The sequence below is a fragment of the Mustela lutreola genome, chromosome 16 (genome assembly GCF_030435805.1).
Source record: "Mustela lutreola isolate mMusLut2 chromosome 16, mMusLut2.pri, whole genome shotgun sequence".
In the NCBI taxonomy this organism is placed as follows: Eukaryota; Metazoa; Chordata; class Mammalia; order Carnivora; family Mustelidae; genus Mustela; species Mustela lutreola.
In genome coordinates, this window is record NC_081305.1 from 19,304,918 (window position 1) to 19,593,275 (window position 288,358).

Here is a 288,358-nt window from a genome sequence, read left to right on the forward strand (position 1 = left end):
GTCAAGTTGAACGCTCTGAGCGCTCAATGTGGTTAGACATGCAAAACTCCTAGCTCATGCTCTGGTGTGCAAAAGAGCTTAGTGAACAGTATTTCTTGGTGGGTGCACCTGTAGATGTTTAGTGCTGTACTTGCCAGGATCTGCTCTTTATTGTGCTCCTTTTGCATGCCAGGACATGAGCTAGGGGACTTTTCTGTCTGTTAGCTGTGGGCTTTCTTGCCAACTGGGTCACCTTCCACGCCCATGTGCCATGGCCCTGAGGTGCTCACGGCAGGCCCATTATGGCACCAACTGAAGCCAAAAGTCCTTTAGAGCAAACTCTGGTTTGCCTGGTCTGCGGATCTTCAGTGGAGCCCTCCGCCTTTGGTACCCACCTTGCTGATATACTCTAGAGTCCTTGTCCAGTTTTTGGGCAGAGCTCAGGTTGTAAGCTCTACCAACAGACCAATCTCTCTCTCCCACAGGGGCTGGAGGAGCTGTGCAGCCAGGGCCAAGTTGTATCCGCCCCACGCTTATTTAGTATAGACTAGTTTTTATCTCAATCACCCAGAGAATAAATGAATAATGTAAATTCCTAGGACCCATTCCATCTGGGCCACACAGGATCTTGGCAGAGTGGGTGGGAGTCTGTCATTTGCTGTATGACCTTGGGCAAAGCCTCCTGGCTTTGGCCCTTGGTTTCTCCAGTTCATTTGTCTAGAATTCTCTGACCAGAGACTGAATAGCCCCTCCCCCATTGGCCTCCTCTGGGCATGCTCCTGACTCTGGGCAGTATCTCTTTGCTGTAACACCCAGCCCGGGAGGGGTTAGAAAATTCACTGCTCTCCAACCTTGCACTATTATCATGACCAATCTCCTTTCACACATTTTATCCTTCATTTTATGATCGCTATTAAAGACTGTTAGGAGCTCTCTCGGATCCTTGAGGAATATTTATGCATTTTATAGGACTCTTATGAAGGAGAGAAGCCCTTATTAGGTGCAGGCAGGGAGATTCTGCATTAAGGGGCATTAGGAGGCCTGGATAATGACGCAGAGGCTCCCTGTTTGACTTGCTGGTTTATACACCTGTTGGAACTGTTTTCTTAGGGAGGATTAAGGGATCTTTGAGAATCTCAAACAGCACAGAGAGACTGCTCTCTTGTTGAGATCTTGATGCTGTTGGGGATATCCTCCTCACTGGCGGGGGTGGGTGGGAAAAGGAGGGACCCCTACTTCCTGTCCTGAGTTTATAGCCCCTCCCCCACACCTATTCAGGAATTGGCACCTGGCCAGCAGCCTGGATTTGCTCCTGCCACATCCCTGATGGCTTCAGTCCCCACTCCATGCCTCGCTACTCTGTCTTCCCAGCTCATCCCATATTTCATGGGACCTGAGGCAATCTCTAGCTCTCCCCACCCTTTTTTTTTTTTTTTTAATAGTCTTTATTTTTTAAAGCAGTTTTAGGCTCACAGTAAAGTTGAACAGAAAGGAGAGAGAGTTCTTATGTAGCCCCTAGCGCCCAAATGCACAGCCTCCCATACCATCAGCACTACCACCGAAGTGGTCCGTTTGTTTCAATCAAAGTACCTACATTGATCTATCATTATTCCCCACCCCCACCATCCGTTTTTATGTCAGTGTTCATTCTGAGTGTGGAACATTCTATGGGTTTGGACAAGTATACGATGGCAAGTATCCAGCATTTTAACTTCATATAGAATAGTTTCCCTGTCCTAAAAATCCCCTGTGCTCTGCCTAGTTCTTCCTCTCCCTGCCACCCCTCCTTGTCACCACTCATCTTTTTACTGTCACCCTAGCTTTATCATTCCCAGAATCCTGCACTATGTAGCCTTTTTGGATTGGCCCGCTTTCACCGTATAACATGCATTTAAGGTTCCTTCACGTCTTCTCATGGCTTCATGGCTCATTTCTTTTCAGCAGTGAATAATATTTCATTGTCCTGATCTACCCCACTTAGCCCATTCACCTATTGAAGGACATCTTGGTGGCTTCGAAGTTTTGTCAGTGATGAATAAAACTGCTATGAACATCTGCGTGCAGGTTTTGGTGTTGACTTAAGTCTTGAATTTCTTGGGGTGAATACCAAGAGGAGCATTGGTTGTAGGATCCTATGGTAAGAGCACGTTTATGTTGTTGAAAAGAAAGTGTGTTGCCCAACTGTCTTCCAGGGTGGTTCAGCACTATTAGGGGTCCCGTCTAGTCCTCTCTGGAAGTGGACTGTCCCCGCCAGGAGCCGGAGGGACTTTATCTCTACCCCATCACCCACAGCTTGCAAGGGCTGTATTTCCAAAGTCTGCACCCTCTCCGGAGGGGCGAATGCAGAGGTCTTTCCACTATCTTTCTCTGGGCTTCTTGCCACAATCCCAGGGATGAGCGACACATGTGGTATCAGTAGTCGCAGCAGTAGTCACACTATGGTAACCAGAAAAGAGGGACACATCATGGAATCTCTCTAGTCTAGGCTTTGCTCCTCAAAGTGTGGTCCCAGAGCACCTGTGCAGGGGTTGGGGCCTGTTGGAGGGGCCAGATGGGCAGCTCCTCCGCAGACCTAATGAATCAGAAGCTGGACAAGTGGCCCCAGGACTGTATATGTGGGACGTCTCCCTTTATTCCCCCCAAGCTGATCCTGACACTGAGTTTTGAGAGCCCCTGACTCATATTCTGGGTTGACTGCTCACCAGATCCCTAGGACTAGACAAGAAAGGGTCTCAGAGCCCCAGAGCAACCCCCATCCTGCCTAAGGGGGTTCTCCTTGGAATCAGATCCTGTCTCCTCTGCTCTCCCATAAGGCTCTTTCCCCTTTTGTTGTTGTTGGTGGTGGTTTCTTTCCAATTGGGCTTTCTGTCATTCTCGATTTCTCTGTGCCGTTTTCTCCAACTCATTTTAATTGATTCCGAAGTGGTAAGGCATTTAGTGAGTATGAATTTGTGTTTCGCTGAAATCAATCTCTTTCTGCAAGCTTGCTTCCCCCTTCTTTCAAGTCAGCTAAATCTTGCCTCCCCAAAATTAAATGGCTCCGGGCGGAACCAGCCTCGAGTTGATTACCTAATGCCTTAGCAGCTCTAGCACCGCTGAACGGGTTTGACCTAATTTGACCCAAAATGCTGTCCCACTCATAGGCGCAGTCCTCATTGTGGAAACCAGTGCGGTTTAACCTACCATACAGGAGACAGCAGGGGACAGAGATGCTTGGAAGGGATGAGGGCTGTTGCCAAACAGAAGTGGGGATGACCCAGGGGAGGGGACATTAGTTACTGACCTCTGAAGCTTGGGGTGACCCCAAAGATGAGCAAATGTTTCCCTTTCTCAATGACTGTTTAAAGCTCATTGTTATCAATGTGGGCCTAGAGATCTGGAGCTCCAGGGAGGCGAGGAGCCCGGAGGTGCCAAGGAAACCGATGGGTATCTCTGTGTGACGCCGAACCTGTCACCGCATCTGCACAGACTCTCCTGTGAGGCGCCCGCCCAGGGCCGGCTTTGGTACCCTGCAGGCTCTGACGGACAGGCACGAACCTGCTCGTTTTATAAGTGCAAAGGCTGATACTTGGTGTACTTAGCTGGGAGCCTAGCTTTGTCTCGCACAGTAAGTGGTGGAGCAGGATCTGAAACCAGCACTGCCTGAGGGGTCTCTGGTCCTCTCTCCTCCCCCATCTTCATGTGTGCTCGGAGCCCCGGAGGGCAGGTTTCCTGGGGGGCTTGGTTCACTGCTCTCTGACCCCCTATCATTAAGGATGGTTATGGCTTGTTCTCCAGCTCTACCTTATTCCTGGCTGTTGCCACACCCTCTTTCTCTGGGTTTGAGAAAGTGGGAGATGTTCAGACAACCAGTGAGGTCTGGCTAGGCCCACGTCCCTGCCTGCCACGTGGTCATGCTAACAGAAGCTATGCCCTGAGTGCTGGCGCTTTCTCGAGGCCGTGCTAAGGGTTGGGATGAATGCGTTCATCATTGCAAACGTCTTGGGTGGTTTTTGGCCACTGAGGTCTGGGTTTTCATTTTGAATCTAGCTCCCGTGCCATCTTTCTTCAACTGTCCAATGGCAGAGAGTCCCCTTGCTCCCATCTGTCCTACATCCACGGGATAAATTGCCAAGAACAGACAGGGTAATGGATAGGAACATACTTACCACGATCCTTGGCACACAGTAAGTGCTCAGAAATGGGTTTTTCTGTTTATACCTATGGAGACAAACAATTTCATAAAAATCTGTTAAGCACACACACACACAAGTGTTAAAACATGTATGAGAGTCATGTATCAGTCCGCCAGTGTAGCCAGGACAGACTTCAGCTGGTCTGCCTGCCATGAGCATGCCTTTAGCTCTCTAGCCCAAGGGACAGAGCATGATTCCAAATCCTAGGGACACCTAGCTTTGTTGTTAAAAAAAAAACCCAAATCTGTATATCTCCCCAGAGGGTGATTAAGGGATGCGCTGATTACATGCACATGAAGAAGCTGGGGCTCTGGTAGTTAGATCAGCATTTCTTCCTCCCAGTTTCCCTTCACCCCGGGGTGTCTCCAATTATCTCAAGAAGGGTCAGGAACCACTCAAGATGTTATTAATTTTAATCCATTCTAATTAAATATATAAGTGGGCCACGCACCACTTTGTGGAAGGAGAAGAGGGGGAAACAGTAGCTTTAAATCAAATCTGTAAGTTGTGAGCTCAGGCCGCCCGCTTCTCTGGGGCTGGCAAGTGCGGGGTTACTCTGCTTTCCCCTTCTTTCGCTCACGTACCTTGCGGAGTGCTCAGACTGATCCGGGCGAAGACGGGTGCTATGTACAGGAAAACTGAGGCCAGCCTGGTGGGGTCTGTGGAGGTCCAGAGGCCTGGGCCATGTCCTGACTTTGCCTCTGAGTGCTGGGTGACTTCAGACCAGTCCATTTCAGAGAAGTGTCTGATGAGGCTCCTTACATGGCCCTTTGTGTCTTACGAGGTCAAGGTGAGCTTGACCTTTAGGAATCAGGGCATCTACATGTCCTCCTTCAGTACCCTGATTAAGCACCACCTCACATGAGCCAAGGTGATGTCTCTGTGTCCCTGAGCATGTCCGGCTGAACTGGGATCGGAATGTTGCATGGAAGGTGTGGTCCTTCAAGGAGAGAGACATTTCTCCTGCCTTAGGGCCAGGACACTCCTGGAGCTCTCACTGCTGCTTCTGGGGACAGCGAGGGAATGGGTCCTGTCTGCAATGAGGGCTGATCAGGGAGGGCCTGGTCCCCAAGCTTCTGCCTGTCCCCCCAGTAGTTCCTGAAAGTTCTGTGCTTATCCTAACTCCTCAGTGTTCTCCATGGAGCAGATTAGAGAGACAGAGGAGGGATCCCCGTTAAGCATGAATCTGTGGGACAGGGAAGGGGGAAAGATGAACAGAGCCTGCTCGCGGGTCGGGCTTTGACTAAGGAGAGGGAATATGTGGACGGGGGAGGGGATCAGTCATAGGGTGAGGCCAGGTTGCTTGGGAGAAGATTTGCCCAGCCCGCTGACTTTCCCCATGAATCCTAGAACATGACGCCTTTGGGGGCCTCCCTGCAAGCTTCCTGGCTGTCCTCCCCCAGCGGGGCCTGGTCTGGGCCAGCAAGGTTCTGAGGGAGGAGTCTCTCACTTAAGATTCCAAGAGATTCTGAAGATGCTGGGTGAACAGAATGGGGCGCGAAGTCTAGCGCCTGCCCCGGGGAGGCTGAGCAGGTGGCCAGGTGGAGGGCCCACCAGCAGGCCTGGAAACACTGGTTTTGTTCTGAACCATCCTGGGCCTCTGGCACCTTGCAGGTGCCACTCGCGTACTTCCTTTCTGAATTTCTCCCTTTCCCTGTGTTTTCTTTCGATGTGGCCACTTCTGGCTCACCCTTTAGCTCTTTTGTTAGATTTCCTTTCCCTGAGAAGCCCCCCCTGACCTCCCTGGATGGGCCCCTGGTGAGTATTCACAGCCCCATCCCCCATCCCCCAACCGTATCTTTCCTCTCCTGGTTCTCAGCCCCTGAACCGTAATGGCCTGTTTGCACATCTGTGGCTGCCTGGGGCTGTGTGTCCTGCGAATCCCCTGGCTCTGAGCACCGGGCTGGGCACCTGGTCGGTGCTCAGTAAATGTAACTGGAATGGACCGTGTGTTCAGGTCACTGGTGCTAAGCCGAGACCATAGGGGCATGAGGGAGACCAGGGCCCATCAGCATGAAGTCGACAGCACTGCTCACTGGCGGGGCTCTGGCTGGGGTCAGGCGTTACTGGCCCCGGGTCACCAACAGGCCTGAGGGCTCCAGGATGACCTTTCCACCCTCTTGCCCGACTGCTCACGCCCCAGGCTGGAAGCAGCAGCTACATTCCCGATTCTCTAAAAGTCTTGGGTGATTTTTCAAACGTTTTGCCTCCAACGTGTTTTGCATACTGCCACACATTTTAAAACCCACACATAATTTAAGGAACATTTAATCAATAGAGTCTTGATTCATTTTTCCCTTAAATCATCAGTATTATTGTTGTAAAGAGCCCATTTGAAGTTCAGGAAGGCTCTTAAGCATTTTTAATAACCATTTTCTTCCCTTGCGTCCTTTTTTTTTTTTTTTTTTTAACTATCTTTTTGAAAGATACTTTTTCCAATGGTTGAACAATCTCAAAATGCCAGATTCCCAATTGCTGAAATTGTGTTCAGTCTGCTATTCTGGAAGGAAAATGGACTCTTCCAGAACACTTTCGCATACATATATTTCAACTAAAGTTGCTGTTGGTTCCAGAGTTACCGGAAAAGGGCTTTAAGCTCCCAGTTGTGAGCTGAGATGGCCGCTGGCGTAGGGGAGTCAGGCCTTTGCCCGGAAGACCTTCCACCTCCCAGCAGGAGGTCTGGTGGCTTCTGCACCAAATGCACACACGGCAGGCATTATGTCCCTTTCCTTGGGTCTGATGTGATTCTCTGTCCCTCCTGCAGTTTGCTTGTCTCATCTGACATTTATGGAGTGCTTGGTGCATTCTACAGGTCACGGGAAGCCCTCATGTGTGTCTTCTCATGAGATTATTAGTCGGTCGTATCACCAAGAGAGCTGTGGCCAGGGGTTCATGTATTAGTTTCTGGGGGCGGGAGCTGTGACAAAGGACCTCCAACTTGGCAACTTCATGGAGACAATACTCTCCTACAGCTGGAGGCTGGAAGTCTGCAATCCAGGTTATCAGTAGCCTGGTGCTTCGAAGGGCTCCAGGGGGAAATCTGTTCTTGCTTCTTCAAGCTTCCGATGGCTCCAACGCTCCTTGGCTCCTTGGCTTGTGGTCACATCACTCTAGTCTCTGCCTCTCTGGTCATGTTGCCTCCCCCTCTTCATGTGAGGCATCTTCTGTGCCCGTTGACCATAAGGAGACTTGTCATCGGATTTGGGACCCTTCTGGATTATCCAGGATAAACGCCTCCTCTCAAGGTCCTTAACTTAATGGAGATTTTTCCATATAAGATATAATTTCCACTCTTCTGCCACATGAGGTAATATTCCCAGGTTCTGGGAGTGATAACATAGACCTTCTTTACTGGAGGCCACCCTTCAGTCCATTACAGGTTTTAAGGAGCACAGCAGGACTTGAGCCTAGTAATGTGGGTGCAGACGTGGGGCTGTCTGGTCCTGCTGCACACTCCTCTCCCCTTTGCTAATGGGCCAGAGCACTGACGGCCCAAGCTGGACGGGATGCCAGCCGCAGTCTGCTTGGCTGGGGTCTCAGCGGGTCTGTCCCCTCAGGGTGCTCTTAGACTGAGTCCCTCTGGGGCAGTTGTAACAAAATGCCGCTGACTGGGTGCTTTATAAACAATAGAAAGGTACTGCTTACTTCTGGAGACAGGGAAGACCGGGGTCAAATGTCAGCATGGTTGCCTTCTAGGGAGGGCCCTGTTCCCGGATCACTGGTCCCTTCTCCCTGTGGCCTCCCATTGTGGAAGGAATAAGGGAGCAGTCTGGGGGCTCTTTCATAGCGATACAATTCATTCATGAGGGTTCCACCCATATGACCTCAGCACCTCTCAGAAAACCCAGCTCCTGATACTGTCATGTTTGATAGTTAGGATTTCCACATAGGAATTTTGGCGGGGGGGGGGGGGGGCGGGGCATAAACACTCAGATCACAGTGTATCCTGCCTTGCTTTTCCCCCCTTCCTATCTTGGCAAAAACCCTTCTTATTTCCCGCCAGTCTATGTGGCTGGTGTTCTGTGCTGTGGCCCACATCTTGCCTTGTCAACGGTTGTGACTTCTGCACCCTCCCTGGTCTGTTGGCCTGCGATGCATGTTTATGATAGAACATTAGTAGAAAGCAATAGATCTTTTATTAGATTAATCCATATAAAGTGCCATATTTTTGGTCAGTCGCCATCAAATGTCGGCAGTTTCTTACGATTCGGTCTCCTCTTGTTTGGAAACACATGGCCCGTGGGTACTCTCCTCCCCTCCCCCAGCCTGGCTTCATCCTCCTGCTTCCTCCAAATGCCGATGAAGTATTCCAGCTTCCCGCACGTGCCTCGGATTTTAGCACACGGCTCATCTGACCTGTCTGCATTCTTTAGTTAGTTAGGCACGTCTTTGGCAGATTTTCGCACTCGGTCACACCCCAAATCCCATCTTAGTTTCAACTGTCTCTGAAGGAGCCACCAAGCCACCAGCCCATCTCGAAGCCACCATCTTCCACGGAGGGGTCCTGAGCATCCCTTGGGAACCAACGTGTTACTCTCCTGCCTGCTCATCGGTAGCAGGGTTGAGTGCCGTGCCCGCCGAAAGTACTTCTGGGGAGCGTCCCGTTGGATCCAAGTCTACAAATGCCCCCTTCCCTTCAGCGTCTCGTCTTTTCTGCAGTAACCTGGCTCACAATGGAGCTTCGCCTCACTATAAGCATTTATTTATTCAATGCATCCTGAGATATTAACCTATATTATGCACAAGCAGCAGTGCACGTGTTTCCTTTCCTGGCAAGGACTGTGTTATTGGAAATCCTTTATTGGGATTTATGTCTTAATAGAGCTGAAGGGCTGTTTGTAGTCAGGTTCCCCAAGCCAAGCTGGAAATGGTGGGGTGGGGTTTACGTGGGGATGGGGAGTCGCGAGGGATGCCCGTCCCGGGCACGCAGCCATCATCAGCCTGCTCTCAACTCTCACATGGCATCCAGAATCTGGTCATAACTCACTGCTTGTGTGACCTTGGGAAGCTGCTTTCTCTCTCTGACCGTTCGCTTCCTGTCTGTCGAATGGAGTGATGATAATGGTACAGGCTTTGTAGACTTGCTGGAAGGGCTCACGGACGTGACCTGGAACCCAGCCCACCTCTTGTAGTTCTAAACAGAGAAGAGCGTTTTGTGCGCGGGGAGTTCTCTGTCGCTGCAAGCGTTCTAGCAGAGATTAAGAGAGGGACGAGCAGGGATCTTTCTGAGGGGGTTCCATTCCTGGAAGGGAGAAGGGGACTTGATCCTGTAGCCCTGAGAATGCAGGATTTTGTGCCATCTTGATGTAGGAAGGAGGAAGAACGTATTTCCCAGTAGGTGGTGGCCAGAGATGTTGTCCCGAGATCTTGATCTCTGGCACATGGCACTGAGGAAAAGCTTGTTCAGGGCCTCACTGTCGAATGGAGTGATGGTGTGTCTAAGCGCTCCACTATACGTCTTTATGGAGGACCTGCTGTGATGCCAAAAGTACTAGGGTCACATGGCAAAGTACTAGGGACACATGGCTGGAATGTGCCTGAAATCAGTCCTAAGGAACCATGTCTCAAAATGGCCAGTCCCCATCATTGAGGGATTTGGGGGCCAAACAGTGCAGAGAAAAGAGCGCTCGCATTTGCCACAGACCCTCCATGTCCCAAGCATGAGACATAGTTTCTCATTCACCAGGTTTTGGGGAGCTACTGTCTCCATCGTACAGGTGCAAAAATGAAGTCTCGAGGAGGCTGTGATTTAATAATGTCCGTGGATCAGTCCACGTGGATGAGCTCGGTGATGGGAGAGCAACAAACAGGCCTGGGATCTTCACAGCTGAAAATGCAAGTTATTTCTTGCTCAGTTGGATAGCCATGTGCTGCTCCTTGCTGCTTTCCTCATTTAGAAACACAGGCTGCCGGGGCAGGCTCCCCCTCCCCTCCCTCCACGGCCAACCCTGGCTGTTGGCCGTGCCAGAGGGAGAAGAAAATGAGGTGGAGCAAGCTTTAGCCCTTAAGGTTCTCATGCATCGGCCTAAGCAGGTACCATGGCCACACCCAGCTTGCAGGAGGCGGGGAAACCATGTGCCCTGAAGGAGGGCGCCGGGATGCTGGCGGTGAGCCTTGTTGACACCCAGCCTCTTGGCAAGTGACAATCAAAAAGGAAAAGCAGGCCAGGACGGGGCTCCGAAAAGTCGAACGTGTGGGATTGACTCAGTACCCAGTAGTAGTGCTAGTGACCTACGGATCACCCCCAGAGGCCGGCGGGCATTCAGAGCCCTCTTACTCGTTTGGGGATTAATAAGTCTTGCCTATTTCCTCAACTTTCCCTGGGGTGGGCTGTAACCCAGTGGTCCCCGATGATGGGACACAGCTGCCCCCGAGCCATGCCTCCCTAAAAACTCAGCTGAGTACCTCCTCCAGTGTCCTGGTCCTGGGCATGTCTGCCTGGGCTACTCAAACTGTGGATGATGTAGAATCACAGTCCTTCATCCTCAACGAGACTCCTGATGAGAAGGTGTTTAAATTTGACCGATGGCTTAATATTTTGCTCTCAGGAGGAGGCAGTATCCCCGAGGGTCCCTCTGGCTATGCATCATTGTGATGGTCTCTCTCGAGAGCACCTGGACGTCCTCAGGAGAAAAACAGCCCTTCCTTCCAAATGCGGACTTCTCCATGTACCACTGGCTTCTCACGACGCCTTGGGATTTCTACAGATGCTTTCCTTCCAGCCCTGTCTCAAGGGCCTCCCCATGGCCCTGGGGATGACTTGGTGGCTGCTTAGTTATCCCAGGGTCCCCTCCTGAATTCTCCTTATCTTGTGGGACCATCCTTGAGCCGGGGCTGCACGAATTTCTGTGGGCAGAGGCCGGACACGCTACTGGATTCATGGATGTGCTTAACCGTGTTCTCAGTCCAGATGCCCAAGGGGGCCATCAGGATGCCCTCCGCCATCTGTGGGGCCTGGAGGGCCTTTTAGTTGGATTCAGGCTGAGTTTCCAACTCCACCCCCTGCGCTCTGTAGCTATTCTTGGCCGTGGCTCTGCACTTTACAGCGTACTAAGTCTGCTCTTCATCGCATGCGTCACAAACATTCCTCTTTCATTGCTGTAGCACATGTATTGAGCTCCGACCGTACAGCGCGGAGCACTCAAGGGCTATGTGCCTCCTGTGCTAATAAAATGCAGAACAGTCCCTGCCTCTTACAGGCTTATGAGGGAAAGGAAATGGATGTGTTATCCCCATGAATGAGAAAGGAAGGCATTTGGGGGAGTCCATAAGGAGAGCCAAGAGTTGAATGGTAAGGCAGGGATATAAGATAGGCTTCCCAGAGGAGGGCCTTCCTAGGCTCAGTCTTGAAGTACCCATAGGATCTGGTCAAGCAGAGGATGGTGAGGGAAGGAAGGATGACATAGGGTGAGCAGGCAGAGCGGGCCGCGCAGGGAGGGCGTGGCGGCATGGCAAGTTGTGTGGGAGGGCATGCAGGGAGGCTGGCTTTTTGGGGGTAACTGGTCTGTTTAGGGTGTGTCAGGAGAGGACAATAGGATAGCTTCCCTTGGCAGGCTGCTCCTTCTCTTATCCGGCAGTAACCATGAATAGACCTTCAGAGGGCTGTGGGTGGGTGTGGGGGTATGATACCCAGAGCACATCTGTGGGATGGTATGGGGTTTTCATCCAAAGGAATCAGCAGGACGCTCAGTTGGAAGTGGCTAAGACGGGTATTTATTTCAGCCCTTTCTCCTTCCCAGCCCTGCTCCCGAGCTTCTGCTCAAGGGCTTGGGCTCCAGAGACCACTGCCCCGGATGCCCCCGCACTTCCTGCATTCTACCCTGTCCACTGACAGAGCACAAAGCTGGGAGGGGGGCATCTGTACTTGTACTTGGCCTCACAAGGTGGGGGCCACTGGCTTGAGTATCAAGACCTGGGTTCCAGGGTTGGTTCAGTCCCTGCTTCCAGGTGAGACCCTGGGAAAATCGCCTGTCTACTTCCCAAGGTGGGGGATGAAGCTAGATGGAGTGTCTTTCCTGGATCTGCCCACCCATGATGTTAGGCTTCTAAACCGTTAACTAGATCATCATTGCACGAGCTTAATGCACTGTTAACCACTCTCAGCAACTCAATTTTTGTCAACTAACAAGTGACCAACCAATAAAATATTTAACCACCCAAAAGCAAAATGAGGGAAAGGCGGTAATAACTGTGTTGTCCTGTCTTCTAAGACCCCAAACTCTATAGTCTTCCATGTTATTAGTTCTGCACAATTGGGCAAGTTACTTTCAGTAACCCTAAATTTTCCTGTTAATTGATGCTGCAAATAATATCCATCTCATGGGTAGTGCTGAGCAGGTCGGCTGTGTATGGTTGTGCTTACTGTGCACTGTACAAGAGCACCTGGCTGGGGGGGCAAATCAAGGGTGACAACCAACCCAGGCTTTACTCACCAAACCCCCAGATCTGCCTCAGGCTTGCATCTACCTGATCCCCTTTGCTTACTCTTAACAAGTTACAGTACAGGCAGGCAGTTGCCCTTGTCCTTAGCATAGCACCTAGCCTGGAAGTTGGTCCTCACTTTCTTTGCTCTTCTGAGGAAGAAAGCTAATGTTTGAGGACCTGCTTAAACCCAAAGTCCCAGTTTTTCTGTCTGTAAAGCTATAGAAGTAAACCTGTACATCTCTGCTGTTCTCATGAGGCTGGATCATCTAGGTGATTTTTTGAATTCCAGGGCAGGGAGCTCATCTTTGAAATGAGCTCATCTTTGAAATCTGTTCTGCATTTGCTTCCTGAGCATGTGCTCAGGCTTAGTTGGCTGCTGGAGCTTAAGGTGGGTGGGACTTCTGGCTGCGTGGGCCCATCTGGTGGAGAGAAGCCTCCTAGTCCATCCCAGGCAGCCACCACAGTCCCAAGTGAGGGCTGCGGATGTGCCGTGGCTGCTGATGGAGACATAATTCACTTCCCGTTGGTCGGTGTCACTAAGGAAGTGTTGATGCTGGGGCTTCTCTAATGAGATAGAGCTGGGGGGCTGGACAGAGAGGATGGTGGTCTGTCTAGCCTGGGAGAACCGTGCCCACCAAGGATTCCCACTCCTTCAATGACCCAATCTTTGTAAAAATGCCTTCCCATTCACCATCTTTTCTTTCTTCCTCTTCCTTCTTATACAATTTTTCTCAAAGCCTGAGGGTTGAAGTGGGTTCATGCAGAATTTCCAGAGCCTCAGACTGAGGCCAGAGGAGGTTTTCTTTTTTTTTTTTTTTTTTTTTAAAGATTTTATTTATTTATTTGACAGAGAGAAATCACAAGTAGTCGGAGAGGCAGGCAGAGAGAGAGAGACGGAAGCAGGCTCCCTGCTGAGCAGAGAGCCCGATGCGGGACTCGATCCCAGGACCCTGAGATCATGACCTGAGCCGAAGGCAGCGGCTTAACCCACTGAGCCACCCAGGCGCCCCAGAGGAGGTTTTCTGATAACACCCAGGCAGAATCTGATCTGGCGAGCTGTCGAGGGCTCGGCCCACCTCTGAGCCCTGACCTGAAGGCTGAGGGACCCTCACTGGGCTTGGAATCCAGTCTTGTGTTTGGTGAGGCATCGGGCAAAGCAAGCCAATTAGTGAGAACTGCCTCTGGGTAGAGTGGCCGTGCCTGCCCACGGGGGCCCGTTGCCAGACCTCCTCCTCGTTAGCCTTGACCTGGTGTTGCAGAGTGGGAGGAGCGGTGCTTTGATGCCCTGACGCTTGCCTCCAGCCATGGATTGCAGGATCACCAGGCCTGGCTGTGCTTCCTTTTCCCCAAAGGCCAAGACATGTGATCTGTTCCTCTGTCCAGGGCTTTTTCGGTGGCAGCTTTGAATTCTCTAGCTCTGAGCATGTGGTTTGGCTTAGTGCAGAGACAGACTCCTGTGTGCCTCACTGCCACTCTGCCTGCCTTTCCCATGGGCCCTGCAGAGCCGCAGACCATCCCTTGAAAGACGGATCCACGGTGAGTCTAGGAGGCTGATGATTGCCAAGTCTTCATTCCCTCCTTGTCCTAGGAGGACACCCCCATACCCCTCACCATCTGTTTTTGGGGTGTCTTCCTGTAGGCAAGGCAGAGTGTGTGTCTCTGCCCCATTGACCTTGGGTATGACGATGGGACTGACTTGAGCCACTCTGAAGCTAGGGAGGCGACACAAGCAGAGTCCTAACTATACTTGTGCAGCTTTTGCTCGGATTCTTGCCCTTCTGCCATCTGCTATGAAAAGGGAATGCTCAGAGTAGTGGTTGGTCCTGGAGAGAGACCCAAACTGGCCAGAAGTAAAGCTTTCCCAGTAACTTTCCCACCTAAGAGCAGAAAATGTTGTTTCCCAACTGAGCGTTTGGAGTTCTTTGTTACACGAGAGTATCGAGAGGAAACTAAACCCAAACCCAAACCATCTGATTAGGCAAGGGGTCAGCCTAGTGCAGGGTCTGCGTCCTCTACTCCTCTGGCTCCATTGAATGCTCGCTAGGAGCCCCATAGGAGCACCAGAAACAGTTGGCTTAATGCAAATGGAAGTTGGGGCTGGTAAGCTCTGGCGGACTAGCCATGTGTGGCTGGCACCACGCTCCCAGTCTGGCGTCCAAGCCCCATGTTTAATCCCTCTCCAATCCGGTGGAATCTACTGGCGAGTTACAGCCCAGAGTTGTGTGTGCCATCTCTCAGTTCTAAAGCAGTAAATCAAACTTGCACACCACTCTGCAGGCAAAACAGAAGCACATTCTCTGACCAGCCCGTGGATCCCCAGTTTGCAGCCTCTGGTCTGTCCACCTTGCACAGCCCCCTCCTCCAAGCCCTGGGCATTGACTACAATTCTCATGGGAGGATTGAAGAATGCAGAATAGCAGTCTGTCTGATGGCCCCACCTGTTCCCTGGGCAGTGGTCCTTGTGCTGTTGAAATAATTCAGATTTGACCCAGAGAACTAGATAAAGAAGCAGCTTTGAGTTTGGATCCCGTTGCTAGCTTGACACGCCGAGTGATGGAGGGTGAGTCCCTTTCTCTCCCTGGCCCTCCGTGTTCCCATCTGTGTAATGGCACTACCACTTGCACACTGAGAACGTGGGAACAGATTACCTAACTTCTCTGCGTCAGCATCTTCCTCTGGAGGACAGGACACTGCTGCTCACCAGGCTGCGCTAACGGAGGACTGGATGGGATGATGATGGGAGCTGTTAGCATGTTCCTTGGCACACACAGTCCAGTGGGTGTTCGTCGTGGTGCCTGCTGTTCATACGTATTAACAACAACAATAATAAATGAAGTGTGGCCTGGGATTCTCTCTAGGAGCTGGAGATAAAAACGGGCACACAGAGATCTGGGGCAGGGGTCCTGGTTCTAGCAGAAATGCACGGTGCTCGACTTTCCCGTCTAGTACCTCCTGTCCTGCTCCACCAGCTGATTCCCTGCCCAACCCCTTGGTTCCCCCCATTAGATTTGTATTCTTGATTTCTTTGCTCACAACCAGTTTGCGCGCCTGTCCCCTATCCCCAACCCTGAGCACACACCTTCCATCACTGGGCAGAAGGCTCTTCTTCTTCTTCTTCTTCTTTTTTTTTTTTTTTTAAATTTATTTGTCAGAGAGAGAGAGGAAGAGAGAGCGAACACAGGCAGACAGAATGGCAGGCAGAGGCAGAGGGAGAAGCAGACTCCCTGCCGAGCAAGGAGCCCGATGTGGGACTCGATCCCAGGACGCTGGGATCATGACCTGAGCCGAAGGCAGCTGCTTAACCAACGGAGCCCCCCAGGCGCCCCCAGAAGGCTCCTCTTGATCTCCCACCCGCAGGATGCTCGTAAGGGGGTTCCTGCTGAAACAGAGGAGGGACCCCTCGCTCTGCCAGCATTGTGCTCCTGTTTGCTTCCGAACTCTGTAGCACCCACGTCTCCTCTCCTACGCCAGCACCAGTTGTAAATACTTGGGTAACGAAAGGGTCAGAACACCGCCCCAGCCATCAGAGGTCCTGGAGAACACGGTAGGAATGGGACAATGTTGGACTTCAAAGCCCAGCCATAGATTAGCAGACTGTCTCTGGAATGAGGGGGAGGAACTTGCTTCAGACCATCCTGAAAGCAAAGAGAATAAGTGACCCTCTAACTTGGAAGGTCAAGGGTGGAGCCACATTGTCCTCTGTCCCTGTCCCTGTTCCTCCATCCCTATCCCTTCTTTATGCTATCTGCAGGATGTCCTCCATGACTTGACAGAATGAGGTTGGCAGTAACCCGAACTGAAATAGCCCAGCCCTTCACTTCCAAGGAAGGATTCTGATTGGCTGCCCGCAGGTCACTGTTGCTGGAGGGTGGGCGGTGTGTGTGGGATGAAGAACTGAGTGGGGCTGGGCCTGGGTGTAAGCCCATCACTGTGGCAGGTTTGTGGGAGATGTGCTGTCCCCAGCATTTCCTCTAGAACGGAAGGTGGGAGTGGAGTACTCCAAAGAGGCACTGGGCTGTCCACGAGTGCTCCGCGTGTCCCGTCCAGGTCATTGCACAGAAGCCTCAAATCATTTGTCTCAGTTCTTCGTAGATTCCGTAGGAGCTGTGGCTGGGGAGAAAGCCCCAGTGGGGCTCTTCACTGTAGGAATGGCAAACATGTAGTGCCAAGGGACTCACTGCACCCGTGACATCTGGGATGATGAGAGAATTATGCAGGCATTTGCATGAATGCGGAATACACCCGACACACGCACGCAGAGAATGCAGAGGCTGGGTGTTGCATAACACAGAAGACCCCCCTGTGTTCAGGCGGTAAGGGAATAACCCCCTGCCTCTAAAGGGGAGCTGGGCAGCCAGCAGCATGTTCCTGCTAATGTGTCCCACGCTTCCCACTCTGTGACTCCTCTGCCTTGGGTCACATCTTCACCTGACTGGACCCCGCCCTTCCCTGTGAGCTCCCCCCATCGGCTGCCTCTCTCCTGTCTGCATCCCACAGAGGCAGAGCTGTGGGTGCAGGTCTTTTCTGTCCGCAGCTTATGAACATCTGCCTACTCTTTGTAACCAGCACAAAGTTTCAGCGACTTGGCTTTGTTAGGTGTGACCCTTTATAAGCTCATTTTGCTCTCTGTTCCAGACTGAAATGGCACAGATCGGAGCACGATTAGCCTGGATTTGGGTCTTTTTGCTTCCTTTTATTACCCATCTGATTTTGAACTTGATATCCACCATGTCTGGGGCTCAGCCTCTTGTAAAATGGAGTTAAAATCTTTCTCTCCTTCCTCCTTTCTCTTTCTTTTCTCTCTCCCCATCCTGCCTCCATCCTCTGGCTCTCCCCTGCACACTGACCTCACGGTGAGTCGGGAGAATTAAGTGGCCGGGAGAGCAGCTGAGAGCACAGGGGGCAGGGGGCTCAGCACAGGCCCTTTGCCATGCTGACTGCCCTGCCTTGTCTCCTTGTTGCAGAATAAGGAATTTGTCTGCTCTTCGTCTTGGGTCATCTAGCACAGAGCCTCTAAAATCCTTTGAATTCCCAAGTGATAGGGTAGCTTGGTAATTCTTGAGCCCCTTAGATCACAGCTGCATTGATGCTAAGGGGATGAGACCACTTGGGGTGGGGGCTGCTCCCCAGAAAGACCAGTTCTGTGATGGGAGTGTTGGGGCTTTGAACCTGACTGACCTTCAGGAAGTGAGTTGAGGCTAGAGGTGAAGTCATCCAACTCAGAGCAGATGCCCACCTCTCAGAGGCTTCTCCCTCCCCTTCTTATTATGGAAAACCCCCAATACATGCAATGAGAAGAGTACAGCCAGCTCACACGTTGATCACCAGCTTCAGGGGACACCAGCTTCCTGTGGGTCTTCCTTTCTCTTTTACTGCCTCTGGCCTGCAACTTCCAGAGGCTCTTCATGGTTTCCACAGATGGGACCAAGGTGCCCGTTGAGGACAAGCAACTAAAGACTGGGCCAGGTCATCCTTCAGGGAGTGCAGCAGACGTGGGGTGTCGCTGCCTGGTCTCAGTGACTTGTATGCAGAGGAGAATGAAATGAGAAATGTACTCACACGGAAGCTGAGTTGGCACCGCGAGCAAATTTCCAGAGGGAAGTGTGTGTCATCTGAAGTAGAAAGCCCGGCATTGTTTTCGAGGCAGCAGATGGGAAGGAACACACAGATCCGTAGCCAGCACTTGGGTTTATCCAAAAGCCCTGGGTCAGTTCACCAAATGTTCCTCCAGGAGCAGTGGGTAGGCTCAATTCCACATCTACCCCAGGGAGCTGGATATTAGCAGGGAAGTGATTGTGGGGGAGGGGTCAGGGCAGGATGGGGAGGAAGGTGGTTCTAGCATCTTCTCATACACCTTCTATTAAAAATTTTCACTCCAGCCTCCTTCCCTTCCTCCCTTCCCCCATTGCTTCCTTCCCGAACAGTCTGTGGCGCTCTAGTTCTATGCCGATGTTGGGGCTGGATGGTGTGTGCTGGTTGTGGTGGTGATGATTAGGGTTAGAATACGACGAGGTCAGAACGGGCAGTTACATGGAGTTGATGACGTGGCAGAACAGGGAGTCTGCACGTCTTCACGCAGCTCGTCTTTACACCCAGCCTGTTGTGGTCAGTTAAGCTGAACAGATGAGGAAACTGAGAAACAGAGAGGTTAGGTCACTCATCCAAAGTCACACAGCTACTAGTCACATAGAAAGGAATAAGATACATGGCTCCAGCTTACATGGCCTCCTGCAGGGATCATCTGAGCACCAAACAGAATGATACACTATGCGTTCGTGGTTGATGATAGTCCAGGAGAGAGAAGAGGGTTCAATGTAGAAGAAAAGAAAATGACCAATCTGCAATATCCAGTCCAGTAAAGGATTCAGACAAGGAGCACAGGGTACTAAAACCATTGGGTAAAAGATGTTGGGAAACAGCATATGAACATGATCTCAAAGAATCACCCCTATATATATACAGAAGGAAAAATGGGCCTTTATGGTGGAGGTACCTGATACTCATCACTTTAACTACAGGATCAAGCTTAGCATCACCAAGAAGGGGAAAAGGTGACATTATGAGCCTACTGGGTGCTAGAGTAAGAAGTACAGTCATGATGTCATCTATGTCATGTTCTTGCCAAAAACGTTTACTTTGAAACAAATCATGAAGAAACGCCCAAATCCACGATGTGGGACTTTCTGCAAGATTGCTGGCCTGGATGTGACTAACAAAAAACCATTGTCTGTGAGAAACAAAAGGATATGTGTACGTATGCCTATCTGTGTGTGTAGGTGGGTGTGTATATAGCTATGTATGTTTATGGGTGTGGCTGTGTGTATGTATGTGTTTAGACGTGCCCGTGCTTCCTTGTGTATACGCATGTATGGGAGTGCACACATGTGTGTCTGTGTGTGCTGGTGGAGAGCATGTGCGCAGGTTGCGTACACATGGGTTTATCCATGTACTGCACAAGTGTGTGGACCTGTGCCCATGCATGCATATGGACACATAGGTCTATACACATGCATGTGTGTGTGGACATGTGCATATGTATATGCTAGTGTTTGTGTTTCAGGGAAGTGCTTTTCATACTTTCACCTGGCCACCAGGTACCTGGAGATCTTAGTTAAAATGCAGATTCTGATTCAGAATGTCAGGTGGGGGGAGGCCCGAGACTCAGTTTCTAGTAAGATCTGGTAAGATCATGCAGGTGGTCTGACTGCCCGCATTTGGAGTGAAAGAAGTCACGATTCAAAGAAGTTAAAGAACATAACTACAAAACACAAGGCCCGAACCTTCCTTGGTTTTACAGAGAAACAAACACATAAGACTACAAAGGATACTTTGTAGTTTTCCAAAAGGAACAATTGGGGAACTTTGAATGTGGGCTATTTACTAGATGAAATTATAAACGTATAATTATCTGTCTTAGATGATTTTCTAGAAGAACGTGCTGATTCTTATGAGATGTAGGCTTAACTGCTTACTTGCCAGTGGATTACATCAGGCACACAGACACACATGCGCAAAGAAGATCTGTAAAATATGAGATGTTCATGATCAAATGAAGGGGGTATGGGAGTTCATTGTACTTTTTTCTTTTTTTTTTTTTTTTGGTAGGATTGAACATTTTCAAAGGAAATGCTTGGAGAAAATGAGGTTGGAGATAAAGACCAGTCCTTTGGGTTGTGTGAGGAGAGCAGGTGTGTCTCAAGCAGGTGGGGAACCTGAGGGTGGGTAGGATGATGTGCAGAGTACCCCTCCCCCTCCCGCCACCCCTCCTTCTGTCTACTTGATCACAAACTAGGGGGTGGTTTGTGAAAGGCCCCAGGGGCTCCTGGTGCTTACAGCCTTTGGAGACTCCTGTTTTGTAAGTGCACCTGCTCCTCAGCCTTCTGGAGCTCAGGAGTCCGTGCCCGGGGCTCTAAGTCAGCTACTTCCCACCTACTTGCTTTCTTCCTTCTGATGTGGTCCTTGCTGTCTCCTTGTGCTCGTTCTCTTCATGTTTGCTGGCTTATTTTATTTTTTAATTTTTCAAAAACCTTTACATTTTGAGGAGTTTTAAGTTCACCGCAAAAATTACAGCCCTATGTGCCCCCTGCCGCAGCACATGCGTACCTCCCCGCATCAGTGACCCCAGCCAGGTCTGCTTGTTACAGCTGATGAACCTGCATCAGAGCACCACTGCCTGACGTCCAGAGCTTATACCATGGTTCACTCTTGATGTTGTGCTTTTAAAGTCCTCTTACTGTCATTTCAATGGGTTTTAGGAAGGCAGAGAAAGCACTCATGGGTGTAAAACTTCCCTTGTTTCCCAGAAGTCACTTCCTTTTTTTTTTTTTTTTTAAATTAAAAATTATTTTTCTCTCTCCCCTGGCTCTGTTGTAGTCTTATTTGTACGGGAAAGCCTTGCCTGCACAGAGCATTTGGAGGCTCAGGGAGGGGGTGAACACATATGTGGGCTCAGCCTGGCTCCTAGGAATGGGGCTCCATAGGCTTCCTGCACCTGCCGAGTGAGCCAGCGCGCCTCCCACCTGCGGACTCCCTTGGTCCCCCATCACCTGCTCTTTCCCTCCCGTGCTCCAAGTGCGGCTTCCTCCCCCCTGCGCGAGGCTGCATGGTGCCTCCTTTGCCCCACTTGAATGGATCCGACGCTTGTGAGTTACATTTCTGTTTGGAAACTAATTGGCATGGTCAAGGGGTGAAACAGAGCAGAGCCGGAGCTGCTGCTGTGGGGCTCCGCTCCCTCTTTGACTGGGGAAACTCCAGCTTTTGCTGGCTGCAAAGGCTTGCCTCTTTTGAAGTGGGCTTTCTGCTCTGTGAAATATTTAATGAGGGTGTGTTACAGACGGGGCTTGAGAAGGCCTCAGAACCTCTCGGCCTCCCTTCTAAAGTGCGCTGCCCCTGGTTCTGTAACCAAGAGCTCAGATTCGCCGGAAGCGCTGGCTGGTGCTTCGGAGCCCCTGAGGCGCTGTGTTCTCTCCTCTTGGTCAGGCTGGCGCTGACCTTTCCAGAGCCTGCTGCCTGGCGCTGCACTGCCCTGCCTGTGGGCGGCCGCATCTTCTCTGCAGAAGCTTCTGCGGGTTTGTGATCTCCAGAACGAAACCTTCCTTCCCGCCGTCTGCCCTGGATTTACCCGGCTTTGCACTAGAGCACCTCACAGGGTAGGACAGCGAGGCTCCCTGTGATGGGAACTTTCCATTTACACTTTTACCCAATTCCGTTTAATTGCTTCTTTTCCACCTTGATTTGGACATCCATAGAGCCGCAGCCCCTGTCATTTCTTCCTACAAGCTCCTTTCTGTTTCTTCGCTACTTCCTCTTCAAGGGAATATGTTCACCATCTCCCCACGCTTCAGTTTCGAGTGAGGCCCCGGTCCTCGTCCTGACCCAGCCTGTAGAACTTGGTAAGGAGCCCTCTCTCTCAACCAGAAATGCAGACTTGTCCCTTCCTAGCTTAGACTCCTTCACCGGTTCTACACTCACGCTCGGTGTTCAAGAAACCTTGGTTCCCCGGAGAGAATCTATGTTGTGCCCCGGCCCGCCTCTCCCGGCTGATAGCCCGAGACTCCCAGCCTCGGAGAGCACATTGGAAAGTACGAGGCTCTGTTCTTGCCCAGTATCTCCTGCTCTCCCACCCCTCTGTTCAATCTCACTCACTGGGTGACTGCTAGGCACGGAGTAGTCTTCTAGATCAGAGCGGTCCGGCCCAAATACGAGAGCCACACACAGCATGTAACGTCAAATGTTCCGAGAGCTACACTACAACAGGGAAAAAGAAAATTCAGGTGAGATTACGTTTTTTTTTTTTTTTTTTTTAGTACAGTGGACCCACAGGGTCGCCCTAGTGTCAGGGGGACAACCTAGTGACGGCACGAGATTGTAATTTACAGTGGGTTCACCACAAGCGTAGCGGCTGCCTGTCTCGGTGCACTGGATTACACCACCCCTGGCTGAACGCCTCAGGCTGTGCCTTTCACTCCTGAGACTTACTCATTCTGGAACTGCGGTCCTGTGTCTCCCACTCCTCCTCACCCATCACGCCAGTCCTCCTACCCCCATCCCCTCTGGGAACCATCAGTTTCTTCTTCGTACTTACAGGTCTGATCCTGCCTTTTTTTTTTTTTTTTTTTTAAAGATTTTATTTATTTATTTGACAGACAGAGATCACAAGTAGGCAGAGAGGCAGAGAGAGAGAGAGGAGGAAGCAGGCTCCTCGCCAAGCAGAGAGCCCGATGCGGGGCTCGATTCCAGGACCCGGGATCATGACCTGAGCTGAAGGCAGAGATGTTTTAACCCACTGAGCCACCCAGGCAACCCTGATCCTGCTTTTGGTTCACGCATTTTTGGATTCCATTTGTGAGTGAAATCGTATGGCTTTTGCCTTTCTCAGTCTGACTCACTTCACTTAGCGTGGTGCTCTCTAGGTCCCTCTGTATTTTCTCAAATGGCCCGATCTCATCCTTGGTAGTGGCCACATAATATTCCTGAGTGTGTGTATGTGTGTGTGTGTGGGTGTGTGGGTGTGTGGGTGTGATATGTCTTCCTTATCTGTTTGTCTGTTCACGGATTCATAGGTTGCTTCCATGTCTCGGCTATTGTAAATGATGTTGCAATAAACATAGGAGGGTATGTATCTTTTTGAACTAATGTTTCCATTTTCTTTGGGTAAAAACCCAGTAGTAGAATTACTCGATCACATGGCATCTCTGTTTTTGAGGAAACTCCGTACTGTACCACCGCGGCCGCACCAGCTTACTTTCCCAACAGTGCAGGAGCGTTCCTCTGTCTCCACAACCTCCTCAGCACGTGCTCTTCCCCTCCCTTTCCTTCTCTTTCTTTTGCCGTTCTGTCAGGTGTAGAGTGATATCTCATTGTGAAAGTAAGTCTAATTTAACTTGATATATCTAAATTATCTCTACATATTATCAATACAGAACATTAATGATACTTTGTAAACTTTTTATCTTATTAAGTCTTTGAAAATCTGGCATCTATGTTACGCAGAGAGCATGTCTCCATTAGGACTGGGGATGTTTCCAGGGCTCAGTGTGGCTTGTGACTGCTGTATTATTCAGTGCGGCTCTAGGTGATGAGATCCAGCAGTTACCAGGGCGTTAGGATCCCTGCCTTCCTAGAGCTGACATTCTAGTTGGGGAAAGAAACGATTAAAAAAAACCAACAACAAAGCAATATGGCCTTGCAGAGGTGGGTAGGCTTCCTGGGTCGCTGTGCCCGCGTTCACTCAGCGGCAGGCCTCCAGTATGCCACCTTGTGTCTCGGTAGAGGTGAAGACCCTGCGATGGGGGACTGCCTCTCTCTGCCCCTGACTGACTGTCACAGGCAGAGTAACAACCCAGTGATGTCTGTGTCCCAATCACCGAGACCTCTGCCTATGTCACCTTAAGGGACAAAAGGGACTTGGCAGATGTAATTAAGTCTAAGGACTGTGAGGCGGGGGAGATTATTCTGGATTATGCAGGACAGCCCAATCTAATCACACGACTAGTTAAAAGTAGAACACTCGTGACTGCAGAGAACCAGAGGGATGGCCTCGTGAGGACAGGGTGTGTGTCGCTGGCTTTCCTGATGGAGGAAGACGGCCCTGAGCCAAGGCATGTGGTGGCCTCCAGAAGCTGGAGAAGGCAAGGAAACAGGCTTACCCTGAGAGCTGCCAGCGAGGAATGCAGCCTGATTTTAGCCCACTGAGACTCGTGTTGGACTTCTGACCTACAGAACTGGAAGATAATAAGTGTGTGTTTTAAGCCACTAAATTTGAGATAATTTGTTATGGCAGCCATAGAAAACTAATACACTAGCTTTGGGATTAAGTGATGAATAATTCACCTCTCTGAGATTCAGAAATCAGTTATATCTACCTCCTGGGATTTTTCCGTGGATAAAAAATGAGAGCGCAGCTGTAAAGCACTTAGACCAGTGCCCAGCCCGTCGTGAATGCTTGCTTAACTTCAGCAGAAGCCACAGGATTGTTGCTATTCCTCCAAGTGGTCGGTCTGGAGAACACACGCCAGAAATGTTTGCTCAGTGGACACTGAGTGGACTGGCCTGCTGTCACCACCTTCCATGACATGGACATCGGCTTCTTAGAGGTCATCTGTTCCATTTTTTCCCAGAATGTGGGACCCAAGGGGATCTGAGTGGTGCCCAGCCAAACATGTTTTATGGGAGTTGTTATGCCTGTTAATGTGTGCTGGAAAAATATGGCTGGCCCATCAAATCCATTATTCACAGATGAAGGACAGCAAAGAAAACCCACTTTTAAAAAGTGTTGCATGAACACTGGTGCCTCTGGGTCAGGGGGATAGTGGGTGAGCTGCCGACGCTTGGGTAGAGTCGGAGATTGTAGACACGAGGAGACTGAGGCTGAGGGAAGGAGGGTGAGGTGGGTTGGGTGTAATTGTGAAGCAGATTCCACTCCCTGCCCCCTGCTCAGCACCCCTGCTCACACACTGTGCTGTTTGGAGTTGGGACCAGCCCTCTGGACTCCTTAGAAGCCAATACTCCAATCTTCAGGCACAGAAAGGTTTTCAGTCGAATCTCATTCATGTTACAGGATTAAGGGACATCCTTGGCTTCGCCTTACTTATCTGGTCTCTAACCAGGGACTAGGAAACATGTACATAGGACCTTTGTATCCATCTGAGCCCTTTTTGGTTGTTTAAGACTGACATCTGACCAGAGCCAACAGAGGCAGATGGATGTTTGTTGGCTCATGGATGATAAGGTAGGATTGGACCCGGAAGGTCAAAGATGCTGCTAGACTTTGGGTACTCCCTGTGTCAGGGGCTCTGCACTCTTTCTGTTCCTCTCTCATCTCTCTTTCCCCTGTGAATGGGTGCCCACAGCTCTTGGCTTTCATGTCTCAGTCTCACTTCGTCTGCTGCCAGATAGCAGAGAGAGCTTGGTTCTGATGGCCTGTTCCAGTGTGTGTGTGTGTGTTGGGGGGGAAAATCCCAGAAAAGGACTCTGATTGGTTGGACTTGGGGTTGAATGTTCAACTCTGGACCAGTCACGTTGGCGGGCTTGGTTTGGATGTCTAGCCCAGGACCAGTCACCTGTCTGCAGTGGAGGTGGGGAGGGATGAGGCTAAGGAAGAACATGGCTGCTTTCTCTGAAGCCACAGGCTGCTGTGCACAAAGAAGGTGGTGGTCGGATGTGGTGGTCCCACCTAGGCAGAGGCAACCTCTGGATCAATTGTGGACCTGCCAAGTGTGCTTGCATAGCTCAAACTTCTGCTTCCACACATTCTACTTCTTTAATCTCAAGAATAGTTCTCATTTATCTCAACCTCCATTCCCTCATCTCTAAAAGTGGAAATTTTGATACTTATTTTGTAAGATATTATAAATATGGTGGGAAATAACAGGTGAAAATATCTAGTGCACAATAGGGTATCAAGACATTTTTGCTTCTTTCTTTCCCAAGTGGCCAATTTTTCTCCTGGATTTTTGCTTAAGAAGCAGATTTCTCTGCTCATGATTGAAATCCTTCTCTTATTATTTCCTCCTGTTGATTGGAAGGAAGCAAAACTAGTTCCCTGCTATAATTACTTCTAAGACTGGTTTTAAAACATACTGGGTTAATGATAATTGGAGAACACCTAGGACATCAAAAAAATATGTAGGTCACGCTAATAGTGACTGCTGGAGTTCCTGAAATAAACATGATGGAAATTGTCTAGGGAAATGAACATTATGCAAAATGCTGAACAGAATGGGGAGAAGATGGTGAAGGGAGGAAGCTGCATCTTCTGGGGAACGTGCCTCAGGAGGTGACATCTGTGGTCCACAGTGGATGTCTATCTTCAGAAGGATCTCAGGTCTGCTGTCCTGCAGGACATCTTGGTGATGTCCTTCAACCTTAACAGACTTCTATAGACTGGCCTATAATGATAGGAGGAAAGGCCTTTTATAGTGGAAGAGACTCCTCAGTCCAGAAGATGAGGAGAGCCTAGGAAACCTCTGGGTCATACAGATACTACCTACTTGCTGGGGAGACCATCCTGTCCTGTCTTTAGAGTAGGCTTAGAAAAAGGCAAGATATTGGGTTTGGGGTGCTAAGACAGAGAAGAGGTCATGAAAGAAGTAGGCAGGAAAGGAAGCCCTAAAGAGGAAACACATTCCTTCACCCCCTTCCAACCCTGTGTCCATCCATCGACCATCCATTCATCCGTCCTGTGCATCTGCCTTGCTGCACACATAATTCACTTTTCCTGGTCTCTCATGGGGATAGGGTTAATGAGTCAGTGCTGGAGAAAGGGAACTGAATTAGACAAGGCCTTGTCTACTTCACCCAGTTCACAATCCTCTAATTTGCACAACACACAGTGGAGAAAGGACCGTACTGACAGAAATAAGAAAACAAGGAAAAATACTTACAATACACGGCACATACTGAAAAACCTGATCCATCAACTCAATTACCTCTGCTTTCTTTCCCCCCTGAGCTTTGAATTCTACAAATAGTGCTTGATTTTTCTGGGGGAAATTTGCCAGATTTAGCTTGAATTGGGGAGTTCAGAACACTTATTCTCCCTGAAGTATTGCTTCCCTGCTACTTCCTTACCCTTCAGAAAATATTGCATGCTGACCTGCTAGAAAAGGCTGAGGCCCTGTCGGCGTGGTCCCGACTCGGCACTGATGAGGGATGACGTGAGTGAGTAGAAAGAACCCTTGCCTGGGACTTAGGAGCCTGGCCTTCTAGTCCTCACACGGTCTGTTTGAGCAAATCCCTGAGGCAGGCTACACCATTCCCAGCTTTGCCCACCCCTCACCTTTCAAAGCCCTGAGATCCTTCCACTTGGTCTGTCTGTGGACCTTGGCCTTGTGCTGATACCTGTGAAGCATCGCTGTCCACACCTCTCCCTCCAGGAGGGAGAATTTTGCACGAGAGAACAACTTTATGCCACTTCTTAAAAGAAAAAGAAAAAAAAAGTCCCTTTCTTGCCCACATAAAAGGCCACCAGTACCCAGGATACTTAGAGGACACCAAATCTAGCTGAGAACAGAAGGAAAAGCCTCATGGCCCTTTAAAAATGTCTAAGTGTACCTGCAGTATGCCAGCCTCTGCATGAAGCCCCAGCCTCTGCTGCCACATGAAGGCCCCGCCCACGAGGAGCGCAGTTCTTCCAGGGAGGTGAGCACCAGTCCTGCTGCTCTGAAGGATGCTTCGTGGCAACGCATCCCGGTGCAGGAGATGAGCGGGGCGGGGCTCCCAGCTGGGGGGCTGTAGAGCCAGGGTCTTGAATGAAGACGAGCAGTCATCATGAGCTGATTTCTTAAAGGCCTTGAACATCAAGCTAAGGGGTTCCAGTTTTACCTTAAATGAGAAGAGATTGTGAGGGGTTTTAAGAGGGAAATGAGATGGTGTCTTTGGTTGGGTTCCCCTGACAGCAGAACCTCAGATGAGGAGGACCTGGGTGCATGTGGTTTCTTCGGAATGGGACCCCCACCAGGAAAGGGTGTGGAAATGGGAAACAGGGCAGGAAGGAACCATGTGGAAACCATGTGTGCAACTGAGCTGGTCACCGCTATGGGCAAGGCGGAGCTCAGCCTTGCTGGGGTTCCTTTAAGGAGTCAGGTAGAGGGGCGCCTGGGTGGCTCAGTCGGTTGAGCGCCCGCCTCTTGGTTTTGTTTCAGCTTGTGATCTCAGCATCGTGAGATTGAGTCCCGCGCTGGGCTCTCTGCGCTCAGTGGAGAGTCTGCTTGACGATTCTCTCCCTCTGCTCCTGCCCTCCCACTCTCTCTCTCTAAAAATAAATCTTAAAAAATAAAAAATAAAAAGGACCATGGAGAACATGCCGCAGAATTATCCTCCTGAAAATGGGAGCCGGGGGCTTTTATCCACTGACTCCCATCGTTTCTCAGCTGAGGGTTGCCCCAAGTGGCAGTGACTCCTTGCACGTTGGACTGCTTGCACACAAATGACGTCTGACGGCACCTCCGGCCCCGCCCTCTCGCTGTCCAGCAGAGCACTCCCCACTGTGGACATGCAGAGCGCATTACCTTAGATGCCAGAGAATCATGCCCAACCTTCTTTCCTCTGCCTGACCTCTGCCTTTTGTGGTGCTCATTTTTAGAGTCAAATGAGTTTTAGTTAATGGTGGGTTCAACCAGCTATTGCACCTTCTGAGAAAGCTCGGAAGTAGAAAAACCATGCCCTGGAGATGGGCTGTTGAGTATGTGTATGAGACTGTCTATCAGAGCTACCCTTAACTCAGGTGGGCTTCGGGGAGGTGGGATATCTACAAGGCACATGGCTTGATCTGCTTTTTATTTTTATTTATTTTATGTTTATTATTTTTGTTTTTGAGAGATAGAGAGAGAGAGAGCGAGCACACAACTGGTGGGGGAGAGGGTGAGAGAATTTTTTTTTTTAATTTCTTTTCAGCGTAACAGTATTCATTGTTTTTGCACCACACCCAGTGCTCCATGCAATCTGTGCCCTCCATAATACCCACCACCTTGTTCCCCCAACTCCCACCCCCCACCCCTTCAAGACCCTCAGGTTGTTTCTCAGAGTCCATAGTCTCTCATGGTTCACCTCCCCTTCCAATTTCCCTCAACTCCCTTCTCCTCTCCAGGAAGAGAGAATCTTAAGCAGGCTCCACACTCAGTGCAGAATCCCACGCGGGGCTCGATCTTGTGACCCTGAGATCATGATCTGAACTGAAATCAAGAGTGACACGCTTAACCGACTGAGCCCCCCAGGGGCCGCTGATCTGCTTTGTAGAATATCACTTTGGTCTCAGATTGGAGGGAGAAGGACTGGCAGTCCCAGGCGCATTTTTATGGGACGCATTCTCTAATAGTCACCTCAAATTCAGTCAAGGCTCCGTGGCTTGAATTTTCTCAGTTTTGGTGCTTCTCTAAGAGATACCCAGGGAACTAGTGAATATTGAGGGTGAGGAGGCAAAGTCATCCTGGTCTATATTAAAGGTTATTTGTCTCTGAACTCAACTGGGTCTTGAAACTGTTGTCCTTGAAGGTGTTCACCGGCAAGATAAGTGGGTCAGATACCAAGGAGGCAGTTGAAGTTTTGACCATTCCCCTTTCTCAGAACATCTAGAAGGCAGGTACATATTTGTGGACCCAGAGCAACTCCTGGTTATAGAGTTAAACTTCTATCTTATTCCAGCAGTTGAATTCAGGCACTCACCTTATTGGCAAGAAATTAAAGATTAAATCAGAGTTTTCAAATATCCTGTGGGGTATATTGCTGTAAATGGAAGCATCCCTATCAGATGGCCTTTGGTCCAGAGAAAGAAAGGTCACATTATTATTTTTTTTCCTCTTGTGGGGAAATAACATTTTGACCATACAGAGCTTTGTCTTTTGCTGTCCCAGCGTCTACCACGTAACAGGGGTAATTCTCCTCCTTTTAGGTTTCCTCCCTGCTGCTTGGATGAAAAAGCTCTTCATTGCTTTGTAAAGTATCTTTCCCTAGGTTTAAGAGCGGAGATCCCTTGCCACACCCTGTTCAAAAAAGTGCTGGGAGCTCTGGAGAGATACCAGGGTGTGGAGAGCAGTTATCAAATGTGATGCTTTTCACCAGAAGGGCTTGGGCCACAGCAATGGAGTTGGCCTTTGTTGGAAGTGGACAGAGTCTAGTTCTAGCTCCGGCTGCCAGGTTGTCAGGGTATCTGTAGTTGCAGATGTGTTCCCCAAGTTGTCACTTGTGCCTAACTCATGCCTGTCTGCACTTGGAACACGAACCCCAGCGCCTAGATAAGCCCTCATCCACACAGAAGTGCAGAGCAGATTGGCATGGAGGCCCAAGGACCATGCCTGACCTCCTTCCCTCAGCCTGCCTTCTCCCTTATTTTAATTTTTTTTAGACTCAAATGGGTTAGTCTTTTCCCCTTGGGCAGCTGGTTCCGTCCCCCTAGAACAACAATGCCGGCACATTCGTCTGTGTTCCTGGAACCCGACAATAAAGGAGGGCTTCCCTTGAAGTCTCTTTTCACAGGATTCTATCATTTGCATGCAGTAGGTGCTCAAATGACATTTGTTGAAAGAACAAATGAATGGGATAAAACAGGGTGCTAGGTACTAGAAAGGAAGGCACTAAAATATTAATGGTAGTTAGGACCAGCTACATAATGAATGAGGCCCAGCACAAAATGAAAATTCATGCTGCCTTATTAGAAAATTATTAAAAGACATTCAAGACGGCAACAGCAGAGCATTAAATCAAGCACAGGACTCTTCTAAGTGCGAAGCCCGTTGTGAGTGCCTAAGGGTGAATGTCCGTTCAGCGGGTCTTGATGGTGATTATCTTTGAGGAGTGGGATTATGGAGTAATATAGGCCAGATGTAGAAAATTCTCCATAATAAATAGGAATACTCTTAATAATCAGGAAAGAGTTCTTCTCAAACAGGGCCTGTAGAGTAAGAGCAGCCGTGTATACTCTGGACCGTGAGAGATGTGGATTCTAATCTGGATTCTCTTGCCACGTGGCCCTCAGTGAGTCCTGTCTACTGTTTCTCAGTTTCCTCCCAGCGCAATTCCTGGAATGGCAAAGAAAAGGTCGGAGGCCTCCTCCTGCCCGGTACTTCTTAGATGCTGAGATGGTCACGAAGCAAACGTTATCTTGAGAGTTTCTCGGGCACCAAGGTTAGAAAGCTGTGTGAGGACAAGACCTGCCAAAGTTTCTTCCAAATTGCCCTTGGAAACGTGCCCGGCCGAAGCTCTCAGGAGCAAAACCCTCTTCACGAAAATATTTCCTTGCCAGAAGCGGGCTGGTCTCCAGGGGGATAAATGCTTTGTGTGGTTCTAAGTCAGCAAAGCCAAAGAGGGAGCGCCAGGCAGCGGCTGCCTGTCATTCCAGCCCGACCGGTGGCTGGGGAGGGGCGATCGGGTGGGTGGGGAGGGGGAGGCCCCCTTTTTTCCATACAGCACTTGCACGAAGACTACAAATGTTTGAGCTGATTGTACTCACTTACACGCAGCCATGAGTCATCCTGCGATGAGAGGGACTAAAATATGCTGGGATGAAATTAACATCAGTTGAAACAGAAAATGGATTTGAGCCCCCCCCCCCCCCCGCCCCCACAGTGAGCTTTAGGAGGCAGACTGGAGAGCCTGGAGCCCACCACTGCTATTCTTAGTGACGGAAATGCCTAGACCCACCCTCTTGCTTTTTCTTTTTCTCTTTTTTTTTTTTTTTTTTTAATTTTCTTTAAAAGCTTCTTTTCGGCCTATCCTATGGGGGCACCTTCTAATCACACTTTATTGGTTTACGTTCCATCTTGACTTCTTAGATCTCTGGGGGAAAAAAGAATACAAGAAAAAGGAAACCAGCACAAACCTTTAGAATCTCAAAGAGAGGAAAAAGTGAGAAATATTCACCACCCTCCCCCACCAAAAAGGAAAGAAAAAGTGGAGTTTGGGACTTATGGTGGATGAAGTGGCATTTACCTACTGAGGTGACGTGTTTTGGGGGGTGATGCAGTTTTGAAGCATTAATCGGTGTTTCCTGCGTTTCGGGTTCTTGCCTATCATCCATTTCTCTCCCCGTGTTTGTACCTAAAAAAAACGCAGGTCCTGCAGGAAACAGAAGGAGCTCACACCTAGAATTTGTGGTGACCCTGAGCAGTGCTTTCTGTTCTAGAATCAGAAGAGGACTCCTTGGGCCTGGTAGGGCAGACCTGGTGGGGAGGGAGGGAGGCAGTGTGAGCGGAGATGCCTCCTGAGAGCTGAGCCTCTCACAGCTGCTGGGTCTGTGCCTGGGGCCCTGCGAACTCCTACCAATCACCACTGTCTGGGGAGTCCCGCCCACAGGTCCCTGCCGCTCCATAGAGTACCTCGGGTGAGTGGAGCCGGACCACAGTCAGCCCAGATTCTCTGGGCCAGGACGCCAGCTTTTTTAGAAGTCAGAAAGACCCGCAGGTTCCAGCAAGCCCTAATGCTTATCCTAACTTGGACTTCCTCAGACAAGAAATGGGGCAGGTGCAGAGACCTCAACAGGAGGGGGGCCACATTAAATCACTAAACAGATAAAGATCCCAGGTCTGTGTTCAGCACATGGGACCCGGTCTTCTTCAGACCCTGCCTTGCTTGGGACTAAATCCACGTTAAGAAATGATGAGGTCCAGAGCCAGATGCTTTTGGAGATGGAGATTTTTGGAGATTTTTTTTTTCCCCTCAAAATAAGAAATATGTTCTGGAAATGTGAAAACCACCCCTCTAGGAGAAGGGTGCTGCCCTGGTGAGTGGCGTGTGGCCCAGTCTGGTGTGGCATTTAGTGGATGAACCGTGCGGGTTTGAGCCTCTTCTGAGCTGACAACTTCATGGCTTTGGCAAACAGCTCCCCTTCACCTCTTTGTGACTCAGTTTCCCCATCATTCCTCACTCCTTCCTGATGGTGATGTTGTCTCTTATCTGACAGTGTTGTCCTGAGGGTTGTCAAGATGCATGAATTGTGTAGGAGGATCGCAGGTGCATAGGGAATGTTCCAGAAGGGCCGGCTCTTACCGTTGTCCTAATCCCATTATCCGGCTGCCCCTCCTTGGTCTTGGTCTGGCTTGCTGATCTGATGAGACTGTCCAGGGGACAAGGGTCAGGTCTTCCGTCCAGCCTCGTAAGGAAGAGGGTTTTCTCTGAGCCCGAGTCAGCTCTGGGACCCACTGTGGACGCCCTGGGCTCTCCTTCCCCTTCTCCCCTCTGGGCCTTTGGCTTCTTCACCCTCTCCTCTGACGCTGCCCCTCAAGCTTCCTCACATCTTGGTTTCCCCCTCTGTCCGTGATCTCCTGCTTCAGCCTCGTGGAGCTCCTTGAGGTGGGCTTCAGAAGCTGATCCTAAAATGAACCCTCAAGTGTGAGTGGTGATGTGGGAGGGTGGTGGTTCCAGGAACTTCGAGAAAGTGGGGGAAGGTGGAGGGGAGGGGCAAGCAAGGCAGCCAGAAAACAATGTGTCATCAAGCCAGTTACCACGTGGGGTCACCGGAGCCCAGTCCCTTTGGGGAGCTTGGGTCTTCGGTGCCGAACACAAGCCTCCATGGCGGTCTACACAGGGCGTGAGAGAGCCGAGGTACTTAAATACCGAGCCTCCCTTGTTGTCTTTCCAGGCTGCCGTGGGGTGTCAGCTCTTCGTCACCCCCATCTTCCTCCCAGTGTTGGCCAAACTGGATCCTGCAGGGGGAGCAGGAGCTTGCAGAACTCCTGCTGGGTGTTCAGCACCCAGAGGTGGGCACGCAGAGGGTGCGGGAGGGGGCATCCCCGGCACGTGCTCTAAGCCCTCACTGCTAAGGGAGAGTCTCTCTTTCCCAGCTTCAGGGAGGAGGTGTGGGAGGGCAGAAATGGAGTGAGGAGTCCATGGAGAGTAAAGGACAGAGGCAAAGAAAAGCTGGAAGGAAGGAGGAGAGAAGGTCAGGGAGTAGAGTGAGAATGGGAACGAACGCATGAGTGTGGGAGAGCCATGGTGTCCCCGCTCCATCCTTGGTCTGAGCCGCTGTGGCCGGGACGGAGGGGCCATGTTTCACCTGGGGCTGATGGAGGGGAGCGCTCACTGGCATGGCCTGCAGACTCGTCTCTTTAGACATCTTACCTCTCTAATTTCCCATGGGCTACGGTGGTACAGTGGGTTTATTCTAACAGCTTGAAAAGAAAAGTGAAATCAGATGGTCTCAGTCCTGTCCCTTCTTTCCCAGCATCTACATCAATCCTGTGTAGACGGGATTCTTCCCACTCAACAGGTGAGGTGATGAGAAGTCACCTACACCCAGATGAAGCCTTGGGACGGTGGTCAGCCCAGAACCATGGTTCACCTTAGAACAAACCTCATCTTGGCTCTGTCATCGTCATGAGAGAAGTCACACCGGGCTGTGCCATTCGCGCTCTCCACTGCAGAGCAATGGAAGGGGAGCTAACAAGGTAATTGCAGCTAGGGGTGGCAGAACATTTTGGCCAAACTCCAGTGGAAGAAAAATAAGTCAAGATTTCATATCCTGGAAGCAGAAACATTTTGAAGGACACTTGAGAAGGGCTTTTCTGGAACAAGGGTGTTCTCGCCTCAGCAAGCTCACGAGTCACCTGGTGATCTGGCTTAGATGCAGGTTCTGACTGAGCAGATTCTGGGAGCCAGGGAAACTCGAACTTCTAACAAGCTCCAAGGTAGTGCCTGTGTGGCCAGTCCAACGATGCTGAGTGGCAAGGGCAGCCCCTTTACATTGAGACAGAACTGGATTCAAATTCCAGCGAGGCTGCTTCCTAGTGCTGCAAAGTTGGGCAAGCCACCTAATTTGTGTGAGCTTCGGTTCTTCCATATGGAGAGTGTGGAGCTGAATTCTTATCCCTCAGGGTTGCCATGATGATGTGAGGGGATGGTGTGTACCAGTGACCACAACTGGAACGTTCTATGCCATAGTTACATTGTACTCCCCTCACCTAACATTGTTTCCCGTCTTCCTCTGGTCATCCCTCCACCCTGGGCCTTGGAATCTGCCAGTTTCAGTTCACATCCGGAGGGCGATGGTGGACACGGGTCAGATGGTAACTTCTTCTTCTTCTTCTTCTTTCTTTCTTTCTTTCTTTTTTTTTTTTTTTTTTTAAAGATTTTATTTATTTGAGAGAGAGAGAGCGTGAGAGGGGCGAGGGCCAGAGGGAGAAGCCGACTCCCTAATTAGCAAATGGCCCAAGGTGGCACTTGATCCCGGGACTCCAGGATCCCAACCTGAGCCGAAGGCAGTTGCTTAACCAACTGAGCCACCCAGGCGCCCTCAGCTGGTAACTTTTATAAAAAGCGGGCTTTTAGGGGGCTGTTGTGTAGTCTTGTGCTCGTCACTGCAGGCAAGAAGGCAAGTATGGCTGCCCTTAAGAAACAGGAAAATGGCCTCATAGAGCAGGTGGGATTAGGAGTTCAGCCTGGCCTGGGAGGTCAAGTCGGGGATCTGGTCATCCCATCCTGGCCATGCTCATGCAGCATTCCCTGGAACTCACTTCTTGCATCTCTGCTGACTTTAAATTCAAGTTAGTGAGCATACGAGTGTCGTATTAGGGTCAGGAGAAAGTTTAGTGATCGTCAGTTGTGTAGAACACCTGGTGCTCATTACATCCCATACCCTCCTAGTGCCCATCACCCAGTTACCCCATCCCCCACTCACCTTCCCTCCAGCAACCCTCTGTCTCCTACAATTCAAAGTCTCATGGTTTGCTTCCCTGTTTTTACCTTATTTTATTTTTCCCTCCCCTCCCCTATGTTCATCTGTTTTGCTTCTTGAATGCCACATGTGAGCGAAATCATATGGTATTTCTTTCTCTTGGCCAAGGACATGGGGCTTTTCTTCTTTTTAGAGAACAGTTGTTAAATATTTAGTAGCACACCACTGAGAATGGATTGCCGCTTCCCCCTCTCATCCATGGCAGGTCTTACTAATGGATTCTAGAACATTCTTCCCCTTTGAGCACAGATGAGGCTTAGAATCTTTTCCAATACATTTTCCAGGCAGCAATTACCAATGAGTTGGTGTCCGCTCAGGGGATAAAACTCCTTCAATAACATCCACTTACCTTAATTCAGTGTGTCCTGCACAGAACCTATACATAGCATAGAATGGTAGACCCCAAATGTTCGGATTTTATAAACCTTTCAAACACCCAAAAGTATGTTTTGAGCACATGCTAATAACCAACTTCTTATTTGGCTAAGTAAGGACATAAACCAAAATGATAGCAATGAAATATGTTCCACCTTCTACCATCATAATCATTTCATTGAAGGACATTCTGGATGTCACCTGGTAGATATGAAGTATATAATCTCAGAATAAAGGCAACTTCATTAAAGTGAAAATATACTCCTCATTTTTCCCCTTCATTTGCTGTATCCCAATGCAAACTTTCTCTTGGACCAGCCCAAAGTCCATGGACTCGTTTGGGAACAAGCTCCAGTGGGCCAAGAACATTGCAGCCAACAATTGCAGGGTCCACATTGCCTCCTTGCGGGGGTGCAGAGACGATGAGCAGGGGTGCCTGCACAGATGCTCTCCGTGGGGTGAAGAGCTGGACAAGGTTTGACAATCTTGCCATTTTGTAGCCACTTTTTTTTTTTCCACTGGTGCTGATTTCTCTCCAGGTAGATCAGCCCTCCTAGGGGGTAGTAGAAATTTACAATCTAGTAAATCCTGGTGGTTTTTCAGCTTGCTGAGACCTAAAGCAGTGAGATGGCCTTGCTTCTGTGATCGAATTGTAAGATTAGGAATGAAGTCTGTGATTCCAAAAAAGGGGATGACTCCATCATTCCTTCACTTGTTGATTCACCGGACCTCTCTGGGGCTCGTGGCAAGCACCTTTCTACCGTAGCCTTCCCGACCTCACCGGTCTCATTTCCTCCAGTCTGACACCAGCTTGGAATAGGTTCCAGAAGGACCTGCGGTGTCCTGGCTGGGGTTTTGGGCTTCACCTCGAGAGACTGTGGACCAAGGGGGACAAGAAGGACAGGCTTTCCTGTAACAGAGAACGTACTGGAAGCTGATACAGAGCGTGGACTAGTATGCGTGCAGGGCTGTTTCTGGAGTCAGGTAGACCTGCTGCTCTCCCGGGGCCGTGGTCTGCAAAATGGATGAAGATGATCTAATCTAAAGTAAGGTATTGGCAGCAAAAGTCACGGTGGGCGGTGGGCATTTGAGTCTGCAGTTGTGCGTGTGGAGTATGAGTATGTTTGCGGAAACGGCTCTGAGACATTAAGAGCAGATGTTTCTTGGCAGGACGTGGCAGAGGTGGCAGTCAGGTGCGCCGCACTCGGGATGCCCGGGGTATGGATTGGTACTACTCTGGAAAATCACCTGCGGAGTCCGACCGTGCAGGTAACGCGGAGCTAATTTTACTGGGAACAAACAGCAACGTTTAAGTGTTGTGTATTCTCTGGGTTTGCATATTTGGAACGTATTTTGATGTTTCCTTTTGCCTGGTGCCCATTAGGAAAATGTAACTCTTATAAAAGCGATGTTGTTGCTTGGAACATTTTTCATTAGAGCAAATTTGTTTCAAAATTGACTGTAAATTATATTGCGCTTTGTTTGAGAAAACAGAGTTAAAATCAGGATCCAAGTGTGCAATACTCAGTGTGGAACAGAAGTTCAATTACCTGCAGTTATGAGTATGTTCTCCTCCACGTGTGTGGAGCTGGCGTCTCCTATGTAAAGGATTTTAGTGCAAGAAGTTGCTTTACAGATTACTTTCTTCCACATTCCCGAAATAGAGATGAAAGAACAGAGAGGGAACAAAAATTGCCTGAGGTCACATAGCAAGTTAGTGGCAAAGTTGGAATGGGTTTAGGTATCCTGATCTAGATTTTGATGAGATTAAAGGAAAAAAAATATTCTTGAATTTCCATTTCACACAATATTCAATAGTTCTTTCTCTCACAGACTAGCATTAGGATCACTTTGCCTCAGACAGATTCTAGAACAGATATGAAGGGGGGAAAAAAATGTCTGACGATGCCAAGCATGATGCTCCAGTTTACAGCACTGAAAATTCTAGAAAGATCGGTATGGCTACCACCCATTATATTTTTCAATGTTGTTCCAATGAGCAGCCTACCACAGCGCTTTTTGACTAATCTAATTTCATGAAAGCTGTTTTATTAGGCTTCAAATGACCTTGCACAGGGGAGCATTTGGATGAATACTAAGGCCAAACCCTCTGCCGGGTCTCTTCTCTTCACCACAGAGGATCTGTTGCCAAATTCTGCTGATTTTACCTCCTTGATATCTCCCACTCCATGTCCAGCAGCTGTCCTGCCCCAAGCCTCATTCCTCCCCCTTATCGGGACCATGGTGATCACCCTTATTCAATCTCTCTCCCTCCCTTCTTGGCACAACCTACAATCCAATTCCCACACGGCGGAGGCATTAAAACATTTTTTTCCCCTCTAAAACCTAAATCTGATCATATCTACCTATTAGCATCACCAAAATTCTTACCATGGGTTGGGCGCTGGGTGTCTGGGCCACCCCAGTCTCGGGCCTCCTCGCCCTGCAGTCCCCCTCCCATGGTCTGGCCCAGCCCACAGGTGTCCATCAGTCCTCCGCATTCGCCAGAGTCTGCCCTAATGCAGAACACGAGCCCCCAGTCCTCCAACCTCCCTTTGGCTGTTTCATACCAACTCATTTTTCAGACCTCAAAAATTATTTTCTTCCTTATGTAAATCTTTTACTGGTTCTCAGATGAGATGGTTTCCCATATTACTCCCTGGCGTAGTGCCTGTGTTCATGCTGTCCGTAGATGTACCTCAATCAGAGCTCGAGAGATGGGGTGGGGATTGGTGAATCTGGAAGGGTCAAGTTCTTAACCCACTGAGCCATGCAGGCACCCTGGAAGGGTCAAGTTCTTAACGGACATGAGGGTTTTAATGTCTGAGATTCAGATCACTGGGTACCCGATGCTCTCCTTATCCCTGGGCAACCACAAAAAGGCAGAAGCCTTTTCAGATCCCTGTGTGTTGGGTTTTTCAAAATGTTCCTACTGCATTATCTACCGGCAGACCTGGCTTTCGCTGCCTCCTAGGCTGGGAGGGTTAGAGTCTATCCCAGCAGCTAGAGTAGGGATGGGAGGGAGGATGGAGTGGACAGTTCCGAATTTAATTCACCTTTGCATCCATGTACTCACCGATACTCGATGCAGAAAATGAGGAGGCATCCTGGGGTCCTTCTAATTTGCTGTCCGTGTTTCGACCTCTGAAAGCGTCAAGGCTAAGCCGCCCCCGCCTCCCTCTGGTCCTCAGCAGTCACAGCACATCGGCAATACACGCTCACTCCTCCTTTCGCGGGGAAGACTGACAAGGACGTGTCATAACTCAGTGTCTTCCTTCTGCTGTGGCCAGTGCTCCCTGCTGGGAGTTTTGAGTGTCTTCGCGGCTCAGAGAGCGAAATGGAATGGTGTAAATGAATGTGCCACTGCAAATGCCCTACTCCTTTAATGTAGGATTTGGGATCACATTCCACTGAATCCTGCCAAGTCGCAGAATGATTTGTGATAACACATGCTGGTGATAATTTAGCAGAACCGAAACGATATCTGAATGGAGCTGCAGACCCTCCAGCTCCAGAGAGTCCCAAAGGGGGCTCTGCTCAATACAACAGTTTGTTTACTGATTATCCTTTGGGAAGGTGGCAGGGGGGCTGACCTCACCTCTGCTGGGTCTGTCTCAGGTTGGCCTGCAGTACTCCATCCCCCCCACCCTTAATCTCCTGTTCTCCGTTGCTGTGGGCCCCCAGATGCTCTCCTGCTCCCCTTGAAATCATCACAGTGATAATGACGGGGTGAGCATTTATCAAGTGCTTGTATAGAGCGGATAATGTGCTTATATGCTTCATCTCCTTTAAGAGCACTCTACAATAGGTAGCCGTTACAGCTTTTCCTTTATAGAAGGGAAAACCCAAGTTCTGAGGGGCGAATTGGCTTCCTGGAGGTCAGGTGTGGTGGTGGAGCTGGGATATAACCCCACATCTGTCAGAATCCAGGAGGTTACAGGAAGCCTTGTGGGGCTGGTAAGATGCATAGGAAGTGTGCCCTCTTGGAAGCCTGGGGTCTTGTGCCTTGGAGAAGAGGCACCTGGAGGGGGTGCTGTGAGTCTGCATGGCCCCAGAAGACCGAGGGCAGGTTTCAGTACAATATCATGAAGGCGTTTGTTGATGAAATGAATGGGGGTGAACGAGGCTGTGCCACCTTATGACAGAGGCACTGGGGGTGGGCTGGGCTGGGGTTGGCGTTGGATAACACAGAAGTGGAGACCCCTTCTAAACTCTTTAATTCCGTGGTTCTCCTACGTGCTATACTTCCATTCCCAAGTTCCCTAAGCATCTCAGTGCAATTGTCCCATCAGGTGGGAAGTGATATTTTCTATACCTTATACAGTTTCCATCACGATGAGATTACAGTACTCCTCTTGTTGCTCTTGGTGCTACTAGACCCCATTAATTGAGTTTGTGATGGTAGTTGAGGGGATTGGGTGATGGATTTAAAATCTGAAGGGCTGGCCTTCAGAATTTGCTAACCATGGGTATGTTCCCAAATTTGAGCTCTGTTTTCTTAAGAAAAGAGTTCAGATACCAGAAATTCATGGAAATGGTTCAAATCCCGACTTTGCCACTTACCACCTACGTGAACTTGGGTAAGTCATTACATTTCTCTGAGCCCTTCTCTTTACCTATAAAATGAAGTTTGTGATACTTATCCCATGGGTTGCTATGCAGATAAAATGCCATAAAGCAGATGAAGCATTTAGCACAGTTCTCAACACATACTAAATTACTTGCAAAATGGTATCTGTAGTCATTATTATGCCTTACTCTATGTCAGTCACCATGCAACACTCTTCCCGTTATGGTCCTTGGTGTTCACAGTGACATAAATATTACCTTCACTTAAAGAAATGGTTCACAGGCTCAGAGAGGTGAAGTCACTAGCCCTTGGTTACTCAGCTCAAAGAGTGGCCCATCATCTCTGTTTCCTCAGGACCAGCTCTCTTGCTCTGCCCCGCAGAGTGTGTCTTTCATGGTAACACAGCCCATTTGAGGCTGGTGATCCCCCACACATGCCACACACACAACGCCCAGCAGATGCTTCTTGACCGAAGGACCAAGGACAAGGACCATGCCATCTGCATCTTGCTTTTCTTCATGACACATTGAGCATGTTCCTTCCTCTTTTTTGGGGGGGCCCCAGTCTCCTTATACATGATGGAAGAGGGTTTGGACTAAATCTATAGTTCCTTTCTCATTGTTATGAGAAAGTTCTATGAATAGCACTAAGCACATAGTGGAGACCCTGCGGCTCTTTATCATGAGGGCTGGGTCTAGAGTGAGACAAGCAGGGCCCCCGAGGTCACAGAATTTAAGAAGACACACACTCTGAGGGTTGCGCGAGTGAAGGGCTGGCATGTGGGAATGTGTGCCTCCTTAAATCTTGTGCCCCGGGGACCTCTTCCATCACCTGGCCCGGGTCCTGTTTCACAGGGTGCAAGAGAGTATTAATGATGCTGCGGCCAAAACGGATTTTTCTTCCTCTTTTTAAACACCAGTGATGAGTACAGTGATATTTTTAATAAGAATTGGCTGGTACTTTGAAGAGCTCTACTCAAAAAGACATTCTTGAAAAAGACTATTATTCCTCTAGTTACATATTTTAGGCTTCTGGGGATAACAGTAGGGGTATAGGATTATAAGAAATAGAAGGGATGTAATAGAGAAAAGATGAAATTACTCTAACAGCCATTAGACCAGCCAAGGAAATAATTTCCAGTGATATAGTCATTATTTGTACAAGCATCCTCCCCAAAACAGGCCAACAGGATTTTCACACTTACTTCTTTGGTTTAATTGTCTATTTGTTTCGAAATGAAAGCTAATTAAAAGATTATTTTCATATGCTTTAATCACACCACAGCTAACTGTTGGAAAACGTGCAATTAATGGATGCAGCAGTTGACATAAGAATGCATTTTTTTAAAATAACATCACTATTTGAATACACAGAGTGAAGCAATTAGTCCTTCATTAGTTCTGAGTTATTTCAAATGCTTTGAAATACTTGTGTGTTTAATGTTTAATCATCAAGGAAATATATCTGGCAATGGTGCTAGCTCCAGCATCATGAATTAAATATGGCCCCTTGGGAGTGGGGAGAGTTCAGGAAGAAAAATGGCAGCCTCCCCAGGCCTGGCCTCAGGCAAATTCCTTCTTTCTCAGAGCACAGGAAGAGTGAAGGCTCTTCTTAAAGCGTCAGTGCTTCTTGCACGCTCATCACTTCCCAAAGGTGGCTGTGTAGGTGGCAGGTGGTTGCCTTGGAGTGGAGCGGACGGAGAGGGACCACGCCTGAGTCTGGAGCCCCCTAGTGGAGTGATGGTGTGAGAACGGGCGTTGGCAGCTACAGGGACAGGTGACAGGGGCGATTACCGTTGATAGGTTGACCGCACAGTGTCGACCAGCACTCTGGGTGCAAGGATGTCACTGAAGCCTTAGGTGGGGGCACAGAGGATGAATAAGGGGCATGTTCCCAACAGTCACTTAGAGCTTGGCAAGGGAGTGCTACCTGCGACAGAACTGTGCAGGTATGTAGGCATCAAGAGGCTCCTTGGCAGACGACGAGAGTGACTTTAGTGCATGGCTAAGCATCAAAGGGATCTGTTCGAATTGGCAATGAGATTCCTTCCCAAGAATATCCTTAGAGCCAGCAAGCGCAACACAGACCAGAGCTGTAGGTGACATTTCCCTTGGATTGGTAGACGATTACATAGCAAGACTGAAACTTTTCATCTTCCGGGGACATGGCCATAGACAATAAGCAAGTGTTCATTATCTAGGCTTTGTACGGAATGCTGTGCATCCAATTTCTTACTGAATTCTCTTAGTAGCCTGGTGAGGTAGGCATGTCCCCGCTCTATAGGGAAAGAAATGGAGGCATGGAGCGGTTAAGTGACTTATCAAACTGGAGTTATTCCGTAAACTTTTTGGCTTGTAGGGAAAATAAAGTAATATGTGTTCTCCCTACCCTATGGAAGAAAGTGTGGTTGTACAGGTGAGACTTGCCCAAGGAAATACATGTTGGGTAAGTAGCTGAACCAGTGTTTTGTTTTTAACATATTTTTAAAATTTTTATTGTTTTTTTTAAGATTTTTATTTATTTATTTGACATAGATCACAAGTAGGCAGAGAGGCAGGCAGAGAGAGGAAGGGAAGCAGGCTCCCCGCCGAGCAGAGAGTCTGATGTGGGGCTCGATCCCAGGACTCTGGGATCATGACCCAAGCCGAAGGCAGAGGCTTTAACCCACTGAGCCATCCAGGTGCCCCTGAACCAGTCTTTTGACTCAAGTCTTTCTGACTCCATGTTTGCTCTGTCTCAGTGTGGGGTGGGGTTCCGTACGGATACCAAGGGTGTGCAAACACGAAGGCGCGGCTCTGCTGCTGTACCGTGCTGTCCTGAGAGGCTCGCTGTGCTTCATCCCTCAGGAGAGCGGAATCGTGGAAGCAAGTGCAGCTTGCCGGGGGCCCTAGATGATGCTCTCTCTTCTTAGCAAAACCAATAAGGATTCTTCACCTCAGGAATTTAAAACATCAGAAGTCTGAGACTGAGTGTCGATGACCACAAGACAAATCCCAGCGCTCCCACCGGCAGGTGGATTCTGAGATGGGAGGGGAAGAGCTCAGGGAGGTCAGAGGAGGGCAGGACTGGGGGAGGCTGAGAGGGACCATCAACATTCCTAAAGCCTGTGTTGGCAGTGAGCTATGGCACGATGCCTTGGGGGTCTCCCTGCCTGTCTGTCGTGGCATAGAGAGAGTACTTAATTCTTCTGTCAAACCCTCTCGGTGTTCTGTCCCCAGTGTAGACTCCCTAGTCAACTGTGCCTCCCAGTCCCCCTGTGGCCGTGCCTAGGGAGCTTGAAGTTCAGTGGGAGAGACTTCCAGAAGCCTGGTGATGTAATATTGGGAGTGACCAACAGAGACATGACTGGGACAGAAGAAACAGGGAGTGGGGGCAGCAGTCTGCTCTGGGCACCAGAGTAGGCATGACTAGGGGGAGAAATACTCCTGGTCTTGAATTTCCCATGGGGGAAATGGGAGAAGACATTACAAGGTTGGGAACCACGAGTGCCAAAGACTGAGAGAGGAAGGGGCTGCACGGATTTGGGAACGGTGAGCACTTTAGCCTAATGCTGGGGGTGTAGGACGCAGGGGCAGGACAGGGCTGAGCTGGTGGGTCAGAATGAGAAGGCTTTAGAATCCCACCCGAGGGAGCCTGAGGTCCTAGAGCCAGCAGGCCGGGAGCCAACAACGATTTGTAAGCAAAGCCTGGGAAAACCTGCGCATTCATGGGAGATCAGAATTGGAACATGTTTGGGAGCCGGGGGAGCTCTACCAGTGGACTGAAATGCTTCTTTTTTCCTTAAGGGTCATGTACTTTCATAGAGTCTCTTCATAGAGAGACTTTATTCATAGAGTCTCTTCTCCCTCTCTTTTTGGAGGAAGGATACACACACCTTCTGTATCCACTCACACAAACAAATGCAAGTCGACGTGATAAAGTAAGTAAATGAGGGAGCGGAGGCGGGGGCGGGGACTGGAATCTCCAAGAGCACAGGCTCTGGACAGCTGCAAGTGGGCCTCGGGGATGGCGCTGAGATTCGCAGAGGCCAAGGCCAAGACGGAGACAGAGCCAGATTCCCAGCCCGTGGGTCGCACGACCCAATCACACTGGAAATAACTCTTCCTGATACAAAAGAGGAGAGGCTCTCATGAATTCACCAGAATAAGTCCTTCAAGAGGCATTTCAGGAATTTCAATAAGCTGTTTTTTATGGGCTCCCACAAAGTGGGCTGATGGGATTCCTCTGGAGCTCCATTTAGCACGAGAAATTCTAAGGGCAGCAGAGCAAAGACACATGACCCAGGCTTCATCTGGCTTGATCGCAGAATGAGATTCAGGCTAATGTGATGGCTTTTGCTCTTTTAAGGCCCCAGCATGCATTTTTTAAAAAGGCGATTCCTTATCTGCAACCCCAGTATCCCACTCGTAGCAGATAAGACCTGGCCATCTCTGGATTGGGGTGGAGGCAGGGGATGGGTTTCTAGGGAGCCCCAGGAGCACCCTCAGGAACTCCAGGGCTCCGGGGAAGATCGTCTGAGAAGCTGGATCAGAAGGATTGATGGACAGAATGTCCTTCAGACAGTACTCTATAGACATTATTCCTCACAGCCAGGGTTGTGACAAGGATCGGAAGGTGGCGAGCTTGACCGGGGGACTCGCGGGGCAGATGCTCTGTGCTGCCGTCGGCCGGTGATTCCTCCAACACCTCAAAGCAGTAGATGGTCCAATTCTCCAGGCTCACATACTCTCCAGCCTCAGGCCTCCCAGGACCTGCTTTTGAGAATTCAAGGCCCCGAACATGTGCTTTGGGCCGTGTCGCCCCCACATTGGAGGACGGGAAGCAGCCTCACTCTGCCAGAAGTCTCTCAGGACCCGGCTGCTCTACATCTTTTTAATTGTTTCTTGACATGCCTTTTAAGCTGTCACACTGAAATGTGATTCTCATCTCTGTTTATCTAATGTCACCGGGGGAGGCACTCGGAGACCAGCCATGGCCCGACCTCCACCTGCATCTGCTCTCTCCGCTCAGTCGTCTCTCCCCACCTTCCAGAGTGTCTCTGTAGCCCCTGGGAAACTGGCGAGCTTCCTCGGCAGCAGCCGTAACAGAAAAGGGTGAACCCTGGGGGAAAGCAGGCAGCTGGCTGGTTCTCCGTGCGGCTTGCCGGCCCCGGAGGTGCTGTCACACTCACTGAGCACCTCCTCCGTGCCAGGCTCTGAGATGGGCGGGGGACATGCCCAGGGGAAGGAGGGGGGTGCGTGCTTAGGGGCCTCATGGTCAGCTGGTCGGGCCACGCTTCTGATGTTCTGATGTAAAAGAGAACCCGGTGAATGTGATGCATGGGTCACACAGCCTTCATGCTGAAGGTGCGACCCTGAGACCTCCTCTCCATGCTTCTCCGGCCTGCACTCCACCCCGGAAGCTGTACTACATGCAGGACATCAAGGAGTTCCTCTGCCTGCTTCTTCCAACTGGGCCAGGCCCATGGGGAGTCCCAAAAAGTGTTCGCAGGGAGGTTAGAGAGTGCAAGTTGTCCGTATGACCATTTGTCAAGAGATAATGCTGCCGAGCTGGTGCAAACCAGCCCTGAAAGCCTTGTACCCACAGTGACAAAGCAACACTGCTAATCAGTACATTTCATGGCCCTGGCCGAGGGTCAGTGCTATGTTGTACAATATTTTTGCAAAATGGCTCAAGCTAGTTAGGTACTTCTGCGACCAACCCTTATAGCCAAGAGTGAGCTCAGAGTGTTATCATCTAACTGCCTCCCTACCAGGTCACCTCTTGGCTGGCTCTGTCCTTTGACTAGAGACTGTTCCCCCGAAGAAAGGCGATTGTCCTTGGTGCCTCTCCCCCTCTCTCTTTCTCTCTGGTGTCTAGTAACTACTCCTCCACTCTTAACCTTTTGGTCCTAGGGGTGGTGAAATTCTGCTACCAAGACTCTAGTTTTTGTCCTCTCATCTCAGTGCCCTCTGCCTTGGTTCACAGCCCCTTCAGTAATAAACTCTCCTGAGTCACTCTGTCTTCATCAAAGCTGTCGTCATCAAGACAGTATGGTGCTGGCACAAAAACAGACACATAGACCAGTGGAACAGAAGGGAGAGCCCAGAAATGGATCCTCAACTCTATGGTCAACTCATCTTCGACAAAGCGGGAAAGAGTATCCAATGGAAAAGCAGTCTCTTCAACAAATGGTTTTGGGAAAACTGGACAGCCACATGCAGAAGAAGGAAATGACCATTTTCTTACACCACACACGAAAGTAGACTCAAAATGGAGGAAAGCACTAAATGCGAGATAGGAATCCATCAAAATCCTAGAGGGGAACACAGGCCGAATGCAGTCTCTTTCTTTTTGGGACCTGGATTGATTGAAGGAGGGGTGAATCAATACCAAAAATAGAAAAGCAGTTTTCAAGGGTTGGGTCTTAAAGTGGGATAGGAGTAGGGGTAGAGTAAGGTCAGTGGTGTGTCAGCAGTTGTCCCTGGAGTTTAATCTATAGAATCCCACTTAACTTGCCCAATAGCCTCAGAGGCATGAGTGCTCTGGAGGAGGACTGCAGGTTGGGCAGGTCCTCTGCGGGCATGCATTCTGCAGGGCAGATAAGGGACTCTTCTTCCTCCCAGCCTGCCAAAAAAATCTCTGAACCATTCATTAACCTGTGTTAATGAAGACCTAAATCAAAGCCCAAACTAGAAATGGGGGTGGTGGCAGGGCAGGAAGAACTACTGAACAAAGTGAGATGCCTTAGAGACCCCAGGGATCTCTGACCTAAGGGGTGACGTTGTCTTGTAAGTCCTGTATCTTTCAAGCTGAGGTCATCTTGTTGAGAAGCCATTCAGTGACATGGGTCTGCATCTCACACCCCCAAAATGTTTCTTAAATAAGGAGGGTTTCAACTTTTCATGGCCCTGGACTCCCTAGCTATCAAGTAGGATAATGACAGCATCTGCTTCCGAGGGCTGGGGTGAGGATAAGGTACGGCATCTGGCTCCGTCTGATGCGTATCTGATGTTCAACAAATACTGGTCATTGCCGACAAGCAAGAGGTAGCAGGTGGGGTTGTTAAGGCAGCTAAGAGAGGAGGGAGAGCCATAAGATTTCATTCCATGCCAAGTCTTAGAATGGAGTGTGATCAGGTGTCGGAGTGGGAAGGACATTTAATGGATCCTTTAGTCTCCATCTCCTCATTCTCAAAGAGTGAAAGGAGGCCAGCACGAAGAGGAGGCTTTTTGAAGGTCACCCACATCAGATCATGATGGTAGGACTGGGACTTGAACTTGAATCTCCTGCGGTGCTGCCTTCAGCCTTTTTCTTCAGAGCTTCCCATGGAAATACTTCCACTGATTTCCTCCCCCGAAGGGTCATGATGCCTCTGACTTGTTAATAACATGGTGAGGAATATGTAAGGAAATAATGTCTATAAATCTTGCCAAATTCATCCTTGGAAGGACAAGAACAATAGTTGATTTTTGTACTGGTTTAGAAACATAGCCAGTGTCATGTAACTTACAGGAGGCGGAAGTGGGGAGGCAGGATTAATTAAGATACGGCCTCTCCTGACCTTCAAGTTTATGTTCTCTCCTCTATATCACACTCCTTCAGCCATTTCTTAGCTGAAATTAAGAGCTGTGGCTTCAAATAGAGCCACTGGCTTCACACATCCTTACTTTCTTGCTCCAAGAAGCCCTATCTTTGTGGCTAACTCATACCGTGGTGGTTGTTAAAAACGCCAAGGGACAAGAAAATAGAGTCTGAAGTGTTTCATCTGGAAAAGCAAACTCACACACAGACAAACAAGGGGACAATTAGTTTTTTGTTTGGGCTGAAACCAGTGGGAGATTTGTCATGTAAGGGAAAGTCTGTAGAATTTAATAGGATTATTGTAGGGTGAGGAAGTCCATTTAGAGAGGGATAAAAAGCAGAGGAACAAAACATGCCTGTACTCATTTTTATGAATAAAACAAAACAAAACAAAACAACCCCCAAACCAAAAAACTAACCTAAGAGTACCCACCTGATACTGAAATAACACCACTATCACCAGTGCTGATTGTAATGTTAACAAAATCCCATTAATTCTGAACCCGGTCTTACTTTAAATGCTCTTCATTTGTGATCTCATTTAATCCTGGCAGGCTGCAAGGCACATGTTGTTATTTCTGCTTTGGTGGTTAAAGATACTGGGACCAAGGACGGCTGAATAACTTAAGGGTAGGGATGGAATTTGAGCTTGATTCCAGGTTTCTCATCCCCATGTCTGTCTCATAAAATGCCCAGGGAGCACAGGTAGGATCCACAAACCCAGCTGATCTATAAGGAGTAAGGTTGTTGCTGGTGTGGACACCCGAGTAGAGCAGAGGTGTAAGTCAAAGCCTGTGGATTAGCCCAGGGTTTCAAGTCAAACATGTCTAGGAGACAGTACGGATGGGAATGTGGGGCACACCCACCCAACAATTCTAATGGGAAGAGGTTCGCTGTTGACCTTTAAAGTTGGAGTTAGTGCCTTCTGATCATGGCTTCCCTCATCTAATGTCCACAGGGGCAAATTTTCTTCCTTTCCTCTGCCCCAGATGCCCAGCAAGAATTGATCCTCAGTATGGTCTTGCTGATCTGTTGGCCAACTGATTGATTGATTAATTGATATATTTGCAGCCGTATGGTTTGGGGCTTCCAGCTCTAGTTGGGAATTGATTTTCATCTTCACAAGTTAAAAACAAAAGCTATCAAACCCCTTACAGGAGATGGTGATGAGACACAATCTTATTAAATAGAAACTGACAATTTATCATCTCTCAACAGCTCGGGGCCCAGTTTTTCGTGTATTCTTGCCAGGATCTCAGTGTCTTGTTCAATATCTAATTTATTTGGAGTTTTATTGAAGGAGGAGCATCTTCTGCAATTCTTGTCTCCAATCTGCAAAGAGTAGTTGAGTAGCAGAAATCATCGGGAAGAACTTGGTGGCCATCCAGGGTTTAGTCCACGTCAGGGGGCCACATGCCTGTTTTCTCAGAACCTTGTAACAGGATGATTTTCTCTAGAGCCTAACATTTTATGGTCCTGGTTTTTGTTTTTTGTTTTGTTTTGTTTTGTTTTCTGACCAAACATTCCTTTGCTTTTGTGTTGTCACCTTGATTTTAAAGTTTTTCTCCCCATCCCCGCTAAGTGTTGAAATGTTGCTTAGCTAAAGTTACTTATCACTTAATGCATTTCACAAACTAATTAAACCTTCCAGCAGCACACATAAATTGGACCCTCTGGCCAAGGGAAATGCTCAGCTCATCTGGCTTAGTCAGGAGTTTGCCTTGCTCAGTATTCGTCACAAGAGAGCTGGGTCTCCTGGAAGAGGGCCACTGGGCACCCAGGTGAGCATACGGGGTGGGGTGGGCCCATCCTACTCTCTATTACCTGGTCACAGTGATTTTTTTTTTTTAAGATTTTATTCATTTATTTGACAGAGAGAGAGAGAGATCACAAGTAGGGAGAGAGGCAGGCAGAGAGAGAGGAGGGGAAGCAGGTTCCCCACCAAGCTGAGAGCCCCATGCGGGGCTTGATTCAAGCACCCTGTGATCACCATCCGGCTGAAGGCAGAGGCTTAACCCACTGAGCCACCCAGGTGCCCCACAGTGATTGGTTCTGAGAAAGGGGGTGGGGCCATGGGAGTCAAGCATGGCCTATCAGAATCATCTCAGGCTTAGTGCAGGGGCTCTGAGAGAGGTTTTTATTCCCACTGGGTTTGCCACTTTGGGAAAATAAGAACAAGCCTGCTGGTGCCCACCTTCCCACTCAGAAGGGACGAGTGTGCTTCAGTGCTAAGAAGGGACAGGCCGAGTTCATAGATGGAACAAGAGCCATGGCTGCGATGCGCTTCCTTGGTTCCTCGTTTTTGTAACTCAGCGAATTCCTTCTGCCCTCTAAGCTAGTTTCACTTGTGTGTTTCTGCGACTTCTGATCAAGAGCCATGGCCAGTAAAGGTCAGTTGGTTTCTTTCCTCTGTTCCTCCAGAGACTCGAGACTCACACAAGCAGTAATTGGAGAAGCAGGTCTGCCTGTTGCAGAAGCCATGGAGTTGGTTTTACCCAGTATCACATGCCTGCCGGCTCCCTTGCTTGAATAAAGTTTGCTTTTTATCATCAAGGCCCAGAGCCAGCTCCAAATAATCAGTTACCTCCCTTGCCCTTCCAAAGTGAGTAGCAGACCTTCCCTTGTTTACCCGTTGATTTACTTCAAATGAATACTTGTTTATTTCCTAATGCTTTCTAAATATGGATCAATGGATGCACATTGTAGAAGTTACAGAGAAGCACAAAGAAGGCAATAAATTTACCCCTAATCCTGCCACCTAACCTTGTGTGCTATTTCATCTTTACATGGGAAATCCAGATGTTCAGTGAAGTCATTTCCTTAATGACTAAATAAATACGTCCATGAAATGGGCTCAAACTACTATTCCATAGCTTCTAGGAAGTCCAATGTCCTGGACTTGAGTCCAAGCTCTTCCCTATTACCAGATCTGTGATTTGGGGCAAGTTACCCAAGCTCCTTGAGCCGTTTTTGCATCTGTCCACGGGAGTAAATGATCTCCTTCTAGTTTGATGGGCTTATGGGAGAAATGAATGGAAAAAAAAAATCAAATATTTTGTTGAAAACTTTGAGGTGTGGTGCAAATAACATACATTTTGACTTTTATAAAATAATTTCTTTCTAGTCACAAGAACCTTTCATTAAAATTTCCTGTGTGAAATCCCAGTCCCCAGAATAGATGAAGAGGGGCTTTGGGCAATGCAAAGCCACTGCCAACCCCAAGTGGCCTATGATGTGCCTTCAGGTAAGCCCCCTGGCACGGAATGCTATTTAAAGACTCTGGTCTATTACTAAATAATTTCCAGTATAGGCTAATGGCAAAAATCCCCTCCCCCCCCAACTCCTCATATTCCCTCCTGTGAATACTAAGTTAACTGAGATCTCTGCCCAGTGCCCAAACAGAAGATGTCGCTGATGAGGATTAAATTTTCATTCTGGAGTTTCCTTGGCCACTGTTGAGTGCCGTCAAGTCCTCCTCATGACACCCCTTCCCCCTTTCTCTAACCGAATAGCTAGAAAGCCTCGGACAAAGCCCACCACCGAGACCAACACCCCTGTCCACACAGATGCCCAGAGGTACTCCGTTGGGCTCTGGGAGTCATCCAAACATATATGTTAACCACTTGCGCTCCCTCAGGTTCTGTGCTGGATGCTGAGGATACAGCGGTGGGCACACCAAGTCATAACTAGCCGGTTCTCTCAGGACCTACTGACAACCTGGGGAGTGAGACGTAGATTATGAAGTCCTAAAAGTTAGTGTAAAATTTCCATTGTTGTATGTGTCGGATGAATCCAGTTCTGGGAGATCAGAGAAAATGGAGTGAGGACATGACATGTCAGCTAATACTTGAAATTAACAAGCAGCCCCAGCCAAAGGAGAAGGCTGTGCAAAAGCCATGTGGTGGGTAGGGAATTAGTTACCTCTAAGAACTGAAAGAAGGCCATTGTGCCTGGCTACAAGATAAGCCTGGAAAGGAAGACTGAGACGAGGACAAACACGTTTATGGGGAGCCGTACCAATGATGTTGCTTCTTATCCTAGGAGCCGTGGAAGACAGAGGCTGTGGCACATGCTTACGGACTGAGAGATGACTGGAGGCTGTCCCAGAGAAGGAGCTGTGGAGATGGGCAAAAGCAGCCACATTTGGGAATCATTTGGACAGCAGAATAAAGGCAGTTTGGTAGCATGTATGTTAGAGTAGGATGCATTAATTTCCTCTTGCGGCTATAACATATATCACAAGCTTATGGCTTAACACGAGCAATTTGTCTCCTTATAGTCCTGGTGGCCAGAACTCAGAAATGAGGGCTAAAAATCAGAATCTTGTTAGGGCTGGTTTTTCCTTGAGGCCCCAGGGAAGAACCTGTTCTTCTCCTCTTCCACGATCTTAAAGCTTCTGGCATTCATTGGCTTGTGGCTACTTCCCTTTACTCTCTACTCTCAGTTATTTTACTGCCCTCTGGCTCCCTCTCACATAAATGCGATTACATTTAGGGCCCCTGATAATCCAGGATAATCTTTCTACTTTGAGGCTTAAGATACTTCAGTTCCCTTAATGTAATCAATCTTCCGTGTCCCTTTTTTGCCGATAATGTTCCAGAGAAAAGGACCTGGGCATCTTTGGGAGCCATCATTCAGGATATCACATAGGCAAGGAGAAAAAGAGATCTTGCATGATGCTTGGGGTTCTGGTTTGCCAGTTGGATAGATGGCTCAGAGATGGAGTTGGGGGTCACAAGATGAACTCTGTTTTGATCATACTGAGTTTGAGGTGCTTTTGAGACCTCCAAGAGCAGCTGTCCATCGGGCAATTTGGAAATACAGATCTGGAGTCCAGAAGAAAGGTCTGAGCTGGAGATACAAACATGAGAATCACCAGTGGGGTGCTCAGTCATGCCTTGGAGAGGAATGAGGGTGTCCAGGGAAAGAATATAAGAACGCTTGGGGAACAATGATGTCGTGGTGATTTTCAGAGAGGATCCAAAGAGACAGGAGGAAAACAAGTACATTTCTGGCTCAGAAACCGAGAGGGGGATGATTTCAAGGAGAAGGAGGTGATCAACTCTGTCCAAAATGCCTGACAGCTCAAGTAAATAGAGGGTTGAAAATGTCCATGAAATTCATCCCATGAATTCCTGAGGTGGAGTGATGGGAGCATAAGGTGCATTAGGTTGGAGCGGGTGGAGGGTGAATGGAGGGGAAGAAAACAGAGCGAGTAGAGGGAATTCTGTATTCATACCTATTCTTCTATGTATTATATATTCATATTCATCTTTCAGATCCCCCTTCAACCATGAGTTCTTCAGGGGAGCTCTCCCTAACCACACAGCTCTTACTTATATGAATTCTCATAGCCCCAGTATTCTCTCCCCTATGGAGCCCTGACCAAAGACTCTTGAAATGTATTTATTGGCATGATTGTTTCGTCTCAGGCATCCTCTGCTACTTCTTGTGTAAGTCACTCAAAAGTGGGGTTCTGGGGAAAGTTTTGCTCACCATTGTATTCCCAGAACATAATCCAAAGCTGGCACGTAGTAGGTCTATGACTGATATACTGAATGAGGAGATGGTCAAATGAACGTTGTAGTGTAAGTTGCAGAAGAGGAAGCATTTTTGATTTCTAGATAGAGCTGGCTATAAGGAGAAGGGCACAGACTTTGGACGCAGACACCCAGAACCTTCTGTGTTTTAGTTATGTGGCTTCGGTAAAATCAGACTCACTGACCTTCAGAGCCTCAGTTTTCCTGTCGGTATAATGGGATGATTCCTCCCATGCAGATGATACTGTCTTGTGAACTGAGTCTCATATGCATTTTTTAAAAAGATTTTATTTATTTATGTGACAGAGAGAGATCACAAGTAGGCAGAGAGGCAGGCAGAGAGAGAGGAAGGGAAGCAGACCCCCTGCTGAGCAGAGAGCCCGATGCGGGACTCGATTCCAGGACCCTGAGATCTTGACCTGAGCCGAAGGCAGTGGCTTAACCCACTGAGCCACCCAGGGGCCCATCATATGCATTTTGCTTCCACAGCATCCTGCTTTGTCAAGAGCTGACAATCAGACATGCAAAATGAGTGATGTGTATGAATTTTTCAAAAGCATTAGTTTGGGAAATCAAAAACCAAAACAAATTGAGAGAGAGAGAGAGAGAGAGAGAAACACAGACAGAGTACCTGGCATATCCAATGGCGACTTAATAAATCGTGCCCCTTGGTTGTGTTGGGTTGCATTTTGTCCTTAGTAGGTTATGGCCGGGTGGAGGGGGGCGGTCCTTGTAGCCATGTGAGGAATGATTTCCTAATTAGGGAAGATGGCCTGGTGGAAGCTTGCATCTGCTGATGTTGATGAGGGCTCCCTGTGTCTGAGCAGAGGGGTGGGGGCTGGAGGAGCTGGTCCTATGGTGCAGGCCCCCCCCCCATTCCTGATGCCATTCCAGCTGGGCACCTGGCCAAGGAAAGCTAAGCATTTCTCTCCCTCTGCCCACACCTCTGAGATCACATGCAGAGATGGGATGCCTGCTGGAAATCTGGAGTAATTCCGGTTTATTAATTTGTGCCCCTGTAATTAAACAGTCATATTAATTATCATTTATGCCTGTGTGCCTTCCTTTTTCATGTTAGACTTGAAGCTCAGAGTAATTATTTATATGATTTCTCAATTTGTTTTGGTTCTGTTTTCCCAAGGTGATACTTTTGCAAGATTCATAGATAGCACTTGTTTCGCATGTCTGATTGTCAGCTCTTGACGAGACAGGATTGCTAGGAGAGCAAAATGGATCGGCCGGTGCCTGCGTCCTGGGTAGGAGAGGATTCCGAGCACCCATTCTTTCTGATGCATTTGTTAGGAAATTTTCCATCTCCACGCATACTGTTGGTGATTCTTACATTGTCCTATGGTGGGTGTCTGTGTGTTCTTTTGTTCTGCATATTAGAAACATTAGATTATTCTGTTGGAGACGTTAGAAAATTCTGTTGGACAGTTATTCAGCCTTGATTGACACCATCGTCACTCTGAGTCACCGTTTTGTTTTCCTCCTATTAGATTAAGGGATATAACCTAGGTAGCACGGGAGGAAATCAAGAGCGCTACGGCTGATTTGGGGGCCCTCCTTTTTGGCAGATGTCCCCTTTCACGGTTGATGGGGATAATTCCTTCCGTGGATGTTTGTGGCTCATGACTGAGTAGCTACTGTTACTCAAGGTAACACAGACTATGATCCTTGTCTCTGAAACATAGATTGTGTCCCTGGGGAGATGAGGACCAAATGATTCATGGGTCAACACAAGACACCCCCCCCCCACCCGCCAAAAACATCAGACACAGTGTCCCAGTATGTTTGGGACTTTACAGACACATTCTCCTTCCAGTGACAGTGACCATACAGTTTTGACATCCGGCTCTGTCTTCCAGCCCCACGGAGATGTGAACACCGAGGCTCGGGGAGGGCTGAGTGGCTCATCCAGGCCCTTCCACTAGAAGGTGTCAACGCAGGCATCAGACCCCACCCTGTGTGGTTCCAGAGCCTGCGCACCCACTGCTCTCCCACACAGCTGCACCCAATGCTAATGGGCACGTGCTTCAGAGAATAAGGAAGAGCTGACCAGCGGTTCACAACTGGCTGCCCAGCTGCTCTCTGCCAAGTTTTCTGCTGGGGAGATGCATGAGCTCCGTGCAGCATGGGGGAAAGCATGGATTTGGAATCGGAAAGGAGTAGTCGGAAACCTTGACGATAATAGCAATAGCAGCAGGTATTGAGAACCAAGGCCACAGGTCAGGGCAGGACGGGCTGCTCATGTGCCCTTTGGGGCAGGCGGAACTGCCCAGGACCATCTCCCAAGCACCAGGAGACTTGCAGAAGATGAGAAGTGGCCTGCCCCAGGGGGAGTGTAGCATGGCCTTCGATCCGGCTACTGTTGACTGAGAACCCACCATGAACCAGGCTCAGTGGCCCGTGGGGGCACAGGGAGGACTCCCCCGACCCCCAACCCTAAATGAAGACTCCATTTTTATGGAGGCTGAGGCCTGTGCCCAGGGTCAGGGTCAGCCGGACTGGCAGAGGAGGTTTGAACTGCCAGTCCTTCAGGACGTCACCAGCTTCATCTGCGCCCAGCTTTGTGAGGCTGAGCCCTGGGTGCTTGTCTCCACTGCTGGACCCACTGCCCAGCTCCCCAGAACGGGGCTTGCTTCGGTGTCATGCGGGCCTGAGCCTCCCGATGAAGACGTCCGCGTCACTCACGGAAGCGGTGCCTTTTGACACCTCTGGCACAAACATTTCGAATTCTAATCGTGGAAATAATTTGGAAGAAGGAGATGAAGGTTATCATTTATTTAGGGGGCTTTATCAACAGAGGCCCTCTCTGGCTTTAATAAATGAAATGCGTTGCACAGAACGGGACTCACTGAGGCATGAGATACTGTGTCTGCCCACGAAGGGCTTTGAATAATTTACATCCTGGAAAGATATTTTATGACAGTGCTTATAATCTTCTTATTGGTTTAAAATCAACATTTACAGCAGACGTCTTTGAACTGATGCAGCTGATAAGCTTATCTCTTTATTATGTGACACGAATCAAGCCTGCTCAGGAGAGGGAGTTTTCATCAGAATTGATTCCTCTTTGGATCTCAATATTTTATTCTCCAAAAACAGCCAATAAATAATAGAGGTCAGCTATTAATATTTCATTTTAATTAATATATTAGTAGAGAGAACTCTTTTAATTTGAAGGGGCACAGGAAGGAGGCTGTGGGGTTTTGTGAAGGTGATTTATCCCGAGGCTCCATTTGCCGTGAAACCCGCCCATCCCCCCGTGAGGTGCCCCCGTTCCCGGGCTCCGCCTTCCAGTACCCCCCACGGGGCTGAGGGTCTTCAGGTGATTGCTGGAGCTGGGTCAGTCCAGACGAGGAGTCCTGGGGTGCCAGGTCCCTGGCGAAAGATTTAAGAGAAACTTTTGCTCCCACAGTTCTGCAACGCTTGGAGCCTGCAGAGCCAAGGTCATGGAAGGAAACATATGATGGCCCCTGGGAGTCCAAAAGGCTGTGTGTCAGTCTGCCCATGCACCCTGGCACTACTAGGGTGCTGGTGGCCAGTGCAGCTCTGAAGGCAGAACCTGGGGCAGGAGAAGAGACCCAAGCACGAGAGTCCCACACCAGCACTCAAACAGAACTTTGTTTCAGCGGGAAAATGAATCTGTTGCTCTGAGCATCCCCTTCCCCACCTATGGACTGGAATGGTGGCTGTTCACCTCCCAAGTTTACCCCAGGAGTTAAATATGGTAATTTATGCAAACGATGCCTTGTCACCCTACGTGGAGGTTACTCTCAATATTCTAAACAGAGAGCCCCCCATGCCGAGGGAGGAATCATTCCACCAGAACACAAGCATGCACTGTAGAAACTGGAAGCTGAAACATCTCCTGGACATTTTGGGTTCTTTGTGCCACTAAACCACAGGCAAAGAAGGAGGTTGCTGAGCTTTACCGGAGAAAAATGATCCCAATTGCCACTGCTCTCCCACGGGGGGTACACGGGAGGATTATGTTTGAAACCTGGAGGCTTTGCTGGGATACATTTTAATGCTCCCTTTCTCAAAGTCCTGGCTGATCTACCCATGGCAAGCCAATAAAAACAAGGCCTCCAGGATGCAGACCTCAAAGGAATGAGGCTCATGGTTGACATCCAAGGGCCAGAGCTCTTCCTGGCAGAGGATGGGGGGCTGCAGAATGGGCAGTGGAAGAAGAAAGTAGGATCACAAACTGGCACTTGAGGACCAGAGGGCTTGGATGAGAGGATGATGAAATAGACATGAACCTGCTCAGCGCCGCGGGTGCTGCTGCTGTTCCACGTGTCCCAGGGATCGCGGGCAGGAACTCCTCCCCTGGACAGTGGTGGATGTCGCGGTCTTGGGACATTTTGTCTTGGGAGGTTGATCTTCTCGAAACGTCATTTGGCCTCTCTTGCCCTCTGCCTCCCTACGGGTTTGGGTCAGTGGTGATTCTCCCAAGGGAATCAGAGGAGAGGGAGGGTGTGAGGAGAGAGAGGGCCCTTCTGTGGGTGCTCAGGGGCCGGATGCATCTGTGTGTAAGTGGACGTGGGCCCAGGGCATGGATGAGAGTTACAAAAGAGACAGTTCTGCTTGCAGGTGTCTTTGAATCTATGCAGAGATTTCCATTTGGAGGACATTTAGAAATGCAGCTGTTTTGGGGGAGAGGGATGAATTGGGAAAGTCCTCCCAAACCAAGGTCAGCCTATGGGACAAGGTGGGTCAGGGAAACGCTTGGCAAAGGCTGATCTGAGGAAGGGAAATGACCTGAACTGGAGCTCGGAGGCGAGGGAGGAGGCCAGTGGAGGGAAAGGAATGGGTGCGATGCCCTGAGCCACCATGGCATCGTCCGGGCTCTGGGCCTCTACCCCAGTGGGTCTTCCTTGTGAGATCAGGGGCCGTGAAGGCTTGCAGGCCCCTGCACTTGGCTGGCGGCTTCTTGGTGCCACTTGGCCCCTCCTGAGCGGCTCCAGAATTCAGCTGCACACTGGGCTTCGAGGCAAACGCTGTCTACAGATTTATATGAGGGATCTGGGAACAGGAGCATAAATTAGGAATTGATGCTACAGAATCACACATAATCCCACTGTCCCAAGTGGATGAACTTAGAGGTCTTTTTGCTTATTCGCCCAGCAAGCATGAGCTTTTCACCGGTCTGTGCAGGTCATGGGCAGAACAGGAGGAGGGCTGGGGCCAGAGACAGAAACAGGCCACCCTTGAGGTGGTGTTTGCCTCATGTAATTAAGGAGAGTGGTTTGCTGAGAGCTCTTTCCCCACTTTCCAATCAGAAACATTACATTAGTCACGCTGCCTTCGAAACCCTTCAGCAGCCCGTGGCTTGCTGGCTCCAGAGTGTGTGCTGATTAGAGGCGGAGAGCACATCCCTGCCCCAGCCTGTTGACCCTGACTCTTGGAGGGACAGGCAGCTCTGTTCATGGTGCACATCCCGAGTCAGAATGTGGGCCAAGACAGGAATGGCCAGAGGGCCCGGCTCGCAGGCACGATGCCCAGACGTTCCACCTGAAACACCAGTGCAGGAGAAAGTTCATTCCAGTCTCTCACTTGCGTTTTTATTGAGCATCTGTTCTAGGCCTGCGCCTGCTATATCCTGGGGATTTAGATGGAGAAGACACCCTTTAGGGGAGGCCAGGAGGGGATCAGAGCAGAGATGTTCTGTGTGAAGTCATCCGACCACCAGAGGCTGAGAGAGACCACGTGGCATGGGGACAATGAACTGAGAGGCTCAGGCAATGTCTCTTTGTTCCCCACTGTGTCCTTAGAGCCTCTTGCTGTGCTGGGCTAAATAAATTCCCCAGGTATTTAGGGAATGGATGAAGGACTTAATGGATGAATAAAGGCAGGAGAGCTGTCTTGAGAGGCTTCTGCAAAGGGCTGATGTGTAAACCGTGCCTTGAAGTTCAGGCAACCTTGGCCGGGGTTGGGGGGAGAGTGGGTGATGGTTCCAGAGAGAAGAGGCAGCATAGGGCGGGGGAGGGGGACACATTGGACACAGAGTGCCTACCTTCAGTTTTAGCTTGTCACCTTTTGGGCCCAGTTTGATCATATTTGGGACTTCTGTGTTGCTGTGTGCGCTTCCAAAAAGCTGCTGACTGCCTCTAACGGAGATGCTGTTCCAGGTCTGCCAAGCCCCTGGAATTTCTCACCACTGTGACAGTTACGGTGACTAACCTGTTATTTCAGAAGCTTGGCGCACCTGGTGTGGGTGGAAGTGGGTTGACAGGTTAGCTGAGGCGTATTCAGGTCAGTTGGCTCTTTTTAGCAACACTAAGAATGGGGTTCAGATGGAAGAGAGCCTTTGCTCTGTTTAAGAGGCCGGTGGTTGGCCTGGGTTCCGTTCTCCACCCAGAGGGTGGCATGGGACAATTCACCAAACCTCGGTGTCAGCTTCAGTATCTCCAAAGTGGAACGAAACCACACACCAGCTTTACCAGGAGAGTCCTGTTCGATGGTGTTTCCAGGAAGGACTCCCAGATCCACAGAGAGTGAGCTCAGACCTCCAGGAGGCTGATGGTATCATCCACAAAATAGGTTTGAAATCTGTTTTTTTACCTAAAAAAAAAAAAAAGCCCTTGTTTCTATTCCACTCTGCAATATAATTCTGTTTGCTTTAGCAGGGCTGGGACTAACCTGAGAAGGGCGAGGTACTTGCTTTGGGCCCAAAATTTAAGAAAACACTAAAAAAACTTCAGTCATCAAGATAAATAACATTTAAAAAAATATCATAATTATTTTATTTTAGAGAGAGGACACCCATGAGCCAGGGGGAGGAGTAGAGGGAGAGAGAATCCCAAGCAGATTTCCTGCTGAGCCCTGAGCATGGAGCCTGACTTGGGGCTCAATCCCATGACCCTGAGATCACGACCTGAGCCGAAACCAAGAGTCGGACACTTAATTGACTGAACCATCCATGTGCCCCAAGATAAATAACAATTTAATGCAGTATTAAAAACAAACAAACAAACAAACTCAGATTGCAAACCTGACCACCCCTTTCAGGCAAATAAGGGTTAAGCAGAACTGGCTGCAGAATTAGGATGAGGCCAGTGTTACCCAAATGCAGAATTGGGCTCTGCCTTGATTTGAAATTGTGGTATTTTGTTTGCCATGGATCTCCTGGCATTAATTTTCAGTTAAAAGACATTGCATTTGGGGCGCCTGGGTGGCTCAGTGGGTTAAGCCGCTGCCTTCGGCTCAGGTCATGATCTCAGGGTCCTGGGATCGAGCCCCGCATCGGGCTCTCTGCTCAACAGGGAGCCTGCTTCCCTCTCTCTCTCTCTCTCTGCCTGCCTCTCCATCTACTTGTGATTTCTCTCTGTCAAATCAATAAATAAAATCTTAAAGAAAAAAGACATTGCATTAAAATATGATTTCAGTATCTTGATTGCTGAGGTTTTTGGTGCCTTCTTAAATGTTGCCCCTCCCCCCCCGCCCCCACCAATGCAAGTGCCTCCCTTGCCTTACTCTAGTCCTGGCCCTGAGTGTATTTAACCTCCTTCACACCCCTCCCCTGAAACCCAAAAGACGACAACCCCCTCAAGAAGGTGCAGCATGGTGTTCCTCTGGCTTCCTGAAACCCCGGAGCGTGTGCCTGCACGCTCCTCACTGAAGAAGCCCGAGGTACACGAGGGTCTCTCTATAAGGCCAGGTGCTCTCAGAGGGCAGTGGGCTGGGCTGGTCTTCCTCCTGTTACAAACTCACCTGTGGTGTAAGCAGTCTGGGCTCCGCTTCCTCATCAGCAAGAGGAGGGGCTGAGGACAGACAATCTTCATTTAGCCTCCGTTGTCTGTGGGTTTGTGAAGGCCCGGAGCGGGATAGAGACTGTGGGAGGCGCTTTTCCGAGTCAGCCCTTCCCGTGAGTCATGGACTGAGAAAAGGTTAGTGTAAAAAATCGTTCGTGTTTAAAACAGAAGCCGAAGCGATGCTCCCTGGGTGTGAACAAGGGAGGAAGTGTTTCCTGAAACTCTTGGAGGTCCTCGGGCAGTGTGGAGGGCTGGGGCGGGGACCCCGTGTCCGCTCCGGGCTGGTGGGCACGTTGTGGGTATGCAGCGAGGTCTGACGGTGAGCCCCAGGCTAGGTGGTGGGCGGAAAGGCCGCTCGGAGATCCACTTTCCAGCCGATCTGGGGAGGTATAGGACTTGGAGAACGTGCTTCAAGGGATGGCGAACCTTGTGAATTCAAAGAGGAGCTTGGGCTGTCCCAGTCCCAGGAAGAGACAGACAGTGCTCTCAGCTGAGCTGAGTTCAGTAATAACAGCTCGCAGGGCTTAAGGGGGAAATCAGCAAGGAGTAGGGAAGCACTCTGGGGCCAGCAACACTGGGGAGCCTTTACCTATCACCCCAGACCTGAAGGCGAAGAGGAGGGGTACAGCAGGGAGGGTTTTCCAGAAAAAAAGAGGGAACTGTTGCTCTAGAGGGGACTAGGACAGGAGCTGCGGCTTCCGGGACCAGACTGCAGCCATCCACAGACGCCCCTGCAGAGGTGAGCTGGGGGTCCACACCCTCACGCTGCTCTCCTTCCATTGTCCCGTCTCTGGTTGGTGCCTTCTGCTGGGTGGACCCGAGAGACGCTGTTCACACAGGCCAGCACCCCAGGTCCCAGAGGGGGGGGGGGGGGCGAAAGAAGGGCCAGACGGTGAATGAGAAGAGCTAGCTCCCCTGGTTAGATGGGTGCGGGGGCGCCGTGGAGCCGTGTCTGTGCATGCGCTGGTGTGGGGGAAGGAACGGGATAAGGCTCCGTTCACTGAGCTTCCGCACACCTGCTCACCCACTCCTCAGGGCGGGCGGCGTGGTCGCCATTATTACCTCTCTGTTTTGGGAGAGGGAACAGGCTGGAGAGATTGACAGCACCTGCTTGGAATCAGTCTTCGTGGCCAGTTGCAGAATCCGTCAGTGTTTCCGGTGGGGAGAGGGGTCTGACCCTCCCTGGAGCCCCTTATAGGATGATTCTGCCTCAGTGCTGCGATCTCTGTGCTCTGGGTAGTAAGAAGCAGTTCCTGGATGACTCCTGCTAGAGAGGGAAACCCTTCCCTGAGGGCAGGGCGAGCATTAACAGGGGCCCCGTGGGCTTGTAGGCTGTGCTCTGAAACTGGCCAGAACAGTTTCGAACTCGGGATGCCCGGGTAGGAAAGGCCGGGGCTGCCTTCAGACCTGCCTTCCCGCATGCCTGGCCTTCAACTGAGCCCACTTTCCACAAGCCATCGAGGCACCGGGTCTGGCTGGGTGCTGAGGCTCCCCGGGGGAGGGAGACACCCCAGCACTGCCTCCTGCTGCTCTTCTGCCTTCTCATCACGAGCACTGAGGATGGAGCTCCTGTTAGGTTTCAAGCTTTGTGTTCCGTTCTACATGCCAATCGATGAATTTAATCCTTGCCTAGCAGGGATGGGTGTTACCACTGCCATTGTCCTCGGAGGGATGTGGGTGCAGAGGGACTCGCTCTGTGGTCACAGACACAAGGGAAGCGGTGGGAGCAGTGCCAGTCCCAGATGCACGCAGCCCTTCCTGCCTGCGGTGGGTCTTTGGTCACATGTCTCTAAGCTTCAGCTCCCACCTGTTAGAACCCCCCATATGCTCTTTGGGGGTGAACGAGATGGTCCCCTGGAAGCCTTAGCCTGGTGGAGGGCCTGTGCGGCCCTGGACCAACATTAGCTGTTGTATAGCTGTTGCTTGAATTACCTTGTTATGTCATCTTTCTTTTTCTTTCTTTTTTTTTTTTTTTAAAGATTTTATTTATTTATTTGACAGACAGAGATCACAAGTAGGCAGAGAGGCAGGCAGAGAGCGAGGGGGAAGCAGGCTCCCTGCTCAGCAGAGAGCCCGATGCAGGGCTGGATCCCAGGACCCTAGGATCATGACCTAAGCCGAAGGCAGAGGCTTCACCCACTGACACTCACTCACACCATCTTTCTGTCCTTTCTCCTACTCGTCCTGTCCCCGTCTTCTCCTTACCCTTGAGCAGCGCAAGGGCCTCCATCACCAACCTGGGAGTTCCCCCGAGCACAAGTATCTGGGAAAGGTTCCCCACTCACATTCGTCCTGACCAGCCCACACTGGGCTCAGAATGAGATCCCAGGAGATGGGTGGAGAAATAGGGGTGTGCTTTATGTCAAGAGGTGGCCTCCCTCCTCCCCCCTCTCTCTCTCCTCCTCTGGCTCCCTCTTCCCCTGTCTCGCTTCTTCCTTCTTCTTCCTCCTTCCCTCCGCTCCTCCCTTCCCAACAGGCACCGTACAGAGCCTGGGAGAACAAGGACACGCCCTCAGATACTTTTCCAGATCGCCGAGTCCCTCCCCGGTGGGCGGGGGATTCTCTTCTCCGGTTGTGTAGATGTGCAAACTGCGTCTCAGCTACACAATGTGTTTATCTCCTTCGGCTCATCAGAGGGGAGCAGGGACCGTAGCAGGTCTGTCTGACCCTGAACCTGCACTTCCTCCTTCCCACCAGATTGGGAGATTAACCTGCCTCCCTGTTGGGTCTTTCTGAGGGGGCCCCCCACGGCTTTCTCCTCCGACCCTACTCTTAAGTCCTTGAGCTATCTTGGGGCTTGTGCCTGAGGCCAGGCAGGCAGGACCTTGTCCTTTGGGGGGGGGGGGTGGAGCTGGTCTTTGGAAAGGGGCCCATAAAGGCTGCAGGGGGCTGAGCCTTGCTGGGAAGTGGGGAACACCGTGAATGAAGAGGGCCCGTGAAGCAGACAGGACCCCAAGGACAAAGGGAGAGTCCAGAGAGCTGGCGGACAACGACAGAGGTTGCGGGCGATTTCCCGACGGGCTCGGGGCAGGAGAGGACAGGAGCTGGGGTGTCTGCCTGCCCTAGGGGAGCCTGTAGTCGGCTGGCTGGAGAAGGCTGGGAAGAATGGGGGCAGGCGTAATAAAGCTTTCAGCCCTGTGGAGAAGTTTTTATTAAAGCTCGTGTGTGTATAGATGTAACAATTTTTAGAACAGGAGAATAGTGACGTATGCCCAAGAACTTGCCATGGCTTCTGCCGTCCTGAGTGGTAGATCCTGGATCTCAGGATCTGAGCCAAATGAGGGGGGGTCTTACCACATCGCCCCACACTGGGGTCCGGAGCCCCCCAGGAACACACCTCTGGCCTCTATGGTTACAGGTCTCACGTTCTGGTGCTCCAGAGTCCCCTGGAGTGCCTGAGGAAACAAAACCCCACCTCCATGGCTTTCTCTCTTTCTCTTTTTTCCCCAGTAAATCTGAAAGGGGACCCAAATAGCCACATTTCAACAAGTATGCAGGTGATGCCGAAGCTGTTCTTCTGGGGAAACACAGCTTGAGAAGCATCACGATAGGATCTGTCCTCCTCTCTTTTCCATATGTAAGAGTCACCCGAGATGTCTCTAGAACATACAGAAGCTGGAGCTTTGTCCGGGACCAGATGGAGTGTGGTGCCAGACAGCAGTTAGCGTTTAAAGCTCCAGCTCACTATCTCCAATCATCGATAACCTGATTGTGATTTTAGTGCCAGGATGGAGAATTATTGTCTTAGACTCTAGGGTGTGTGTTGAGAGGGGAGCCTGACAAAATAAACCCACAAAGGAGGTATAAATCTCCCAATCCTTCTGTTTGATTTGCTGAGTCAGCCAACAAATACTTATTGAACCCGCACCGCGTGCCAGGAATTAGCTGAGCAGGGGAGCCGAAAGCCCAAGTCAGCTAGGTGGCCAACAGTCAACGGAGGTCTGCTGTGGTCACCTGGGGGCTCGTGTTCAGGTGCAGGAGATCCATGTAGAATTGAGTTCAATGTCTAATATGCATGTGTAGATTATCATGTAATGTAATTCCATCCACTCTCCACTAACCTTTCTGCTCTTTGCATAATGGGCACAGGTGCACAGGGTCTTTCTAGGTCCCGCTAACCAGTGGTGTGGAGCTGGGTCTGCAGGCAGGTTGCTGGTGGGGAAGGCTGATCAGGTCAACAGTTGTCCTTCAAGCTGGGAGAACCCACCTCTTCTCCAGGACAAAGAGGAAACTCCTTAGCCTTGGTTGTCCCCACTCTCCGTGCTTTGTCAAGGCTCTCCGGAAAGGAAGAGAGGGCAGTCTGGGATTTTTCATTCATGGAAATTTAGCCAGGTCAGATCGCTGTTGTTTTTGACTTTTCCTGGAAGGTCGTAGCATATGGATGTTGTCAAAATGAGGCCAAAATCACTAGCTGAAGTTGCACATGACTCAAGTGCAGTGTCAAGTGTGCACATAGTTTAAAAAGGGCGACTCCTGGGTCTTTAGTATTCATGATTTTAATTTTTTTAAAAATTTATTTATTTGAGAGAGATAGAAAGAGAGCATGTGTGGGAGTTGGGAAGGGGTGGAGGGAGAGAAAGAGAGGATCTCAAGCAGACTCCGCACTAAGCATGGAGCCAGAGGTGGGACCCCATTCCATGGTCCATGAGATCGTAACCTGAGCCGAAACCACAAGTTGGACCCTTAACCGACGGAGCCACGCAGGTGCCCCTGTGATTTTTATTAATGTTACTGGCAAAAAGATGATGCTTCTGGGAATCTAAACTTAGCTGAACAATTGAATCCACTCTGTGCATAGACACGGCATAAGTTGTAGGTAGCTCAGGTGATCTAGTGATTCTTCCCCAGGGCCACTTGGAGGACTGAATGTAAGTAAATACGCCATGTACTTTGTGCTGTGAGGGTGTCAGACAGGCCAGCGGCTATGTCTCCCCACTCCCAACACAGGGATGAATGTTACTTATTGCCTATCCCCGAGAAATCAGCCATGTGGATAAAGAATCTTGCTTTCTTGAGAGGAAACCTTAGCAGATCTAGAGGCAGGTGAGGTAATGTGAGCCTAGGGGAAGCAGGAGAGGCTGTATCAAGGTGTGCGTGTGCGCATGCATGACCTGAGGTTCTCTTGCTGCTCTCAGACAGTGGAGGAACTCAGCTGTCTGTCACTTGGCATATGGTTCCTATAGATGAATCACTAGAAACAAACATGTTGGTTTTCAGATTTTCCTTGGGTACAGATTTCTCTACCCACACAGCACTATGAATACAGACTAATTACAAGCAAACTCTAAATATGCATGATTATGTGGTAGCTGATTTACAGCCTTTTTCTTTACCCCTTCCTCTGTCTCTGGCTGGGGAATGAAAGAGCCAGGCTTTGTCTGTTAATCTTCCGTGGGTGGGGGTCTGGGATTCCTGTTAGCTGGGTGCAGCTTTCCAGAGGTTCCCCCTAATCCCTGAGAGCATGCTTAGCATCCAAGCTGGAGGGCGAAGACAGAGTCCCTTCTTCCTTTGGTGTTTCTTAGCAGTAAAGGTAGCCATGAAAAGATATCGAGTTGTTTAAATGTATGTCTGTGTCTGTGTTTAAAAATGGCAAGACCCAAGCATTGGGGGAACTGGCTTTCAAGTCCTTGCTGTGTCTTGCTCTGCTGTGTGACTTCAGGCAGTTCCCTTCTCTCAGGGTCTCAAATGACAGGGTTGGATAAATTGACTTCAGCATGCAGTGGGCGATGAATGGGTCTGTATATGCTTTGAACCCCAGGGATTCTCTCTGCTGGTAGCCGAGATGGAGACGGAGGGGAGCGAAAAGCTTATTTCATCATGTTATTAGCCTTTCTGAAGGCTGGGAAGAAGACATTTGTCCCCTGCCCCCGGTATATATGGAACTAGCCTTATCAGTGGGGACACCAAATCTTGAGTTCACATCCCAGCTCTGCCACTTAAACATCAAGGTCATTTTCCCTAAGTTTTAGTTTTCTTATCTGTAAGATGAGCAGTGCCTCTGTGGGGCTCAAAGGGGGAACAGTTGTCTCCAGCAATCTAGTCTGTGACCTCCTTGAGGACTGAGTGGGGTACCTCCCCCCGCAATTATCTATCTTTGTTCCTCAGTACTCAACACAGTGCTCGGCACACAAAGGCCGCTTATGAATAAAGAATCATTGAATAATTCTGGGGAAAGTGGGTCTCTCCATGCCCGGTGCGTGGAGCACACTCACCGAGTGTTACTTTGCCGAGGCTTGTGATCAGTTAATGGTGGAGCTGGGACTGTGTTCACATTTCATTGAAACGTGCATGCCTGCTGTGTGTGCTCGTTTTCAAAGGCAGACTGTGCCCTTTCAGTTCTGAAATGAAGGCAGAGGGCTTTGGCGGATTCCATATGCTTTTAAGTTAATTTCTTTAGGTGGAGTTCTTCCACTTTGGTATTTTTTTTTTAAACAATACTCCCCAAAATGTCTCCATTGGTTTTATTTCCTGCCAGCCACTCTGAGCTCAGTATACCTAGGCTTAAAGGCTGGGTAAACGGTAGGCTGAGGAAAGCTCACGGACCCTGACTCTGCCACTGCCCTGGGGTTGGTGGCGGTGGCCCCAGGCCGGGATGGAGGCCAGAAGCGCTACAGAGCAGGTGTAATGCCCCCATGTCTCCTGGCCGGTGGCTCCCTCCTCGCAGGCTGTTGGGTGTGGGCAAGCCTGGGGTCTCAGCGACAGGTGCTGGAAGGATTCGAAGATGAAACGCGCTTTCCCTGTGTTGTCCTCACTGAGAGGGCCACTTCCCCCTTGTGATGGAGCTACAGTCCCATTCCCTTTACTGCACTTCAAGGACACTGAGCGGGAGCCCTGCTTCCTCATCAGGAGACTATGACAGCTGTCGTGCTTGAGCAACACTTACCTTCCAGGTGCTGTGCTAGAAGCTTACATAACATTGTGACTTTGTAACAACCTTGCTAAGTAGCTGTGGTAACTTTTTGACTTTGTAACAACCTTGCTAAGTAGCTATGCTGCGCATCTCAGAAAGAACCTAAAGTCCAGGAAACGGAAGTCCCTTGCCCAAGGACTCATGGCAACTGTGCCACACAGCCGGGATTGGGGGGGTGGTCACTGAGTCTGTGTTTTCCAAAACCCCATGTTGGTTGTCTGCTTCTCGAAGCTGCAGTATGTCACGTTCAGCATCCTTGTGAGGATCAAGAGGCCTGCCTGTGCCCTGCATGCCTGGTGATGACCTTCTGTTTTCCAGGGAGGTGCCTGCTGTCCCCAGCCCCTTCTATCTTAGATGACTGGGTAACCGCCACCCTTGAGACTGCCATTGGGGTCTCATTGAGTCCCTCATCCTCCCTTCACACATCATCCATTCTAACAGGGCCAGGCCCCCTCTTTCCCTAAAAGCCCCAAACTCCCCCAAGTATGAACCATCCCCGCCCTTCAGGGCAACATGTCATTATTCTCTCATAGAGTGTAATTTTAGTTTTATGTTTCAGACGAAATTTTTCCATCCATTTCTCCATTTCTCTATCTAGAAGCCCTCAAGGGTAGCATCTATAGCATCTTCTAGGGTTCCAGTTGGCTTGCTAAAATAAAGATTGGTGGGCTCCCCCTCAGGGCCTCTGAGGCACCACATGTGGGATGGCGACCTAGAGTTTTGCATTTCTAGCATGTTTCCAAGTGATGTAGGTCTGGGCTTTTTAAAAGCTCTGTTCCAGGGGCTCCTCGGTAGCTCAGTGGGTTAAAGCCTCTGCTTTCAGCTCAGGTCATGATCCTAGGGTCCTGGGATCGAACCCCGCATTGGGCTCTCTGCTCAGCAGGGAGCCTGCTTCCTTCTCTCTCTCTCTCTGCCTGCCTCTCTACGTACTTGTGATCTCTGTCTGTCAAGTAAATAAATACAATCTTTAAAAAAAAAAAAAAAAAAAAAAAGCACTGTTCCAGTCTTCCACTCAACGTACATTTGCTAAGAATCTCGTAGGGCCCTGTTCCGGGGGGACGGAGCACGTCATGCTCACTGCTGTTTGAGAAACACAGCTCTTGGGAACGAACATTCTGCTTTCGAGAACCCCACAGCCCGGGTAGTGGTTCTCAAGCTCAACTACACTTTAGAATTACCTGGGGAGCTGTGGAAGCATTTGGTGCCTGGGCTCCACCCAGAGCAACTGAATCAGAGTCTCCGAAGTGGGGCCTGCTGTCAGTACATTTGTTAGCTCCCCAGGGGATTCTAAAGTGTAGCCAGCCAGGGGTGAGAACCATTGGTCCAGGCAGGCGCAGTCTTGTAAACAGACAATCACTCCGCTGGAATCAGCCGCTTGTTTCAAATAGCTGCCTCCGGGAGCTCGTTGGGCCGAGCTAGAGGGAAGGGCTGGGACTGGGGGTCTGCAACCCTGGGTTAGGGTTAGGGTTAGGGTTAGTGCCTTCTAGCAAGTGTCTCAGCCTCTCTGATCTCTGTTTGCTCTGGGACCCAGTGCTGTGGGGGCTCTGGAGGATCTCCGGGGTGACCTTCCTCTTCCTACATTACTGATCCTAAGAAGACCAATGACATGAGGGTGAATCTCTGTCTCACTCAATCTCTGTCTCAAACTCAAAGGCTGGCCTAGCACTGTAGATCAACAGAGAAGTTAAAAAAAAAAAAAAAAAAAGAAAGAAAAGAAAAGAAGAACAAAGAAACAAACCAGTGGATCCGTTTATCTCGAGGCATTAAAACAAGATAGAACATAGGTCCGAAGGCCCGAGAATTCCATCTCATCCACCTAGTCTTGTAGAAAGTAGCAGGGTTTTGCCAGGGAGACTTTGCTTAGAGCAGCGGTTCTCTAACTATGGCTCCAGGACTAGCAAGCTCAGCATCTCCAGGGAACTTGCTAGAAATGCAAATTCTGGAGCCCTACCCCAGACTCCAGGAGTTGGAAAGTCTTGGGGTGGGGCTCAGCAGATGGTGCTCTGATAACCTGTCCGGTGGCTGTGAGGCATCAGTTTAAGAACCACTGACCCAGAGAAATGCGGCTGTGACTTGTAGCTCCTTCCCAGCCCGGGTCTGGATGGGACACTAGGAGTTGCTATCAGTGCCAAGCCCCCGTTTTCCGCAGAATGCCTTGTTTTCCAGTTTTCTGAAAAAGAGAGATGAAAGACAGGTTGGCAACAAATGTTTGGGTACTCACTGGCAGATTTTGCCTTGCTCACATCATGTACACCTTCTACTTGCTTTTGGGTTTAGAATTGAATGTCCCCTGTTTCATTTCAGTAAACGGAGAAGCCGCTGCTACTGCCTATGATGACCGGGGCGGTTCTTTTCTCTAGATGTGTTGATGTTCAAGTTCACTCTTGTGATTGGCTTACTGCAATCTAGTTACAGCAATCTAATCAGATTACAATGGAGAAAAGTTATTATTGTGTGTTGTGTGTTGCTCTGCAGAAAGAAAGTGTCAGAACATTCCTGGGGTGTGTAACTCAGCAGTTGGACCGTGATTCTGGCTGGCAAAAGGGTGGGTCTGAAGGGCTTTGAAGGAGAATGGCCACATTGTGTCAAAGCTGTTAAAAGGGAAGGTCTCCTTTACACAAAAGCACAAGAGCGCTGCCTAGAAGGATTCCAGGTCTGCTTTTATGAAGATGAGACTCTAAGAAGTGCTGCAATTGTGAGCCGTGGGGCACCGTGTCACCTTGATCCACCAATTTACTGCCGACAGCCGTCAGAAGAGCTAAACATCTTCACATGCTTCCCAATCCACTTTTATTGGACCATCCAAAGAGGTGCCTGGGACAATAGTCGCCGGCTGTGACACTGATGTGATATATATTTGCTTCAACTAAAAGGAACAGGTGCCTTTGAAGATCCTGAAAATGGGAGAGGATTCTGATTCCCCTCCAGCTCTCTGGCACCCTCAGGAAGTAAAAATAGGGTTTTGCATTAATCTGACTCTTTTTTGACCGATGTTTCCCTTAATGACAGTCCACTCTGCGACCCCCCAAACCAGTTGCCACCCCTGGAACCATCCCTACATCTGCCTGCTATCAGGGAGGCCCCAGAAACCTTCAGGATGCATCCTGCTTCTGTATCTGTTCTTTTGCAAAGGTTTCTTTGAATTTTATTTCAAGATGATGGCGCACAACCCAGACATCGGGTAATGGTATTTTGCTGCCTGTTCCCTTTAATTGATGTCTGGCTGGTTTCGCCCTCCCTCATCCCTCCTCCAATTTAGCTCTGGAAACATCTGTCTTTTTATTCACCAATAGAGTCTCGAAAGGGTAACAAACCTGTTAGATAAAATATCAAAGTTATGAATTCTGATTTAATAAATGTGCATTCGAGAAATGATTCATGGCATGTATGATGGCTTTCAATTGCTTTCTCAAACAGTTCATGCCTCATTTCATTAAGAGCTCCAGTCAATGCCAACTGATTAATTATCACAGCACTAGTCATCTTTTGTTTAGTAAACATGTGCATGAAACCCGTCTGGGTTTGGCCATATAGAACTTTATTTTAAATGCAAATAAAAATGTTTTAAAATAGATGCTTTTATAAGTGTTTTTAGAATTCCACTAAAATGGTACTGGAAATTGTTCACTTCTTTGCTTAAAAATGCCTGCTGGGTACCTACGAGCGCCATCTGTAGGCTAAGCCCTGTGCCACTGCGGGAGATAGGATGGAGGGGCCTCCAAAAATTAAAAACAGAATTACCGTATGATCCAGTGATTCCACTACTGGTATTTACCCAAAGAAAAGAAAAACACTGATTCAAAAAGATATATGCCCCACCCCCCATGTTTATGCAGCATTATTTACAGGAGCCGAGACACGGAACTAGCCCAAGTGTCCATCCAAGGAGGGATGCATAAGAAGGCGAGGAGTGTATGTACGTACACACAATGGACTAGTACTCGGCCATAAAAGACAATGAGATTTTGCTCTTTGTGGCAACATGGATGGACCTAGAGGGTATACAGCTAAGTGAAATAAGTCAGAGAAAAACAAATACCATATGATTTCACTCAGATGTGGAATTTAAGAAACAAAACGAACACCCAAAAGAGACCCCTGGAAAATCAGACTCTTAAATACAGAGAGACCTGGTTGGTGGTTGCCGGAGGGGAGGTAGGTGGGGCGATGGGTGAAATCGGTGAAGGGGATAAAGAGAACACTTAAGCCTGAGCCCTGAGAAATGTACAGAGTGGTTGAATCATATTGTACACCTAAAACTAATATGGCACCATATGTTAATTATGCATCAATTAAAAAGAAGAAAAAAGATGCCTGCTGGGTACCGCACAGCTGTCGTCTGCTGGCTAAGTTGCTGGAGGAGGTGCAGTATCTGTCCTCAGTGGGCTTACAGTCTGGTGACCACCAGCCCTTGGAATAATTTCCATCTGATGCATTCTGAATACTGCCTGTTCCAGGCTAATGACTTCAAGTTCCAGCTGTTCCACAGTGTAGCTCTGTGACACCGAGTGAGATGCAGCCACTCTAGGACTTGGTTTCTCCTTTCTCATGAGACGTTGTTGGATTCTGCTGCCTTTACGTCCCTAGAAGCCCGACTTCATCTGATTCTAATTCTCGAGGCATTTTTGTTTGCCTCTTAAATCAATTTCAAGAAAAGAGACCACAGAATAAAACAGCCGAGGCTTAGCGAGGACAGCCATACTATTAAGCAGAATCCTTCACTTGGGAAGACCTATTGATCACTTTCATATACTTTGAGTCTTCACAGTATTGCAAAAGTCAAAGGGAAGATCTCATCCCGGAAGAAATTAAGCAACTTGACAGGTGGAAACAAATGGCTTTTCATATCATGTGTAGTCTCTGAAGGTTGGTTTGTTTTTCACGAACAAGAACAATTAAAAACACCAAATAAGATAAGGAACCCACATAACCAGTGATCCCTGGGAATTACCTATGTGTTGCTGGTCTTGAATGAAGTGACCGCTCACGCAACTTGACTTCCTGTCAGTGACCCAGCGGCCATCAAGTGGGACGCCAGGCTCAGGGGAGCTGTCATGGGGATATTCCCTCTTCCACCTCAACATTTTTATTTAATTAATCCTGGGTTGTCATGACTGCCAAAAGCAGCCTTGAAGTGGAGGGGCCCTCACTAAGGGGCACTGTTGGAGCTGAAACAGAGCGTGGGAACATGGGAGCGCGCAGAGGACCTGTAAAGTGATGCCCAGAGGCTATCTTCCCCGTAGGAGAAAAGACTGGAAGAGCAACTATCACTGAGCCTGGAGGGTCCAAAATGTCCAGTCTACTTAGAGTTGCTTTGTTTTTCTGCCTAGAAAGCATCTTTGGATGAGGTGACCTTTCTTTTCCCAGGGGAAGGCAGGCATCACGGGTATGGTGGAGGTGGGTGGGTCCAGTGTCTTCTGGTCAGCACCAAGTATGGATCCTGACTCTACCCCTCACAGGTGTGATTTTAGACAAATGCATGTTTCATGTTTTTGTACATTTGTTTTCTGTAGAACGGGTGTGCTTACTGGTATTGGTGTTGAGAATTGAGTGAGATAAAGGTGGTAAAGGGATACCCCATGATGGTAATTGATTAATTACAAGAGTAATGATGACTACTTTATCTGTGTGTTCATATCACCTCCCCCACACAAGCAGCTTACAGGTTAAAAAGGTCTACATCTCACGTCTCTTTGAGTCTTGATGATGCTCCAAGGGATAGACCATGAGTGGTATTACCCAGGTGAGGGAGGCCTGACCGGTGGACAGGAGCACAGCCCAGGTCAGAGCTGCCAGACTTTGATTTTGTGCTCCGTCTCCCTCATCCAGCCAGGGGGATGCCTCGAGCAGCTGCCAGGTGGTTCTGTGGTGTAGTTGACTGGGGCAGGGGGCCGTTTTGAATGGAGGAAAAATGGTCTTAGAACTCAAGTTTATTATTTCTTTTATTTTTTTTTTAACTTTTTTTCTTTTTATTTGACCAGCCGAGATCACAAGTAGGCAGAGTTGCCGGCAGAGAGTGGGTGGGTGGGTGGGTGGGGAAGTAGGCTGCCTGCTGAGCAGAGAGCCCGATGCGGGGCTCGATCCCAGGACCCTGAGATCATGACCTTCGCTGAAGACAGAGAGGCTTTAACCCACTGAGCCACCCAGGTGCCCTGAGTTTATTATTTCTTTTTGTCAAATTATTTTATGATAAGCATAATGCTCTTTTTCAATTGTAAAGCAATAGATAATCTATGTTCACAGGAGAAATTATTGGGCCATATGGGGAAACATAAAAAGGAAAAAAATTTCCCCATAATTTCATCATCCAGAGATAACCCTGAGTAACATATTTGTAACATATTTCCTTTGTATTTTTCATATGTGTGTGTGCACGGCAGGTTGCATGTATATTATGTGGGTATCCTACTGTATGAGTGTGATTTTGTATGAATATAATAGTTTATGTAGCACATATTCTTATATTCTTAAAATGTAATTTCAAACTCCCTAAAAGTCACAAGTTTTTAACCTGTCTACCTCATTTGTTCCATTACTCACCTTTTCCCTCTCTTGCTGTTGTTCTGTTTCTGCATGTGCGTACATGTATGTGCATATACACGTACCAATATTTATTATTCATTTCTGACTCCCTGGGGAGCACATATTATATACAGTGCCCCATCCTCCCTAAAAACGTCAGTATGTGTTTCTTTAAAACAAGAGAACTCAGTAACGTACCCCAATACAACCATTAAAATCAGGAAACCCGCACGGAGAGAGGGCTGTCCTCCATCCCTCTTCGAATTTCCCCAATCGCCCCATCAGTATATCCTTCTCCTCCTTTCCGGTCCAGAATCGAATCCACTGTCCTGCATCGCACACTTACTTCAGTCTTCTTCAATCTGGAACCATTCCATCTCCTGTCCCTAACGACTTGACATTTCTCAGTAGGAGAGGACTCCTCAGTAGGATGTTCTGGGTCTGGGTCTGTCTGTCCGTTCCTCATGATCAGAATTCAGCTATCCATTTTTTGGAGGAACGCCATGGAAATGATGCTGCGTTCTTCTCGGTGGACCACACCTGGGCCAATCTATCCTGCCCTTTTGCCAGCTTTGATCACCTGGTCAAGTTTGGTGTCTGCTGGTTTTTTTTTTTTTTTTTTTACCAAGTTGCCAGTTTCTTTTTATAATTTAAAACTATTTTTATGGGAAGATTCTCTGAAAGGACATCAATATCCTGTACCTCATCAAGTCTCTGCCCACTAGCCTTGGTATTTATTGATGCTTCCTGCTATGGAAGTGAAGTTTACCATCACTGAGATGGTTGCTAAAGGGGGATTTTCTATTTTCATATTTTTTCTACATTTTTTAGTTGGTATTTTACTATAAGGAAGAGCTTCCCTTTCTCCTTCATTTATTTGCTAATTTAATTATTTATATCAGTATGAATGCATGGATTCTTATTTTATTCAGTGAGTTAAATAATTTCCTATTATTATTTATTCTGATGTTCAAATTATCTCAGATTTAGCAAGTGGGAGATTCTTGACGCTGGAGGCTTAAGCCCTTTTGAACATACTCCCATCATTCCTTGGGTATTTCTCTATATTCTGGCACAGAAAAATATTCCAAGCTCACCTTGTAATTTTCCTGCCCCACCTCTGGAAATAGCTGTTTCTCCAGGGAACTTTGGTTCCTTTTAGAAGGTAATGGTACTTAGAAGCCAGGCTCTAGGCAATGGATGTGTTCAAAGCTACCGGATTAATATTGGTTCTGTTCCACTCAAACAACTGAGCTAGGAAATCTATATATGAATACACACACACACATCTGTCTGTCTTTATCTGTCTCTAGCTATCCACCCATCCATCCATCCACACATGCACACATACACACACACATCTATATCGGTGTTCCTAGACCATGGCACTGTTGGAATTTTGAGTTGGAGAATTCTCTGCTGCGGAGGACGCCCTGTGTTTAGCAGCATCCCTTGCCTGAGCCTAGTATATACCAGTAGGCACCCCTTCCTCCAGCTGTGACAACTCCAAATGTCTTCTGGCTGATAGCCGCAGATCGATATGGATTTTTGTATCGATTTTCATATGTTATTATTAAAATTCAGTTGATACCAATACCTTTACTTCCAAGGCACTGCTTCAGATACCTCCAATTCTAATCTCTGTTTCCATCTTTGTAAATCCTTCTCTGACCCTTGGAAACCTGGTTCCCATTATCCACAATATAGTTATTTGTCTCATTCTCCTGTATGTAATCACTTTCCCTACCACGCTGGTCACTTCTGCAACTCTCAGACCCTCCACTGCCATTTCCGGAGCCCCCTGCCTCTTCCTCCCTTGGCCTCATGGGCACACTGGCCACTACCACCTTCTTATAGCTGTGTTTTTCCATGTTTGTTTTCTTTGCTAAATTATAAATTCTGTAAAGGCAGAGAGGAAGACTCAGAGCTGAGTTCCCAGAGCCTGGCATGGTGCTGACTTATAGCTGGTGTTCAGAAGGTGTCTGGTAGATGAATAGAAGTTGATATTTTTTCATTTTCCGGCAGTGTGGACACATTACCATGAAGCACTTGGGTGTTTGCTTTTTGCCCATTTTCCAGGTCAGAAAGGCTGAGCCTCGTGTGAGTAGCTCTAGATGCTCCTGTGAATGGCTTTTGGCCTGAATTCCACTCTGAGCTGTCTCACCTCATCAGACAATATACCGTTTCTGACCATACCAGGTTTTTCTCATTTGGCAGGGTTTAAGAGCTGAATTTCCAGCTGCCAGCAAGCGTTTATTTGTGACTCTGACAACAGTGAGGCTCTTCTTTGCTGTCCTTTCCCGACTGACCTCATCCTTGTTAATTCCGCCACCCCGCCCCCCGCCCCCACCCCGCTCCCCGCCCCCACCCCGCTGTAGCAGCCGGTGATGTTTGCTCGGTGATGTTCGCTCGTCTTTGCGGAGCCTGCCTTGGGGCCACTGCTGATGGGGAAAAGGACTGTTTCTCTGACACCCTGAAGGGTTTTCAGATAAAGCTCCTTTCAGTTCAAAGCTACCTAACTATCCAGTGCCGGTGGTGTTCCTTAACCAGAGAGAGGGGAGCAGGGATGCTAGGCTTCCATTGCCTTCTGCCCCTTGATCTGAGCCCAATGAGCCTGTTCCTTGTGGGCTATGCAAATATTTTTGAACAGCTGATGCTCACAGAGACCCTCACCTCTGCCACCCTCCCACGGGCTGTGGCACACTCCGGACTGCTGGTTTCCTGCAGACCAGTCTGCGGGGATAAAGTGCAGCATTCCAGAAAATGAGCAGCCCGAGAAGAAAGCAGGCCTGATCATTCTAGTCGTCTCAAGACTGCAGCTCCCGTCCCCCATCACCGTGTGGCCTTGGAAAACACAAGGGCATCTGGAAAGCAGGCTGGGGAGTCAGAAGGAATGTTAAGGACACTGGGAGCGGGGACATGCTTTGATTCTCTGAGACGTCCTTTCGAAGGGGAGACATGGCAGGGGACAGAGAAGGATCCAGCACTTGATGGCAGGAGACCTCGACTCTAGTCTGGGCTTGGCCTATGCCTGACCTCAGAGCAGCCTCTGTCTCGCTCAGCCTCATCACCATGTCCCGTGGACGGTGCCTGGTGCAGAGCAGGCCCTCAGTCACACATCCTCAGTGTTGGCTGCTGTTGGATGATCTGACCTCCTGACACTCCTCGGGCCCCAGTGTCCTGACCTATAAAATGGGGACAAAGAAAGATCCGAAGGATGGATCACTGGTTCCGGTATTTGTGTGTGGTTAGTACCTAAGACCGAGTTCCCATGTTCACAGTTGGATTCCAGCCCATCTGCTTCCAAGGGAGAGCTCTGCCTGCTCCTCAGATTCTGGGTTCAGTGCCGGTTTGGGGAGCAGAGCCGAGAGCCACCACGTGCCTGTCTGTGCCCTGCGTGCGACATGTGCCATCACGTTCCATTCTCCCAGTGGCCCGTGAGACAGACTGAGTAACATCCGCACTGGCCCCGGGCAGGGGTGGGATTTCTATGGGGTCACTTGGTCAGGAAATGCCAGAGCCAGGTCTCCGGCTCCTGCTTTGCCTGATTCCCCAGTGGGAGCTTGTCCTCTGTCCCTGCTCCCTGCCGGGATGGGGGGGGCTGTTTGGTTTACCTGCCAAGACCCATCTGCTCACTTCTGATGCAGAGCCATCCTTGTCATAACCAGACATAACCATGACCCCGTAGGCACACGGGGACCCTTGGGCTCTGCAGTCCCAAGCAGGGGATCCTTGTTGCCCACTTTGGCACCCCCGGAAGGGCAGTGCGGATCAGGCTGATGGGTACTGGCAGAAAAATAACCACAGCATCCTCACGACCTTGGACTGTGTTTGATCCGATGGCTAATGGGGTCATTAGCAAAGGAGAGTAACTGCAGGTGTGCCTCACCCCTGGTGGTCACCTCCAGATCGATGGCCATTTGTCATCCTCTGGGCTTCTCCTCCTGGGGTGCAGGGAATAGCATCACATTGGTCCGGCATCAACTCCTGGGAAGTAAACACAGTCCATAACCATCCCGGGTCCTGGTCAATGCCTTCCAGGGTCTTCCTCGGGTGGGAACTCACAGCTACCTGGAGCCTCTGCCCAGAAATGGGCCCCAATATCTCAATATTCTCAGCATGTGACAGGCCACACCCTGAGGCACATGGGAGATGGCACGTTTGGTTCCAGAGGCACCCAGCAAGCCTCCTCCTTGAAACAGCACCAGCTAGACAGAATCAATTTCCCATTGACTTTCAGCCCTATTTCAGACACAGTGTAATTCTTGTCTGAGGGTTTATAAAGGCCATTGACTGTCTTATAAAAGATTTAAACACTTACCTTGTGGCATGTGGGAGCTCTATCTATCACGGTGCCTTTTTGACAATTTGTGGGGGTGGCGATGGGCTGGGGGAGGGGCAGCTGGCATTCCCACAGCAGGCGTGGCTCAGATAGTCCGTGCCTGCTGGACCCTCTGGACAGAGTGTGGATAGATCAATTGCAGGACCCTTCCAGTTCATCACCCCGGGGGCTCTTCTCCCCAGGCAGTCAGCTCCCCATGCTCCATTTTGCACAGAGATCCCACGTGACACAAGATAATTTTTACCCTGAGTCCCTCAGTCCCTCTGTGGAACCAAGGGCACATAACTGTGACGTGATTGGAACCAGAGGCATCTTTTAATCGAACACAAAGGTCTTACTAGGTAGCAACAGTGGAACAACAATGATAACCTTCTGCACTTGCTTACCCTCCCTCCATAAGCTGTGTCCATATCTATTCTTTCTACCTGTAGAATAACTCAGGAAGTAGGTGGAGTCCAGATCGTTATATTCATTTCACAGACAGGGAAACTGAGTTTCAAAGACCTGAAGTGTGTATTTGGCCAAGATAATCTCAACTGTTAGGCAAAGCCTTATTTCCTAACTTACCTCTCTCCTCCCCTTTACTGCCCAGTCTCTCTCTTTTTTTTTTTTTTAAGATTTTATTTATTTATTTGACAGAGAGAAATCACAAGTAGACGGAGAGGCAGGCAGAGAGAGAGAGAGGGAAGCAGGCTCCCCGCTGAGCAGAGAGCCCGATGCAGGACTCGATCCCAGGACCCCGAGATCACGACCCGAGCCGAAGGCAGCGGCTTAACCCACAGAGCCACCCAGGCACCCCTGCCCAGACTCTTTTTATCCATCCTCCATATAACCAGTCACGTGGTGCCTCCTAGGGAAAAAGAGAGGAAGGAGATGATGGGACTCATTTCCTGAGGGAGCTCAGTCCAGGGGCTGGTCTAGACCAGGAACTGGGTGATTGCATCTCAGCGTGTTTAGTGCTGTCATAGCTTTATGGTCATGGAACATGGGAGCAGAGAAAGAGGGATGGTCAGCGCTCTGTGGGGGGCAGGAGGGTTGGTGGTCACTCAAGCATGGCGTCAGAACATTGGCACAGGTGCTGAGGCACGAGGACACCCAAACTGCTGGGGAATTGCAACAGCGACAAGTGTTAGGGAGAAGACTCATGAGGTGCAGGGTAGGGAGAGAGAGAGGTGCACAATCTTGCCCCCTTACCCTCTCTGATGGCATCGCCCACTCCTCTTCCTCTTGCTTAATTTCTTTTGTCCACACTGGTCTCCCTGCTGTTTCCTAAGAACCAGGTATGTTCCCACCTCAGGACCTTTGCACTAGCTCCTCCCACTGCATGGAATGGGTCTTTCCTGGATATCCTCAAGACTCACAACACCACTTCCTTTAAGTCTTTGCTCCAGTGTCATTTTCTCAGGATAATTCCAGCCACCCCACTCCCAACACTCCAGATCTCCTTTCTCTGTCCTCTGTCTTCCTTTGTCTATAATATTTACCACCTTCTAACATGCTGTGTAGTTTACATACTTATTAATGAAGGCAGGGGTCTTCCTTGTATTGGTTTTATCCCGAGTGCCTAGAACTGTGCCTAGCATGGAGTGGATACTCAATACATATTTGTTGAGTAGATGAATTAATGGATGATTGGTTTTCAGTGATTAGCGAGCCGAAGGGTTGGGATTCACTGTTGTGGACAATGGGGAGCTCAAAATTTATTGTGGATGGGAGCTGAAGGAAGTTTAGCAGAGGAGCTATGTGTTTATAATTTGCTTGGAGAGGTTATATGGAAGTGTACATAGGGATCAGGGAGACATAACCTAGGTGTGGGATGAAAAGGTTTTGGGCCAGGAAGAGGGAGAAATCTCCTGGGAATTAGATGGACCTGGCTCTATCGGCTGCCTGGAGAGCAGGATGGAAGCCAACTTCTTGGTTTGAGGTTAACTGACTGGGTGCAGAAGCTGGTCCTTCACTGACTCTGAGACCGTGATTAGGGGAAAGTTTGCTGCTCAAAGTGTGCGAGTGTGTGTGTGTGTGCACACATGTGCGTGTGTGAGCAAGTGTGCACATATGCTAGGGAGGCAGATCTATGCTCGTGTGCAGGGGGTGCCAGCCGTGCCAGGGGCACTGCGCATTTGACTTGGATGGCAAGAGCCATCAAGCGTGGAGCTGGCTATGCCACCAGAGGCCTGGAGTGGTGCAGAATTGTTTGTTTACTGGCTCACCTGAAAACTGGTGGGAGGAAAAAAAAAAATCAGACAGCAGAGTGGTGATCTGACTGCCATCTGCTCAGTGTTCTAGGGCTAGACTGAAGGTTTTAGTAAGAAAACCGTCTGATTCAGAGGACGACACTCAGTGCTGCCTGAGTTAGAGCAGGGAATACAGTACTCAGTGTCCTGGATGGGTTTCCTGTGGGGCCAAGCTTGGGGGCTTAGCACGCCTTGCTTGTGTCTTCATCCTGGGCTCCTGTGGCTCCTTAAGTCCTGTCTCTACTTCTCTCCTTAGAGTTCTCCCCTTTCCTTTCCCTTCTCCTCCTTATCTGTCTGTGTGGTTGCCTGTGGCCTCTAGGCCTTATCTAGCACAGCCTTTGTGGCTCAGCAGCCAGCTTCTCTTACTGGACTCGCGATGTCTGTGGGCAGACACCCCACAGCACAGTGGCAGGAGACCAGGTTTGGATCCCATCCTTTCTGTGAAAACTGGGAATAGGAACCAAGGAGAGTCCTCTTTCATTTCAGAATATCAGGGTCCTCATATGGAAAAGAGCAGAGCAATGACTGACCCACAGGTGGAGGTCAGGATGCTAGAATTTGAGGGTTGGTGGTGAGAATGAACATGCCAATGTTTGATTAGCTTCCTCTGAAAGTTTTGAAGACCTTTTAATCTCCTCCTCAAAGCATTTTATGAAAGAGGGAAATGGGGATGTCCCCTGCCTGAGGGGAACTCACGGACACTTGGATCCTCAGTCACCGTACTTCAGTGAGCCCTTATGGTGGCCACGTTCACTACAACCAGATCTTCTAGAACCTTCCTCATGCATCATGCAGAGGAGAGCAGATCTTCCCTGAAATGCAGTGGGAACCACTTTAGAATGCTGAGCAATGAGAGAAACATTCCTATTTTCCCTCTTTGGCATGGGATAGAGGCCAGAGCGGGGAGGGCTGTGATTTAGATGTCTTTGGATGAGTTTGGAAGGCCAGGACATGTCAATGATAGTTGAATGGACAGATGGGACAGTGTTAAAAGCTATTATGCAGGGAGCATCAGAGTTGTTGGAACTTAGATTCTTAGATGGGAGAAATGAGGAAGAGGAGCCAAGTGCAGTGCCATGTTTGTTATTGGCCTTCTTAGTAGAATCTCACAGGGAGCTCGACTGCACAGCCAGTGGAACGTGAGGGAGCAAAGAGGGCAAGTGTAGACAATGCCTTGAAGGAGTTTGTCAGTGTGAGGGAGATAGAGGGTGAAGAGAGATTTTCCTTTTGCTTTTGAGGTATGGGAAGTCTGAGCATATTTTTACACTGAGAGCAAGGGCTCTTGGGTGAGGGGAAGCCTGGAAGGCCAGAATACAGAAGGGGTAACTGATAGGCAAGACTCCTAAGTGATGCATGGTTACAGAGGAGAGTGGAAGCAGACTCATCTTCCTCTGAGGACGAGGATGTAGTAAGAAGAGATGCGGAGGGGTCCAATTTGTGGATAATGAAACAAAACATTGAGGGACTTTACCAGTAATCCCTCTCTTACCATTTTGAAGTAGGAAGCATGAGCCTTGGGGGCAAAGTTGAAGTGGGGTTAGGGTCTGTAGGGATTGTAGCAGGTCAACGCAGAGCAATGGAGGTGACCTACCTGAGGAGCAAGGGATGTTAATTCTACCACTGAGATAGGGTCCAAGATAGGGCATCACTGGGTCATTATCTCTGGCATAGAGAGGAAACCATTAGGGCAGCAACAGGAGCAGATGATTGGTTTGCCCTGTGATTCTACATACAGGAAGAGTGGCCAGGGAGCTGTAGGGCAAAGAGTGGGAGAAAATAAAATGAAGGATCAGAGCTGTGGGATGAAGAGGGGGATGGAAGGGGGAGTGAATGTGCGTGGAGGACAACTCCGGATGGGAGATCATGATGAGGTCAGACAAAAGATGACAGAAGATTAAGGGGGCTGAGAAGACCTATGCTGTGTTCAGATGTTAGATTTTAATATTTCAAAGCCAGAAACGTTCTAAGTGACCATCACATCCAGGGTGTGGCTGCTGAAGGGGAGATGAAAATGGTCATGAACATTATGCCAAGCATGATGCTAAGTGCTTAAGATGGATTTTGCAATCAAATCTCATGTAATTCCTTGTTTTACAGATAAGAAACTGAGGCAGAGAGGGAAGAAAGGTTGATGAAGGAGTCACCAGTGAGTCATCATCTCAGGCTGCGACATGAAGGTAGGGGGTCTTTTCCATTCTCAACCGCTTCTCATAACACCTTGATAGCAGTTGGCTGAGTCAGCTCTACAGGTTAATATCCCTCAGGATGATGCCAGTGGTTGGAGTGGAGAGGAAAATAATACAACAGGAACTGAGTCTTCCATGAGATGTTGAGCTGTATCAAAACGATAGAATCCACCTGCCCTTGGGCTCACTCCCTGCACCCCACAGAAGTCAAGTCAGCTCTGTGCTTCAAAGGCTGGTTGGCTTCCTCCTGGGCCCATCTGTCACCTTGTGGTGGATGCTCAGGTTCCTGAGTCCCTGGCTCTGTGTCTGGTTACTAGAGGCTGACCTTGGCATTGGATCCAAGACCTGTTCCAGCCATCGGTGGTGGGAAGTAGAGCTTGGGAGGGATCAGCCTTGAATTGTCACTGCTATGGTCTCAGGAGGAGAGTCACCCAAGAAAAAGTGCTGTTTGAACGCCTGTGCGTTGACTGGGGAGAGTGGGTAGCTTCTGTACTCCTCTCCACACTCCTCAGCCAGACCAAGATATTCAGTCTCCCTGGGGCCATGTTTTCTAAGGAAGATCAGTGCCCCAGATGCACTTTAAATTATGTGGTTGCTTCCCTCGGAATAACCCTCCTAGGGCAGTCTGGATCCAAGGGAGGGTTGTTGTGAAGACTCTGGTTGTTCGCCAAGTTGTCCATTTATCCCAGTTGGTTGTTGTTGTTCTTACCTCGTTCTTATTTAAATCCTTTTTCCTCATGGCTTATCCCATCACAAACAGGGTAATGTGGTGTGGTAAAACTATCTGTATTCACCTGTTTATTTGGTTCCCATTTACTGGATTCTTCAACAAATACAGGAACAGGGGTTCTGGAGAAAGGTGGGCTTGGATTTAGTCCTTGCCGTGTGCTGCCTGTGTAGGCAGGTGGCATATCATGGCATATTTGGGATTTCACAAAAGAGCTGTTTTTAACCTGTACATGATAGGGGAACTCTGTGACCTTGGGAGAATGTATTACACTCTTGGATCTTCAGTCTATTTTTCTGTACAATGGGGCTTTTGTATCCACTTGGCACAGTGTTTATGAGAAATCAGTAAGAAACTATTGTGGGGAGCCCAGTGCAGTGGCTGGCATATGGCTTCTTCTAAATCTGTTGATTCCTCCTCCCTCAAATCTCATATATCTTTTTAAGTGACAGAGAAATGCCATTCCCCGAGATGAACAGGTGTGCTGGTTGTATAGGGAATGCACATGTGTGTGCGCACACGCGCGTGTGTGTGTGTGTGTGTGTGTATCTGCATGGTGGGTACTCTGTTCATGTTGATGACAAAGGTCATTGCAGCTGTGGGTGACCATGAGTCCACTTAACCCAGCTGATAGGTATGGACACTCTGAGAGGAAAAAAAAAAAGGGTGTTTCAAAGAGCTCATTTTTTAATTTCCTATCAGCAGAGCCCTAGCTTCTCTTTCCCCAGTTTCCTGGTCTGGAATGAGGCCGGTCAGGGGACACGGTGGCATCTGCTTGGCTCAGTGTTTTTACAACAGTCCTTGGTGCCCAGATTGAACCAGATGGGAAAGAGTCAGTGATCTCTTACAACTTAGGACACTGAAATTGCACTCTTCAAACGAGGTACATTTCCTGGGTAATCCAGGCCTGTTCTCTGCCTGGAAACCTCCGCTTCAGCGCTTCTGGATGTAGAATAAGGATTTTGGGTCTGGTGGGGTTCATTCTTCCTTTGGCTTTGGGGGAAGTCGGGGTTCTGCCTTAGTTTTGCCGGGTGTTTCAGCTGGGATGTGTTATCCTACGGCTTCATGTCCTATCTCTTCTCGCACGTGTCATGCCATTTGTTCTAACATTAGAAGCACTGTGATTCTTTGGAAAGAGCAAAGCATTTTGAGTTTTGCTGCCCGGGGTGGGCTTCCGGCTTTTACCCTTTCTAAGTGTCTGTCAGACCAACTCCACGCAGTGGTTGTGAAGTCCAGTGGCATAATGCATGTGAAAATGCCATGAAAAATGCAAAAAGCTAGATGGAGATTAGTTACAGTTTTATTTATTATTATCCTTTATTTATAGACCAGCACCTGCCTTTGGAGACTAGGCTGAAAGAATGTCACAGATGGTTTGTTAAATTATCATTCATATGTCAGGCAATTAATAGAGAATGGGAGTAAAATTGGCTCCGTGTTTATGCCCTCAGTATTTACCTTTAACAGTGGTAGTTGTTGGTCTAGCGTGATGAGCTTCTGCTAGCGAAGTTTTGAGAATCTGTTTTCAGGGTTTTTTCCTTTTTTTAGTTGTTTAAAAAGTCAATGCATCATCCTCAATGACTTTAATGGAGATTAAGTGAACGAAGTTCACACTATTGTCAATGGTAATTAAAAAAAAAAAAAAAAAACAGCTTCAGATCTGTCAGACTCACTGTGCTGGTAATGGTAGGAAAAGTCAATGGTCTGGCTTCAGAGCCGAACGTGCTGATCACTCCAGGTTCCCCTTCTCCTATGTCTGTGTCCTACCCCCACCCCTCACCCTGCACATGCCAGCTTCACTGTAGCTGCTTCTCCCCAAGAACCTGTTATGGCTCCCTAATGTGTGATGGGTTCTTCAGAGTCCAGATTGTGCCTTCTCTCTCTCTCTCTCTGACAGTGTTCCCCTGCTTTTCGCCATCTGTAATCTGTATTCCGGTGTTTCTGTGCTGCGGTCTCAAGATTTATTGTCAACTTGAATGCTAATTTTTGTAAAAATATACCTTAGGGTGTGAAGAGGGCAGAGTGCTACCGTGGGGATGGTTCATGCCGTTTGTCCTGTCAAAATGACCTACCTTCGAAACCTTCGTCAGGGCTAGCCCCACCTTCTGTTCCTCTGGTTGACCTGCTTGTGGTCACCGCACACATAACCTCATCTATCCTGTAGTTTGCGAGCAAGCTGGTGCATCTTTGACCCCGTGTAATCACATAGCTCCTACCACGGTGTCCATACAGAGCACACCTGCATGAAAATTCACGAACTGCATTAATATTGAGCTCTCCTGAGTCTTCAGAAGCCCAGATGGTTGAATCAGGAAAATACCCCAGTGTTGGTAACCTAGGATATAGACAAAGTAGGTCTGGAGCATGAGGGCAGGAATAGGATGAGGTCTTTTTGGACTGGTGTGTGAGTGTTCTATTGCTGTAACAAATTACTATAAAACGAGTGGCTTAAAACAACACATTTATTTTCTTACAGTTCAGAAAGTGAAAAGTCTCACTGGGCTAAAATCAGCAGGGCTGCATTCCTTTCTGGAAACTCTAGTGGAGAATCCTTTCTCCTGTTTTTCCCAGCTTTTAGAGACCATTCATGTTCCTCAGCTCACGGTCCCCTTTCCCCAGCTTCAAAGCCAGCAACATTGCTTTTCTCTGACCCTTTTTCCTTCATCCTATATGCCTATGCTGATGTCTCATCTCCTGAGAAAATACAAGCCACGGTCATGATAGAACCCTTGACAAATCACTCAGCACACCAACTGTCAACCAAACACTCAACACACATTTACAGGTGCCTGCTACACACACACACACACACACACACACACACACACCACACACGAAGTCCTAAGACAACTGTCTCTCATCCTGGGGCAGGAGAGAAAATATCCTCATGAGGAAGGTCACTGATGAAGGCTTCAGAGAGGGGTGGACACATTAACTGACTCTTGAAGGAGACAACAAAGGTATTCATGGGCAAAGTAGGGAAGGCACTTCTGGCAAAGCATAGAGGTGTAGACCAGCGTGGCATGTTCTAGAATCAGCCAGTAGCTTTCCCTACCCCCCATCTTGGAGCTGATGGAGGCCTGCTGGGATCATGACTCCTAAAATTCCAATTATATCTTGAAGGCTGTGGCCCAAGGCCATTTGTTGTTAGTTATAAGTAAGGTATTCTAAACCAGAGGGAACATAAAGTTTTTCTCAAAAATAAAAGTGTTTATGCCTGAGATGAAACTGAATTTTATGTAGGCAAGACATATGTTTCCATGTACAAAAAAAGTGACTCCTGGCAGGAAACTGAAGTCCAAGTAATCCAGGAAAAAGTAACTTACTTCCATGAACAGTAGGATGGTTTATGTCAAATTCTGAAGCAACCTTCCTGCCAAGGCCATTGGACACAGAAACTGTGGGATGTTGCATCCCTTAGTAATTTAGCTTGTTTAAAAGTAAACAAATAAAATTCTGGAAAAAAAGAATCAGCTTTTAGATGTGCTTTGACTAGAGATGGTTGGGGGAATGGCTGATGGTGGGAATAACAAAAAGTAGGTAGGTGTTAAAGCTGAACTATGCCTCCTCAAAATTCATATCAAAGTCGTAACTCCCAGTACTTCAGACTGTGAGTGTATTTGAAGATAAGTTATTTTTGAAGTGGTAACAAAGTTGAAATAAGGTCATTAGGGTAGGCCCTAAATCCCCTGTGACTACTGTCCCTGTAAGAGGAGGTTAGGCCACAGGGAAGACCATGTGAGGATATAGGGAGAAGATGACCATCTACAAACCAAAATGAGGGACCCCAGAGGACACTAATCCTTCTGACAACTCGAACTCAGACTCCCAAGGCCCCTAGAAATGTGAGAAAACACATTTCTCTCGTTTAGGACACCAACCTATGGTGTTTTGTTATGGTAGTCCTGGAAAAGTAATATAGTAGGTCGTGAAAAACCATAAAAATCACTGGATGCCATATGTACTAGATGCTGTGAGCGCCCCTTGCGTCTCCGCTGAGATCTGACGGCCTTATTCCTCTAGTTGCTGGGCATGCTGCAGGCTGGCAGCCCTCAGCTGACGGCTTCTTCCAGGAATTTGCCCTGGATCAAGTTGCCTTGTCCAAAGTCATGCCCGCTTCCCCCAGGGTAGTCTGCGTCCAAGACTTGCTAACATGTGTCTGCTAAGGCTTGGTCCCTTTGCCCAACTTGGTTTGACTTCGAAAGGCCATCTGGCTTAAGAGCTTCCCTTGGGGTGGATTGATGTACTGCATTCCAGCTTCTTTTCAGTTCTGCCCCCTTCCCATCCCTGGATTCCAGGATTGATTCTAGGACTGCTCCTTAATATATTCCTATATGCTAACCTTTGTCTTAGGGTTTACTTTTTGAGGAATGCAACCTGTGACATCATAATAAGTAAATGAGACTTTATCCAGAAAGCACTGGGGGAGCTATTGAGGCATTACATTTAGATGTGGTATGATCCATAGTACAGCTTCTTTGAAGGCTAAAGTAATGAGGGTCAGACTGATGTAGGTAGACCAGTTAGACAAAGTGGAGAGTAGTTAAAAGGGAAGGTAATTAGAAGCCTGGTTGTAAATCATTAATCTTCACCTAAAGCTTCTTTTGGAAGCCAGGTAGCTCAAAGCTATACCAACATATGGAATGCATTGTCCTGGCTTGACTGGCATTTACTTCTTGCCCAGAGCACTGAAGGAAGCTGAAGTCTGGTCTGTTTTCCAGGATATGAGAACCAATCAAGATGGGTTTAATGTGCTGGTACATCATTAGGTATGGAGAGATGAATCAGAGAATAAAATATGCACTTTCTCCTTACCCCCTGCAAGGGTCTCGTGAGCTCAATCTGACTGGAAGCAAGCTGTCACACAGCAGCCCTAACTGCCTATGGCTCTTGCCTCACGTTATGCCACAGCTGGACCCTGAACATTTGCTAATGCACTTTCTTCTGTCTGAACTATATTCCCTCCTGCTCCATGACCTTTATTTACCTTATTCATCACTAAAGTCTCTGTTCTGCATTTATTGCTTCCAGGACCTTTACTGATGACTCCCTTAGGCTGGGTTAAGGTGTATTTTTACTGTATTTTTATAATATTTCTTTTCAACCACTACACAGTCAACTCCAGGACAGTAGAAACTCTGTCTTCTTAGGGATTTGGAGCAAAAGAAGCACTTCATTCTTCTTCCCATTCAAAGTTGACCATTAAAGAATATATACACAAAGAACAGGTTACTATGTGGGGATTCCTTTATCTACTTTAGTAGTGGTTGTACAACACTCCGAAGTCATCACACCTAGAGACTCTAGTAAACTGTGTAGGGGCTTGTGGCTTAGACTTGGGGCCAAGTGATATCTCCTAATAGCAACCCTGTATTTAAACTTGAGGATCTTCAAACTTGAGCAAATCACAAGAAAAATAGTATAACTTGTAGACTGAAAATTCTCCACTTTGTGCAATAGAACCATTGGCCTGCCTGCGTCAACCGTAAAAGTTAATAGTGGGGTAGAGGAGAGAGAGAAAGAGGGAAGGGGAATGGTGTGTGTGTCTCCCGAGAGGGGTCCTGCTCTGCTGGCTTCACAACAGCAGGGCAGGAGGGAGGAGAATGGAGAACACATGGCAAAGCGGATGGCAAAAGTGAATGAAAGAAGAGTTGTGTGTCTCTGGGCCAGGACCCCTGCCCACTAGGAAAATGTAGCTCATTGAATCTCAGCTGGATGATTGGGTTAGCCCAGGAAGGGGAGAGTAAGTGGGTAGAGTGGGGACCAGAGTTCCCTCTAAGGCATTTTCCTATGAAAAAAAAAAAAAAAAGAAGAAGATGGAAAAGTAGCCTTTATGAGGTTAAGTGGAAACATGGGGGGAAAGAATACACAAGTCTTTCATTCAAGCCTCTTGACCCTCATGTCCCCAGAAACCAGTATGAGAGTGGCCCAAAGTAGGTGCTCTTAACACTTCCTGACAGAATGGGAGAATGGCTAAGAAGCGACAGTCGCTGACAGGTTTGCTGTCGTGCACCTTTCCTCATTTCTCTCAGTCGCTAATTAATGTCCTTGGCCCGAGTGGTATTATACATGTAACTCCTTCTTAACTTCAAAGGCTGGTCCCTGAAAACCCCTTCAGACTCTCACGCAACTTCATCTTCAGTCACATCCATCATGAAGTTGTTTGGTACCAAAATGGACTCCTGCCCTGTGGACAATGGGATGTGGCCATAAGTGGGCACTGGGAGCCTGGCCCTGCTGCAACCACCGGTGCTCAGGGGCTCCTTGTCAGTGTGATGGAAGGAGCTCTGTTCGGGGCCAGACAGGCCTTGTTATGTGACAAGGGTTGGCAGTAGAATCGTTGGATACAAGGAGTAGATGGAAGTCCATGGCAGCTGGAAGAGAGACATGGCTCCCTGTCCTTCATCTATCTGTGGCAGAATGGAAACAGAAAAAACCTGCTGAATAAGGACTGAGAAGGGATTGGCAAGGGATTATGACCCCCTCAAAGCAGATGAGGATTCAGGACTCAACTGTAGTCTCATCTGAGAACTAGAAGAGCTGGACAGGGAAATCTGGGCAGCACCCCACTGGAAGAGTTGGCCCAGGAAGACAGGGATTAGGAGGGACTCTTGGCAGGAAGGATCCCTTCTCAGAATCCACAGTACACAGCCAGCTTGTGTGTTGGTTGTTCTGAGTTGTGGGTATGAAGCATGTGCTGGTTCTTCACACTGGGGGAGATAAACTCACCCTTCACTGCACTATGGTAGATGTGTGATACACTTCTGAAGTCCCCTTCCATGAGAACTTATTGCCCTGGTTGCTAGAGGACTCTTGCAGACAACCTCGACATCAGTCAGCCTCTTTCAGGATTGCAGAAAGCCAACCACCTACGATCACTCCCCTCCTTGGGGTGGCTGATCTAATATTAAATAGTCGACGTGGGAGTATGAAATATTTTTGCTCAACTAGGAACAACGCTGAAGGGTTAATTCTAATTCCAGAGCTTTCTGTGGAGTTGACCAAATCTGCCATTGGGTGTGCAGTACAATTGAGCTTCTCTTTCTGCTACTAACCTCTGTTCCCTTCCCTTCCCCTAGTCTGGGTCTTAAGGGCACTCTTAATAGATCTCTGGCATGATCAACATCTCAGGGCTTTATTCCTGGGCAACTCAGCCTGTGACCCTAGCCTTTGTATTGTGCTTTCTGGTCTTGTTTGGGAAGAGCTAGGGTTGAGTGTAGATTGAACACAAAAACGCAAGTGTGGGAATGGTAGGGAAAGGGCACCCAGGTTCACACAATATTGGCTCTTAGAGACTTCCAGCAGAATTCATTCAAGGCTTGGTTGATGGTGCTAATGATATCTTATACGGGTGACATTCCCAAGGTGTGCTCAATTGTGGAGAGTGATGTAGTTACCCAGTTATCTGGACAAAGAGACCTCTTGGACCCTGGGCCTGAAGTCAGGAAACACTGAGATGGCCCATTAGTCAACAGATATCTCTAGCACATTTCTTTAATGAAGTTTGGAAAGTTATACAACTGATTCTGAGAATTGAAAATATCATTGTCACGGTTATACCCAGTAGTGTGGCCTTGAATGTGTCGGTATGGATTTGAGTCAAATAGCACCTGGAAAGGAAGGAGGCAACCTAGAGAGAACACCGTGAGTCTTGGGCTCAAGCCTCTCTTTTCCAGGTTCTGTCTGGAGTAAATTCCTTTCCTCTGAGTTCACGAATTTGTGTAATGGAAAGTAAAACCCCTATTTCTCATATTTGTCATGGAACTGAAAAAAAAAAAAAAAAAAACCTCCCTTGTCCTGCCACCATCCCACACAGCCTCTGGAAAGTTATATTCCTCATATATTAATTTCTTATGAATAAGTAATTCTTTGAGCACATCCTTTTTGCCAGGTACTGCGCTGAGAACTGGAAAAACAGAAAACAAACATGGGCCAACGCTTGAATAGCTCTCAGCTTCCTGTGGGAGGCAGGCACAAAAATGGTTTATGATTAGGGAACTGAAGAATGCCTGTGGAAGGCCTAGGCCTGTAGCCACCCCTTCCCCAGTAAGGTGTATGCATAGCATACGCACAAGCAAAGGAAGCAGAAGGCCACAGAGTGACACAGTTTGGTTAACTGGGCAGAGAAGACCCAGGAGGGCAGACTGAGCTCTGCTGAGTTCCCCTATTTCGTACATACCAAGGATTCACATGAAAGCAAGTCGGGAGTCTCTTTTGTCCCAGCATCTCCCATGCCCAAAGCCAAGGTTCAGATTTCTCCCTCTCTGGACACCAGGTACCCACAGGGAATTGCAGACTATTTAGTACTGCCAGAAGTTGAAGAAAGCAGAGCCTTAAGACAGGTAACTGAATCCCCAGGTGGGTCCCAGGTCACCAAGAAAAACAATGATACCTGTAGGGTTTATCATTCATCCTGAGAACAAGTCGTTTGAACTTGTATATTCATCAGAATCTCCAGGGGAGCTTTAAAAGAGGTGACTCTATTGTCTAGTGTCTAGACGGTAGTTCTCTGTTGGGGAGGGGGCAATGAGAAATGGTTGGCAGGGCCATAGGAGGGTCAGGGCTCTGGGTTTTGCAACTCTTGTGTGCAGAATCAGGAGAATGTGGGGTTTGGATATCACATATTGGTTGGCTGAGTCCACTGGCATCAGGTAGACTAGGGTTGCCGGTGACAGAGGCTCCTTGAAGCCAAATAAGAAGATGAGCTTTTCCTGGGAGGCTAGCATCACTCCCAAGTCCCTGCGTTGCCTTGGCTCTGAGGGCACACTAGGAGGAAATTAAAATGTGTAAACAAATCTAGTGACGAAGTATCACTTCCTCTAGAGATCACTGGTCCCAATCTGTGGTCCTTCAGACTGTTAGAAGTCTTTCCCCATCTCATGCCTTCCACGTACTGGTCCCTATTCTGTCCCTCAGCATTGGTGGAGGGAGCAGAATCTGTGGTGCTTGAGATCTATTTTAACTTAAATTAGTAATCAATAAAATCTAAGGTCGATAGACACAGGGCAAAATGAATAGTCCCATGAAGGTGACCAACCCTTATTTAATGAGAGTGATTCATCACTTCAAGCAAAGTGCTATTGGCCCCACATGTTGGAATCACATCCTTTAGCAGGGATGGGGCTCCCCAGGGAGAGGGAACATGCAAATACATGTGGGACCTCAGCTTAGTTCTTCTGATGCCCCAGCACGTGAAAAATGGGCCCCTTGGCAATGAAGTTGTCACCGAGCAACATTTATAGGTTACACTTGCATGGAAAAATGATTGACATGCCTATATTTAATGTCCGAGAACATAAGCCCTGATGATTCAGTGAAGAAAGTATTAGGAAACTCATTAAGGAATATGTTTTTGCGCTTGCATTGGTCTAAGCATCACAATTAGCACTCACACTCACACATAATGCAGAAACAGTTGTAAAATAAATTTTGAAAATTGAGTCCCTCGAGCTTTCTGGTTCCCATGCCAACTGTGGACGTTTGGTGTCACTTGGATCTTGATTGCACAGAAACGACTTCTTGTTCTAGCACTTCGTCGTAAATCATGTGGCCGACACTTGGAACTTTACATGTGATAAGTAAGGCTCTCTTGTTGAAGCCACTTTCATGGGACATTTGTGACTTAGAGCTGAAAGCATCTGTGCCTTTACAGACAACTGCTGCCTTGTGTGGGACCTCCTTCTCAGCAGATCTTCCTCTTGTTCAAGGTCTCAGCCTGAAAGCCTGCTTACACTCCTGATCACCCCACCTCCTCCCATGCCAGCAACCCCTTCTTCTCACCCCACACTCATCAAGTTGACTTGCACACTCGCATCCTTGACCTAATACCTTGTCGTCTCTCTTGGAGTGAAAGTCTCGTCCTGCTACTGGAATCTCTCTTGGGAGTCATTAGAAATGGGCAAGTTGCCAAACCCTGTGGGCCCATTTCCACCCCCCTAACCTGGTGCTCTCTACTTTCCCTCTGTCCCCTCACCTTTCCCCCGTGGCGCCTGTAGATGCATCAGGCTATGTGTCGCATATGAGCTCTGGAGCTCTGGGTGCCTTCCTCCTTCGTTAGCTTCAAAGTTCTCTTCCTCTGAACACCTTTGGTCCTTTTCTTCTCTTTCTCTGCATCATTTTCCTGGTTGATGCCATCTCTGGATTTTGAGAAAGACCTCCATGTGGGTGGTCCTGTCATCTCCTTATCAGGGCCTCACGTTTATAACTGGGGCCCTCCCAGCTCACCCGACATCTAGACCTTCATGTCCTTATGCACCTCAGCTATGCTATGTCTGAAACCAAATTCTCTGAATTCTCCCATGAGGGTATTTAAAAAAATTTATTATTATTATTATTATTATTATTATTATTATTATTATTTTGAGAGCCTAGAACATGGCTCCAGCCTGGTTTCTTGGGCCAAGTCTATGACATGGGTCTGAGTTTTAGTCCTAGATCCTTTAGCACGCCAGAGCCCTGCCAGTCGGCTCTACCAGGTCTGAGTGAGGCAGAAGTCAGGCTGCCTCAGGGCAGCAGCAGAGCTTGAGCTGGGGTCTGACGGGGCCTTGGTGACTTCAGCTGGAGCTGGGGCAGAGGGCCATCAGCAGGCGAGAAGAAACAGAGAGCTTGGCAAAGCAGCAAGCTCTGAATCTTGACTTCTTCATTCTGTGCATCCCCTCTCTTCTCCGAGCACAGTCTATGCAGACCAGGATGTCTTCTTTCTTTCCTTCTTTGCTGCTTGACCCGTGGCACCCAGCCCCGTGCCTGGTGAGAACACAGTAAACATTTGTGGGATGAGTGTATTGAACTGGTGAAATAAATTCCGAGAAGATTCAAATATAGAAATGAATTCCAACAACCTGGGCTCTTTTGGGTGGTTAATTTCTATTTAGCCAAAGGTTTTCTATTTTAGCCCTTGGATCCTGGGAAGTCGTGGAGGTAAGTACCAGGAATGAGGGCAAGGCTTGTGGCTTCTTTAATGAGGACATTCCTGAACAACCTCTGGCCAAATAAGACTGAAAACCCCTCAAAATAGTGCATGTGTGTCAAGGGTGAACACCAGGCAGCCATCATTAGGGTCTTTCTTTATAAACCTGAATTAATTTTTTTAAAGACTATTTATTTTAGAGCGAAAACAAGTGGGAGGGGCAGAGGGAGAGGGGGAGAGTCCCAAGCAGACTCCTTGCTGAGCACAGAGCTTGACACAAGGCTCGAACTCACGACCCAGAAATCATGACCTGAGCTGGAACCAAGAGGCAGATGCATAACCTGCCGCACCACCTGGGTGCCCCGAACTTATTATTATTTTTTTGATATCAGGAGAAAGTGAGAAAACCTCACAACCTGTCGAAGCACAGGACCAGAGACTTGCACAGAGATGCGTCACTGGGGACCTGGAAAGCGCTCCTAACTTGTCTTCCTTGCCTACACTGCAGTCATGTCTGTTTTGGAGAAGACCGTTTTTGTGGGAAAGTCTGAGTCAAGTGGCACATGAGGTACCTACATGTTGCCTGTCCTCGGCGACGGGGCGCAGAGCTGAGAACAACAGACTGGCAGCTGGAAAGACCTTCACTGGCTTGTAGAGAAGCCTATGAGGAAGGAAGTACCATCTAGTCTTAGATGGCAATGAGGCCCCTTCCATGTGGGGTTCTTGGGGAGCTTTACGGGAGTGCTCTCCTGCTCACCCTGCTCAAGTCCCAGAGTCTCCAGACTCCATAGAACCAGCTCATTTGGTGCTGAAGGTGTTCCTTTACTTTGTGAAAACACAGACTGAGTGAAGTTGTCCCTGCACACCTCTCCTCCCCGGCCCCAGGCACTGGATATGGGGCTTCTGTGTTCTGAACCATCTTTGTGAGACAGTTGGTCAAAGCCTTCGGCAGCAGTGGTTCTGGAGGATCTCTCTTCTCTGGGCTGCTCGGGTCCTCTTCTGTATTGTCCTAGCTTCTTCTCATCCCGGATTCTCCTCTTCCTCATGTTCATGTCGGAATATCCCTGTCTCGTTTCTGGTAATCCGCAGACCTTAAATTTGTGATCACACAAGCAAAAGCAAATGAAACCAAATGAAGCAAACAAAAATCCAAAGACCACAACCAAAGAAACAAAACTTCTCTTTTTACTGTGTCGCATCAACAATGTCACAGCTATTAGTAGACTTCAGACTGCAGTTGTGTCCCTCCTTACATTTACACTTGCCTCACGATGAATGAGAGTAACTGTCTCACCACAGCCTCGCTGGCTCTGAGTATTAGTATTTCTAATTAGCTTTTGCCAAATTAGGAGACAATCATTCCTGGTTCTTTAATTACCCGAGAGACAGAGCAATTTTTTAATATGTTGATTGGTCGTTTGCATTTCTTCTTTGGGGATTTCTCTTTAGCCTCTATGAATGATGGGTTTTGTTTTCCTAGATGACTTCATAAGCCCAAACAGCCAATAGTCAGACCCACACTCGTACGTTTGTGCTGCACGGCAACTGCATACCGGCCCCTTCTCGTTCGCCGTTTGCAGAACCAGCCTGTGCTGGAAACTCAGCCCGAGTGTGCAGATGCGGTACCTGCTGTTATTTCATTCATGGACATGCGTGTACATGCATATGAACGGAGATCTTCAGCTCTGCGTGTGTCGGACTTCAGAGGGGGGAGAGGAGGACCTAGAGCTTTAGCACAGCATGAGAGCGGGTGAATTGAAAACCATTTTTACAGTCGGTTTATAAACCCCTGAAAATTAGCCTCTGGATTCAGCTAATGTACTGGTCTTTAACGGAATCCCCTGGTGCGCTTCTAATCCTATGTGGGGAAACCCTTCTGGTCTCCGTGCCCTGAGCCGGCCACTTGGTGTCAGATGAAAGACGAAGAGCCAGTGCTTTGCTGTTTACGTGATGCACGCCTGCCTGCTTCTTCAAAATCCATAGTGCTGTATTTATGTCACTTCCTCAAGTGGTGGGTTTTCTCAGCTAAAAAGCGACCGTGTGACAGGCGCTCTTTTCTCGCACAGACGTTTGCATCTATTTCTGGGCAGGATGGGGGTTCTCGGGGCTTCCAGACACAGGTCCTTCTGGAAGTGTTCCCTAGGTTTCGTAGGAAGGCAGCGGGGCCTGTGGGTTTACGAGGTGCGTACCGAGGTGGTCATACCGCTGTGTTTCTCGGGCCACGGAGGCGAGAGACTGGGGGTGGACGGAAATGCAAATCTGTTTTGAAAAGATCCCTTTTCAATAAGCCACATTTATGGAGTGTTCGTGAGGTTCGAATACGCTGTGGCTCCCCTTCCTCTGGCCTGCCCTCTCCCCCGCCCGCTTCTTTCCACGCTCGCCCTTATGCTCACGCTCTCTTGCTCTCTGCCCCCCACCCCCCCGTTCTTTTTCTCTCCTGCTCCCTTACTTGTCCCAGGAAGCAGGGGTGCTGCCTGCCACAGACCAAGCTCCTGTGCCTCTGGCCTTTGTCCCCAGGCCTGGCTGCAGGAGACACGTGTCTGTCAGAACCTCTGTCTCTGTCCCAGTTGTAGGTTTAGTGTTTCTTTCCAACATGTGCCCTTGACTTTCACCCTCTGCTTTCTGTCCTAGCTCTGTGAGCATGCCACCGCCCACCCCACCTAGGATTCTGGTATTAGTCCTCCTGCAAGGGACTTCATCTCAAGCTGTCCCTCTGGGGTGAGACACCTCCCGGTCCTCTCTCTGTCTGGCAGACCTCGCTCTTGCACTCTCGTGTTCTGGCTTTACACACTCCTTTGTCCAGCTCTATCACTGGGCCAGACGCTCAAACTCTTGGCTTCTATCCTATGGGGCCCATTCCAGGTCCCCTTTTGCCTTCTCCTTAAGACACTACGCTAGTAACCATATACCCTTAGAAGGAGGAAGCTGATATCCAGTTAGGGAACATTCACTGAACATACATCCTTGGGCAGTTACTACACACACTGGTTCTGGGCCGGGGGCTGCGGTGTCCCTGTGAATCGGTCACACGGTGCCTGGAGTTGCAGCTTGGCTCTAGGGTCCTGCTGTTTCCTGTCGCCGTGTTCCTGGGTTCCCGCGCAGGTGTGTTGAGTTGCACGTGCAGTCGGTGCTTGCTGGATCGGGAAGTAGGGGAGCATTGTCAGGCTGGACCGTGGAAGGGCCAGGATCAGCCCCCTGGTGAAAATGGAAGACTAAGGGAATGTAACAGGATCCCGGAAGCACTGTCATATCCACGTGCTTCACAGGCTCCCGAGGCCTGACGTGGGATGAGGGGGCAGTTCTGGGGATGCAGATTTCACTTCCACAGCAGGAGACTGCAGTCGTTTCCTAGGGAAATGGGCTCGAGGCTACAGAAGGTCAAGTGAGGGACACCGTGTGACCTCCTGATGGCTACCCTGGAACAGAAATTCTTATGTGGCTGGAGTGATGCAATCATCATTGGTTGGACGCCTACTGTATGCATGGGACTCTAAGAGGCTCTGTGAATGGAAAGACGGAAGCCCTTTGTCCTCAGGGAGCTCTAGCGGGTTGCTGAGTTTGGGGGTCCCTATTTAACAGAAGAGACTTTCTCTGGTGGCACCAAGCATTGAATGCCCACAGCAGCCAGACAGTGTGAAGGGCTTACTGACCCCTTCTCATCTGGGTCTTCCCATCATCCAGCATCCACACCACTCCCCACGCTCCTGATCTAGTGGTCTTCCCCGCAGAGCAGGTCACAAAGGCGAACTGCAGACTTGTGGCTGTGCGGTGCCCAGGACTCAGAAGGACGGGGGGAACACGAGATTAGGGACAGGTGGAGGCGGACAGGAGGACCCCGCAGAGCTTTCTGTATGACACCTGATTTTATGTGGACAGGATCTGTGAGGGTGAGATGCTTTTATTGCTGCTTTACAAAAGACGAGGCTGTGGCTCAGGGAGGTTCAGGGGCTTGCTGACTGTCCCAGGGTAATAAGAGCTGGGGCCAGGCTGCTCCTTCAGCACCACTTGACCACTACCACTGTTGGGCTCACTGCTACCACCCATGCTAGTGTTACTATTATTGCCAGTAGGACTAGTTGCTACTGTGACTGCTACTGCTACAACTACGATTGCTACTCTTCCTGCCACCGTGACTAGATCTACAGCTAGATTACTAGTGATGAGGGCGCAGAAGGAAAGCTGAGGGTGAAGCACAAGCTAACCTCGCCCCCTCCCCGCCCCCGCCCTTAGGAGGTGGGATATATGTGATATTCCTCAGGCACTCCTGGCTGCCCCAGCACAAAGGAAAGGGAACATAAGTGGTTAACTGATACAGGTCACAGTTCTGCAGGAAGAGAGTCTCCATCAGTTCACATCCATCTTAACGATTTACAAGAAAAAAAGCAATCTCCAGAAACCTATAGACTCAATTTCCTGGACTCCTAATATCACCCTCCCCTCCACAGGATAGAAAATCTTATATAATCAGCCACTCCTCACAAGCCCAATGTAGCTCTTTCTGCCTGCGGGTCCTGTTGCCAGGCATGAATAAAACTGCCTTTTTGCACCAAAGTCCTCTCAAGAATTCTTTCTTGGGTCTGCAGGGCTCTGAAGCGGGGCTCTGAAGCCCACCACTTCAGACCAATCATTTGAACTAAGAGTACCTCCTACTATTTGCATGGCCTCCTTCTGATGACGAAGTCTTGAGTTACTAAGTGGCTAGTCTGTGTGAGATCCTGGAGCGAGCCCCTTCTAATCTATCTTATTTAAGTTTTACAATTCAGCGAGGCAAAAATTCAGCGATACAGTCTTTATCCAAAAGCCAATGGTTTGCCCCATATTGTGGGGTAAGTGTAGGCTTCCTTGATTCCCAAGAAAAGGAGGTAGAAACCCGTGAATTAGAAATGAGTTTCCATGGCTCATAAAGCATATCCTGTGTTTCTTTTAAGTTTAGGTTTTTAAAAAAGTTAGCTTTTGTTCCCTGCATTCTCTGCTTAGACGGGTCTCCCCAGAATTCAAGTCAGGTAGGGTTTCAGAAAAGAAGAAACAACGCAGCCATGGGTTAGCAGGAGGGCGCTGATTTTTGTGTACCCTCCTCCCCCACCGGGGGAGGGGCAGGTTTCAGGTCCGATGCCTGCGGGATGCCGGGATGCCATCTCCTCGGTTCTCACAGGAGGTACGTGCTGCCCCTTCCTCCTCTAGCTCTGGAAGCCAGGGCTCCAGGACACTTGTCCAAGGTCTCACTTCGACAACAAGCGGGTCTGCGCCCGCCCGAGGCGGGTCCCTCCAGATCTGCATCTCCGCATCTCCGGCCCCTCCCACTCCGCCACACTGCCTCCGCTGCAGAATTAAAATGTAAATCAAAACATAATTGGCTTTGTGTGCACAGTTTAGATAAGATTTACTTTTGAGGAATGACTTTGTGTTCTAACCCAGCAGGCCTAGCTCCACGCACTTAATAACGGCCGGGGAGCGGGGCCATAAATATTGCAAACTATGCGGCTTGAACGCAGCGCCCTATGAACCGTAATAAAACCCCCCGTGATTAATTCCCGAACGCTCTCTGTTCATATTAGACCTGCAGTGGCTTCCCTGATGAGATCAATACAGCGTGGCGGAGTGATCCTAATAGAAGTGTTATAATCTTTTAATCTTCGGGAAAATGCCAACGTCTCGAATCCGTCACCAGGCCGCCCGCTTTATTTTCTTGGTGCAACCTTGAAGGCAGTTGTTTTCCCTGAAATGAAGATACATTAGACTCTTTCCAAGGATTTATCAATAATAGGCCCGGGTCCTTCTCTGCAGGGCCCGCAGCTAAAAGGCACATTTGTATGCGGCCAGCTCTGGCTGGCCGCAGTGACCTTTGCTGTCAGCTGCTGTTTTCCCAGCAGACAAATACCTCCGGAGAGTGAGCGGTGAGGACAGATCTTCACCAAGGGAGACGGAGATGCGAGCCAGGGAGGAGAGAACACCACCAACAAATAGCCGAGGGAGGGTTTTAGGAAGCCAGGCATGTCCCCTATTTAGGACTCTGGCGGCAGAAATGGCCGTCATGGCCCTGAGCAGGCAGCTGTCACCTTCTGTGCACATCTCCAGGGACCCAGCATAGTACTGAGAGCCTCCGTGGAAAGTGAAATGTCACTGCCCTGTAGGGAGTGTCCAGGCAAGAAGGAAGAAAGATGGGTATCCTTTAGGCTTGTGCCACCCTGGGGGTGGGAGAGGGGGCGTTGGTTGCTAGATCTTCAGGGCACAGGAGGCAGGGAGGCTTGGATGGGGCATGATGTCGTCGCCGTGACACCCCCCCTAGGGAGGTAAGTGGGCCACACCTGCTGGGGGTCGAGATGAGGAACGTATCAGTGAGATGCTGGGAAGCCTGTAAAGGGCATGGGCGCCACTCCTTCATGGTGTTCTGTGTCCTGATGGATGTCCAGGCCCCACAGATGGCCCCAAAGATTGGCAGCAGAACTGCTGGGAGGGAGGAGAAGTCCCCACCATCTTCCCTCTGCCTCCCCTCCTTAAAGAAGCACACACATGTCTGAAAGGCCTCATTTATAAAATAGGGCTACAGACTACCCCCTTATTGGGTCACAGCAGGGACTATAAGGAAATGAAATGTTTAAGAGCTTCTGACAAATAGTAGGTGCTAAATTAATGTCATTCCTGCTTCCTTGGCTTTGCCAGTCTCTCCTTCCATAGACTGGAGCCTTGAACTCAAGTCTGAGCCTCCACCTTCCCCCAACTCCATGAGGCTAGACTCCTGGTGGCTGGGTTCTGTGCTTGGGTGGGATAGAGACAGGGCACCTTCCACATTCTGATCTGCCATTGAAGGTGGCCTTGCCTTGCTTGCCCAGCTCAATGGAGACTGTCAGGGGGACTTTCTACCTGCCCACTGACCCTTCCCTTCTGCTTCTGTCTCCTTCCCTTTGCTTGCTTCACTACCCTGAGCTGGCCCTGTGATTTGAGCTGGCAGGTAATCCATGATTCCTTCGCTTCAGCTTTGCCACCCCTGGTCTATTTCAGAAGCCCCCTGAGCTGCCTGGTATCCCATGGACCTAAACAGAAAGTAGGGACAGCACTGGGGGTGGGGGGCAGTGTAGCTCTTGGCTACTTTCCTTATTATTCTGTGGCCTTGGGCAAGTGACCTTGCCTCTTAGAGCCTCACTTGGACTCTAGCAATCCTATAGAAAGAAAAATCGACACACAGACTGTTGGGAGAAAACAAAGCCATGGTCGAGTCACGGTTGTGCAGTTGCTGAGCCCAAAGCCCAGTGCAGAGCAGGTGGGAGGGAGGGTTTGTTCCAGAAAGTGGTAGTACATGCTGATGGCCATCCTGCTGATATCCCTCAGTTTCCTCACTTTGGAGGTCAAGGTGTTGGGTGAGGGAGCTTACAGTGGTAGGGTTGATAAGGTGACATTGGGGGACCATCCTCATAGTCCACTGTTCTTCAGGGCAGTGCTCAAAGACACAAGGTCCTGGCACCTTCTCATGCCCCTTTTCCCCAGAGTTCAGCTGGATCATTCACTCCAGATTCAAGGGATGACATAGCAGCCTGGGGCTGAAGAAATCTGTGTCCTCAGCTAAGCACAGGACTGAGGGGAGCTTTGAGTTTTCCATGATGTTACTTCTCCATACCAGTCTTCCGCACCCTACAGAGCTTTTAGCACTAGGCAGATGGTCTCTAAATAAACTCATAAGAGATAAAGGCAAGCAGGGGGTGAGAACAGTGGTGGGGTAAGGGGAAAATGTAGATTCTTGCTTCGTGATATAGCTCCTTTCTGTTACATCTTGGGCCACCTGTTCTTCCTTTATTGAGGTACTTTCACTTTTATGGCACCGTGAATTTAGGATAGCATTTTCGAAGGAGGCCAGAGCTGTGCTGATGGGAATTCCAACATGTTCCCCATTGCCTGCCATGTAACAATTTGCCTGCCTTGGCACCTGGGCTCTGCTGCTCACCAGGCCGGTCATCCTTGGCTCATCTATCCTTCTCTGGAATCTTCTGATGGCCCCTGAGTCAGGAGACGCTGGTCCTTTACTCTAAATACAACATCTCTTCCTTTTATCTACCTCGTGGCACTTCTTATGTACTCTGGAAAATATGTTCATACACATCTTCTCCCAGTAGCTAACCATAGTAATCACCATAACATTTTATAACATTAATAACAGCCAACCTTTATCAACTGATCTTTTATCAACTGACCATAGTAATCACCATAACATTTTATAACATTAATAACAGCCAACTTTTATCAACTGATCTGTAGGTGCCAAGAAATTTCCTGGCATCATCTCAGTTAATCCTCATAATGACCCATTGGTGGAGGAACTGTCCTAGTCACCATGTTACAGATGAGGAAACTGAGCCATGCAGAGATTAAGAACTTGTTGGACATCCTCCAGCCAGTGATTTGTGGTTCCATGATTTATTCCAAACTCTCAGGACCTTCCAGTCCATTGACCACTGCCATTTGTTTTCAGATTGACTTTGAAGTTAAAATCTTGTAGATAAATAATTTGGCCCTGGAAGCTCAGGCAGAACATTCAGAATAGAGGATGGGCTTTGGAGTCCAAAAGATTTAGCCTGATCACTGTCTTGGCTTGAGGATTTTGGACAACCTCCTTCAACTCTTTGTTCCTCAATTTCTCTTTCTATAAAATATAGAGAACTGTATGTACCATAGGCTTGGATGTGAGGCTTACCTGAACTCAGGTATGTAAGGCCCAAGGGTAACAGTATTCGCTAATATTTATCAAACACTTGCTCTGTGCCACATGCTTTTCTGTATAATTTGTACAGATTAGCTCATTTAACCCCTCATAAAACCCCACTGACCATGGTAGCTCTACTAACATCAGATGAAGTATACTTTAATGTAGAAAAATGTTACTAGAGTTAAAGAGGAACATAATACGATGAGAAAAGATCAGTCCACCAGAGAGCTGTAACTATAAACATATACTTACCTAATACTGGAGTCTCAAAATACATGAAACAAAGGCTGATGGAATTGAAGGGAAAAATAGATATTTCAAAAATAAATGTTGTAGCTGTCAGTAGCCCACTAAGAAAAAAATAAGGGCGATTCAAATTACTAACATCAGAAATGAAAGAGATGGGATATTAGTACTGACCTTAAAGAAATTTTTTAAAAAAGTATATGGGAATACTACGAACGACTATATGCCAACAAACCAGGAAATTGAAGATTTCAAAAATACAAAACATAAATTAGATCTAGCAGACATTTATAGAAACTCCACCCAACAGCAGCAGAATAGTCTTCTCAAGTACACATGGCTATCCAGAATATTCCATATTATGAGTCATAAATGGTCTTTAATAGCATAACAAGGATTAATATTGTACAAGGAATTGTTTTTGTCACAGTGGAATGAAACTAGAAATTAATTAACAGAGAACAGTTTGGGGAAGTCACAAACATGTGGAAATAAAACAACAGATTATAAATAACCAGTGCTCAAAGAAGAAATCATAAGGGAATTTAGAAAATACTTTGAGGTAAATGAAAATAAAAACACACCATGCCAAAACTTACGGGAAATAGCTAATCAGTGCTTAGAGTGAAACTTATAGCTAAAAGTACCCATAATTTAAAGAAAAGATCTCAAATTAACAATTTAACCTTCCATCTTCAAACACTGGAAATAGACGAGCAAACCAAAGTCAAAGCAAGCAGAAGGACAGGACTTACAAGAGTAGAGTGGAAACTAATTAAAACAAGAACAGAAAAACAGTTGAGAAAATCAGTGAAACCAAACATTGGCTCTTCAAAAAGATGAGCAAAAGTAACAAACCTTTAACTACGCTAAGAAAAAAATACATAAAATACTAAAATAAAAGATGATGAAGCGATATTACTACCAACCTTACAGAAATATGAAAATAAAATATAAGGGAATTCTGTGAACCACTGTATGCCATTAAATTAGATTACTTCGATTAAATGGAGAAATTTCTATAGACACAAACTCCTGGAACTGACTCAATAAGAAATAGGTCTGAATTGACCTTTAACAAATAAAGAGATTTAATTAGTAATCAGAAACTTTCCCACAAAGAAAACGCTCAGCATTAGATGGTAAGTCCTTCACCGGTAAATTCTACCAGACATTTGTAGAATATTAGTACCAATTATTCACAAAGTTTTTTAAAAAAAATTAGAAGAGGGCACACTTTCCAACTCATTCAAGGCCGGTGTTACCTGGATATTGAAACTAAGCAAAGATATTGCAAGAAAGGAAAATTATAATATCATTTATGAATATAGATGCAAAAATCTGTATCAAATCAAGTCCAACAATATATAAAAAGGATTATATCCTATGGCCAAGTTGGATTTCTCCCAGGAATGCAAGGTTGCTTTAACATCCAAAGTCAATTACTTTAAAAAGAACAGAAGCCACATGATCATCTCAAAAGGTGCAGAAATAGCATGTGATAAAATTAAACACCCCTCATGATAAAAAACAAAACAAAACAAAAGAAACCCAACAAACTAGGAATAGAAGGGAACTTCTTCGCCCTGACAAAGGGGATCTAGGAAAACCTACAGCTAACATTGCACCTGATGGTAAAAGACTGAATGCTTGTTTATAAGAGCAGAAACAAGATAAGGATGTCTGCCCCTTCCTCTGTAACATTGTACTTAAGCAACAGCATCCATTTAAAGTAACATCAAAAAGAATAAAATAATTAGGAACAAATTGAACAAAAGAAGTGGAAGACTATACTCTGAAAACTAGAAAACATTGTAGGAAGAAATTACAGACCTAAATTAGTGGAAAGACTCCCCATGTTCAAAGATCAAAAGACTTAACTATTTTTAAGACAGAAATATCACTCCAAGCAATCTACAGATTCGATGCAATTCCTATCAAAATCCCAGCTGACTTTGCTGCAGGAAGTGGCAAATGGATCCTAAAGTTCACATGGAAATTTAAGGCACCCAGAGTAGCCAAAAGAATCTTGAAAAAGAACCAAGTTAGAGGACTCACACTTGTGGAGTTCGCATCTTACTACCAAGCTATGGTAATCGAGAGTGTGGAGCTGGCATAAGAGTGGATGTTTAGATCAATGGGATAGAATTGGAAGTCCAGAATAAACTCTCACATTTTGGTCCCTTGGATTTTAGAAAGGATTCCAAGACCATTCAGTGGGGGAAAGAATAGTTTTTTCAATAAATGGTTCAGGGGAAACCGGACATTCATGTGCAAAAGAATGAAGGTAGACGCCCCTAGCTCACATCATTTAAAAAATCGACTCAGATTAAGGATCCAAATGTAAGAGCTAAAACTGTAAAGTGTTTTAATGAGAACATATGTATAAATCTTCATGACCTTGGATTAAGCAATGGCTTCTTAGGTATGACTCATAAAACCCAAGCAGCAAAAGGAAATAAGCGCACCTGGGTGGCTCAGTCGGTGAAGGTCCTGATCCTGGAGTCCTGGGATCGTGTCCCACGTCAGGCTCCCTGCTCAGGGGGAAGTCTACTTCCTCTGCCCCTCATCCCGCTCATGCTCTCTCTCTTTCAAATAAGTAAATAAAATCTTTTAAAAATGTGCATATAAACTGACATTAAAACTAAAAAGGGCTTGTATTTGGAATATATAAATTACATCACAACTCAGTAATAAAAATACAAACCAATTAAAATGGACAAAGGATCCGAATAGACATATCTCCAAAGAATATATGTAAAAAGCCAGTAAGTATATGAGAAAAAAATGCTGAATAACCATCAACTGATGAATGGATAAACAAAATGTGGTATATCTATTTGGTGGTATGTACTCAGTGATTAAAAAGGCATGAAGTACTCGTGCATGATGCAACATGGCTAGAAGAAGCCAGTCACCAAGGACATGTATTGCGTGATGCCACTGATATGGAATGTCCAGAATAAGCAAATCTATAGAGAAAAAATAGATGAATGGTTACCTAGGGCTGCGGGGAATGAGAGGGGGGTTGGGTTAGTGATGGCTAAGGGGTGTGGGGTTTCTTGTTGGGGTAATGAAAATATTCTAAAATTGATTGTGGCAATGGGTACACAATTCTGTGAATATGCTAAAAGCCACTGAACTGTATGTTTTAAATGGATGGGCTTTATGGCATGTGAACTGTATCTCAGAAAAGCTGCTAAAAATCCCCCAAGTGGGTATTATTAATTTGCCTATTTTTACAGAGAAGCAAGCTAAGGTGCAGAAGGATCGAGAAGCATATTCATGGTCATGTCCACGGGTAAGAAGTGAAGTCAGGATCTGTGCAGTATCAGACAGTATTACCCCAAGAGGAAGCAGCTCTTGTCATTGCTATGAATTCATTGAACAAATATTTATTGAGCACCTCTTCTCTCAATGTTTGCTCAGACTTCATCGGTGAGATTTTGGTTCAACACAGCAAGGTTGGCCCTCGGGTATCCACTCATGTCTATCTGCTTGCTAGATGATTCTGCAGTTCAGCCTGGCAGTGGGAACCGTGGTGGCGGCGGGTGTTTAATTTAAGTGCATGTTTATTAAATGAAAGGGTAAACAGCACACAGTGTAGAGTGCTTCTGGGATGTGCGGTAAGCCGTAAAGACCATGCGTCGATCATCACCCATCCTGGCCAGTCAAACTGGAGTCCTCACTGGCAGACTGGGCTGATGTGCAAGGTAGAGAAAGTTGACCCATGAGCCATGAGTAAAGAGGCCACATTCCTCGGCCTACCTCTTATGGATTCACGGTTGTTTCCGCTTCAGAAAGCCATGCCTAGACAGAAGTACCAGTCTTAGTTGGTGCTTAGTGGTGAGAGCTATTGATGAAAGTGTTTCGGGGGCAGTTGAATTATTTACAGGAGCCCACCTTAGCCTAAGACCCAGCATTAGGCAGGGATTGGCCAAAAATCCTCCTTCACGTGCCCTGTACCCTGTGATCCTTACTAAGAGAAAACAGACTTGTATTACCTAACATCCGTGTGATACTATTGATTTCCAACTGAAAAATGCAGATCTAGGCCCTTCAAGATCCCTCCGGTTCAGGAAGTGGTCTAGATGAAAGGAGGCAGTGTGCGATGGGGTGGGGGAACACAGGCTCTGGAGTCAGAGGGCTAGACCTGATTTTGTCTTGGGAATTTAAGAAGTGGTGTGACCACGGGCCAGTCTCATTGAATCCATAGCTGTCACAACGAGTCATAAGAATACCTCTGTCCATTATTTTGAGGGTTACACAAAATCATGAATGGTACGTCCTCAAGATTGGTAGACCCCGTGTTTGAAAAACAAAAGCTGTTGTATGGGGATGGCGATAGAACCTTACGTACGCAGGTCACGGTCACCAATGATGGCCAGCGCCCATCAGCAGTGATACCAGCTTCAGAGGGCTTCTCCGGCTGCCCCATGTACATTTCTTCCCTGACGGGAAGCAGCAGTACTCTCATTTGATAGTGAAAGCAAACAGAGCTCAGAGAAGTTCGCTCCCCTCTCTGGGCTCCCACAGTGGACAAGTTCTTAGGACATGGCTGTTCCTACCTTTTCTGCCTTCTTCCCATCTCACCCATAAAGGAGTAAGGCATCATGAGAAGAGCACAGCTTAGTACTAGTGAAGGACTTCATTAGCCGGCTTCCCATCCCCATGAACCCTTCTGCTTCCTGGGGGCCTCCTTTTGCTGGGTGAACCTTCTCGTGAGAGGGTGAGCCAGGAGGCATCTCGGCCAAGTTACTGGGTAATGGAATTCATAATTGCTTGCGGCTTTCCGTGGGGGTGGATAATTCTTCATTAGTCAACGTCATCCGTTCTGGGGGGAGGAAGGTGAGCTGGAAGTGAGAGCTGGGGATGGCAGCTCCGTGTGCGGCATGCCAGTCTGGGTTTCCTTCTGGTGTCCTGCCCGGCTCCTGGCAGCTGGGAGTCTGTGTGCTTTACTCCCATCGCTGTGCAGCTCCTGCCCCATTGGCTTGTTCGTGTCCTGATTTTTGAGAGAGAACAGGTTTTACTCCTGGCCCTGCAATTCAGGCTTGGACAGCAGGGCCGTACCCTGGAAATATCAAATCATCATTACTCATTTTTGCAAAGGAATAAAAGGTAGCTTCCAGAAGTAACCTGTGCAAGGTCATGCTGTTGGTGAAAGGCGGGGCTTGGGGACAGTCCATGCTTCTAGCGTCTGTGCCACAGAGCCTCTGGGAGGAGGGGGAAGGGGGCTTGTTTGACAGGCCTCCAGCCCTTCTCCCCTCTGGACTGGTTCTCAGCTCCTTCTGGCGGTGTGGGGTAGGTTCGGATGCACAGAAAGGAAGAGCAAGAGACTCTTTCTCACGTGCATTCTGGGTCCTTGGACTTGAGGGCTGGCGCATGGATTTCTGCAAGGCGAGGAGGGGATGGGCTCTGTGGGCAGAGTGGTTGGCTCGGCTTGTCCCCACTGCTCCTGCAGCTTTTCCTCAGCAGGTCAGTGATCTGGAGCCCACTCTGCAGGATAACCCTGGGAGTAGGACCTCAGGGATAAACAGGGCCCCATTCTTGTTCCAGAAGATCTCAGAGCCCAGGGACACCCAGATTTGGTGAGTCTTGGCTCTACTTTCCCCATAGTCTCTACCTTTGGTGTGGCCCCGGGCTATGGTCCCTAGGAACCTCTGCTCCTGGAATCCTTCCAGCTCCTTAAAGGACCAAAGAAGATCTTGTGCTGAGGGTCATGGGAGAGTCTTGGCATCACTTGGCAGGAAAGCAGAGGAGAAGGAGCACATGGGACCTGGAAGGCATCACGGAGGAGGTGATGATGAATGTTTGAAGGACCAGATAGGGCTGTAGGTAGGATGTGATTCTGACTGATGGGCCTCTGGTGTGATGAGCTGCAGTTTCTGGACTACACTAGGGCTGAAGGGTGCTTAGAAAGTATGTGTGAAATGAATGAATTGGATGAAGAGAATGGCAAGGAAAGGAGAGAAGGCTTTGCGAATGAATGGACATGTTGAGCAGTGAGAACAAGGCTCACCATTACCTGGGCACAGACCTACTCTTCCTTCATTTAACCCTCCCATCAGCCAGGCAGGTGGGTATTTTTATACAGGTTTTATACCTGAAGAAAGTAAAGTCAGAGAGGTTAAGAGACTTATCCAAGGTCACACAGCCCCAAAATGAGAGATGAGGGGCAGAGGGAGAAGCAGACTCCCTGATGAGCAGGGAGCCCAAGGCAGGGCTGGATCCTAGGACTCCAGGGATCATGACCTGAGCCCAAGGCAGACACTTCACTGACTGAGCCACCCAGGCGCCCAAATGTACGTTCCTTAGATAAGTTTTCTTTCCTCTTCACCATGACTCAGGGGAAAAGTCAGTTTTCAATAGTTGTGGTTGTTTGCTGAAAGGAGCAATTCCTTTTTCCCCATCTCCAATTTTCCTCCACCTAATTGCAAATTAGTGGTAATCTTCAATTGAAAAGAGGGTCCCTGCATGCCATCCATTTGTGCTTACCCAGCAAGGCCCTGGACCTGGGACAGCTCTGTCACCATGGCAACCGAGCATCAAGGCCTTCCCTGGACTCTGGGGGTGGGGCCGCTTTGGGTTAGCCTGGGCTTGGCTTGACTGTACCCAGCCCAGGCCCAGAATTCCAGTGTATGACAAGACTCTACTCTTCCTATCGGTCCCTTGGATCCCTTCTGTATTTAGGAGTTTGGAATTAATGACTGAAAGAAGGAAAAAAGAAAAAAAGTCTTATGTAGCCACATAAGCTGCAGGCTGAAGAAAAATGGCGTCTTCCCCCCAAGACGTGGGGAAATCATTTTCCTTCTCAGTTCTGCTGCTGTAGTTGGTAGAGCAGGCTCTCCCACTTCAGACCCTGTGGGGGCAGAAGGCCCTGCCTTGGACAGACCGGGAGGGCCTGGGACCTGGACGACGTGAACTGGCTCGCCCCAGTTCCAGCCCAGAGGCCTAACCACAGCAGGGCGCCCCAGACCCAGGAGAAGGAAGAAGTTGGGAGAGCCCTGCTGCCTGCGTTGTGCGTGTGTTCTCGGTCCACGCCACCATTTACCCACTGCTGGCTGAGTACCTGATGGAAGGAGCCCGCCCTCTGCTGTGAAGTCGCTCTTGGCTCCTGAGGGAGGCCAGGGGCAAGTAGGGCTAGGACGCAGCTGGCTGGGGTGAGTTTGGGGAGGGGTAGGGAACAATATATATTCAGGCTTTTTAGAAAATTACAATGAGCATGAGCTGAGCGCTCAGGATCCTGGGCTCGGCAGGGCATGGGGGCCCGGCCTCTGGGAAGACTTCTGATTGTCTACATAAGGGTGGAGGGCACGGACTAGTATCCTCACCGTATGCCGGCGTGACCCAGAGCCTACCCAGGACAGTGGGGCCAAGACGGTGAACTTCTTGGCTCCTGGGCTGCCGGGAAGGTGAGTAGCACTTGCCTCAGCTCCCACAGACACGGGGCATCCGCTAGCAGGTGGGGATGTTGGCAGGGAATCCACGCGTTGGGCCTCGTGTGCGGGAGCTAAGAAAGCATTTGCGCTGGTCGGAGTTTCCCTTCAATTCTTGCCAACACGATGTGAACGGATCCCAGACCACGGGGTAGAAGATGAGGTCCTGGCAACATAGCGTGAACAACTAAGGGCCCCCAAGGCTCAGATCAGGCCCCTGCGAGGGACAGACAGCTGCCCTGGGTACGGCTGGGGCTCCCGTGCCACCGCCATGCATGCCCCAGCGCCCCTGCCCTGTGCCCTAGAGCACTACCTGTGACCCCTGCCAGCCCCTCTTCCTGCTCCACTCTGCTACGCTCTGCATCGTTTAAAACATTTGTATCGTTGAGGATAAACTTCACACGTGGTGAAATGTAATTCAGTCATGTTTAACTCCTGTCTCACCAGGTTAGCCAGAACCCCATCCCCTTCTGAAAGCTGCCTCCATCCCGCTCCTTTCAACCCATGCTCCCCAGAGGCGGTGTTTACTCTGAACCTCTGATAACTGAATCACATGGTACGTCCTCTTTGGGATCGAACGCTTTGGTTTTGTTGCTGTCTCTGTCCTTTGCTCCCCCTTTGCCCTGGAGGAAACAGGGAAGCCTCCCAGGCTTCTCTTCCAGTTCCCAGAGGTTTGCTTAGGACTCATCGTGCCCAAGTGTCCCTTCTCTGAGGTTCTCCCTTCTAGCAGCCTCCTGCCTGAGCCAGGTCAGAGGGGATGGCGGGTCACGGGGCAACTGAGAAGCAACAGCCCAGAGGATCTGCAGGTCCCAAGACAGAATGGCTCAGACTCTGGACTCCCTCATCAATGTCACTTCTCTGTGTCCCTTCCCTGCCCCCGCCCCCCATATAAAGGGAATCACGCTGTTGTGCTTCCTTCTGGAAGCTTATAGTGAAATGATGCTTGCAAAATCCCTAGCAGGTGGCTGGCACTGAGGAAGTGCTCAGCCTTCATTTTAGTACGACAGGCTGAGAGAACACGGGGATGAGGCCTGAAGAAAGAGATCTTACCTGCAGAGGGGAGCACGTGAAGGGAGCCTGTGAGCTGCCCCTCCCCCTCTGCAAGGGCGATGATCATTCCAGCTGACGTCTGCTGGGGACTTTGTATGTGTCAGGCACATTTTTAAGTACTTTGTTTAAATACTTTAAATCCTGACTGGGGTTCTATCTGGGGAGGTCTGCCTCACAAATTTGACTTTTTAACCACTTGCCCAAATGGGGGGACATTTCCTTTAAAGCACCCCCAAATCTAGATAGCTTGGAATAGGGTACAGGACATGCAGCATCTGAACAAAGCATATATTCTCTACTCCCGAATACTCTTAACAAATCAGAGGTCTGGAGTTGATTTTTTAAGTAACAAAGCAGAAAAAAAATATATCTGGGCTGAGATTTGTAGTCAAGCAATCAGCTGGAACAAATCTTTCTTCACAAATGGGCTTTATACTTACAGAAAAGAAAAGTGTACACATCGAATAGTCACATTTAGGATTAATCAGAGACAAAGTGTTCCTTGAGTGTAGCATTCAGGGTACTTGTCTTGCATTTGCATTTTTTTAAATAGGATCAGGTTTTGCTAAAAGCAGACAACAATGGCAGCCCATGAAGTGTTAGATGAGACAATCACTTTCCTGAACATTCCCATTCTCAGCGTAGGCTGATGTCCGGAGGTGCTACTGCAGGGTGAAGGAGGCAGGAGGCACGTATGCGTTTCCCGCCTCTATCCATTTCCGGAGCCTCCCGGGGAGGTTGGCAGATGCTGGCCCTTTCCTGCCCTCTGAATGGGGATATCCTTACCCGAGATGGGTAACTGTTTTCTCCCAAGACTTCAGGACTCCTATGTCCTCACTGCTTCCTCCCCCTCCCCAAATCCATTAATCTTTAATAAAAGGTCTTTATCACTTATCTCTCTTTCTTGGGACTCATCTCTTGGAATCTCAGCTACTTTCTCGTTCAGTGGGAATTACAGTTGGGAACTCCGCAGAATGATGTAAGGAACGAGTGATGTGATTCCGACAGATCCCTAGCAAAGGGCCTGGGGTGGCAGCAACCCTCAGCTCATGGCGGTCTGCTCCTCTTTTAACAATTCTGTGTGAAGCAAGAGAGAGGTTTCCTTCATTTTTCTCCCTTGCCTAACCCCCAACACCAATCTCCTAGGGGCTTGGAAGTAGTACTAGCAAATTCCTACCTCTTCCCACTACTCTCTTTTTCTTGCAGTCCTCTGGCTTCTTAAGGAGCAAACTTATTACAGTCATAATAAAATCCCTAAGAGATAAATTTCCAACAGTAATGATACAGCTAGATAAATGAAATGGGTCATAGCCACCTTTTATTTCCTGTCTACCAGGAGCCTGATGCTGTGTTATCATTAGAGTTCTGGAATATAGAAGATAATTAGTAGGGTACTTATCAGGTGAATGAATGAAGTAGTCCTCTTTACAACTACTGTGCAAGGCAGTGGCCCCGACCCACCCATTTTACAGATGAAGAAGCAAAGGTTCAAAGGGTTCACTGGCTTCCAAATAAGGAGTATCACAGAGTTAGCATTCAAAAGCTGTCACATGTATGTCTAGATCCTTTCAGGGAGTCAGGCCAAACCCCCACCCCCAGCCCTGGGCCCTGGAAAAGGTCTGTTCCTCTAAGGATTTGCCTTGACTTGTAATTGATCTGCAGATCCCAGCCTGTGGGACTGATCTGAATTTATGATGCACACTCAGGTCTTTGGTGACTCGTGCCCCTGGAATTTCATTAGGCTGGCCTGTAATTGTTGTGGTAAATGTTTACACATCTATAAATCATTATTAGGCAAGTGGGGCAAGGTCAACCTTTATCTTTTAAGGCACTTGGAATGGGCTCGGGAGATTTCCCAGCAGACAGAGGGGCTGGGATCTGATTAATTATGGTCTGTGTCGGTGTCATATTGACAACACTATTTCTTGCTGTTAATTTTGAAGCCCCAAATGGGTCATCTTTCCTGAGAATGAAAAATTATCACCCTTTTACCGGGTGTCTTGCAAGTGATTCAATTTTAAGTCACTAATGACTATTGATAGCTAATCTCTTTACCCATGAAAGAGAGACCAAGATGCCTTTGGGGTTTCAGGCTGAACTAAGTTTTCTCCTCTCTGTTTAGGCAAATGCCTTTATTTACAACTCATTTACATTTTTGCCATCATATACTAAATGTAAAAAAAAAATTGTTGTCATAACATTAAAGAAACATTTATAAGTGGGAAGTAATGAATTAACAATGACTAAACACCCACTATGCCTCAGGGACTTCTATAGGTGGGTGCCCATGAGGGGGTGTTTTCTAGTTGTTGAGAGATTCCGAGTGCAAGTTAGGTCCCGTGGCTGGAATCACATGACGGAAGGTCCACGTGGCTACAAACCTAGTTCTTTCCTCTATGCATTTAGGCTTAATATCAAGAGTCCTTTAACCAGGTTCTAGAACAAAGTGGAAAGATGAAAAAAATAGTTCCATTTCTGTTGCGTTTGGGTTGTACAACACTCCTGGTAGAAAATTACTAGAAGTGGAACAACCTCACTTTTTTTTTTTTTTAAGATTTTTAAAATTTATTTGACAGAAAGAGATCACAAGTAGGCAGAGAGGCAGGCAGAGAGAGGGGGGAAGCAGGCTCCCCACCGAGCAGAGAGCCCAATGTGTGGCTCGATCCCAGGACCCTGGGATCATGACCTGAGCCGACAGCAGAGGCTTTAACCCACTGAGCCACCCAGGCACCCCCAACCTCACTCTTAATACAATTTTCCTTAGCTCTTAGGACATAAGAAAGAGCGGTGTGAGCTTTATGACCTCTGGAAATAATCAAGGATTTTCTTCCCGATATTAACCTCCCCACATTTTCATTTCTAACCCGAGACTCCCTGTAGGTCAGCTACTGTGTCCTTTTCATCTCTGAAGCCCTAGCAGATAACACAACAGCTGGCATAGAGTAGGTGCTTAACTAAATCTACCAAAGGAATACGTGAAAGCAAGAGTCACTCTTCCCACCCTAAGGAAGATGATAAATACAACCATTGCCAGAATGCAGTAAACAATTAAAAGCTTTTCCCTCCCAAAACACTAAGGCAAGCTCTTTCTATTGCTCTGCCTGCCTCCTGGGCCTCTGCTTCAGCAGTGAGAGAATTGTAAGGTTGGGCTCTTCATTCTTACCTCTTCTGGCCCAGCCTGTGTTGGTCCAAGTTCCCCCTTCAAGTACAAATGCCTTTCATAACTCACAATGCAAAGATTCTGTCAGCAAATGAATACTACTCAGGTTCAACTCCCAGTTACTGATTATCTACTATGTGCAGGACTTTTGGCGTTTGGTCACCCAGCAAAGAAATTTTACTCAGTCCAGCTCTTTTGTCAAGCCCTGTGGAGATTGGCGGTGGATGAATGACCTGGAATCATCCCTGAAGATCACATGGTCTGATGGAGATGGATCTTCTAGGTAGTAGGATCTTCTAGGAATGGTGAAAGGCAAGGAGATGTTGCAAGAGTGTAGAATGTGTAATGCCCTCTTATAGAACTTCTAGAATGAGCTAGGAGCCTCACCTCTGACAAAAATCCTCACTGTGTTTATAAGAATTAACAATGCCAAATTGTTTATGAGGGCTTTTCTTGGCCCTGCTTTTGTTTGTGGTATATAGAAATAGCCCACTTGAATGAGGAAAGGTCCTGTTTAGGACCCGTCTAGAATACCATGCTTTGACTGCAAACCAAGGTCACCAGTATCTTGACTTCAAGTGTCCAGGCCGTCTGCCCACTTGAGCAATTCCTAGAGGTGTTTATTATTTAGAATCTTCTAAAAGAAACACAAATGTCAGTGGAGTAGATTCAATTCACTTTATGAAGTTTACTCTAAACGATCTTAAACATACCTATGGTTCTGTCTGATCCGTTCACGATGAAGATCCTGGATGTGGGTGTGGATTCACAACCAATCCCTTTTCTTTGGACCCTGGGGTCAGCCTTATAAGAGTAACAGTGAACAGGTTCAGGTCTCGAGCTGATCCACACCTATCACATGGTTCTTCATTGTTTGCTGGCCCCTTCCTGTATTCTACAATTAATGGCAAGAAATGGGGTAGAAAGGTCAAAACAAAAGGTTAAAACGGGATGTACATTTTACCCATGAGCTCAGGTATCCAGACTGTCCTTGGTATCAGCAATACTTGAAGTCCCAAGGGTGCCATCCTCCCTGGGGCAAGCCGCTGATCTTCTCTTGGCCTCGGCATGTCCAGCCATTATCCAGGGTGCTCTATCCTCAGTTCCCTCCCCTGGCCTGAGAACCCTCATCTCTGACGTATAGAATGTCCCTGAACATCCTCTGAGTTCTTAAATGTCATAGCATTATCAAAGATTTAGTCAACCCTTCTTCAGATTGATGAACTCCTTGAGAGACATCTAGAGTATCCCCATTATGTAAGTTGCATTGTATTATATTGTATTTTTTTTTAAGTAGGCTCCAGGATCAATGTAGAGCTCAAACTCAGGTCGCATATTCTACTGATAGAGCCAGCCAAGTGCTCAGCCCAACCCCCCGCTGCATGTAAGTTTTAAAACAAACATACAAAGTCCTTGATATTTCTCCCATCCAGAGATGGGGTCTGTGTCCTTGACGCTTGAATACAGATAAATTCTTGTGACTCCTTCAAACAATAGAATATGGCAGAGGTGACACAATGTGACTTCTGAAACTAGATGATAATGGGCATGGAGGCTCCCTCTTCTTTTCTAGAACACAAGCTGTGGGAGCCATCAGCTATGCCATCAGCTCCAATGGGCCATCCCAGCTGACCGCAGCCTCCTATCATCCCTGCTGAGGTAGGGACACATGAACACAGAAGCCTTTAGATGATTCTGTGTCACTCCTGGCAATTTGAGTCATTCCAGCTAAAATCTCAGACTTGGGGAGCTCAGAAAACCCACCGTTCTGTGCCTTATCTGAACTCCTTCCTCCCAGAACCTGTGGGAATGTTCAGCAATTGTTGATTACACTGTTAAGTTTTGGGGTGACATAGTACACAGTAGAGAAGCAGACACCCTCAGAATGACAGCTGGCCGGCCTTTTGGGTTGACGCTTTGGAGGGCTGTTGGTAGAGCCCCCCCTCTCATCTGTCCTTGTGTCTCTATCAAAGTGCAGAGGGAGGCTTTGCCTTTCCTTCCCTGAGAGGGTTAATGTCTGAAGAGACTTAACAATTCACTGATTATAAGGGGGGTACTCTTCTCTCTTTTGCAGACTTCTCCTCTCTGCCGTATTCCCCCAGGCCCCTGTACACACACTCCTTGGGAGCAGACCCCTGTAGTCGCTGTACAGGAGACCCCTTCAAGCAGAGGTGCTTCTCGCCCAGCCTGCCAAACTGTGTCCATCATGAACCAAGTCTAGGCTTTCCCTCAGGTGTGATGGACAACCACGTCCGTCATGTCTGTGATGGGGGAGGGGGCCAGAAACGATGAGATGCCATAGAAAGTGCTTCACCCCACTGACCTACGGACTCACCACAACCCCACTGTGAGAGAGGCAGGCGCTAGTGTGATCCCATTTAACAGATGTGAAAGGGGAGGCTTGGAGGAGCCGGTGCCCTGTAGCTGTGCCAGAGGATGTATTTGGACATTTGATTGTGAACAAAGTGTGCAGGGCTGTGAAGAGGAACCTGTCAGACCGGAGGTGAATGAATCCATGGAAGCTGGACCCTTCCTTTCAGTCCAAACTGAGGGAAACAGGATGGACACAGGCCTCTCAGAGTCCTAGAGGTCTAGCTTTGGACTCACATGGGTCTCATACACTTGACTCCTCTAATGTCCTGGTGTCCAGGAAGACTCCAACTGGGAGTCTGTCTCCAGCAGCAAGGAGTGAGGTCTTGAGCAGCTCCTACCCTCTAGACCTTAATTTCCCTGTCTCTCACTATTGTCCGTGAATTTCTCTCCTGCAAGCTTTTGAAATTCCTCATGAGGTCCCATTTGTGCAAAAGCATTTGTAACCCCTTGGTCTCTGTGCACTTTGAAAGACCCCCTGAGCTTCTTTTCCTTAGATGCCATTTTTTTTTTTTTTTTTTTGAGATGCATTGCTTTCATGTTTAAAAAAGAAGTTTGCAAAAATTCTGGTTAAACACTAAGTATACCTTTTTCTTTGTCTTTGACAAAAGCCAGAAGAATTCAGGTTGTATGAATCTTAATCCCCAAGTAACCTCCACCTCCTCCCTTGCGATGGTGATGTCTTGCATTTCAGAGGTCAGACCCATCAGAGCAATGAGCCCGGGATGTATTGAACTGCAGCTAGGTGGTAATTATTTCTTTTTCTTTTCGGTAGATTCCTATTAGCCAGTCAAAGATGCACATTTGCAGAGGGCTCTGTGCCGAGCATTTAATTCAGCTCAGTGCCACTAGCCCAGGCCTGAGAGCAGCCACCAAGCCCCTGCCCTCCCCCAACTCCTCCCCAGCCCTCTCACACCTGCCAGGCAGCCACCCAGGGCTGTTCGCCCTTCACACAAGCTTCTGAATACTTGTGCCTCCATTGTCTCCCACTCTGTCCTTGCTGTGCCTCCTTTGTTAGGTCCCTCATCTGCCTTCCCCTGGTACATTCTCCTGGCCTCCTCACTGGCCTGGCAGCCTGACACTCCGTGTGTCTGCTCTAATCCATGTTCAACAGCGCAGGTGGTTAAGATTTTTTTGAAAGTGCAAGTGTCCCACCTCAGCAGGGCTTCCCTGAAGCGGCAGAGGCCGTGTGGGGAAGCGACTGATGGGGACCCATTGCCTGTCAACCATCTCCCCATGGTTTTGCCTCCTCAAAGGATGCAAACTCACCGAGGTCGGGGATTTCACGCTATTTATCTTCATGTGCCCAACAACCTGCACCGTGTCTGCTGTGGGGGTGACATCTGGACCTGTACTGGTGAAGGAATGAGGGGCATATATGTGTGCAGGGCTGGGAAGAGGTGCCCATCCGATGGGGATGGTAGGAGAAGACAGAAGATGTCACCTGCTCTTAGGCCTGAACCTGGGGAAACAGGCTGGACACAGGGCGATCAGAGCCTAGGAGGTCCAGGCAGGCGACAGGAATGTTGAGGGCAGTGTTGGCAAAGATCTGTCAGGCTTGGCAACGTGATGGACAGACAGGCAGAGAGGCACCTAGAGCCATGAGCCAGGGTATCCCTGAGGAACGACCGGAATATCTGGGTGCCTGGGGGCCCTCTGCCCCAGATCCCAGTCACGTCTCCCCTCTGATAGCCCTGTGAGCTGGGACTCTGTCTTCATCTTTTCAGTCCTCAGTGCCCTAATCTGTTACGAGAGTTGCATCACATCGAAGAATAAAGGCATTTCCTCCTTTGACATGTAGAATTCTCCAGGGAGGAGAGGTCTTGTGGGAGAGCCCATGTCTGGAACCAGGCAGATCCATGTTTGAATCCCAGCTCTGCTGCATGCTGCCTGTGTGAACTTTGGGCAAGTTGCTTAACATCTATGAGTTTCAGGTTTGGGTTCTGTAAAATGGGGCATACCAATTGTCTGGAGAATTGGAGATGACTAAAGGGGGTGTGTATAAAGAAAGTAGCACCTAGTAGGTGGTTTCTGAAACATAGTTGCTGCCACCCTCCTTGGCTAATGCAAGCCTCCCGTTGGCAGCCCCACCCCCTACCTCCCACCCCGGGGCTCGGTTTTCCTGTTCTGCCCTCTCCCCAGTCTCACCCTGCTTGCTCACGAGTCCTTGCCTCCTGTCTCTGCCCTGGCTCCCTGACCTGCCCTTGCTCTTTCTTCTCCTGAAAAGCCATGTTACATCTTTGGCTTAGTGTGAGCTCCTGACAGATGTTAATGTTTGGAAAATCAGCCTGGGACAGAACAGGGAGCCCTTCTAAACAGGAGCCTGGAGGCAACACATAAATTACTTTGCAGCGAGGGTTCTGTCTGTTGCAAGTTAAAACTTAACAAAGAAAACAATGCCCTTCTGTTTTGGACACCCTGGGAGCTCTGGGCCTCCTTGCCTCTGGGTCAGGACTCCACCTGCACCGCAGCTGGGGGTGGGGGGGGGGGGATGGGGCCAGCATCCCAGGCGCCCCCGCACCACGTGCCCGCCTTGTGCAAGACCCCTTGCATACATACTACATATGAGACCCGCTGGCTTAGTGACGTTAATTAACTTGTTCAAACTCAAGCATGAAGCTGAAGTCAGTTTTGAAAGCAGGCATGTTAGGGTCCAAAGCCTCATCCTAGCTTCCTAGTATGTAAAATACAGGGGAGCATTTTAGAAGATTTTCTCTGGGTGCAGCGTGAGGGTAGAGAGAGTGGGACCAGGTTGAAGTTGTGCTGACTGGCAAGGTAGACAGGAGCCTGAAGCAGGGCCAGAAAGCGGAAGTTCCCCAGGCACCCACATGCCTCAGTCTGGAAGGGGTTCCCCCAGACAACCCTAGCAGCAGGTCTGTGGCAGTGGCGGGCCAAGCCCAGGCCCTGTCCGTATGGTATAGGTTTCTCCCTCGGTCATTCAGGATGGTGTCTGCACCTTGTTGCCTCTAGCTCTGTGAAAGCGGGGTTGAGTGCCTGCAAAACTGACCGCAGACATGCTGCCTGCTCCTTTCCCTGATCCTCTTTGCAATGCAACTATTTCCTCCCATCAAGCAGTAGAGATTCTTTCTCTACCCCTCTGAATCTTCCTTTAGCTTGACTTAGTCTGGTCAATGGACGTTGGAAAGATTTGCCCATTGGAGCTCCCCCTGTTGCTGCCCTTGGGAACCTGAGGGGAGCAGGGGAAGATGTCTGAGTTAACCTACTGGAGCCCGAGAGACCCCATGGATCCGAGCTGAGTTGAGCAGCGCCTATGAGGCCTCCTTGGTGCAGCCCCACTGTCAGCCACCAGCAATGTGAGCGAGCCATCTGAGACTACAGGACACAGGGGAGTGGTCAGCTGGCCACGGAGACCACCAGAGTCACTGAGACCTGGACATCTGCCCAGATGATGTACAGAATTGTGGGAAACAGTGTTTGCCATTTTCAGCCATTCAGGTTTGAAGTGGTTTGTTTTTCAGCAAAATGATAGAGAATTTCAGGATAGATAGACAGAGGGGACTCACAGTCTTTCTTGTTTCCAAGCTCCCATGGTTTTTGGTACCTCTAGTGCACATCCAGGTTCTGTCCACCTTGAATTAGAGTGTGAAAACAACCCCAGATAACTTGAATCAGACTTGAAGCTGAAAGTCAATTTGCCTGACCCCTTTTATTCTCCAACCAGACTCCAGGCTCTTGGGCGGTAGAGGCCAGACCCTGGGCAAAGAGCTGAGGTATTTAGGAGACTTGGACATTTTTGCTTCTTTGTGGATTTACTTTCAACTGAGAATTAAAACTATTCTCTATCTTGAACGTGTTGGTGTTATACAACTGGGTACATTTGCCAAAACTCACAGAGCTATACATGAAAATGGATAATTTCTACTGCGTGTGTTTCTGCTTTAGCAAAAACATATAAAGGAAATTTCTTTAGTGTGGGGAAGAATGAGAAACTGTATGAAAGCTGGGGCCTCTGAAGGTTCATCATGAAAACCACTATGTAATTGGGACAACATTTTGTCACGCATATGTCATAAGAAAAATTCTTAATGACTGTCTCAGTTAAAGAAATTACATCATGGGACTCCTGGGTGGCTCAGTGGGTTAAGCCTCTACCTTCGGCTCAGGTCATGATCCCAAGGTCCTGGGATCGAGCCCCGCATCGGGCTCTCTGCTCAACAGTGAGCCTGCTTCCCTTCCTCTTTCGCTGCCTTCCTCTCTCCCTGCCTGCCTCTCAGCCTACTTGTGATCTCTCTCTGTCAAATAAATAAATAAAATTTTAAAAAAGAGAAATTACGTCATGATAGAACAAAAAAATCAGATTAAAAACAAATGCATATTCACTATTAAACACAATATAGTTAAGTTCCACTCACAGGAAGGTAGAGTAGATGCACTTTCCTTGGTTTCTCTTGCTGGGTACACCTAGAAACTCTGGATATTATAAATAAGCACATGAAGACTTTGAAAGATGGAAAGGAGGAGGCAGACCAGCTAGGAACATTAGGACCTGAGGATGACACAGTCATCTGTTCCTTGGATCTTTCTCTTGTTTCATCTATCCCAGACTTGTAGCTGATGAATCTGACAACTCAGAAACAGGTATAGACAAAAAAAAAAAAAAAAAAAAAAAAAATCCGTAACAAAAACCTATTCTCTGTAGTCAAGGATCTGGAAGGAAGTAGACTACTAAGATAGTGCAGCGCATTTTAATATAATAACTGTTCTCCCCTAGTGAAACACTTCAGAAAAAAAGTAACTCCATTCCCATCTATGCAGCAAAGACCAAGTGGTGGACCTAGACTTAGGTTTTTGGCAGGCTGTGATGAGGGTATGGAGTCATCATTGCCTGGGAGTGCCAGAGAAGTTCAAGGTTGGAGGGATTTTTGTCCCTGCTGGGTGGTACTGAGGACCACCCTCTCCTCTGCAGGGGATGCTGTGTGGAAAACCTAGACTTGCATTTCTAATGGGAACAGTGAAGTGGCTCTCTTCACCTCTGCTGGGTGGTGCCATAGGAGGCCGAGTGGAGACTTGGGGTTCTGACCACTGCTCGTCTCCAACAAGACCACATGCTCCATGGTGTCAGTGGAAGTCAAATGGGGAGCCGTAATGAGCTACTTCTACTTCTATCCCTTCCAGACTGAGGGATATCAATGGAGTTTTATGGGGATATGGAACCCCCAACCCATCCAAAAGGACACCCCTCTCAGCTGTCAACTAAGGTCATGTGGGAAACAGGGACTTCTGCCTGGAGCTGGTAGCCATGATACCATGGCCTCCTTCCCTTTCCAGAGCAGAGTCAGAGAACCCCAGCTAAAACAGATGAAGATAAGCTCCAAAGGGTCATAATGATACCTGACACATGTCCAGGTTTCAACAGAAACCAAAACCATCCTGATAACTGGAAGGATCTCAGAGTGAACCAAAAGAGGCAATTCATAGATGCCAACACTGAGAAGGTAGAGATGTTAAAATGATATGTCAAAGATCTTAAAGCAGGCGTCAAAAAATGCTTCAGTCAACAACTGCAAACACATATGAACTAGTGAAAAAATGTTCAGCAAAGAAATAGCAGTGATTATATTACATGTAAATGTTCTAAAAAGACCAATTAAGAGAGATAGGTAGAGTAGCTTAATAGCCATGTCCCAACTATATGTCGTCGATAAGAAGCTCACTTCAACAATACTGGTACAGTCAGGCTGAGAGTAAAAGAGAAATATGGGTCATTAAAAAAAAGGGGGTCATTAATCAAAGAAAAGCAGGCGTGGCCATGTTAATATCAGCTAAAGTAAACTTGAGAGCAAAGAAAGTTACAAGAGACCTCAAGTATCCTCCATTGAAGGGTTTTATTTTATTTTTTTAAAAGATTTTATTTATTTATTTGACAGAGAGATCACAAGTAGGCAGAGAGGCAGGCAGAGAGAGAGGAGGAAGCAGGCTCCCTGCTGAGCAGAGAGCCCGATGTGGGGCTTGATCCCAGGATCCTGAGATCATGACCTGAGCTGAAGGCAGAGGCTTAACCCACTGAGTCACCCAGGCGCCCTCCATTGAAGGGTTTTAAACAGAAGAACGGTGTTGGGTCTGGGTGTTCGGAAGACCTCTAGGTTCACAGTGCTGCAAGCTCATTTAATCCTAGAGTCTAAGAGGACATCAAGGGGACCATTTCCTGGGTTCATCTCTTGAGGCATTTTCAACCTCTGGACTACTCTAGTTAGAGCAAGCTTGCTCCCCGGAACCCCAGGATCACCAGACCCATCCCCTCTGAGGGCTGTTCCCATCTCAGAGGCCGGATCCAGAAATGCTGTGCTGGAATCCGAAAGTCTTATTTTTTCCATCAGTGACCTGCCGTGCAACCTTCCGCAAATATCTTGTCCTTCCTGAGTTTCCAAATTTGTGGGAAAAAAAAAAAAAGAAAATTGTTTTAAATAAGCCATGGAAAGGTCTCTCTGGAGGGAATCCTATGAAGCCTTGCATGTAAGAGAGAAAATTGGAAGTTGGAGGAACCCCACCCCTTGCCCTATAGGGTCCCTGCTGGGCCTGTACAATTTGATGACTGTCTTTCTAGATGGACTCCTTTGCAGCCCTTCTCTTCAAGGCCAAATTCTTGGCCTTCTCTTTGTGGCATTTCCAGAAAGATCCAGGGTTCTTCTCAGGGACTTTTTTTTTTCCTCTACTACCATGTTCTTCCCTATGTTGGCCAAGAAACACTGAGAAGCCCCAGAGTGACTTTCTTCTTTCCTTGTGCCTTCTATGGAGTGCATAAGGAAGCTTCTACTTCTCAGAGTCATGCCAGATTGTGTCTCCATCCTGTTGAGATATGGGGTTGGCATTCTTACGGCACGGTCTTGTTCTGGGTCTGACAGTGGTCCTGGCCAGACTGAGGCTTTCTGCGGGTTGGTGTCCACGGCTGATGATAGCTGGAAGACCATCCTCTTTGAGCTCTAGGGGTCTGGGAGCTCCCACAGCAAGAAGGGATCACTGGCCAAGAGAAGAAGCTCCTGTTCACTGTGGGGCTTCCCTGACTCCCCTTCTCCTGAGGGGTAAGTCACTGGTCCTGTCTATACTTATAGGGGCCAGAATTTCCCCCTCAGAGCTTGTGTTACCAGTCCCCTCCCCATGGGATCACGGGCCTAGTGAAGGCAGGAACCGTGTCTTAACTCCTCTTGTTGTCCCTTCTTTCCAGCACAGGATCTGGCTCTGAGCAGGAGAACGACAGGGGCTTGGGAGTTGAAATGCAGGGACTCCATCTGCAGCTTCTTCCCAGCCATCATTAGCAGATGGTAAAATGCCTCTCCAGGTGTTTCTTGACCTAGCAGGTGCACGCGTGGAAGGCCTTCCCTTTTGCAGAGCATTTGCATGTCTGATTTATTGTTAACAGGAAGTGGTGGGGCTGGAGCCGATCCAGAAAACAGTCAGAGACATGAGTAAAGAGTCAGCAGCTCCTAGGAGGAAAGTTTAAAGTAAATATAGTCCCTTAGTCTGGGGCTGGAAAAAAAAACAAAAAACACAACAAACAAACAAACAAAAAAAACCAACCCCAAACAGTCCGTAATATATGAGGTGTCAAAACTGTGAGTAGTCTTTGGGAAAAAGGCATCTCTCTCTCCCTCCCCTCCATTCTCTGTTCTCCCTCCCACCTGCCTGCCTGGAGCAAATATTGATCGAGCTCCTACCATGCCCTCAGCACTTGTGTTAGGAGATGGGGAGGATAAAGAAGTTTATAATGCATATTCTATGCCTTCCAGACACTCCCAATATGGTAGGAAACAGAAAATGAATAGCTGTAATAATAAAAAAAAAAAATCGAGATTAGGTTGTGTGACAGGTCAGGGAGGAAGCAGAGATCACTACGAACTCAGATTTTGGAAGAAAGCTACAGGAAGAAAGAAGGAAAAGGTGAACTTGAACTTGAATTGGGGGACGGTTTGAATCAAAAAGGGGGAATCATTAAGAATGCAAGGCTTTATCCAGGCAGATCTGTTCTGAATGCTGAACCACAGCCAACGAGCTGTGTGGCCTTAGTGAAATCACTTCACCTCTCGGAACCTCAACTTCCTCCACGGTGGAATTGGTTACGGTAGTCTGCTGTAATTGTTCTTTCTCTCTAGCCAGTCTTACTCTCCCTGGTTTTTCCATCATCTGATACGTTATCAGATCTCCAGTTAAAACAAAAGCTTCCCCTTGAACCTCATTTCCTTTCAGCTACCACCCAATTCACTGCCTTTCCCTAGAACCATCTCCTCACTCAGTTTGTCTACTTGTCTTGGTCCTCCGCTCCCAGTCTTTCTTGCACCAGTCCTGGGCAGGCTCCTGTCCTGTCATCCCGCTGTATCTGCTTGGGTCACAGTCACCCATCACATACATGATGAAAAAGGTCAGTTCTTTATCCAAATCTTACTTAGTGTCATTGACCCAACCTCCTTTACGTGGTTTCCAGGACACCACACCTTGTTTGTTTCTTTCCAGTTGGTAGGTTGTATCTTTTCTGTCTTTCTGGCTGTTTCCTCTCCCTTCCCCTGACCTCTCTGTAAATGCGGTACCGGCCCGGAGCTCTGTTCCAAGAACTCATCTCTGTCTGCTTTCACATTTGATGATCTTTGTGATCTCATTTGGTAACCCAACTTATGTCTTTGTCTCTGACTCTGCCCTGAGCTCTAGACTCACACAGCTGCCCCCAGACGTCCTGTGCTGGGAGTCTCAAGAGCATCCGAACCCCCACATGTCCCAAACTAAAGCCCCCATCCTCCCCACCTGCTCATCTCTATTTTGGACACTTCCATCCTCTGTGTTGAGGATGATGAGACACCTTGGCATTCATTCTTGACTCTCCTTTCTTTCTTAGCCCATATGAAATCCACAGCCAGCGTCATGGGCTCTGCCTTCAAAATACAGGCAGAGTGTGACCCTTTCTCCTACTGCTCCTACTCGGGCTCCTACTACTCCTTTCGGCCACAGCTCCTACTCGGGCCCAAGCTACCCACTGCCTTTCCTCGTGTGGACTGTGGAATAGTTTCCGAAATGTGACCCTGCTCCCACAACAGCCTCATAGACCACAGCCCCCCTTCACGATGTGTGCCAGTGTGTCATTCTTCTGTCCTCAACTGTCCCATGGTTTCTCAGTCTCTTAGGGTGAAAGCCAAAGTCTGGCCATGGCCGACAAGACCCCACGCTCTGCGCCCACCCCTTCCCCTCCTCCCTGCCTCTAACCTTCTTCCTCATCACCTTCCCCTACCTTGCTCTGTTCTGGCCACGCTGGCTCTTTTGGAGTTTCCTTGGATCCACCAAATATGCCCCGTGTCAAGGGCTTTGCAGCTGTAGGAGGTGGGACTCTTTCCCCCAGAAATATGCAAGGTCCTTTCCTTCCTTCTGGTCTCTATCCATGGGCCACTTCAGCAGAGAGCCGTTCCCCGACCACCCTACCCCGTCTCATTCCATCACCTTTCCCTGATCCAGGGCTCCTCCGAGTGCTTACAATCCCCTGATGCTAGTCTATGTATTTTATTTGATGTATATACATTTATTATTTTTATATATGTATTTTAATTTAGTTTTAAATTTATTTTTATTTTTTAGAGGATTTTATTTATCTGTTTGACAGAGAGAGAGAGAGAGACAGTGAGAGAGGGAACAAAAGCAGGGGGAGTGAGAGAGGGAGAAGCAGGCTCCCTGCTGAGCAGGGAGGCCGAGGCGGGGCTCGATCTCAGGACCCTGGGATCATGACCTGTGCTGAAGGCAGATGCTTAATAACTGAGCCATCCATGCACCCCTGTTTATTTTAATTTATTAGTTAGCAGACTATAAAATTATATACATATTATAATCCGTGTGTACATGTGCATGTATGTGTGTGTGTGTCTGTATACATTTTTATTTATTTATTTAGTTAGTTTGCTGAGGTGGTTACAATAGAATATCATTGACTGGGTGACTTAACAAAAATTCGTTTCTCACAGTTCTGGAGTTGGAAAGGTCCAAGGTCAAGGTCTGGCACATTCAGTTTCTGTTTCCTGGCTTACAGGTAGCTTTCTTCTCCCACATCGTGAAATACCCCTCACTCTGGAGGGTGGTGCACGGTGGGACCCTGGAAGCTGGAGCACGGCCACTGGCTGGCTTCTGGGGAGGGGAGATGGGAACTTAAACGCAGGTGGGCACTCAGAAGCACACCTCAATGGGCACGGTGTTTCTGGAACAGCCAATGGCTGTGCAGGCTGGGTGTGGGTGCCAACCCATGTGGGGGCCATACTGACCCCACACTTGTTCCCTGTGGAACCAACAGACATTACAAAAATAAGATATTGAACCTCCAATGTGTGCAAGATGTCATTTTGGGCAGCGTCACCGCTCTGCAGGGACTGATCTAATTCTTTACTCTGTGTGTTCACATGGAAAGAGAGAAAAGAAGATTTCCCCTTCTCTGTTTATAAGGCCACCAATATCCCATTAGGGCCACATCCTTATCACCCCATTTAATCTTTTTTTTTTTTTTTAAGATTTTATTTATTTGATAGACAGAGATCCCAAGTTAGGCAGAGAGGCAGGCAGAGAGAGAGGGAAGCAGAGCAGAGAGCCCGATTCGGGGGTCGATCCCAGGACCCAGGATCACTACCCAAGCCGAAAGCAGAGGCTTTAACCCACTGAACCACCCCATCCCATTTAATCTTAATAATCTTCTAAGGGTCCTGTTTCCACATGGGGATAGGAGTCACACTGGGGATTAGGCTTTCAATGTATGAGTTATAGACACACACACACACTTAATCTGTGTAACTGTATATGAATTTGCCATTATTTAAATACTTTCCCTGCATCACTGTCCCCTCCTGGAAGAGGAAGAAAGCTGTTCCTCCTGGAAGAAAGTTTTGTTTCCTGTTCTTTCACAAGTGCTTGGACAAATGTCCTAACATGTTTGATGCTCTCTGTATTCCTGGTAATCTTTTGCTTTGGTTTTATGTGTGTAAGTGCTGTGTTTACTGGTGCTTACCTATGTACGTTACTTAGTAAATACCTGGTGCATGAAATGTTCCCCGAATGTCCTCATTATTAGGTGGTGACGAGAGAGAAGGACCTTGCGTCGGGAGGGACCAGCTTCAGCAGATTCACAGGAATCGGGACATAGGGCTCGGGTGCAGGAGCTCGTGAGCGGTTGCGTTGACGTTGAGCGAGCTTCACTACATCTTGGTGGGAGGTTTCGTGTCACCCCCAGGTGACGGGACCTTGATGGCACTTGAGAGCCATTTAGTTTTTTTTTTTTTTTTTAAAGATTTTATTTATTTATTTGACAGACAGAGATCACAAGTAGGCAGAGAGGCAGGCAGAGAGAGAGAGGAGGAAGCAGGCTCCCTGCTGAGCAGAGAGCCCGATGTGGGGCTTGATCCCAGGATCCTGAGATCATGACCTGAGCCAAAGGCAGAGGCTTTAACCCACTGAGCCACCCAGGTGCTCCTTGAGAGCCATTTAGTATTTTCAAGCAGGAGTGTGGCTTGGCTAGAGCTGGATTTAGTCTGATGACTCCAATTTGTTACAGAGGGTGGATGGGGGGAAGGTAAGCCTTAGGGCAGAGAACTCCAAGATAGTACCTCACTTGGGTGAACTTGGCCAGTTGGATTTTCAGCGTTATATGATCTTCGACCCACTGCCTGTCTTTTATGTTTTATTTCAAAAATGTGTTTTTACTTAAAAGCAGTATATTTTTAATCCTTTTCCACGTGACTTATGTAACTGCTAACCAACTTACTGAGAATATAAATTGGAGGATTTCTTGAATTCTCTCTTGATAACTGTCTATGTTGTGTTTATATCTCAGGCTGATCCTTGTCTTATAAACTACTGAATATTCTCAGAAATGCAGTAATTTCTCTCTTACTTCTTACTCTTGGAAAGAAGGTCTATTTGTCCATTGTTGGGAGAAGATTGAGTTCTGGCAGAGTTTGATTTGGTCCTTTTTCAAATACTTAGGTCCCAGAAAAATGGAAAACTGTATTTCTTGAGGGTGATTTTGACTAATATGGAGACCTGCTGTCAGTGCGGGCGTGAGACCAGCAGCATCTTGGGATGGAGGTGCTGGTGGCTTTTCCAGGTTTGTGAAGGTGGCCTAAGGTGTCCCGCTCCCCACAGACCCTTTCTTCTCCATTGTCCTCTGCATGTCTCCACTTACCCTGTAGCTGCCTCTATGTCAGGAAGCCTGATCCTTCGCAGCCATATGGTGGCCGCCACCACCTTTGTCCCCCCTTTGATTTATCTGAACCTTTCCCTCTGACTTTGACATTCTGTGAACTTACACCAGCGTTACTTTTCCTAAGTAGGCACTGACCTCCTAGATTAATTTATTCTTCTGTTTCAGTGTTTTCCAAAACTGTGGTCTGAATCAGAATCACTCAGGATAGACCTGCCGCTTCTTCCACCTGAGCCTGAGACCTTAAAATCTATGTTTTTAATCCTGTTGCAGGATTTCTTGCAGAAATGGTGCTTAATTTTGCTTCATTTAGGTACTATTGTCTGTATTGCTTAGGTATTATTTATTCTAATGATATAGATCTATATGTATCCTAATTATATATATATGTATATATATTCTAATTACGTATTTATTGGTCATTTTGCAGGGAAAATTTAAAGGGTTAGGAATTAAATCTTTTGAAACATCAAAACACTTGCGATCCTGAGATGAAAGAGGGTTTTTGTGTTTTTTTTATAAGTTTTTATTAGGACAATAAAACCATATTGCAGAAAGCTTGGAAAATAGGGAGAAAAGCATAATTTCTCCAATTTGATGCAACGACTCTGTTTGTGTCGCTATGGTCCCCTTGGGCCTCTGCACAGAAGTATTCATAAACATGAACTGCATCAGTGTTTGTGTTTACACCATTTGGCTTGATGTACGGTTAGAGAGAAGAGGCCAGGAGCACAGACGCTGCTCTGGGCCTCCTCCTCTAAAGAGCACAGAGCCCCTGGACTCCGGGACAGGCCCACCGACGAGAGACCGGGAACAGGCTCCCAGATGCCCGCAGGCGAGGAGGCGCCCGGTGGCCCCAGGAGCGGGCTCCCGCTCTCCAAAGCCTCCAGCACCCCCTGGAGCTGGTATGCACCATGTGCTTTTCAGTTCAGCCTGTATCTGGTTCAATTCCCACTTGCCAATGGACAGACAAGACTCTGCCGCTGCCCTGGGCTCTGAGGCTCCAAGATGCACAGACACACATGCAGTAATTACCACGTCGTGAAATACCCATCACTCTGGAGGGTGGCGCACGGTGGGACCCTGGAAGCTGGAGCATGGCCACTGGTTGGCCAGCTGGGGAGGGGAGATGGGAACTTAAATGCAGGTGGGCACGCAGAAGCACACCTCAACGGGCGCAGTGTTTCTGAAATAGCCAGTGGCGGTGCAGGCTGGGTGTGGGTGCCGACCCACATGGGGGCCGTACTGACCCCACACTTGTTCCCTGTAGAGCCTACGGATGTTATAAAAATAAGATATTGAGCCTCCGATGTGTGCAAGATGTCGTTTTGGGCAGCGTCACTGCTGATACAATTCTCTCTTTTTTTACTTTATTGTATTTTCATATTTAAATATTTAAAATATGCAGAAATTGACAGGAAATGGCAAAAAAGAGAAACTCCTACACACATATACCCCAGACAGATTTAAACAAAGGAACAATTTTGCCACATTTGGTTCATATTTTCTTTAAAGGAAAGAAAATGTTACACTGTGAAGTCATCTCTGTAACCCTCGTGGATTACATTTCGCGCCCTTTCTCCTTACCTAGAGGCAAACACTATTTCGAAATTGGTATGTATTTATCCCGTATGTGTTTTTGCACTACCTATGTGGTATCTGCTTGAAAGTATATATGTGTATGTATGTGTGCATCGCTATCAAACATCCATCTATCTTTCCATCTATAAGTCATCTCTCCTATCTCCTTCCACTAGCTCACCTCTCCATCCATCCATCATATGATGTATGCATTTTGCAACTTACTTTTTTCCCCATCTCTCAATATTAAGTTTTGAGATTTTATCCATACGGATCATGTAGAATCTTGTTGTTTCATTTGAAGCTATACAGTGTGTTCTACTGTTTGAAATTAGTATGATGTATCCATTCTCCGTAGAGTAGACACTTGAGTCGCTGCAGAAAGCACCCTTCCCTATACTTCCTTCCACATTTGCATTCCTTGGTCATGTTTCAGACGGAGATGATCCAAGTCTTTAGAAATTGGGAGTTTCACTTGAAGTTTCACTATGTATTTCCAAATTGCTCCCCTAGGACTTTGTACACATCTTCACTCAAGTCAGCAACATAACAGACCCCTTTTCCAACACTGGCATTATCACTCATTGCAATATTCTGACAATTTTCTGAGCAAGAACCAGTATCTCACTGAGGTTTTTATTTACATCTCTGATTAATAGACAAGATTATTATGTTTTCATATGCTAACATGTATGAATTCTTTGTGTTTTCTGCATCCAAGCCCTTTGTTACTGATATGTATTGAAAATATTTTCTCCCAGAGAAATCTCTGGTTTATCCTTTAATACTATTTTCAGGGACTTCTCTTTTACAGAGATTTGTAAATCTTTCCTTTGGTGGCGTTGTGCATTTATATTTTAAGGAATCCTCCCTGTCCTGCGGCCATAAATACATTCTCCAATATTTTCCTGCAGAAGATTTAAGGTTTTATTTCTACATTTAAATCCCTAACTCAGGTGGAGCAAAAAAATCAAAACTTTTTTTTAACTGTGAAAAGTTCATGAAATTAAATTGTACAGCTTAATTATTATAAAACAAACACAATCTAACCACAGTGTAAGTCAAGAAGTAAAACATCAGGGCCAGAGGAACCCTTCATAAGTCCCCTGTCCATTAGACTGCCTTCACCTCCCCCAAATGAATCCCTCTTCTAACTGTATCACACTGTTGCTTTTCACTAGAATTTCCTGATCTAAGTATCTTAAAAACGACATCTACATGGAATAGTACAGCATGAAATCTTTGGTGCCTGGTTTCTTTCCTCGATATCCAGTGAGTTTAGTCCACGCCAGGATGGTGTCTTACCCCACTGGGTGGGTTTACCGCAGTGCACGTGTCCTTTCTACTCTTGTGGGACAATTGGGTTCTTCCCAGTCTGGGATCTGGTTTGAGACAGGGGTCAGTCAGTTTCCCTTCTTTCCCCTGCGGGTATCCAGTTCTCCCGCAGGAATTCATTGAAAAGATTGTCCTTTTCCCCCGTACTGTGTGGATGCATCTTGGTCATCAGTAAAGTGTCTGATGACATATGGGCCCTTTTCTGATTTTCGTTTTGTTACGCTGGTCTGTCCTTGCAACAATACCGTGCTGCCTCCGTTAGTCCAGCTTGCACTCAGTCTGGAGACCCCGCAGAGCGTTTTCTACCTTTTAGTCTTCTTCAAAGGTATCTTCCATCTTCCTGGATCTTCGTATTTCCAGTTTCTAATTAACTTATCAAAACACATACACACATGCACACACACACACCCCTTTTGGGGTTTTGATTGGAAACCATCTGGATTTAATTCTGTGTGTGGAAGTGAAGTTGGGATCTATTCTTATTTGGTTCTGAAGTTATCCTTAAGGACGGCCAGTTGTCCCAGCCTCATTCACTGGCTGCTGTCCCTGCCCACTGGCATACGAACATAGCGAAACCAGGGCGCCTGGGTGGCTCAGTGGGTTAAGCCGCTGCCTTCGGCTCAGGTCATGATCTCGGAGTCCTGGGATCGAGTCCCGCATCGGGCTCTCCGCTCAGCGGAGAGCCTGCTTCCCTCTCTCTCTCTCTCTGCCTGCCTCTCCATCTACTTGTGATTTCTCTCTGTCAAATAAATAAATAAAAATCTTTAAAAAAAAAAAAAAAGAACATAGCGAAACCAACTTTCTTGTTACTGACGCAGTCGGTTCTCACGATTCATGCGTTCTGTATTTGGGAATTTGCCCGCTCTCCAAAAGTTATTTGTAACCCGCAGATCAATACATGGGGCGCTTTCATGAGCATTCACAGACATTTGCAGAGTGTTGAAACTTTGGGGTCCTCCGACATGTGTGATCCCAGTGGAGGTCAGACGCTGGCAACGCTCCGTTCTCTTGCTGCTGCTCTCATACTGGAATTAGCTGGCCTTTCCGCGGTCTTTTTAGTGCCACATTTTTCGCTTTTTTCATGACTTCAGTTAGTGATTTTGCTTTTTGAATGGTCTGCAAACCTAGTGCTGAAGTATGGTCTAGTGTTCCTGAGTTCAGAAGACTGTGATGTGCTCTATGGGAAAACATGCATATTAGAGTATATAATATAGATTAGCTTCCTTCCATCATGAAATTTTAGTGCTGTTGGTCACGAGTTCAATGTCCATGAATCAACAATAAACATATTAAATAAGGTATTTATACAGACACACATGCAAAACAAGGTTATGTATTGACGGGTTGATGAAAATGTCGTGACCAGAGGCTCACGGGAACTTAACTCTGTCCCCTGGAACTAAAGGTTCAGTATTTGCTAATTCAGTGCTCATTAACTCTCTAAAACATAAACATAGTTCCAAAACATAACTACTGGGAATCATGAAAATTGACCGTATTTGACTGGCATGCCTTTTTCTATCGCTTTACTTTCAAATTTTCTCAGTGATTCAGTAAAGTGTTTAGGTAGATTTTTTTTTCCCAACCAAATCTGAGAACATCTGCCTTTATATTTGATTTTATTTTTAAGATTTATTTTAGAGAGAGTGTGCATGAGAACACGGGCAGGGGGAGGGGCAGGAGGAGACCATCTCCAGCAGACTTCCTGCTGAGCGTAGAGCCCCACATGGGGCTCAGTCCCACAACCCTGAGATCATGACCTGAGCCAAAAGCAAGAGTCTGACATTTAACAGTCTGAGCCACCCAGATGCCCTGGACATCTGCTTTTTAAACAAGAGTAAATCTGTTCCTGAGCATCAATATATATTGACTTATTTCCACCATTTTATTTTATATTTTCCATCTACCCTCCTTATGTATGTATGTATGTATGTATGTATGTATATATTTAGTTTAGTTTTGTTTTTTCTCTCTTTTCCTGGTTTGTATTGAATTACTCAAATTCTGTTTATTTATTTTTACCCTTTGGGTTTGTAAGTTATATTTTATTCTTTTGGTGGATACATGCCCCTTAAATGTTTAATGTGTGTGCTTAATCCACAAAGACGAAAGCTAAGCTGCATTTCTTTCTGTTCCTTCCAAAATATAAAAATCTCAGAATGGCTTCCCTTTAGAAAGGTTTAAATTACATGATAGCTGTGGGGCAACATTCTAGCTAGCCCCTCAGTTTGGGTGGTCTTGCAAGCTTTGAACCAGCTCTCAGTTGCCAGTTACAAAGAATGGGGCTGGGGGCTAAGTTAGAGTTGGGGTTTTGTCTGTCTTACCTGCCTCTCAAGCTGAAAATACAAAGACTGAGCTCACTGCAAGGTCCTTTCCAGTATCCCACTGGGGAGATAGAGGAGGTTAGCCCTCCCTTGTCACTGCCCCGAATTTAACCTGGTGCCAAGAGATTGTTGATCCTCTGATGGTTTCCACATCAGCTAATGGTCTTGCTGTGTAGGGACTTTGAACCTGGAATATTTCAAACAATTATTTAAATGTGAAACAGAAAAACAAATTAGGCGGTTAAACTTGAGACTCGTGTTGGCCCTTACCTTCAGCCCAGGCAGTATTATTATTTAGAAATACTTGATCATTGCTACTGAATGTAGGGATTCCCCCCACTGAATCGCCAACTGTGGAACATTTGTTAAATTGGCTTTTGAACACTTGCTAGATACTGTCTAGAGGTTTAGGTCAAAGGCCATCTCCCCTGTCTTCAAGGGTGGCTCATTTTAGTTGGATGTGTGTTTTGTGCCAGATGTGGGGCTCATTGATTTTACATCTGCTGCCTTATTTAAGAGCATGAATGCAATAGCCCTTTAAGTAAATCCATTGTTTACATTTTGTAGATTAGGGGTCTGAAGCCCAGTGGGGTCCAAGACCAAGAAGTAGACACTGGCATGCTTTTAAACCCAAGTGATCAGTTCCTAGTCCTGTGCAATTTCTCCTATAAACAGCAGTCTTACCCAGGAGGGTCTTAGGATGCCCTGAGGAGCTCGTGAATCAGCATCTTTCTGGACCTCATGGACCTCCATGTCTTTGTTCAGTGGTTCCAACATGATACCCAGAAATATGCATGCTTAACAAGCTCCCTGGATGATGTGGAAAATGGGTCTAAGGGAACCAAAGACCCCAAAAACTCTCCTGAAGAATTGTGCCAAGGGAGGGTCAAAGGTCACTCCAGATGGAAAATGACCTCTAAGTAGCTATCTCTGAATATCACACTGAATTCTCCCCTCCCTGCCCTAACCTCCCCATCTTGGGATTTCATCTATGCCCTGCTCTTGCCAGGATCGCCTGCCTCACCTCTGCCTCTGGGCCTCACGCCTCCCTGATGCGAGACCCCTCCTGGAGCAGGATACTGAGCTTGCGCTCGAGGGATGAGCAGATCCAGAAGAGAAGAGTGTTCAGACCTAGAGAGTGGGAGCAGGAAGATCAGTCATTGTGAGGTTGGGGACTGGGTCCCTTGTTCCGAGAAGCTGGAGCAGGTGGCATTTGTGTGAAGCCAGGAGGGTTTTGTCCTTCCCTTCTCCTGGACCAGCAAGAAACCAAGCCCACTGCCCTTAGATTGAACAAAGACAGAATTTTCTCCCCATAAGGCTTTAGAGAGATGGAGACATGGAGAGGGCAAGAAAAATGCACAGAACACATAGAAACAGACGGGCTGACAGAGAGCAGATGTTTTGCTCTAAGAAAACTCCCATCTGACTCAAAGCAGCTGGTGCTTCCAGAGCCCCCCTGTCCCCTTTCTCCACCAGTCACCTCAGCTCTCTTGCTCTTGGTCCTCATTCGTCCCATCTCAGCTTCGTGGGCAGTGTGACCTGGTGGCCCATTCTGCGTTCAGAGTGATGTCACCCAGAGGCTGTGGGGTCGTTGTAGGTCCAATCTCAATCACTCCGGAAGATTTTCAGGCTCAGGCTGTGCACAGGCTTTGGACCTTGTGTGATGGGCCCTGGGACCCTGGTGATTGGGGCTGGAGGAGGCACAGACCCCTGCCTCACTGTCCCACCCTGCTCTGGCTCACACTCATAATGACCCAAGACTTAATGGAACCCAAGTCTGTCTTGACTATGGAAAGGGGGTGCAGAAGTGTAGGGAAAATGGGCAGAGGTGTCGGGAGGAAGTAATTGCGACTGAAATCCTGGAGGAGATGCAGAAAATAACCTGATGCCAGGCTCTGCTGTAGGCTCTGGGAGCCCGGTGCTGGCTGGCTTTCCAAAGCAGACAGGAATCTTACTATGTCTCCTTTGCTTTAGAACTCACTCTTTTTCAGAGATTTAAAACCCATTAGGGAATGGCTTAAGAAGTTAATAACCTGTTACCATTCTGGAGAATTACATCTGATGTTGTTTATAGCTATTTGGCTTATGAAAATAAATACATTAAGATTGGGAGCCAATTCTTATTCATGCCACTTATTGAAGGCAGATCATCCAATAATAAGCAAATATCATTAATCTTAAACCCATGTGGGGAGAATTTCTTTCTTTCTTCTTTTTTTTTTTTTTAAACTAATTGTACTTGTGGGACTGTATTTTTTTAAACTAGAACCTGAAAAGAAAAGTGCAGTAATACAATAAACTTTGCATCTCTGGTACAGAATTCGATTTGTGTGGGAAAAACAAATTAACTGTGAAATGTAACCAGGAAAAGTAATGTTGATTACAAGGAACACATAATTAGGGCAGCACGGATATGCACCAGGTTCCTCTTTGTTCCCACTAAGCCTGAGCACTAGTGAATAGGTATTCAATTTGGTTTTAATTATCATGGCAGTGTCGGTCATAATTTCTATAAATGACTGTTAAGCCACAGAATGGATACTAGAGTTGGAAGACTTTTTTTTTTCCCTTTTAAGTATGTGAATATTTATTTCCCAAATATCAGGGCAGTCTGTGCAGGGAGAAAATGTCACACAAAGACAGTCGTTTCTCAGTATGGTAATTCCAGATTCTTTCTAAAGCCAAATCTCTGCTTCATTTCATTGGTTACAATATATTCATTCCCCGTCAACTAGGGATGCTTCCTTAAATGTGAATGTGTTAGGAACCCAGAAATTTAGAAGTCTTCATCTTTGCATAAAATGAAGCAAGGGAGATATACGTGCAAACTATCTTTTAAATTATTAAACTGTCCTGAGATACCTGACAGTCGTGTGTGTGAAGGTCTGTGGTGCTTTAAGGTAATAGGGACACACAGAGAGGGAGAGTGAGCCTCTGCAGGGGTGAGAGCATGGAAAGGGGAACTTGACCTTGGGTTTTGACGGATAAATGAGAGTTCAGTAGCGAGAAAAGGGAGAAATGGCTAGAGTCAGAAAAGAGTGTAAGGTATTCACGCGACAGAGTGAACCTCAGGACACTGGAGAACATGGCCAAAAGGAGAGCAAGACTGGAACATTCTTGCCAGCTCCTTCATCCATCCTGACGGCCTTCTCTCTTCCGTGGTCTCTTTTCTCATCTTAACCAGAGCAGAAGCCTCAGCTGGGCTCTCCCTTCTTCTCTTGCCTGTCTTCCTTGTTGTAGCCAAGGGGGTCTTTTTGAAAAGCAAATCTTAGACTGTTAATCTCACAAAACAAACAGGGTTGCTGGGGTTGGGGGAGGGGGGGTAGGGAAAGGGGGGTGGGGTTATGGACATTGGGGAGGGTATGTGCTATGGTGAGTGCTGTGAAGTGTGTAAGCCTGACGATTCACAGACCTGTACCCCTGGGGCTAATAATAACATTATATGTTAATTAAAAAAAAAGGCAAATCTTACATCATTCCCCCTTGCCCTGGAGATCAAGTCCAGGTTTGCTGGCCCCAGCCAACATCTCAGACCTCAGGACATGTCCATCACCTTCCCCCTCCCTAAGCTCCCACCACTGTCCTCTTTGTCCTTAAACCTGCCAGCCTCGTTCTCTCCTCTGAGCATTTGCACATGCTGTTCCCACTGCCTGGCAAACGCATCATTGTCTAAAATAAACGTTTCCCCCTTCCTTCTCCCATTCTCCGCCCACCTATTCTCAGAGTCTGTTGTCTCATCTCTTCTCTTCTTTTCCCTTCTCTTCTCATTTTGCATAGCCTGTATACAGTTTATGATTATTTCTTGCATTTGGATCCATGTGTTTCTTTGTGTGTGTGGGGTCTGTCCTCCTCATCAGAAGACAAGCCCCCGGAAGGAGGAATGTTTTGTCTTGCTCACAGCTGTACACCCAGCGCCTGGCCCTGTGACAGGCCCTCCTGGGTCCCGGACAATGTCTGCTTGAGAGAGGAGATGAGGGGCTGGGTTCCAGAGGGCCACATGTGCCAGGCTGTGAGCTGGAGACCTTATCCTGTGAACAATGGGAAGCCAAGAGCGAGATTTCACCAGGCCTGCCGTGAGCACGGTGTGGGTCTGCCTGACACAGAAAATTAAGTTTAAAATATTTTCAGTAATTTTACTCATTCCGTGACTTCACTGGCATCCCTCCGTGGTGATGTGGTGATGGGAACAAAAAGCGATTTTCATTTCTCGAGCAAAACATAAAACCTATTCCTGCAGGGCCTTCTGTGCACAGAATGAAAACTGAACCCACTGCCCGTGCAGAAGGCCGGTGGAGCTGCTTAGCGGGAGGGGTGGCGGGTCACTGACAGCACAGGGGCCTTTGGTTTGCAATTTTAAGGGGACATAAAATGCTGGCTGGCTTTCACAGGACACTGGGCTGAGCTGTGGAAAACTGTAAAATCTCCCAGCTGCAGTATAAATATGGGATGAAAGTTGATTAACAAATTTTATGTTGTTATCTGAGCCTTCTATCCATTTGCACTTGAATTAAAAAGACAGAAATTGAGTTCAGGCAGGACAGGCACTTTTCACCAGGCGACACAGGCAGAAGAAAAGAGGTTTAAATTCATTTTTCACCTGAAATCTTTATCTGGCAGAGGATTTTCCTAGGATATCACTCTGCTGGATTTCTGCAGAATAACTACCAAGTTTAACATGGGCGCCCAGAATATATAGAGACAGCAAGAAGGGGCACCTCGTGAATTTTCTTCTGGGGCCAGGCCACTCTTGCTGCCATGGGCACTTTATTTTTTAAGTGACTGCAGCTCCCCCTCCCCCTCTCTAGTCCCTCCCTGACTGTGCACAGCCTTGGGGGCTACTTCCAGTCCATCTCTGCCCAGCCCCCATGGCCTCTCAGCAAACACTGGGAACTGTTCTGCCAGCCACACCCCCCCCCCATGATGCCTCATTAAGCACACAATTAAATTCTTTGACGTCATTCTCATGGCCTGCGGCAATCTGTCCACAGGTGCCTGCCTCTGAACTTGCCCCTGTCTTCTCTATCATTGTCCCACACCGACATGCCTTGCCGTGCTCCATTTTCCAGGCTCACCTGCCAGTTTCCTAGTTCCACAAACCATCAGCTGTGTTCTCATCCCCTGGCTTTGCTCCTGCTCTTTCTCCAGCCTGGAATGGCCCTATTCCCACCTTTCCAATTCTCTACATCCTTCAAAGCCCAGTCAGAAGGCATGAGCAGCCTTTAGGAAACCTCTAGAATTTTTCAGAAGCCATCATGGAAGACTGTAGTATTCCCCAGATGGCCTGGTGGTAAGATTCACTGGGCAAATGCCAGATGAGGAAGGGCTACATTTGCCAGGTGAAGAGAGAGAAATTTCATCCGAAGAGAAGTGTGTTCACTGAAGGACACGGGGTCGTGGTGCTAGATGATGCCAGTGCCCACTTCAGCGTGGGTTCTTTGGCTTCACTCTCATGCCACTGAGCAGTCCCAGGAAGGTTCGCTCCATCCACGTATCTACACAGAACTGTGACCTGTTGGGGCTCAGTCCACACTGGGTTCCCTTTCTGAGTCCTACTGGATCTCCTTCCACACTCTTGTACACGCGTCCCACATCATAGCCTTCTGACCATGTGACTCCCTCAGCAGAGCCCATAAAGAGCCGAGAAGCCACTCTTGGCTTATGTATATCCAGTCCTTTCTGGGTCTCTTGGCCAGCGACCCTGGCTTCATAACTGTGTCCAACAGCCAACAAAAAGAAGCTGGTTACATCCTTGCCTCATCGATGGCCAATATCCTGAGCCTTCATCTCCATCCCCCTTTCCCTGCTTTGTGCCTCATTTCCACAATGTCCCTGCCTACCCAGTGTCTATTCTCTATTCTTGTCCCCTGTCTGTGGTCTGGCATCTATCCCTCACCCCCAAATCTTGATTTGAGTCTCTAGTTCTAACCTCTGGCTTTTGGCTTTCACCTCCTAGACCTTGGGTTCTCCAGAATAATCCTCTCTGCTCTACCTGCCTTGGATACTATCCGTTAATCCATGACAGGCATGGACTCTGGGTTTGCCTCAGCCCAGGGAGGGGACTCAGCCTGTGTCAGCATCTGAGTCCCTGTTGCTCACTAAGCCAACACAAAACCCATTAGTCTGGCCTTCAAGGCTCTTCTCACTTCGACGCCCACGAATCCAAGTCATCCTTGCTCCTGTGACCATTACAGCTCTTGAGCACACCATGAACTCGCCAATCACTGTGGTATTCCACGGCTTTTTAGGGGGCCTCCGTGGAGTATGAGAGTCCTTCAAATTCAGATCGTACAACCAGCACTGGGTTCGAAGCCCAGTACTACTATGTGACCTTGGGCATACCATTTAACCACAATGAGCCTTAACAGACTTCTCTGAAAATGAGAATAATACCTCTACTATGTTGTAGTGGGATTCTGGGTGACACAATGCCTAGTACGTGCCCTCCCCTCCCCCCAGCAGCATGCTAGCACGATGCTCTTTTCTGTCCCATCACAGACAGTTGAAATGATGCTGATGGTTGAAAGCTGCTTATGGGGAGGTGCAGGCACGATCCCCCCTGAGAGTCAGTGAGCCGGAGGCTCAGAAGGTAGAAGCTGCTCCTGGATGTGAGCCCCACTCCTCTGTGGCCACACGGGCTGCTGACCCGGGTACGAATTCCAGGGGTCCCAGGGCCCTCACCATATCTGCTCCTGTTACGTGCTGGGGCTCCAGCTTCAGAATCTCTCCCAGCACTGCCCGGGGAGCTGTCACTTAGCAAACCCCTAGCTGAGTTGATGCCGTGGCACCAGATGGGGGGTGTCTCTGAGGAGCCCAAGCGCAGTTTCTCTACATCTTTCCCTCCTGGCCAGGAGGCCATGTGGACCGCAGTGGACAGGGACTTCCATCGGCAACCGAGAGACCAGTTTCTGCTTCCGCTGCTGATTCACCAAACGACCCTTGGAGAATCTCTTCCTCTCCTCATGCCTCCGTTTCCTTAATAAAAAAGTACAAACACTGGGCCAAAAGATGTCTAACGTCCTTTAAAATGCTTACAGTGTGTGGTTCTTATCAGGGAAGGGATTGGTCACCGTCTTCTACCTGCCCACACCCAGCCCTGAACCTGACGTCACTCTCTGCATCCAGAGGGCAGAATGCCACAGCTTGCCCACTGCCCGGGGCTCTTGGTGCTTGTCCCGCCCTGTGAGTGTTCATAGAAAATTATAGAACGTATGTGATTATACTGTTCGGTGCCTACCCAATACTAGGCACTTGGCTCATGTGCTAGAATGAATCCCACCTTGTATTTGTATGAATTTCCCCCAAAGCAGACTCTGGAACAAGGATTTTGGTGCAAGTAGTTTATTTGGGGAGTGGTCATGGGAAGCCTGAGGCATGAGCCAGCAGGAGAGGCAGAGAAGGAGAGAATGATTAAGGGCGCATTAATGGGCTGGACACAGCCCCCAGGGAACGCTGAGAAACGGGGGCACATGTCAAAATTGCACTGTCGTGGGGGAGGAGCTGGGTGTTTCATCACCACCTCCCACTCCTGGGTGGGGGACAGTCTCTTCTCGGTAAGAATTCTCTGGCACTTCGTACCTCCCGAATGGACCCATCAGGCTGCCTTTGGCAGGGAACACCTTTATGCAGAGGGACACCGAAGGCCAGAACCACCTGCCAGGGACCTCTGGGGCCAGCTGGGATCCATGAAGTGCCAGAATCAGCTTGCACCAGTCTCCGAGGGCTGATGGCCAACTTTACAAGAATTTTTGCTAGCTGGTTGAGAAACATAGTCATTATTAAAAATTGCATTTTGCAAACCGATAGTTAAACCAATTATACGAAATGCAAAGGTAACAGATACATTTTACCCAATTATTTAACTATGTTTTGCTTTTCTCTATGCTCTTGAGGTTATCCTATTTATAGGGTGAAAATAGAATATGATGATGCATAGGGATGTCAGCCGCTCGGGGAATAGTCACACCACAGGAACGGGTAAATGCTGTCAGGCCTTTTTCTTTTTTCCCCCTCCAAAGAACAGGTGATCAAACATTTACCAACATCCTTGGCTGGGTTGCGATCAGCAGGACGCCGACAGTGTCTGCTACATACCTCATTGTAGCTTATTATGTGCCTCTGCAGTCAGGGGCTTAAATGACCTACAAAATCATTAAGAGGTCTGAACAAACAGGTGACAGGCTAGGCTTCCAGGGGCCATTCCCCAATCATCCCCACCGAACTGAGGCCCTAAGGCTGTTGCTGCCTCTGCCACAGGCGGGGAATGGCAGGCTGGGAGCCGCTATGGGAATCCAGGAGTCCCCTGCCCATGGCAGTCCCACTGCCCCCTGCCACCCTGACCCACACGAGCGACAGGCCTCCTGCCCTGCCTCCTGTCTCTCCTCGGGGGGACTTAATTCTGACACTATGCATGTGATGAACAGGAAAAAAAAAAGTCACATCTGGATCTCCAGCTGCTAGGAAGTCTGGAAAAGGCGTTCGATTTCTGGCTTCTGCACGAAGGGCAGGGTGACGCTGAAGGGTGACGCTGCGCGCTGGCCAGCCCTTCAGGCACCTGCCGGCGGCCTCTCTTCCTCACCTGCCCCGGAGCAGCGCAGCTTGGTGGCCTTCTTTGTCCCCAAAGCCGCGTGCAGGGCCTGGTATGCAGTGGGAGTTCTGTAGGTGTGTATTAAATAAATCAATGACTCTAGAAAGGGAAATTTGGTCTTCTATGGTTGTCAGGAAGTAAATTCTAAGAGGGGATTTGGGCTCGGCAAGAAATAGGTCGACTGAAAGCTGCTGCTTCCCTTTCTGTCCCCTTCCTGCTCTCCTGCCCCCTCTCCTGTCCCTCCCTCTCTCCCAGCCTTCCTCCTCCTCCTCCTCTCTCTCTCTCTCTCTTCCTCCCTGCCTCTCTCGGTGTCCATCACCAAGAAACTCACTACTTCTACAGACATAGGGGAACCCTTTGAACCCGGCCCATGGCCTCCTGTGTTCCATGCGCTGCCTCTTTGAAAAATTGAACACCCCGTCTTCAAGGCAGCCTCTCTGTGCTCCAGGGATACCAGGTCTGGGGAAGCGCCTCATCAGAACTCAGGTCCAGAAGACACAGACCAGGAAACACGCACTGGGTGGTTCCTGTTGAAAACCACGTTCCATAAATGCTTTCTATTCTATCCAGAAACCCTTTGACGAGTGCAAAGCGCGGACCCTGCTGGGTGTGGGAAGTGGCTCCTGACCTCGGTATGGGGAATGGGGAGCCAGGCTCTGTTGGGGTAGAGAGCAGGAATCTCCAGTTCAGCTGGGGCTGCTGTGCTGGGGAGGGACCTAGGTGCCTCTCTTTCTAAGCCAAGCCCACTTCTACCCCTCTGGTCTCAAAGGCTTCACCCTCCTCCCCAGGCAGCAGAGGTAGGTTCTGGATCCTTCCATCTCTTCTCATCCTGTCCATACTGGCGTCCTATGGAAGGAAGAGGGAGATCCTCCTCTACAGACCCAGGCCCCTCCTCCTCTCTGTCCTAACCTGCAGGTCTCCCCAAGTTCTGAGACCGAGATTAGGTTCGATTTCACACCCAAACCCATTTATTTAAAAAACTGTCTTTAAAAAGGACCAGAAGTGGGACGCCGGGTTGGCTCAGTGGGTTAAAGCTTCTGCCTTCGGCTCAGGTCATGATCTCAGGATTCTGGGATCGAGCCCCGCATCAGGTTCTCTGCTCAGCGGGGAGCCTGCTTCCCCCTCCCCCTCTGCCTGCCTCTCTGCCTACTTGTGATCTCTGTCTGTCAAATAAATAAATAAAATCATAAATAAATAAATAAATAAATAAATTTATTTTTAGAAAGGACCAGAAGTGCAAGCACCCAGTAAAAACAAAACCACAAGCCAGAATCAGGACCCTCGAGCAGTAGCTTAGTTCTCCTAACGTGGAAGACCTTCTCGGTGCCATCGTCCCTTCCAGAGGAGTCCCCTTGAAGCCCAGGGGCCATGGTGGTGCCATGCAGGGCACCGTGCTTCCCCTCCCAGGCTTGCAGTCTGCTCTTGCCTCCAAGGCACCCAAACCTGGTTTCTGGCCGTTTTGACTGGCTTCACACGGAGGCGGGGAGGAGGGAGGGGGACTTCCTGGCCATGTCAGTGTGCAGAATGCCTCCAAGTCATACCAGGTTGGAAGAGAAACATTGATTCTAACCCTTGGAACTGACAGGAAATCCTCCAGGCAAGGGAGGTGGGGAGTGCTGCTCGTGGAAATGGGGTATTAGATTGCTTTTGCTGATAATAACAGAGAATAAAGCCAACCTACTGAAGGCCCGCTCTAGGCCTGTAATCATTTTACCTGTGGGGGCACAGCAGGTATCTAAACTGAGGAAATCCCAGATGTTGTGGAGCTCGTGGTCTAGTGAACCCTAAATAACCCAACCCTGGGAAGGGCAGGGATGGGGCTGGCCTCGGAGCCCCTCAGAACTAGACATGTCAGTGCTCAGCGAGACTTCTGTGCCCCTGTTTCTCTCAAGACCACTCCCTCCAAACAGCTTCTTCCTGCCTCTGTCTCCATCAAGAGGGGGGCAAGACAGCCACCATCTTGTTCCCATCTGAGGATCCCAGACTGACCCAGAAGATGTGAGAATGAGGACATTTTAATTGGTCAGCAGGCAGGTGCCGTGTAAGTGTCGGTGTCACGTCTGGTGTGAGACCAACTGAGGAAGAAATTTTGGGTCAGATGGAGGGCATCCCGAGGAGGCTGAGCGGCGACCCTCTGTTAGGGACACCGGCTGGCAAAATGTACAGTAGAATGCTTCCTTGGGCTGTCGTTGAGCCTGAAGAACGGAGAGCAACTCAAGAAGGGTCAGCTTGGTTCTGGACTGAAACCAAGAAGGTGAAGGTCACTGGGTGTGTGTAGCCAGGCTTTCTTGTTGTGACTGTGGCTGCGTGGAGGTCCTACCTGCATGGAGAGGAAACTTTTACCTGCGACATCCAGTGTCTCCATGTGCAGCACTGACCTTGGCAAGACCCGAACCAACACAGATCTTTTCTAGTTTCCTTATTCCCTTCCTCCGAGTCTTGTGGCTGGAGTGTCCTATGCTCATTGCTGACCCCGGACCTTTGCTTCGCTCCAGCTCTCTGCAGAGCATTCTCCCAGAATGCCCCATGTGCTCCGCTTTTCTTACTCAAGTGTGATGCCCCTGCGAGGCCATCTCAAGCCCCCTTCCCCAGGAAGCGCTGACCTACCTGCCCGTGCCTTCTGGCGCCCAAGCACCTGGCGTAGCCTCAGAGCCTCAACGGCCAACATTCCTTCCTCCGTCCCGGCAACCCTGGGAGGCTGACATCATTTCCTGCTTTTTACAGGTGGACACACTGAAGCTAGGAGAAGCCTGACGTGACCCCAGGGAGAAAGAGCTGGGGCACTGGCAGCCGTGGCCACTCTGTTTTGCACGGATGGCCTTGTTTTCCTGGAAGATCACTTGACATTCTCGAGCAGTGGTTCCCAAACTTCAGGATGCACGAGGCTTGTCGCAGGGACTCTTCCAGAATAGGATGGCAGAGCTTCCCAAGCAGATCTTCTGGTGAAGGGCCAGCGGCAGTGCACGGCTTGCCACGGGCCTGGGGTGATGATGACTGGTCTGGTCCCACTTGGAGGAGCGCTGCGTAGGTGCAGACACGGGTCACAGCGGGTGCCTGGGATTCTGGTCCTTCCCCAGACTCACCCAATCGAAATCTGTCGGGTGAGAGAGTGGTTTTATCATCCAGAAAGCAAGCAAAAGCCGATGGAGAGTCCAGCCTGCCGACAAGCACTGAATTGTACGTGCTTTATCTTCTCCAGGTCATTCTTCTGCAGCAGTTCAGCTCCTTGGAGGCCCAGACAATGGCACTTAACTCAGCATTGTCCCTGAGCCAGTGTGGTGCTGGTCCGGCGACCGATGTCACCCGGCTGCCTGTGCATTCCGAAGAGAGGCATTCCGGGGGCGGAAGGGGAAGGAGCTCCTGCGCCTCCCTCTCGCCTCTCGTCCCTGCGGGCCTGAGTCCTTCCTGTTGCTTAAGGACCTGCTCGGGCCCTTTCGTTCCACAGCAGACTTTCAGTACCTCCCCAGAGGGCAAATGTCATGCCCATGAGCCTTTGGATCCTTTTTTGATGAATTTACATGGGATTAGCACTGTCCAAGGAAGGAAAGCTTCAGGCAAGTTCCCGTCCTATATTAGGCACATACTAGGCGCCCCAACATCTGCTTTCTCCTTCCACGTTCTCCTCTTGGGAAGACATTTCCTCCACCTTGAACATCCCCAACATGGGGAACCGTGGCTTGCACATAGCCCCTGTTCAATTAATATTTTAGATTCCTACATAAGCCTCATAAATTACAGGGTTGTTGTTGCAACACGTTGGAACGAGTGTGTGTTATACACACGTGTTGTTCTCACTCCCAGGTGTGAGATCCCTCTGGCATCCAGTCTGATGCCTTCACTGAACTCCCTTCTAGAAGTATTTTTTTCCCCTGATTGAATGGTTATTTACTTGTCAGGGTGAAAACTGGCAGAGGGGAAAAGGTGTGCTTCTCTGTTAAAAAAAAAAAAAAAAAAAAATCCAGGCCCAACCAGACTCCTTCCGTACCCAAAGTGTCTCCATCAGTTGCTTTCTCATTAAAAATGGAAATAATAGTAGTTGCTTGATACATCTTTAAATTCTGTGAAAAAATTTCACAGTGCGTGCATTAGTACGCTCTCATATTGTCACTGCATGATATAATACAGCCTGAGATTTGGACAGAAGGTAGAGCACCTATTGTATCTCTGTCAAACAAAACCAAAGCCAAACAAAACAAAGGAAAGTACAAAAGCCCATTGCTGGTGACTTTGTGGTGGCACAGACACACATACTGTGGAGGACTATTGAGCAGTGAATGTCAAATCATAGAAGTTTTCACTTATTTTTACTTTAGAATACCAGTTCTAAGACCTACAAGAGTGTAATCATAAAAGAGGGACAAATAGGCATCAGTGTAATTTATGACGGTGAAAACAAGAAGCGACTCAAATGCAGAAAAATAGGAGAAAGGTTACATGAATTGTAATATGTCAAACATCATGGAATACTTCATAGCAATTAAAAAGGCTAAACACAAATCCTCTGTAGAAACAGGGACTGATTTAAAATAAATATCAAAATATAATTTTATGTACACTTTGATTAAAATAATGCAAAATTCTGTATTTGCATGGAGACATAAAGATCAGAAAGGAACAAAAAGACATGAACATGTCTGCTTTGTTACGTTGGTGACGTTAAATTTGTTTTGTGTACATCATATCTCTCTATGTTTTAAATCCCCCAAATAGTCAGTCCTGTGAGGCAGGTTTTACTACCTCCATTTCTCAGATGAGGAATCAGGCAGAAATATTTTATTAAATTTGAGAAAAGATGAAGCAGGCCTTAGAATGAAGCTTGCCCCACTGACCCTCAAATCTGTGCTTTTTAAAAATTAAGCATTCACAAATTATTTTCGACAACTGCGCATTTGGTGTTGCTTTCTCTTGAGAAGAACTCGTTTTCAGTTGGCTCTTATTTCATCTTAAAATAATGTAAACAGATACAGAAATTCATCACAGGATTTATTACATGTACCCTGCCTAATTTATGAAGTGTGGTATACTGTTACATGCACCCCGTGTTGTACACATCGTTACAACCATTTCTCAGTAATCATGGCGCCTCTCATGTAGATGGTAGACTTGGCTATGTGATGTGTCTTCGGAAGTGGGCCTTTGGCAAGCATGACACAAGCAGATCTCAGTTAACATGGGTGAGTTGGGCTTGGAACCCATCCACCATGTTTTGAGGAAGCCCAAGCCTGACCACAGGGGAGGCTGCATGGAAGAGAATGCAGATGCCCCAGGAAAGAGCCCCAGATGAACTCCCAGCATCAAGGCAGCACCAGCTGCCAACTACATAGCCACATGGAGAGATCATCATGGCTGACCCAGTCCCCATCAAGCCTCCAGATGACATTGACTCTTGTTGATGCCACATGGACTGAAGAACCACCTAATGAGCCCAGCGAATCTCTATAACCATGAGAAATCACAAATCTTTATTGTTTGAAACCACAAAGTTTTGGGATAGCTTATTGTCTATCAATATAGGACAAAAAATACTGGACACCAGAAAAGAAAAATGCAAAGTACCTGGATAAACTTAGCACATAATAAGAGTTTAATTAACTGTACAGGAGGAAGAAGGGGTAAATTCTGTAGCTTGGCATTCAGATTTACTTTGGATTGTCTACTGCAGCTGGCTTTTTCATAAGACAAGCTCTCCCTGGAACTGGATTGATCTGTAAACCAGGCCAGCAGGCAGGACTTCTCCAGGGGGGTCCTTCCTTGAGGGCAGAGTGTGCAGTTCCCGAGCACAGGAGCATTGTCCTTTGTGAAATGTCAGATCCTTTAGAAGGGGGAGAGTAAGTCACTGCTTGGTAATTGTCCTGCCCCCTGCTGGTGTTTCCATTCTTGGCTCCCATGGTAAAGTTCAGTCCCATGCTCGTTTTTTATCTTCCTAAATGTAGCGTGCCATGCCACAGCCATTTGTATTAGGGTCTTCGACAACCACGATTGTTCCCAGCTATCGCATCTCTGCTGCCTGTGCCTCAGTTCAGGGCCCCAATCATTTCTACCTTCGATAATGCTAGCAGCCTGTAACAAGTCTCTTGGCATCTTGGCTTATACTCCTTGATTCCGTTCTCTGTAGCAGGCGGTAGGCCGGTCCTATAGCACAGATAGAATCATTTTACTCTGCTCTTTAAAGCCCTCCAGTAGGCTCCCCATTGCCCGTCATCTCCAAATAGATTCATGTATGTTTCATAGGGTATGGGCTAGGAATGACATTCATAGCTTAATACATGTGGGAAACCCTGGATGAAACAAAGTTAACTTTTTTTGTTGTTGTTGTGTGTTTGTTACAGGACTTCTCAGAGCCTTTAATATGCTGATGTGAATTGTGAATCTCCAAAAGGATCCTACAAAAGGCAGCATTTACTAAATTTACTTTTTTGGCAGGCTGTCTTTGGTTCTGTTGAGTTAATGCTTAGAATTGTGGAAAGATTGCAAGTTCCTTAGTTTGGCATGCAAGCTTCTGCATGTGCTGACCTATTTATCTTTCTAGTTCAAGTCCCTGTGCTTCTCTCAATTTCTTGCTTCCTGACAACTTGATGCCTTTACGTCTGCATTCCCTTTGTCCAAAATCACCCATTCTGCTCTTTCATAGCCTAGTTAATCTGTATTCATCTCCAAATGTCAGGTCAGTCTTCCCTCTTCTGGGAAATATCCTATTGCCATTCGACCGCACCCCACTCACCCACCCTTTGCATCTTGGGCTGAATTAGAGATGTTCACCCCATCATATCCCATGATTTGTCCTGTTATATTCACTTCCACACAGCCTTATAATTGCCTGATAGTTTTTCCTTCTAGATAGCAAATCCTTTGGGTAGGGCTGATTGCTTGGCACTTGTGGGCTTTTAATAAGGGTTTATTGGAAAAATGAGTACTGGGAAGAAGAAGTAATTTGGAGAAAATTATTGTTGGCTAAGAACTTCCTGAGACCAGTCACGCTGGCAGTAGATGACTTTTCAGGGGCTCATCCCCTCAGAGCCCAAACACGTCTCTCCTATTGACCTTACCCCACAGACACTCCTCAGGTATGATCTCCTGGGACCATGGACAATCCCATGAACAGAACTGGGTCAGCTCAATTTATTCTCTGAAGATTGGTACCTAGCAGTTGTTAGATTGTCAATCAAGCTGTACACCGCTAAACTCTGGAGCCCTCGTCATCATTCTGGGTATGGCAGAGGGGAGCTGCTCTGTAGAGGGAGAGAGAGAGGGAAAAGGGAAGGCAGAGGGATTATCTGGGAAGAATCGAAGATGGGGAGTTCAGGTGGCCTGTGTTCCCCACCTGTCTTCCATTTCTCTTTTCATGACTACTGGAGGTCTGGCTTTGTTGCCCATTTTGAGTTATGAGAGTATCATCCCAATGAATTTCCTTTTATCCATTTAAGCTTATTTGAAGGGGGTTTATCTTGTGTTACCATGAGGGGCTTTACTAAGCAACATCCCGTTCTTTTTCCTTAAAAAGCTCAAAATGGGACTAGCCCTGTGAACGTGCTTCTGTTTGTCACAGCCACGTTGTGAATATTAATGGAAATACTTATGCCAGTTGACTGTGCCTTGAGAATATGAAATATGTATGTCACTTAAAAACAAATGACCGTCAACATCGCGCCTGGGCTGAGTTAGTCTCCCCCGGGTGGTCACAGCTGACGCCGAGGGTCGAGAAGGCAGTGCATTTATGCTGGGCTCTGTGGGTCCCAAGGCCAGGACCTAACTGTGCACACTCAGGAAGGTGGTGTCTTACTAATGATTTGTTACCGTGAACGTGACGCATTGGTGGATTTATACAGGGGAAAGTGTTAAAAGATTCTTTGAGCTGCATCTCTGCTTTGCTGAGTTGTCATTCATTAAGCAAATTTGAGGCAACATAATTGCTACAAGATTCTACATATTTGCAGATGAATTTGTGAATTTATTTGGGAAATGAATGGGTTTTAAGTTGGCTTGTTGGACTAATTCTATCTTGTTGCCAGGAGATGTTTCGATGATGGGTTTCTCAGAGTTCTCAGGTGGGTAGCAGTTTGCCATTGACAAAATAATGGACAGACAGGCTTGGATTTAAATTCTGACTCTGTCGCTTACTAGTAGTGTGAGAGTGACACACTTACTCCTCTGAGTCTTAGTTTCCTCATCCATCAAATGGGCATGGTGGTGCATATAGAGTTGTTGCGAGATGAAATTTGATATTGTGTGTTAAAAATTAGCATCTGATAATTGGTGCTTATTATTTCACCTTAAGCTGTCTTTTGGTTGTTCCTCTTGGAAACAATATTGTTCTTAAAGGAAATTTACTGTTCGCATAAACATCGACACATGTAACTGTGTGACTACAAGTGTAGGATTTGGGCTGGATGGGAAGGGTGCCTGAGCCAGTTATCCATGACCACACCTGTCACAGGTACGTCTGTGAGGGGCCATGGGGGGCACATACACTTTACATCCAAAATGAACCTGTCCTTGGAACTTAGGACAGCGGAAGTGTGTGTTTGGCCCATACACAACTCAGAGAATGGACTTGGCCCCTTGGGGGGTACCTTAGAGTTATTAATTGGCTGGTTGATCTGCTTCTTTGAAGGGTTTGTCTTTCATGAGTGTTCTGTAAGATTCTAAACCCCTTTCAGAAAGTGGCCAATGAGCAGCGGTTTTTGAAGGCAGGTTGCATGATGGGAATGGCATGGAATGGGGAGCAAATCCTGCATTCTCGTTATTTTGACCTTTATCTGTTTCTTTGCTCCCGGGATCATCATTTTACCACCTAGATTCTGCTTCTGTCTTTGATGAAGATAATAATGTCGCCAGATGACAGAAATGTATGTTTATTTCCTTCCTTCCTTCCACAAATGAGGTGCTAAGGGCTAGGGATCTAGCAGTGAACCAAACTGACAAAATGTTACCCCCCCAGAGCTTGCCTTCTATGGGGGGAAGGGACAAGATACTCAATATCTCAAAAAAGTAAAATGCAGTGTTTGTCACCTTGTGCTCGTGGACTGCCAAGGAGTACAGTGTTCAGGGAGGAAAGAATGGAGGCATCAGGGAGGCAGTTACCAAATCAGGACAGACTGGCGAGGCAGGGACTCTTAGTGGCCTTCGAAGGGAGCGGCGGAGCAGCTCCAGATGCTCTTGGGGTAGAGTTGGGGGGCATCCCGGCAGAGGACCCAGCACGGGTGAAGGACTTGAAGTGAGAGAAGGTCTGGGGGTTCTGAGGAGCCATGAGGAGGTGGAGTGGGGATGTGGAGTCCTCGAGGGGGAGAGAAGCAGGAGGGAGGGGGAGGGGTAGGCAGGGAAGATGGTGGCCTTGGGAACCCTCTCAGGACTTTGTTGCCCGGATGTCACGGGCGCTTCTGGAGAACTAAGGTCACTGCCACAATCCGATCTGACTTAGTCTTAACGGTGCCATCTAGACTTGCTGTCCCACATGGAAGCTATACATGCCTGGAACTGCGGCTGATGAGCTGGAGGGACTGGGTTCTCCATTTTATTTCGTTCGAATTGATTTAAATTTAAATTAAAAAATCATGACTTGATTCAGTGATTGGAAAACTTTTAAGAGTGTTTGAAACGACTTGGGTATATGAATCTGCTTTTTCAACTGCGCAGTTATGAGCTCTACATATAGATTAGGTACTTCCAACAAAAATTCACCATCTGAATTGAGGTGGGATGGAATGGTGAAAGACACCCCAATTTCCAAAACAAAGGATGAAAATATTAAGGTTAAAATCAACCAATCATATTGCTTGTATTCATGTTATGTTGAAATAATATTTTGAATCTATTGGGCTAAATAAAATATAGTATCGTTAATTTCACCTGCTGCTTCTTACATTTTTGAGACATAACTTCCAGAAAATTTAAAATGACAAACACAACTCACATTCTCTTTCTGTTGGAGAGCACTGACATAGAAAAAGTCTTGTACCAAGCTTGGCACATTATTAATGAATTCATTCATTCATTCATCACAAATGTATTGGGTGCTTTCTAGGGACGGAGCCCAGTGCTCCTAAAGGGGGAGATACAGGTGCTCTCTGCCCTCGTGGGACGTCTAGTCAGGGAGACAGACAAAAGACAAAAAGTAAAGCAGTGCAAAATCTGGTATACGCTATGGAGGAAAGAAATGGGGGTCTGAGAAAGAGCGTATCGGGGAGCAGATGTTAGGTGGGTCTCCGAGGTGAGGAGTTAGAACTGCTTGAAGATTATTATCAAACTGTCACACCAAAGTGCCTTTTAAACCTTCAAGTGCTCACGGAGTGAGTTACTGTCAATGTCTGTGTTCTCAGGGGCAAGGCATTTGGCTGGGACATGATCCCGCTGAGAATAAAGCCCAAGTCTCAGTCGACATTTCACACAAGGTGTCTGCCCCATTGGCACGTGTGAGGTGTCGAACAAGAACAGAAGACATCGTAGGGCCTCTTGGGAGATGGAGGGAAACGCAAAACAGGTTCTACTTTTCATCCAGTTTTGCTGGCAAGGGAAAAATGTAATGGTGCAAATGTGAGACAGGGTATTTTCAGGGCTGAATCAAGGTCATGTGGGAGTACGGCTGGCCTCTTGGAACCGAAGAAGATGAGGGCTAGGGAAGACAATGTAGCACTTGGGTCTGAAGCTGGTTTGAGCTTGAAGCAGGTGGAGGGGACCAGGGAAGGGCTTCAGGTGGGAGACGAAGGTCAAACAAAAGGTCTGAGGTGCGACCTAGTGGCCAAGGCTTGGGATGCTTCCGGAAGGAGGGGAAAACGTTGCCGTTTCTATGCAACCCAAGCGGTGAGTCTGGTCTTCTGACTTCTGCGAAGTCACCAAATAACTGGGCTCAGAGAGAAATGAGAGTTAAAAACAGACTGGGTGTTAGTAATAAAAATATACCACCTGAGTTGAGATAGTAGGTCATTATACAAGCATTCCAGAGTTTGAAAATTGAGGATGAGGGAAGGAAGAATAAAACTCAAATTAGTATTTTTTTATAGTCCCTGAATGTTGAAATAGTATTTTGGATATGTTGGGTTAAATAGGTTATATTAACATTAATTTCACTGGTTTCTTTTTACTTTTTTTTTTTTTTTTTCAAAGACTGGAACTACTAGAGAATTCTGGATGGTAAACATGGTTTGTGTTCTGTTTTCATGGGAGAGCATGACCTATGGCGCAGCCTACGGCTTTTTTAGGCGAGGGGTATTCTGGTGTGCCCAGGGTCAAGGCTTCCAGAAACCCCTGCGGCTTGTTATGAGTAGACATAAGAAGTCACAGCCTCACTATGATGGGAGAGGTTTAGGCCCTATCCCTGGAAGTGAGAAAGTGGTTCTTTGGTCAGATGTGTCCATATTTCTCTCCGCTGAGTCTCCCTTCAGTATCACATTACAAGACAATTATTACATTACAAGAAACTTGTCCTAATTTTGTAAATCGCATGTAAAGGAAGTGAGATCTTGGCCTCTAGTCCCACAGGGTCCCACAATTCAAACTGCCTCGATCATGAGCAAGTCTTCATCCCTTATGCGGTCGTGGAACCGTTGGTAATAGTAAAGGTGTCTTGTTCATTAGTGTAGCAGCCCTTCCTACTTCCCAGATGGGAAACTGAGATCCAGAGAGAGACAGAGACTAGTCCGGGGGTCCTGCTGTCCTCGGTCTGTATCCTCAGCAGTTCCCTTGTAAGTGGAATTTCATGGAAAGAGAGTCCACATCCTCAGGGGGCCAGCGGGAAAGTAGGCCGCTCCTCTCCTGGCCTCTCAGTGTAGAACAATAAAACCAAGATTTACTGAGCAGTGACCTGAACAGGGACAAGTGCTTGCAAGGTGATGGTGGCCTGGTTAGGAGTGAGCGTCTCATTACCAAATACATCCCTCAGAGCCTCACCTCTGTCCCTGCCAGTCAGCAGTAACTTCCTGGAAGCCTGGAGGCTGGGGCTGCCTAGCTGGTTTTCAGCTGCCGGGGATGAGTGCTGGCTGGGTGGGGACAGCAGTGGCTCAGGGGGACACACACAGGCACACGGGACTGGCGATCTGGCCCAGGACTCAGGGCTGGGAGCCAGGCAGGGAGAGAGATAAGGCTTGTCCTGGTGACAGGACCTCCCGGGGGTGCTGTTTATATGCATATCTCCCTGACCTCTGAGCCCTGTCCCCCTGCCCAGCCTCCAGCCCTGGAAACCAAGCTGTGTCACACACGTCACTTTGATGCATTCCAGGCCCACGTGTTTAGGCAGAAACGTGAGATGGAGGAAAGGCTCAGCCAGTCGCGGGATCTGGGAACTGATAGAGCTCCAGCAAGGAATATGCCCGAGCTCCTCTTAGCCCACAGATGTCTTGGACACAAATCCTAGGGGGCTTTTTAAAGGCCATACCCCAGAAGTTTGGGGGGGTAGGCCGAGCAGTTCTGCCCACCCCACCCAGGGGTTGGGAAGGACTTCAATGGGAATGCAGTTAGGGAACAGGATGGGCAGCGCCTGCTCCCCCGGTATCCCCTGTGGCCGCAGCTCTGTGTGACTGACAGCATTTCACATCCCTAAAAATTACATTTTTTATCTGAAAAGAAACACCCTGAAATGTTACCAACAGTAAACCTCTTTGGGTGCTGAGTCTATGGATGATTTTTCTATCTCTAATTTTCTTTTCTTTACTCTGAACATTTTCTCCACTGAGCCTGTATTACTTTGTAACAATAATATTTGAACAAAGTTTCAGATTTTTTTTATTTTTTATTTTCTTCTGCCCAGAAGGCAAGATATGACTTCCATGGAGCAGATTGTGTCCTTGAGCAAAGATGACCTTTTCTGAAGCTGCCACAGACCCACATCCTTAAATGCTCCGTTCTGCTTTTTGCTCTTTCTGTTTCTTCTTCCTCAGTGAGGAGAAATGCTGTTCTCTTAAAACTGGGGGCTTTACATACTTCATTTCATTTAGTAATCAAGAACAAAGCTGGGGTGCCTGGGTGGCTCAGTAGGTTAAAGCCTCTGCCTTTGGCTCAGATCGTGATCCCAGGGTCCTGGGATGGACCGGGATGCACTGGGCTTTCTGGTCAGCGAGGAGCCTGCTTCCCCCTCTCTCTCTGCCTGCCTCTCTGCCTCCTTGTGATCCCTAGCAAATCAATAAATAAAATTTAAAAAAATAAAAACAAACAAAAAAGCAAGAAATCAGAGGGCAATAAAAGGGAAGAGGAGAACTCTTTGGTGTTGGGTCTCTGGCTGGTAACAGCAATTCAGAAATCCTCGTCCAGTGTCTGTTTTGCCGCCATGTTGCTTTCGTCCCCCACCAAGCACAGTCCCTGCCATTCCAGCACTGCAGCAGAACCCCAGAGCCTCCGCTGGACATTACTGTGACTGTCGCCTGTTCCTCCCTCTCATCACTTATTTTAGTCAGAATTCTCATGTATATGGTACTGGAGCCAGGAATTTGAATCCCTGAACTCATCTTTTTTTTCTTTCTCCATTTCGTCCAGTGACGTTAGGAACAACCCACCAATCTCATTACATTCATTAGTTTGCCAGAAACTTCCAAATGTACCATATACGCAGCCGTCTGGCCCTGTGCTGCTTCTAAGTGGTTCCCTGGGAATATGCAGTGCTGAAATGTTGCATTTCTTGGCCACTGGATCAGGCCCTGGACTACCAGTGCTCTCTTTCCTACTGAAAGTAGTTGCTCTTGTCTTGAAATCTAATCAGAAACCCCAGAAGACGACTAAGAAAACGTATCCTTAGAATTCTGTTCTCTAGAACCACTCTTGGTACCAAAATCTATATTAGTTAGTGTTCTCCAGAGAAACAAAGCCAACGGGATGTATCTATCTACCTGTCTGTCTCTCTATCTAATCTGTCATCTATCTATCTAATCTATATCTATTATCTATCTATCTATCTATCTTATGTGTCTGTCCATCAAGAATTTATTTTGAGGAATTGGGTCATGTGATTATAGAGTCCCAGGATCTCAGTTGGCAAGCTGGAGATCCAGGAGCCTGGTGGTTAGTTCCAGTCCAAGTCCACAAAGGCCTGACGATCAGGTGAGCTTGTGTTGGGTCCCAGGCCAAGAGTAGGAAAGACTGTTGTCCCAGGGCAAGCCACATATGGGCAAAGTTCCCTTTTACTCAGCCTTTTTGTTCTCTCCAGGTCTTTAACGAATGGATGCGGCCCACCCACTTTAGAGACAACAGTCTGCTTTACTCAGTCTCACTTTTTAATGAAGTATCTATTCATTGAAAAGAATCTTTGTTCTACATATTTGATAATGAGAGGGTTTCTCAGGATATCTATTTGCCAGATTGTCTAGAGCAGGAGTCATTCATATATTACTGGTGTGTGTACATATGTGGAGGGAGGGCTGTGCACATTCGTATATGAAATTCATAAATTTAAATAAATTAGTATATTTTATATACTGAAAATGTGTCTTTGCATGATAATTATCTCATTTACGCTAGAGTTTATCTCTGCAAGGCAGAAAAGGAAATGAGATTAGAGAGCCTTCAAGTTTATCTGTAATATTTTATTCCCTAGAAAAGTGTTAAGATTTTGTCAAGCTGGTGGTTGTGAAACAGGTGTCTATCATATTATCTCAATATCTTACGGTCGGAAACTATTTCACAAGTAGAAAAAGGAAGGAAGGAAGGGTGGAAAGAAGGGAGGATAAGAAAAGGGATAAGAGGGGCGCCCGGGTGGCTCAGTGGGTTAAAGCCTCTGCCTTCAGCTCAGGTCATCATCCCACGGTCCTGGGATCGAGCCCCACATCGGGCTCTCTGCTCAGCAGGGAGCCTGCTTCCTCTTCTCTCTCTCTGCCTGCCTCTCTGCCTACTTGTGATCTCTGTCTGTCAAATAAATAAATAAAAAATCTTTAAAAAAAAGAAAAGGGATAAGAACAGAGGTTGCTGGGTAGCTCCTAGGGTGATGGCCAAAATCAAGTCCACAGAGCCAGTTGGGAGGATCCCCACCCACCACCAGGTCACTGGAGCCTAGGTTTCCCCCTCTGCCGCCACTGTCCCTGGAGGTTCGACGTTGGCTTTGACACTGTGGCCACCTACTGTGAGAACAGAGCTCTACTGCTCCGAATGTTTGAGTCACTACCTCCCATTTCCTTTCAGGAATATCCTAGGTTACATACGTCCTTCTAGCCGCAAGGGGATGGTGGCGGTGAAAAAAAAGAGGTGTCTTGCATCTTTGCCTTCTATATTAAAAAGTTGTCATTGATTTATAAAGTGGAAAGATTCTCAAGCCCGGGAAGGGGGCGAGGGTTCAAATAACAGACACAAATTAAGAGCAGTACCCACCATGCACAGGAAGTTTGAGCTTTCTCTGCAATCTCCTGGGCCAGACCCTGAGCTGGGTCCTGGACCTACAATCCTTACCTCCATCCCAGGCCCCACCCCCACCCGCACCCCCACCCCTTGCTCCCAGACAGGTGAATGTCCTCACCCCAGTTTTTATGCACAACAAAGAACTGGACTCACTCCATGTCACAAGGTAAGCCAGAAGCAAAGCACAGATCACAATTCTGGTCTCCTTGACTCTTGAGTTCTTGTTTCTGATATTTTTCAGGCAAAATTAAGAGAGACACTTTCCTGATAAGCTTCTATGTCCTCCTCTTGTTTTATCACTCTCAACAGATAGGGCTTTTCTGGTGTGGGCTTTATCCTTGCCTTGAGGAAGGAAAAGAAAAAGTGATCTACAGCAAAATAATTTGATGGAGAATTTGGTGTTGATAAAGTGGTAACAGACTACCCCCGATATTATGTTGGATAGAGAACTATGGCGGGCTTTTTCTGGGAATCTTCTGAGATGGGGGTTTTTAAGGGCCATGACAGTGAGGGGAAATGTCGTATATGAGACTCTGGGGGCTCTTCGGATTCATTATAGGCAAACATCTGCTTCAACAATCTACAAATAAGAAAGACTAAAGATCTTGAGCGTCACTATGAAACAGGGCGGGGCCAGGGTGCTGATGTGCCTAAGCAGACCAGTTTCAGTGCCTTAGGTGTGGGTGGTATGCTGAGCACCGAGTCTTCTTCAAACCATCTGGCTGATCGCGTGTGCAAAAATCCAGAAACTGGTCACATTTTCTCAAAATTAAAATTCAATAAGAGGCATCTTTCATTTCAATCTCCTGCCTTTGTGTAGAAAACACAATACTCTGGTGACAAATGCAGGTGAATTGAATTTTGTTTTCCCGTAATAGTCGCATCTCGCCGCAAACTAATGTATTAGTTATCAGAGATGAAAATAAGCATAATGCCTGATTCTGAACTTGAAATTGCATAACTGCAGCAAAATGGCTTTCGATTGAATAGCACATTTGTTTCCCTTTTATTTTTTCCTTCTGCTTTTTGTTAAATCTCCATTTGTCTGCTATGATCAGAGGTTATCAGGGGGTTGGTTTGGAACTTTAATGGGAGAGGGGTCTCATTTAATGGCACTCGGCTCTCACCCTTGGCTCTGTTGCACACCTACCCAGAGCCCTGAGCTCTTGCCCCTCCACGCCTGGACTCCAGGACGTATCTCTTTCCAATTCACTCTGTAATGCACATATTCAGAGCCTAGGCGAATATTTAGGTTCGGTGAAGGATGGCAGAGTCATGAGAGTAGATATCATTTGAGCACTTTCTTGTGGGCCTGGACTTTATGTACATTATTACATCACATCCTCACATCATTGGAGGAAGGGAGAGATTATCCCATCATCTAACTGGTTATGAAACAACACTTTGAAGAGGATGATGGCGTGGTTGGGAGGGGGACAGCAAGAGACAGAGAAACATTAACCCTGGCGTTGGGCCTGAGCTAAAGGTGGGTGGGGGTGCTCTGTCGTGTGGGGTCAGCAGGGTTTGCTGCGCAGTAAAGATCAAGGGGTTGCTTTAGGAATTGTTCAGTTGGAGAGAACTATTTGCAGGTCAAGTGGAAATGTCAGTCACAGAGTTGGTGAATTGGAGGTCACAACAATCCAGAGAAAGAGAGTGATGAACATTCGGGCTATCCTTGGAATCCGTGTCCTTCAGTAACTCATGCATCGACAGCTTGCTGGCTGAGCGAATCTGAGGCTGAGCCCAGATCGTCAGTCCTCAGCTCTGCCCGGTGCCTATTCCTCACTGCTGAGCCCGGGGCTGGGGTGACATTCAGATCCAGTCACCCATGGTGGTGCCTTTAGGCTAGAGAGTAACTCTGGGTTTTTACAACTGAATTATAAATTCATCTATAATTTATAAAGGCTAAATTCATCAAAGCAACAATCACACTTCTCTGCTTCATTTTTGTCCCCAGCTAAAGGCAGTAGAAGAGTTGGAGTGCGAACTCCCCTGTGAGAGTAGATCTCTGTTCCTTGCCTTAAATCAGAATTAGGATTATCATAAGAATCACCATTACATTGTACCCCAACTCCCAGAACCCTCTGATTCTTCTCAGGGTTCCCACAAACATTCCCACTCTTCTGCCCATAGAATAGGACTCAGAAATTTGGTGCTCAGAGTGCTGTTTAATCCCCTCTCCTATGAATTCTTGTCCAGACCAGCTCAATTTGGAAAACATTTATAAAAATGTAATGTGTCCAGACTGATAGAGATAAATAGGGGAGTATGCTTTATGTCCTAAAACCAAGATCAAGACATACAGTCTACCCAAGAACCTAATTTTGGGGTGTGATTTTAATTATATGAGAAGCCAAAGAGGGTTACATTAAATCACTTTCAGCTAGACATTAAAGAAATTATCTTTAAGGAAATCAACTACATCGTAAGCCTCACAATAAATGTGGATTTTGGTCTTATCTATGGTTTCTGGTTACCCTCAGTGTATGTTGTGGCCCATGCGCGGTCATGGGACTCACTCTTAGGGAACAGGCAAGGTGTCCCACTTTGAGACACTGTAGGGGAATGGAATGAGGAGTGAAATGAATCGAAAGTGTGAGTGTCTAGCACCTAAAAAAAATCCGTTTACTCAAAATCCTTTGTGCAAAAGGCTCTGTTCAAGAAGGCTCCTCTGTGTGGGAATAAGGTCGACTTATTGTTGGCTAGCCACTCACAGGAGAATAGTGGGCTGCTAACCAGTTCACCAGCAATTTCAAGAGAGTGCAGTAGTTTTAGGGGCAGTGCAGCATGGGGGCTGGAGGTGGGTGACCCCATCAGCAATTGGGAGGGTTGGGACAGACTTCCTAGGGGATGGGGGGGGTGGTGTCATTTGAACTGCGCCTTGGGTGCCCGAATTTAGATGTGAGCAGAAGGTAGGGAGAGAAGCAGAGGAATGGCAGTACAAAGGCTTGGAGACGGGAGCCCAGGACGGCCAGGTCATGGGACGCATGAGGAACACACTTTGACCCCGGGATGGAGGCTCATGATCACCAAGACCAGAAAGGAAGTGTGAAACCAAGTCAAGGGAACCTGTGGGAGTTCAGCAGAGATGGAGGCTGGAACTGATGCTTTAGGTGATGGAAAACAGCAGAGGCTCCTTGAGCAGGGAGAGAACCGGCGCAGCCCGAGCTGCACTCCGGGGGGCTCAGTCTGAGCGCTGTGCGTGGAAGGGCTAGAGGCTGAGGCGTTCTAGGCCACCACCCGGCCCAGGGAGCATTTGTCTGCATTAAGGTAACAGCGAGTCATAAGCACGTGGGTGCATATAAACATGCAAGAAAAAAACTTGGGGATTTACACTTAGTAGTAAAAATGCTGGTCCTTCCAACACCTTCTCTGGAATCCTTGCTCTGTCTCCAAACCAAATAAATTGTCAGATTGTCAAAAGAATCCTGTCATGTCATCTTCCGGTCTGGTATCCTTCAGTGGCTATTGCTTTCGGAACAAAAGCCACGTTTTAGTGTGGAGTGTGTGGCCCCTATCAGCCTGGCCTTGCGTACCCCAGCTCAGGGCTCCCACCAAACTGTGCTGACTGTTCCACAGACCTTGGTATCTTCCCCACCCCCATCTCTACTTACTCTATCAAGGGCTTTCTGTTCCCAATTTTCTGCACGTCCAACCCTCCTTCTTCTGTGCAACTGGCCCTGCAGTGCATTTGCCCAGCAGTCCCACAGCTCTTGAGTCAGGAAGCTGGTCGCTCATCCGAGCACCTGAGACCAGCACAGCGACCCTGTAAACAGAGGAGAGCCTTACCGCCAACCCCAGAAGCGGTGACTTCCCCAATAGAAGTCACACCTTCACCCAGGCCATCAAAAGAGTATCTCAGACCTTAGGCTTCTCTCAGGACCACTGTGCAAGCAGGCAGGGGTGGGGCTGGGCTCTGAGGCTTTCCAGTTGAGTCTCTAGGAACACAAAGTCTATAAGAAACTTCCTTGAAGAATTGAGACAACAGAGTTCTTGGCCAGTTGTAGTTGAGAAGGTGACCATTGGTCAGATCTTGCAGGGAAAGGGTTTCATAAACATAAAAGATCTGGGTACTTGGTGACATGACTATGGAGCTAGAGGAAGCTGGCCAAAAGAGGTGAATGCATCCGAAGAAATACTCATTAGGCTCCAACCTCAGTTCCAGATCCGTCACTAAAAAAGTCTTGGTAAACAGAGATGGAACAGCCCAGCCAGCTGTCTTCTTAGAAACACAGGCTCGCACCAGTCTTGGTTTATTTGCATTTTATACCATTTGTAGCATACACCTGCTGTGTGTGCCAGCCGCTCGCTAGGTGCTGTACCTTCGTCATCTCCTTGCAACCACACAATGCACCAGTGAGTCCCGAATCTACCCTGGGCACAAGGTCCTGCCTGAGAACTTGACATCGTTGTCCATGAAGTGCTCGTGAGGCCCAGGAAGGATGGGGAGGTTCAGAGAGCAAACAGGTGAAAATGAAATCAAATGACCACTGTGCCTACAAATGTTGAGCCCTTCTACAAGAGCCTTCTGTGGCCAGATCAGACCCTGGTCTGAATCCTGTCCATATAAATATGCCTCTTCCTTCTGCCCCAATCCCCACCACTGCCTTGAAAGCGGTTTGAAAGGGTGATGTCTTTTGCCCATTTAGAGAGCAAGTAACTTGCCCCAAATCCCAGGGTTAGTAAATGCCAGAGCTGGCATTCAACCTTGAATCTGTCTGATCAGAGTTCAAGCACAGCCACTATGCTAAGAGGGTTACCGTTAGCGGCTGGGGGACCTGAGTTTCTCTCCTTGTCCTGTCCTCACAGATTATATGACCTTGCATAAGCTCCTTAACCTCTCCCAGCCTCAGTCCTCAAATTCCAGAGGCAGATGGATCCCAGAGCCCTGCGCACAGCCTTGTGGGCACTGAGGCGGGGACTAAGGCATCACCATGCACGGCACATAGTAGGGCCTTGAAGAACCTGACCCACTGTTACTACTATTTTCATTTTAACCTCACCCTTGGGCCTTGCTTAGATTCTGGAGTATAGGCAGAGCAGGAACATTTCCTCTTGTCAAACAGAAGATACCCGTGATAGTGCTTTCTCTTGATCCCTCGTGAGCAAAGATGCCAGCAACAATGGCAACTCATTACCCACCACGTGCGTCTGTCCCGTCAGCTGCTGGTGACTTCCAGGCCTCCCAGCTAGTTCGGGGAAGGTAGACAACCATGGAGCAGGGTCTGGGGAGTCTCCAAGGCTGTGCTTTCCAAAAACTCCCTAGCGTGGGAAGCCTTGTGGGGACCTCTGCCTAACTTCCCACTGGACGTAGAGTTGCGGGCAAGTTTCCACCCAAGGTTGGGACGCGGCCTCTAATGGACACCTCTGGACTTTCTTTGTCTTCAGTGGCTAAGGAATGCCACTCTGTGTACACAAATCATCCTGCTTCAACGCTTAACACTCGGGAAACTGAAATTTTTTCTCCTCTTGTTAAATGTGAATTGGGAAAACCCACACTAGGTTTGATCAAAAAGACAGGATCCCACCAGAGGGTCTGTTACCACGTGGATGGACAAGTTTTCTCATCAGACCCCCCCTATCCTTCGAGGCACGTCACTTGTCACCACCCCAGAGCCTTCCCTGGAAGGGGATGGGGTGACGTACTCCACGCAGATGTCAACAGCATGGGGCCTTGTAGGTTTGGAATCAGCAAGAGCAGGATTCTTTTGGACTTCATTGTTTTCATTGATGTGTAACTTTGGCAAATCACTACATTCTCCATGTGTCGGTCTCCTCAGCGGTAAGCAGAGAATGACGTCGCTGTCACAGGGCATTCACACGTGCGTGAACACCAGCTAGATGGTGGCTGAACTGCCGTTCTTACCCCAGAAAAAATGCTTTTCTTAGTTTTTTGTTTGTTTTTTTATTTTTTTAATGGTGATAAGATACACATACCATAAACTTACACAGCGTTTTTAGTTTGGTGGCATTAAGTACGCGTACATTGTTATGCAACTATGACCTCCAGAACTCGTCCATCTTCCCAGCCTTAACTCTGAACCCATTGAACATGAACTCCTCTCCTGGCCCTGGTAAACACGGTTCTACCTTCTGTGCTAGAAATTGGACTCTTCCAGATACCTTTTGTAAGTGGCATCATACTGTCTTTGTCCTTTTGCATCTGGGTTATTTCACTTAGGTTAATGTCTTCAAGGTTCATCTGTGTTGTAGCATTGGTCAGAACGTCCTTCCTTTTTAAGGTAAAGTAATGTTCTCTTGTATGGTGTATGCCTTGTTTTTGTTCCTCTGTTTGCCCATCTGTGGGCTCTTATTTTATTTATTTTATTTATTTATTTGACAGATCCCAAGTAGGAAGAAAGGCAGGCAGGGGGGCTGGGGAGCAGGCTCCCCACAGAGCAGAGAGCCCGATGCGGGGCTCCATCCCAGGACCCTGGGATCATGACCTGAGCCGAAGGTAGAGGCTTAACCCACTAAGCCACCCAGGTGCCCCTGCTTTCTTTCTTAATAGTAGCCATCCTGATAGATGTGAAGTCATATCACATTGTAGTTTTGGTTTGCATTTCCCTAATGATTAGAGTTGGTGAGCAGCTTTTCAAGTGCTGATTGACCATTTGTATGTTTTCTTTGGAGAAGTGTCTATTCAAATTGCCTCGCTCAGTCTCACAAAGGAGAATATGTTCCCTCCACATAGCAGTCACAGGTTTCTAGACATTACTGTTCCTCTGGTCCCAACATGGCATTGGCCCATTGATTTATTAAGCAAATTCTTCTCGAGTGTTTGCTTGGCTGCAGACCCCGAATGGAATGTTAGAAATACTGACTGGGGGTCCTGTCTTCGGGGAGCCCATGAGATGGTGTGCGAAGCAGGCAGGGGGAGTAAGTTCTTGAGAAAGTTCTTATGGGTCCGGTGGGCACAGAAGAGGAGCCTGGAGTGTTTAGGGAAATCACCCAGGGGTGGGGAGAGGCGGAGGTTGATTCCTAAAGAGTGAGGACAGTAAAGGAGAAGAAAGGGGAGGTTGGCCCTCCAGGCAGAGGCACAGCTTTTACAGAAGTTTGGGGGCAAGGAGAAGCCATGCCCAGAGATGTACAGCAACTTTCCCACATGAGTGACTATCATTGTCTGGCCTTGAATACAGGAGTCCTGAGCCTTGGCTCACAGCTGCCTGAACACAGGTGGATGTCTTGCCAGCGAATCCTCATTTAGAGAGCCACGTTCCCCGATGGGCTGAGGTTTCCTGCTGCTGTTGAGCACAGGCTCCCCAGCCCAGGTGGGCTGGGGACCATCCCAGAGATGCCAGGGGGAGGCACTGAGGCCTCAGCCATGCCTGGGTATTGAAAGCCATGTGACGGGGCCAGAAGGGTCCCTGAGGCTGCCTCCCTCCCTCACAACCTTGCTCTGCCCGGTGACATCAGACTCTGAAATGGATTCATCACTGAGGCGCATGCGGTTAAAGATGGGCTCGTCTCACAAACCTGACTCTGGGGAAAGAGAGCCCAGACCAGATCCAGACTAGTGCCTCTGTCTGTCCACCTCCAGCTCCTGGGATCCTAATACTCTGGGCAATTAAACAACAGACTGGAGATTCTGAGAGTAGCACATATCTGATCGCGAACCTGAAATTTCGTGCCTTATTGGGCACCGCTCTGGGCACAGGGTCAAGAGGAAATGGAGGGCTGAGGATGTCATCCATCTGAGGGCACCTGGAGTGGCTCCAGCCTCCTGATAAGCCCAGGCATACCTTGACATGATCCAGGGATGGGTTTTTGAAAACCCTGGTACAACCTAGACCTTGTATGTCCTTGAGCGCCTCTGTGGTGTACCACTCAGGTTTAAGGGTCTGGCCCTGTCACCCAACTCAGGACAGCTCTGAAGGATTCTCCTATCTTTGGAATTCCTTGCGGAGTCTGCTGAGTCTCCCATGGGGACTCCAGGAAAGGAGGGCCTGGGGACAGCCTGCTGCCCGTTGCTCCCTGATTGCTGGCTTCCTAGAAGCTGCAGTGGCTCTGGTCACTGACATCTGAAAGCCAGTTGCCATGACACTTTCCTCTTAGGTGACCTTTATGATGGCCCTGCCAATCTCTTTGTAATTCCCTTTTTGGAAACCTCCTCTGTCTTTTCCATCGTCTTTCTCCCTTACTCGAGTGTGGCAGAGTCTTACTCCTCTCACTCCACCTCCAACTTAAGATGATGCGGGAGTCCAGCCCCTCACGCGCCACCCCACCCCGTGCCCCAGAGCTAACCAGTGTGCTCTTGGAAGCTGGGTTCCTACTGTGCAGTTTTTTAACTCCTTGACTCTTTTCTACAAGTTTCCTTATTTTTAAAATGAATAACAGGAAAAAGTGAATATTCCATTTGATCCAAACACATTTACTCTTTTATTACTCTTTTATTAGAAAGTCAGTTCATTTTTATCAATCACCTACTATATGCCAGGCACTTTACCATTCCGCTTGTGACTTTCAAAGGAATTGGAAGTGGTTCCCTACCTATTTATCTGGCCATTTTATTTGTTTTTGTCAACCCCAATGTACTTGGACGCCATCCCCCTGTTCCTCTGGGTCAGGCCATGGGATTTGCAGCTGGAAAACCTTGGCTCGAGTTCCATTTGGGCCATTTGCTACCTGGGTAACTTTGGGAAAGATGCTTCAGCTGTCTTTATTATATTCTTCACATGCCATACAAGAGTAATCATAATTAGGTAGCCTCTAGGAAATGAGTCAAATAATAAAATAAGGCTTGTGAACTTGTCTAACAAAAAGCTGGACACCAGATAGAGCCTCAGGATATGTTAAGAAACACTGTTTTTAGTCCATGTTAGCCATTTTTTTTGTGATCCCAGACCCTGGGCAGTCAGTGAGCCATCGTCCAGGTGCTGTGGCTCCTGAGGGACTGTTTATACCCTCGAGGTCACAGAGCTAAATGGAAGGCAGCAGCCCTGGTGGAGAGGCGGGGACACACAGCTGTTGGGGGAAGCTCTTGCTGTAGAGATATTCCCACCAACTGAGACTGAAGACACTTGCCTTCTTCTCACCGGAGGTGATGAACACCAGTTTTCTCTTTATCCATGGGTCCTGACTCCATTTGCCCCTGTAACATCTCACCACAAACTCCGTGGCTTCAAACAACGCAAGTTTGTTACCTGACAGTTCTGTAGGTTAGAAGTCTGACACGGATCTCATGGGGCTGACATCATGGGGTTGGCAGAGCCGTGTTCCTAATGGAGGCTCCAGGGTAAAGTCTGTTTCCTTCCAACCCACATTCTGGAGATAGCCCCCAGTCTTTAACTCATGGCTCCTTCTTCCATTCCTAGCCAGCAACTGGCTGAGTCCTCACGCTGCTGTTATCTCTAAGGGTCTGTTTTCTGCTCCCTTGTGATTACATTGAACCCACCCAGGTAACCCAGGATAATCTCCTGACCTCAAAGATACTAATGAAACCACATTTGCAAAGTCTCTTTTGATGTAAGGTGACACTCCCAGGTGTCAAGGATTAGGATGTGGACCTCTTTGGGAGACCATGATTCTGCTTATGACTACAAGTGAGGAGACAGGCTCAGAGAGGGCAACGATTTGACCCCGGCCACACAGCCACTGGCGGACGTGTCCGGACTTGATGTTTGACCCCAAGCTGGGGTGTGAGGTGGAGGAGGCAGGGAGGAAGGAATCAGAGATGGAGATAATGCCAAACAGCCCAGCATACTCATTTCCAGAATAGAAGGTTCCAGAGTTTGCTTCATAAGTAGAGATAAAGGAGGGAATAAGATAAGAAGATGAAATGATAAATTCAAAGGAAAATAAACCCACATAACTTAGCTGTCCTGTCAACAAATAGAAGTTCAGTTTCCTCAGGGTTTTATATCTGTGGACATAATCAGTTATCTGATAACTCAGACTGAGCCCCAGGGCCCTGCCGGGATTCACCCACAGGCCTCAGAGCCCAGGGGTGAGATGCCCCAGCGATACAGCCCTGGAAAGTCAAACCTCCCCGACATCTTCTCGGCGCAAATGCAGCTGGTAGCCAGATACACAGTGGCGGCCGTGTTTGGACTTCAGGCTTTCTGCCCCAGAGCCCCACCTTCTACACCCCACATTTTCTCTTCTCCTCAACTGCAGAGAAGCCGTGAGCATTTGTCCTTGGGTCTCTACCCGTCAGGGGGTTGAGAAGCCCACCCAAATGTAGCAGGTGTGATTCAACTCCCAGTCCTTCCTGTGGGACGTTGGCAGGATTCTTCCCCGCTCCCCCCGCCGACCTGTTTTGGTTTCTTCTTTTATAAAACGGCACTGATGCTAACCACCTCACATGGTTAACATGAAAATGAATCCTAGGAGAATCCAACTGGACAGCAGGCTGCCATGGTTCTCCAGGAGCATCCGGGCAGCTAGAAATAGACAGGTGGGGGGAAGACAGGAGGAAGGTGAGACTCGTGCCGCATCCTGGGCCCAGGATGACCCGTGTGCACGAGGAAGGTACATTGCTTTACATGGCGATCTCTGTCTATCCTACAATGTTCTGTGGATCCTCAGGGCAGCCTAGCTATTCTGGGGCCTCTTAGAGAAACAGCAGGGCAGGGGCAGAATGGCAGCATGAACTTGGTACCCGGCACGCTCACTTCTCCTCTGCAGAGTCCTAACATGCAAGTGGCGTCTCCCCCCCCTTCGGCCCCCACTGCCGCAAAGACAATGTGGCTGCGCCCTTTGCAGACTTCTGACCTCAGAGACTTTCTCCTGCACCACGCTGGTATGAGGTTCTCTTGGCACAGGCTGGGGACACTGGGCCAGGCACAGCACTTGTCGCATCATCCTTGCTGGGCCGTAGGTGCTTTTTCATGCAGAGGCTGAAGCAGTACGCCTTAGAACATGTTGAACACAGTCAAACTATAAAAACCCGTCTCAGGGCCCCTAGAATTCCCCTTTCCATAAGCAGACCATAAATAGCACATGTTGCCCCAAACTAGAATGTCTGATGTGTCAGGCTGATTGGCTAGCTCCCTCTTAGCTATGGTTTCCCTGCTGTTAGTGTGGGCCAGGCCCATGACCTCGGGCAACCCCTGGACAGGGCATCAGCCTTGAGGCTGCACTCCACACTGGTCCTGTTGGGACTGGAGCAGACCTCGAGCTCTGCATTGGGCCTGGTGCGTCAGACTCCCGTCTGTGCTCACACACAGCTCTGCAGACCTTGAAGTCAGCTGGAGTTGGGAGTCACTTTTGGCTGGGGTGGACCCAGATGGGTTCCCTTACCTACTAGAGTGGTCCAAACATGTGGGGGTTGCTCAGCCTGGAGTCTTTGATGGGCCCTGGAGAGCCAGGGCAAATTAAGTGATGGGGTGCTCCCGGGATGACGGAGATTCTAGAGTGGGGGTGACCTCTTAGCTCCTGAGGTACTTTCGAAATTCTGAAATTCTAGGACTGGGGCAGCATTGCCCCAGCCTCCCTCAACTATGGAAAAGAGACTTTAAAAGAGTCAGGGCAACTTTTGCAAATACGTTTAAGCATCTGCTATTCACCAGGCTCTGCAAATTCATGATGTCAGGTGACAAATTGCTCCGTATGATGCTGAATCTTATTATACCTCTGGCAGAGACAAACCACTAAGTGTTCACATAGACAGGGAAAGGAAAGGACAAAAATCCCTTCCAGACTTCACAACACCTGTCAGACGCTTGTCCCTCCCACTGCTCTGGGGCTTTTGGTTATCGCATTAATCAGTGCCCCCCCCCCCCATCCTGCTCCTTCCTGCCTGGGCCTCCTGTGGACTATGCTCCTCATCTCGGATTCCCTTTTTTTTTTTTTAATTTTAATTTTTTTATTAACATATAATGTATTATTAGCCCTAGGGGTACAGGTCTGTGAATCGCCAGGTTTACACTTCACAGCACTCATCATAGCACATACCCTCCCCAATGTCCATGCCCCAACCATCGGATTCGCTTTTAAAGGAAGTCCTGGGATTCAGTCCCTGTTCTTTCGCTCATAAACTTTGTGTTCTGGAACCAAGTACTTAACCTCTCTGAATTCCTTTATTTTTATATGAAATGCTTTTTTTTTTTCTTTTTTTGGAATTGTCATACAAAGAAAAATTTATTTGCTGCAAATAAGAGTTTATGGGGAATGGCTTTCCAAACCATGACCCTGGCGGGGGCGAGGTGGGGGTGTTCCTTTGGTTTAGGCGTATGATGAATATTTAAATAGGGAAGCCCTGTCATCCTGTGCAGAGGCGGGGCATGAGGTCCTGCATGTGCCTTAAGGAACCATGCCTAGACATACATTGTGTGTTATGTAAATGAGGCTAAGGCTTAGGGGCAGATTTTAGTATTATAATGAGGTGAAGGTAATTGTGGATCATTCCTGAGGTCACTCCATGGTCCATGTGCTGAGAAATGAGTCAGGTTTGGTGCAAAGTTCTGGGTGCTCTGGGCGGGCAGGAGATTTTGTCAGGGCCCTTCCTATCATGGGGGGGGGTAGGTGGTTTCAGGTTTTATTTGCCCCATTAAAAAGAAAATAGGGAGGGACTCCAGGGTGGCTCAGTGGGTTAAAGTCTCTGTCTTCTGCTCAGGTCATGATCCCAGGGTCCTGGGATGGAGCCCCACATTGGGCTCTCTGCTCAGCAGGGAGCCTGCTCCTTCCCCACCGTCTCTCTGCCTACTTGTCATCTCTGTCAAATAAATAAAATTTTTTTAAAAAATCTTAAAAAAAAAAAAAAAAGCAGGGAAAGAAGAGCTTTGGGGATAATACAAGGCAAAAGATAGCAGTATAAGCAGGTGGACAGTCAAGGCCAGGTCTTGGGACCTAGCTGATAACAAATTGCTACTCTGGTTTTATTTTAATTTATTTCTTAAAAATATTTTATTTCTTTATTTGAGAAAGAGAGAGCACAAGCAGAGGAAGCAGCAGGCAGGGAGAGAGAGAGAGGGAGAAGCAGACTCTCCACTGAGCAGAGAGTCTGAGGTGGGGCTCGAACCCAGACCCTGGGATCATGACCTGGACAGAAGGCAGATACTTAACTGACTGAGCCATCCAGGAAGCCCACCTCCTTTGGTTTTATTCTCCTCCTCCTTGAGGGGCATGGGCGGAAGGTCTATCTTCTGTAGCTACTCCCCGCTGGCCAGGGGCTTACGGACATAGTCCTAGGGACTGAGAGAGGAGCAGAATTCTCCCTCCGTTAGTTTTAGCTATGTCTGTGGATCACCAAGTTTAACCACTGTTTGTATCCTTGTGTTGCTATCATTTATAACCTCATGGCCTCCGTGCATTTGGATACAAAAATTGTACCAAACAGTCAAGTGTGCAAGGGCCAGCCAGTAATAAGGGCTGTCTTTAGTTGGTTTCCCTTTGCTATGATCCTACTGATATTTACTAGGAAATTTAGTTTCCAAGGATGCTTTAGTGTGTTTATAGCTTTTTGCATCTCTAGGATAATGGTGACCAGGACTAATGTCAAGAAGGTGTTCGTTTTAAAATCAGACCAAGGTAGAGGGGACTAGAGCATGATCTATTGTGCCACATAGGAACAATATGCTGTGGCATTTATTCCTGAACGGTCACGGAGAGAATGGTCTTTAAATTTGAGAGCCCTTATTTAATGAGGCTCTACTTACCTCGTGTCTCTGCAACAGGAGTTTCAGCTCAGTGAGTGGCACAGAGGATATATTGTCATCTCCTGCTGGGCCTCTGGTGCAGATGGCTTTTTCCTCTATTCTGGTGGATCCACAGCATGACTCTCTCCATAGATTGGGTGAATCCCTCTTCTCCAGGTCCCCCAAATATCCTGAGGTTCCCGCACCTGTTCCCGATACCGGGTGTCCACTGACCCAGAGAGCTGCTGCCTCCTCTGTCCCTGGGTGAAGTCCTTGGACAACGATTTCCAGGTCCCAGGCCTTCCGTATGGGTCAGGAGAATTCATGGATGGGTTGGCAACATGTTTTCCGGAAGGCAGGGCGGGCCGTACTTCCGGCTGTGAGGCTCTGCGGTTTCAGCCTCACTTGCTCACCTCCGTAACTGTTGCGTTGCTCACACAGCTGCAGATGATACTTACATGAAGGGGTGTGGCTGTTCCAATAACTTTATTTACATCAGTATGCAGGGAGCAGTGTGGATTCAGCCCTCCGGCTGTCACTTGCTAACCCCTGAATTAATGCACATAAAGCACTCACTGTGGGGTCTGGCACAGGGGAAGCCACGAGTAAGTGGTGGTTTATCAGTTGTTAGTATCGTTATTATGACTTTTTACTCTTAGTCCTATTTGAGATCCAAGAGCAGAGCACAGGATCCAAGTCCCTAGCAGGAAACAAGTACATGAGGGTAGTAGAAATCCAGCACAGCCTGGTGGATGGTACAGACAGCATCCCACAGCCCTCCTGTGACACCGTGGAGCCCTGTGACTCCTCTACGATTACTGGGTGAGATAGTGTTAGTGCACAAGGTGTGTGTGTGTGTGTGTGTGTGTGTGTGTGTGAGCGTGTGCACACGTATGTGTGATGGGGAGGGCATGAGAGGAGCACATGAATACTCTTTGGCAGAAGGATCTGTGCAATGGAAATCCCTCCTACCTTTTGTCACTTCCATTTTTTACCTGTAACTGGCAAGGAAAACCCATTAGTGCGAGAAGGGCCCTAACTGGAAGCAGTGCCCTGAGATAATTGCGGTCTCTTTGGCTCGAGCATCACCGACATCCTTCCTGCGACCTCTCAAAGACCCCAGTGGGGGAGAGGTGGGAATGACTCCGTGACTGGCCCATCTGTAACTCTAGCCCTCTGGATCCCTCTTCTCTGAGTTCTAGAACATTTTCTGAGGACTTTGTTCCTTGCCTTTCAGGGGCACCATCTACCTGTTTGTCCCAGAACCCCACAGCTGGTGTCTCCCATGGGGAGACCCACCACCCACCACCACCACCCACAAGGTGCTCACACGACAGTGTCATTAGTGGAGAGCAAGGATGCTGCCGCCCCCGTACAGGTGAGGGGCAGCGTGTGGGTTCTAAGCAGAAGTCCTAGAAGAGGAGAAGTAGACACCTTTCCTGATGGCCACAGATGCTGATCGGTATAGATAAAGCCTTGGAAAGGAACATTATCATCCAGCAGTGATGCTGGAAAATTGCCCAGATAACAATTCCTGGATGAGTAAGCACAGATTCTGTGAGAATGATTGAGCCAGCTTCTTGAAGATTCTAAAGCACTCAGCTTATTTTCAGCAGGGTCTGAACTTCCTCACTTTGCAGCTGCAGAGGCTAAGGGGCATGTCACCTATGTCTGGCTTCCCAGCACGGGCCCAGAACCCGGGAACCCCCTGCCTAGTCCTGTGCTAGGGGACAGCTTCTCCCTGCCTCCTAAGCAAGCCCTACGTGTATGTGTGTGCCTCTCAGCAGGCTGGATGATGTCTATCTGTGCCTTTTACAACTGGACCTCCAGCCCTAAGACAAGGTCTTGGCACATGGGGCTCTCAGTAAATGTTTGCTTAATGAATGCACATGCATAAAGGCGAGTTCTCCTGGGCTCTGCAGCCGGTGGAACGGAAGGGTCCACCATGCTTGGAAAAGGCTAGATCTCTGTGGCTTCTGTAACTGGGGACTATGGAGTCGCAGAAGGGGACGGGGCAGAACATTGGAATGTAACTCACCAAAAGTTATTCAAGGAACAAGTCTTAGGCAGGCTCCTCCTAGCAGCAGATTTTGATTGCAAGTGGTTGATCTTGGAGGTAATCAGGAAGGCACCAGAAGGTTGAGAGGAGAAGCGAGACAGGGTGGGAAGGAAGACAAGTCAGTGTCTGCAAAGAGCAAGCAGGCGGCTCCACCTGCACGGGGTCTGTGCGAGACTTTGGACCTGTCCGCTCCAGGGTGAGGTGCTGAGGTCTTGGTACCCCCACGTTCGTCGTGGGTGGAGACTTGCACCCATGGGTGTCAAACCTCAGCGCACTGGCCTGAGCAGAGCAGAGCCGAGCCGAGCAGAGAGCCGCATTCCTGCAGTGGGAGAAAGCTCTGCTAGTGCATCTGGAAATGTCACTGCTGACGGGATGCAGGGGGCAGCGGCAGGTAACTGCTGTCTCTTCCTCCTCCTTTTAATAAGTTAGCTGAGCGACTTTCTGATAAATAGCCGTGCTAGGATGGATTTTTGCTGATAAGTGGCCAAGCTGGGATTCAAAGTGCAGGTCCGTGTGGCTGCAGAGCAGGGTACACAGCACTTCTGGGGTCCTGCCACTTTCCCAAGGACAGCATGGGGGCAGCAGGGTCCCTGCAGCAGGCTCATCCTGGCATTTTTCTAGGATATTACTGCACTACTATATTCCGTGATGATATTCTCTCTGCTTCTGTTCAGAGCAGTTAACTTTGTCTCATTATTATTTCATTGGGTTGAGCTTTAGTGAAACATAGCCTTTAATTTGTTTATTTAACATTCCTGGTCTGCACTTGCTGATAGAGTATAACTGATTAATTAATTAATTGTAGCGTGCCGTGGTTCACACTGGATCATGACAGTATTTTAGACCCTGATGGAAGCTGAGGCGGAGGCAGGTGGTGAGGGACACAGGTCACGGAGCAAAGTGGGGTGAGGGGCAGGTTGGCCTCCCCTAGCCCTGCTTGGCCATGTTCTGAGGCCACCCAGGCCTGGCCAGGACAAGAAGCAGGACAGCAGCCTCAGCCCCTGCTGTCCGCAACCCGGAATCCACCACATGGAGTTGACTTTGGACGTGATTGCCTTTCTACTAAATCGGTCCAGAAGTTCCAGAGGAATAGATCTAAACATGGGGCATGTCTGAAACGGTCCTAGTCCTAATGGGCTTGGCTGGTTCAGTGGGGAGATCCAGTGAGCCTGTCTACTCATCCCAGCAGCCAGCCTTTCCAAGTCGAGTCTCTCATAGCTAGATCTCAGGTGCTTTCCTCCTGTTTGAGATCAAGGCTCTGCCTGTCTCCTGGACTTGGTCTCAAAGGATGATGGGCTTTCTCTCATTCTCTGGCCACATGTTGACTCTAGACCCATGGTCTTGGGATTTGGGTTTTGCCCACTAGGGTGTCCATCATTGGCTTTTTCTTTTTTTTTTTTTTTTTTTTTTTTTAAATTTTATTTATTTATCAGAGAGAGAGAGGGGGAGAGAGCGAGCACAGGCAGACAGAATGGCAGGCAGAGGCAGAGGGAGAAGCAGGCTCCCTGCTGAGCAAGAAGCCCGATGCGGGACTCGATCCCAGGACGCTGGGATCATGACCTGAGCCGAAGGCAGCTGCTTAACCAACTGAGCCACCCAGGCGTCCCTCATTGGCTTTTTCTTATACCACCATGATAGTAACCAAATTTCATTCATCATAAATTCATATTTTTTTTTATTTTTAAAATTTTGCCTCTATCCTCTGCTTCTAAATCCACAGATTTTAAAAAAAGTTTATTATATACCAGTCTGTGTTCCTAGCCCTGGGACACAGATGTGGTGCTTCCTTTCATAGGCTTAGTCTCTTTCACTTGGGCAGTCTGCTTCGTTTTGACTCCCTCTGCAACCTTCCTACATTGCCCGGCCAACCCTGGGTGGATTTTTTTTTTTTTTTTCTCTTCTGTTGGTTTGATGTGCCTTCTAGATGCTTGATAGGTTACCTCCTTTGATTCCCACCACATGTCTACACAAAGGAATTGCTCTTTGACTGTGTGGGAGATGAAGACTCCAGGAGGTGACATGACATCTACAAAGCTAGGAGATGTCCCGGTCAGTGCTTGAACCCAGGATTTAACCTTGAAGTCTACAGCCTGGTCTATACCCAGCTCAGCCACTCAGTCCCTACCCATATCTTTCTGGTCTGCCCTGTTTCTTGCTGGTGACATGGCTGTGGACCAGGGGGCTGTGCTGGGGTATTTCTCCCAGGCTTGGGGAAAATGGAAGCTTTTGTTAAACTGCATTTCATAATCCTGTAATGACCTTTGCCCCAGGAAAGAGGATAATGCCGAACAAGAGAGATTTTTCTAGGGTATAGTTTCCCCCCTTGGACTTGGCCCCAGCTACTCAGCATGTCCTGCCCATTAGGGTATACCAGGCCAGTTTGAGATGAATGTCCAGCCCTGCAGGGACTCTGGCTTCTCCCGGTGGCCTGGTTTGTCTCTGCAACAGTCCCATAACTCTATAATAAGTACTTGTTCAAGAAAAAATAAAAATGGATGAATAAACTGTATTCAGAATTTGGTTTTGTCTCCTTTGCTACCTGAGGGGCCTTGGGCAAGGCACTTCACTTCCTTGAGTCTGAGATTTGGCAGCTGTCAAATGCAATTTATAACATATACAGGGTTATACATTATGGAGATTAAATGAAATAATATAGAAATGTCTAGTTCAGTTTTTTGCTCTCAGGTAGGTGCTTTCCCAAAGTCAGCTCCCGTCACTGAGGTTCAGACAAAGATGGACCATCTTTCAGATTAGTTTCGTGCTCACCAGCCCACGGACATCTTATCTCCTCTTTATTAATCTCTCCCCGCAATGAAGAGATACAGCTTCGAAGAGATGTTCCCTCTGGGTTTATTCTCAGCCTTCTTATCCACAAAGTGGGGACATGGGTCTTTCATCTAGAGAGTTCCATAGGCAGCAGGAAATTCTTCGCCTGCCTCTCCTGACTCTGGCAAGAATGAGTGAGGATTTGTTTCCAGTGTGCTGGGCAGAAGGAGGATAGCAATTAGGAGGGATTAATTGTAATTACCTGTTTATCTGGGAGATCTGACCTAGGAGTGTTTCTGTTCAGACAATGGTGCTTAGCAATGCTCAGCTAGGCAAAAAACCACCATCTGCCTTCTTGGGTTTCAGCGGGCAGAGCCTGGGGGAGGGGCGCCGCACTCTCAGCCTCAGGAATGGACTTGGCTTTCTTGTTACCTTGTTTCACCTTGCGGAAACTTCAAGGTGGCTCGAGGACCAAATAATTTGTCTTCTGCTTTTGGGTGCAGATTAGGGAGGCATTTCTTGCAAAGATTTGTGGGCAGGAACTTGTGTGGGGACCTAGTAGTTCCTAAGAAAATGTTAAGGATTTTTTTTCATTGAAGTATTGGAGAAAAGGCAGCTGATTTGCTTTGAGGCTGTGCTAAGGCGAAATAGTAAAAGGAAAATATTTGTGGACTAGAGTCGATTGAAAGCATCCACTTGTCTTGTAAGCAGCAAAGATTTAGAGATAGTCAGTGGTGGGAAAGATACTGTGGCAGGAGCAGAGACAGTGGTAGGGACAGAGAAACCCAAGGTCAAATGAGAGAGACCCATCTTAGACACAGAGATACCAGATGTGGATATCAGACGTCAAATGGCTGATGTGGACAAAGGAAGGACCTGAAACCAAATGGGCTACTTGGGTAGGGTAGTGGGAGGCTGCCTTCTGGAGCCAACATGAATTCTGATAGAAAGATACAAACATGTAAGGGCATAAAGAGGTTGTTCTGGTATCAAAGGCTATGGTTCAAAAGCCCAAAGAGCAGTCTGGCCATGGGGTCTGGTGGGTGGACAGGCTTGATCAGGGAGAGGCTGGGCAGAAGGTCCCCAGTCCCCGTGTCTGCTTTGTCACTTAGTACCTGGGCCACCTGGGGCTGGTTGCTCTCCTCTCAAGGCCTTCAGGTCCCCCACTGAAACCTAAATCTTTTTTTTTTTTTTTTTAAGATTTTATTTATTTATTTGACAGAGAGAGAGTGATAACAAGTAGGCAGAGAGGCAGGCAGAAAGAGAGGGTGAAGCAGGCTTCCTGCTGAGCAGAGAGCCCGATGCGGGGCTCGATCCCAGGACCCTGAGATCATGACCTGAGCTGAAGGCAGTGGCTTAACCCACTGAGCCACCCAGGTGCCCCTGAAACCTAAATCTTCTGTCTGGTTGAAGACGTGAGGTTGAAAATGAGTAAGACATTGAGCCTGGCTCCACAAATAACCATTTCCCTCTCTCTCTTTTTCCTGATTTCTGGAAAATCAATCCCACATGGCTAGTGGCCTCTGGCTATAAAATGAGGCCAACCCTGTGACCCACCATTGTGAGTGGCCGGTGTTGTCCTCATTCTCCCCCGAGAGGACTGTCTGGGAGTCTGCCTCCGAAGGTGACAGCAGGAGACTGTGGGATGGCAGCTGCCTCCCCACCAGCCTGCCAGGAAAATGAGCCAAATCGGCTTCGTCTTCCTGTAATCTTTAAGCGGAGATCTGACATCCTGCCATGGGGTTAGGTACGAGCTGCAGCTGCTCCTATCGCAAACATTTTCTTCTAAATGAGGAGAAAGCCCCTGAAAAGAACCTACTGTCATAGGCCGAATAGCGGTCCCCAAAGAGGTCCACGTCCTTGTCCTCGGACACTGTAAATATGCCACCGTATGCAGCCAGAGGGAGTCAGAGTTGCAGATGGAAGTGAGGTGGCCAGTCGTTGTCGGTACTGTGGGGAGGCGACGCTGTGTTCTTTAGATGGGTCTCTGAAAGCAGCGGCCAGAACCAAGACAACAGTGTGGCAGAAGGAGGAGAACTTGACCGAGTTTTGCTGGCTTTGAAAATGGAAGAAGGGAGCCAGGAGCCCAGGAACGTGCGTGGCTTCTAGAAGCTGGACAAGGTGAGGAAATAGCTTCTCCCCTAGAGCTCTGCTCCAGAAGAGAATACAGCTCCGCTGATGTCTTGGTTAGCCCGGTGAGACCCGTGTTAGACTTCTGCTCTACTGAACGATAGGATGATAGATGTGGGTCGTTGGACGCTAGCACATGTGTGACCGTGTGTCGTAGCAGCCGCAGAAGACTAAACTACCCACCACCTCTCATGTTCCTCCCTGAAACCAGCAGGCCCTGTTACTCACGTGTTCACACGTTCCTTCAGACGGTCCTTCACTCCTGCCTACGCACTTTTACTCATGGCTTCCTAGAGTTTAGATCCCTAATTTTAGTAAATAGATGTTAATAGTAGAAACTATTTTCTAGAGTCTTTTCGAAGAGTAAATCAAATGGAACAAGTAAAAGACGTCGCACGTGGACAGGCATCACGCGATACTCATCAACGTTCGTTCTCTCTCTCATTGTTACTCTTCCTGCTATTCAGACAGCTGGTGTGTCCTGGGCACCAGGCTGAGCTCGGGCCCTGGTTCCTGGGTAGTTCCTGGGTGGGAGAGGAGGTCGGGCAAGGGTGGAAGTGGGTGTCCCCAAAGCCCCACTCACTGACTTCTGCCGCCTTGACCTGCAAGACACATTACTGGCTATGATCTTTCAGTTAGGCTCATGGCTGCCCTTGCCTGAAATCAGGGTTCTGTTATTAGGGAGAGGGGAGATTGGATTTTAGTAGGAAATTGTGCACCGTTGGTCGAGGCTTTGGAAACAAAGAGGAAGTTGAAGAGAGAACGAAGTAATCTTGTTGGGCTGTACCTGATGTGCTATAGCTTTCATCTGTGTCCTACCATGGGACCACGGGACCTCCCTGCCACGTCGTAGGCTTATCTCCATTTCAGTTTGGTCAAACAGAGACCCAAGAGCACGTCGCTTCCCGGAGGCAAAGACAGAAGGGAACCACTAGACGCTGCTTCCCAGTCCAGGCCTCACCCATCTTCTTCTACCTGCCTTGTCTTCAGTTACAGGTGCTGCAGACTGAAACCCACTAGACTAGCAACCGCACTTCTCCTCCTGGCTTTGCTCTCTGGCTCGACTGCAGAACGAGGTGTTTCCCCAGCAGGACGCTGGCGGGTTTTGTCGGACCTTTGCGGCGCCTCCCTTTGCGCGCTGTGGGAATACTGCTGCCTTCAGCCCCCACACCATCCTGGGCCCCGGCGCGAGGGCAGCCAACAGGCGGCACCGGGGGTAGAGTCCACGCCAACTAAGCAGTCACCATTGGAGCAATTGTCAAAAACAAAAATAAAAACAAAAAACTAAAAACAAAACCCTTCTTCATTTCTGTGTCTCCAGAAAGCACATGTCCTCTCAACTTTCCCTGGGCTGCAGGGGACTGCCCTCAGCCCTGCCTAGCACAACCCCGTGTCCCCTCGCTAGAGCGTCCGTCTCTTGCATCATGGATGCCCGCGGTGCTTGTCTGTTTACACTTCCAGGCAACTTTGTGCTTCCTGGGTGCCGGCTGGACAGCTCACCCCATCCTGTGCCAGTGAACTGTCACGGAAAAGCCCTCGAGGTGGCTGACACACAGGCAGGGAGTCCTCACGGGAAAGTCATCTGTCTGAGCCAAGACCTGCTATCCGCTGACCCAGCTGGGATTGAGGCACATTACTAATAAGACAGACAATGGGCCAGTGCATAAAAGGGGGCCTTTAGCTATCATTTGGAAATCATTAGTTCTGTAAAAACCAGTTCAATGATGAGGCTCAGTATCTGAAGCAAAATCTCTTAGAAACAGCTGTGCTTAGGGGCACCTGAGGGGTTCAGTCTGTTCAATGTCCAACTCTTGATTTCCGTTCCGGTCATGATCTTGGGGTCCTGAGATCACCCCCTCGGTCAGGCTCCACACTCAGGGCAGAGTCTGCTTCAGATTCTCCTGCTCCCTCTCCCTCTGGCCCTCCCCCTGCTCACACACATACCCTCTCTCTCTAAAATAAATAAACACAATCTTTAAAAAAAAAACAAATAGTTGTGCTTATAGATGCCCACGGGTGACTGACGACAGAGGAGAGCCACCGTGTGTCTCTGGGACCACATAAGGAGGCACAGCAAGGGCCTGATGCCGTCTTGCAATGCCTCCTCTTTCCTAACTTCGCCGCGCAAGGGCTGACCAGCAGCACTTTGCCGAAGGCACTGGAATATGCCTGGGACTTTACAGCCGCAGGAACTCTCATCCAGAGGTGTTCCTGGAACAGGCTTGGGGGATTTCACTCCTCAATTAGGACGGCTTCCTGCGTTGATGTTGCTAATGAGCCTGCCTCCACCGCTGCAGGATGACCCCCATGATTAAATAAGATGGGGCATGTAGCGCCCCCCCCCCCCGTGGAAGTGCAGACCCTCAACGTCCCTCAGCAGCTTGTCGACCTCTCTCCAGGAGGACAGGGAGGCGTTCTGTAGTTTCTCCTGGCTCTTTCTCTGCACGTTTATTTTTCGTGCAGTTGAAATAGAATCCAGAAGAACAGAAGGAGCAAAATAAAGTTGACTTGAGTAAGTACTTGCTGTGAGTGAAGCGTTGTGCCACGGGCTTTTAATCATCTGTTTGTTTCCTTAAGGTAATGCCTTTATATCAAATTTACAGATAGAAAACCAAGCTTGGGGAGTTGCCCCTGCGTGAGTACAGGCAGCTATTAAATCTAGAGCCAGGATTCAACCCTGATTAGTCGGACTATGAAGCAAGTTCATGTCATTTCCACCATGTAAATGAGAAACCTCCCATAATCCACATTTTTACCCTTATAAGTCTTAGATAACGGATGCTTCCTATTATGCCCCAGAGGCAATACAAAATCCTGCTGTGCTTTACAAGCCCTCAGATGAATATTAAATTGCATTTGAGGGGCGCCTGGGTGACTCAGTGGGTTAAAGCCTCTGTCTTCTGCTCCGGTCATGATCCCAGGGTCCTGGAATCGAGTCCCACATCCGGCTCTCTGCTCAGCAGGGAGCCTGCTTTCTCCTCTCTGTCTCTGCCTACTTGCGATCTCTGTCTGTCAAATAAATCAATCAAATCTTTTTAAAATATTGCATTTGATTAAAACTTTGGGCCAAAAACCTGTTGCCACGTCCCATCATTGAAAGCCAGCATTCCACGTGTGCGGTAGCTGTACCTTCCCACCAAATAAGACGATTCAGTGCAGGAGAAGAGCATTAAGGTCCCCGGCATTCCAGACAAAAGAGTTTTCTCTATAACAAATGCAGCGGAGAAGAACTCACAGAGTGTTTTGAGAACCACGTGGGCGGTAGTGGTAGGGACTGTTCCTGATAAAGGATGACAGTTGACTTCTGGTCTTCTGCTCTCTCCTTCATCTCCAGAAGTTTCCATTTCCTGTCTGGTGGGGTGGGAGTGGAACGGAGGAGGAATGTTATTCTTCCCTCATTTTTGCCTTTTATGTACCTGCTCCCTTTCTGGGTGGGAGGGGTGGTGGCCCAGGATCTGTGAGTCGTGGTGACGGCAGAATAGGCCCTCATCTGCCGCTAACCTCCTCACCTACACTGGGCTCGCTGCCTGATAAGGAGGAGGCTTGAGTTAATCTGCTCGTGAATCTGCCTGTGTCTGTTCCACCCACTGCCAGTCCCCTCCTTGCTCAGGAATGGACAGTGAAAGGATTATAATCCCAGTGCTTTCACTTCATTTTCTCAACACGAATCCCCCCCGGGGCAGGAATTATTTCACCCAAGGTACAGATAAGGAAACTGAAGCGCTGGAAACCTAAATGATTCCTCAAAAGCCAGCAAGTCCTTGAGCGGTGGGGCTAAGCCTTAAGTCCAGGCACTCAGTGTACCCTGGCAGAAGCCGGGGTTTTGCAAAGGCTGCAGTTCCCAGCTTGGAGCCCTGCCCCAGAGGGCACTCTGGCTGGTGCTCTGGGTATCTGGTGACGTGTCTGGGCGCTGGCTACGACCCCTGATTTCCACATCTGTAAGAGAAGGAAGCTGTTACTTGTATCACTAAAGAATTTTCCTTGTTGGGAAAAAAAAAAAGTGTTCTTTCCTTCCAACTTTATAAATAAGGCCGAGAGGATTGAATGATTGAATGTTAACAAAATAAACCCCTCAGAAATAAATGAACATTTCATATTGCGCTTCATTTCAGTTTCATGAGCTCTAAAATAGCACTTCAAGTGATTAATGTTTTCTTCATTAAGCGTAACTAAACCCAAGTAAAACCTCGGTCTTTCCTCTGAAATGTCTTCTTAGGAGATTGAGGGTAGTTCATTTTTAAAAGTAACCCTTTGAGGGGCGCCAAGGTGGCTCAGTTGGTTAAGTTTCTGACTCTTGATCTCAGCTCAGATCTTGGTCTCAGGGTCGTGAGTTCAAGCCCTGCATTGGTCTCCAGGCTGAGCATGGAGCCTGCTTAAAAAATAAAAACATAGATGAAAAATTAAAGTAACACTTTGAAACCTGCTGTTGGCAGCTCCGGGTTATGGGGAGATTGTGGAGTTTCGTATCTTGTGGTCCTGGTGTCTCGTGGTCCTGGGCTTGGGTCTCAGCGCTGTGACTTCCTAACTGTGTTTTGGAAGGAATGAGCCTTGATTTCACGTGAGAATATGGGGATATTAAAAAAGAATTGTCCAACCTCAAATGTCAGTCGTGTGGAGGGAGACTCAACTGGGAACTGGCCCTCAGTCTCCACTGAAGAAAAGCAGTTATCATGCTACAAAGACCATGAAAAGAGGCCGCCTGGAGGTGACATTGAGAAGGCCACATTGAAAAGAAGCCTGAAAATCCCAGAGAGAGCCAGAGAAGTCCCACCACCCTAAGCCGCAATGGAGCTCAGCCCACGGCTCCCAGTGAGCGAGTTTCTAGCAAGACTGGTAGGAAAATCGCCCACAGCTGAAACCAGGTTATAAAACCATGAGCCAAATGGAGATATTGTTGTTTGTCTTTGGACAATGCGTTTTAGAATGGTTCGTTACACATCAGTAGCTAACTCCAATGTTAGCATCCATTAGTGAACTCACAGCATCTCAACTAACATCAGATCAGCAGGGGATGCTGTGGTTGCCTCTTCAGGACTCAGGCTCCCATCCCCCAGCTGCTGGTGACACTGGTAGCTGACCGTGCATGGCTGAGCACCTGTCCAGAATTTGCCTCCCACCATGAGAGGTGCCTCACCAGAACTCAAAATTCCTTCCCTGGGCCGCCTGCGCTAGATGACCCATCTGCGCAGAGGAAGAAGGTCCTGGCGCCTTTGCCTTCCAGCAGGACGGACAGCAGTGAAGGGTCATCCCAGCTCTAGAGGTCCTCAGGGCCACTGCTGAGACATCGCCTATTAAATGCATCCCTCTGCTGGGTCCAGCTTCCTTCCCCCTGCTAGGTCTTAACCTTGAGGACTCGGTCCCGGATTCTCTGGCAGGCCAGTCTCGGTCTTGGACTCTGCTTCCTGGGGAACCCAACATGGAACACCGGGCTTCCTCCCATCTAGAAGTTTTTGTCTTAAAACCTTCAGGACACAGGGTGATTTGGCCCAGAGCACCATTCCTGGAATGCTGCCTCTAGCCACAGCCCCTGCTCCATTACTGACTTGTGTCCTCTGTGAAGGCTCCATGGCCTCGACAATAAAGAAAGAAGCAAAAAAGCCTTGCCCTGAACCCAAAGAGAGTTTCAAAAGTTTAACGGTAACTCAGGGAAACTTATAAATAGCAAAGACACACAGGGAAACATATTAATCTTTACCAGAAATGCAGGAAGTGCAAATTAAATCCACCTTGAGATATCATTTTACACTGACTAAATTAGCAGGACAAAGTAAAAATAAATTCAAATACACATTGCTGGTGACATTATGGTGAATATTGGGTCCTCTTAAGCTGCCAATTTAAACAGAAGTTTCTTAGGCTGGGAGAAAGCAGTATGGTAACACATAGTCGAAGCTGTAAATATATCTTTGCCCCCTGGCCCGTTAATATGGATGTATCCGCACAAATTTGTTTAAGAGAAGATTTGGGATTTAAACCCTGATCTTCTCGATTTTACTAGGCTGAAAAACACACCTGCGAGTCAATAAATATGGAGTGGATAACCGGCTAGAAGGTGTAGTTGGTGAATTGTGGGGGGTACATATTCCAGGAGGAAAAACAGTCGTAGCTACATTTGTAGTGGCTCTTAAATCTTGCTTTTCTGACGGTGGACATCCACATTGCCCGGGGCATTACTAACAGGTACAATCCTGAGCCTGACCCCAAATCTTGAGAAGCAGAGCTGATGTGAGCTGGACCTGGGGATCTGCATTTTAAGTAAATTCTCCAGGGGTCCTTGTGCCTCCCTCGTGCACAGTCCCCTGTGCCTTTTTTTTTTTTTTTTAAAGATTTTATTTATTTATTTGACAGAGAGAAATCACAAGTAGATGAAGAGGCAGGCAGAGAGAGAGAGAGAGAGGGAAGCAGGCTCCCCGCTGAGCAGAGAGCCCGATGCGGGACTTGATCCCAGGACCCTGAGATCATGACCTGAGCCGAAGGCAGCGGCTTAACCCACTGAGCCACCCAGGCGCCCTCCCCTGTGCCTTTTTGAGGGCACAGGGAATTAGGAGGGAGATTAGAATTAGGAGGGAGAATGTCTTTTTTAAATTTGTTATAGCTATTTTGTTATTGTGTTTTCATAATCGTTAGATGAAAAAAAAATTGCCATTTTCCTTGAGCCCTCCTGAGAAAAGTCTTTTTAGTTACAGGTGTCTTAATAGTCCCCCATTATGGTGCGTCGCTTAACCTAATCCACGCAGGTAGGTTAAGTATCAAGAGAGAAACATCTTGCACTCAGGAAAGGTCATTCTTATCATTATTAATCGTGCTGGTAATAGATATTTATGATATACTGAAGAATCGCCCATTATTAACCATTCCCAAGTGTCCTTGGGCTCCATGTCAAGCATACCTCCAGTTTCCAGCTTGGAAGGTCAGGATGGCTGATGTGTGGCCAGAGATCTGTCCCTGGGTTTAGGGAGAGCTGTTTTGAAGGTGGAAGCAGAGGCGTTAAACCCCAAAGCTTAAAAATACTGTGGCCCTCATCTGCAGAGAGGAACCACGCGTGCAAGACAGGCGCACCTCCGAGTGAAATCGACAAGAATCGGGAAGACAGGAGGAAACATCACCTTTGGACCAAGTCGCCCCCTCCTCGCCTTGTGGAGTCATTAGCACAACTGGAATAGCGGTCATAAAACTGATACATATTTGAGCCTCAAGACCTTATTTCGGTGGCTGTTTAACTACTGTGTGCTAACCCGGCAGACTTTCTGATCTTTTAAAGAATGTGTTTTTCTGGCTGTATCAGAAACAGTTTTAACTCCAAGTTCTATTATGAGGGTGAGTTTTCAAAGGGGAGCCCTCGATGCCATTTTATGTTCTTTTCGCCTCATTTCCAGGCCAGGAGAGAGAAGGAGAGAGAGAAGATCGAAATGCAGGCACACGTGCACATGTGCGTGTACACACACACACACACACACACACATCATGTAAGAGCCTCTAAACAGCAGATCATGAACACAGTGAAGGAATATTACAAAGTTGCAGAAGGCAACTGTTGATGCCACGGAAGCCAAATGAGAGAGGCAGAGACTTCCTCCTCTGTCTCTGCTGTGTCTGAAGGAGAGGAAACAAAAATCTGCCCTTGTTTTCCTATGAGCTGGGGCCAGGTCACTGGGGAACCGGATGGCTATCAGAGCAGTGAGTCCTAGTGAAGTTGTGCAAACCCCGGAGTTCAGAGAAGTCTCAGAAGCTTTGGTTTTCCTAACAAAAGAAGCAGTGGTTATAAAAGGACATTCTGATTAAGATTGATTCTTGAGAACCAGATCTCACTGAGTGGATTAAGATAAGGAAATGAAATAGCTGGCAAAGGGCACTCAACTCAATCTCGGGCTTTATTTTCTTTAAATCTTGCCGTGTTTGTATGAGCATTTAAGTACTGCGTCAAGCGAGGCTAGTTAAGATAACTCTGATTAAATGTCGTAAACAAAATCACAATTTTACTTTTCTATATTTGATTAAAAAAAAAAAACCCTCATGCTTACTTTCGGAATTTCTGGTAAAATATCCCTCTTGTAATTCAGACCGTGGACCTCGTAAATAAGAGCCTGCCTCTTCTCTGAAAACCCCGGTGTAGAGTGGCAGTGATCATATTAGAGTCAGGCTGAAGCCTTTGGGTCCTTTAGCTCTGTGTACACGCATGTGTGTCCATTCCTCCTCCTCCTCAGAGAATTCAATATGATTTATAAATACAGATTGCTATGATACAGAATTCTGAAAACATAAATTCTAACTAAATATTAACATCTTTTAAAACGTGGGGGATTTGAGGATCGTTGATTGAACTGGTTTCCACGCTTATGTATATATTTGAAATATTTTCCCACCAAAAACCCATAGCAGAGAAATTATCTGGGCCAAGAAATACATAAATATATGGTGGTAGCAGTGTGTGTGTGTGTGTGTGCACATGCATGCACATACGCGTATCTCACAGGTAGTAGGTGAAATGTGCATGTATGGCTTCATAGCAAGCAGCAAAGTTTTCTGTAAAGAGTCAGCTAATAAATATTTTCAGGTTGGCAGGCCATACTGTGGTCTCTGTTGTATCTACTCAACTCTGCCGTTATAGCAGGAAGGCATCCATAGACAATACATGAACAATTGGATGTGGATGTGTTCTAATAAAACTTTATTTGCAAAAACAACTGGTGGGCCAGAATTGGCCAAAGTTTGCCGATCCCTAGAAAATAGACCAGGCGGTGTCTCATTAGAATTGTCTTTTCACACTCCTTATGTTACTAAAGGAGAGACACTGAAACCCAGATTGGTGAAGTGACGTCTCTAAGACACACAGCAAAGCCAGAACCAGAATCTGGATTTCTTTGATGTTCTCTCCATCCCTCTAACACAGAGTAGAAACCAAAGCGGCAGCTCACTCCACAGGCAGAGTGGCAGGGGCTGGAGGAGAGGGTCGAAGCATAGGACGGAGAGTGATGATGCACCCGCGATCTCCCAACCCCCCAAATCTCTCCTTCTTGACAATCTTGGGAGCTTGTCTGTGTTTCGACCGTGTTTTCATGTTTGTTTGGTTTTTGATGGTGGATGACCCACCAGGCAGGAGGGTTGGATCTGCCATCCAGTTAGCTCTGCAGCCTTAAAGCAAGTCATTGGGCTTCATTTTCTTTCATCTTTAAAATGAGGGGTTTGGCTTCATGAGTTTGAACTCCCATTTCCTTCTCAAATATTATGATTCTTCAAGCGTATTCCTTCCAGCTCAGCATTTCCCCCATCAATCCACAAGGATTCACAAGTTGGCTAAACCTCAGGCCAGGAACGCAGATACTTCTAAGTAACTAGACCCTCAGAGCCTCAGCTGCATATTTCTGGGTTCACCCGGCCCGGCCCCTCCCTTCCCTTCTGTCAGGGCATCCAGGGAACCTGGTGACCTCATTGCTTCTGGGGCCCCGGAGTTGGGAGTTGATTACCATAATAAAGGTACCCACCTGCTCACAAAGCCTTTCTGTTTTTGGCTGGAACTGCTGAGCTGGGCATTTTACCAACTCAGTATTCTTCCTTATAGATTTATCTATCCCTTTAGAACCTCTACTCCTCGCCGAATTTCTTCACAGTAAGCAGTTTTATCACACACCAGACCCTGATGTCGGCACGCGCAAGATGCGAGGAGGCCCTCCCACGGTCCTGTTCTGGGAGACCCTAACTGTCCTTTCTCCACTCTAGGACTTCCATCCATTGACAATATCCATGTTAGGGACACCTGGGTGGCTCAGTCAGTTAAGCATCTGCTTCACCTCAGGTCATGATCCCGGGGTTGAGGACCCCTTGCTCAGCAGGGAGTCTGCTTCTCCCTCTGCCCTTCACCCTGCTTGTGCTCTCGCTCACTCTCTTGCTCTCAAATAAGTAATATCTTTAAAACAATTTAAAAAATATTAATAGGGCCACCTGGGTGGCTCAGTGGGTTAAGCCTCTGCCTTCCGCTCAGGTCACGATCCCAGAGTCTGGGGATCAAGCCCCACGTCAGGCTCTCTGCTCAGTGGGGAGCCTGCTTCCTCCTCTCTCTCTCTGCCTACTTGTGATCTCTGTCTGTCAAATAAATAAAATCTTTTAAAAAATTAATAAAATATTCCTTAATTAATAAAATATCCCTGTTAGCTAAAGTCTAGTTACATTTTCTTACTTGAAAACGTGATGGAAGAAACAGAATACTTGATTCAGTCTGGAGATCTGGGTTTAATCCTCAATGGCATAGTGACCAAGACATGTCACCTAGGGTGAGTCCTGTAAGTTCTCTCCAAGTTCCCCAACTAAACAGTAGAGCAGGTAGCCTCTGCCTCATTTTTCCACAGTTCACTCGATGGTTCTGAACTCTGGTTCTACATTGGAATCACCTGGGAAGTTAGAAAAAAACAACCGTTTGAATTTCTGAGCCCTCTCTGTCCTGCATTCTCCTAGATTCTGACTCAGAATTCCCAAGGCTGATGTCGAAGCACTGAGCATGACTGGATACCCTCCAGGTCATTCGAGCAAGCCAACCAGGCTCACAAGCCACAGGTTTGAAAAGCCTGAATGATACCCATATGAACTCCCCTTCCAGAAGGGCCTAGTCAGTGGGTGGTACTATAATTTTTGTCATTATTTCATTTCAAATAGAGATGACATTCTCTACAAATAAATCCCAAGTGAAATACAACGAAAAAGTGCATAAAGTGAGGCAATGCGATATTGTGATTAATAATAAGAAAGAGAGATTTGGTCTTTGTCCTGCCTCTGGCTTACCGCTCCCCAAACCCTTGGAATTTCCAGAGCCATAAGAGCAATGGGAGTATCTGTTGTTATATTGGGTCTCTTGTCCTTTGTTGCTAGAATTTCCCCAGAACCATAAAAATGAAGCGGCTGTGGGGCGCCTGGGTGGCTCAGTGGGTTAAAGCCTCTGCCTTCGGCTCAGGTCATGATCCCGGGGTCCTGGGATCGAGCCCCGCATCGGGCTCTCTGCTTAGCAGGAAGTCTGCTTCCTCCTCTCTGTCTCTCTCTGCCTCTCTGCCTGCTTGTGATCTCTGTCAAATAAATAAATAAAATCTTAAAAAAAAAAATGCGGTTGTTTTGTTGTTCGCAGGAAACCTCTTTCAACTGCACCTGAGTTATGTTACTGAGGTGACTTTAGGAATCCCCTAAAGCTGGGGATGGGGGAGGTGATTGGCTACCCAAAGCTTGCTGCTGGAGAACCAACCATGTGATGAGATGGTTGGAACATTCAGTCCCACGCTCCCAGAGACTGAGTTCAAGCATATACAGCCAATGATTTAGCCCATTGTGTCCGTGAAATGAAGCCTCCAGAAAAAAACCCAGAGGACAGGATTCAGAGAGCTTCTAGGTCCCTGAACAAGTGGAGATCTGAGGGAGAGGGCCTGTCAGGGAGGGTGTGGAAGCTCTGCACTCCTTCCCGCATACCTGTGTGTCCCTTTTGGGTAGCTGTCCCTGAGTTTTATCTTCTTATAATAGACTGGTAATCTGGTAAGTAAAATATTTCTCTGAGTTCTGTGAGCCACTCTGGCAAGTTAATCCAACCCTAGGATGGAGTCATTGGAAGCTCCAATCTAGAGCTGGTAGGTCCCAAGTGCAGGTGACAATCTGGGCTCGTGACTGGCAGCTAACGGGGATGAAGGAGAGTCCCGTAGGACTGAGCCCTTAACCTGGGGGATCTGACACCGTCTACCTAGGTCTACCCAGAGATAGTGTCAGAGTGTAGTTTAATTGCAGGACACCCAGCTGGTGTGAGAGAATTGCTTGGTGCAGAAAACGCCCCCTGCACACATTGAAATTGCTCACAGGACCCTATGCAGCCTATCCTGCTACCTGTTTTGATTCTTGGAGGTTCCTCTTGAGATACAGCCTTTCTAGATTAAAATTAGGGTCAGGAAATCTAACCACCCAGCAGCCCCACAGGACTGGATTAAATGTGCTGCCAATTTGTTTAATCCTATGGAAACCCTGAGAGAGGAGGTTGGTGACCCCATTTTTTTAAGTGGAGCAATTAAAGCTTGGGAAGGCCCATCTGTATCGGAAGTTCCCGTAGCTGGGAAGTGGAAGTATTGAGACCAAACATCAGAGTCAAGAGTTCTTTGCATTAGATTTTTAGCTGCTTCCTGATCATACCATGGAGCTTGAAGCCACATCATTTCAAATCACAGATGACAAGGGAGTAACACTAATGATGGCAATAATATCACATTTTCATTATCATCTTACGTGCTAACTCTTAAGAAGCTTTCACATCTTTTGTATTTCAGAGAATCCTCTTATTGAAATAGCAACCTCAGGTGGCTGCTATAAGACTGTCCTCCAGGGGTGCCTGGGTGGCTCAGTGGGTTAACTCTGCCTTTGGCTCAGGTCATGATCCTAGGGTTCTGGGATCGAGCCCCACATCGGGCTCTCTGCTCTGCAGGGAGCCTGCTTCCTCCTCTCTCTCTGCCTGCCTTTCTGCCTACTTGTGATTTCTGTCAAATAAATAAATAAAATCTTAAAAAAAAAAAAAAAGAAAAAAAGACTGTTCTCCATTTAAATGTGGTTGCAGTTTCAAAAGTTGCAAAATATCCTAGGGGATGAAATGCTCTGCGGTCATCCTAGCTAAGTTCTCAGGCTATCCCATTATGACCTTGCACAACGCAGAAGAGGAGGTTGGCTCGCTGGCTGCTCACCCCACCAGGGGGAGACAGCAATTTGCAAAGTGACCCAGCAATTCCACCCCTGGGTACCGACCCCAAAGAAATGGAAACATACGTCCACACAAAGACTTGTGTCTTTGTGTGGACGTATCTAAGTTCTTCATATCCGAGTTCTTCTATAGCTAAAATGTGGAAACTACACATGGGTCCTTCGACAGTTGACTAGCTAAACAACACATGGTCTGTCCATACAATAAAACACTGTTTAGCCTGAACAGGGATTGAGGTACTGGCTGCAGCATGGCCAGATCTCAAGGAACATTGTGCTCAGGGCAAACAGCCAGACGCAGAGAACTGCTTCCTGTATCATCCCGTTGATATGCAATGCCCAGAAAAGGTAAACTCGGGAGTCGGAACGTGGACCAGTGGTCCTTTGGAGCAAGGAGGTGGAAATGGGTTAATAAGTACAAGAAGGATCTCCGTGAGCTGTTAGACATGTTCTAAAATGGAATTGTGGTCATGGTTGCGCTTTTATGAGCATTTATTAGAAAATGATTCAATGAATTACTTATTTAAAATGGATAAATGTGGCAGTATGCAAATTTTACCTCACTAAAGTGTATTTGTACGTGTGTGTGTGTGTGTGTGTGTGTGTGTGTGTGTGTTTGGAGCCTTCCAGAAGCAAAACAACAAGGTCACTGTGGTTCAGACTATTGTCTGAACTTCGCCGTTACTCACCAGAACTTTCAGGCAGAATGTCACACATCTAGCCTTTGGGGAATTGTACCGGAAATTAGATTCAAGAGATGCGTTTAAACCCAATTCCACTCTATGCATTTATATGAAGACCCTGACCGTCCCAGGAACAAGAAGGTATAAGTCATCCTACTGTGCTCACGTCCTACTGTGCTGCCCTGAATGTGTGGCAGGTTTTTGGTCATAGGGATCCCGCTCTCTGGCTATGGAATAAGAACACAGGGCAATGGAACACAAGGACATCTCACACTAGCCACCCAAGGGGCCACCCAAACCAAACCAGCCACTTCCTGCAGATGCCAATTTAGGGACTGGTTTGCTAATGTTTCCCAGATTCAGTGGCTCTTAGCTGAATTGCAGGTGAATCACTGTCAAGTCTCTTTTTTTTTTTTCCTCCCCTTGACCCTGCTCCATTCAGAAAACCCACTTCCGTTCTTTCTCCAGCCAGGACACCATGCAATATTTTAGGTTTCTTTTTTCATACGTATGATGACATCACAGATTTATCTTCTTGGAACTTGGGTGTGATTATGCTGACCTACATTCCTGACATGAAGATATGACTGCAGGTGGCCAGCGCAGCCATTATCTCTCAAAGGCACTGCCATCCTAGATTCTGGAAATGCCAGACTCCCCTGTAGATAGAATGCGGGGCATAGATATTGGCTCGACCTTCTTATACTTCTTACTCTCTTAAATACGAATTGAACAAACAGTTGCCTTTTCTCTCTTTTTTAAAATTTTTATATTTTTTAAAAGATTTTATTTATCTATTCGACAGACAGAGATCACAAGTAGGCAAAGTGGGGGGGGGAGCAGGCTCCCCGCTGAGCAGAGAGCCCGATGTGGGGCCCGATCCCAGGACCCCGAGATCATGACCCGAGCAGAAGGCAGAGGCTTTAATCCACTGAGCCACCCAGGCACCCCGCTTTTTCTCTTTAATATTGGAATATTCCTGGCATTTCTCCTTCCTGATCCCTTCAGCTACTTCTGCTCTTTCCTCATGCAATTGGAAACAAAGCCTGCTGCAGAACTGGGTCATCCCCGTGCTCCAGTTAATCTAGATCCCACTGCCTGTGCAAGTGGGCAGTGATAGAGTTACCTGTCCATGTCAGGCCACCCTGACATGGACAGGTAACATTAGGTCTGTGCCTTCCCCAGGACTGGAGGGACTCAGATTAGGATGCTTGGCCCTGGAGGAATTCTCTGCATGTTTGCAAAATAATTAGCTTTGGCTGCTCCTTGGCAGGGGTCTGCCAGCTCTGATCCCAACCTTCCCTGGACCCACAGCTCTAACACTAACCCTAGGCCTAGACTCAGATGAACCCTTCTCTTAAATGTAATAAAAATACAGGGTACACAGCATGGTGCCTGGTCCGTTTTCATTACTAACATTATTTCACCCTTAGCGCTACCTATCGCTTCATCCCAATGATAATGTTGTTAATCCTATATTCAGGTTTAATAAAAAAAATCACATCCATTTGTTGGATGTCTAGAGTATCTCATGTCAGAATATCTCTCACCATTCTATTAATTAATCTGCCTATAGATTTAGAGATTACACCTATAGATGTATATAACCCACCTATAGATTTATATACCTATACATTCCCCAAATCAATTTCTCCATTAGATTTCTATCTGTCTTCTATCATCTGCCTATCTATATTTAATCCAGGTTTTTGAGGCTCAGCACTATTAGCATTTTGGGATGGGTAATTCTTGGGGGTCTGTCCGGTGCTTATAGGGTGTATATCAGAATCTGAACCTCTGTCCACTAGATTTTAGTGGCACTCATTACCCAAGCTATGGCAATCAAAAATGTCCCCAAACAATGCCACATGTCCCTCTGGAGGAGAGAGAACAAAATTGATCTATTACCTAGTAGTTTGTTTCTACTGCTTCATTCAAGAAGGTATGAAGTAGACATTATCATTCCCATTTTTCAGATGAAGAAATGGAGGCTGTGAGTTTAGGTGACTTATACAAAGGGACACAAGTATTATGTGGTGAAGCTGGGTTACAAAGTAAATTCACTTGATTAGAAGAAGCTATGTCTTTCTTTAAAAAGGCTATGTTTTTTCTACGATAAATCAAAAGATTATTTTATCTATGTTTATTATTGTTATTTTTAAAGATTTTGCTTATTTGAGAGAAAGGGAGAGATCATAAATGGGGTGGGGGAGCAGGAGAGGGAGAAGCAGGCTTCCCACTGAGGAAGGATCCTGACACGGAGCTCGATCCCAGGACCCCAGGATCATGACCGGAGCTGAAGGCAGACATTTAACCGACTGAGCCTCCCAGGCGCCCCATGGTTATTTTAAATTAAATGTAATGCTACACATTTTATCCTCCAGGCAATTATTCTCCTTTATTCTCCACCTAAAATCATTTTCCAAGTTAATTTTGACTCTCAGGCCAATACACGTGTCTTGCAACTAAAACCCGTGTGAATGTATTTATGCCCCAAACTCCTGCATTCTTATCCCGTCTTCCCCTTCAGATGTAACGTTATTTCCAAGCCCAGTTCTCCATCCTGGTGCTTTCTAAATTCTGTTTCCTACCATCCTACACAACGAGGGCTGGATCCCAGACTGGAGGAGGCCGTTAACCCAGCAAGAGAAGTGGGTGCACCCATTTACAGCCAGGACCAAGTGTAGTGCCCCATCCTACAGAAGAATGCATAAGATCCCTGCCCCGGTGACCCACTGAGTAAATGCTTGAGGCCCCGGGGCTGCCGCAAACCCCTGAAATTGGGATATTTGGAAATTCCACCCATAGAAAGCTTTTATTTGTGCTTTCTAGCTACACACGGGAGCTTCCAAAGATAACTTCTGAAAAACTGAGCAAATGAAAGAAGTGGTTTTTAACCGATCAGTTGACTTCTCAGGGCCTGATCTTTCGGCCCGGCTTGGATGCAGGCATTTTAATTTCTGCCACAAGACTCTGACAGCCGTTAGATGGCCGGCGGCTCCTGGCCCCCATGTTCAGGATTCGGACAGGGAGACACATTGTTTTATAGCAATTAACGGTGATACTTGGAAGAGATGGCAACAAGCTGAAAAAAATGAATTGAAAATTTAACCTTCAAATAAAAATACTTAGACCTTAGGCTTCCATCCATAAGCAGCTTATGCTGTCTGTGCACATTGTTTTATTATTTAAGTATTTTCTACACCATTTCTGATTAATACAGCAGTACTCTTTTCCAGTCCAGTCTCCTTAATAAATATACGTGTCAAATATCTATTTCCTCCCCTGAATGCAGACTTTTAATTTCCCTTGTTTGCATGTGCTAACTGGTTGTATAACGAGATTAACGGCTCTGTCTTTTTCTTTCTTTCTTTTTTTTTCCCCTTCTGCAGATTTTTAGAAGAAAAGCCAGTGGGCTCCCAGTCAAAGTTAAAAAGGTACCTTCTTTAATTTTGCATATTGTTAGCTGCAATCCGGTTGCTAATGTTTGTTTTATTTCCATCTGTCAAAAGCAATGCCAGAATACGTTGTGTTTGTCTTGAGTTGGCTCAATTAATCCTCTGCTGGAAACAGTTCTGTCATTTTGTGTTTGGTTAAGGCCCTGAGTCACTAGCGCTCAAACCGGAGCCCATCTCTGCCAAAGACAACCAGTGCACATTTAAATACGTTAAATACATTAAATGTGGGCTTGGCAAAACGGAGAAAGGTGGGATAGTGCCCTAGCAGCAGCGTTGGCTTGGGGCCAGCTGCATCTCGCCAGTGGATAGAAATAATGGTGTCCTGGGCTTGGTCCTGTAGACCCCTTCCCACGGGGCTAGCAGAACAAGGTAATAGGTCATCCCCAACACGGGCAGTCTCCACGTGAGTCTGAGGGCGTGTTCATCTGCTAGGGCCGCCATGACAACACACCACAGGCTGGGTGGCTGAAAGACCAGAAACTTCTTTTCTTCCAGTTCTGGAGACTAAACATTCAGGGTTGTGGTGCCGTCTGGCTCAGTTTCTTGTGAGACCCCTCTCTCCTTGGCTCCTAGGTGGACAATGATCATCTTTTCCCTGTGTCTTCACATGGTCTTCCCTCCGTGTCTGTATCGTATCTACGTCAGAATCTCTTCTTTTAACGAGATTACTGGTCATTTTGGATTAGGGCCCACCATAACGACCCTCCAACTTCATGATCTCTTAAAGACCCTGTGTTCAAATGCAGTCGTGTCCTGAGGTACTTGGGGTAGGACTTCGACATATGACTTTTGGTTAAAAACCTTTTAAAAAAAAATAAAATGAAGTCCGAAGGGAAAGATCTTAGGCCCAAGACTGTGAAAGTAGCCACTCCATGACTTTTTTTGTTTTGTTTTTAATATTTTATTCATTTATTTGACACACAGAGAAATCACAAGTAGGCAGAGAGGCAGGCAGAGAGAGAGGAAGGGAAGCAGGCTCCCCGCTGAGCAGAGAGCCCGATGCGGGGCTTGATCTCAGGACCCTGAGATCATGACCTGAGCGGAAGGCCCACTAAGCCACCCAGGTGCCCCTCTGTGACTTTCTGTATGTGTCTTTTCCCTTCCCCTCTTACTCTTCTTGCTTTTCCTCTTTCTCTCTGTGAATAAACGCTCTATCCACCACCTCTATGCAGTCAACATGTCTCACAGAATGTGTAGGCTTTTGAATATGTGTGTACGGATTTCAAATCCTGAGCTGACCTCTTATTAGCTGTATGGCCAAGGGCAGGTTGCTTAAGTTCTCTGAGTCTTAGGTTCCTTATCTTTAACGTAGAAATAATAACCCCTACTTCCGCTGATTTTGTCTTATAAGAGTGAGAAGGTGTAGATGAGAAAGCCAGTGGCACACAAAAGTAGGCAAGTGGGAATATTCTGTCCCAAATGAAGGCAATGGCGGGTGCATTGCAATGGGCACAAAACTGAAAACAAATGAAGGAATTATTAAAAAAGAAGGAGGAGGAGGAGGAAGAGGAGGAAGAAGAAGGGAAGAAAAGTAATAATACAACTGACTTTTTAAACAGCGTTACTGGCAAAATACCCCTCATCAGGGCAGATGACTTCCACTGTCAACCCGTCTTCCCTTGTATGGAACAGAGGAGTATTATCTTTATTTCTATCTATTGCATATTAAATATACATGTGCTCACTCTCTCTCTTACACACACACACACACACACCCCTTGAATTTAATCATTCTCAGGACAGTTTAACCAAAGGTATTTCACATGGATGCACATCTTATTTCGTGTTCGTTTTACTCAGAAATGACGGCAGACCTTACAACTAAATTATATACAGTGGAAAGCGTCTTCATTTATCGTTGCTTTAAAAAAGAGGAGTGAGATTAAAAAGAGAAGTGGGCTCTGGTTACAGCCTTCCTTCTGCTTCCCAAATATCCTTAAGTCTTTCAGGCAGCTTCCAGGCCTGGGCTCTGCCAGAAGACCTCCTCCTAGAAATTGGAATCAAAATATCCAACAACTGACCCCAGAAGACACGTGTATGTGTGTGTGTGTGTGTGTGTGTGCGCGCGCGCACGTGTGTTCGCATGTGCAGCTAGGCTTATAGTTCTGATGATTCCATGCCCCTTTCTGAGGTGGTACCCAGTGCCCCAGCACCTTTATATAAAGCAGCTATTTATGTAACAGCTGTTTTCTATAAACAGAAAAACAGAAAGTTGGTTAGTTGTTCTAAAAAGAAAACAAAAGCAGCAACAAAACACAGAGCTCTGAAAGGTGCCTTTCCTTTTTCAGTGGGAGACATCTATGTTCATGCAATATGAGCCGGTCTCAACCCTTGATGTAAGTCATTAGGCTTTTCCATGGAGTACCCCACAGTGGGAACTTATAAAGTAACTTCTTCAGGCTAGATCTCCCACAGTGGGGGACGTGGTGGTGTGTCTAGTGTGTGGGCTCTCGTGCAGTTACTAAAAGGATGGTTATGACAATCATGTAACAAAATGGAGAGACTTGCTTATCCAATGGTAACTGAAAAAAGTAGCAAAATATGTTATATATGTGAAAATGCTTAATGGCAAAAAAGGAAACAATGCATCTAATGATGTCTAATAATGCCTGAAACTTAAGCACCTTCACACAGGAATGCATCTGGAAAGAGTCTTTTTCTGGGAGGTGGGTCCTTTGTCTGCTCTGCCCACACTGAGTATCAAAATCCATATCCCATTTGTGTAGGTCTGATCTGGATGTCTGTAATGGACAGAACAGGTTGTGTGAACCTGAAGGGTGAAGGGTGGGTTTGGATTTAGGCTATCACCAAGGCAGTCGAAGGATGTAAGGTTAGCATGGTTGAACTCAATCTGAAACGAACACTATAGAGCTATTTAGACAGCTGCCATACCCGTAATTCATATAACCTTTGAATATTACAAAGCAAGGCTGGGGAAAAAAAAAAAAGTTCCAATTTCCTCTCACTAAGAGGTGGCAAAATGTCTAACTTGTATTTACGAAAAGAATTGTTTGCTTTTGCTCAAATGGTTCATTTTCACCATTCAAGCTCTCTTCTTCCCAGGCCATTCTGGACACATGGAGACCTGGCCCAAGAGAACATTTCTGTGGGTCAGGCCTGTGATTAAGGGTTGCAGGATTCTCTAGGTTTCTGTAACTAGAAATAGTTAAGTGTGTAGAATGTGAATAACAGAAGTTATTCTGAGTCATGTTTTAAGGGCATTCTGCTTTCCTCAAACACACTCTAACACATCCAGCCACTTCCCCAGTCTGTCTACACAACTCCCCCCGATTTCTGCACCCAGAGACGGCTCGACTCCTTTCACTACCGGAGGCTTTCTGGCAGCAGCAATTACTGTTCAAAATGGGAAAATACAAACAATAAAAGGGTTATCTCAGCTGCATTAATATAGATTCCACGCCTCTTTCTAAATACCATGGATTTGACCCTCCCACTAGTGTTTGGCTGGTGAATCTCTTCCTACCCACAGCCACAAGGCTCAACATTGGGGAATGGACCTGGAAGGAACTCCATGGAAATGTCAGATAGTGACTGCTGTGTTTCCGTCTTGGGACTTTTTTGTTCCCTTGTCCTCCAAATGTCCTTTAATGACTTCGGAAAAAAAAAAAAAAAGCCCCTATAACAATCATGCCTACCAAACCTCTTGACATCGTATGAGCTAATTCTTTTTGTTCAACACTTCTCACACATGAGAAACTGAAATATGAAAATGTACAAAGGGTTCTAACAAAAAATTCCCATTACAATCATTACCCGATGCAGGATGTTGGTAGGAATGATTTTCTAATTTAATAATTTGAAAAACATATTTGTAGACCCATATAAGTAGAAGAATTAGAAAGATATGGGGAAAAGGATCCATCATAAAACAATGTGGGCGCATTTCAGTCCAACCCAGCCTTGACGTAGCCCCTCACTTGTTCACTCAGTCTTACCCACGGGCTGGGCCATGGCGTTCGCTGGGGAGCTGACTGCGTAGTTCCTGCCCTCGGGGAGCTCGCGGTCTAGCTCTGTTTCGTAGCAGAATAAATCAAAATTTTGTATCAGAATATTCCAGGACTTAATGGATACTCAAGTAAAAGTGAGTGGAGGAAAAAGAAAAACAGTAATTGAAGAACTGTATTTTGCAAGCATGAAGTGTGGGGAATGGAATTGTATTCTCTGTTTCATCCAGCACACTCGCGTGCAAGCACATCCCTCACCTCCCCCCGCCACACACGCACTTTCACAATCTGTCTATTTGGCTCAGAGACTCAGGATTTATTTTATTATTTTATTTTATTTTAAAGATTTTATTTATTTATTTGACAGACAGAGATCACAAGCAGATAGAGAGAGAGGAGGAAGCAGGCTCCCCACTAAGCAGGGAGCCTGATGTGGGGCTCGATCCCAGGACCCTGGGTTCATGTCTTAAGCCGAAGGCAGAGGCTTTAACCCACTGAGCCACCCAGGCGCCCCGAGACTCAGGATTTATATGAATCATAAAAATAGTCATTTATTTAAAACACTTCTTGAAAGCTGCAGTGGGCGCCCCCACATCTTGCTCTGTCCCAACAGTGCCTACTTGTAGGAAATTAAGACAAGCAACAAGAGTGAGCAGGGCCACCCTTACATCTCAGGGGCTGTAACTCTGACAGGGAATGGGCTATGTTGGGACAGACACAGGGAAGTCCCCGGCAGCCGTGCTCATAATAAAGGTGACTTCTATGTGCCATTGAGTATTGCTGTCAAGTATCAGAGAACCGAACAGATGCATTAGGAAAGGATCTCACCTTGATCCTTCAGCACCTGAATGGGAAAACAAGGATCCAGACTGGCAGTTCCACGTGGTATCATTCCAGAATGTTCATCACAAAACAAGGCAGTGGTGTGAGTGGGAAATATTGTAGTACAAAGGAAAAGTAACGTCACCCTGAAATTTATTTGTTGTCTAAGTTGGGTGTAGTGGAAGCATAGAGAATGTTTGGTAAGACCCAGGAATATGGGCCATTTTGAAAATAACACAAACCGATATGAAAACATGAAACTCCATGACACAAGAAGAGGTTGCAAGGAAGCTATCAGGAGGTAAACAGCTGCCTACCCACAGTTAAGACAGACGTGACCAGAGAGTTAAATCCAAGCTGAGTGGGATAAATTCAGAACATGTCCCCAAAGTAAGTCCCTCCTTCTCTTTCTCCCTTCTTTTTTTCTTTCTTTCTTACATATTTATTGAGCATTCAGTATGTGTCAGAGGAATACAAAGAAAAAGATGAGAAAAAGATAGACAGAGAATGGATATAATACACATAAATTTTAGATATTTCTGAAGATTAAAAGAGCAATGGAAAGAAAACAATCATCAAGGGTATAATTAGATACAATTTTCTGAAGCTGAAAAGATCTAAATATGGAGATCAAACATCCCCACTGTGTTCTAAGAGGAGATAATGAAAAGAAGATTTACACCTAGAAGAGCATAGAAGATGCCAGGAAATGGGGCAACTTGTACAGTGTTTTCAGAGAAAAGTGTGTGACCCAACAATGTGATAAGTAGCCAAGTGGCCGTTCACGGGAAAAGGCTAAAGGCAAAAAACAAACAAACAAACAAACGTCTCCAAAAGAACCTTCACAAACTTGAAACAAACCAAAAAATGTGTTGAAAGACTTGCAAAATAAGTTTCCCCTCAAATCTAATTTGAGGCAAAAAGAACGTGAGTATGAGTGACACACAGGGATACCGACTTGAAATTAGAGACCCAAGAAGGAGAAACCACGGTATGAGAGGGATGATTGCAAGCAAAGAAAATGATTAATATAAAGTCCAAAACTGTAAATATCCCTCTCATCTGAATGCAAATATGATTCTCCAAAGAAATGGTTCTCAATCATTCAGTAGTAATCTAAAGAAAATGGGTTTATAAAAGGGAGATGAAAAACGTGAACTCACGGCATTGCTCATCTGATAAGGGGGTGAGAGCTGATGTTAAATCTTGTGAATCAGAGAAAAAAGAAATGATTCTAATATATAAAAGCAAAGCAAAGCAAAGCACAATTAAAAAAAACAAAACAAAACAGTGCGTTCCTTCCAAACTGCTGAGGAAAATAAATAAGTAAATCCAAATACAGACCAAAAAATAAAAATAAAAATATGGTTAAGAGAGGAAATAGGTGAGCAGTCTGAAAAGCTGAGAGAGGGGTCCTGGGTGGCCCAGTGGGTTAAGCCTCTGCCGTTGGTGAAGGTCGTAATCCTGGGGTCGGGATCGAGTCCTGCATCGGACTCCCTGCTCAGCAGGGAGCTTCCTTCTCCCTCTGCCTCTCTCCCTAGCTTGTGCTCTCTCTCTGTCTCTCAAATAAATAAATAAAATCTTGAAAAAAGAGAACTGGTATAAACCAAGAGGGTCAAGTCAGTCAATAATGATATTAGCTAATGCTTGTCTATCAATTATCATAAGCCAAGAATCTGCTCTCAGAACTTGATATGCACTTCATGGCTCCATTGAATCTTTTTTAACAGATGAGTAAACTGAGGCACAGATGATACACATCATCTACACAGTACACAAATGTACACAGTACATCTACGGTGCTTAGAGCAGCTCTCCTGGCAGACAGTATTGACCCTGACCTCTCCTGGCATTGCAGACAGTCACGGTCCTTATCGAAGCCTGCCTGGGACAGAGAGCGTGCTATTCCTGCGATTTTATCCCCGTGCCAACACAATGCTCTTCCAGCTCCATTGTTATGTTGAGAGCACACAGAAGATGGCAGTGGGAAGAAAAATTCACAGAGGAAGACTCAGTCAACACTGAGATTTGACCAAGGCGTTACATCTAACTTACCTCTCTCATTTTGCCTATGTTCTCAGAATGCCCCATGGCTTCTGTAGCCTAGAGGCACGCTTGCTTAACCAGTACATTCTAACCAGCAGCTGGGAGTGGAATGACACCAAGGGCTCATGGTCCCAGCGCTGCCTCCCAGAGAACACCACATGGAGAGGGGTGCTGGGCTGCCCAGGAGAGGCTCCTGTCAACATTTCTAGGGCCTTTTTTTTTTTCTTTTTTAAGATTTTTATTTATTTGACAGACAGATCACTAGCAGGCAGAGAGAGAGGAGAAAGCAGGCTCTCCACGGAGCAGAGAGCCCGATGCGGGGCTCGATCCCAGAACCCTGGGACCATGACCCGAGCCAAAGGCAGAGGCTTTAACCCACTGAGCCACCCAGGCACCCCAACATTTCTAGGTTCTTTTAAACGATTCTATATGATTAACAATATTTTCCAACAGTCGAGAAGACCAGACTTCTCTTATTGTGTTCAACAGTAAATTCCCACTTGATGTTTCATACAACTAAAAGACAAAGGGAGTTGAAAAAATTGGATGAAATACATTATCGAGGAAATACAAAAACAGGGAGCGTGGGACTGACAACACTAGTTTCTAACAAACTTTATTCTAGGCCGAATAATATTAAGGGAGACAAAGAATGTCATTTTACAATCCACAGGAAAGATAAAACAGTCATGAAAATTTATTTGCTGAATTACAGAGCATCAAAATATATAAAGCTAAAAATGTTAGAAATAAAATGGGAAGTGTACAGAAACACATTTGTTTGGAGAGAATGTGACATACCTCTCTCATTACCTTTGGCAGGTAAGAGACTAAAAATATGTAAGTACATAGACAAATTAAAAAAACAATAGCACTCATATATTAAAATAAAAATATTTTTTAGTCTTCCATGGAAGATTGATAACATTTTATCTTATGCTAGGCCACATGAATAAGCATGATACATTCTGTACAGTGGATATTATATAAGATCAGCTCTCCAAATGTAATGTCAGATAAATACAAATTAAAAATAAAAAGTCAAACAAATAATACTAACAATTAAAATTCCTCTCTAGGTAACTTTTAAAGAATAATGGGATCTAAGTTGCTAGTTATTTAAAAATAAAAGAATATTTTATATTTTATTATAAACACATGTTGTAGTTCCAAAGCTTTACTCCAAGGCAAATTCATAACAGAAGTCAATTCCTTACTCAAAACGAAGTAATAAAAGTAAACTAATCACGCTCTTTCAGATGTTGGACTGAGAACACCTGGGGAAACTAGGCAACCACAAATGATGAAGATCAGAATACAAATATACTGAAGTAGAAAGTAAAAGAGCTAAATTATTCCATTGTCTGTCAATGGAATAATTGTCTCTCACTCCCCTCTATCAAAAATCAGTAAATCGATCAACTAGATCAATTTCTTATAATCTTATTAAAAATAGGAATCACCATTATCCTTAAGGAAAATTAAAGAGAAACTGGAACATTCCAAATATAGAGAAGGTTTAAAAATAAGAGAATACAATTAAAATGTACAACTCTGGGTCAATACACTGATAAGATTATTGATTAAATTTATTATTCAGGGAAGAAATACAAGTAACTGAAATTGGCTAAAAAAACCCCACAGACCAGTCACCACAGAAGAAAACATAAAACATACTGTCTAATTGGGCAGACTATTCCATTGATGGGTTTTGTGATACTATCGAAGATTGGATCACTTCTGTGAGTTATAAATTATTCTAGAGCATAGGCAAAATATGAATATATACTTCCAAGTTAGTAATGTCACAGACTATGTATACTCGATAGACCACCTTCGATACAGAAAGGCAGACTAGCAAAACAGTGTAAATTTAAGAGCATAGGACCATATGTTGCTGTGTTTATGGAATGGATTGAAAAGCACATTCTCAAAACCCAAACAGGCCCTCTTGCTCAAAGAACCTGTGGGAAGATGTCTCTGAATCTATCAAGTTATCAGTTGACGCTATCAATCTACCTCTCTTGCTCTCTTTCCCACAAACGTATTCTTATGCCCATACTGTATATACATGAACTCTCATAGAAACACACACACAAATTTGAGACTGACCCTCAATGTCTACTTTTTTTTTTTTTTTAAAGATTTATTTATTTATTTGACAGACTGAGATCACAAGTAGGCAGAGAGGCAGGCAGAGAGAGAGGAGGAAGCAGGCTCCCTGCTGAGCAGAGAGCCTGATGTGGGGCTCAATGGGATTGAGGCGCCCTCAATGTCTACCTTTAATTTGAAGTCCCAGGAGTTTCATAATGAGAATGACAGGTGGCCATCCATAAGCTCAAGAGTTCACTATTAACCTGGTAACTCCAGAACCCTGCTCCTTGTTTGGGTTTTCACTAACTTCTGTATTACTCCTTGCTTTTAAAAGTGTGCATATGGGGGGCACCTGGGTGGCTCAGTGGGTTAAAGCCTCTGCCTTCAGCTCAGGTCATGATCCCAGGGTCCTGGGATCAAGCCCTGCTTCAGGCTCTCTGCTCGTCGGGGAGCCTGCTTCCCCCTCTCTCTCTGCCTGCCTCTCTGCCTACTTGTCATCTCTGTCAAATAAATACATAAAAACTTTTTTAAAAAAGTGTGCATGTAATAACCTAAAGATGATGCAGGAAAAAAAGGGGTGGCAAGCGATGTGTTTCATTTCATTTCATGACTTACTTGCAAAAGGAAGAGTTGCATACGTAATGGCAAAGAGGTCAGTCACTAGAGCAAGAGAAAATTAAATCTAAGCCCAATGACTGAATGCCTGAATGTGGCCAATATTCCAGGGAAGCTGGGTGACTGTGGACACTGTTTACCCTGGCTCTTAGAAAACACACAGCTTGGTTTTGCCCAAATCGGGATGAGTGAAACAAAGAAACAATTTTTTAAAAAAACACCAAAGTGGGGAACTGTGTCTAAGAAAAAAAGCATTGCTCTAGATACTCAAAGGAAAAGAGCATATCTGAAAATGATATTTTCTTTTTTTTTTCCAAAAATGATATTTTCCAAGATAAGTTAAAAATCTGAGAAGTCCAAGGCCTGTCTTGGAAACAGTCAGCCTCTGTGAAACAGAAGCAGGGTGGTCCAAGAGCTTCAGATGAATGCAGAGAAGCAGAGACTGCCATTCGGAATGAGAAGAGACGGGAACTCTCAAAACGTCACGGTGGAATTTAGAAATTTGCGTTGGAGGCAAGAAAGAACAGAGCTGACAACACAGAAAGAGAAATCAGTGATGTGTTGGGCAAGCATGAGAGCGGCATTGAAATCTCCCATTACTAGAGGATTTGAAACATGTTCCTATTTTATTTGTTCATACGTTAGAATTGTCCTTTTAATTCCCAGGTTTTCAGCCTGCTCTAATGGGATGATTCTTCTAGAAGCTCCTGAACATATGTGGCTTTCTGCTTCTGTGCCCAGCAGTCCCAGTCTGGCGCACGGGGCCGGAGTCAGTCTTTGGAAGCGTCTTTTTCAGCATCCTCGGAGCGAGAGCTCTGGCCCCTCTCATTTCTGCCTGAGCTAGGGATTCCCTCCAATCATGGTTCTCTAAATGGACATCTTCTAATCTGCTACCACCAGAAAAGCAAGCAATCCGGTTAGAAGTATGTGAAAAATAATTGCCAAGAGACATTACATTTTCTGTACACACATGGTGCTGCATGAGCACGAAGAATTATTTGAGAGTCTATTAAGAGGTTGATGATCATTATTTTTTTTAAAGATTTTATTTATTTATTTGGCAGAGAGAGATCACAAGTAGGCAGAGAGGCAGGCAGAGAGAGAGAGGAGGAAGCAGGCTCCCTGCTGAGCAGAGAGCCTGATCTGGGGCTGGATCCCAGGACCCTGAGATCATGACCCAAGCCGAAGGCAGAAGCTTTAACCCACTGAGCCACGCAGGCGCCCCAGTGATCATTATTCTAACTCATCATGTTTTTTTCCCTGGTCCCTGTATCATTATTCACTCTCATTCTGCACTGTAGATGGATTTAGTTATTCAGGTGTGTAGAGTGGTCCTAACAAGTGTGGATGGAGGTGCATGTCCACAGCCTTGGAGGTACCTCTAGAATGGCAGTGTGCTAAGGTCATTGGTTTTCTTCTGGATAGGTTCACAAAGATGGGGTTATTGTTGTTTTAGTAGTCTTAGTAACTCTTTTTTTTTTTTAAGATTTTATTTATTTGACACATACACAGAGAGAGATGAGAGCATAGCAGGGGGAGCGGCAGGGAGAGGGAGAGGGAGAAGCAGGCTCCCCGCTGAGCAGGGAGCCCAATGCGGGACTCTATCCCAGGACCCTGGGATCATGACCTGAGCCAAAGGCAGACACTTAACCGACTGAGCCACCTGGGCTCCCCAGACCTAGGAACTCTGTCTCAGTTGTAGGACTGGGAGGACTAGGGATAAAGATTAACATAGAACATTTCTGCTGAGATTCCTGAGAGCTGGGATGACCCCTCCACCCCCAGCCCTAGTTTTTCTTGAATTCAGTGAATCCTGGGCTTGTTGGTACCTTCTTCGATGCTTCCTTCCTAGAGCAGAACACAGATTCAGGGACGCGGATGGCATGAAGTCTCTCTTCAGTTGCTTCCATGCCTTGGAATGTAGTTCATACAGTCACGGGGCAAGGAGAGGCAGGAAGCCTCTGGGTAGGCAGTGTGGGTTAGAGTGGGGAAGCACCTCGGCCCGCCAGGCTGCAGGACTCTGATTGCCAGCCGGTGGGGTTGGGGGGGCGGGGCTCCTGACTGCACATTTCGGCCATCCCACACTCTCAAACTGCTGGCAAGCCGCGTGCAGGACAATCGGTCATTTGTTCTCTGACCACCCAGAGAACGGGAAGATACACTTATGGACAGTTTTTGTAGTTCCTGCTGACATATGTGAATGTCCTAAATTTTAAATAAAATAGCTCGGTCCGATGGATGGCAGAAGGACTCAAGTTCTGGGAGCCTTGTAGCTTAGCTCTTCTGTCCCGTGATATACTGGGTGTCGTCGCTGGGGGGGTATCACTGACTTCCTTTGCAAAATGAAGAAAAAACAAAAGGAAGAAGAAGTGGGAGAGGGAGAAGGACCAGGACCAAAATATGTGCATTTCTTCTCCCTCGTGGGAAATTTGGGGAAGAGGACCCACTGGTGATCCAGCGATCACCCACTGGTGATCCAGCATCCACCCTGAGCAAGAGAGAAGGAACTTGTTTTCATGCCGCAGCCAAAGACTGAAGAGAAAATAAAACCAACTGATAATTCAAACAAACAGAACTGGCTCATTCTTCTCCCTTGGGATTGCAAGGAATGGAGTCACTGAACCCCCCCCCCCCCCCAGCGGCGAATTCTCACTCCAGGGATGTGATAATGGCGCTGGGGTTTAAGAGGGATTTTGGAAAATGTTAAGTTCAACTCCTCTCTCTGGAGAAAGATGCATGCAAACTCCTCGACAAGCAGCTCTGGCCCTGAGCGAAATGATCTCAGTCGGACCCCGCACCGAGTCAGAATCCGCCGCCTGCCTCCTGCCGCCGTGGGTCTTCTCCACTGCACTCCTCCACCCGCAAAATGAGCCAGAGCACTTATGTTCCAGCTTCCAGTTCTCCTTCTCACTCCTGGGGCCCGTGACAGACTTCAGACCGTAGATCATCCCAAGAGCAGTGTGTGCGTGGAAGGATTCAGGAAAGGAAATTGCTTATGAGGCGCTAGAAGGTCACGGCCATGCCAAGGCCCCAGGTGAGATCAGGTTCCGAGAAACAGGAGATCGGTTCAGCCCCAGCAGGAGGGGAGGACGCCCTCCAGTCGTCGTCAGAGGAGGCTTTCGTGAAGGCTCTCTTCATAAAGGTGTGAGTGGGGTATGGGGAGACCCCAAGGGGTAGCGCAGTGCCCGGGGGGCTGGTGGCAGCTGGTGGGGTGGGGGGCGTTTGTATCCTGGGCCTGTAAGGGCATAGAGAGGGAAGGTGGGCAACACCAAGGACAGGTTGGCAAGGAGAGGGGTGCCCAGACAGGAGCCAGGGCCGTCCGAGCCGGCTTGAGCGAGCTCACAGGGTCGATGGAAGAACAAATACTTTGACCCCACTCGCCGCCCTCTGCCCAGTCCTTCCTGTGGGGCTCCTCACTGGCCACACCCAAAAGAGATTGCTGGAGACAAGTGAGGCCCTTCATGCACTCCAAGGAGGCGAGCGGAGGGCGAGGGTGGTGAGCCACTCAGCAGGTGAGGGCGTGCACAGCTCAGAAGTGGAAGTGTGGCAAGATCGGCAGAAATTCTGTGACTGCTCCTTCCCAGCTTCATTACACTTATGTGTCACAACAACCGTCAGTGGATAGGGAAGAGATCGGGACCCAGTTCTCATGTCTGATGTGCCCATTAGACAGATGAGGAAAAACAAGGCTTGGCCCCAACGCTGGGCTGCCTCCTGTGGCGCAAGACACGGCTTTCCAGGAGCAGCCTCTTCTCGGGCACAGCAATCCCTAGACGGGCAGGCGTGTCAGAGTCAGGAATCCGGGACGCACACCATGGCGGAGCCTAGAGGCACATTCCCCTCACCGGGCTGAAGGAGTAACAGCAGCTCACGCGGCCCCGTCTGGTTAGGGTGCACGTACCAGAAAATGTGGCGATCTCTTCCATCATTTGGTTTTAGTGGAGGCTATTTTCAGATGGAAGCAATCTGTCTTTCTCATGTCTGGGAAGAGTGGTTATTAACTATGAGGAAACTGTCTCCAACAGTAGGTCAATTAATTACTGCATTTTAAAGCTGCTTCGTGAAAAACAGCAATTAATTTCACTGCATTTCTGGGTAGTTCTTCTGCAAGCCTTATCCATTTGAAATCACTGTTATTATGGACGGATATGGAGACTTGATTATTTCTGAGAACTTTACAGGAGATCATATTCTGGGTTGGTTTTTTTTTTTAAAGGAATACAGGGATAGAATTAGGTTTTAATTATCACTGGCACATTTTCACTATTGGAAACAGACTTAAAAAGAGAATGGGAAGAATTTATACCAAAAAGAGAGCTGATAAATACTCTGAGAGACTGTTTATCCAAACACATCTTCAAGTTGAAATGCTATCTGATAAGAAGAAGAAGAAGCCACACACAGAATGGGACATTTCTGTTTACTTATTAATATTCTTTGCACTTTTCTGGTCTACTATCCTGGGTGAGAAATATCAAAGGGGCTATTTTCACCCGTTCCTTGACCTTTTACCTCCGCTTCCGCGGCATTATCTTTAACTGGGCTGGACCCTGCTGCCCTCCTATTTGGTTTCGCAGGAAGCTACAGAGAACCTGACTGGCTTTTGTCCAAAGGGCAGTGAGCAATAGTTTTTCATTGCCATATATTACGTGGCTGTGGGAACTGGCCAAATCTCGGTTTAGGGACTGAAGAGAAGTTGGCCGTTTCACGTTGACCTTGCCAGACCTTTCGGAGGGTGTCTGATTTCAAGCAATTCTTATAGGTAGAGACCAAGGATTTTCAACCTCAGCGCTTTCAACATCCAAAGCTGGGTGATTTTTTTTTTTTTTTAAAGATTTTATTTATTTCTTTGACAGACAGAAATCACAAGTAGGCAGAGCAGCAGGCACAGAGAAAGAAAGGGAAGCAGGCCCCCCGCTGAGCAGAGAGCCCGATCCAGGGCTCGATCCCAGGACCCTGAGATCATGACCTAAGCCAGAGGCTTTAACCCACCGAGGCACCCAGGTGCCCCTGGAGCTGGGTGATTCTTTATTGTGAGGGCTCTCTTGTGCATGGTAGAAAGTTTGACAGCGTCCCTGGCTTCTACCTCCTAGATGCCGGTAGCGGCCCTCTCCCCTCCGTTGTGATGATCAAAACTGTCTACAGATAGTGCTAAATGTCCCCTGAGGGGCAAAAACCATCCTTCGTTGAGAACCACTGGTATAAATACAACTATTTATGGTTGTAGAGATAAAGCAGTTGTTAGTAGACTGTAGGTAGATGTACATGGACGGTTGTCTACATGGCTTAGTAATAAGGGTTGTGGTTTTTGGAAAGACTGTGTATTACTGTTCTCCTGAGGAGCAGCACCAGTAGGAAATATGTTTATATATTTACATGTATGTAAAAGTACATATGTGTATGTACTTGAATGTGTATATGTGTGTGTGTGTGTTGATATATATACATATACATACATATATCTGCCTACATACACACCCATCCATCCACACGCACACATGCACAGTTGCCCTTCGAACACCACGGGGGTTAGGGGTCCTGTCCCCCTGCACAGCTGAAAGTCCTCCTATACTTTTGGCTCCCCCCAAATGTAACTGTCAATACCTACTGTTTGCTAGAAGCCTTACTGATAACACCACCTGCTGAGTAACACATATTTCATATGTTGTATGTGTCATATACTATATTCTCATGATGAAGTGGGAATGGAGTGAGTCTGGAGGCCTGAGAAGCAGAAACACCAGGGTCTGAGGGCAGAAGAGGGCTGCCCCAGTGCAAGCAAAGACAGTTTCTTCTCCCTTCCTCTCCCCGTTTCCTTTTTTTTTTTTTTTTTTTAAATTTTATTTATTTATTTGACAGAGAGAAATCACAAGTAGATGGAGAGGCAGGCAGAGAGAGAGGGAAGCAGGCTCCCCGCTGAGCAGAGAGCCCGATGCGGGACTTGATCCCAGGACCCTGAGACTACGACCCCAGCCGAAGGCAGCGGCTTAACCCACTGAGCCACCCAGGCGCCCCAACATTGCTTTACTTTACAAAGTACGTATAGAAGCAACATATCAGCACATTGACATTACAAAACCTCCAACACCACATATACAGTTTCAGCCGCCTTTGACCTTTTCCGGCAAGGCTACCCTCACCTCCAGAGGCAGCTGATGATGTCAGACTGAGATGCATCCTTCCAGGCCTTTCTTGAATGTTTATATGATCACCATGTGTGTGGACGGACATACACATTTTAATCTGACACACGCTGTGTTACCTCCTCACAGTGCCTAGGGACAGACGTGGCTCGTCCGTTTTAATTGCTGCTTGACCTTGCATCGTGTGAGCCTTGGATTGTTTCAGGTTTGCAGCTCTCACTGCCAATGCTGTGGCGAATGGACTTACGTCTCCTTGTGCATTTTGTCGCAATAGATGCTGAGAAGGGAAACTGTTGAGACAGAGTATGCTCATTTTAAATTTTAATAGAAAATGCCGGGTTGCCCTCCCAAATGGCCCGACCATTTCGTATTACCAGCATTCAGAGCACTCACAGCAGCAGTAAATCTAATTTTTTTTTTTTGTTGCCAATCGGATGGAACAAAATCAAACAGATGTCTTCTTTTAATTTGCATTTCACTGATTACTGTCAGGATGAGTATATTTTCTTAAGTTTGTTGGCCTTCTTTTTTTGTCTTTTGATACTCATGCCTTCCTTTCTTGTGCCTCCTTCTGTACTGGCTTGTCTTTTTCTTATTGATTTGTATGGTTGTTTTTTATATGTTCTGCATATTAATTCTTTGTTGCACACATGGCACAGGAAGAGACTAAGATGCTGCACAGTAAGGGTTGCAAAGGGCATCAGGTTAAGAAGCTGCTGTCTGAGATGATGAGTGAGCTCTTCTAGCGGCGATGTACCCCCCAGCTCCCGTCTCTGCTTGCCCGGGGAGGGATCTGGGCATGCACCCTTAGTTACACTTCTGATCTCATCTCTCCTCAGCTGGAGGTATCTCCTGTGAACATTTGGGTCTCCTGCAACCACAGCAGTCCCCCCCTCCCCCACCACCGCCACTGCCACCGCTGCCTGCACCTGCTTTGGGTAAGCCATAACCCCCTTATCAGCCTGCCTTCCTCACGGTAGCATTCCCAGGCAAGCTAGACAAGACACTGTCCATGGGACATGAGTAAATGTTGTGGGCAAACAAGATGCATGACATAAACTTGCAAAACTCTTGGCTGAACTCGCTTGCTGCAGGCTTCCCCCTAACCCCCGACGAGTCTTTGCTCTGTGACCGTGCATGATGACCCTGCAAGAGGGATTGAGTTAAGCATTTCCCAGCTGTATCTGGTGAGACAGGACGTCTTTCCTAGAGCCTCTCTTCAGATCTCTGGGGCACGGCAGCGACTGTAGGATGTTTGGTTGTGGGGCACACCGTAAGGATGAGCTCGGATAGCTGTAACATGCTCTTTTAGGAAATCATTTATTTTCAGACCATTCTGGGTCTCATTTCCCCCTGCTCCTTGGGTATCGACCACATGTAGGATGTCACACGCAGTAGGCATTCTGGGATCACTGTTGCTGATGGGGACTCTCTGCACACGTGTGTGCAGTTGGGGTAGGGCCTTCCCCAGGAGAGTGCAGCTCCCGAGTTTGAGGTCTGGGTTCGATGGGCTATGCGAGTCTGGAGAACCCATGCAGCTTCCCTGGGTGGGAGTGGCCTTCCTCGGTGCCCGGCGTGATGGAGCCTGACTGCCAGGACTTCAGGCACCTGACTGGGATAGCAGAGGCCCCAGCACGGAGCAGCCGCAGGCTGTGTTGGGACAGTTATGTGCGCAGCTGGAGTCTTGGAACAGCAGGAAAAGTCTGGGAAACCCCAAATCTCAAGTGTTCTCTGATGCCCCCAGTTCATTCATCCTTCAGAGAGCCAGACGGCAGGTAATATGGAAGTACTGTTGCGGGTGGAATATAGTAGCTCCCAGACTCCCCCTGGTTCTTCCCAGGTGTGTACCCGCAGTTTCCTGACCCTGCAGTGACACCCTAGCCTCGCTTCCCTTCCTGGGCAGGAGCAGGGCCTTCCCAGAGCAGCAGCTGGCCGCACTCTGCAGTTTTTGCGACAGGTGTAGAACCGATCCCAACGTGCCCCTGGGCGACCCCTGCCCCAGCCCGTGGGCATTACCCTGCAGGGCTCGGTGCCCATCCCCGCTCCCCAGGGCTTCCTAATTCCCCTTTGCTTTGTCTTCCCAGCCCTGGGAGCTGTGGCTCTCTCCTGCAGGTGGTTGCCTGTGATGCCCTAGGGTTTTCTTCTTACCCTTCAGTTTCCTAATCATCAACGTTATTCCCAGGGAACAGTTCTTTCTATTAAATGGTCTCCAGTCACGTAACTTCTGTCTCCGGACTGGACCCTGGCTGAGAGCGAACAGGAGGAGGAATGGCAGGAAGGGAGGATGGGGAGAAAGACAGGATGGAGGGAGAGAAAGAGAAGGAAAGAGGGAGGGAATGAGGAAGGCACTAGAAAGGACAGACGGACACCGGAAGTCTTCTGTCTTCCAAATCCCACATCTTGAGTTCATCCCCAGAACCCTCAGCTGCCCTGTCCTTCCTCTTCTCCGGGGTGGCTGGCCTGCACCCTGCCCTTGATAGAAATCTGAACCCGCCATGTGGGGGGCTGCCCCCAAGCCTGCTAACCCATGTACCTTAGATTAGCTGGTTAATCATGGTGTCTCTCTTGTTCTCTCGTGGAAATGGCTGCTCAAATGTGTTTTTCCTTAAGGTGATGGAAAGTCATCAGTGATTCATTAAAGTGTTTGGTGATGTTGATTGCTGTTATAACGATTATTACATTGTTGTATTAGGTGATAGCTATTAGCAGGCCTTCTTTTATGGGAAACTGTTAATGAACCAGGCACAAGAACAGACGATACTAAGCCCGTGAACTTGGTGTTTGGGGTCTGCTTTTTTCATGAGCTCAGATGGAGATGCGGGACTTTTCTAGTGTTGGACTCAAGAATGTGTTCTCTGAAATCAGACGGCTTGACTCTGCCTCCTAGTCACTGACGGTTCACTCAACCTGCCTGTTCTCAGAGTTCCCAGCTCTGAACTAGGGAGAGCAGTAATTAATAATAATTCCTCTTCATAGACTGTTGGCAGGGGATATAAGCCCACAGAGCTTGAACATTACCGTAGAGCACCCAACATCTATCTCTGTTTCTATAAACAGCTCTGGACCCCATTTTTTTTTTTTTTAAACTCTGGGGCCTTTCTTTCTGCTTCAAACCATCTTTTAAGCTTATTTCTTCCAGCAGATACCCAGTAAAACAAAGAAGTGGATAGATGTAAACTTTGTGTGTCAATATGATCTACAGCTGTGGCTGGCCCTGTGTGGGGACTTCATATATTCTCACTGAATGAGCCTATGGGCTGGCCCCAGGCTTTGGGTTCCTACGAGTAGAGTCTGGGCCCACCATCTGACACTACGTAAGCTTGACAAAATCCTGATTCTCCATGGTCCTCCCTTTTCTCCTCTGTAACCAGGGATAGTAAACACTGACCTTACTTACAGAATCCCTGGGGAGCTCATCAAATAAGAGGAAAATCCTCAGCTCTGTCCCCTTAGAGATGCTGAATCTATAGGTCTGGGATGGGCTCTGATGCTTATATTGCAATCAGCTCCTGGGGCTACTGGGGTGCCATGTGGGTCCCCTGAGGGACCCATATACTAAATACTAAATACTTAATACTTAATACTTAATACTTAATAAGAATTTTTTTTAAAATAAAGAAACATTTATAAGGTGAATTGGAATTAAGTCAGCCCAGGGGACTACTTGTAATCCACAAAGGCAGTGCTAAAAGGGGACGTGGGTATCAGGGACCAGTCTGATCCCTTAGATGTGCAGGTGCTAAGGACAGAGCAGTGTGACTTGCCCGTATCCCTAGAGCAGGCTGAGACCTGGCTTGTGACACGCTGTCCAGGGCTTCTTCCCCTGTTCATGCAGAAGGCCCCAGTCGGGCCCTCTCCCCTGCTCCCCACACTTCACCCTCCCTGCAAACATGTCTCTTGTCCTGTCCTGTACTCCGCAGGGTGGGGTCAGGGAGCATGTCATAACTTTCCTGTTGCCATCTACACGTTTCTCATTGGAATGAGAAAATTCCGCATTTCTGGAACTCTGACCCTGGCTACTGTCTGAGACTTGCAAAGAGCTGGTGCCAGGGGGAGGCCTGGCACGTGACTCTGAGTCAGGCAGACTTAATGCTCACTGGGTGGCCTGTGCGCTTCTGACCTTGATGCGTCTCGTAGCCTCTGGCTCTCGCCCTCATCCTCACCTACGAGATGTTGCTCACGATAAGTTCTTGTCTTCATTGGTGTGATCAGTAAATGGGAGCAAGGAGTGAAGCAACAGGCTTTAAGTAAGCACCGACTGTGTGCCCAGCCCTTTGGCTGTGGGAGTCCGTATGATCGTCTCCCAGGCTGGAGCCGTTGGCTTATGACTGTCCTCATCCTACTGGAGCCAAGTGTCACGAATGCAGGACTCTTGTGACCTGCAGCACTGAATGTGACCCTTGCATTCACTAGCACCTAGGACACAGGAAAGGTGCAGTCATGCTTTCTCCCTTTGGAAGGGATTGCACCTACCCGAAGTGGGAATGTCAGCCATCTGCCAAAGGTCGCAGCCTGGAAACGGAGCAGCAGGAACGGACCCCCAGCTGCCCGGTTCCGAAGCCCGGCCTCTCTCACACTCCTCCACGTGGGTGAGCCAGCACTAGTGCCGTGGGCAGGCTGGGCGTCACTTCTGTGCCTTGGACTTGTGGGGATGCATGGGCACCCGTGGCGACCTGTGTGCTCAGGAACAGCTCCTGTCTCTCTCCGCTTGGTTCTTCCCTTCTCCTTCCCCCTCAACATCTCTCAGACTTTGCAGTTGCCTCATTAAAATGCAATTGTGCGATTCATCAACATTATAGGAGAAAGCAGTTACATAAAATAGAGGGAAGGAATGAGTATTTGCAAAGAGAAGTAGTATTGAGCTTTCCACCTCATCAAGGGGCTAAACGCGCACGTGTTAGCCCTGTCACCCTGATGGCCAGAGCTCCCCTGAGTGCGGGGGGTGGGGGGTGCTTTTTTCCTCTTCAGTCTCTTATATGATCCATGATCTTTACATTGTGCCCACAGTCGTGAGAGCTAATAGCATCATTTTCATGCATGGACACGGGCCTGCCAGCTGACAGTGGTTAGCAATTCCTATTACAAATATATCTTCTAATTCCCGAGCTAGAATTGTAAAGCTTTTCTATAGTGACACTGAACCAAAATACCGAAATTGCTCAAGCCTTTAAAGAAAGCAGCAGCAAAAGGTTGCGGAACGCCTTTTAAGTAATGCTGCGGGGAGGCTCCCTACAATACAGATGGATGCCTGCCCGAGCTTTCCTGTCACCTCAGATCACCCTGGGACAGAGACGCCCAACTTCCAGGGCCTGTGGCAGGAATGGAGCAGGGGGGCGGCGGGGAGGGGAGGAGAGAGAGAGAGAAAGGTGGAGAGAGAGAGAGAATGGTCTCTTTGAAAAGTCACTTCTGCGCCATGTTCATCACTGCCCCCGTGTGAACACAGCGAAGCTTCTTTGCGGTTTGGAGCGGGACTGATGAATCAGGATGTGGGCGTCAGAGACAACCTGGAGGCCTCTCCTTTGAAGGCCTTCCCCTCCCTGTTCCGCGGCCATCTCTACTCTGGCTCTTTCTCCGAGATAGAACTCACTGGTCCTCGCCCAGGTTGGCGACGCTCATCCCCCTGGGGCTCCCACCACCCTCTCTACTTCTCCCCATCTCAGAAGAGCAAATATGGACGAGGGAGGCCTTCTGGCTTCGAGGGAGGTCTGGGCTTCCATTTTGGACTTAGGAGTTATAGCAAGACGTCTAGCCGCTCAAAGCCTTCCTTGTTTCACCAAAACGTGCTTGATGATATTTGCTTCATGGCATTATTTTGTGGCTCGAAGGAGACGATACTGGCCTCAGTGAGAGACAGAAGTGATTTGTGTTTGTATGGCTTTGGTCATGTGTGGTTTTGGGGTGGCTCTCTTCCCTAGAAGTCAGGGCTCCTTGAAGAATGGGGTTGGGGGGTACCCAGGGCTCTCACCACGCCACTGGAACTTTCTTCCCACTGGGAGGCCCTACCGGGCCTCTGTGTGTTGGCTTCTCTCTGCAGGCAGGCTGTCTCTTTCTGGGGTGAGGAAGACACCCTCAGGGCTTAGCAATCCATTTGGATGGGCTGACGGGAATGGAGGACTCTTGCTCCCCCGAAATCCATAGGTTAGCCTCAAAGAGGGCTGGCTGGCACGCTCGGGTCACACTGCCACCCACGGATCATGTGGGGCAGGCTGTATGGATATGACATAGGGCAAGGACAGTTATCCAACAGAAACAGACTCCTGGCACCAGGAACAGGGAAGGATCCTTGGGGCATCAAAAGCAGCAGTTGCGCCCTGCAAGGCCAAACCCTGCTCAGTAGATGAATTAATCAACAAACAAAGGAATGACAATGGATTTTTATACAGAGAGCCTTGGCTTGGGAATAGGGCAGATGGAGTGCATGTCCCAATGCCTCGGTTAATTTGAGTGACTGGGTACGTGTAGATTTGCTTCTCTGGGCCTGGTGTCCTCGGCGATAGAATTTTCTGGCTGGCTTAAGAGATCTCCAAGGCTCCTTCCAACTGTACATGTCTGTTATCTCATGCTGCTCATTAAGAAAGAATTTTAAGTTAATTGAAACAGAGCTCTTTTGGCAGGCTCTGGAGAAAACCATATAGATATCTATAGGTTAAGTAGAAGAGAGGGTAATGATACGCTTTCCCTGGCTTAGAGGGAAGAGTAATTCAGAAGATGAAAAATAAGTAAGACTAGCCGCCCTATTTGGGACAGTGCTGGTCTGTCTTCGGGGAAGACCACAGATGGGAATGGTTGTTCTGTGCACTGACCAAGGGCGGGTCCGCTTGTCCACAGCACATGGACTGAGCTTAGGGACAAGGAAAGCACAGGGAAACCATACATTTGTTACTTTTCTTAGGAGTAGATGCAGGTGATTCCTTGGTATCCCACCGAATACGGCTCAGAAAAGTGAAGGAAGTTGACCTTGTCACCCAGCCGTGACTGGGGTCAGAGAGCCCCTGGGCTCCACTCCTTAGGGCCCATGGAGGTGTCTGAACAGTACAGGCCACGTGCTAGCCTTAGGTCACGGAGGGGGTGATGCTAACATGGAGATACGGCATCAGCTGGTTGGTGTTCACGGTCCGACAAGCGTGAGCCGAGGTCAGGGTGTCCACACCCACCTGCTGAAGCTCAGAGAGCTGGAGTCCTCCCTCTCCCTCCACCATCCCTCCTACCACCCAGCACATCAGACACGGGACCCGGGCTGCCGCAGGGGAGCCATCCCTGTCTGGGGGATGGAGCGGAGCCGAGTCCAACAGACAGGCAGCTGGTCGTGGCCCAGGCTGGAGCAGGAGGCGGGGGCCCTGGGCCTCCCAGACTGGAGGGGCTGCTCGGCTTTCTCAGGCCAGCCTTCGTGACTCTCGTCATTTCTTCTGTCTTCACCTCTGGTTCTCTTCAAGTCTTTGTCTGCCGCTCCAACATGTTTCCTTTGGTTCATTTGTCCCCTGTGATGCCATTCCTTTCTCTTTGTTCACTGGTTCTCTACTCGTGTCTCTTCCCACCTGCCCCCAGCCCATCTCTTCTCTGGGCGACTCTCTCTGTCTCCTGCACTCCAGGGCCTCCCCTTTCTCTCCCTCTCTCCACTGCCAGTGGAGGCTCCTACCCCGCACCTCCAGTGTCTTCCCTTGCAAAGCTCGGCTACACAGAGCCCCGCCCCCACCCTCGCTCAGGCCTGTCTCACCCTCCATCTCCAAGCACCAGGCATGGCCAGGTCTGGTGGCTGATGGCCAGCCCTGGTCCTGATAGAGAACCACCCCCTCTGGGCCTGGCTACGTGTCCCCAGCCCCTCTGAGGGCCTTAGCCTGGAAAAGTTGATGAAGGGCTCCCTTGCCCCCCAGACAGGGGCCTGGCTCTCTGGAGAATTGGGGTGGGGGGCTGCAGGGGCAAGTAGCTAGGACGTGAGGGCTCAGCACTGACTCTGCCCTCCGCCTGGGCAGCGCAGCAATCTTCTGCCTACAGGCCTCCCCTTCCAGAGGACTCTACCTGTTCTCACCTCTCCTAGTATAGGTGAGGGCCCCGGGGGAGCCAGTGAGCTCCATAGTGGGTCCCCATCAGGTGCCACTCGCCTGTGTCTCCAACTGTCTCCGGACACCGTCCACCCACTCTGCGTGCAGTAAGCATTTCTTGAGCACCTGTGATGTGCCTGGTGTGGTGCAGGTACTATTCTAGCCCCTGAAAGTGGGGAACAAGCTAGGCGTGACCTCTTCCATCACAGGCTTATGTTCCATGGGCATATATGACAGGGAAACAAGAAATGATGATGCCAAGGGGTCAGGGCTCTGGTGGGGGACATGCGTGGCCTGAGGGCCCTGGAGTGTGGGCATGGCACCCGGCCAAGTCAGGAGGGCCTAGGGGAGCCTGCCCTGAGCAAATGCTCCCTCAAGCTGAGACTGACAGGTGTATTAGATTTCCCTGGTAAAGGTGTAGGCGTATGTTGGCTCAGGTTGGGAGGTTGGCAGTTAGCCAGGTAGAAGGAACAGCCACCATGAAGCTTTGGAGGTCAAGAACTTTTCTCGCCCTGCTTTGCTCCCCAGGATAATATACCTTATCCTTCAGGGTTCCGCTCAGCCTAAAACCTCCTTCCTCTGAATTCCTATAGCCCCTTCCCCATTCGAAGAGTGAATTCTCAGAATTGTTGAGGTCTGCTATATGAATGGACTCGTGGGTAGATGAATTTAAAAAAAAAAAAAATGAAGACGCTTGGTCTGAACTCTGAGACTGCCAAGCTTCCTCCAACCGCCCAGGCTCGCTCAAGAAACACCCATTTCCTTCCAGGGTCCTGGGAATTGTGAGAAGGCTGATCCGTCATTACCTCTGGCTGCCAAGAACTCCTTGTTTCTCCAAGAAATCAAACTAACCCTCAAATGTTGGGTGTGTTTTGTGTGTGTTTCCTGCAAGCCGAGGCCTGGCTTTCGAGAAGTAATCAATTCCAATTGATTGGCAAAATCTGACTCATGTTCTCTCGGCCAATTTTGGATGGTAAAGTTCATTAAAAGCAGGCCGCTGGCAAGCCGACACCCCTCAGCGCTACGGTAATAAGGGCTTATTATGCCAAGCAGCGGGATCTGCCCTAAAGAGTCCCTGGCAGGGTTTTGTGGGGACTTGCCCATCTGCAGCAGTGTTTTTTGAAAATGAGTAATTTGACCATGATAAAGATCCATGAGGAGTTTTTCCAAGCTTGGCCAGGGAAGGACTTGGAGAGAACCCTCTGGAGAAGTGGGGGAGCTCCTTGCCTGTGGTGAGGTGTGGGCCCCTTCCAGCCCTGCTCCTCCTTCCTCTGCTCTGACCCACTCGTCCGTCCAGGCAGATTTCTCTTGGTGCCCCCTGTCAAGAGAGCGCTTTGGCCCCTGGCAGGCAAAGACCCAGCTTTCAAGCCCGGGGGTGCCCCTCGGAGAGGTGGGGCACACGTCTCTCCTGTGGCTGTTTGCTTTCAGAGGCTCCAGGGGCTGGAGCTAGGAAGGTCTAAATTTCTTCCTGCATATGCACAGGGCAGCCACTTCTGGAAATCATCAAGTCTGATGACAACTGGCATAGGGTTCACTTGGAGTTGGCTTTCAGCTTATATTTATGGTGCCCAGCCTGTGCCAAGCTTGGTGTTGGCTCATTCACACACAGAGCCACCTTCATGGTTTTTATAGCGACCACCAGAGCTGGAGGTCACGGACACTTTGGTTTGAAAGTAAAGCACAGTGTTTTCTTTTCCGTTTTAAAATGTTCGCATGGAGGTTCTAAAAGGTCATGCAAAACAAGTGTCTTTTTTTTTTTTTTTTGAGTTATGGGACTAGGGGTTTGGGATTTTCCCTTTATACCCTAATCAGATTAGTTGTACGTTTAAGAAGTAGTTACTAAAATGCTTACTATGGAAAATTTGGAAAATAAAGAAATGTAGGAAAGGAAAAATGTCACCTCTTAGATACGGTTCACATTTTCATTTTCATCCAAGTATATTAATCCTCACGTCCATCCAAATTCACACAAGTTAATGATGAGCCAGAATTTGGCTCAAATCTGATAGTGGTTCTCACCTGACTGGGGTTTCTGAAAGTGCTTTCTACCTGACCCTTGGTCAGGGTAGAGTGTCTCCTAGAAGAAAGAAAAGGCTCCATGCTCAGATGAGACTGGGATAGGGTGCAATTTGTGTCTAATAATTGATGGTTTATGGTCATTTTGCTTAGTGTTTATTTGCTTATTAAAGGCTCTGAGAAGGCCTGCAAACTTATGAACAAAGAACCTTCTCCTCTTTCAAACCCTGTAAACCTCCCGCAGAATCTACAAGTCAGCAGACCAGTTTTAGAAAATGCAGGCTCCTTCTTGCCCATCTTAGCCTTTCCTCCCATTCAAGTCTCTGGACTTGGTGTGGGCAGATGGGGACCCCACTGTGGCCTCCTCAAGTCACTCCTGGGAGGAGCACTGGGAATCATCGTGGCTGACCAATTTGTCTTTTAGCAAAAGAGGAAGCTGAGGAAGAGAAAGAGGAGCTCCTCACCCAGTGTAACGGAGGACATCATGACAGGACCGGCATGACCTGGGCCCCTGAGCAGGACCTGGCTCCTAGTTGAAATGGGTGCTGAAGAGGTCCGTGCTCAGGCGGGGTTCTGACCCAGGTGGGGCTTGACCTGTCCAGCTGTGGTGTGGCCAGCGTCTCCAGCAGAACGTGGTCATGAACTCTAACTTCAGCACCAGAAATACACCCTGTCACCTGGCTGGGTTTTGCTTTTTTGTCACACAGCAGAAATCATTTGGGGGCCTACAGGATAAGCGAATGCTGCTTCTGCTCCATGTTCTCAGCGGCTGCCATCTTGTCCGTGTCGTGGCGAGCTGGGGACCCTACTTGTTCTGGGGGCCTGCTGAGGGACCTGGCTCTGTTCCTGGTTCTTGGTCAGGCTCCCTCAGTCTGCCTGATGCTCCTGGGGGTCGGCACGCTTGTGCCCTCCAGAGATGACCAGGCTTGTACTTCACAGCTGAGAGCCCGGGCCCCAGAACCCATGCTCTGTCTTCTATGAAACCATCACTGAGCACTGACTTTGGGCTATTTGGGTTGGAGTCCCAACCCTTACCGCTGCCCACAGGGATGAGAAATCCCCAAACCATATACCCATACACTCAGTGATTTTTTTTTGGGGGGGGGTCTTTCCCTGAGCATGAACCTGAGGCCAGGAGCCATCCAGACTAGGAATCCAAACACAGTAAGACATCGAGCTGGAAATAGGCATGGAAACAGCTCTTGGAAGTCAAGGCACTGGTAATGCTGAGTTCCAGGTGCCAGGCAGCTGGAATGGATATTGAAGGATAAGACAGGCCTGATACCATGGAGGGAAGAGGTTTGCTTTTCCTTACACTGGGAACAGCTTAGCTAGAGCAATGGGGTTCTTCATCAGCACATCTGGAGCCCAGCAGAACAGCAGCCCAGGATCAGGGCGCATTTGCAAGGAAGGAAGTAGATACAGCCTCAGTGGTGGGCAGGGGGGAGATTCAGACTCCCAACAGGTCAGACCAGTGGAATGACAACAGTGACGCACATTCAGCAGAGTGCCCCTCTGCAGTGTGGGGAGATGGGGAGGAGACCCCAGAAGAATGAGTGAGAACCAGACCGAAGGCACCTGCCCAGTCCCCGTCCAGGTGACGCCTGGGCCATGGAATGGTGCAGAGGCTGTCGTGGGAAGGAGGAGATGCGTGCATGGGCGGCTGAGGAGGGTGGATCCAAGCTGACTTCCACGGCCCGTCGCCAGCCTGGCTGCAGAATGCAGGCTGTGGTCTCAAGTCCCTGTGGTTTGATCTTTCCCCTGAGAAGGAGACATGAATGACATAGCTGAATATGAATGGATCACTTGACCTTTTAAGCCTTCCCCATATACGAAGTTACCCATCGGTCTTTGCTTCAGGCTGGGTCTCGGACAGCAGCCCAGTGAGGGCAGGGTGGTGGGCCGGCCCATATCGGGTGTCGGCAAGAAGGGAGGGCCTGTGGGCAGAGGATGCAGCACAAATCAGTGGACTTTCTGTTACTACCTGGTGCTGGCAACTCTGAACCACCTTGGGGACCAGATACCCCTTTCTGCCTGGTGGCCTTCTCCCAGCATGGACTGGCCTTAATGTGGGGGCTTGAACATTCAGCCACCGAGACACAAACATTCAGCAGACTGATGGCAGCTAACGTCATTTAGAAGGCCTTGACTAGCGGAAGCCCTGGAAAATGTCCTGTTTGGCAGGCTCCTGAGTCTGGAGGTGAGGGCTTTGGAGCTCCATATTTTTAAAGTTTCACTCTTCCCTTACACTAGCCCCCCTCTCCCATCATTAGACTCCAGAACAAACTGCCTAGCAGTGTGGGGACAGCTTCCCAGCTTCTTGCCAGCAAATCTTTGGGTGTATTACTGACCAGGGCCTCCAGCCAGGAGGAGGCCCAGCCCTGCTCTTCCTCTGGGAAGGCGCTCCTAAGGCCCTAAATAAACCTCATAAGTCATGCAAATGCTCCCTGAAGGAGCCTGAAATGTTGGCCTTTCTCTGGGGGCAGCAACAATGGTTCACAGGGAACATACGAAATATTACAATGGGTGCTGTGTCAGTGCCCCTTGGTATTAAGGCTCTAAATAAAGGCTTTGTAATGGATGGCGTGGGACTAGGGGAGGAACCGTAGGCGATCTTGGTAGAAGGGATCTTTAGAGGCACGTCCTAGGAGGGCAGAACCTGGCAGCTGGCCCAGAGGAGGGCAGGGATCAGAGACCTTCTCAGATAGGGCTCCAAGGCCTGGCTGTCAGTCACCCAAGCCTGGGACCAATCATCCAGCAGCGTCCCCAGTGGTTCTTGCCAGTGTGGGTTTCTTGTTTTTCTGCCTTCAGTTTCCATGAGCAGCTTTTGGGGATTTGAGTTTGGAGTGGGGTTGGTGGTGGGCTGAGGCTGGGCCAGGGCCACCTGGGGATAGAACCTGACATGAGGACATGGCCCTTACCCGGAACAATATATTGTATGTTCCTCCTAGGCTGGCATTACTGCTCCCGAGGAAGGCGAAGCTCCCACTTTGACACTAGGCCCTTGGTGCACCGGCTTGAGGCTGCAGTCCCGGTTCCCACGCATCTCTCAGCGGTAGGACTCTTGCGTAAGGCACCCAGGCGTGGGTTAGAGGCTCTGAATGTGACACTTGTTACTGCAGGTGTGGGATCTGCATTAGATGCTTTGTGATGATGGGTAACGCTGCTTCCAGACACATCCCTGCCAGCAGCTTAGCCCGCCCCAGGCTTGCTGTCCATCCCCTCTCCTGGACTGTCATACTGACACCCGTGGGCTTCCCCTGTGGGAACCTTTGGGTGAGAATGACATCTTACTGCTTCTATTTTTGCTTCCCGGGTATGAGGGAGGGCGGCTCTCCTTCGAAGAGCTCTGGGGGTTTGTACTTCCATTTCTGTGAATTGCCACTTGTAGGTCATTTTCTATCAGTTTGTTTAGTCTTTTACCTATTGATTTGTAGACATTTCTTAGGTTTTCTCTCTCTCTCTTTTTATTTTATTTTATTTATTTATTTGAGAGAGAGAAAGAGTGAGAGAAAGCATGAGTTGGGGGGATGAGGGGGTAGGCAGAGGGAGAAGCAGGCTCCTCACTGAGCAGGGAGTGTGACTGATGCAGGGCTCAATCCCAGGGTCCCGCGATCACGCCCTGAGCTGAAGGCTGATGCTTAACTGCCTGAGCCACCCAGGCGCCCTTATATGTACTCATCTTAAACTTCTTTCTCCTTATTAATATTTTCTCTGTTCTATATTTCATTGTTTGTTTAATTCAGCATTTTTTCTTTCCCTTCACAACATTTGTGTTCAGAAGCTCTGACTCACCCCAATAGGATCAATATATTTCTTTGTGTTTTCTTCTAATTATCTTATATTTTGACTCGTTCAACATTGAACACTTCAGTAATTCTGGAACTTTTATTTTTGTGAATGAGAGTAGGTAAGGGGTAGGTAGGAATGTACTTCCATTCTTCTGCTTATGAAGAACCAGAACTACATGAATGGCCCATTTGTGCCTACCCCATTTCTCAACTGATTTGCCTTTCATAGAGCACGTTCCTATGCATATGTGTTTCTCTATACATAGGCGTGGGTGTACATAGCATATACACAAACACAGATCTGTATATCTGAATTCTCTACATGCAGATTTTTAATGGCAACATGGGAGAGACTGAAGGAGGCACTGTGGTTCTGGGGCCATTTTTGAGGTCTTGGCATTGATTAGCAGCCAGTATAACAAATCTTGGTTAAGTCTACATTGCTTAGGACAGATTGAACAGATGCATATCTTGTGTCTGCCCACAAAGACCTACATTTCCTGGGGCCCTTGCCTTCTGGGAACTCCACAGCCTGGTAGTGGGTAGGCAGATATTGGACATGTTTTCAAGGCTGAGAGACTTATAAATAATTAAATCGGCATTTAAAATCCTGGATTGGATCCTGGAGCAGAAAAAGACATTCATAACAAAAACCAACTCTGATATCCAAATAAAGCCAGTAGTTTATAGTAGGCACCAACGTTAATCTCCTAGCGCTGATGGATAGGTGACAACTGTGGAGGAGGAGAACATTAGGGGAAGCTGGATGAAGGGTATATGGGAATTCCCCAGATCACCGTTGTAGCTTTCTAGTTAGTCTAAAAGCATTCAAAGCTAAAAGGCTTATTCAAATTTCCAAAAAAAAAAAAAAAATGAGCGCATGACATTAATGCAACAATAGATGTGCAATTATGAGCTGCTCTCGGGCAGTCGGTGAGCATGACCCAGAAGGCTGAGACTTGGACGTGTGTGGCTTCTGAAAGACGCTTCACTGACTGTTCTCAGAGTTGGGTCTCACTGTCACCATCTATAAAGCAGGAGGCTGTGAGATGATCGCTGAAGCCCCTCCCACATTTTGGAGGTAGGGTTATTTGCTTTCTAAGAAAGTCCCCTCCCTCATGAAGGTTCGCGCATCTGCAAATTTCACACTCAATAGATGCCTGGTAGGATTTGCCTCCCAGTGGGCCCGAGTCATGCTGAACGAAGCAAGAAGCTCTCGTGGGAAGAAAATCCTTTGAATTGCAGGTCAACAAACTGACCAGCTCTTGTCCTTTGGCACGGCCGTTAAATTCTCAGAGCCTCGCTTTTGCTTGTCTGTTAAATAGGAATTAAAAAACCACTGCTGGCCAGGACCTCGACGAGGACTGCCCATGGTAATGCCTATGGGAAACACCTCGCAGTCCCTGGTGAGCCTAGGGTGCTCTGTGAATGCAGCTCTCTTGCTTCCTTCTCTCACCCTTGCAGCACTTTCTCTCCCTCCAGGTAACACAGCTGTGAAGGGACCCTGCTTAGCAGCTGAAATCCCATTTAGAGATCGTCCCTGTCCTCTTCTAAATTGTCATATCTCTCGGCGGTGACATTTCTTTCCGGGTGCTGGGGACAATCAGGCAGGCGAGATGCTTTCTCAGTAATGCAAAATGTGATTTTGCTGGGATGATATTGCATGGGGAGAACATCTGAGTTGAAAGGAATTTTTAGTAGGCTCACTGTCACAAATCAGATAACAGGAAATAAAACAAACAAGACTGAGGCAGTAGTACACCGACAGTGTCAAATTTCTTAAAAAGCAGGCACGTCTCCCTGGCAGAGATTTGAATATCAGCCCCATTCTGGGCACAGAGTGGAGAGATAAAAACAGGAACTTTGGCAGGGCACCCATCACCTCCCCTGGGAGAATGAGGGCACTATTCCCAGACCTGGCCAGCCAAGGGCACCTCCTGGAGTTTTGCAATGTGTCGCCTCCAGGGGGCGCTAGGCAGTTCCAGGGCCCCATCCAGGTTCCCTGAGGCACATCCTGAGGGGGAAGGACCTGGTCTCTCTAGGCTTCTCATCTGTCTATGAAATGGGGGCACGATTAAATGAATCACTAGTTTCTGTAGCACCCACTGCAATGCCAACTATTTTTTTTTTTTAAATAAACTCTTATTAAAATTAGTTACATAGAATTTACTGTTAGGTCAAATTCCCCCTTTACTGGGACTATTTGAAAAACATGGGGCGCCTGGGTGGCTCAGTGGGTTAAAGCCTTTGCTTTCGGCTTGGGTCATGATCTCAGGGTCCTGAGATAGAGCCCCGCATTGGGTACTCTGCTCGGCGGAGAGCCTGCTTCCTCCTCTCTCTCTCTTTGCCTGCCTCTCTGCCTACTTGCAGTCTCTGTCTGTCAAATAAATAAATAAAATCTTTAAAGATTAAACAAACAGACAAAAAAAAAAAAAAACAGAGCATAATGTGAGAAAAGAGGAATGCAGGTGTCTACACACTGTGATGCTGTTTTGGTAAAGCTCACAAACAGGAAAATCTAAACAATGTCCCATGGAGGGACACGTGTATATGTAGGATATGCATATGTGTATATATGACGTATAGATAGACACTAATGTGTATGTATATGTATGTTCGTATATGCAAGCAATCTGTTGAGGGGTGAATACACAATTCAGGCTAAAACTCACTTCTGGCAGGAAGAAGGTGCAGAAAGAAGGCAAGAAGTCCCCTCGGAAGGTCTCAGTGCTTTAGTGACATTATTTCTCAGGCCAAGCCTGGTCAGTCCATGGAAATGGGTTTTATGATTTCACTTTAGATCTTGCTCATACCTGATGTATATTTCATTACGTATCAACTATTACATAATTTAAAGAAACCCAAGGCAGCCACTCTGAAAGCGAGTTTACGTGAAGAGGTTTATCGGATGGAAAAAATAAATCTGAAACACATTATCGGTCACCAGAGGTAGAGACAGTGGCACAAGACGTTGAAACTCCATGTGACCCTGAGCTTCCAGACCCGTTCTGTTCACCCTCAGCAGCGATGGCTTTCTTCCTTTTTTTCTCAGGCATGGCAGGCCATGGGCTGGAACGTCTTGTGCCCCCCTTCCCCGCTGCACACAGGTTACCATTCTGCTTTCTGCTCTGTTCCCTGGGTGACCCCCCATAATTCTTGCCCAGGGGCTGGAGGTGGAGGGTGGGACTTTCTCACAGGAAGTACACTGCTTGCTTTTTTTTCCTCTCACTTCTTCCACCTTGTCCTTGAGGGCTATTCTGCACTTGGAACTCCCATGCCACCCCTCTCTCTATCACCTGTTCCTTTTTTTTCTTTTTTTTTCTGTTAGAGATCACAAGTAGGCAGAAAGGCAGGCAGAGAGAGAGAGAGGAGGAAGCAAGCTCCCCGCTGAGCAGAGAGCTCAATGTGGGGCTCGATCCCAGCACCCTGGGATCATGACCTGAGCCGAAGGCAGAGGCTTTAACCCACTGAGCCACCCAGGCACCCTAACCTGTTCCTATTTTACTTGGTCTTGTAACTTGTAGAACACCCCCAGCATGAGGCACTCAGTGGATATGCATTTCCTTCTCCCATTTCTGGATGTTCATTCTCAGTTTCTCTAGCCCTAAGGTGGGGATGAAAATAGCTATTTCAGGTGGGCATTGTGACAAGGCTAGGGGAAAGACCATGTGGTCAACCCCCCAGCATGGGGACTTGAATAGAGGGGACAGTGTAGAAAAACAGGTTCTTTCTCCCAAGCTACTTGGCTCTCTTGCCTCAGCAGGTTGTTAAGACTTTTGGTGCCTCAGTATTCCTGTATGTCCAGTGGGGCTATCCATTTCTGCCAGTTTGTGGGGCTCAGAGACAGTGATGGATGGGGAAACACTGGGACAGATCAGAAGCATCCTCTGGACGTTGCAGTAGAGGAGTCTAAGTGTCTCCAGAGATTCGGAACATCAGTCCATGCAGTTTTCTGATGGCCCAGTGGAGGCACTTAAAACAGCAGCAGTTCCCTTCAGCTCCCCCACAGCCCAGCCACATTCACTTACCTTCCCTTCTGCTCTGTTGCTTGGCTTCAAGGTGAAGGCCAAGCTCATGGGCATGGAATCTGACAAGGCGAAGTCGCTCTGTGGGAATCTGTCATCTATGGGCCATGGGTCATGGGGAGGTCATGGCTTTTTCTGCTGTTCCCCCCCTGAGAGCCAAGGTCAGCTTCTCTGCCTTCCATCGCCTGTCCCTGGTCAGTTCTGGCGGGGAGTTCTCCTCACACCGTGGCTCTGACACCTGACACAATTTGCAACATATGGAAATTGGCCTCCATCCGCCTATGCAGAAGGTGTTGGGATGCAGAAGGGTCTTTCTCCTGCCCCAGGGAGCAGATGGTGTTCACAAAACAGATTTTTGAATCGCTTGTCAAATTAGGAAAGGAAGGATAGCAACGAGCCGCACTGAGCCCGTGGTCTCGGAATTCAGGGCTCCACGACATGCATTAGCCTCCGGGGTGAGAGAGTCGGGCACCCCTGCCACCCTCCTAGTACTGGGCTGAGACGCCACACTAATTCGGCCACGGCCCCTGTGGCCTGTCATATCCCTTTAGTCTTTTCATTCATCCTTGGCTACATTTTAGCTGCATGATCATGGACAAGTGACCTAACCACCCTGAACCACAGTGTCATCATCTGTGACAAGGAGAAATGATGCTCTTCCAAGTTACTACAAAGGTGAGAGCTACCTCAGACGGAATTCCCAGCCGCCTGCTGAAGGCCCAGAACATTCAAGTTGCTCTCGATGTCCATTGTTGTTCTGTAGCCTTTTTTGTCACCAGCACATAACGCCTGCCTTTTGGGGCACAGTGTGGGTATTTGATAACTCTTTGCTTATTCTTTGTGTAAATTCTAAAATCTTATAATGGGAAGCTGGAAGGAGTAGAAATTTTGAGCTGAAATCTCTTTGTTCTTTTTCAATTTGAGAAGCATTTTCTAAGATTGGCATAAGGTATTTCTACTTCTCTTCTCATTGAGGTAATACCACATCTGTTTGCTGGGTGGGCTCTTCCGAAGGCGGCATCCCCTCTCTTGGTCCATGTCCTCATGGGGGTTCCTTGCAGACTCCCCCACTGGCTCCTCAGGCCCCGGTTCCTTGGACAAGCTAGATGCAGAAAGCCTAATAACCAGTCAAGGCCGGGATCTCGCCTCTGATAGGTGAGGTCAGGCCACACTTGGCATATTTAAAATGTGTTTTTCCTAACTTGCTTCCTCCTAACAAAGAAAGAGCCAAATCACACCCTCATTAGCTTCAAAGAGAAATACTGATGTTTGTTTTTTTTTCTTTTTCTTACATTGGCAAGAGATTTAGTTTTGCTTAAAGGAAACACAGATGACGCTAATGAGACCACAGTGTCTTAATTTGCATATTAGATGAGATAAATATTGAGCTAATTAACACCTAGGATAAATTTTCATTGCCTGGGACAATGGTTCTATGTGATAGTAGTCCTCTACTGCTTACCCAGGAGCAAAGCAATTTGAAGGGAGACTCACTTCCCCACAAATACTTCAGGCCCACCAAAAATCCTCCCAGGAAATGCCATCCTGGATTCTTATTTTAATTTGTAATACATCCTGGATCCTCTTTCACATTAACCCTGATCCTACTGGCAAGTGACACCAACAGAAGGTCTGGCGACAGACCTGAGAAGAGCAGTGTGGGCCTGAGAGGGGCAGGGCCTGTCCCAGCCAGGGTTCTGGAAAAGTATTTGGAAAGAACAATGGAGGTTGGGGTCGCCTGGGTGGCTCAGTGGGTTAAGCCTCCGCCTTCATTCAGCTCAGGTCATGATCTCAGGGTCCTGGGATCTAGCCCCGCATTGGGCTCTCTGCTCAGGAGGGAGCCTGCTTTACCTTCTCTGCTGCCTACTTGTGATCTCTCTCTGTGTCAAATAAATAAAATCTTAAAAAAAAAAAAAAAAAAAAAGAACAATGGAGGTTGGACAGTCATTTATTCTAGCAGCAGAACTAGCTGCTAGAATAATAATTTGCGGGGCCCCGTGCAAAATGAAAACGCAGGATCCCTTGTTTGGGACATGAGTCCGTTCAAATGGCGACAGTAAGACATGAAACCAAGCCTGGCTCCTCACCGCCCAGGGCACCTGTCGGTGGTGCAGCTTCTCGGCTCACGAAGCCCGCCGCCCACGTCTGTTGAAAGTGAGCTTTGTAGAGAAAAAGGAAGGGGACATTTAAAAAAAAAAAAAAAAAAGGAAATAATATTTCATGCCCAGCTCCTTTCAGTGAATTAGATGAATATAAATTAAATGAAAAAGAAAAAAAAAAAGAAAAGAAAAAGAATGCCCAGCACCAGGCGTGCCCCGGTTCTGCCCTCCTCTTTGCAGTCTGTTCCTGCGTGGGGTGTCTCTGACGAGGGTCCTTGATCCTCTGTCTGGCTCCGCACTCTAGAATTGCCTCCCCACCTTCTGACAATGCTTGCTCAACTTTCAACTTCCCAGTGTTAAGCTTTGCTCTGCCTTTTGTATTTTAATGGCTTTCTCTCTTGCTTTTAATGAGCAATCAGGGCTATTTCTTCATTGAGGACTTGCAAATTTCAAGCCCAGTGTTGTGCATATGAAAGGAGCAGGTAAAATCTGCAGTCTGGGGCGTCATTAGCCGCGGTGGGGAGGCCTGGAGTAGCCATCTATCTAACGGAAAATGTCCACTTAACTTGCGGCCCTTAATTCAAAGAAAATGTCAAGCACTCAACTATGTACTTTGTGGCAACTGTAGAGAAGGTGGAAGGAGGGATGTTGCAGCCATCTGGGACTGCGGCCGCTGCCCTAAAGGAGCCCGGCAGGCGCGCGCGGTGGTGGAGCCTTGCCGAATGCCTGGTATTGCCCATCAGAATGCACTCCCGGGGTGGGGGGAGCGCCTGGGTGGCTCAGTGGGTAAAAGCTTCTGCCTTCGGCTTGGGTCATGATCCCAGGGTCTTGGGATTGAGCCCTAGCAGCCAGTGGGAGGGGAATAAAGCGGAAATTGCACAGGCTAAATTAAAAGAAACCAGAGACTCATCAGCACAGAGGGAGGAACTGGATGTGTGCAGGGCACGCTGTGTCTTCAAGTCGCCTGGAAGCAGTGGTCGCTCTTGCCCCAGATCTTCCTTCCTTTGTGATTCATGATGTTGCCTGTGGGGTGTTTGTTTCTTCGAATTTCTATATTTTTCAACAGCCACCTTGGCGCCCTGCACTCCACTAGCTGCCAATACTTGCCTGTTGATTGACTGACAGAGAGGTAGGAAGCCATCAAATGTGTTTCCTCCCTAAAGGAGTAGAAACCACCTGCCTTCAATTAGTGCCTTTCCTCCAGGCTGGAACTCTTCAGTATGACAAAAGCATCAGGTTACAAAGGGATGTGGGGAATTGTCCTAGCAGTACCACAGATGTCACACATGTCCCAAGCTCTCAGAGACAGCTGAGCTCAATGATAGGAAATGCGGCTTTGGGTCGGTGTCATTTTTATGGGGCTCCCCTGTGCCCTGAAGGGGAAACTTAACAGCTTAGAGCTACAACAGCCTTTGCCCCAAATGGGAATGGGGCCTTCATCCAGCCAGATTACCTAGTTCAGTCAAATTGAGCAAACATTTTGGAGGAGTTCAGTTTTGTTTATTTTGTTTGTGTGTTTGTTTCCAGAGTGGGGCGGGGAAAGAGGGAGAGGAAGAAAGAGAATCTTCCACTGGCTCCATGCGCAGTGCAGAGCCCAATGCGGGGCTCGGTCTCACAACCCTGAGGTCATGACCTGAGCTGAAATCAAGAGTCAGACGCCTAACTGGCTGAGCCACCCAGGCATCCCTGATTTTTGTATTTAAAAATACACTATTCAAAAGACTGAAGTTATTGAAAAATGATGTGTTTCTTTCAAAAGGGAGGACTGGACCCTTGGAAGGTGTAGGGGAGTGAAGGCGTCATGTGTCTGTCCTTGCGCACATGTGCTGCTGCAGGCTTGGTGGCTTGTAGCTTCATAGGGACCTTACCCAGCTTACTCTCAGCTGGAGCTCTGCCCCGCTGTCTTTGTCTGCCCGGGGCGGCCTGGGGAGACTGGGGCGCCGACCCAACCCAACATACATTCATTTCTCCCCACTCTGCAGGCTGGACGTCTGGGATCAGAGCGCCAGCACGGTCAGTTTCTGAGGCCTCTCTCTTTGGTTTGCAGACGGCCGCCTCTGTGGTCTTTCCTGTGTGTGTGCGCGTGTGGGGGGGGGGGGCGTGTGTGCACGCACATCCCTGGTGTCTCTGCTGTGTCCTAATCTCCTCTTCTTGTGAAATCGCCAGTCACACTGGAGGAGTGTCCACCCAAGTGGCCTTATTTTGACTTAATGGCATCTTGAAGGCCCCATCTAGAGATTAGGGCTGCAATACCTAAGTTTGGGGGACATAATTTAGCTCAGAACCGTGGTTGAGTCCCTACCCCCAAGTTACCAAGTGCAGATCGTTCAAGGTTGGAGATTAACTGAAAGCATTTGAAGAGCCTGGGGCAAAAATGCTGTTGGGGAGAAGGATGCAGAAGGATGGAGAAGGGCTCCTTCCTTGGCTGCAGGCCTCAGGCTTCCTCCAAGCCCCTCCAGCCCCTCTCCCCTCCTCCCGCGGGGGTGGTGCCCACGACGCCTGGCATTAGAGGGGGCCCGGCCTTTCCTGCCCCTCTCTTGCCTGGACTCATGCACACAGCCCACAGAGGGCCTCTCTCTGTTGCTGAATTTTACTCTTTGGTTGATAGTGTTATCAACCAAAGAGTAAAGGTTATCAAGGTTTTATTAATGATGATAGATATTTAGGGATGAAGATGAAAAAATACAGAGTCTCGGGACGCCTGGGTGGCACAGTTGGTTAAGCGTCTGCCCTCAGCACAGGTCATGGTCCCAGGGTCCTGGGATTGAGTCCCACATCAGGCTGCCTGCTCAGCTTCTCCCTCTTCCTGCTGCTCCCCCTGCTTGTGCTCACTCCCTGTCTCTCTCTGGCAAAGAGATAAATAAATACATCATTAAGAAAAAAAAATACAGAGACTCTGGGCTGAAGGTCAGAGCTCAGCACTTTGTTTTGCAATTTTGGTCCTTGATCCCTTACCCCTTCTATCTGTCCCCTGTCCCCTCTCTGAAAGGGACAGTTGCTGGAAGCTGAAAGATCTCTGACAAGTAGAGGGTGGTGGAGAGGCAGCAGGGCTTCAACCGGGACCCAGGTAACTTGCTTTGCTCGGCTCTGGCCTTGGCTTTCGCCAGGCCACTTGTAATTCACGGTCTGTGGTCAGGAAGGAAGGGCTAGGACCCACTGCCCGCATCCTCCTGCTGGCTTTGGGTCCCTGCCAGGGCCTGCCATGGCTCCCCTCTGCTGGGGAGGCCTGGGGACTGCCACCTACCGGGTAGCCTGCTCCTCCAGGAAACTGGCACCGGTCTGTCTGACATCTGTATTTGCCCAGTACTAAGCAGTGCCCTGCTTCTGAAGGCCATTTACCATGTGGTTTCTTGCCCTTTGTGGCCCCAAACAGCTACTCTCAGTGGTCATTTCCCCCCTTTGGTTCTATCCTTCCAAAGAGGGGATAGTTCACCTTTGAAGTCATGCCTAAGAGAAAAACTCCAAGCCAAGAAAAATAGGAAAGGCAACCCTCTTGCCAGGGTGTCTCCCCTCTCACCTTGCTTCAATATGGCTCTCTCCTCACGATCCGCATCCCCCTCTTCCAAGACGCCCTCCCTGACTACTCGAGGCATACCACTTTCGCAGCACTACAGGGCTTCTCACAGCCCTCTGGGACAGACCGCTTATGCTGTGTAGACAGTCTTTGGGAGAGTCTCTGACTTTGAACCTGACCTTCAGAACCTAACGGGGAGCGGAGCTGGGAACACCTAGTCGTTCAATGAGCCTGTGTTGAATGAGCAGAGTGATGTGGACATCCAGGAACAAATCTCCAATCTCTGTCATCACTGCTCAGGTGTGACTGCCTCGGGGAGGCCACCTCAACGCGGGAGTTCACTCCTTCCTCTGTCGGGTCCTGCGCATTTGTCTAACTTGACGTGCATGTCATGTAGCAATTATACTGAGCTGTTTACATCTCATTCTCCCCCAGCCTAGCAGAATATGATCCATTCTCTTAACAAACCTTGAGTTAAGTGTGGCCCCATGAAGGCACCCGGTCATGGCGCTGATAGTTGAACTGAGTTACACTTAACAGGGCAGAGAAATGCTCATATTGCTTAAAGTATGCTGGATCCGGCCCTGGCTAGTTTAGAAGCAATTCCTTACTTTATTCTCTTCTTATTTACAGAGCAAGTGTTAGATGTCAAGGCCCGGTCCTGGGCTTTACGAATGAAATAGGTGCATGTTTGTTGAGTTGGGTTACTTCCATGGACAAGCCACCTTTAAAGAGGTGACTTTTCTACATCTCACTTGAACAGGATCAGGAATCATGTCTGTTTTGTTCACTGCTCAGTACCTAGTGCCTAGATCCACGACTGGCAAATAAGGCACTGCAGGATATTTGTAGAAAACGAATGAATAGACTATGAGATAGACTGTTTTGTACCATTTCGTGGAGATGTCAAATCACTTTTCCAACTCCATTCAGCTATTACCTGGCTGAGCCGTGACTCAGGTCTACTCTGTTAGACTCCAGTGGACATGGTGTCTCCATGTCCTCATCTTCTCCTAGGATTGCACGATGACATTGTCTTCGTTGTCCTCAAGTAAGGGCAAAGACGCTCTCATACGAAATGGGCCATGAGTGTGAACCAGAAGGAGTTTTAGGGTGACTGGAGGAATTGTGGTTTATTATTATGATGACTATTTTGTTTTCCTGCAAAATATCAGAGAAGGTGGGAAGTAGCTGGACCTGGTAGAATCAGGGATCTGAAAACTTCATGCGATGGTTAGCAAAGGATCTTGAGTAATGGGGAGGCAAAGTTTGGTTTGATCACCACTTATTTGCTCGAGGAAATTAATTAAACCAACTTGGTTGGGTCTGGATCCTGCCATAGACCAAGCAGGTCCTGTACCCTCAGATAACTCATGATCTACTCAAGGAAACAGAACTGGCTTCACAACTTGGCCATGTGGTGGGCTGATGGTCGCTAGACGGCACTGTTCTGTGAGGGTCATTTAGCAGCTCTGTGGTGTTGTCTATTTTCCGGATCTTTCTCTGGGAGAGAGTCCCAAGTTCAATGGTGTTTATTGGCCAAGGTCTGATGAGTGGAGCCTTTGTTTTTCACCAAAGTAATCAATTCTAAATGAGTGGGAACTCAGCTCCTGCTGTCAACCCAGTGCTAAGGAGAAATTAAAGCTCTTGATCTGCAACTGATCAACTATTAAAGTCACAGCGTGGGGTGTCTCTTGCTTTGTCTGTTTTTTGTTTTGTTTACTATTTGCTTTATTTGTTGGAATGGCACTCCTTCATTTAAGACACATGGGAAGTGCTTCTTGATGATTTATGCCATGGAAGGCCCAATTTGTGGGACAGATAACAGGTGCTCTTTTGGGAGCATTAAAGTGACATTGTTGTGGAATATTTATGCTAATGAACAGCTCAAGTGATCACTCCTGTGCCGATGGCTCAGGAGTAGCTGTCACTGCTTGAGGAGCAGGTTTTGATGTGAGCCTCCTCAATGTCGATGTTCCCTGACCTTTTATGAAAAGGCAAGAGAGACGACAGACTCTGGCTTGTTTATTCCCACTTATGGATCTGTTGTTTTAGATGTTTCAACAATTTATTTAATCCCACTGCAACCTCTGCAAGGAGCCACGGTTATCTCCATTCTACAAATGAGGAAATGGAAGCCCAGAGAGCTCAGGTGATTTGCCTGAGGTCACACAGCTTGTCTGGTTTGGATTTGTCTGGTTGGAAAATTGGTGTCTCTTTCCTCTATAATACACCGCCCCCGACCCAAGGCCTTAGAATTCTACTCACTGATTTTCAAGATGACTCCGACTTTTGTGCATTTTCTGTGACAGCTGGGAAAGCCACAGGATTGAGAGAGTTGCGTCTGATCTCATATTTGAGGTGAGGTGGGCTTCCATAAGTCTTTCTTCCTCCTCTCTTGGCAGGCCTGATACATAGAGACTTCTCAGGACCCCTGGTAGCAGGGCCTAGTGGACAGTATAGGAGAACTTAAGATATAAACTGACCATTATCAGATGTACCTGATAAGGGCTCACTTTTTTAACTGGCAGAATAACCCTATGTGATGCATGCAATTACTTCTGTTCTACAGAGGATGAAATAGACATAAAGGTGATAAATGAGTTACCCACTGTCATTTGGCAAACAGACAGGACAGGGATTTTAAGCCACTGGCATCAAATTCCAAAATCCATGGGTCACCGTGTCTTCCGGTTGGGGGTGAATGGGAAAGTAAAACATTCGGAGGGTACGTGAATAAATTTAGGTGATAGTAAGTGAGCAGCTGTATTTGGGGAGGGAGCCGCACGTGGAGGGGCCCATCTTGGGGGAAGGGAGTTGGGACAGGAGGTAGCCTTCGGGGAGGGCAGAGCTGGCTGTGGCTGAGCCAGTCTGTGGTAAAGCAAACCCTGGAGTGAGTGGCCCAGTCTGGGGGGCAGGCCAACTCCAGACTTGGAAAGGAAAGCAATGAGACCCTCTGTATGTGTCGTTAGAAAAGATGGAGCTAAAGGTAATGGTGTCCTCTCAGAGATTCTCATGCACCCCCAACGTGAAATTAAAAAAAAAAAAAAAAAAAAGGTGGAACAACCATTATATGTACCCTAAACTTTTTCCTTATTTCACATGCCCTGCCTCCCTTCCAGTATCTTGAGACAGGTGGTTAGTCCTGGCGGTGGTATTTATTTTTGTTTTGTTTTGTTTTATGATGACCTTTGGGAAAGCCAAGTCCGGTTCGAAAAAGACACATCCACTCCACTTTGAAAAGTGGGGCTGAGGAAGCCAGAGAGTCGAGTCCGTGTTCCGTTATCATCAGTACCTGGGACAAAGCGATCGCAGTCTGTACTGCTGTCCGCCGCGGGGCAGGGAAGTTTAAGAGTGTGGCACAGGCTGGGTCTTGGCTCTGCTGGGGGAAGTTTAATAGTGTTACACAGGATGTGTCCTTGGCTCTGCCCTCTGGGCTTTTCATAGCAGCCAGAAAGTGATTCCTGCTAGTAAAAGCGGTTTAAAAATTCACAGGAGGGGGGGGCCAAAGTGTCTTACCCTTGGTTTCTGCCGGGTTTGTGATCTCAGGGTATGAGCTCCAGCCCCACATCTGGCTCTGGCCTCACTGTAGAGCCCACTTGAGTTTCTGTCTCCCTTTCCCTCTGCGCCTCTTGCTCAGGCTCTGTCTCTCTAAAATAAATAAGTAAATCTTCAAACAACAACAACAACAAAAGAAAGCAAGAGAGAAAAGAAAAAGGAAAAGGAAAAGAACAGGAAATTCTCAGGACTGAGGTGAAAGCAGAGGTTTTGCCCCAAGGCTCACGTTGGAGCTGTGGTTGGTGCACAGCGCTGCTAATCCCGAGATGAGGATACAAACCCTAGGACCTCTAGGATGGCCTGAGAACAAGCCAGGAACCAGCAAGCAAACTCCCCAGGTTAGGAATATGATTCCTGAAGCCAGGAGTGGACAGCGTAGTGTATACAGAGCACAGAGAAGAAAAGTCATTCCTTCAAAACCTATTTCTTGAGGGCTTCCTCGAGAGGGGGCAGATAAACCCATTGCCTTTGGAGCCCACATTCTAGCACAGAAGTAACAGAGCTAGAATGAAGAGAATAGCAAAAAGTAAATTGGCCCAGATGAGTAAACATCTGGGTGACCCTGACCAGACAAGAACGGCAGCCTTTCCTACCTTGGTTGGCGATTATCAGAAACTCTTTGGAGCAGCATGTTCTAAGTTGGAGGGGTGGGGGGTCTAGTCAGAATGCACATTCCGATTCAGAACCGCTGGGCTAGGGACCAGGAACCTGCATTTCTACCCAGCCCCGGGTGCTGCTGCCGCTGCCCGTTTTCCCATCTCAGTGTTAACAGTGAAGCTTGGGCTCAAAGCCCATTGTGTTTTCTATGTGGTCTGTTTATGTCAGCGTGTGGACTCCCATGAATCAAGTTTTCCTCCCAGAGCATGAACTTCAGCATACTCAATAAACCCATTTATCATCTGGGGGAAGAGGCTGGAGATAAAGATCCCCGCCTGGTGCAGATAGAGACCTCGAGGAGGTACAGTCCTCTGAGTCTTGCAGTCAAGACTCCTTTGCCTGGAGTGGGAAGCGATTGCAGTAATTGGCCTTACTGCAGTCCGATATCCCACTCTTGCTGGATTTAGAGGGGCCGCCCTGAATCGTGCTGGAACTTGAACAGGGTCCACATGTACGACACTTTTCTCACTGTATGCTTTTAGGAGAAGCTGTCCATCCACAATTCATTTTTTGTTTCAATTACAAAGAACACACCCCACCCCGCCCCGCATCGTGAGTGTTCGTTACTACAGACATATACATACATGCTTCATCGTTTCTGGTTAAAATTTTCAGATTGATTCACATCACAGCAACACGTTGGGCACATTTCATTCCCACATCGCCCACCCTCCCTGGAATTCCCATTTAGATGCTGCGGATGGAGGCAATTTCCAGACACACAGCGTAGGTGGGCTCGGCTTCATGCGCACGTGCCCTCGGTACTTCGTGCTAACCAACCCGTGGAAGCTTGGAGGGTGCGGGCATCAGAGCAAGGAACTGAATCACAAATGGCCTCTGGAAGTCGGAAATCCATTGAAAATGGGAGGCCACCTTGTCGGCACCCTTGGCAAATACTGTTGAGCGAAGGAGTTAAAACCTCTGAATCAGTGCGCAGAGGGAAACAACGGAGTGCAGCCGGCTCTCAGGGAAAGGATATCGTGCCTGGAAATCAGAGCTTAATGCAGGACGAGGAGCAGAAAAGGCAGGTCTTTTTCATTTGGCCGGAGATCAGCAGCTTCTGCTCACCAAAGAGTTCCTGGAGGGATAAAATTTCATCGGGGAGAAAGGGGACCCACGCACAGCCGGCAGAGGCAGAAGAGTTTCTGAGACAAAAAAAATGCAGTCTAGGGTAAATGCTATTGACTCTAAAATATGAACTACAAAGAGAGTAATTGTTTAATCATCTGGGGCCTTGAAACAATTTACTTTTTTGCTGTTCTCTTCATTCCAGCACCATTACCTCTGTGCTGCCCACCTGTTCCCCTGCCAAATGGGTATGAAACCGAGTTAATGATGCCATTATCCAAAGCTCACTACAAAAAGAGGGGAAATTCAACCTGGGACAAGGAGCAACAAATGATAAAATTTAAAATTTAAAAAAATAATAGTCCTGTTTTGTGAACTTTCTTTGCTCGAAATTGTGGAGCCGTAACACATGGCCGCAGAGCACAAAAGCAAGGCTTCCTGCTTCTCGCCAATGAATGTAGTTAACAGTGGTGCATCCGTGCTGAAAACCACTGGACTCTGAATTAGAGGGCCGTAGATGGTTAGGTTTCTGCATAGCTAAAGATAAATAATGGCCATGCCTTGTGCCAGCAGCCTGAAGTAGTATTTAACGTACTGTATCCCTGTTTCTTTTAAAACTCACCCAACACTTCCCGTTTCAGCCTTTTTGCTTTTTGTGGTTGCTGGAAACCGTAAATGCAAAATGAGTTGTTTTTTCTTTTTTTTTTCTTTCTTTCTCTCTTTAAGAGCAAATCTTCTAAAATTGTTAGATGTTTCAGGATGCCCGCATGATATATTTCAGGGGCTTGTAGATAAGGGAAGACACCCCCCCCACACACACACACACACAAATGAAATAAATAGTGGCCACCTTCATTAACCTGCTAAGCTTCAGGAAGAGGTGGTGGTCTCTGAGAGAGGCGTCTGGTCGGTTATCAAGCCCGAGGGATACCTTCTTCCAGACGAGGCAGCGGCCACCACTGGGGGCCGTTTTCTATAGTTTCTGTCCAACACCAAGGAGCCTGTGCTCGTTCATTTGTTCAGGCATCTGACCTATACCAGGAGCCCACGGTAAGAACAAAAAGTGACAAGCACAGAATGGACACAGCTGCTTGCCTGCTTGGTGTTTATATTCTCACGTGTGAGAAATACTAACTAGAGAATCAAATGGAGAAAAGTGAGATGACAACATGAGAAGTGTTTTGATGGAGAGTGACACAGTACTGTGAGAGCTAATGGCGAAAATTAATTGGATCAGGGAAGACTTGGGAAGCTTCCAGAAGAAATGATATTAGAACTTCCGTCTGTGGAGGGCTAATTCCTGGTCCTTCAGTACTTACGGGTTTATCTTTTTTGAATCTTCCACCACTCTGATCCTCACCACAGATAAGCCAGGCAGAGTTCCTGTCCCCCATGTCATCGATGGGGACAGTGAGGCACAGAAGAGAGCCAGAGCAGATTTTTCCCTCCCTAGAGCCCAGAGTGCCCCAGGGGTCCACGCCATCCCTGGTATTCATCAGCCTTGTGAAGTTAGCGTCTGTTTTTGTCTGCCAGTTTCTGGACTGTGTTTTCTGTATTAAGGCTGATCAGACTTGGCTGTGACTGGTCTCTCAGAAGTGGTAAAACCCTGAGTCACTGAAATAAAATAGTTTGCAGCTGCTCCCGTCAGCTGGCCTCTTCAAATGTGGCCCTTCCTGTGTCTGTGGCTTCGTGTGTGCTTCAGCCTTCTGCTTTCTCCTCCTAAATCATTAGCTCCCTTCTGCTGGAGGCCTGCTGGGATGGTTCCCTCGCTTCGCGCAGACAGCTGCATGTCTTAGCGAGATTGCCAGCCTAAGCCGCTCACGTTCTTAGTGTCTCCTTCTTGGTCCCATGTCTCCTGGAGCAAGAATTCACAGAGACAATGTAGAGGAGCATGCGAGGTAGAGAGAGTTTCGCCTCTCTCCTTAGGCCCTTGGTTGGGGAGGATCTGGGACCTTCTGAAACCCAACACTGTGATAGAACCGACAGGTGAAGTCTGTTCCGAAACACGCCACGTTGGTGGGTTCATTTGGGGCTAGAATAGCATTGTCCCCTGGCCTCCATTGAAACGGGGACCATGAACAAAGGGATCTGTGTGCCATCCTGGGTGGCCTCCCAGCAAATGAAACGGGTGTGCCCTCGGCCTGTCTGTCAGTACTGTTCTCTCCCCTCGATGTTTCTGCATGAGCTTCATAGAAAGTGGGCTTCGAATGAGGTGAAGGAGGAGCTCAGGGCCCCCCATGTGGCGGGATCTGTGCCCCTGACTGCCCCGGACTTGCCTCCGTGGCTGGAGGTGGATGGTGTCCCGCCAGCTCTCTGAGTTGCCAGCCTCCTTTGACGTTCTCCTTCTGGAATGGCTGTCTGTCCTGGAAATTATGTCAGGTGTCTGAAAAGCTGTGAGTCCCTTTGTGGGTTTTTTTTTTTTTTTTTTTTTTTTTTTTTTTTTTTTTTGGACACAGCATTTCAAGCAGCTGTGGTTGGAGCGTGGATCTGCCAATGGTCCTTTAGCCAGGTAGCCTAGTGCTTGGCACAGGTGGCGGGCTCCTTCTCGGAGGGGTGATCGCATCAGGAGAGTTAGGGATCCGTGCCTTTGCTGAGGGAAGGAGAACCCCTTTGGCTTTGTGTGGGGAGAGTAATGAAATGGAAAGAGATCTTAGGAAGAAAATGTGTTCCTCCAAATATACCCCTTGAAGCCTGTTGCCTCTCTACCCTACCTGGCCATAGGCTTGGTTCTCAAGGATCAGAAAACAGAACCATTCCATTCAAGAGAGTTTGATCCAGCAATCAACTTCTCAGGCCTCTACGAAGCTCTGCAGGTGAGAGGGGAAGAAAGGCATTTTATTGCCAACTCGCCACATGTCACGGGCAGTGTCTCAGATGCTCAGGGAGAGCCCGATCCTTGCAGCTGCTTGTGCCCGTTTTGCAAATGAGCAAAGCCAGGCAATTAGGAAGAAGCCCTGTAATGAGGGGCCTGGATTTGCCTGCCTGGGAAGCCTTCTCCTTTGTCATGAATCAAGTTCTGTCCTTAGGAGGCAACGCTTCATGCTATGGCCTAAGGAGGGCCAGGGGGCGTGGAAAGCCTCAGCCGCAGGCAGGCTGAATCGTGTTGCCGTGGACCTTCTCTGGGTTAGGAACAAACAGGACTGACAGCCGGGAGCCCAGGTGGCAGCCTCTTGGTGGGAAGATTAGAATTTAGAGATGGAAGTAGGACCCTAAGTGCAAGTGGAACACGGGTGCCATAGACTTAGCACCCGGCGCCCTGCCCCTGCACATTTCATATATGGAACCCTAATCTCTAGGAGGACACTTTTTAGAGTGGAGACCTTTGGGAGGAGATGAGGTCATGAAGGGGGGGCTCTTGGGGTGGGATCAGTGCCCTCACAACAGGGACCCCGGAGAGCTCCCTCACTCCTTCCACCATGGGAGGACACCCCGAAAAGGCAGTCGCCGATGGTCCAGGGAGTAGGCTCTCACCAGACACGAATCCGCTGGTGACTTGCCAGCTTCCAGAACTATGCAAATAAGTGTTTGGGCTTAAGCCACCTCTGTGGTATTCTGTCCCAGCCACTCAGACAAAGACGACAGGTGCTCCTAGAGGAGGAGCTCTCAGGGAGAACAGACCCCACGCAGGTGTCCACAGGTGGCCCCAGTCGTGGAAAAGGGGGGTATGAAGACCTCATGGATGGCTGCAACCTCTCTGACTCGGGGTTTTGGTCCTCAGTACTGCTGACACTTGGGGCCGAGTAATCCTTTGTTGGGGGGGGGGGTTGCTGTCTTGTGCTCTGTAGGACATTTCATAGTATCCCTCGCTGCTCTACTCTATCGTGGCAACCAGAAATATCTTCAGACAGTTGCCATATGGTCCCTGAGGGGCAGGATCACCCCTGGCTGAAACACGGCTCGAACGGAGTTTCACAGCGACGCGAGCAGAGGACGTCACTCTCTTTCAGGCTGATGTGGAAAAATTGAGCCTGATGGTCACAACACTCGTGCTTCGGAGTGTGTGGTTTTGAAACCACATTTGTTCCGATCTTTTACAAGACTGCCTGACTGCTGAGGGGGTGAGGGGTCAGGGCAGACTCTTGGACTTGGTCGCAGGGAGCTTTGATCTGCTTTTTCACGCTCTGGTACTTGTCCCCTGGCCTGTTTTTGCTGATCCAAATAGGCGGAAGCGCTCTGTGCAGCCTGAGAGCAAATTGTCGGATTTTAATCCCTTTAGATACGCCTTATTAATGCTCTTGCGCAACCCGCTGTGGGCTGGTTCATTCATTCCCAAACCCTTAGTGAGGTCTGGCCACGTCCTAGGCCTGGTGCTGAGTGCCGGGAGAGAAGGGTGGACAGATCCGGCCTAATCCCTGCTTTCACAGACTTTCATCACCGCTGGAGACAGACGACCAGACAATAACAACCACAACAGCCACAGCAAACCCAGACGTCCCGTTGGAAGGGGGAGTACCAGGAGGAGAGAGCCAACCAGATAACCTGAGGTCTGCAGGGCAGCCAGGCACCGGCCCTGACTACAGAGGGCGTGACCGATGCTGGAGGCCGAGGAACAGCCAGTGCCAAGACCCTCAAGGGAGAAAGCACGTGGTCTGCTTTAGAAAAGGGCAGAGAGATTTATGGGGCTGCGTTTGCAGCGAGACCCACCTTCCTAACACTTTTTGGTGTGGAAAAGAAAGCGGACCTGGGTGTGTCTGGAGATCTTCACGAACTCCCCGCCGGAGGGACTCTTGGGAGACACATGCGTGTTTCCACGTGTGCAGGACTTTCACTCACTGGGGTCTTGTCCATGAGCAGGAGTGGAGGGTCTTTGCAGTGGCCAGGGATTTCCGTTTGTGGGCGCCCTTGAGCTGAAAGCCCTGCCTCTCCTCCCTGCAGTGTAGGCCTCAAGGGTCCGCTCTGCCCTGGCCTGTGGAAGGGACGCACCCGGGCCATGCGGGGCTCCTTCATTCCCTGTTCTGCTTTCTGCCATGTCTGCCCTTCACCCGCTCGCTGCTCTGCGTGAGTGTTGGCCTTAGGAGACCCCTGGGCTGTGCCCCCCTGCACCGGTCCCCAGGAGCCAGGCCCGGGACCCTCCCACCTCCCTCCCTCTGCTTGGCTTCCCTGACGGGTCTCCTCTCTAGCCGCAGAGTTTGCCTGGAGCCTGGGCCGCTCTGTCATGCCGGGTACATTTAAAGACTGTGTGGAGCCTGCCCTGGGAGCGTGCCTGGAGCTACGCCAACCCCCCCGGGAGCCAGAGAAAATGAAGCCTCAATTCCCGCCTCCAGGAATTCATTCCCTCCTGGCTCAGGGGCTCGACCAAAGGGGCCAGCTTTTCCCGGACAAGGAGGCAGCCAGCGGTGTGGTGACCCAAGGCTGGGATTTGTGTGGTGCAGGAGATCTGTTCTGGTACAGCGCTGGCATCGGGAGGCGGGAGCCACGGAGTCTCAGCAGGCTCCTCTGCCTCCCGAGATGTGTGCGTGCCTGAACATGGCGCCCAGATGCCCCACACGCCTCCCAGCCCTTCTCCTCCAGGTTTCCTCCATGTGTGTGCCTCACCCAGCGGCCACTTGTGCGCAGCTCACCCTGCGTCCCAAGTCCCTCGATGGCCTGCAGGGGAAGAGTCCTCCTTGGCCTCCCTTCTCCGAGCCTGGTGCCAGAAAAGACTAGAAGCTAGGACACGGCAGCGTGGATTCCAGCGCGGGCTTCCCAGCCCAAAGCTTAACGTGTTGTCAGACAAGTGGCTCAGCCTCGCCGGGCCCCCACTTCCTCATATGGAAAATGGAGATGCTGGCTCCCTTCTAGAAGTCATCGAGAAGCAAGGAGAGAGGCCTTCACCCCAGGCCTGGCACTCAAGGGAGCATCTCCAAACATCCATTTCTGCCCTCTTCTCTCCCCCCCTCCACCTCCTTCTCGCCCTTCCCTCCCTCCTCCCCCCCTCCCCCAATGAATTCAGGACAAGATCACTTGAGGACAAATATCCTTTGTCTCCGGGGAGAACCATCCCCCACCATGTAATTGTCAGCAACAAAGTTGGAAAATAAGGATATCTGAAGCAAGCTCTCAGCACCGCCACATCTGCACCAGACAAAACTCGAAAAGCCCTCAATCCCCAGTCATGAATGCACTATAAAAACAATGTGGCAGAAATGAAAATTGTTCCATCATAATATTTCACAGTTCTTTTTGACAAAAGCCAAGCCGCCCTCATGAATACACATTTCCCAGTATCTTATGCATTATGCATCAACCTATAGCAGGGGACCTGGGAATTGCCAGTCCCTAGTAAAGGGCCTTTGAAAGTGCCTGTTTTGTAAACAAATGGAGCCCAGGCCCGGCACTTGGGCTCTTTAGGTAATTTAGGACTGACTCCAGCTGCCCGAGTAGGGACCGGCTCTTCTTGGGGCCGTAAGCGGCGCAGGCGTCTCCCCCCCCGCCCCCCCCCCCCCCCCCCCCCGTTCACTGGCTGGAGTGGGGTGCTTCAGCGTTCGGGATTCTACTCTTTAATTTCATAGTATCGAAGATGGCCATTTGGAGGGACAGGAACAATTCCAGCTGGAGCCAGAGCCAAATGTCGCTGGAATGCTAAATGAGCCCACCAAGGGCGGCTTGCTGGCGGAGCAGTCAGCCAAATTCGTCCGGACTTTGGGCTCCCCAGAGCCTCAAACGGGATTAAGCCTCATGAGAGGGGGTGCCCTGGAGGGATGGAAGGGATGAGGGGACGAGGACCCCCAGGCCCAGATAGCTTGGCCTGTTTCAGTGGGCTTATGGGGGTGGGGGTGGGGCGGTAATCTGTTGTCCCCAAGCAGGCACATTGGAAACGCACGTGAAGTGCGCATGATTGTCAGGGAGAAGGCCTTCGAACGGGAACGAACCGCCGGGTTTCAGAGACGGGGAGACTGAGGCCCGACGTTTTAAGTGACTCGTTCAAGGTCACCCTGATGAGTGAGCAGCAGGTCTGGGACTGCTGGAAGCCGGTGGTCTTTTCCCGGCACCTCCCACTGCCTCCATCAAGAGCTGGCAGCGGCTGAAAGCACCAGGGGCAAAATGGTTCCTGATTGCTACGATTTGAGCAAAGGGCAGACTGGGATCCAGTACAACAGGCCCCGGCAAGAGGGTAATTCGGGGCCGTTCTGTATAATTTGCAATCTGTCCTCTATGGTAGCCTTCTTTTAAATGGTGACCAATATATGACAGATTTTCTACTCGTGTACGTTATGTTTGCTGCAGTAACGAGGCGATGATGTATTCATTGCTACATGTATCGGTTTCATAAAAAATCATCATCTCCCATTAGGGGGGCACTGCAAATGGACTTAAGATGAGGCACAAAATTTTGAAAGCCATTGACGGGTATATTCTATCCTTTTCTTCCTTGCATTTCCAATTCTTACCTGTCAAGTGAGGAACTCGGGAAGGATGGTTTCTGGGTGGTGGCCCGGCCGAAACATCCTACCTGCCGTGCGTGGCTACAGGAGGTGCTGTGATGAGGTCAGGGAGGACAGGGGCCCACGTCTGGCTCTACAGCCATCTGCTGGGCTGGGCTCCCTGGGGGCGTGGGGGGGAGGGTAGACGGAAGGAATCGACCCCGGTTACGGGAAGTCCCTCATTACTGCTCCCCGTGCCTGGTGTTCTCCAGCTGTAGGACCGCTAGCTGATTGGTGTGGTTTGATGCATGAAAGCAGCCGCAGCTGAAGGCTGATTAGGACGGGAGGCAGCTTATTACTCCTCACAGACACCTGGAAGAATCTGCACTGGCCGTGGCCGCTCCCAGCTCCTCCGCTGACCCACGGGAGAGGCTGCGGGGGGCGGGTGGGGGGTGGCTGGAAGGGGAATGTCAGGATCAAGTCACCTCCGACGCTGACAGCCCACCCATAGCTCTCTGAGCCTAGAATAGTGGTCTCAGACTGCTGTTCAGTTTTGTTAAAACCCTCCCCATCCCTGCAGCATCTGATTCAGTGGAAATGCATGTATTGGTGGTGGTGGGGGTTTTGCATTTCTAAATTCCTGGGTGATGCTGCTGGTCCAGGAACCAGACTTTGAGAACCAGTGACATAGAAAAAAAAAAAAAAAAAAAAGAGTGTCTTCAGGTCCTTTATTTCCCTAGCCTAGCATCTTCAAACTCCTCAAAAATACTCCCCAAGAGTTGTAAAAGTCAACAATTTTAACTTGTACAACTGGCAGAGCAGTAAGTCACAAGTGTTCCTGGGTACCATAAATAGTTATTTACTTGGTTTCAAGCCAAGAAATAATTCCTCCTGAATTTTCAAAGTAAAATATTCAGTTGAGAAGCCTTTGAAATTCAGAAAAGCATAAAAATAAAAATACAATCAGATGGAAATGCATTGCATTGAGATAACAGCTGGGAACATGCTAGCCTCCCTTCATTTTTGCCCAGTGAAGGTTTGTACGTAGGTCTTTGCACTGGTCTGATGGTGTAGGTTTCCCAAATGGGGATCCTTGGGGTGTTAAGTCATGTTAGAGCAACATAACAAAACAAACCCTACAAAACCTAAAATGGCAGCAACACAAAACGTGTGTGAAGGAGGCTGACCCAAGGTCAAGTCTTTGGAAAATGCTAATAGTGATCAAAATTGAAAACCTGAACAGTTTTCAACTGGAGGCTTTAAGCTTTATGTGCATGACACTCAGTCTACCAAAGGCACTTGGAGTAGGGCTGTCTCCCAAGTAGGCTGCCTGATGGAGTCCCTCCTCTTCACCAAAGGTCCCCTACCCACCAACCAAACTTTTTAAGGAATGAAAGTTCTTAGGCTTCCTAAAAGAAATGTCTGGAGGATTGTAAGAAATTCTGGGTATAAAATACATAGTTTAAATCTCATATCACATCATTTTCCATCATTGGTCATCTTGGGTTTCCCAAAAAGAGCTGCCTTATTTTGTTGAAAAATTGATAAAAAAAAAAAAAAAAAAAAAAAAAAAAGAGAAATGGTCACTTCAGCCCTTTTCTCACACTCTAGACCATCAAGAGTTAGGATTCACCACCCATACTTTCTGTGGCCTGTGACCTAACTTGAGATAAGCTCTTTTCTTCTTCAATGAACACTAATTCCATCATGAGGGTCCCACCTCATGATCTCATCTAAACCTAATGAACTCCCAAAGGCTGCACCTAAAATACCATTTCATTGAGGTTTATAGCTTCCACATATGAATCTGGGAGGACACCGACATTTAACCCATAAGGTCATCTTTTCTCATGGGCAAGACAACTAACCTCACTGAGACTGTTCATGTTTCTAAAGAGGGATGGGGGTTCCCATGTGATCTACAATCTCTGTTCTGGCCATTGTGACACAGATATAGTCCACGAGACATATATTGTTGTCTGCCTCCCTACTCTGGCACATTCTCTTCCCTCTGCCAGGAGAGCCTCTACCTATTCTCTCTTCTCCCATCTCATTTTGAGTAGCCTTCAAGACTCAGTGTTGTTTCCTTCTGGAATCCTGTCTCCACCAGAGCTCTTTGTACGATATGTTCATACGTCTTCTCTCCCACCTGGCTATGAGGTGCTCTCTGAGGACAGAGACCCCATGTCCTGTCTCATTTTTATTCTTTAGTGCCTAGCAGTTTGCCTGGCATAGTGTAAGTGCTCACCAAGTCTTTGGATCAATAAACATAGCAATGTAGACCACCCCAAAGGAAAGAGACAGTGGATATATTCCTATAACCACTGGTGAAAAAGAGAGAAACATACCAGCAGAGAAAATAAGGAAGCAATTAAAGCAGCAGTAGAATTGCCCACAAAAATTCCCACTGCAGTGGCTTGATGGACCAAACCAAGAGAAAAGCCTCCTCCTGGATGTCCAGCACCAAAACCGATGCTCAGAAACCAGCCAGGCTTTTGGCAAGGGTCTTGTGTTGGCTTGAACATTCCACACACACAGACTGATCCCAGGGGAGCAGCTGTGTCTGAGAGAAGCACACTCTCTACTTGCAAATCATGAAGCTAAGAGTGAGCTCCAGCAACTAATGATGGTCTTAATTAACCCACAAAACTTTATGCATGGCCGGTATTCAACCAACCTTTTGATCCTGGACAGAAATCTATTAAAGCCTGTTGAGAGAATGAAAAGACAAAATCTGATGAACATCTTTTACCTTGGTGGTTATAAAAGTTGGCAGTTCGATGACTCTAAGAGTGATCTATTTGCCAATAGCAATATTACATTAAGTTGAGGAAACATCATTCCCTTAAATGCAAGCTGAATGAGCGCCCTGAATAATTGCTTAAAATCACACATGTCCAGGGCCTGTTGGGGCTGGAAAGGATTGAATGAACATTTCTGCTTGAGGAGCAAGCCATTTTCTCCAAAGGAGTGCTTTATAACCTTTTTTGAGTCAGGTACTAGTTTGAGAATCTGGGAAAAATGACCGAGCCTCTCCTAAAATAATGCACATGCTACCCGTACATGAGATCACCTTGTGTGAATTCTAGTCATGAGTCCCTGCTCCTAGGAGGCCCAATGGACAAGTACACAGGTTTCCAACTGCAAGTATGACGCATCTTAGCAGAATCATCTTCGAAACTTGTCATGGTACCCATTTCCCCCATGTGATGGAGAGTGGATTTTGCAGCCTTCCAGGAAGAGAGATCTGACATGGACATTTTGAAAAATACCCCAGGGGCTCTCTTGAGCTCCACCCCTCGCTCCATCATGAGCAGGAGTGAATAGTCCAAGAGGAAAGAGAGCAGTGGTTTTGGATCTAAGATTTGGGCTCAGACCATGGTTTCCTTCCTTACTAGCCTTATGACCTTGTGTAAAGAACTGCTCCTCTCTCAAGCTCTATTTCCTCATTTGTAAATGGTTGTTGGAAAGGCTGAGCTGAAGGGCATGGAGTTTATGACACAGCTTTGGTTTTCTTTTCTTTATTTATAGGTAAACATAAGGCACAAGCTAAGAGATTCATTACCAGGGCTGCTCAAGAAGGAAATCCCAGACACTAGATCCTCTGTGTTACATGTAACGCCTGGTACAGAGCATAGTTGATGATGGGAATTCTCCATGTTCCTAAGGGTCTGAGGTGTTGGGAAAGTGTTGCATTTCTCCAAATCTGCTATAAGAGAATATATCACTTACAAAGGCCTCAAGGAGATTTTTCACAGGGAAGGTTATCAGCTACTGAGTATTGCCAGTTTAGATGGGACTGTTTCACCATATGGTGGTTTTCCCTTGTTTAGCTTCCAAGGGCATTTTGAGTCATCAGAGAAACATACAAATGTGGGCAATGCTGTGAAACAACCCCCCTTTTTTCTTTTTAATTGGAGTGGGAGGATGATCTAGATGGGTAGGTGCTACAGGACTCCCAGGTCTGGCATAGTGGGGGACATGGGAATAATTCTTATCACACAGATATGAAGATTATTACATACATTGTGTAAAGCACCTACCCTATTAGGTGTCCAACGAATGGATTATCTTGATGCTTGTGGTAGTGATCATACTTGTAATGGTCAAATAAGACTCAGAGGTTTCAGAGGGGTCAACCAGTTCATGGCACGTGGTGAAGCCTCAAGACCTAAAATGGAACAGAGCTGAGGTGGGACACAGTAAAACTGGACAAGCAGGAGGGGCATCCAAGTAAGAGTGAAGCCAAGAGTGCAAGCTGGCCTCAGGCTTGCAACTTTCTTCTATACCAGCCCTGCTCATCTGCAAAAGATGATATTTCCCATCTATGGTGACCAGTTCATCTAGATTATCTGGGCCTTTCCTAAACAAATAGAAAATCCAATGTGCTAGAAACCACTCAGTTGCTGGGAAAATAAGATGGTTGGTTACCCTACTCCTACTTGAATTCTGCAGCCCAGGAACACTAGGCCAGTCTTGTCCAGATGGCTGTGGGGTGATTCTTACTGCCCCTTCACTTGTCACTATGACATCAGCCTTGCTCCCACCCCTTTCCTTGCTCCCACCACAATCTCTAGTTGTGTCAAAAGGGCTGCAGCTTTAGCTTCAGCTTAATACTTAGGTTCCTGCTGAGAATGGACATTGTCAAGTTCACTGTTTGTCAACAGCATGGAGAAGTACATAGTAAGATGGTACATAGTAAGATGCGTATGTGGTCTTGCCTAGAGTTCAGTATGCTTAGTTAGGGCCCTGTGGTTCTGCTTAAATCCAACTAGCTTTCCCTTCATGAAATCCAGTCCCACTACGCAGGTCATACTCCAGTATGAGTGAGCCATTCATAATTGTATAATCCTCATGCAATATTTTTCTGCTTCTTTGAAACTGTTTCAGGATACTCAGTCTACGTTGTTGGTGAATATCACACAACATTAGAAATGTCGTTTTCCCCTTTCAGTATTTAGAAATAACTCTCTTCATCCCGGGCAAGTTCAGCAAAACTTGAGTCAGAGCCCATTTCAAGTCATGAGAGGAACAGTGGTCCATGGATCAATATCATGTTTTAAGTGTTCTCTACTGTTTCCCCCCCCACACACACATCTTTACTAATTGAGCTATTTCAGTATGTCCCATATGTAGGCACCCACACTCTATCTTCTACCCGGAACCTCGTACTGGTAAGCACTCATTCTTTGTTGTGCTGTAGCAGCAAACCATGATTTATTCTTTGGAATATAGGATCACTACAGCCCTATTTAGCTTCAGAACTACTGAAAGAGGAAAGATGACACCATCTTTGCATCTCTATCCCATTTTTAGAGGGATCTTTTATATGGGTGACTCATCCATTCAGGCAGGAAAAAGAGGAAATAAGTTGGCCATGGTTGCTGTCCCTCTAGCCAGGAATGATGGGCAGACATGTATTCCATCAAGATCTACCAGAGGCTGTCATCATTGTGACAAGGGACAGGATTTTGACTCAGACACACCTGAGTTTAGCTCTCAGTCATATATAAGTGATCATATCTGTGATCTTATTATTGTTGTTTTATTATTGTCATTGTCATCACAGCAGGTGCAACTCAAAGGGGGACTGTTGCTAAGTTAGTCAAGACAATGGAGGGCATTTTGTATCCTTGCCCTCCACCGTAAAGGCCAGTTGTGTCTCTCAATCACAGTGACGATCCAAACGCTCTGCATACCTTTCCAAATGCTCTGTGGATGGGTACTGTCTCCACTTGAAAACCCCTTGAGGTAATTCAAAGAGGAAAGATATGGAAAGTAGAGAAGAGATAGAAACTTGAGAATTCTGTGCCCTGGGAGCTCAGAGCCAGTTAAGAGGAGGTCTTGCTCATCCTCTTTTCACATAAAAATACGCTAACGCTGATGTTTCGAATAACCTCACAGCTCATCGGTTCGTGTCTAAGCTCTTAAAGACTCAATCTGCTTTACTCATTCTCCCCTGGGACCAAAGTTGCATTCCTCTTTTTGTAAACTTCCTCTTTTTTGCTCAAAATAGTCTTTTCTACCTGGAATGTGTCTTCTGTCCTGCCCAACTCAACTCCTCGTTCGACATTTAGTGCTCAAGTCCTCTCTCCAGGGATCCTTTCATTGTGCACTCATCACATAGTTTTCTTTTCTGTATATTTGTCATCTCTCTTTCCAGACTATAAGGTGTTTGTGGATCGAGACCGTAGTACCTGCTCGGGCCCCTTTTCAGCACTGAGCTTGGACTGACGTTTGCTTCTAATCTTCGGCACTTTTGCTGTCTTGCTGGATAGAAAGACCCACTCCCTGGTGTGGGTGTGTCTTGCCTTTCCACGGAGCTTTGTGGAGGTTTCTGACGTATATCAGATCCTGAGAAAAGGTACTTGTTTTAACACAGCTGCCGGGCAGAGGTCATTGCTTTAGATGAGGTTTCTTTTCTTTCTTTTTTAATGAACTTAATCATTTTTAATATCTTTTCCAGAGCAGAGTACATTAAATGACCCTGACTTGGCTGAAAGCCTTCTCTAGAGTGCTTTGGGAGGATTAGAGGTAGTTCTTTTATAGCCTCTTAGCATGACTGGCCGCCTTTTCCTTTCTCTGGGTTATCAGAGAGTGAGATTTGATCCCAATTAACAGAGGAGGAACCATGAGCCTTGCAATTTCTGTTCACTGGGGCATAGGCAAGGGCTGGGACTCTTTGGAGGAGTGAGGTCAGTATTTCCAATGATTTCTGCTTGTGTCCAAACATGGGGGCTTATACAGATCTGGCTGAGGCAGCTTTGGGAAAGCAGAATGGACCCCAGAGAATGGGGGAAGCCTAAGGAGCAGGAGAGAGAGCAGCTCTTTTCAGAAGAGAGTCAACTCTGGCAGCAGAGACCATTTCCAGCATGGACAAAGTCAGGATTCACGCTGGACGGTACAAGTGAAAACCCAGTGACAATATATTTTTTATTGTACAGAGATCATAAAGGAATGAGCGATGTGACAAATGAATCAGCAGTGTAATGAGAATAGAAAATAGGATAAAATAAGTGGTTCTCTACGTGGTATTCAAATTCCTGGCTTCTTGTCTTCTGGGACCAGGAGAAATTGGTTTCCACTTGGAGAAGGGCAGGCAGTAAGAAGGAACCATTTCAGATGGTCTCCACTGGATTCTCCAGAGATACCCTTTGGCTTACAGACATACTGCGCCTTTGGCTTACAGTTGTTCCCTTGTTAGCTCTGCACTAGGCCTGTGATTTAATCTCCCCTCTTAGAACAAGCAACAAGCAGGGGACATACTCTTGCTCTATTTTTAGGGGGGGGGGTGTCTTTCTCCGGCACCTAATTACATGCTAGCCATGCAATAGTTTGAGAACTTTAGAGGAGGAAGCATCCATCGGAGACACACCTAATAATACCAGAATTTACTGCCTGAGGTGCTAAGGATGACTGAGAGTTCCTTGGCGATGGGTGATTGCTAAATTCCTTTAACCAGACTATGCAAACTCAGAATCAGGCAAACCCCTATAATCCTATCCTAGGTCTCAGACAGGGCTGGTGTGCCATCCAGAGACCTCAGACAAGTACGAAGAGGGAGCATTTGTGCAAATATGAGAGGCAACTGTATTCTCAAGAATTGCCAATTTCATCACTGGTACAAACCCTCATCTTTCTCGAATATGGCACTAAAATATTCTGCTCAGCTGCTCTGCGCCGCCGAAACACAATAAATAGCAGCACTATTTTTAAAGGATCATTGGGCTTCATTAAGTAAAGAGAGGCTTCTCTTTAACATGGTTTTGAGGATTCACTGTCTAAACAGCGGGCTGGAGTGTTGACATTCTGGCACAAGTTTTTCAAGTGTGTATTAATAGGCTTGGCTATTTCTGGGGCTGCCATTCCCTTCCTGGGCCTTCTTCAGCCAGTTATTTCAATCTCTGGTCCTCACTCTCTCATCTGTATGCACAGTGAGGCTAAAAACTGTTCCCCTGTTTATCGTGAAGATGAAAGGCAGCAGGAGCCGCACAGCCACAGCCGTGCGCGCGTTGTGGTTCTGTGCACTCACGGACGCACGCTGCTGGCAGAGGATACGTTGGATGGATGCTGTCATTGGAATCTCTCTCTCGGTTTCTTCACATCATTAGGATCTAACAAGAGGTTTAATAATTAAAAATCAATCAGGCTAAGGTTAAAGCACTTCGGTCCACGCTCACCCACACCCCATCCTCCCTGTGCAACTCTTCCCAAAGACTCGGAGCTAAGCGGAGTTCTCTTTCCACCAGCAGGAGGAGTGGGGCCTGGGTCAATGGACGGTTCTTGCTATCAGACATACTGATTCAAATTCCAGATCTGCTGCTTGCTGGCAAGTAACTTTCTGAAAGCCTTGTGTCTGCCATTTATAAGGAGGGACAATAAAACCCATCGCAGAAAGCTCTTGTAAGACCTCATAAAATAATGCCTACGTTCTGCCTTGCAGCAATGGGCATGGCAGGGAACATACACACCAGAGGGGCTCGTTCACCGGGAATGGATGTGGTTGAGATGGGGGGGGGGTCTCAAGTCGCAGGCCTACCTTTCAGCTCTTTTCTTCTCCTCCAGGTGTCTACTCCCTGCACTCCCAGACCCAAGATTGCCTTCTTACACATCTGTCATCTAAAATCTCTCAGGAGGGCAGGGGATATGTCTCTTGTCCTTCTTAATGGGTTGAACTGGGTAGGTTCCCTTTTCCCAGGTGGGTTTGCCTTGTACTGTTTTGACTTTGTGGGATCAAAGACTTTGTTCTTTGTAACAGGAGACTTAAGCCACTGGAGTCCTTCCATTTTTATAATTGGAATATATAGAAAAGTGCATGTAAGGTCAAGGTATATAGCCTGTTGCATTTTTACAGAATTAACAAGTCGATGTCATTAGCACCCAGACTGCCAAAGAGCTCATTATCTGCACCCTAGAAACCTTCCCCATTGCCCCTTCTAGTCACCCTCCACCAGGGTAACCTCTGTAGGCTAGTTTTGCCCACCTATGTTCTCTACCTAAATGGGATCCTGCAGCGGGTACACTTTGTCTGGCTTCTTTAGCTTGCCATTATGTTCACGAGAAGCACCCTTCCCTTGAGTGTCACTGTAGTTTTCTCATTCTCATTGCTGTCTAATATTCCACCGAGTATATGAACCTCCCACAAATCACCTGCCCTTTTGACATTCAGGTTGTTTCATTTACCATCCGGTACCGTCAGCTTTTTTGACCATCATGGAGCCTCTGCTCACCTCCGCAGAAGCTTAGGGCAGCCAGTAGGTAGGACTTACGGGAAAATGCGGCTGTGAGACTTTTTGCATGAGCTTTAATTTAGGACCACAGGGACCCCCATCGACAACCCCATAAGGTGGGTAAGACTCTCCCAGTCATACACATGATCAAACCATGGCTGAGAAAGTTCTGATGTTTGCCCAAGGCAGCGGATCTAACAAATGACGGATCCAAGATCCTAATCCTGCGTTTTAACTTCTGTAAAGACACTGCTCCTTTCACAAAATCACACCACCTACTTGCAAGATTTGTTGAAAAGCTCATATTAACTGGGAGCTAAGGAAAAATAATTTTATTTTAAAGTGTTTATAAAAGGCTTGGCCAGGTCACGGTCCTTATGGACTGGCCGCCATCTCCTCCCCTTCAAGAATAAAACAGTAGAACTGATTGCCCATAGGGAGTACACAGCAGTGGGTGAGCCTTAACCAGACTCCAAGGTTAGAATCTCCATTCCTCTGCTTGTTAGCTGTGTGACCTTGGGCAAGTTACTTGCCCTTTCTGTGCATCAGCTTTCCCATCTATAAAATGAGAGTAATAAAAGTGGCTATCTCACAAAGCTGCTATGAGGATTAGCTGGAAAATGAATGTGAAGCACTTTGCATGGTGCTGGGCACCGAGTTGATATTTCTTGGGCACTTACTGTTATAGTAAAATTCAAAGCCTCTGGCAGGTCTGACATTCTAAGAGCTGGGTACTGTCATTTCAGCCAGCACTTTGAATCAAAGATCTTCACCAGCTCCTAAATAAACATTACATGGCCGCTACCACTGCTTCTCCTTTTGGAGATGTCTATTAAAATTATGGTTCAATTGTCAGAAACAAAATATTCTTAAGATGTCTTCAACCATACCCTCAAATTATATGACAGTGTCTGGCTTTAATACCCATCTAAATAGTTACACTGTTGACAGGTTCCGCAGCGGCATTTGCTCTTCCATTCCTCTCATTAACTTATGTAGCAACATCATAACTCTCTGGAAGGATTAAAAAAAAAAAAGGATGCTGGCATATTCCATCTGAATTCATTTCATAGAGCGTCTGTGTCAGAGCATTTGCATATGAATGAGATGCCTTGACGTTCGCTCATTAACATGGGAGCACTGCAGTGACACGTTTTAGAGCCCAGGTTCAAGAGTTTGAGGCAAGAGAGGGAAGAAAGGTTGGAGACTCGGTCCATTCGTGATTTTTGCCATGGAGTCCGCGGTGGCCTCTGCATCCCAGTCCGGCTGGGGGTTGAACCGCTGTTCCTTCTCTCACCTTTAGAACCGCAAGCCCGTCATCCCACACATCCTCTCTGTGTACCTGTTCTGGCCACACTGCCATGGTTCTTCATTAGTACCTGCCATCTTTGTGTAGATGAGCTGCTCTCCCTGCTTGATAGGGCTCCCCTCACTGCTGGGCAAGGCTGAACGATTCCACGGAATGTCAGTGTTTTCCAGAACACTTCCCCGTGCACCTAGGCACACTGAGCCCCATCATCTCTCGGCCCCAGCAGCACAGCCCTGTGCCTGGAATGGCCTGTGTCGCATGTTGCATCTCTTTTATGTTGGACTCTGAGGTTTGAGAAGGGACAGAGTGGACTTCCTCCTTCATTATTCCAGCCCCGATGATCAGCAGAGAGTAGCAGGTGATCAAAAGTGTTCCCTGTATGGAGGAATGTAGAAAACCAGAGTGAGACATAGAGAGGCATGTTCTGAACTTCTCTCCCCAAGGGACATGAATGGCTACCAATGTCAGTAACAGACAGCCACTAACTTTTCACCGGAAAATGTCAGCTCTAGCCGACAAGACTCAGGCTCAGGGTAGGCCTTGGGGTGCTGTCTGAACTGTGTCTTCTCAAGTCACAAGCTGTGGAAAGATGCTGTGCATGTCCCCTCAGCGATCTGGCAGCCCATGGCTTATTAGGTGATCTCCTCGTGGAACACTGAGGCTTGGAGGCAATTAGCATCAGCCCTGAGCAGTGGCTCCTGTTAATGTCTCTTGAATTGGAATGACATGGGTGTCACCAGGGGAAGGGCTACCGATTGGGATGACGGTCAGCACCATCAGGCTCCCAGGGGCCTCTCATGACCTTGCAGGGATCCTACACCGACATCTGCATTACCTGAGGTGGTTAAAGGTGCAGACTCTGATGTCAGACTTCATAGGCTCCCTCCCTGACTTGACTTCCCAACAGCTCTGTGACCTCATGCAAGTTCCCCAACTTTCTAAGACTCACTTTTCTTATCTGTAAAACCGGGCACAGTAAGAGTAGCGATGGCAGCAGGCTGTCGTGTGTTCCCTCACAGAGGGACCCTGACATGGGTCATCGAGCCTGTGACACACAGAAAGCTTGGTCAATAACCATTCCTAGTTATGAAGACCAATGATTCCCACACAAAATTCCATTTGATACTCACAAAGTCCTGTAACATAATTGTCATCTTATTGAGAAAAGGCGAAAATAACCTGCAGTTTAAAATAGGAATGTCAAGTAAAAGCTTATTCAGATCTTGTACTCTGTACCCAGAGTGACTGAATGTCATGACCAAGGCCATAGAGCCCTTGTCTGCCATGCCTTGGATTCTTTTAGGCAACTCAACACCCACCTCCACCTGGCCCACGAGGATATGCTGCAGGCGGCTGCCCAAGATCCTGTCCCCTTGTTGCTGCCCCACTTCCCATTCTCACCCCTTACTCCATTGATTCTAGGCTTGTCCTTGGTTCCCCAACCCTGAACCTGTTTCTAGACTTTCTGTTTGCCCTATGGCTTCTCCTAGACTTATTACGTTTTTTTTCACTGCTGGTTCTGTTTAATGTCTTATGCATCTTCTTAAAGGAAGCTCTGTCTCCAGTTCCCATCCCCCTCCAGGAAGGCAAAGGTCATGGGCTCTGAATTCATATCCTGAATATTCCCTGAAATGCCCACCCCTCCTGTGCCTAGAGTGCCTCCCTCTGCTCAGCAAGAGGCCTGCTCACTCTACACAGACTTACATGCCTGCTGTGTGCCAGGTCCTCCAGTCTGCCCTGGGTCCAAAGCCCGAGCCAAAACACACCAAAAGTCCCTGCACATGTGGACCTGACCTTCTGGTAATGGAAAGAGATGGATAATACACAAGACAACGGGGTGAATTAAATAGTGTGTCAGACACGACACATGTTATAAGGAAGAGTGAAACCTGGTGAAGGGAGTGAGGCTGTCCTCCTAGTAAGATCTTCATGGGTTTCATGGGACTTGGTTGCTACCTGGTCCTGGGGTTGCCCATAGTAAATGCTCAGGGAGTGGCCACCACGGATGGTAGAGAGCAAGGGGAAGATCGGAGAGGCTCATGAGAGCCCCTCCTTGACCTCTTCTAGAATGGCCATCTCCAGCACTTTCTCTTTTCCTGCTTGAAAGATGTGGAAGGATCCAGGCTGCTGGATGTGCTGGTTCCAGGATTCCGCACTAGACCTTCCCCATCCCACTCCATTCTAGACACTCACCACGACACTGAAGATCTGGAGTTCCTTGCCCATGGCCTGACCTGAAAATTTACATTCACAGTAGACATTGGTCTCTTTTGGCTTCCCAACATCTGAATATCCCCAATATATATGCACAATGTATTGTGCTTCTGAAGGGAAAGGAACAGATTGATAACTAGTCTTTGATTTTTGGGTCTGAAACATGGGAGAATGACCCAGAGAGATGGACCTCTCCCTCCAAATGCTGGCAAAACCTCCTTGTCTCAAACCTCAGCGCTCAGAACCTGAGACGCCACTTGGGTGGATTCATTGGGCAAAGGACCCCTGAGGCTGGCTGGAGACACCTTGCCCTGACCACATACTTTCTTGGAAATACCACTGGAAACACCATTTATTTTACTGGCATTTCAAAGTGTCGTTGGGACTCATAGTGGCTTTGCACTATTTTGTTCTGCAGTTCCCACGCAGGGGCTGGGGCCCCCATTGGCCTCTCCTGTGTCAGCCTTGACACAGCAGCCCCTCCTTGAATCCTCCAAGCACTAGGGGGGCCAGGGTCTACCTTTCATCCCTTGGTCGGTATCAAGGAGACTGTAAACCCAGCTGGCAGCCTGCAGGAGGTGCCTTGCTCCCCACTGATGCATCAGAGGTATCTGGTCATTGGTTTGATTTCCCTGAGACCACGCAGAAGTCTGAACTGGCTCACAGAGAGTTTCCAACACTTAGCTCAGGGCCAGAAAGTGCTTGCGGCTAAACTCAAGCCCATGCTCCTCCTTCTCGATGCTTCCTCTGAGCAGAGTTGTCAGAGAGTCGGACCTGGTGCGTCTACTATGAATGTCCACAAGATGAGGAACATCACCACGTTGCTTTAGTTTTATTTATTTATTTTTTTTCTGTTTCACATAGAAAACGTGTGGGCATTTATTTGTTCTGCCAGCGTGAGCCAGTGGTTCCTTCTTGAGGTTGTCTTTGGAAAATCTCTCAGAAATCCCACCGGTCTCCTTTCTCATCTGCTACACTGATAAGGCCCTTTCCATAGCAAGGGTCTTGCCATGAAAAGAGAGTTTTCCCGGCAGTGCAGGCGGGAACAGAACCGTCAGCAGCCTGGGCGTGGCCAAGTTGAAGACCTGGGCGTGGCCAAGTTGAAGATCAATGTGACCACCTGCCCCTGCCACAGCGGTTGGGGTGGATGTGAGTCATGCACTGTGGGGTGTGGATGTGCACGTCTTTGGCATCCATGGTTCTTCCCTTGGGAATTCAGGCAGGAAGACGTTTACTTTACTTAATTTCGCTGAAGTTAAAAATCTTGTCTTCCCCAGCTACCAGCGGCAGGCAAAGTCTAAGCTCATGGAAATAGACAGATTCTAGGTAGGAGAGGCAGGTTAGGCAGGATGAGTTGGCTTTTAAACTAACACTTACTACAGAGCTCTATGTGAGGTTGTGTATGAGTTCTCTTATTTCCAACAGTTCAGTGAGGAACAGTCTCTTTCCCTCATTCTCCAGGGAGGAGAGAGAGAGACTGATGGAGTTGATGTAACTTACCCACGGTCACCCCGCTACTAAGCAGATTTGCAGAACCCAGACAGTCCGCCTTTGCAATGTCCACTCCTGCTCCTCTGCCACCGTGCACGCCAGTCTGCTTCGCACATTATCTGTTTATCTGTGATTTGCATGAGGGGTTTTAGAGCAGGACACGCCAGTGTCCCCTGGACCAAACTATTCCAGGGCACACACTCCACGAGAACAGAGGCCCACCCTGGGCAATGACCATGCACTCCATCCATAAGCTTGGTGGCTTATGGGGTCTCCAGATCCTGGTGGAGAAGCAACAAGAAACTGAGATCAGAGACCCTAACAGCTTACAGGTGCTGGGGAGGGAGGGACAGGAAGCCTGGAGGGGTTCTTCTCCCCTTATGCTTTCCTGGGTATCAACCCAGGAAAAAGTTGTACAGAGCAGCAGCTCTCAAAGGATGCTCCCTGAACCCACAGCATCTGGGACCCATTGGAGATGAAAATCTCCTACCCTGCCCAGACCTGCTGAATCAGAAACTCTAAGCCTGGGGCCCAGCAATCTGTGTTTTAACCAGCCCTGGAGGAGGTTCCCTTTCACACTAAATAGCTCTTCCGGAGTTTGTGCTCTGCCATTGTCAGTAACTCTTTGCATGCTAAGCACAGACTGAGCCTAACCAGCCCCTTCAGGTGCTGTGCGAGAGTGGACCGACCAGGTGGAGCCTGCGTGGCTCCTGGAGGGCTGAGGGCCGGCATCCTGGAAGAGCCACACTTTGGCCTGGGAATGCACTGAGTCCTAAGAGGCAAATCGAGTGTTCTTAGTTCCTGGCTCCTCCCTGTGGCTCCTCCCCCAACCTGGAAGCCTTCTGATTTAGGAAAACTAGTCCAGACTGGGTCGCATGTGATTCAGATCATTAGCACCTTGTAGTTGGGATCCTTGCCTTGTAAATCTCTTTGTTCTCTCAAAGTTCAGGGGAAGGGAGGGGCCGGAAGGCTGGAGGAGTTCTCCTTTCAGCCTGTTCTTCTGCTCCGAGCAGAACAAAGCCAGCATGTGGGGAAGGCGCTTTGATCCCAGACAATGAGAGCCGCTGGATTAAGTGTTTGGAGAGACCAGACAGTTCTGGCACAAAACAGATCCGTTACTTTTCTTTCTTTCTTTCTTTTTTTTTTTTTAAGACCTAATTCATGTGCCGGAAACAAAAAAAGTAAAATGTTTTGAAGGATGGTATTTCCGTAGCAATGTAAGTCTCAGACAAAATCCTGAAACGTATCTGTCCTGGGTGCCCAGCATAGGCTTGGATGCTCTATCCTGCGGTGGCTGCCCCCGTGATGTATTGGGGCTCCCTGGTCTTCCCAAAGCACAGGCTCTGCCCTAAAGCCAGTAAGTGGCAGCCCAGTCTGGGAGGAACTTGAGGTTTACTCATGTGTTCAACATGTATTCAACACAGTTGCTAGATGCAGGGAGCACTGAGTTTAAAAATAAACATAACAAGCTGACCATTGCCGTACAGAGCCCCTCCTCGGAACCAAGCACCACGTAGGGTGCATGTACTCACTCACTGGACCCCCCGCCACCACCTCTGGAGCCACGGTTTTCTTATGAGACCCGTGGCAATTTTAATAATATGTACAAACTGGGTATGTGGTTATCCCCATCTTTCAGATGAGGAAGACTGAGGCACATAGAGGATGGGAGCTCACCGGAGTCCACACAGCAGAAGGAGTGGCAGGAGCAGGCTGTAAAGCCAGTCTGGCTCCGGCATACGTGCTCCTCGCTGTGGGATAAGGTCCTTGTCTGTGGTGAGGTCCCATCCATCGGAGGACAGCATGTTGGGAAAACCCAACATGTTCTGTCCTCACCACTGCTGTTGTGACTCACACAGATAAACACGGCACCGTGGGACCAGAGCTGAATGGATGGGCAGAGGGTGGCGGGAACGCAGAAGAGAACCTGGGGCTTAGAGCAGCCCTGGGGGGCTGGGGAGAAGGTGGTCCTTATTTATAAAAGAGGCAGTATTGGAGCTGAGGGTCTAGAACTACATCAGGCAGAGGAAGGAGAAAGGCATGTCAGACAGGGGGAACCACCATGTGCAAAGGCTCAGAATTAGATGAGAAATATTTGAGAGATGGAGGGATGCTTTTGCTTGCCAGGGTTTTAGCTCATGCCTCTCTGTATCCCCTTTATCTTATAGTGATCCCAAAGTTTCTGTTGTTTCAGGAATGGGAGGGACCTGATGGGCATCGGGTTAATGAGTAAGCTTACGTCCAGACAGCAGAGTCCATTACTGGGGTCTGGCCATTTTTGCCATTCAGGGCCTCCACACACCTTTGACTCTGGGCAGCCTGAACTAGTAAGTGCATTCCTTGTCCAGCCGCAGCCATCGTCTTGTGCTCTGAACTTGTGCTAATTACCCCTCCAAACGCTCCCATTCTCTGATTCCCAGGTCTTACTTATACTCAAATCCTGGCTTTGGTGCCACTTCCTGTAGAAAGCTTTCCATGCGGCACCTAACCCTTCCTCCCTTCAATTTCCTTGTGGCCATGATGGCTTCCTAATCTCCCCCATTAGGCGGCAAGTTCTTGCAGTGGAGATGCCTATTTAATTCTGAGTCCCCAGCACTGAGCAGACCTTACCTATGTTGTTAGTCAATAGAGAGTTGAAAATATAATAACAATCATATTTGGAGTTACTTATTTGGGCCCCGTTCTGACTTTTTTGTTGATTGGACATTCGAGTCCAGGAACATGAAGCCCTGGGAAGAAACCACCTTGAGGAGCTCACAGGCAGGAGGGGTCCCACATCCTGGGCATCAGAGAAACTATTTCCGGTTTCTCTGCCTCTGGCATAATGGATAGAAAAAAGATCCCAACTCTGTCCTGCTGACAGTTCAGTACTATTTGGATTAGTACATTCCTCTTGATGAAGCAAGACTCGAGATAGGGTCCTAAGACAACTAAAAAGGGTCTAGATTCATCTGTGTTCTTGAATTCCAAAGGCCTGATATGCCTGACTTTTTTTCCTCTTGGTGCCAAATCAGCTCTGCTTATCGACTGCTATTTTAATGAAACCTCCTGGTACCAGCTCAGGAAGGATATTTTTATTAGATACGACTGGGCGGATTCTCATGTTGAAAGCATTTGGTGTAAAACATGAATGCATCCAGTCCTCAGATATCTTTCCAAATATTTCCTTTGAAATTGGAAAATTACCAAAGAACTTAAGATAAGAAGATGAAAAGGGGAATTAAAAAGCAAGGATGATTGTCTTCCCTTCACAATCCTGCAGGGGTCGGGGGTGGGGGGGCTTTGGGCATTTGTAAATCCATGCCCCAGATGAGGTGGGGACCAAGGCTGGGCCATCCAGGCAGCTGGCTCTGCTCCACGAGGGGGCTCGGTCAGATGGCCAGTGTCCTGGTCTTCTGTCTTCCCTTCCTCTCTAACTTCCCCATAGAGACTGGAATCAGATGGAGGAGAATATCAGTACAGATCTGACTCACATATAGTCAACTCTGTTAGGTCACGATGCCCCCCACCCCCTCCCAGGCATAATGGAGCCTGAGTTGCAGCATCCGGGAGAACACCATGACCATTTCATAGAAATCAGCCCTTCCCTTCTCCACTGAAAAATCTCGAAATCATTCATCTCCCTTAATTCTGAATATCGTACACACCAGAGGCTTAGAGCTAAATCCAGATACAGATCTTCCTCGACTTAAGGGGTGGGGATTACTTCCTTATAAACCCACTGTGAAGTTGAAAATACCGTATGTTGAAAATGCATTTAATACAAGTAACCTAACGAACATCATGGCTTAGACTCACCTACCTTGAACATGCTCAGAACACTTACGTCAGCCTCCAGTTGGGCAAAATCATCTAACACAAAAGCTTTATTATAATGAAGTGTTGACTATCTCATGTGATTTATTGACTATGGTACTGAAAGTGAGAAACAGAGTGCCGTGTGGGTACAGAATGGTTGTGAATGTGTCTATTGTTGACCTTCGTGATCCTGTGGCCGACTGGGAGCTCTGGCTCAGTGCTGCTGCCCAGCATCAAGGTTGAGTATTGTCCCACATCTTGTTAGCCCAGGACAAGACAAACTGGAAGTGTGGTTTCTACTGAATGCATATCACTTCCACACTGTCAGAAAGTAAAAAAATCCTAAGTTAGAACCATTCTAAGTCAAGGACCGTCTGTAGTGGCTCTACCACTTTATAGGTGGGTGACCTTGGGCAAGTGACTGCCATCTCTAAGTGGCCTTATTGTTTAAAGATAATAAGTGAAGGTACTCATCTCATAGGGTTGTTATAAGGAGATAATTCATCTAATACTTTTTACCATGGCTAGGATATACTCAACATTCAAGTCCAAGAGGAGACCAGATCATCCACAGGTGAACTTATTTTTTAGATAAGTGTGTTTCAGAGCTGAATTTCACAGATCCCGAAATAGGGACCAAAATAAATGAATCCAATTTAACTCTGGAATCCAGAGTTGCTTACCCAGAGAGCTGGGAGGGTTCCCTGTTCCTGCCGAAATTCCATCTCAAGATTCTTCTCACCACTTGATACACGGAAGACTGAAGCTCAGAGAAATCAGTGTCATTTGGAAGACTTCAGAGGCATTTCAGGGAACATATGGTGTATTTTAGAGAGGGGAAAGGTGGCCTCTGTGTTCGCACTGGATTCGTTCAGTAGCACTCGCAGGAATTTGTGGTTCAGCAGCCCCATCTTCACCAACAAGATCAAAGTGGCCTCTACGCACTTGACTTGGATATATGGCTTTCGCTTGTCCTTGCGTTGTTCCCAGAGGGGTACACGATCTAAGATACTCTTTGAAAATGAAAACTATGTTGGGGTGCAGCTCTTCTGTGAGTTCCTTGGGCCATTACCCACTGGGCAGGCTCACAGTGCCAGCTGTTCATGCCTGTGGCTCCTTCACAGTCTTCCAGACTTCCATCTTCCCCTAACCTCTCTCGCTCTGGGTCTTCCTCTCAACCCCTTTCCTGGGCTAAGGCCTCAAGACGTGAGAAAGGTTGCATGTTCTGGCCTGGCTGCCTGCCCCTGCCAGGCCCTTTCTGGGCTGCCTGTCTTGTTTCGATTCTCTGTGCTCTGTTGGTTCTTCCTGACCTGACCTCTTCCTTGGTTCTCTTGTCTCTTTTGCCTTGTTATCAGCTCTTTTCTTGGACATCAGCTCGGGTGGTCCTTATCTCCCCTAACTCCAGGCTAAGCCTCTGATTTGTGTGGTCTGGACAAGTGTCTTCATGCAGGTCTCCCTGTTCAGTGACCCTCAGTATTCTCCTTTTCCCACTAGCAAGGACATTCGGAGTCGTCACCCTCGGGCAGGAAAGCCTTCTACTGAAATGCATGTGTAATGGGAAATTTGTTTAATCTCTCACACCAAGGTCAGTTTCTTAGCCATGTGAAGTTCTGGAGTCCTGGGCAGTTCTCTTTAACTAGCAGTGTCTCTCCTGGCCACAGGGTAGGGTATGGTCACTGTGTATCACACATTTTGTGTCCCATTTGTATATATGCTCTTCCTTTTGACTTCCAGTCACTGGTCTGGAGTTCGCCATTAGGTGCAAAGTAAAAATTTTCTCTTTGCTGATGAGTTGCAGAGATTTGGTACTCCTCTAAGAAGATAGGGAACTGCTTGGTGCTTCTTCTAAAAAACTGGGATGTTATAGTATAGAAACAATGCTTCTACAAGAGAAAGAAATACTTCTTGAGCATCTACTGCCAGCCTCCTAGGTCATTTCCATACTGTCTGTATAATCTAGAGTCTTTCTTGATTCCTAAATTCTGAGTCAGACAAACTTAATCACTGTCCATGCTTGGTGGAAGTACAAAGGCTTCCTTCCTCATCCTCCTCAAGAGTTTTGTGATTTTCAAGGAATTTTGGTCTCATGACAGGAAAAAAAAAAGATTAAAAAAAAATAGGAGCAAACACATATAAAATGCAGCTTTTATTTTAAAAAAGGATTGTAGGGATATTTTTTCTCCTATGCAAATACATTTTTGGTTCTAATTCTCATTAAGAGAAAAAAAAAAAAACCACCCTGAGGATAGACATTTTTAATCCCACTTTGCAGATGAAATAATTGAGTAACATTTTAGGACCAGTAACTATGTTTTCTCCTCTCAAATGGCAAATAGGTGGCAGATTTGTTATTCAGTCTGGATCTGTATGCCTCCAAACCCATGTTCTTTCCACGACTTTCAAATGGAGCTGGGCTTTCAGATTGAAAAAGACCAGTTTAATTGTGTAACTGACATATGTTTTATAATATCATCTCTATATCATGACAGTAGATGAAGGAAGTCGTTTTCTGGGAGGCCGTTTAATTGGTACAAAGCCGCTAGAATTTCCACCCCTTTGGTCAAATTTTGACACTGAAATTTTTACATTGCAGGAGTGATAGAACAAATCACTAAGCAGTATATTAAGGGTTTTTTTTGCAGAACTGGAACGAATCAACGTCAACAGAAGGGTCTGCAAGAAGCCTCCTCGCCTGGAAATAGATGGTCTGGTATCTTAGTTAAAAATTGCTGGATTCCAGAACTTATTAGGAATCTGCTTGAAATTCTGTACTGTCCCAATTTTATCTTCAGAATTGAATTAATTAGCCAAAAAACATTTGCATGTGTAATTTGTTTTTTCTTCAGATGCTCGGTGATAACAAGCTATTCTTTTACATCATTAAGATGGAAACATATTTATATTTTCATGCAAAGCAGGATCTGTTATTTTTGAAGTGCCTAATCCCCTTGTCTTTAAAATATTCAGAAAGTAAATGTGTGTCAGACAGTGGGTGCCCTGGGCCCTTAGAAGTCAAACTTCAGCTCCTGTGGCTGTGGACAGTTTCATCTGTAACACAAGGAAGTCGTTCCAGGCAAAGAATATTCACAGGAGTTACAACTGCATTAATGTGCTCACGGAAGGCCAGTTCCTAATTTGGAATGGTTTTGGGGCAAAAGAATAGAAGGAAGAAAACCTGGAAATTGCAGCCGGCATAGGCCTTTATGGTGGCATTTAAAACCAGCATTTTATAATTGGTTTCTGTCTTCCGACCTTGGAGGCTTGAAAACTCCTAGCCATTTGTGCAAACATACCCACCTTGATTAATCTCGTTGTCTATAAAGTTATAGTCCATGAAACGGCCTCTTCTGACACTTTTTATTAGAGGAGACGATCATGAAAATACATTTTAAGGATGTTATTGATTTTAAAATGACAAAGGGAAGAAGTTTTTCTAATTATGAGATATATATTCCCAACTGTTTGATAAATAGAAGGAAATATGATTTTATTGACTCTTCCTGGGAAACTGGTGGACTTCTTACCAGAATTTATAGAGACGCCTACCACTGATTTTTATTTTAAACATTAAAAGTAACTTAAGAAGTTATTTTATAAGAAGACGTTCTGCAGCTGGTCAGTTGTCTTTCTTATATAGCTCTGACTCAGTTCTACTTATCACCTACTTTTTTCCCTCCATGTCAATATAATGAAAAAAAAAAAAAAAGAAAGAAAGAAAAGAAAAAAGAAAATAGTTAAAAATATGCCCACTGACACTTTTCTACTTTTTAAAGTCCTTAATGAAGTTACCATAATACTGAGAGAGTTCAAAATCCTGGTTTCAGGAGGTGCATGGGATTCAAAGAATGACCTGTGTTGGAAATGTGTCTCTTGTGCTCCCTGGTGAGGTTATCAAGAGGAACTTACTTCCATGTTCTGAGCCTCTGTTTTCTCTCCTCTAACACAGAGGTAGTCATGAAGACCTCTTTTGGCTAGAATGTATAAAACTTCTGGTGAGACATCTGTACATGGAAGGCATCTATATACATAATGATTTTTACGTTTATCTCAGGAAGACAGTCATCAGGGTATCTGCTGTCTTTGTGTCCTTTAAGAAATTTTACACAGGATAGTAGTGATGTATATCCTGATCATCTCTCAGTGGGATAATTGGGATCGATTAGTTTAAGTCACAGGGAAGTCACCTGTCTTACGTGAGCTGCCTGGTGCTGTGGGCTTTAGGTTCCACTAGGGATGATCACGTGGGGTCTGGGCATCCCCAGTGGTGGGTGTTGGAGAGAGGCGTCAGGACGGATGGAAGACCAGACCAGGTGACCCATAACTCCTTTCTTTGCCTGATGTTTTAGAATTCCCTGATTAATCAGACCTTTTATCTATAGAGATCGTATCTCAAATGAGAGCCCTAAGGTCAGACATGTTGCTCTTTTGATGCCTTGTGGACTTGGCCTTCATGGATGGAGCTCACGTGGTCTCTCTTGGGTCCCCTCTGAGATTTGACTTGTCCCCACAAGTCTCTGGGGCCAAGAGCCTCCACGGAAAGGTTTTCCTCTCCACTTCCATTCGATCCATCCTTCCCTCCCCAGACCCTCTCTCTGCTACATTCCCCTTTTCTCTCATCTTCAGATTTCTCTTCAGATAAGAAATATCTACCCTTGGTTGGTTTCTGTTCACTCAAGTTTACGTCATTTCTCAGAAAGCTAATTCTGAGAAACCAGGAACACTACCTTTCAGATCTATTCTGAAACTTAACTTCTTCACTGGCTTGTTTCATTTAAAAAGTGGCCTGTGGGAAACTGAGTGGGTTTTGCATCCAGACCCAAATTCAAATCCTGTCTTGCTAACTAGGAGATCCTGGGTGAGTCACTTCACATTTTAGGGTTCCTCCTTTCCTCCTTTTCAAGGGTTGCTCAGATTGGAAGAACGTCTTGTAAATGTCTTCTCCTAATGCTGTCACCTTTGCTTGCCTACCTTAGCATCACCTGAGTGGTTGACAGTCTTCGAAATTGTTTTTTTTTTTTTTTTTAACTCTTCTCATTTCCTTTAGAAGCTTTTTAAGAAACTTATCTGACCTGTGATATGAAAAACTTATATCAAATTCTGCCTCTTCTAGGAAGTCTTTCCTGATAAACACAGTAATAAAGGCTATTAATATTCTCACTAAGTGATATTAAACTAATACCCATTCTGGTTTCCTTTGTGCAGGACAGAAGAGGAAACCTACTATGGAGTGAAGGGTAAGGAACAACCTAAATCCCTATTTATCAAATGCCTTCCAAGCATGTCCATCCTTACCACTGCCTGTGATTTGCTACAGGAAGCCTTTCTGGTTTGTACATGGGTAGGTGGGTGTGTCTTTGGATGAGGAGCTCCGAGGGGCCGCCTGAATTGGTCTGTCCTCCATGAGGCAGACACTGTGAACAGGATAGCAGTACTAGGGAAGACGGACAGAGGGTTTGGAATCTGTCAGAACCGAAGGGGGTTTACTAAACATAGTCACATCCTATCTGAGACCACAGCAGTTGACTCCCCAGGGGTTAGCAAATTTTGTAAAGGGCAAGATGGTAAATATTTTAGGCTTTGTGGACAGAAGGGTATTGGTTGCAACCACTTGACTCTGCCATTGTAGCTTGAGGAGCCATAGATGATCCAGAAAGGAATAAATGAATATGGTTGTGTTCCAAGAAAACTTGATGTACGCAAGCAGCAAGTGGGCTTGATTCCGGCCATGGGCAGGAGTTTGTCAGCCTGTGATCTAATTCTCCAAGCCTCAACGTACTGTATCTTTAGTGTATGGTTAAGAAAGTATCATGAAGATAAAATAGGCTAATCTAAGTGAAGCCTTGGAGCACACAGCCTGATCTGTGAAAGATCTTAAAAAAGTTACTTCTTTCTGTCTTTTTTTTCCTCCCAAGTGCTTCTGTACAGTGAAGAGTTAGGAAAAAATGCACATAAAGGTCCTCCCCAGCCCTGTGATTTTATGAAATTGCCCGTCAAAAAAAAAAAAAAGCAAGAAAGAGCGCATGCCAGAGAGAGAAATTGTATGCGTGTTCTTTTTCTCTGCAAAGTCTGACCACAAGAAGCATTAAATCAATCAGATGACAAAGCAGAATATGAAAAATTGAGTTGGTTTGGTCCCAAGTATGCAGGAGGCCTGTGCTGTTGGGATCAGAAGCAGAAAAAAAAAAAAAAAGAAAAGAAAAGAGAAAGCAAGGAAATGTTTTCTTCGCTCTGTGTGCATTGGCTATTCTGTGACTCCCACATAATTCATCATAGGAAAACTTTGAGTGCAATAAACATTTCCCCTAGTTTAGTAGCTGCTCTGATCAAGAACAAAGCCATTAAGATAAATGCAGATAAATACAAGGCAAATAATGATATTCCCAATTGCTTCTGTGTCAACCAGCTCAGCCCATCAATCTTGCCTGACTGGGTAAGAAGGAACCCAGAGAATTTATAACTGTGGAATATTTCTTTCTAAAGCATTTCACCTCACAGAGGAGGGGAAGGATGAACTCTCCAGATGATCCCAGGAAATGCAATAAATACTCTCCAGAGCCATCCATCTTGAGTATGCCCTTGGTCACTGCTGCCCTAATCCCCTGCCATTCTGGGTCTGGGACTCCTCCACGATGACTCTTCTTCTGGTAAAGTTAGTGGTCACTTTTATAATGTGCAGATCCCTCTCCCTCTGGAGAAGGGTCTGTCCCAGGAACTACTGGTGAGCCCACTCTGCCTCTTGGGGGTCAAGGGAGAGGACTTGGCATGGTTTTCTGTCCTTGGTCCTGATGCCAACATGGAATCCCATTTAGTGGACCGGTTCAGTTCCAGAGTTTCTCAGCCTCCAGCTCTGCTTCCTGCGCTCTGTAGTCACATCATTGACTTTACTTCTGTGTCTGAGTTTAAACAGCAACATCCCTGTGCCTCTCCTCTGAATGCTCTCCTCTCGCTCTGTGAACTAGCCCTGCCAAGTTGTCTCATTTATTCTCCGGGCAACAGACATCGCCCCCATTCCAATGACTCCCGCATCTGGCTCTCCTGCCTAGACTTCCGTCAAGTACAGGGTCTTATATGTAGCTTCAACATGCTCTCACCTCCCATCAGAAATACCGATTTGAACAAAGCAGCAGTCTTTCTAGGTAACACTGTTCTCTACCTGGTAACCCAGATCAGAACCCAGACAATCCTGGGGCTTCCTTTTTCTTAGTCCTAATGTCTCAACATGACCTAAAAGTCTCCCTGCTCTACTAGATGACACGTCCAGTGAAGGGGGGTGGGTTCACTGTCTCTGAATAGAGAAGTACTTTATTTTGGCTTTCCTTTCTCTGCTTCCCCCCTTCCTTTGTCCCTTTCTTCCACAGTTAATGATTTGGGGGTTTCTGTGTGCTGTGATGATATAACATAAGAGTTTTTCCAATGAATGCAGATGTCTGAGTAGGGATGTGTGGTTTACAGTTTCATATAGCAACTCAGGGCTGGAGGAGAAAGAGGTCTCAAATGGGAAAAGAGACTTCTATTTTCAGTGTCCGTGCATCAGGCTAGATGATGTGAACCTAGTCAAATTAACTCTCCTAAAATCACTTCAAGAAAAAGATCATTGTCGCCAGTATTATGAGGGAGAAAAAGCCCTTGTGGCTTATTGGCTTTAGAGGATCTCTTAGTTAGGATGTGATAATCTGGGACTTCAGCTGAAGGCTTCCCATGCCTAAAAACCCTACTCTGGATTCCCATTTCCCACTTCTCAGAGGTGGCAACTACAAGGTCTATTCTGATAGACCCTTGGAGAAGAAATGTGGTAAGGCTAGATATAGACAGAATATAATTTCCTAGAATACAAGCAAAGGAGACTAGAGACTTTACCATCTGTTTTGTTCACTCATCTACCCTAGAACCTACACTGGTCTGTCCTAAGGGAACCACTCAATAGATGTTTATTGACTTAATGAATTAATTCACAAAATCCTACAAACTTGGTCTTGGAAGTATGTCTTCCTAAAGAGAACATCATTGTATGACCTCGTCTTCCCATATGTCTGTCCTCCTCTTGGGTTCTGGCAGCTGTGTGGGCAGGACTTCCTCCCACGGGCTTTTGTAGCCTGAAATGAGGGCAGCTGATGCAATGCTCAGTGATGTTTGTTGAATGAATCCTGGGTCACCGAGTCCTTTACCATTTTTGCCTCATTTAGCCCTGTGTATCAGAGTTTCCCATGCTCCTGTACATAACCTCCATTACCTTCCCGGGGACACTTGGGAGTCTGCTCCGGAACCCTGGTCCTGCCAGAAACAATGCCTCTCTCTCAGCCTCCATCTTATCTATCGTGGCATTCTGGCTGAATACACGTCCAATGCAGAAATGATACTCCTGTCTCTTCTTGCTACTTTTGCCTACCATCTTATTCTCCATCTGCCTCCTGAATTATTTCTCTGGTATTTGCAGAATGGCAACAGCAATATGCAGAAAAACATTTTTAAAGTCTCTCTACCTCTGCCTCTTTGCCTTGGAAAACACTTCACCTTGCTTGCCTCTCTCTGTGCCTTTTGGTGCTGATGTCAAAAGCGTAGAGTTAGTAGAAAGAATAAGACTGCCAGGGCTCAGGCAATCCAGATTCGATCCTGGGTCTATCTCTTATCACCCGTGTGAATTTTTAAAGAGCATTTACTTTATTGGATCCTGAGGTTCTTTATCAGGAAAATAGAGCTAATAACCCCTACTTAAGTTCTGCTGACTACTCCGCAAGCTTGGTGGTAAGCCCTTAATGGAAAGCCTGGCATAAAGTAGGCGGTCTCCACACATCAGTTTCCTTTCTCTGGGTTCCCACACATTTATCACCTCATCCACACCAACACAGATATGTCTCCTGGTTGAATGGATCGGCCACTGCTGGTGAATTTCAAACCATTACTCAGGGTGACTGCACTGGTCCAACCATCACCTCACCTGTCTGAGTGGCCCCAGCCAGCCTGCCAGGTGCTCTAGCCTTTGGCCAGTGACATTTGGGACCTGTCTGCCTGAATGTCAGTCTTCTCATCGGTGCTGGGCTCGCAGATGCCAATCACTGCCTGCCGGGACTGATCGGCATGCGGTAAAGTGTGCCCGCAGAGTCTCTCCAGACAGGAGGGGAAGGGTTGAGTTGACCCAACATCATCTGTCTGGCTGGAAGCTCATTTTTCTTCTCCTGCCTGTCTCGCTCCTGCTCACTGCTTAAGATGTGTCTCAGGGTGCTTTGCCCTGACGTACTTCTTCCACCCACGCCGCCTTCTCAAGGCGACTCTAAATGTCAGTCCTGACCTTAGCTTCTGTCCCAGTGACGCATTCCCTCCATCTGTTCATCCTTTCCTTCTCCCTTTCCTCTCTTTTTCCCCGTAAACAATAGTCGAGCATCAACCATGTGCCTCGTTCTTGAGGATTTTTAGGTACAATTCTCCAAAGCTGGTGGAGAATTTCTACTTTTAGGAAGAGACGCAGACACGACCAGGGTGTTCACAGATTTCAGGGGTGACCTCGGGCGTTCTGCTCCAGCCGTGGGCGTGGCTGAGGGCTTGCAGCTGAGTGGCTCTGGCATCGGCCACTGCTATGCCTGTGTCAGGACCAGGCACCTGGTTTTGTTTCCGGGTTTCTAGCCAGCCCCGCATCTTTGGCAGCTTGGATACATTCTTGCTTCTGTGGTTCTTGCTGCTTCTGCAGCCGGGCATCAGCAGGTGCTCTGGCAGCTGTCGACCCAGGCTTCTGTTGCTCAGCGTCCCATATCAGAGCTGCATTTTGTTCTGCCTGCAAGGGCCCAGCCATTAAAGGTAGCACCAGGAGGTCTTGTCCTCCCTGAGCTCATCGCCTTCTCCAAGGAGCTCTCGAACGTTGGGCTGAGCAGTGGTCAGCCAGGTAGAATTCAGCGGCATGACAGTCCAGCTCTGGTTTGCCACATGTTTTCTGCTTTCAGATGCCTTCGGGGGGACGTCCTTCTGCCCTTCCTGGCTTTGCTATAAAGACACAGTCAACCTTCCTTGCTCTTCTTTGCCTCTAGTTGTGATTCCTTGTGCAGAACATTCCAGGGACTTTCTCAGGATTCTTCTCAGGAGACACCAGGATCCTTCTGCCCCAGGGACTCCTGCAACCCTCCCCAGACATCCCAGGAATCCAGAGATGCTTACGCGAATGAGACTCCCTCCGTGGCCCCGCTTCGTCTTGCTATTGGGGAACTTTTCTCCAAAGTAATCAACAGCTCATCTTAATTGCTTTTGTTTATGGTTCAATAAGTGCATCGTTTTTTTTTGGCAACACCAGCTCACAGCAATATCTTCAATTACCCAAGCCTGCCCACTTTCATTTATGAACTCTGGCTTCTGTCTGATGAGCACTTAGATTTTTAACCATTTATTTTCTTGGGATGACAGGGAATGAGGAACATAAAGCTGATGGGAACCGTAAAGAAGAGGGAACACCAGAGGCCAGGGAGCCATAAGAGTAGCATACAGCGTGCGAGGCCAATATAAAAGCAATGGGTTTTTAATATACAGCGTGTGTAATACATTCATATTCCTAATAAAGTCAATTATTGTTGAATCTGTTATTTCTCAATTTTCCACCTCAGCTCAGACAAAAACAAATCTGGAGCCATTCAGAAGAAAAAAATTATAGCATAGTAATTGCAAAGGGAGCAGCTGTCAAAAAAAATGTCTAATAAGTGCCTGTTTCACACATTTACCCTCCCAGGAACAGGGGGTGATGTTAGGAACAGAGCTTGCCTGGAACATAATCTAAGGCAAAACTGGGTCTTTGCCCTTGATTGGAGCAAGTGTCTTGCTCTTTGCTACTTTTTCTCCATTTATTCCAGTTGTCATTCTGCGGGCAGCCGCGACGGAGTGTGCAGTCAGTGGGGACACGTGTGCTTTAGTGACATTTCAGTTTATTAATGGCCCGGGTAAACCTGTCCCTGTCACTCCCCCTCTCTGTATTTTGTTTTCCCTGTTGGTTTCATGGGGAAAGTTGTTCCCAAACCCAACTGACCATCACAATAATTTGTTTTGATTTTTAATTATAGCATACTAGTATGCTAGTATTATTACTATTTTTATTTATAGGAGAATATTAGTTATTGACTGATGCATAACAATGTTATTGCAAATCGAGGGGCTTGAAACAACATGCCTTTGTTACCTTCATTTTATGAGGTTCTGTGGATCTGGGGTTTATGCACACGGCTTGGCTGAGTCCTTGGTTTCAGGGCCTCACGAGGCAGTGACGGAGGGGTTTGATGGGGGTGGTGGTCTCTGCTGAGGCTGGACTGGGGAAGGCAGTGGCTCCAAGCTCATGGGGTTGTTGACAGAATTCAGTTCCTTTCAGCCCTTTGGACTAGGGACCTTGGTTTCTGGCTGGTTGTGGGTCAGGGACCACTCTCAGCTCCTAGATAGTTGTTGGCCTGAGATTTGCCTCTGTTCCTTGTTATTTGGGTCTCCCTAACATGACCATCTGCTTCATCAAAGCCAGTAAGAGAGAGAGTCTAGAAGATGGATGTGACTGTCTTAAATGATACTATCGCAGAGATATACACCCCGTATCTGCTGTATTCCGGTGGTTAGACGGGAAGCATGGGTTCTACTCACACTCAAAAGGAGGGAATTACGTGGTCATGTGAGCACCAGGAGGATGGGTTGTGGTGTTCTGCCTACCACAGAAGACAGCTCGTCATAGTTTTTTAAAAAGCAAAAAGTAGAGAAAGCGGTAGGGCCCAGTTCTCCTTTTTTCCAATGATTTTAGCCATTTCTATTTTGAGGTTTGGGTTAATTGTCTTGGTCTCCCAAGGCTGCTGTTGCAAATTACCACAAATCAGGTGGCCATGAAAACAGAAATGTCCTCTTTCACAGTTCTGCGGGTCGTGAGTATGAGATCAAGGTGCTGGTGAAGCCACACTCCCTATAAGGCTCTGAGGAACAATCTTTCCTTGCCTCTTGTTAGCTTCTGGTGGCTTCCAGCAATCTCTGTTCCTCAGTTTGAAGCTAGAGGCGTTACTCCCATCTCTGCCCATCTTGTCATGTGGACTTCTTCCCTCTTAGTCCTGGTGTTGTTTCTCCTCCCCCTCCCCCTCCCCCTCCCCCTCCCCTCCCCCTCCCCTCCCCCTCCCCTCCCCTCCCCCTCCCCCTCCTCTCCCCCTCCCCCTCCTCTCCCCCTCCCCTCCCCCCTCCTCCCCTCCCCCCTCCTTCCCCCGGCTCCTCCCCCTCTTTCTCCTCCTCCCCTCCTCCTTTTCCTCCCCTCCCCCTCTTCCCTTTTCTCCTCCTCCTCCTCCTTTTCCTTCTTCTCAAATCACCTCATATTCCTTTTATTATTTTATTTATTTTTAGAAGATTTTATTTATTTATCTGAGAGAGAGCATGAGGAGAGGTGTGGGGCTGAGGGAGAGGGAGAACTAGATTCCCTGCTGAGCACAGAGCCAGAAGCTGGGTTGGATCCCAGGACCCTGAGATCATGGCCCGAACCAAAGGCAGACAATTAATTAACTGACTGAGCCGCCCAGGTGCCCCTTCTCCTCCCCTTCTTAGGAGGACACCAGTCCTGGGATTTAAGACCTATCCATCTCTAGTATGACTTCATCTTAATTATATCTGCAGAGACCCTACTTCCAAATAGGGTCACTTTCAGAGGTTCTCGGTAGACGTATTTTCGTGGGACCCTGTTCAAGTCATTAGAGTGGTTAATTTTTCCTCTGCCGCCAAATCATATCTGTAAACCCCTCTCACTGCCTTCCCACCACCTACTGTGGAGGACGAGCTCTTAGAGGTGGCAGAAAAGCAGAGACTAAGTAAGGGCTGCTCTCCTCTGACTAGTCCAGAGATCCAGGCAAGGTACCCAGTCTCTCTCTCCCTCAAATGTCTGGGAAATGGTCATCATCATAACAATGGTATTTAACTTGCAGGGTTGTTATAGGATTGACTGAGATGCTATATGTAGAGCAGTTAGCACAGTGCCTGACCCATGCTAAGCACCCTACAAAGGTCAACAGTCATTACTTACCTCCTGCTTCACCTTCCTTCTCCACCGCCTGCTTTTCTGACTTTGTAAATATCATGTTTAGTGTTTGCTTTGGTAATTTAAATTATATTTAAGTTAATGGATTAATTATGCATTATAATTAACCATAAGTAGGATATAAATTATATATAAGTATATATAATATGTAGATAAATAATTATAATCAATGAAAAATTAATAAATTTAAAAGAATTAAGATGAATTTATTAATTAAATCATTTTAAATTATATACTTATGGTTAAAACCCTTTAGTGCTTCATCTGTTGAGTCTGTACAGTACGTAGAAACTTCCATCTTAGGTAAAGGAATTAGCATCCCCATTCCTCTACAACCCCTCTCTCCTGCCTCCCATTGTGGGATCTGTGTCTTTATTTTTCTCTGCTCAATTTTTATGTTTATTTTGTGATATTTAATTCTGTTTTTGTCTTCTATGTTTTGTCGAAGCTAATTTTAATAATAGCCTTTACATCAGAACTCAACTATTCTTTCTATATTTTAATATTGCAGCAACAATAATGACAGGTGCTATTTGCATGCTTATTAGAAGTGAATTACCATTTAAATACATTACATAGATTAGCTTATTTTATCTCTGTATCAGTCTTATGAGGCAAGTGATGTTTATAGAGGAGAGAACTGAGGCACAGAGAGGTTAAGTAAGTTTTCCAAGGTCCCGGAGCTACTAAGTGGCGGAGGCAAGGGTTTGAGCCCAGTCTGTGACCTCGGACCTCTTGCTCAGACTAAGCTGGTAAGTTCTGGCCTCTCAGTGCCCCTCTAGGCACTCGCCACGGTCACGTGGTCTGGTTGGACTCAAGGAAGGAAGTGCAAGACTGAGCCTCCAAACTTACTGCTCAAAGGGATGTGGGAAAACAGAATAACTTTCTTTCTTTACCTGCACCCACTGATTTCCTGCATTTCAGTTTTTCGTGGTCAGTCCAGGCCTTTCATGCAATTTCCCCTTAATATCATGCGTTTTATCTGTGCCTGGCCACTTATATGCGGATTTTTTTTAATAAGCATGTAACAGTACTATAAACATATTCTCTCTTCCTGATGATTTTCTTAATAACATTTTTCTTTTCTCTAACTTACTTTATTAAGAATACAGTATATAATATACAAAATGCATGTTTTTGTTACAGGTAAGGCTTCTGGTCAACAGTAGGCTATTAGAGGTTAAGCTTTTGGGGTGTCAGAAGTTACACCTGTATTTTCAAATGCGTGAGGGGGGTTGGCACCCCTAATCCCCATGTTATTCAAAGGCCAACTGCATGTTTTTGTTTTTCCAGGGGGATCCTTTAGTTTTTCTTATTGACTGAGAAAATTTTGCCTTCACATTCCCATTAAAGACTCACAGCTTCTGTGTTATACCAATGAAAAGACAGAATCTGCTTTCTTCTTGGACAGGTTATTTCCGGCACCTGCCGACTTCCTGTTTCCATTTGCGCTGATTGCTTTTTGCTGCACACTTGTCATCCTGAGATTTCATTTTATTCCCCTCCGGGATTAGTTTCTATTTTTCCTTGGATTTCCCGGACTTCTTTCTATTTTTCTTGGATCTCTTTTTCATTTGGCTGAAGTGTATTCTCAATTTCATTCTTGTTTTGCAGAAAATATTCTTTGCAGAAATGTTAGTATCTTTATATGTATGCTGTCTGGGTGTATAATTGAAATACCTTTTCCCTCATAGGGGGAAAACTGATGTGAATCTGATTACTGTCCCATTGAAGAGAACACCTTTCTTTTCTTTGAGCTTTCAGGATTTTTTTCACTTTATCTTTGCTAGTTTGGATACTCACCGGGATGCGAGGTGAGAGTTTTTGGCTTACTTGTCTTCTATAACACTCCAAAGAATCTATCATTCTGAAGACCCAAGTTCTTTCGTTTCTATGATGAGTTCTTCAGAGAGTTTTATTCTTTAAGTTATGCATTCTTGGATTCCCCTCTGTTCTGGAATGGGCCTCAGGAGTTTTGATTCTTTACAAAATTCCCCCGAAGCATTATTAGTCAGAAATGGCAAGATGGCCCCAGGGATCACTTTCCTGCCCAAGTGCTTTTCCGTGGTAGTGTGGCCAGTACAGATTGTGTGAGGTGTTTGCATTATGCTGTGCTCCTGAATTTTAGTGCTTTTACCGGCACGGTAGGGGTAGAGATGGGACGCTAGTTCACCCCTGTCTGCCTCACAGCATTCTTGCAAAGGTCACAAGATCTGCTCTGAAAACTCTCTGGGGTTGGTGACATGGCAGAAGTGAATTCCTCAAGGTGCTGTGGCTTTGGGCTGGGCTCTGAGAGTGTCAACAGACCACATCTCTGGCAATGGTGACCTCAAAGCCCAAGAAAATGTCCTTGAGCTCCATTTTTGCTGAAGTTTTCCTTCGTATTACCTGCTTCTTGGTCCCTGAAGGTAGATGTCTGAAGGTAGAGGCAATTTCTCCTCTTGCCTCTTCTCTTCCTATTACATTTGCTGACTTAAGTATCAAATCAGGCTTGGTGTTGCTAGTTTCTAAATAGCACTGCCTCCTCAAACTGCTCTATAAATCATTATTATTAATAACAGGGATAATAACGATAATACTAAATAGCACTCGGGTAAAATCTTCCATTACAAAATGCTTTCAGAAATAGTACCTCTGGGCTGCTGGTTTATGTAGGAAACACAAAAACTGATTAAAAAAGATGACTGTTCTAGCCAAAATGTGTTTGCTTTTCTGGGTTGAATTCATTTGTTTGATTGAAAATTTCATAAGGAAGGTGTATGCCGGAGAGGTCTGGGACTGTGGCAAGAAGTACGATGCGGAGCCCAGAAATTGTTCATTGATAACCCAAATATTCAGAAGTACGGGGGTGACAGATCCAGCTTATGCTGGAAAAGTAGGGTCATGGGGACCCAGCAGATTCGATGCCTAAAGTAGAATCATTACAGTCACGTTTCTTGGGACACTTGTGGAATTATGGCAGAGCCCAAGGCAAGGGGCTGTTTCTAAAGAAAGATGGTGGCTTTATGTATTATTTAAATATCTCAGGGCCTCTGTTTTCTTGTCCTTAAGGTTTAAATCTGATCTCACGAGGTTGTGGTCAGCACCTACTGGTTTCTAGCATAGAGGATTAGCGTTCCAAAATCAAAGGTGGTGGTGGTGCTATTGACATTGCTTTAATGCCCTACATATGGGTGGCACAGCAGATAAGGATGATTTCATTTTTTTGTAAATGTTTAAGTATCATGTACTTGCATAAAAGTGTACACAGAAAATACATATACAGTTGGGTGGATTTTCATATAGTGAAACATCTAAGTAACCAGAACTTGGAATTGGAACACCAGCTCCCCTTATGGGTACCCATGTTCCCTGAATCAGTACCTTCCATGAACCCCCACCAAAGTATAACCCGAATCATAACTTCAGACACCATAAATTCATTTTGCTCGGTTTTGAACTTATCACAAACGGAATGACACAGTATATATTCTGGTTCTTTGGAGAGTATATGTACAGTTTTCTTTGTGCATTCACTCATGTTGATCGTTTCATTGGAGATCTTTCCTTCCTACATCCACACGGTATGCTGTTGTGTCACAGATGTTGGGTAACTACCACGTGGCCATCATGGAGAGTGCGGCTGTGAGTGTTCCAGAACATTCCTTTAGGTGAATATGGGGGGCTGTCTTCATTCTAACAATCTAGCAGCCCGGGGTGCTACCTCTTCCTCTTTATCCAGTCCATCTCTAAGGCCCAGCCATATTCCTCCTCAGTCTCTGAGGTCTGACCCTGTCATCCATTGCCTGAACTATTGCAATAACCGTCTTTCCTTCTCATGTTTTTCATCTTTCCCAGATGAACTTCAGCACCACGGGAATAGTCTTCCTGAGACACACAGCTGATCATATCATTGTTCTGCTCAAAACTTTCATCCTCAATACAACTGAAACAAAGCAAAGCAAAACAACACAACCCTGGGCTCCTTGTATAATCAGGATCCACCTTGAACGAGCTCCTGACAACATCTTCCTCTTTGTCGTCAACTTGACCTCCGTGTCCTGGTGCCATATTGGATTAGCCCCTTTGCTGCTCCAGTGCTGGCCAAGGCTGGAATGCCCTTGTTCCTTTCTGCTAATATTAAAGTTCTTCTCATGCTTGAAGGCCAATCCAGGGCCATCAAGTTCCAAAAATACTTCCTGACCCAGTCTTTGTGAAGCCTGGTCTGACATCCTAGGACTTGTCATGCCCATTTGGTCAATCTAGCCCTGACCCATTAAAGGCTGGGCTTATGGTTTTCTTCACCACTCAGTTCCTCCTGTTTTTTTTGTTCAGATAGTATGGCTGCTTCCTGGGCACTTGAAGGAATCATCCTCATCCTCATTAAAGAAGCGGACACCCTACAATAGTCTCTTGCCCAACAAGTTCCTCATGATTGGGATAAGTGGACCCAATTTCTTGTTTATGTTAAGTATTTGAGAATTAGTATTTCATGATAAGTTAAAAGTAACTTTTACTTATGTAATTACCTCCCCCCAATGCTTGAAAGGCAGTTGAGTGAGCAAACTTCGCTTCCTTCCTTCCTTTCTTTCTTTTTTAAAAGATTTTATTTATTCGTTTGACAGACAGAGATCACAAGTAGGCAGAGACGCAGGCAGAGAGAGAGGAAGGGAAGCAGGTGTCTGGCTTAGCAGAGAGCCCGAGGTGGGGCTCGATCCCAGGACCCTGGGATCATGACCTGAGCTGAAGGCAGAGGCTTTAACCCACTGAGCCACCCAGGTGCCTTTTGCTCCCTTTCCATGAGAAACCATTTCATTTTTGACAAGACCCTAGAGTTTCACTTGGAGTTTGATGGGTAGCCCTGACCCAGGATTTGGTTTCTGCAGCAGGGAATCATCTGAAAGGGCTGGACTGACACAAAATCAGAGACCCCTCTACTTCCAGTCAGTCTGATGGGACTGACATTATCTCCTCTTCGAAATCATTCCTGCTTCTTACCCTGGGGCCCTAGAGCCCTGAGCCAGTGCTACTTTCTAAGTAACATGGAACCATGGTCTGTGTACACTGGTGTCTCCTTCCTGTGTCTTCCTTATCCTAGACTACACTAGACTGCTTCTCGCCTCTAACACATAGTAGGTCCTCACTAAACTGATTGAATGAATGTTTTTTTTTGATTCCCGAATATGCAGTTAGAAGTCATTTGCGCTGGGGAGATTACTTCAATGTTTATTTTTCTTGTTTGCAACTGAAAGGAGAAATTTTAGTGGGTTCTGTAAATAGATAGTTATTACTGTCTAGTGTATATCTACTGAAAGTAAGGACATTCAGACTGGCAACCTATTTTAAGCCGACTAGCACTCACATCTTACCATTGCATTGTGTTGACTTTCAAGTGTGATTCGCGACTGCTTCCTTGTGTCAGGGGTCATGGTGGGTGCCCTGCACTTGTCTGCTTTCATCCTCATTCCTTCTGTGTATAGTTCAAAGAAAATTTTCAATTTTTTCAATTTTCAACAAATATATGTTGAGACAAACAAACCCTTCTCCCAAGGCTGGTGAGAAACTAAGTTGAATGGATTTTGAAGGATAAGAGGAAGAATTCCATTCTAGGAAAGCGTGCCAACATTATTGGGGTCTTCATCCGTAGCCCCTCCTATTAAGATAATGTTAAATCATCTTATCGGACAGATATTTTTTCAATACCCGAACAAGGCACTGGGAGCATAGCGTTGAGCAAAGATCTATTTCTTTATTCTCATGGAACTTATATATCTCCTGGGTGGGAAGCCAGACAAAACAGGAAAAAGGCAAGTAAACAAGCAAATGACTTAGAATGGTTCCAAAATGTGACAATAATAAGACCACATTTCATTGATTTTTAAGACACATTTCTTTTCACCTTTTAATATTGTTGAAATTGTGATGTCTTAAAATGGGAATGTGTGTTTAATATATTGTTTTTCCCCCCTGAGAAGTTATTAAATTGATGCTTTGACTTCCGATCGATGGTGTCTCAGAATGGAGGAAATATGGTAATAATAAAAGCTCACATTTATTGAACACTAACTATGAGTCAGGTGCAGAGCGGTGCATGTTGTAGCACTGTCTCTTTTATTCTGGATAACAACCAGAGGAAATGCACACAAGCCTCTCTGCTTTCCAGGTGAGAGAAAGGCATCTCACGGAGGGGAGGGGAGGCACCTGTTTGAGCACTGAACACCTGTAGGGGCCAGTATTTGAACCCTGGCCTGTCTGACTCCATTCTCTTACTTGCCAGTGTTACTCCCAAGGAGGGAGTAACACTTCTCGAAATAGTTGGTGCAAACCAAATAATGCTGTTAGGATTTCTGGAGGTGCTCCTAGGCTGGCTACATGGTTTCTACATAACTCAGAGGTACACCCTGAAAGGTAGTTGACCAGTAAATGGGCTGCACAGAAAGGTACCACAGAGACCATGCGCACGTGACACAGTTGGTTAAGAGCTGGTTACCTGGTTTCAGCTCGGGGGTGATCTCAGGGTCATGAGATCAAGTCCTGCATTGGGCTCCCCGATCAGCATGGAGTCCTCTCTCTGCCCAGCACCCCCTGTGCCCATACTCTGTCTCTCTCTCAAGTAAATAAATAAATCTTTAAAAAAAGAACAAGACTGCCCACCTAGCCTGTATCTCCCAGTGAGTCTGGAAGCAAGGACCGGGGACCTATCTTGATCAGTTATCCTGCAGTCCTATGTTGCAGCCTAGCGCAAGACTACTAGTGAGTACTTAGGAAAGGGTTCAAAGCAGACTCTGTGCTACGTGGGGGTCGTTCTAGAAAGATCTTCTGATATGAAGAGAGAAAACTGGATCTTACTGTAGGGAGGATAAGGTTTGCAGCAAGAAGATGCTAGAGATACCCTCTAAACCAAGCCAGCCTCAGAGACGTTAAGTGCCTTGCTCAGGATGCCCAAGACTGGGTGGAGAATCAGAAGCAGGTCCCTGACCTCCCAGTCCCACGGGTTTATCTCTCTCATTTGTTTCTCTTTCTTTGTCCTCTCTCTGTTCTCCTTCTTTCACTCTCTCCCTCCTCCCCTTTCTGTTCCCCTCATCTAAAGATGGGCCTGGTAGGTTGAAAACGTATGAAAGGACGTTGGTGGCAAACCCAGTGAAGAACGGTAGCTAAAACAGAAAGTTCCGGAACTTGGGAAAGTATGAAGGACCACTACGCTTAGCGGACGGTTAATTTATGTGGCTAAATAGTTAATATGCTCCAAGAGGTTTTAAAATAGGAGGATTGTGATTAATATTTATAGATCTGAGTCGATGAGAAATGACCAGAAAAGAAGCCTGTTGGGTCGTCTTCAAGATTCGAAAATCTCCGGAGATGATACAGGCAGGAAGGCAGCAGTGCTAGTACGCTCAAAGAAGCTGGCTTTGGTTGCAAATTCAAGAGGCATCCAAAACAGGAGCTCAGGGAGAGCCTGTGTGTGCACTGGAGGCAGGAGGGACTTGGAGGCCATTTCCATGTTCGTTGAATTCATCTCGCACAGGCGGCTCTGATTTGGGTTACACTGAGCTGGCAAATCGAAGGGAGCCTGAAAATCCAGCACATGAACTAGTAACCTATTTAGAAAATTTTGTGGAAGAATTGGAGATGTAAGGCTTTTGAATCCAGCCAGCAAGGCAGCTGTGAAAGAGCCACAGAGAGAAGGATGTCTGGAAAAAAGGGGTGCTTCTCCACGGAGCCTGGGCAGGGCCCACGAGGCTGTGGCCAAACAGAGTTGGCTCACCGGCCACCCCAGGAGAAGAAATATTTGTGGTTAAAAATCTGCGCTCCATAGCTTAGTGTTCCCGGAGATGTCCTCTTCCTGCGGCATATAAGCAATTTATATATATTTGGCTGAGCTGAATTCTTCTAACTAGAACATAGCACACTGCGCTGGAACTTTCTCACTGCTCAATGAATGTTTAAGAGCCTGTCATTAGTTGATAAACATAGACACAGAAGAAGAAACTCATTTTAAGAAACTCTGGCATTCTGGCCTTAAAAAGGAGGAATTCCAGAACGATTAGTCACTTCAAAAAGGAGGAATTCCAGAACGATTAGTCACTTCAAAAAGGGTTTCTTCATTTAAAAAAGAAAAACGGCTTCACCAGGAGTGTCTTTGAAAAACAACAACAACAACAGCCCCAAATTAAAAAAAAAAAAAAAGAAAGTAAGAAAACTTTTCAAATTTATATCCTTAAAAATACATTTACTATATAAATGGAGGCTACTCCCCTTAAATATATTCACGATGAACTTTGCACTACTTTTAGCTCATTCATTCAAGCACTTATTCGTTTGCTCATTCATTCAGTTCAGGCACATCCCACGAAGAAGACAGACCAGTAACTGGGTGTCTTGGTCTCCAAGTAGAAGGGATTATCATTTCCTATTTTTTGTAACATTCCCTACAACTTAGAAAAACAAAGTGTTTGCTATAGAAGGTTGAGAAAATACAAAAGGAGTCACAAGGAAGGAGGAAGTAG

The 288,358-nt window shown here is 47.7% G+C and overlaps 1 long non-coding RNA gene across 1 annotated transcript; it reads left to right on the forward strand.

The window, feature by feature from the left end:
- The first annotated feature begins 34,182 nt into the window (after positions 1–34,182).
- On the forward strand, positions 34,183–213,644 carry LOC131818550 (uncharacterized). Its single transcript, XR_009348871.1, has 5 exons — positions 34,183–34,456; positions 37,288–37,386; positions 83,656–83,735; positions 196,955–196,999; positions 213,545–213,644. It is a non-coding gene; the product is annotated as an uncharacterized LOC131818550 (long non-coding RNA).
- The last annotated feature ends 74,714 nt before the right edge of the window (positions 213,645–288,358 follow it).